The sequence below is a fragment of the Rutilus rutilus genome (genome assembly GCF_951802725.1).
Source record: "Rutilus rutilus genome assembly, chromosome: 7".
Taxonomy (NCBI): domain Eukaryota; kingdom Metazoa; phylum Chordata; class Actinopteri; order Cypriniformes; family Leuciscidae; genus Rutilus; species Rutilus rutilus.
Window position 1 is genome coordinate 26,246,884 of NC_140221.1, and position 288,358 is coordinate 26,535,241.

General features: G+C 38.7%; 5 protein-coding genes across 6 annotated transcripts in view; 2 read left to right on the plus strand and 3 right to left on the minus strand.

Annotated features, from left to right (window-relative positions):
- Positions 1–12,047: 12,047 nt before the first annotated feature.
- On the minus strand, positions 12,048–19,515 carry yipf6 (Yip1 domain family, member 6). Its single transcript, XM_084414354.1, has 7 exons — positions 19,434–19,515; positions 18,090–18,218; positions 16,322–16,400; positions 16,141–16,183; positions 15,923–16,048; positions 14,621–14,778; positions 12,048–12,855 (listed from the first exon to the last, which is right to left on the minus strand). The coding sequence occupies exons 1-7, from the start codon at positions 19,464–19,466 to the stop codon at positions 12,734–12,736; spliced, it is 690 nt and encodes a 229-aa protein (XP_084270480.1). The 5' UTR covers positions 19,467–19,515; the 3' UTR covers positions 12,048–12,733.
- A 1,208-nt stretch (positions 19,516–20,723) lies between these two features.
- ophn1 (oligophrenin 1) lies at positions 20,724–59,629 on the plus strand. Of its 2 annotated transcripts, XM_084414358.1 has the most exons (24): positions 20,724–21,265; positions 29,196–29,291; positions 29,501–29,562; positions 30,421–30,492; positions 32,025–32,126; positions 32,216–32,326; positions 33,177–33,281; positions 34,529–34,661; positions 35,543–35,643; positions 35,726–35,817; positions 36,108–36,186; positions 36,272–36,305; positions 37,214–37,276; positions 38,183–38,257; positions 38,696–38,780; positions 38,861–38,919; positions 41,703–41,808; positions 42,941–43,100; positions 43,365–43,503; positions 45,848–46,174; positions 47,262–47,391; positions 56,264–56,314; positions 59,194–59,233; positions 59,320–59,629. In XM_084414358.1, exons 1-24 carry the CDS (start codon positions 21,112–21,114, stop codon positions 59,329–59,331), a joined length of 2,388 nt encoding a protein of 795 aa, XP_084270484.1. In that variant the 5' UTR covers positions 20,724–21,111; the 3' UTR covers positions 59,332–59,629. The 2 variants fall into 2 exon arrangements, with proteins under 2 accessions (XP_084270484.1, XP_084270485.1); XM_084414359.1 differs by lacking the exon at positions 56,264–56,314.
- A 4,470-nt stretch (positions 59,630–64,099) lies between these two features.
- ar (androgen receptor) lies at positions 64,100–189,437 on the minus strand. The gene is given in 9 exon segments (XM_084414355.1): positions 64,100–65,807; positions 67,796–67,947; positions 75,841–75,971; positions 76,697–76,841; positions 78,131–78,409; positions 139,343–139,459; positions 141,038–141,189; positions 187,902–189,256; positions 189,258–189,437. Coding segments are annotated over 9 exon segments (2,535 nt in total). The 5' UTR covers positions 189,303–189,437; the 3' UTR covers positions 64,100–65,648.
- Positions 189,438–202,158: 12,721 nt separating this feature from the next.
- On the plus strand, positions 202,159–226,474 carry eda2r (ectodysplasin A2 receptor). The gene is made up of 7 exons (XM_084414360.1): positions 202,159–202,398; positions 203,694–203,784; positions 205,929–206,107; positions 206,255–206,343; positions 208,614–208,781; positions 208,895–208,999; positions 225,339–226,474. The coding sequence occupies exons 2-7, from the start codon at positions 203,701–203,703 to the stop codon at positions 225,806–225,808; spliced, it is 1,095 nt and encodes a 364-aa protein (XP_084270486.1). The 5' UTR covers positions 202,159–202,398; positions 203,694–203,700; the 3' UTR covers positions 225,809–226,474.
- Positions 226,475–279,134: 52,660 nt separating this feature from the next.
- Positions 279,135–288,358, minus strand: part of ch25hl3 (cholesterol 25-hydroxylase like 3) — a gene marked incomplete at both ends in the record, with an annotated part of 24,063 nt that continues 14,839 nt past the window's right edge. The window contains one exon of the mRNA XM_084414246.1: positions 279,135–279,510. Coding sequence (XP_084270372.1) covers positions 279,135–279,510 — 376 coding nt within the window. The remainder of the gene's footprint in view (positions 279,511–288,358) is intronic.

A 288,358-nucleotide genomic window follows, 5' to 3' on the forward strand; every position in this document is an offset into this window, starting at 1 on the left:
GACTAAAGATGGCTTGTCTGTGTGTAATTTACACCAAAAGAACCACATGCAGTAGTCTGTTTGCTGAGCTTATTCATTTGCAAACTAGGATGAACTACAAACATTCATAAAATTCTAATTAGAGTCAAATAAAACATAACCATAATGTCCCATCAGAAACTGAACACGGTGTGCCCTAAAATATATGTTCCCCAAGGGGGCTGAGTACATATTTGTTAGTCTGATTATTTTTTTAAACTAGAACAAGAAAATACTTCTAGTCTTTTTTTAATTTTCCTGTAAAGATCAGCAGGAAATCATAAAACATATAAATATAAAAATAAACATAAAGCTATAACTTTTGTGTTTTTATATTCAAGCACTTCCAGAGAGTGGCTCCTAAAATGGCACACACAAGGAACTTAATGTGCCTCACAGTCTACTAGTCTGGTGAATAATTAGACATTAGATATCTACCATGCCATCTGAGGTGTGTTATAAATAGTATGATCTACTTTCTGTGTCACGTGATCCTACCATTACTTTCCTAAAATGCAACTGGGTGACATCTACAGTAGATGACTGCACTGAGTGGGTAGAGGTCAAGGAGAACAGCTCAAACTATATAGATTATAAGATATCATGAAAGTAGCATCAGAGTGTTTTAAATTAACAGTGATATAGCAGAGAGAGAGTTAAATATAGAACCATTCTTAGGTTGTTTCAGGCTGAATGTGTCCACATCACTCTAAATAATGTACAGTTGCAGTCTTTTTCTATAGTTGCTCTAGCAGCAGCCATAATGTGGTTATAAAGCCATTCAGCTACAGTATAGAATCTCACGTCCTTACCTGAGCGCTGGACACGACAGCAGGTCAGCTTCTGAAACATCAGGAAAAATTGTACATTCATATTTGATGAAATCTAACAACAAGATCTGTGTCTGGTTTTCTCTGTGCACTCTCACTTTGTGCTTCAGCATCACCTTGATAACATAAACCCTCAACAAGGAGGCAAGTACAATTTTTACGCTGTAAGGCAATACACACTTTTCTTCAGACTAAATTAAAAGTCAGATAGCTTTATATGGCTTATATACAGGGTCAGCGAGATTTTTATTTGTGTATTTGAAATGTAATGCTTTTTTAAGTAAAGAAGCTTAAGAAGAAGAAGCTTCCTATTCCTTATACAGTATATAATTCAGAAAAAAACATGTATCATAGTTTCCACAAAAATATTAAGCAGCACAACTGTTTTCAACTGATAATAATAAGAAATGTTTCTTGAGCAGAAAATCAGCATGATTTCTGAAGGATCATGTGACACAAATTATGCTGAAAATTCAGCTTTGACATCACAGGAATAAATTACTTTTTAAAATATATTAAAGAACGCATTTAATTATTTCTCAAATCAAATAGTCTTGGTGAGCATAAGAGACTTCAGTGTGTGTATACTATACACACATACATATAGTACAAATATATAGTACAGTAAATTTATTCCAACTCTGACATTCTGCCCAATATCAAATTTTTCACAAGGAAGAATATTGTATAAATTGTGACAAAATGTAGTTAAGATTCATTCTTCAATTTTCTGTTATCCTTCAAATTAAGGCAACTGTTAGAGTAGCAGTGTCTGTTGAGTGTGCAACTGAATCAAAGTGTGTTTCTCCAGTAATTTCAGTTGAACAGACATTCCACTGTATCCTAAGTCTGCAACGGAAAAAAAGTAAATATATCAGGATCTCTCACTTAGGAACGTTGTGATGTCATGGGTTTTGCAGTGTAGCCCATTGGCTGAGCAATGCGGAAAGGCTGAAAGGGGGCTTTTAAAAAGATGTTGCCCTGGTAACAGAGTTTTGGCCGGCTCTCACTAGTCAGTGAGTGAGTCCAGTACAGCAAATTATAATTTCCTACACCCACTGCATCAGCCCAAACACTTACACATGCTCACAAAGTGCCTTCTAACAACTATTCACACAGTATATATACTATAAAACATTCCTTTTCAAAAAAGAAAACATTTACCCTTAACTGACAATTCTAAACTTTTGAAAGTTGTTTCCCCTCACACAAACTTTTGGTACTTTTTGTTAGTGTTTCAGTGCCTGCAACGACACAGAGCTGTTTTAATTCTTAAATAGACCTGGTCCTGACAGCTGTCAATCAAAGCATAACTCACAGTTTTCTCATGCTTTTAAATCTATACTTTGTGTTTTGTGCATCTCTCTTTCTCTCATTCTCTCTCGCTCTCGCTCTCTTACCTTAGCCTGGTTGACGAAAGCTCTTAGACAGCTGACAAAAGCCATGTTCACAGGTACCCACACTGAGGGTCAGGTTCAAAAGGTCAAGGGTGAACAGTCATGAAGGTTGCCGTGTTTGAGTCTATGCAGATTAACGGCTCTCTGAGAGTCTGATGGTCCTGAGCTCAACGGCTTGAAGAGGCAGATAGGGAGGGGCCACAAGGCCATATTTCAGCTGGCCAAGAGGAGAGATTCTCTGCATACCACTGTAGCTAGCGCTAAATGCTAACACACAAAGGGAACAGCATAGAAGCCCAGCCGGTCTGCTGTCAGAACAGAGACCTCACAGGCCAGGGCATAGCACACCATAGGAAACTTTAAAGTCATTCCAACCTCCTATTATTTTCTTTCTTCACTGAAATACAAAAGGTAATGCTATAGCCAGAATTAGCCACTCTTGTATTACACCATTTCTAATTAATCACAAGGATGAAGGAGACCCTTAACTATTATACAACTTCTGAAGACTTGAAATATAGCATATATGGACCACTTTTATTGTGTTGTTTTTGTATATAGGTTGGAATAATTAAATAATTTTTGGGTCAACATACAGACTATATGTAAAGTAAACAGTCAGATAAAAAAAAATATATATATATATATATATATTCAGATTCAGCTAGCTTTATTAAAGCTTGATGTGCATTGCAAAACCATGACATGTTTGCAAAATGAACCAACAATATTTGACTTACAATATTTACTAGAAGTATAATTTCAACAATTTAACAATACATTTGCATGTCTACTGTTCATTTGTGTTGGTTGATGGTATTATGATATGCAGACAAGCAAATTAAATGTTTAAATGATCACTGACTGGTGTAACACCTACAGTAAATCGCAGTACACAAAGAACGTAATGTGTACAAGTGCATATATTTGTGCACATTATAACTTAAACAGTTTAAATGATGTAAAATTAAGCCAGTGTTTCTGTTCACACATTTTGGATGCCCCCCTTCAACTGTCTAGTTCATTAGTAGAGGCTTCAAGACCTCTAATGTGTGTATCAGATAAGAGTGACTTTGAAAATGTGCTGTGTTGGCGTTCCTTTTGTTGGGAAACGCTACCTTATACCACAAATTAAGATGTGAAAAAAAAAGTACTTAAGTGACTGAGATAGCATGAAAGACAAAACCACCTTAAAGCCAAAAATCGATGAACACACTAAACCATGAAAGCGATTTGACAACTCAGCTCTGTTTCTGACTATTAGATCCCTGCAGGCAAACAGACACACATCTGTTTAGTCATCAGTTGCTCTCTTGAGAACCTGCACCCACTCTTGTTATGTATCAAAAACACAGAAAACAAAAACGAACAGTGTTTTCAATGTCCCACTCGAACATGCCAGAGATCACACACACACACACACACACGCACACACACACACACACACACACACACACACACACACACACACACACACACACACACACACACACACACACACACACACACACACACATACACACACACACACACACACACACACACAAACACACACACACACACACACACACACACACACACACACACACACACACACACACACACACACACACGCACACACACGCACACACACACACATTTACACAGGCCTACACATACAGTATATGAATGTATCCCTGAGTCCCATAAGCACCTCCGTCAGCAGATTTTCCTCTAACTCATTTGGCATATCATTCTGCTTATTTTAAGTAATTTGGACTTTATTCTCTATTTATCACTACACAGACAGGACCAGTAGAATTTATTTCCAAAATTTCACTCATTGCATAGAGAAACTCCCTATAGCAACCTGATGTAAAGTGCTTTTCCTTAAATACACCGGTGTTGGTTCATGTGGGGATTAAACAAGGGATTAAACCCCTCAATATTTAAATTTTCTATTATTGTGTGCAGGCAGTTTGATTATTTTCAGAGCTAATTACAGTAATAAAGATGTTAAATGCCTTTATGGTTTATTTTTTTACTCAGGCACTAGGAACAAAAAAAAACCTAGGGACAAAAACATAATTTCCAAGTCATGAATTTTCATTTGTAATTGTCACCCTGCAATATCCCGTCAAAAAACAACGATTAACATAATTCTTTCATCATCATTCTCATCATCTCTGTTTCTCTGTCAAATTGTGTTTTAGAACTAAACACAGAGAAAAAAAAAAATACTGTAAATGACCTGTCAATCAATATTCACTCACTTAAATTATTTGACTCATTCTAGCTCAGTCAGAAAGAAAAATTACTAATCAATTTCTCAGCCAGTGCAGACTACAATATGCGGTCCTTTATCATTTCCAAACTCGCAAAATTACTTACTGAATGAGTTTTTTTTTTTTTTTTTTTTTTACATTATAATTCAAAGGCACACTATGGAATATTTCCCCATCTAATACAATTTCTCTGAGTGGAACTGATCAAACTTCATCTCTTCAGAACCTAATCATTATCAGAAGAAATGTTAAAAAAATGGGTGTAAAATGAAAAAGAGAGAATCATTATAATGATTCTCTCTTTTTAATTTTACACCCATTTTTTAAACATTTCTTTTGAAGATGAAGTTTGATCAGTTCCACTCAGAGAAAATGATGACAGTAACTGGATATAATAAAATGAAAATAATGCAAACATTTTGGCACAATTATATAAAAAAAAAATGCTATAATTGACAGAGATGAATCACCAGACCTTCCAAGACCAAAGGTTTTCCTTGATGGCTCTGCCTGTGAAAAACGTTCAGCTGAAATATCAAATGAAACAACAAACATAATCTGAACTGAACTGAGGTAAACAATATTAAACATTATGTGCATCAATGATATAACAGCTCCAACACTCACATGATGCAGTTCCCATAATCAGCCATAACAGTTTAGCTATCAAATGCAAAAGGTTTAGATAGTCCTTAAGCCATTTTCTTTTCAAAAAACATTTTATTGCAACTAGATGCTGTTGCAAAGGTATCTTAGAAAAGTGCTGTTACCAGGACCTGTTTATGTGCTTCTGATCTGGCACTGATGGTTTGAAAGAGCAATCTGCTGCACTCATCTCTCAAGAACGTCATTTAAACCGGCTGTGAGGAGAGAGTAGGATTCCAGGCATCAATATCTACATCAAATACAGGAATGCAGACAACAAATGTTCTTTTGACATTCAGGTCACATATATGCCTCTTCTTTAGTAACAAGCTCAGTGTCGTCCTTCCCTGATGTTCTGTGATGTTATCTCCAAAGAGGAAAGATTCTAAACTGAGAAATTCTTTTGCTTTCCTATTCTGTCTGTTGTTCTTTTCTTGTGCAGGACTGACTTAAGTAATCACAAGCTCCTCCAGCATAGATTTTCGTTAAGGCACGTTCCTTTACCTTGCACTACTTTTAAATGGTAGGCCTATGACAGACTAACACTACAAGATTTTAACCCTGATTTTCCGCAAAAAATCAGTTAATGGAGACTGCCGACAGAAGCCTGTAAAATCATAGGCAAATCAGTGCTCGTTCACATGTTTTCGAATGGTTAAAAGACGCGATCTGTGAGAAGCACTGATGTGTCAGCATGTTAAATTGATCTGTCTGCGATTCAAGTCTTGTAGTGTAAAATGTTTAACTGGAACTGACATCTACATACAGTTGTGTAAAGTGAAAAGAACATCAATCATAGGTTTATTAATCAAACTTTGAATGTTGTGTAGCTTATGAGCGCCATGAAGCAGACACGTCGCTGTACGTGAAGTGAGTTTACTGGAGTGCAGAATTGCTTAGCTTGTGCAAACATATCCATAATCAGGGGCGTAATTTGTGGGGGGGTTGGGGGGGACATAACCCCCCCAATATTTAAATCTATGCATTACAACCCCCCCAATATTTATACCATGATCACATGAAAAGGAGGCATACCCAAACTTCAACCCCCCCAATGTTCAAACCAAATCTACGCCCTTGTCCATAATGCAATGTTCAGATGCTTCCTGAAGCAAGGTGCAGGGCCCAGTGAGAGTTAGAGGAAGAAGGGCCCCCTCGGTCGGTCCATTCGCCACAGGGCCCTTTAAAGCTTGATTTTGATAGACTGTTTTGACAGAGCCATGGTGAGAGTCCCAGCGGTGCTACTTCTGTCCTGGTGAGCAGGTGAAAAACATCTTTAGCTCAGCTGGCCCACAGTGCACCACCATCTTCTCCTAAAAATGTTGATATTTTAGAAGTGCAGAGAAATAGAGAGGGTAGTCTGGAATCTGAAAACGCTGTAATAATCACGTTAGAGATTTGGAGCAGCTGCTCTGAGGGATCTTTCATAGTTAAAAGTGACCTTTCTCCTCTGCCCCAGCAGTGAACTCTCTTATTAATGTAATAAAACAAGCCTCTCTTTCTCCTTCTCCTTCTCTTTTTCTTTTTCTTTTTCTTTCTCTTTCTCTTTCTCTTTCTCTTTCTCTTTCTCTTTCTCTTTCTCTTTCTCTTTCTCTTTCTCACACACGCACACGCACACACCCACCCCCCCACACACACACACTTACTTTACTGTCAGAATGCTTTTTGTGGCTTTATAGGCTTATTATTTGTATAGTGCAGAATAGAGTGGACAGGAAGAAATGTGGGAGAGAAAGGAGGGTTGGAAAGGAGCATGAGCTAGGAGTTGAACGTGTCGGAGGGCTGCCTATTGCTTCGTGATATATACCTTATTTTATTACAGGATAGCGTCAGAACAAATACCGGCACAACGAATGGATTATTTTTTTTTGGTCTGGTAGTTACTTTTGAAGCTCTCTTCTTTACAATGTGTTTTCCTTGTCCTTGTACACCACGTAGTTCAACTACTGAAGCCTCACTTTGTAGAGAAGCAAAGGACTCATTCTTTAAGAAAATGTAAGTTTGTCTATTGTTTGTATGAACACTTGTATAGTACTTCTTCACCTAAACATTTTAGTTCTCTCATCATTTACTCAACCTTATGTTGTCTCAAACTCATAGGACTTTCTCTTCCATCACAAATTAAGATATTCTTATGGAGAAATTATGTCTGTTTGCCATTCGAATGGGGACCAAACCTTCAAGCTCCAAAAGAAACATATAAGTAAAGGACCATTAATCTAAGTCACCAGTCATTTAGTCTGATATCAGACCAAGGGACCACAAACTAGAGGCTGCAATTGCAAGATGTATGGTGAAAAGTGTTTGGTCTGTTCTCACTCAAAACAAATTCAGTTGTTTTAGAAGACTGGTTAAACCATGTGCCTCGTATGAATTTCCTTTATATTCCATTTACTGAATGTCTATTTTGGTGTTTTAAAAAGTTTGATTCCCCCATTCTCTTCTTTTGCATTGTAGGAACAAACAGACATTTCATCTCCATTTAAATATCATCTTTTGCATCATAGGAGTTTAAATCATTTGAGTAAATGATGAGAAAATGTATAATTTTATGACCTAAATTATTCCTGTTCTGAACAAAATAGGTCAATTGTCTCTGTAGAATGTAGTGCATTCCGTTTTTTAACTTATTTATACTGTCAGTCATCTTAAATAGTTTTCTTTACCAATAGATGCCTGCCACTCCTGCTGACCTTGAGACAATGGGTAACCTGCCTGTCACTCCTTGTTTGATCCTTCTTGGTAAGTATCATATTAGATATGTCTGCATTTTGTTTCACTAAAACAAAGCTCACACTCTAGACCGACACATAACTTTCTATTATCAGGAGAAGATCCACCTTCATGCTAGAATCCACTGACTTCAGTAAATTATCTAGTAGTTTTTGGTGAGGACATTTTAGATAATCAAAATTATAAACTGCAAATAATTTTTAATTGAAAATTATTATACTCTTATTTTTCAGACACTTTATTGGAATAAATCTCGAAAAGAGGGACCTGAGCTGCATGGAGAAAGGTTGTCTAAAATTACTTGGAAGATTATTAAAAAGACTTTAACCATCAATCCAAAAGTATCAAATTCTGATTTGTATTTTACAAACCATTTGTTTTATATATAAAATGAGCTTGTGTTCACTGAAGTCTGTTTATATATAAGAGTATATTTGTATTTTATAAACAGGTAAGGATTGTATTTATTGATTTTTTTTATGTATGTATACATGTATGTTGTATGCATGCCTGTTTTAGGACATACTGTATCCACAAACATGATGCAAAGTTTATCTGGTGTTGTATCAGAATAAAAAAATAAAAAAACATTCATAACTTGACTTTGTTCTTTTTTGTAATCCACATAGTCAAACGCTGCTGTTTCTCTTTCTGTAACAGTTTTTTTTCCCAATTGCTAACACACTAAAATGACATGCGCAGCACAATTATTTAAACTGACACACAGAGAGCGAAACCTCTTCTCAAGTCTCCAAAAGTCCAAACACATTTTCTGCTTTACACACATTTTGGAATTCAAAATGGCACTTTAAATGCACTGAACACGGTTCTCTGCAGACACAACAATCTGACATAAAGTCACATGTTTGCCATTTAAAAACACTGCCATTCAAAATGACACTACATGATACACGTGCCACCTGGCCAAACACCTCAATGGTTAATTGTTAACACTTCAATCTTTTTCAGTTTACTGTTTTTGTCAGCATATTTTTGTTCAGTCCAATGTAAATATATCTGCTGTGCATATGTTGCACTGACTTGTTTGGTGAGTGTTACTTGTGCCATTTCATGCAAAAGTTTGATTTTGATAATGCTATATGTAGTTTCGGTTGCAGTGCTTCATTTTGCAGGATATATTAGGTATTTTGCAATGTGGGTGTGTGGTTTTGTGAATTGTGTTAAGCATTTTGATAAAACCAGCCTAGTTTGCAAAATTGTGTGTTAGCAATTGGAAAAAACTGTAAACTGTAACGTGGTAGATCTGATCATTACATTTACATCCATGCATTTGGCAGATACGTTTATTCTGAGCAATTTATGGTGCATTCTGAATACACATTTTCCCTGGAAAAAACCTGCATCTGCCATATGACTTCTCAAAAGTATTTGAACTGCTGCTACTGCTTCTCCAAATGTCTAATTTGTTGTTTTAGGATGGACTAACTCTTTGCTTTTGAGTCTGGATGAAGCAACAAAGTTTCAATAAGATATTTTAAAGAAACACGTAAGCAGACACAAAGATTTGTTGAGCTGCAGCTCGTGTCTGGCTCCAGTCTGCACTCCACAGGAGCTAGGGTTAAACTTCAAACAACCAATCATAGACTTCAATGCAGCAGCTGAAAAACAAACAAACAAACACATTAACATAGTAATTATATTTAGAGCTCATTGACAAGATCACATTAACAACTAGAACTGTCGTTTTCCCACATTTGCTATTCCCTGCTCCATTTTCCTTTGGTTTTCTATTTTGACCAAAACAGATTGAGAAACTTCAGAAACAAACTCCGCAAATGAGTCTGTCCTCGATTATAAAATCCACTCACAGAGCTTGATATTTATAAACTGCTGATAATGCCACAAAGGGATATTTCACCCAAAAATGAAAATTCTGTCATCATTTACTCACCCTCAAGTCTCAAACTTCTGTGACTTTATCTTATCGGAACATATTTTGAAGAATGTTTGGAACAAACCTTTTTTTTTTCATGACCAGTGACTTACATTGTATTGAAAACTAAAAACAGAAACATTTATCAAAATTTCTTATTTTGTGTTCCACAGAAGTGATGACAATTATCCCTTTAAGACCAACAAGAGGTCAGCTGAGCAATACCATTAGATACACGCATATACAGTGAGGAAAATAAGTATTTGAACACCCTGCTATTTTGCAAGTTCTCCCACTTGGAAATCATGGAGGGGTCTGAAACTGTCATCGTAGGTGCATGTCCACTGTGAGAGACATAATCTAAAAAAAAATAAAAAATCCAGAAATCACAATGTATGATTTTTTAACTATTTATTTGTATGATACAGCTGCAAATAAGTATTTGAACACCTGAGAAAATCAATGTTAATATTTGGTACAGTAGCCTTTGTTTGCAATTACAGAGGTCAAACGTTTCCTGTAGTTTTTCACCAGATTTGCACACACTGCAGGAGGGATTTTGGCCCACTCCTCCACACAGATCTTTAGATCAGTCAGGTTTCTGGGCTGTCGCTGAGAAACACGGAGTTTGAGCTCCCTCCAAAGATTCTCTATTGGGTTTAGGTCTGGAGACTGGCTAGGCCACGCCAGAACCTTGATATGCTTCTTACAGAGCCACTCCTTGGTTATCCTGGCTGTCTGCTTCGGGTCATTGTCATGTTGGAAGACCCAGCCTCGACCCATCTTCAATGCTCTAACTGAGGGAAGGAGGTTGTTCCCCAAAATCTCACAATACATGGCCCCGGTCATCCTCTCCTTAATACAGTGCAGTCGCCCTGTCCCATGTGCAGAAAAACACCCCCAAAGCATGATGCTACCACCCCCATGCTTCACAGTAGGGATGGTACTCATCATTCTTCTTCCTCCAAACACGTTTAGTGGAATTATGACCAAAAAGTTATATTTTGGTCTCATCTGACCACATGACTTTCTCCCATGACTCCTCTGGATCATCCAAATGGTCATTGGCAAACTTAAGACGGGCATTGACATGTGCTGGTTTAAGCAGGGGAACCTTCCGTGCCATGCATGATTTCAAACCATGACGTCTTAGTGTATAACCAACAGTAACCTTGGAAACGGTGGTCCCAGCTCTTTTCAGGTCATTGACCAGCTCCTCCCGTGTAGTTCTGGGCTGATTTCTCACCTTTCTTAGGATCATTGAGACCCCACGAGGTGAGATCTTGCATGGAGCCCCAGTCCGAGGGAGATTGACAGTCATGTTTAGCTTCTTCCATTTTCTAATGATTGCTCCAAACGTGGACCTTTTTTCACCAAGCTGCTTGGCAATTTCCCTGTAGCCCTTTCCAGCCTTGTGGAGGTGTACAATTTTGTCTCTAGTGTCTTTGGACAGCTCTTTGGTCTTGGCCATATTAGTAGTTGGATTCTTACTGATTGTATGGGGTGGACAGGTGTCTTTATGCAGCTAACGACCTCAAACAGGTGCATCTAATTTAGGATAATAAATGGAGTGGAGGTGGACATTTTAAAGGCAGACTAACAGGTCTGTGAGGGTCAGAATTCTAGCTGATAGACAGGTGTTCAAATACTTATTTGCAGCTGTATCATACAAATAAATAATAAATAAATAATTGTGATTTCTGGATTTTATTTTTAGATTATGTCTCTCACAGTGGACATGCACCTACGATGACAATTTCGGACCCCTCCATGATTTCCAAGTGGGAGAACTTGCAAAATAGCAGGGTGTTCAAATACTTATTTTCCTCACTGTAAAGGTCAGAAGAAACACTAACGATTTTCTCACACTCACACACCTTTACTTAATCACAAACACACCTCAGTTGCACCTTATGGTTCAGGTGCTGCAATGCAATGAAAGTGAAAATTAAAGTCTTATTTTAGGCATTCAAGATGGAAAGTCTAATTATAATTACTATCACATAGAGAGGCAAAGGCAGAGAGAGAGAGAGGGAGGAGTGAAGACTGTGTTTCTCTAGGTGAGGTAAACAGAACAGCTGGTGTGTGTCTGTATATGAGGAGAGAATGTGAATGGAAGACTGTCTTTGTCAGACAGACAGGAATATGTGTGTGAAAGGATCCTCTAAATGAAGAACAGCATTTATACAGACAGAAACAGCACTTCCAATTTAACCTCAAGTAACATTTTTTATTTTCCATGGGCAGAAGAAGACAGAACCCAGAGTCTATGCAGCACTTATAAAGTATATGTTTATTTCATTCTGGAATGTATTAACTTCCACCGGCAAAAAACAAATCTAATGAAGCGCAAACCTCATTCAGAACAAAAAAGAAAACACCAAAGAAAATAAACTTTTGTGTGCAGCGATGTGAGGGGACTGACGTGAATGTGCAGCCTGATGATAGCTGAATAATTCTCTCGGCAGAGCCAACAGTGGCACTGCTCAATCAGACACAAACAAACACATGCACACTCACATAGTTACATTCTATGCTTGAGGAAGCACATCCACACATAAAGTCATACCCGAGACACACGGAACATAGTACGGCTCCGTGTTAAGGGTGTGAGTACATCTGGAACTGCTCAGAAGGGGCACTAATGTTCCTCACACTACAAAACATTCACACAATGAAGACATGTAGGCTGTTGTTAAATTAGTAGCGCTAAAGAATTAGTCTCTTTCAGTCGTTTCCTCTCCTCTTATCCAACTGAATGAGGGATGGGGAGGAGTGATATCTATGCAATAATCCCCTTACTGTCTTCTGTTTGTCCCTTTCTGAATGTCCATCTGAGTGCTCCGCCTCTTTTTAGGCTAGGCCAATCACTGGCCAGCTCCCAGATGGTCTGCTGGTTGTCTTAATAAAGGAGAGGAGTTCATTTTGCAATTGGCGTAGGGTATATATATGCTAATGAGAAGGCGAAAATGTCAAGATCATCCAGCCAATCACAAAGTAGAACAGGAACACTGGATACACGACCAGGGCTTTCCTATTGGCCGGTTGGCTGTCTGCAAGAAATGCTGTGGAGGCTGTGAATGAAACACACATAGAGAGATACGGATTAAGATCTCACTGAAATCCCCTAAAGACTGTGTGTACAAGAAGAAGACAATGAGCTGAGTGATCTGACTTCTGTGTCTCCACTCTCCACAGTTTTACTGGTACATCTAATCTTATTTTCTTCCTCTTTATCACTTTAGTAACTGGTTATTAAAGCAGAACTTGGCAACTCTAGCGAACTCTAGTCACTTCTTCGCTGATTTTCCATTTTGTTGTCGCATGTTTTCCCCACGAGCTCCCCCTACAGCTGGGGGGCGTATATTTCACAACACTGTCGTAAAAAACTCACTTCCGGCGGCCCCCTCTCTACCGCTGCTCATGTGCGTTTTGTTATGATCGGAGCAAGCCAACTGTATCGTGTGGAGCTATGTCTACCGAGGTGGGTAATACATCATACACATTATCATAGAACATTGACATGACGTAATGCAATTCGTGTTTCGCGCTCGTTCTCGCTTCTCACGAAACTTCCAATTTCTATCTTGCCGGGACGGTAGTCCCCAAGTTGCAAGGTTGGTTTTCCGCCTGGGAGCGCTGGGGGGAGCAGGGAAAGTCACCAATATAACCAGAACAGGTTGTTTAACCATCCAAATGATTTCTAGACAGTTTTATTAAGTTAAAAAAGTTACCAAGTTCTGCTTTAATAGCACTTAATTGATGGTACATTTGTAATTCATTAATTTGTCATTTCTCTGTGCAAAAAATTGCTTGTAATTTTACATTTTTTATCCTGCATTCCAGATATTTTACTTTTATTTCAATTACACACTATTATTTTATTTTATTTGTCACAACCAGTGTTTTTATTGATGACTGAAACTAAACCATAATAAAGCTAAAAATATTGTCACAGTATGAAGCTAAAAATAAACAAATATAAATCTTAGATTAAAAACTCTACACTACATATGGTATATACATAATAGTAAAATAACTATTAAAAGTTATTTGAACAAGAATATTTTTATTTTACATTTATTTGTTTATTTCGCACTGTGAGCCACTAAAGCCCCTTTCACACAGCGCTTTGAACCCGGGAAATTGCCGGCAAATTGCCAGAACGCCTTCTGTGTGAACGCAAACATGACCCGGGATTGATGCCGGGATCGATGCCGGGTTGGGGACCTAGTAACATTGCCGTGTTCAGTCCCGGAACGCGTGCTGTGTGAACAAAAGCCGTAATAATGCCGTGTCGTAGTGATGATGCTGAAGCCGGGATCGTTCGCCAGCTGTGAAACGGAACGTAATGCGCAAGTTTATGATCGAATCAGAGAAAAAAAAATGCACAAGCGTGGTTTCTCGAGTGAGAAATCGCAGCTCATAAGCAAACCTAAGACGCTGCTGAGACATTACATGTCACGTCGATGTCACGAGTCATTACAGGATCTGATTCCGGAAAATCACTCGCAGTGTGAATGAACCAAAATCAAATGAACCCGGGTCAAATCCCGGGTCACTTTATCCGTGTATTTTCCGGAATCTCTGTGTGAAAGGGGCTTAAATGTATGTTTTTTGCTCATGGGTATAAAGCACAAAAAACTAAAAACATTAAATTAGTCTACACAGCCCCCTGGTGGTGGCTGCATGCACTGCCGGAGGAGCTTGTTAGCCACACATGGATTCTAAACATTACAACTATAAACAGAAATCTGAATAATTTGAGTAAAACAATCTCAGGGCCTTTAGTCTTCTGTGATTGCTGAAAATAGGTAAATGATTTTGATTGGTTCTTACCAAATGTTGACCAGCTGAAGGATGCGGTGACAACTATAAGACGGGCAGCAAAACCGATGATGCCTGTGCCCCCCAGAAGAACGATACGGCAAACGATCATGGCCACAGTCAGAGGAAGAATACAGTACCCCAACACACACAGACTCTGGAAAAATGATCTGTACAGACAAAGAGAGAGTAAGACAGAGATATGGACAGAAGGAATGACATTGCTCCAGTAATGTGCTCAAACATTAAAACAGCTAAAATGAGTATGCACTGTAAATTGTCTAGAAGCTGATGAACATTTATCAAATTCAGAAAACTAATGTTTCTAATAAATGAACAATCAACAGTTACTGTGGAAATGACTAAGAAACTTACAAGTGGACGTTTTCCACTAGAAACAAACATTGATGTATTATTTTAATTTAATACTGTGAAGCTGCTTTGATACAATCTGTATTGTGAAAAGTGCTATATAAATAAACTTGACTTGACAAGTAAAAGCTACACATAACAGTAGCTGACATTCTGAAATTTATCACAGTTAAAAAAATATTGGTGGAAAAAAATTATTAACTTCCACAGCTTGCGGAAAGTAAGTAGTTGATATGGTGATATTTTGCAACCCTAAGTGCCCAGCGTTGCAATTTTGGGATGTTTTCCAAATTTTGACTTCCTAAAGCTATATTTAAGAGTGAAATAATTATGAATATCAATGCTTGGGTCTCTTGAGGCCTAAACAAAACAATTGATGTCACTCACACTCTGTTCCCTCCATTGTTCAGTGGCATTAAACAATCAATTCTCTTGGATCTGGTTGACTAGCTCTCTTTTCTATGCCTAATGATGAGACAAATTCCCTCTCGTAGGTACAGATGCCAGAGCACAGGCATCAATTTGGTTTGGCCTTAGAGACTCTTTAATACGCATTTTAAATTACTAACTAAAAAAAAATGTACAATGACAAAACAGCACTAAATTCACACTTCCTCCATTGTGAAGATGTGAGGTGCTTTTTTGTGCATTTAAGAAAGCTTCAACCAAGCTAATTAATTACCTAGACTGTAGTGTAATCTGTGCCGCCACAGTTTCATAATGAACCGAAAATATTTTAAAACTTCTCATAACAACATAAAAGGTCTCTAATGTTGTTTTGTGCCATTGCTTTGGCAAAGTATCTGCCAAATTAACTAAAATCAAAAGCGTGATATGACTATGCCCCCGGACCCCCCTACAGGAAACAAGGTCCATCCACCAGTCTCACAAAATCCTGCGGGAAACACTGAAATATAAATGAAAATCTGACTGTTTACTCACATAGTTCCTCCCAGGAGTTTGGAGTTGAGGGTGATGATTACAGAACCAAACCAGATGATGACAAAGACTTCTGCAAACTGTGGTCTGCCATCCTCCTCACTGTCAGCAGACCCACTCTGCAGCATTCTGAGACAGAACATATTATTATAAATACAATACATTTGCTGGAGTCATAGTGACAATGGTTCTGACTAGGACTAGTCAACATTACTACTCACAAGGCCAGAGTCACACAGAGGATAAGAGGTCCCCATAAGTCCCCTAAAAAGTACAGAACACATACACTCCTTAAGATCAAGACAGCTGAAGAACATGTAACATTTATAATAATAAGTGATCATAAATGGGGCGCATCCTTTATGTAATCTATGATTGTGTCATCAGAAATGATGGACTCACAGTCTCTGAGTAGTGCAGAACTTTTCTTGGGGTACATAACATGGACAAACTTTTGTCCAATGGCTCTTAGATCCCTCAGCTGAGAACCACAAACAGAGAAAAGAGAGAATAAGAAACGTTGCTTAAACTCAAACAGAACTACTCTTACATGTGCAAGTGTATAAGTGTATATATATATATATATATATATATATATATATATATATTTAAAGTAATTTTGTTGTGTGATTCTGTCATTTTTATTTGTTTTAAAAAATATTTCTATACAGGTTTAATTCATTTTTATTTCAGTTTAAGTCATTTTAGTACTTCAACTTAAAGTCAGTCATTTTATCCCTTAAAACTAATGAGCTCATTGTTTAAATTAATACATTAAATTAATACATTGTTTAAATTAATTAGATTTAATTAAAAATTAAATTTTTAATTTAAAAATTAATTAATTTACATTATTAGCTAACCGTGTGATGAATGTACATTTCTGAAATACATAACTTGGACACAGTCACGTCTGATAACAGATCACTCTAAATTTTAATGTAGACATGCATTTTCTGTAAAGCTGGTTTGAAATAATAATGTTTTGTGAAAAGCGCTATACAAATAAATGTGAATTGAATTGAATTAAAAAACTCATCTTTGATCACCAAAACTTCACTAAACCCTTGCTTCATTAAATATGCGCGGACCCATGAATATGGAAATAAGCTCCGCCTCCACTCAATCACACAAGCTCAGAATACCTGATTCACTCTGTCAACTTTACTGTAGTAAAAGCAGCACAGTGACAAGTGGAAATACTGGTTTAATTCAGCCATATATGTTTGAACCAGAAACTGATTCAGAAGAAGAAGTGGAAGAGTGAATTATACAGGCTTCTATACAAGTCGATGTATCAGAATGGTAATGCGTTTTATGTATCGCTCTTAACAACGTCGGGTACATAACGGTAATTATTATGATTAGCCTTTTGCTTGACTACATTATCAAACAGATAACAATGTGTTGCTAATGTTACACAAACCATGTTCCCGTTCGCTATCTCAGTCTGCCTTCTATAAATCAGTATCTTTAGAAACACTTTGAACAACTTAGAACATCAGTGTAGAAAGGCATATAGTTCATCATAACATCATAATATACAACATATTCACAATTTACCCGCTATATTGCTAAATGTACCCGATTTTTCATATCAACAGAAAAATATACCGGGATAACCTGGCTTCTCTTAGGACTCCCCTGCTTCGTACAGCACAGCAATGATGATTTTCTAAAGCCCGCCCGCACGTTGACGTGACTGGTAATGACATGCTTGTGACGTTGAGGACTGTGATTTCAAACCGCGTTTCTGAGACTGTCTTTGGTTCACTGCAGTTTTAAGGAGAAAATACTCAGCAATGGTGTAGACTTATGAGTTTGCACATGGTTTGTCTTAAAGCATATTAAAAACACCACATAGACGATAAAAACTTGATTTTCACCACATACTTAAACATATTTATTTCAGTTAGTTGTCAAAGCAAATTTTTTTATTTTAATTTCAAGGTTTTCATCTAGGCTTAATATTTATACTTTAATTTATTTCAGCTTTATTTTATTTATGACAAATAATATTTAACAGTTTTAGTTTTATTAAACAAATTACACTGGCGCAATTAGAATTGTTTTCCTCATTACATTTATCCACACAAAATATTTAAACGTGTGCATTGCCCATCCATATATGCCAATATATCACTACCCTGTAACAAAAAGTTTCACTTACGATAGTGTCTTTGACAGGCTCATCCAGCGTCGAGAGATCATTGTCAGCATTCTGCGAGCCCACAGGCACAGATATATCTCCCTCCACTGGGATGTCCTCTGAAATTGAGATGTCAGACAAACCTGCAAACTGACACATGAAGAATGACCGTTTAAATTATTCATGGCATATATACCCAAAACACAAGTTCATGTTTATCTATGCCAGTGATTCTCAAAATGTGATTCACTGGTGGTCCATGCAGGATCTATAATGGGCTGTGTGTTGTTGACTGACTAATAGAGGAAAATAAAAACAATTACAATTAAAAGAAAGCACTACTAATTGAATCAACTCATTAATAATTGAGCTAAATATGTGATAAAGTGTTTGTTTTCTTCACAATAAGTGACAGTTACTGTAGCAAATGAATAGTCTCAGCTCATATTTATTAGGAAAAGAAGCATTTAAGTTGATTTCAATTAATCAAGAAGAAAACAATAGTCAGGCAAATTAATGGTAGAAGTAGATTATAAATTATGTAACTTACTGATGATAATTTGTACACTAGGCCTATCTCTTTAAAACTTCCTGTCCTGAAAAAGGACACAGGTGACAGGGATGTGCTCTTGACCTCAGGCTCAAGAAGAATTTTTAACTCAGTAAAACCTATTGTAATGCACTGAAACCTCATTTCAAGACCCATATGATCACAGGAAATACATTTACCAAGCAGATATTTATTTATAAACATATATTTATTGCGAGGATTAACCCCTTGAGATGAAACATCTCGTTTTCGAGGGGGTCCTAGAGGAGATATAGACCGTTAAATAACCAATAAAGAAATGTAAACATCTCTGTGTCGAGATCGTTAAATGAGAAATAAGGATCAAATGAAGGAAATATATATCATTTCTTGATTGGAGTCTAGAACTAAAGTCTAAGTTAAAATCTCTGCACTTATAAAGCGAATAAATAAACATTTAAAATATTTATAGGAGAGTGGCAGTCAGACAGTCAGATAGCAGGTGTTGTTCCACTCTCACTGGTTACATAGTTTGGTAACACTGTACGATAAAAGGCGTAAATTAATCCTGTTTTCCGCAAAATCAGCTAATCTATCAGTATGGTAATTTGGGTGATGTTTTACTAAGGTAACGTTAGTAAATTTGTCCTGTTGTGCTGAGAAACGACCATCTGCTTTTACACGTAAGTTATTACCCCAGCAGAGCTTTACTGACACATTTACATTACATTACCAAGCAGTACTCGGGATCGGTTTACCATACAGACAAAAGTTAAAACGGTGGAAAAGCTGACAATGTGTTTTAAATCTGTTTTAAAGCATGTTTTGTCTCTTACCAGAGGCTTGCTAGACTCATCTACTTCCGCCATCTTTACACGGATACGGATACGTCATCGGGAGTGTGACGTCAAAAACGCCAACATGCCACTATGCAGATAATAATAATAAAGGTATGAGGTGTCTATGTTTATTTAAGGAAAAGGTACTCTTTAATTTTGTTTTTCATTTTGAAAATGTATTTTTTGAATATTTAAAGTATGATAACAATACATGTTTCCAATTGTATTGTAAACAGTGCGAATTTTAAAAATGTAATTTTATTAGTCAGATTTCGCATTCATAAGTTTAAGTTTTCTAACAAAAAGCCCCTTTTCTCAGTATTCCTTAAATAATTTGAAAATGACTTTTTTACTATTCAATATATTAAGCTATTAAGCTATTAAGACAAAATATTTGATTGATACAATAAAGGTCTTGTATTTTTGTGAGTTTTTAAAAAATATATAAATATATATATTTTTTTTAATGTGTTTTCTTTGCTCCCCTGGCTCCAAAATTTATATTGTATTGTTTTGTTTTTTAAAGCATTAATAAAAAATAATAAATAAAAAAATGTAAAAAAGATAATAATAATAAATGTCGTTAGTCTCTGGTATTATGCCCTATGTTTTAAACTGATCAAAGCTTTGAAATCATATTAACACAGTTTGAAAAATGCCTTGTGAATGTATGATCAGAAGAACAGTGTCTGTCTCTTTAAGGGTCGGAGTCAGTGTGGGTTTAGAAATACAACGTGCGGGTAGAATGACAACTAGCATGACTTTGAATTATCAAAATAGGCGAGGCTTTGGCCCGGATGTTTGTCTTTACTTGGACAAGCACGATGGATCAACATAATATATATTTTTTTCTATTTTAATTATTCGCTGTATATTTCAATGCAATGGCTATTAAGTGTCTCCCCCCCTCCCTCAGATCGCTGCACACGTGCAACGTTAGCGGCATGTCACGTGGTGAATGTTACTTTTTCTAGCGCCGCTCAGTCTAGACCAATAATAGTCGTTTATGATTGCTTGAGAGTGCGTTCATTAATACATAATTTAATAGTGATGGTAGAGGCATGTTTCCAATTGTATTGTAACTACCAATGATTGCAAATAATAGATTTGAATGATTATAATTCTCAGCCTATAAATGTCTGCAGCAGTACAAAATACATCCTGAGATTTAAATGTAGTTCAATAGAGGATTTCCTTTTGTGGGCCCTCATGCGCCCCCCAGAGGAAGAAAGCTGTGTGTCCCAGAAAAGTAATAGTTCTAGCTGCTAACTAGTGACATTTGCCGCCCAATGATGTGGGAGTGCTCAGAATGTAGCCCTGCCCGCGTTTGTCAGTCCCTCGGCTCCCAAAACAAGGAAAAGTATTGAAACACAAATACTTTATCAGCACTTTTAAGTTTTAGCCTACTTTGCAACTCAAATTGACTTAGTCTCTTTTTATCAATACCGCGTGCACACGTAGACAGTCACTACCGGAGCGTTGGATTATTGTTTTTATAACTGCATATCATACGATATGTCAAATATGGGGAACTTTATCGAAACCGATTAAGTTACTCGAAATCAACTTGATTAACACAGCCGAGTGATCAAAAGGCACGTCTGTCGTGGTTTGTTTGTGTACTTTATTGACAACAAAAGGCCGGTTATCATCGTTGATCATTCAGAGGTTGAGAATGGGGCATCCTCCACTGGAGTTCAGCGACTGCTACTCCGACAGCCCAGATTTCAGAGAGAGACTGAAATGCTACGAAAACGAGCTGGAAAAATCCAACAAGTTCCTAAAGGATGTAATCAAGGACGGGAACAGTGTGATCAACACGATTAAAGGTAAAATGGTCTTTTACAGCAGCGGTGGTGGTGCTCTACGCTGGGGGGAGGAGGTGGATCGAGGTCTCCGCCTTTGCAAAGCCCTGCAGATGAACAAATACGCACGACATCAGTAGAGAATTTGGTTTTACTCAAAGGAAAAATTCCTTTCATTCCTGGAAGCCCTACGATTCGTAGGGCTTTTTGAAAAAGCTTTCACTTGCAGGTCACTGGTTGGTTTTTAAGGGGATTATGAATTGTAGAGGGGAGGGAGTGATCTGGCAGATGGTGCGCACCTCTCAGAGATGCTTCTGGCAAGCTCTTTCAGGAGACGGTTGATTTTATTTATAGCAGGGAACTTCAATTTTACAGATTAGTAAATGGAATTAAACTGGAAAGTGTGAACGTGCCAACAAGATGATTGACTGTGAAGGGAGAGCCAGTACTCATATGAATTACTATCAGTGCATGCTTATCACTATTCTGCTGATCTCATAGAAGTGAGGCTCTTTGCATCCTCGAAATGGAGGAGAGAGAGAGAGAGAGAGGGAGAGAGAGGGGAGATGCAGGCCGTAAACTATCAGTCTAAGAAGCATTCCTTTTCACAGCCATACACCACAATAGATGTTGCTAAAGTCTCTCTTCCTCCTTCCTCTTCTTTTGTTCGGCTTATCTCGGAAGTGCTATAAAGCAAAAAAACTACAAATGGAAAGTTTCCAAGATTTCAATCCTGCTCTTCTGATACTGTTCCCCTGAACGAGGCAGTTAAGGATAGAGGAACTATAACCACAAACAATGAACTTTAGACAGTAGCTTCTGCTTAATGAGGAGAAGCTGCTAAACTCACTAGAGCTGTGTTACAGCCATTAAATAGATGTAATAGTAATCATTGCTGTAGATTTCCCAGTGCACAGCTCATATGTCTTCTTTTTCATCTGAGTTCAGGGAAATATCAGGGAATTGTAAAAGTGTGATTTCCAGGCCTGGTCAAACTTTTTTGGTCAAATAATGCATTCATAACAGTAATACAATATTTTATTAAAATTAATAAAATGTTAAAAAGTTATTACTTTAATTTAATTATATTAAGTTATGTATGCAGAGATTTAACTGACCAAATTAATAAAATAAATAAATATAATGACGATATAAAGGCACTAAGTGCAAATAGAGATACTAGATTTTAGATAGAGCAGTATTTTCTTTGCACCATGTCTAAGTAGTAATTAGATTTGCACTAAGTGTAAATGGTTGTTAGATGCTATTTATACTAAGTGGAAATCGTGGCAGATACTATTTGCACCTCACTGTATTGTAGTAGGCCTATATTATAAAACGGTATGCAATAACTACATATTCAGTGTATATGATAATATTTATTACAATCATAAATGGATGCTACCTTATTGGGACATTACTTGTCCCTATCCCTAAAGCCCATTACACCTAACCCTAACCCTACCGATCAACTCTTTATCCCCACTATTAAATACCCGTTAGGCACTTTATTTACACTTTTTGAGTATTTTCTTATTTTAAATAAACACCTTTCCAAGTTCAAGCTGATATGCGGTGGGCAAAGGGAGAAGGATTTGGATAAAAGCCGGATACGAACTCGGTCGCCAATGCTCCTGTTATCAGATGGGTGTAATTTTGTAATTTTGTCTGGCTCAACCAGACATTGGTGGGCAGAGTCAAGCCCTATTCGGATGGGATTAACTTTACAAGGGTAGATGGAGTAATGTAATTTTACCACAGGACGTCTGTAATATTTATGGGCAATTCGCACAGGATAAGATATCTCAGTATAACTAGCAGAAGTGGGAGGGGTAACTCGATTTGCGCATCGCGTCACCCTCATGTCGTCATGTGCGTATTACGTTGATTCCTGATATCACGTGCAAACACATATAACCTATGTTTATATAAAACAGTTATATCCGGTCGAACGATGTATTAATTAACTTCAGATTGGATTGTGTTGGTAAAAGGCACTTACCTAATGCTAAAAGATGTTTTGTGCCTCTAACAAGTGCTTTCGACCTTCTTTCTGATCTGAATGGTGTGTGGAAAACACTTGAGTTTTGCCACAGATTTGTCCCAGCGTCTAGAACGCAACTGAATGCTTTTTCAAGTGTCTCCATACTTGAAAAACTGCGGAAAACTACTTTTAAACAGGAAATGACAAAATATTTACGTACATATTTACAGCGGGTCTATTTGCACAGGATTAGTATTACCAAAGGTAATTTTTCCGGACCTTTTTACTGAAGTCGCCGTAATCTTTACTGACATTGTCCGTAATGATTACTGAGATGGCACATTCGGACGGGACTAAAATCACAGAGAAGCTCTGGTAATTATTACTTTACCCCACCTCTCCATGTAAAACTAGCCCCGTCCAAACAGGGCTTTAGTGAAAATAGCCTCTGCCTACAAGGCGGGTTATTTGCACATAGTGTAAATAGACACTCCAAAATATTTAATGCGTCATGGAATGCTGCAATAAATAAAAGTACAACGAAATGTAAGCATAAGTAAGTAAGTGATAAATAAATAATCATAGCATGCTCTAAAATAATTTAAGTGGCTAGAAATTGCTTTTTAAAATAACATTTTTATTTAAAATCCTTATTCATCAATCTGGAACTGCTGGGAAAGTAATGTACATTAATTGGCCAAAAAGAGCAGGAATCCTGTGCCATTGTCAGATGATTTCCTGATTTATTGGAGAGTTTCAGCTGATTGGCGGTCAGTTTTTTCGTTTGCATTTCACTGCCTAAGTTTGGATAGAAAACTTGACAGTTGGTCTCTTGTCAGTGATAATTTGATGATTCAGCTTTAATTTATCTCCTTCTCAGGCTTCCTTCCCTAATTTCAAGGGAAGTCATAAATGCACTCGTTTTCTAAAAACGCATGTTTTTATCTTGCCTGAGGGAGTATGCAAGCTTCTAATTTGACTAACCATAAGCCTCATTCTATACCTCAGAGTGCAACACTCCAAAAGCAGAATGCTGAGCCATTAAGGCCGATTTCCTTACGGAACTGTGGCTGTAATTTGATGACTGCAGTCTGCTCTCCGTTGCTTCCAGTGTCTCAGAAGGAGTCTTCAGTAACTTTTGCTTTGGTAACTAAGGAACCACTGGAGCCCACAATAAATTTCCACGACTGTGAAGTTCTGCAGCTTCTAAAGTCATATGACCTGACTCAGTGGTTTCGATTTGCTTACTTCCTGCGTTTAGCCTATGTAGTTTTGCACTTTTTGAGGAATATCGCGGGGTGCTGTGTGGATGTGAAACTTGACACAGGAAGTGGAGCATTTTCTTTTCTCCAATGATGAGGAACCTTCTTGGGATCTATTGCTCCTGTTATGACTAAACAGAGAATATCGACAAGGCAGATTTTTAGAAGGCTTCAACAAACATGCTGCTCAATACAGAATTGTTGTGGCTGCTGTGGTTTCAAAAGTATTAATGAACAAATTATCAAATAATCTTTTGCACAACACTTTTTGGCACCTCTCCATTCAAACATCATCTGTTCAGTTTTGCAATCTCATTTTGTCATGTGTTTGACTGCACTGACCGGTTTTTCCAGCCGAGTCTAGTTCTCTTCTACCAGCCAGGATGTGGTTCTTGGCTTCAGCTGTGGTTTAGTAGTTTATAAAATGCAGTACAATCTGACACTTTGTTAGTGTTAAACTGACACTTTGTCATACACACTTTGTCGTGCGTTTCAAGAACACCTGTTACAGAACTTCTTGTCTAATGTTGCAAGAGTAAAATAGCTCCCTTTTGAGATCCGTGTTTGTGTTTGTCAGAGGGCTGGACAGGGCGGGTTTTGTGATCTAGTTTGGAGAGGGTAGTCCGTCATGCCAGCTCTTCATGCTTTAGACAAACACACTCTTTGTGTCTTTTTCATCAGAGGGGATATAATCATTTAAGCCATCTCCTCTGTTAGCACCGCACACTTCACAGAGTGTGCAGGCCCACAGCACAGAGCACAGCTAGAGAGAGATAGAGATAGAAAGAGTTAGGGATGGCTCACCTGGCTATTGATCAGTAAAAGAGAGTGGAAATCAATTGGAGTTTCTCTTTTTTCTGGAAGTTAATCTGTAGAAATGATTTTATTAGAATATTTACATTAAGAATATTAGAAAATATTGGAATATTATATATTATAATGAGTAAATATATAAAAAATATAAGCTGAATTTTCAGCATCATTACAAAAATGTATTCTAATATGCTGATTTTGGGCTCAAGAAAAATGTCTTTATATTATTAATGTTATTAGTAATATGTTACTTATACTATTAATGTTACAGGTGCGCTCCTTAATATTTTTGGAAATATATATGGATATGAATATGGAAACCGTGATACACTAACTTTCAAAAGAATGGGGTGATTGAAAGTGACAGTAAAAACATTTATAATGTTACGAAAGGTTTCTATTTCAAATAAACGCTGTTCATTGAACTTTCTATTTATCAAAGAATCCTGATTTTTTTTTTAGCACGGTTTCCACAAAAAGATTAAGCAGCAATTTTTTTTTTAACATTGATAATAAAAAGAACCATTATTGATAGTGGTGTACCAATAATATTTGATAATAATAGAGTGCCAAGTCAGCATATTAGAATGTTTTCTGGAGGATCATGTGACACTGAAGACTGGCGTAATGATGCTGAAAAATAAGCTTTACCATCACAGGAATAAATTACATTTTAAAATATATATAGAAAACTGTTATTTGAAATTGTAGTGATATCTGACAATATTACTGTTTGAACTGTTTTATAAATACAGCCTTGGTGGGTGAGCATAATTCTTTCCAAAACATTAAAACACTTGAATTATCCCATACTATTTTATATAAACATAGATTCACTGGACGCTTTATTGTAGGTACATCTTGCTAGTACCGGATTGGACCCACATTTGCCTTCAGAACTGCCTTAATTCCTCATGCCATAGATTCAACAAAGTTCTGGAAACATTACTCAGACAATTTGGTCCATATTGACATGACAGCATCACGCAGTTGCTGCAGATTTGTCAGCTGCACATAGTGAACTCATTGTCATGTTCAAGAAACCAGTTAGATGATTTGAGCTTTGTGACATGGTGCGTTATCCTGCTGGAAGTATCCATCAGAAGATGGGTACACTGTGGTCATAAAGGGATGGGTGTGGTCAGCAACAATACTCAGGGAGCCTGTGCCATTTAAACTATGCTCAATTGGTACTAATGGGCCCAAAGTGTGCCAAGAAAATATTCCCCATTCCATTAAACCACCAGCAGCAGCCTGAACTGTTGTTAGAAGACAGGATGTATCCATGCTCTCATGTTTTTTATGCCAAATTCTGACCCTATCTGAATGTTGCAGCAGAATCAACCCTCATCAGACCAGGCAACATTTATCAATTTTCTATTGTCCATTTTTTGGTGACCCCGTGTGAATTGTAGCTTCAGTTTCCTTTTCTTAGCTGACAGGAGTGGCACCCGGTGTGATCTTCTGCTGCTGTAGCCCATCTGCTTCAAGGATCGACGTGTTGTGCCTTCAGAGATGCTCTCCTGAAAATACCTCGGTTGTATCGAGTGGTTAATTTGAGTTACAGTTGACTTTCTATCAGCTTTGAACCAGTCTGGCCATTCTCCTCTGATCTCTGGGCTGGCATCAACAAGGCATTTTCGCCCACAGAACTGCTGCTCACTGGATGGTTTCTGTTTTTCAGGCCATTCTCTGTAAACCATAGAGATTGTTGTGCGTGAAAATCCCAGCAGATCAGCAGTTTCTGAAATACTCAGACCAGCCCGTCTGGCAGAAACAACCATGCCATGTTCAAAGTCCTTTAAATTACCTTTCTTTCCCATTCTTATGCTAAGTTTGAACTTCAGCAGATCGTCTTGGCCATGTCTACATGCCTAATTGCATTGAGCTGCTGCCATGTGGCTGATTAGGGTAAAGAAGCAGTTGAACAGGTGTACAAACATATAACGATATAAAGTAGTATACTATATATACAGTAGTGGCCAAAAGTGATGTCCAGAGGGGGTATTTGTTGTTAATGACCCTAAGTTTGATTAAACCATCAAAATATGAGGACAATATTTTATAGTTTTTAAAATATTTTAAATACGAGGGAAGATGTTGGTTCTCTATTTGGTTTGTATGTGTTCATTATTTTTTTGCATGACAGCCTGACATAAAATTATTTCTGTACAATTTGGCATGTTCCATTGCGTTCTCACAAATAAAACAATTGACTCCAAGCACAATTATGCAATAAACTTACAAAATCGTTAACAAATTATATACTGTATATATGCTGTATATACAGTATGTGTGTATATAAATAAATATATACACACACACACACACATATATATATATATATATATATATATATATATATATATATATATATATATATACCTGAAATATATAGGATATATCAAAATGAGTTTATTAATATGATTATTTATAGATAATAACAATACAGTTTTTTGGTTACTTGTAGCATGTCTGATCCTGAAGGAGGGACCCATGATCTGGAGAGTTACTGAGATCCCACCAATGCTTTCTTTTCATAGGCCCATGATCAAAATACTTCGAAACCCTAGGTTTGGTTGGGAGAACGTCCCAGCATTTACAGTAATGTAAAAGGCTTTGGATGAATGCATCTGACAGTGGCCTGTCTTGCTGTGTGTGTGTGTTCTGGCACTGAACCTGTGTATAATGATTCCATCTTCACATCTGATTTCACTTAGCAATAAAGCTGCTTTTCTTATTTCTCAGAGGTTCAGTAATCATTGGCTTCATATGCAAAGTGGCCAGCAACCAATCAACGTGTTGAAAGGTTGTTTGTGTTTGAATTCCCTGGCCGTGGTTGTCTTTCTGTCTTCAATGAAACTGTGTGAGAGTTGATATAGAGAGTTTGATATGTTTTGTTGGGGCTGGGTTGAAGCCAGAGACAGTATAAGGTGTAGGAAAAGAACAACTTAAAGGGTTAGTTCACCCAAAAATGAAAATTCTTTCAGTAATTACTCACCCTCATGCTGTTCCAACCCCATAAGACTTTCGTTCATCTTCGGAACACAAATTAAGATATTTTTTATTAAATCTGAGAGCTGGATCACTCCTCCATAGGCTATATAAAAAAAATATATATATATATATATATATATATATTTTCGTCGCTTGATAAACTTATGGTTGAGCCACTGTAGTCACTTGGACTATTTTAAACATTGTCTTTACTAACTGTTCTGGGCCGGCAAGTTTCAATTACATAGAAGCCTATGGAGGAGTGATCCAGCTCCCAGATTTAATCAAAAATATCTTAATTTGTGTTCCGAAGATGAACGAAAGTCTTACGGGATTCGAACAACATGAGGGTGAGTAATTTAAATTTTTGCTTTTAAATGAATCCTTTCAATTAAAAGAGCCAATTGCCTTGTTTATATAAGCATTGCTCAAGAACTGGAGAACATGATTTGAACTACAAAAGTGACATTTATGATACAATTGTCGCCAACATGCCTGTTACTTGCATAGAAAATAACTGCTCATTGGAGCCGATAGCCTTGTGTCCAGTACTCCGACATATAGCGTGGTTGCGCTTCTGGCGACCCAAATTGAAGTCCTGGCCCGCGTTCCTTTCTCTATCCCGTCCCCCTCTCTCTCTCAATTTGTTTACTTTTACTATCCTTTACTATCCTATCTCAAGGCAAAAACGCCACAAATAAATCTTTTAAAAAAAGAAAGAAAGAAAATTGATTCCCTGGGATGTGGACAGACCTAGTGGACTGGTTGTAAAGCTTTTAGCATGTGGGACCCATATGTTGAATCAGGAAATGCTTTCCTATTGATGTTTTTCATAAGTAGCAATTTATTCTATGTGGATTGATTACTGTTTTCTTTATGGTTTTGATGTTGTTTCCAGAATACTCGCTAGCAGTGCAGAAGTTCTCTCAGACCCTTCAGTCGTTCCAGTTTGATTTCATTGGTGACACTCTGACTGATGATGAGATGAACATCGGTGAGTTGACTGCTGGTCTTAACCTGTTTGGAGTTGTGCACATTAGCGTGTCTATTTAATTTATGTGATATGTTTATGTCATCTTTCTTAAATTTTTCTGATCAAATTGTATGTGGAATGAGTGTGTTGTGGCAGTTTTGCATATTTGTGCATGTATTTGTTTTTGACTTTATGTGCTGTTTACATGACCACATGTTTTACCTTTACAGCTGAGTCATTTCGTGAGTTTGCTGGTTTGCTGCAGGATGTGGAAGAGGGCCGAATGATGCTGGTTGGTGGAGTGCACTTCTTCACATACCCTTGTAAAACTCTGTCAATCATAGTCTAAACTCAAATGCAAAAATACCAAAGATCCTCACATATGTCAATCATTAACAATCTGCAAGATTAGCCTCCCTGTGCTTAAAGGGCCAGTTAAACTTGTTATTGTTTTTGATTATTAAAGATTTTTGTGTTATTAGGTTTTTAAACCCGAAAATTCACCCACAGAATTCTTTGAGCTTGTTTATGAATTGTATCTGTTCTAACTGGGACGTGTATAACAGGAAACTCCAGAATTAGAAGTTTTTTTTTACTTCTCCTTCCTTAAAAGGTGCAGAATTGAGTGAAGTGCATGACAGGACTGCAGATGCATGCAATTTGAATTATTCCTGCAAGTTCCACATCCTCTATGAGGGAAAGGGAAATTTTATATAATTGCTAAATATAATGCTAAATCTGGTACATTTTCTAGAATTAACTGTCATTGGCCAGTGTGACAAAACGCAAATTTTGGATTTTGCTCTTCGCCTCCTACTCGGGGAACCTGCTATTGTGTCAGTGTTACAAACCCTTTTTGGTCTAGGGGACATTAAGGGTGCAACATAAAAAAACAAAACAAGAATAAAACACTGTATGTACTGGGAAGCAATCACACTAACAAGTTTAAGTAAGGTGAAATATCAGTATTTATTATAAGGAATAATGGGAATTTTTTAAATAAATTTACAGCTATGGGATACTAGACATTCATCTGTTCCATTGTTACAGCTCTTGACCCCTGACCCCCATTTATTGATTAAGACTAGAGACAAGACTTTCTATTATAGATACATTGAAAAGTATGTACTCTTTACTTTTTCTCTTGCAGGTCCAGAATGCTTGTGACTTGCTTATCAAACCTTTGGAGAAGTTTAGGAAAGAGCAGATTGGAGTCACAAAAGTGAGTTTTTATTATACACATTTACACATAAAGAACACACACCACATGACCACATGACCACATGTGTGAGCATGCTTATAATTTCCACCTCTACTTCCTTTCTCTGAGCAAAGGGTAATGCATACCACAACTCTGACATTTGTGGAGACATTGTTTGTATGGGCTTTCATGTGCGTGTAATTTATTTTTGAGCCACATTAAATATTTATTTAAGTCACTTAAAAGACATGATTTACAGGGACATAAATACTATAGATGCAGTCAGATGCATGCACATAATCATGGACCAGTGGCATACAGCAGATCTTCACAATATTAAGCATATCACTCAGTTGTTATGGATACAAGTAACACCGTCTCCGCCAGATATGGCGGCTACCTATAATAGCAGACAGGGCACAGTACTTTGCTAGCCGTTTAGCCCTCTTTTTGGGCATCCTTAGTTGTTGAAGCCCTCTTACAACCAGCCTGTGTGTGTGTCCTAAGCTGCCAAATATGAACACAAGTAGTCGGCTCTGATAACCAAACTCTGAAATTATGTTTAGGAGTGGTTGATAATTAATAATCTTAGTCATAAATGCTTCTTCCATACTATAGTCAAAGGTACATGCAACCTCCACAATGAACACCTCGCTGATCTCCTCATTAACCACAACCACATCTGGTGTATTAGCAGACACATGAGAAAAGGTTTCAGAGCTATTTCATGTGCGTGTAATTTATTTTTGAGCCACGCACACACACACACACACACACACACACACACACACACACACACACACACACACACACACACACACACACACACACACACACACACACACACACACACACACACACACACACACACACACTCTTGTACATCTATCTTTATGAGGACATTCACTGACAATGCAATCTCTAGCCGCTTATCCTAACCTTACCCATCACAACTAAGTGCCTAACCCAAACCCTTACCCTAAACCCACCCTTAACCTAATTATAACCTTATCCCTAAAAAAAAAAGTCTTGACCCTCAAACAGGCCTTTAAAGGGGTCTCAGAAAGTGAGGACCGGCCTAAATGTCCTCACTTTACTCTCTTTGTCCTCACTCCAATGGTCTAAAACTCAAACTGGTCCTCACAAAGATAGTTGTAAAAGTACACACACACACACAATGTGTCAGTATATGGAGGATCCATGGAAAAACTATTTGTTTTAGAGAGACTGAGAAAGAGTCAAGGAGACATATGGAAAGTTTCAAAATTCCAAAGACTTTTCACTTGATTAGACTTTTTCCATGTCAGCATGCCTCAGTTAACATTACTGAAGTATCAGTTTCCTTTCAGCAGAGTTTATTGGGGCTACTCATAGATTATTGGTTGAATTATAGGTTGTAAGGAACCAGTAACAAGTCTGCAAAAAGTTTTATAAGGACAATTTCTGTTTTGTTCTTGTTAAGAATGGTTTTTAGTAAACTCGAGCCTTTCCACTCCAGTTTTCGGTCTCATATTCTCAGTTTCAGGTTGTTTATTTGCATGCGTGTGTTTCAGGAGAGACGAAAGAAGTTCGAGAAGGAGAGTGAGAAGTATTACTCTCAGTTGGACAAACATGTCAACCTGTCCTCAAAGAAAAAAGAGACACAGCTACAGGAGGTATATTTGTAAATACAGGAAATTAAAATAAAAAATAAATAAACACAATAATATAATCTTTATTTTTTTGTGCTTATATGTGTTTATAGGCCGATGAACAGTTGGATAAGGAGCGTCAGACTTTTTACGAGTCGTCTATTGAATATGTCTACCAGATTCAGCAGGTTCAGGACAGGAAGAAGTTTGATGTTGTAGAGCCTGTGCGTGTGAACTTTCTTTTCCACAAGCACATATACACACTTCTATTTTTAATTATTATTTTAATATCTGTTTTGTAGTAACATATATTTGATTGTGTTTACAAGAAAGCATCTATAGGTGCATAAATGAAGACTTTAAAGGTGCAGTAAGCAATTTCTGAGAATCGTTGTTGAACACTGTTGATATTTGAAATCATCCCAAACAAATACACCCCTCCCTTCATTGATCTGTCCCCAAAATGCACATATGCGCAATGGAAGAGTGGATGTAGCAGAAGCAAAGCAAAATAAAGCTTTGCGAAAAATAAAGGAAGATCAAAAAATGTACATACAGTACACGAATATATACAAGCAAGCCTTTATTGTTAGTCGCCAGCAACACACCCTCAAAACCAATGTTACACATCTATGGAGCAGAAACAATGCAACCAATGTGTCCGTTTCCAGGTCTTCCCGCTATCTAACGTCTCTCCAGCTCTGGAAATCTTTTCTAATATTAATGCGGGTTCTAAAGCTCTTGCCTGATCATAACCCTTCTTTTTCCAGTGATATTCTAATGAGCTTTTCTCTTTTGTAATGTCTCTCAGCTATCTCTCTTTCTACAGTCTTTCTTCAAATCTCTCTCTTGCTCACTCTCTCTCCTCCCCCATCATGAGTGTATACGCCCCCTACTGCTGATTGGCTACAAGTGCATTGTGGTGCTCGGTCCGATCCAAGTTCAACAGCGTTTCTCAGAAATTGCTTACTGCACCTTTATAACACACCAATTATATTCATACTGATACAATTAATGAATTGACTAAAGCATGTTATGCTTATAGCGGTGTGTCCTTGTGTGTGTGATCGGCAGGTTTTAGCGTTTCTGCAGAGCATCCTAACTCTGAATAATCTCACTGTGGAGATGACACAGGACTTCCTTCCATATAAACAGGAGCTTCAGCTCAGTCTACAGAATGTGAGAGCTTTACCGATCAATAATGACTAACCTTTCATCCTGATATGGTTTGTTCTTCACTCTGTATTTTAAATGATTTTTGAGTGGTCGTTTAGCAGATGCTTTTATCCAAAGTGTCTTTCACTAAATGGATTACAGTTTATTGCATTCACAGTGGTGTGAACATACAGGCTTAATAAATGATGAAGAAAATGAACAGGATTCCACTAATAATTATTAATATGGTTTATACATTAATGTTGATAAATTTGAATTATTATTAGGGGCCAAGCACCGAAGGTGCGGAGGCACCTATTGTATCGGTTCCCGTTCTTATTATTATTATTATTCCGCTCTGGGAGTCTATGGCAGCCCATAGAACCGATTGCGGGAAAGTTGTAATGGTTTGACATTCTGGTAGAGGACAGTCCAAACATTAAATACACCAATTTTGGTGTTTCTAAGTCATTCCCTCTAGCGCCACCACCTGTCCAAAATTGTACTCATGTGTACGCTAATAACTTTTGAACCGTAAGGCCAATCAACAAAAAAAAATTCTGATTTATAATTCTGATTTATAATTCATCTATATACACTACCATTCAAAAGTTTTGAGTCTGTATGTTCATAAGCCTCCTTTGTTAACCCAGTGCAGCATTTATTTGATCAAAAATATTGTGAAATATTGTTACAATTTAAAATAATTTTTTTTCTAATTTAATAGATTTTCAAATGTAATTTATTTTCAGTGTCACATGATCCTTCAGAAATCATAGTAATATGCTGATTTGGTGCTCAAGAAGCATTTCTTATTATTGTCTATGTTGAAAACAGTTGTGCTGCTTAATATTTTTGGATTAATTTACTGAACAACGTTTCAACCCGAAGGTCTTCGTGCCGACCTTCGGGTTGAAACGTTGTTCAATAAATGAATCCTTTGGAAGCAGCAGTGGCAGTGTGACGATTTTTGTTTACACTCGAAAGATCAAAAGAACAGCATTTATTTGAAATAGAGATCTTTTGTAACACTATAAATGTCTTTACTGTCACCTTTGATCAATGAAATACATCCTTTCTGAATAAAAGTACTACATATGAACTCCAAACTTTTGAACAGTAGTGTAATTAATATGAATTATAATTAAGATTTTGGTGCAAATTAAATCAACAAATCTGTTTTAATGGCTCCTGGTAATATGTATATAATGTGACTGTATTTAATATGTACTGTTTGTGTTTTTTTTGATCGGCTGCTGGTGTTGTTGTAGACCCGTAACCACTTTGAGAGCACCAGAGAGGAGATGGAAGAGCTAATGAAGAGGATGAAGGGTTCGGCAAAGATCTGTATGAGACACGGCCAGCAGGCGACTATGGAGGGATACCTCTATGTGCAGGAGAAATGTGAGTTCTGCAGCACGGCATGTGTGGGATGTTGAACACTATCAGTGTTCATAAATGTGCAGGAAACAGAAAAACATTTGAACTTTGTAGTTAAGTGGAATATAAGTATTTTTCTGAATTTGCTAAACATCAACAAAGGCTTATTGGTCTTGTGCATGCAGTTACATTGCATCCCTTCTGTGTTTCTTTTTGGTATCCTTTCACAAATATCGGTCATGAAATGAGGTAAAAAATTGTATGCAATTCAATCACACCATACTTTGAAAACATGCTAAGTTTGCATTATAAAGGAATTACTGTAATAGCTTTATCATTATTTATGGGACAGTCAAAATATTTGTCTGTGGTAATCACCAGCCTGACACATGCAGTCCATTGACCTTCAGTTAAAATATTCCTTTATTGTGAAGAAAGAGCAGCTAGTAATTCATAACACCGCTTTCTCTTTGGTCAAACGCAGCATTCTGCACTCAGATATTGTTGTATATTGACTGTAATAATGACGCTAAATTGTATTATTGATTGTTGTTGGCTCTGGTTTTCTTGTAGCTGCGCTAGAGTCATGTCTCTATGGGAGAACTCTGCAATCTCTTTCTTCTTACATTATAAAATAATATAAAATCAAATCAATAATTTTATGACCATTTATTTGGCAAGTAACTGTAATAAGTGGGATAATGTACAGTCAGCCAGTCTTTAGAAAAAGGGTCATGCAAGATCCCTCCATTTCATGTCTGGGTCGGTCCCTGGTCAGGATTTAATTTTGCAATATTGATTGTACATTATCTCTTACAATACTGTGTATACTATCGGATCATATCCAATCAATAATTAAAATGATACACTGCTATTTGTCTTTCTGTCTCTGTTTCTGTCTCAAGGGGCTCTTGGCGTAACCTGGATAAAGTATTACTGTAAATACTTCAAGGACAACAAGTTATTCATTATGGTGCCAATGGAACAAAAGACAGGAACGAAACAGGTGCAGAATTATTACAGATAGGATTCTTACTTTGTGAAGTGGCAGCCCTTTTCTCTTACGTTTGTCTCTTTGTTTTTCTCAGACCACATCTCAGCTCACGCTGAAGTCCTGCATACGCCGTAAAACGGACTCCACTGATAAACGCTTTTGCTTTGACATTGAGACAAATGAAAGGTGAGGGTCCTGCCTGGATTATTGACTCATTCTCAGGGCTGTTTTTTCCCTTATAACAAATGTTTTAGTAGGACCAGAGGAGGGTCAGTAAACTGGAAAGCTTATATTTTTTTGTTAAAGCACTTACATAAACTCTTGTGTAAAAACATGTTTACTTCTTGAACTGTGAAGTTGCGTTCTGCAATATGCAGGCATTTGTTTGATACTGGAGAACATTCACACAAACAACAAGAGGCTTTATTTACTCCATTGCAGTTTGTCTTAAGTATTTTTGTGTTGTGTTACCATAGGTTCAGCCCTGTCCTGCTCCAGGCAATTTCTGAGGTCAACAGGAAGCAGTGGATAGAGGCCATGGATGGCAAGGAACCAGTGAGTTTAACATTATCTCTCCTCATTAAGAGCCCTCACTGCTGTGTATGATCATGTTTCTGATCCTTCGTGGTTTCTGTTCCAGATATATCATTCTCCCATTCAAAAGCAGGCAGAGAGTAAGTATAACTTCACTTCATCAGGGCAATTGTATATTAGTACAGATGCTTGTTATAATCAGAAAACCACTGACATTTATTTTCTGCTTAATTATAATAATTATACCGCCCTAGTCCTCCACATGTCAGAAAACCTGAATGTGCTAAATGTCTCACAGGAATAGCATTTCTGATTTGAGCATTTCTAAAAAGGGTTGACTACTCCCTTGGAAAAAAGGTCACAGAGATAAAATACTGTTAAAAAGTTAAGATTTTTATTTTCTACGAAATTAGTACTTTTATTCAGAAAAGGGTGCATTAAATTGATCAAAGAAAAGATCAATTTACAATGTTACAAACTTGTTCTCACCAAACTTTTGGACAGTAGTGTAGGTGTGTGATATCTCAAGAATATTTCAGTGATGTTTGTCAGCTACTAGACGTGGTATTCAAAGATGATTAAAATTGAAATCTTTGCTTTTCAACGTTTATTTGATGTACCGTGATGAAATCAGATGATAATACTGTAAAACTTTGATATGAACCATAGAACTGAATGACAGTCGTTTTATTTAAATATCTATCTACATGGGACTTCAAAGAGTATTATAGTACATCATGGTAATATAGTATCCTCAAAACATGGTAATACATTGGTACTGTTTTATTGTAACCCAGACTTTTTGGTCAGTTTTTGAACAAGTATAAAATACATAACAAATTCTAAAAAGAGAAAAGTTGCAGAACACGAGAAATTCTAAAAATAGATGGAGAAAATGCTTCTTAATAGATTCTGATACTTGCACACCTGTGCAACACCATGTATAATTACACAATAAATGTTGTCCTGTAGCCACCGAGAAATGCATACAGGGATGATGAACCGTGTTTATTATATGTAATATTGCTTTTTTTTTTTTTTTTCTCAGTGGAGCTGAATGACCTCGGCTTCAAGTTCGTCAGAAAATGCATCAACTTTGTGGAAACAAAAGGTGCCTTCAAACATTAGAATGACAAGAATATCAGTCGCTTATTTAAGTTTCTGGAGTGATCTCATATTCTTGTAACATATTTGTCACCTGTTCTCCAGTGACTGACTTTGTTCCTGTTTTTGCACTTCAATGCCACCATAATTAATTAAATTAATCAGAGATGGAAAGACAAGCACAATGTCACTATTATGTATTGGATTCATGTCTCAAATGCAGCCAGCAGAGGGCAGCAGCACACCATTTGTGTTCACATCTGCGTATCCAGCAATTTGAGCCAGCTGTAAATAGAAAACATACGCACTGAAGCATGCAGGTTTTACCAATAATATATCATACAAAGTAAAAGAAAAAGTGCGCAGATATAAATTGATATCAGAAGTGTCACTTTTCTCCGACATGGCAAGTCATTTGAAACCTGGCTGTGGCGTTTCCAGGCTAGAGGCTGTTACAGTATAACAGTAAAATCGTGAAGAGGTAGTTCATGCTCATTAATAAGCATTATTACACTGTAATGTTGACTGCGGGAGCGCCGAGCACCAACGGTTCTGTTTGAAGTGCTGCTGATGTATGTGTTCGTCAGTTTCTAAATGTGTGCCGTTACTCAGATTTCCTAGATGTGTAAGTCCAGCCTTGTCATCAGGCACAACATGTGTATGTTAACAATACACAATACAACAATACAATCCGTAAACTTTCAGTTGCATGGCTAACGAACCTAAAGCGGGCCAGTTCCACCATTGCTGTCATTGTTCGTTAGAGCTGTACTTTTCCACTGCAAGACACTCCCCCTTTCATTCTCTTTCATGCCATGGTCTCCAATTTTCTCAGTCAATAAATCACGCTTTCTGTTTCTCTTTCCTCTTTTCTTTTTGTTGGTTTCTCTCTTCTTCTCTTTCTTTCTGGTAGGGCTGACTCAGGAAGGGGTCTACAGGACTGTGGGCAGCAATATTCAAGTACAAAAACTTCTGAATGCCTTCTTTGGTGAGGAAATGGCCAAAAAAACATCTGCTGTGTGTGTGTGCATGTTTGTATGTCTTACCCCGTACACACAGTCACACACACTCTGTGTTTCTATTGAAAACCAATAAACCAAATAACACAAATACTCACAATAAAATATACAAACATGCTTTATTTCTTGTCAAGAAGCTTATGTTTTATGTGGATAATAAATTTAATGGGGATATAAATCTGAATCCAACTTATCGTGCTGTTTAATATCTGCAGTAAACTTTGTGAACTTGCACTTTTTTTTTTTAACACTGAGGAAACCAAAACACAGATATACGTCCATGAGAGCGTCCTTGAGCTGCTACAAAATCCCTGACACATACTGAAAAACAACAACCGTCTGAGGAAGGCCGTTTATCTCTCTTTCTCTCTCTCTCTCTGTCTTAATCTGTCCTCCACTCTCTGCAGACCCAAATTGTCCTGCTGAAGTAGATTTCAATTCCAGTGACATGGACATTAAGACCATCACTAGTGCTTTGAAATTCTATCTGCGGTGAGTTAAACACATTATGTGATTATCTTCCAATAAGTACTTTTTTTGGTCATTTGATACATTTACATATGTTTTTCCAGGAGTCTGTGTGAACCTCTGATGACCTACAGCCTGCATAGAGAACTGATCTTAGCAGCAAGTATGACAGCAAACGCATCCAGCCAGACACACACACCCACATTTCCACCCTTACACACAGAGACCCACACTTTTATGTGTTTATATGTATTTTTCATCTCTTATGTGGGTCTGTCAAGTTCAACACAAGCATAGCTATAAAAGAGGGGAAAACACAAGTCCAAGTGCACTGTTTGCTCTTTCAGCACTGTACAAAAAAGCAATACCCCACATCAGTGATTCTCAATCATGGTTATGTGAACTACAGTGTTTCAGGGGGTACTTGGATTTAGATTACTTGGATTAAAAGATTTAGATATTGCTTTGTTAACCCTATAAAACAAGACTATACAAGTCTTATACATTTGAATAACTCTCATAAAAAAAACATTAACGTTCAAAAGTTTGGAGTCTAGTTTTTTTATTTTTTTTATTTAGCAAGGATACATTCAATTGATCAAAACTGACTGTAAAGACATTTATAATATTATAAAAGATTTCTATTTCAATGCTGTTCTTTTGAACTTTCTATTCATCAAAATCCTGAAATAAAAATGATCACGGTTATCACAAAACAATATTATAATATAATTTTACAATATTACTCTTCTTTTTTTTTCTTTTTTTTTTTTACCAAATAAATGCAGCCTTGGTGAGCATAAGAGACTTCTTTCAGAAACATAAATTTTTTTTTTTTTTTTTTTATTACTCATAATTGTAAATGATATCCAGTATAAAATGAGAAAAAATAAGCTAGGATTGAACCAAAATGTTACCTTTAGTAAAATACCATTCTCTAGTGTCTTGGTATCACTAAATTGATACTTCAGGTCACAAATTAACAGCTTCATGAAATTAAATTTTCAATCAAATAGAGAAATGTTTGGAAAACTTAGTAACCTTTGTAATATTACTTTGCAGTAGTAATGTAAGCTATATGTCTTCCAATCACAATTAAATATAATTATGAACCGAAGCAAGTCACTGCAGTATTAACGAGTTCCCTACTGTTTCTATTCCACACGGAATAAAATGATGAATTTAGCCTGTGAAAACTGCACCTTATTTCTGCATTTAGACTTGAGTTGTCTGTAGTCTTACAGAAAATCCATGTCACAGTCCCAGAGTGCCTGTTGAGTGCTAGTGCTCACGCTGCTGTAGTCAAGTATGCGACTGGCCCAGTAAAAGGCATTTTCAATACTGACATTTACATGGACATATTATTAAAAGAAAATCATAAGACCTTCACTGGTCTTGTGTTGACAGATGAATCTTTTGTAATGTTTTACACTTCATGTCATTGCCCAAACTGGCCTGCACTACCTCTACTGTACTAGTTATGTATACTCTTTCCTTTTGTTTAAAATAATAAGCCTCTTAAGGTCATGTTTTACAGTGATTTTACAACGATGAGGGATATTATTAGGTCTAAAACCCTCTTAATCTTGGTAAAATGCATAGCAATGCAGTGGCTTATTACTTTGAAGATGACAGCCATGTGATAGAAGACACCAATGTTTAATAAATAGTTACATTTAATTAGCAGTATTATTCAGAATAAGCTATTCTTGTAAGTAATATAGTTTATTAGCGTAATTGTAGATGTGGACAGTTGCCATCAATGTAGCATATTAATACACTGTAGAACGCAACTCATCCAATCAGAAATTAGAGTCAAAACCATCCTTTTTATATCCTATGTGTGTGTGTGTGTGTGTGTGTGTTTTTGACCTTGTGGGACATTTTTTTGGTCCCCATAAGGGAGACAGCTTCTAAATCATACTAAATTATGTTTTATTTTATTTTTAATTTTGATGTAAAAATAGGGGTTAGCGGAAAGAAAATACATTTTGTACAGTATAAAAATCAATGTCTGTGGAAAGTCCCCTCAAACTTTGGAATCTCAACATCTGTGTATGTGCGATTCCTTTGTATCCAAATAATCGAGTGTGCTTCCAGCTTTAAACGCTTTCAACAAGTTGTGTTGAAAGTGCTGTATTGTAATCCTGCCCATAATAAGATTAGAAGCCATTAAAGCTGCTTTGATTATTATAGCTTGGACTCAGATCACTCTCAACTAAACAAACCCAGCAGAGCAGAGGAAAGGGCTACACCTGCTGAGGGATTAATGGCACACTTTAATACTCTTTACTCACTTGACCCAAGTGACCTCCCAGTCTGTTGTGTTGTAGGATTTCTTCTATTTTTATATATCAAAAACGTTGAGAGGATTCATTCAAATCTTTCAAAGATGCTAAATTGTCTCTTAAAACAGCTGTAGAGTTCACAAGTAAATGTGTTTGCTTTGTGCTCTATAAAGTAAGCTTTGTTACGGTTCGCCACAGGCTGTGCTTTCAGATAAAGCAGTGCTTATCCCACATTTCACAATAAATGTGTCTACTGATCCTTTTAGGATTTTACAAATGATCTTTGGACAAGTTGAAAGACGTTCAGCAAACTGCCGTTAAGATAACTGCAGCAAGAAAATAAGCAAACATTTCTAGAAACCACTAGCTTTCTAACAATCAAACGGCTCTATTAGTCTTAGTGTAGACCGAGAAGTGCACTGACTGTCTGCTTCGTTCTGCCTTTACGCTGCATTTTGGGATACGTTTTTTTCAGTTGTTACCATGTAATGGGAGTCGTGGCATTGAAATGCAGCATGAACCACTTTTCATGGGTGGGACTCAACACAAACTGGCACAACGATTATGTTAATGAGGCAATGTTGATTATGTTAATGTGTATCATGTCCATCTATAGTGTGTGTGTGTGTGTGACTTTTACCCACATTTTTTTCCTCAGAGTCTGAGAATCTTGACTATCGGTTAGGGGCAGTTCACTCGCTTGTTTACAAACTCCCAGAGCGGAACAGAGAGATGCTGGAACTGCTAATCAAACACCTGGTCAGGTAACACAGACACGCGCATGCATGCATGCACACAGACCTGCTAATGCTCTCACACACACACACACATAATGTGATACCCAGTTTGCTCGGGTGTACCTTTATAATTATATATTTGAGTTGTGTTGTGGTTAATATGACAGGTTGTGTGTGTGTGAAATTTCAAAAGAAAAGTCACCTGATCTATAGCTCCATGCCTTATTTTGTGTGTGTGTGTGTGTGTAAAATATTTTGAGTAAAGCGAACAACATATTCACATAACGTAGTTTGAATTTTAAACTGAACAAGCTCATATACTAAATATAAATGAAAGTCATATTATATTAATAATGTGTACATTTAGTTAAACCTACAAATAATTAAGTTGCAGTCAAGCATGGATCAGCACATGATATACACAGTTTCTTTTAGTATTTCAGTTGTGTGTGTTTGTATACATACATATATATCGGTCAACAAGATCTTTTAAAATGATTTTGAAAATAAGCCTCTTACGCTTAACAGTAAGACCTGTAATTTTGTGAAATATTATTACAGTTTAAAATAACTGTTTTCAACTTTGATGCATGTAATTTATTCCTGTGATGGCAAAGCTGAATTTTCAGCATCATTACCCCAGCCTTCAGTGTCACATTATCCTACAGAAAACACTCTAATATGCTGATTTGCTGCTCAAGTAACATTTCTTTTATTATTATCAATATTGAAAAGAGTTATATATCTATCTATATATATATATATGCATGCATGTATGCATGTGCCAGGTGTGCTGTTGAAGCTCCATACATTTCTAAAAACAAAGTGCTGAAAAACAATGACATGTACAATCCATACTACATCTGTCATAATTTGTTTTTGCAAATCTTCAATCTATGAATTCTGAAAATTCAGCAGAATTCAAAGCAACTACCAAATAAAGTAAACCAAATGAACACACTGTATAACAAAGGTATAATCTAGTAACAAAACCACTCTAGTCCAATAAGGAAAGAATTCCCAAAACATTCTCACTCTTGGCCCTGGGCTGGGGTTTTTTATTATGATAGTTTTATCCAAATCAGTACAGTACTTCTCACAGGGACAATCCATTTATCCAATCCCAAAGCTCACTGCATTATCTCTGTTGTTTTTCTAGTGTTTGTAGCCAAAGCAGTGAAAATCTGATGACTGTGTCAAATATGGGTGTAATATTTGGCCCCACTCTCATGAGAGCAGAGGTGGAGACAGTGGCTGCCATGTTGGATATTAAGTTTCAGAACATCGTCATGGAGATCCTTATTGAAGACTACTGCAAGGTCAGACATGCCCTTTTCCAGCTGATCAGGGGACAGTTTATCTGTCTGTCTATTATTATACAAGCTAAATGCTCAGACAGAAAACAGGTTTCCATTGAGAACTGCTATATTTGCACTAAAATGTTTTGAAATCAAAACAAATGCTGTGTGATTCATAATTGTAAACAATATTTTGTCACCTTTTCAGTGGCCCTGATAGTTTAATGCTGTTAAAGATGTCAAAACATATTGTTTTGTAATTACTGCCGTCTCTGATGTTCTCAGATCTTTAAGGGTCCTCCTGAAGAAACCACGCCACCTCCTATCCCACCTCCAAGGGTGACGCCAAGGAGACGGCAGCCAATCACGATCTCAAAACGCCCACCCCGTCTCTACCCCAGCCTTCAGTCTCCAGTTTTTGAGCGTAAATAGCCTTCAACATCCTAGCCATCGTCATCATCATCATCATCATCGGCATCATCATCTCATCGTTATATAATGCTTTTTTTTGCCTTATCAGTGAATTATTATGAATGTGAATTATATTTGTCTTTATCTTTAAGGATTTTAGCATAGAAAGAAAACTGATTTCTTTTCTGTAGATTGGATTTTTTTTTTAAAGAAAAGATTACTTTTTTTTATAAAGATCTATATATCTCAGATAAGACATACTATCTAATGTTTCAGATTTATATCTATATATTGTGTGTGTTTTTTTTCTCTGGCTCAATATTTTTCTTTCAATTAATTTTTTCAGCTTTCAGTCTTTAAAATGTTCCTATTTTGCTTTTACCTTTTTTGCTAATCCTGTTCTTGTACTGCAAGCTTAAATACAATACACACACCTAAACACACCTAGAAGGGACCTCAGACTAGATCTGTTTCTCCTTAAGTGATTTTCTCTAAATGAAGAAAATACAACCAAATCTCCCCAATCTTTCTATCACACACACTCCTTATGTGCCAGTTTAGAAGTCCCTCCATACACATTGTGAATTGTATGATTAAATCTGCAAGTTCTCAGGGCGCGTGTATGTGTGTCTGCCTTGATAAATGTTCGTTCTCTGTTATGCTCTCTCCTCATTGTTAGCCGTGTTATGCAGTGTTTAACAAGTCAAGCTAATAGTACGCTCACTAGAGCATGACTACCGAACGACTACCTGCCCTTCTGCAGCAAGCGTGTGTGCGTGCATCAGCGCCTATGGGTCTGCGAGTGTGTGCAGGATTGCGTGTGTACAAGTGTTGGTATGCCATCGTGTGCTTCTCTACCCAGTGTGTCTGAGAGCTAATGCCTGCATGTGTTTACGAGTCTCTCTCAATCTGTTTTCGATTGGCTTTTGGAACTCTTTTCCTCTAATAAGCTATTTCTATTATTAATATCTGAGCTTTTTTTTCTCTCCCTCTTGATCAAAAAACGAATGTGTGCATTAATCCATTAATATGATTCTCTGGTTCATTTGTATATTCATGAGATTTGGCTTATTAAAGCATGCTGGAAATTTGCTTGGTCTGATCAGTGGAATAATTTTTGTTCCCCTTCTGTTGTATTTTCAATCAAATCATTAATCTGAGTAGATCATAACTGCTCGTTTCCTCTTTGCTGAATTTTGCTGGTGGTGGGCTATGTGTGTTTGTGCAAGTGAGCGTCAAGCCACCTGTTAAGTTTCAGTGAATCTTGGATCGTGATGGTCCGTAAACTTGGCCCTGTGTGTGTGTGTTTTTGTGGACAATACAGATACAGTCATGGAGTATTAGGACCAACCGTGAATTTTGGAACCCCTGCCAAAATGCGAATGTGTTTGTGAATGAGTTTTTATGCAAATGTGTCCATGTCCAGTTTGGCTAACTCACACACAGCTGGTTGTTTTGACTGACTGATGCTGTTCACACACACATCTGTGTCCTTGGTTCTCACATGGCCATAACAACCTTTGTTATGAGACCAAGCTCATCTGTTCATCTGCACACTAAACTGGAGTCAAACCAGATTGTAAATCAGTTTGAGTTTCATTCATGTCTTTAATTATTTTTGGTTTATTTTACATTTTTATAAAAGTCAAGTAAAGTCTATAAAAGCACTTTCCCCTGCATAAAAATCTTTTGTGTGAAAGAAACACTGGTGTAAATGCCTGCGGTGAACAGAAATCCTTTTCATAGTTTATCTCAATTGAAAGATATGCTAAAAACAGTTCGCTTTTACCATTTCGAGGTTATAATGCTAATTCCAGACATAAGAAAATGTCATTTCTTTATAAAGAGATCAAAAAAAAACAAAAACATTAGGCTTTTCAAAGGATAAAAATACAGCCTGGCGGAGATAGACTTTGACCAGGTGGCTTGAGCTGATAACGATCAGTGTGTTTGGGTAAAACAGTTCATGGCATCTTCAGACACTTTTTCCTTTAGTTTTAAAACTAAAATGTTCCGGTTGTGCTGAAGCTGTTGGAATGAAATGACTCACTTTGAGTAATTTGATTTGGACTTGTTCAGTCTTTATTGGCTTGTATTTCTCGTATTGTGGAAATACAAGTGGACAGGGAGTCTGTCGAGCTGTTCTCTTTATTTGATCATCGAAACTATCACAACCTCCCCTTTTTTAAGCCCAAACTACAAGAACAGGAAATGTTACGTTTTAACGACACCCCTGATACAATCTCCCCTCAGGAGAATGTTCAGGGCTAAAGTGTTGCAATCGTGCTTCTGACCCACCAGACGTTTAGTAGTGCTTTATCTAAACTGCCTGCATTGACTGACTCTGTGCTTCGCAGGGCAAGAGCAAAACGGTGCCACCCACAATGATGGCGAACCTGAGGGAGACACCGGCCTCACCAGTCCGGTTCCTCATCAAAGAACAAAACTGGCACCTCCTTCCATATGCCCTCCATCCATCCCGCTCTCCTCTCCGACATCTCGGAAGCCTGTTAACCCCAGACCTGCTCTCCGGCCCTTGGATTCTGATGTTGGCAGGGTTGAAGTTAGGATACAGGATGGTCAGAGGTCAGATGCCATGGTGACGGCCAATGGGGAATCAGGAGGGACAGTGAACCGCGCACAGTCTTTCCAAGGAAGCAGGCCACAACTCAAAAGAACAACTGGTAAACAAGACATTTAAATGATCTAACTATCCACCATCCTGTGTGACATGAATGAAGGCCAAACTGAGTTTAAGGATGATCCTTTTTTACCTGTCTATTCATTTAATTAAAAAATACATTAGAAATGCATATATATATACCTATATGGTGACACTTTACTTGAAGGGGTGTGCATAAGACTGACATAACACCTTCATAATCATGACATGGCAGATGTCATAAATATGAAGGAGGTCTTATGCATGTTTATGACAACTGTCATTAAGTGTCATTCGCTCAATTATGACATTTTTAATGCAAATATGACATTGTTTGAGATGTCTTTGTTATGACAACTTGACATAAACCAATACATCATAACCTGTCAGTGTCTTTGTCATGACAACTTGACATTACCAAGACAACATAAATTGTCATAAATATGTCATAAACATGACATAGCAGATTAACTATCAAACTTAAGAAACCACTTAGCTTTATGGGTTAACATTTCATTAAACTGTCAGGTGGTTGGTTTTGACATTGGCTGTCATGAGGCCATTATAACTGTGTCATGAATGTTTTTCTTGACCTCAACTACAGTGGTACAAATTTAATTTGTCATTAAAATGTTATAATGGCTTCATGACCGCCAATGTCAAAACCAACCACATGACAGTTTAATGAAATGTTAACCCATAAAGCTAAGTGGTTTCTTAAGTTTGATAGTTAATCTGCTATGTCATGTTTATGACATATTTATGACAGGTTGTGTTGTCTTAGTAAAGTCAAGTTGTCATAACAAAGACATCTCACACAATGTCATATTTGCATTAAAAATGTCATAATTGAGCGAATGACACTTAATGACATTTGTCATAAACATGCATAAAACCTCCTTCATATTCATGACATGTGTCATGTCATGATTATGTCGGTGTCATGTCAGTCTTATGCACACCCCTTCAAGTAAAGTGTTACCAGTACATGAAGCAGGATGGCAATCCCTTGTGATCTACAGTAAGCAGAACACATACTTACAATAATCATGCTCCAATGAGTCAGTCCATTAAAATGGTTGTAACAGGTGTGTGTATGTGTGTAACAGGAGAGGCTCAGGGGCTGAAAGGACGATCTTTCTCAGAGAAGAGTTCCATCTGCCGGCCACCCACTCGACCACCAGATCCACCCTCCCGTCTCCTCAATAAAACTCTAAACGAAGACACTCCAGCATCATAGTAAGTACACATCAATTCACCACAAACCTTACCAGTAGGGCTGCACAATTTTAGGGATGCATGCTATACAGTATAATGGTACCAAACAGTTATCATATTTTTAGGTCAGTATTGGATATTTAATTGCATGTTTATTTCCTCTATTTTTTGCATAAATAAATAAATAAATAATACATAATTTATTAACACTTTTAATGTAATCTTTAGCTAATTTTTAAATGAATATAAAAAAAAATCATGCGCTATAATGTAGCATTTAAAAGGATTTATATATATATATATATAAATGTTATATAAATGCAAAAATGTTTATATATATATATATATATATATATAGAGAGAGAGAGAGAGAGAGAGAGAGAGAGAGAGAGAGAGAGAGAGATTTATATAGCCATATATTGCAATAATGCAACAAACATTTAACATTGTAGAAAAAGGCATAAAAGTACATAGATATGGCAGCTTTCAGGTTGAAACGGGTGTGCAAAAACTACAAACTAGGAAGTCTTTGTCTTCAAACTAAGTCCTGTTTTGCCGAAGCTTTCCTGCTAACAGAAAAAGTAACTCAGACTTCCTTCAGTTAAGCCAAACGTGAACTGAGTGAAAAAGAACCCAGTTCTCTTGGCATTTACATTATACCTGAACTTAAGTTGGACTATGTGAGAGGGTCTCCGTCCACTTTTTATTCATACGGTTATTTTTAGTATATATACCAACTTAAATATTATCTCATTGTAACTTAATACTGATTTATTGTTATCATATTGTATTTTGAAATTATGGTGTGCTTGCAGTGTACTTACCTAAGAAAGTACTGGGTAATATAAGGTAACTACATGGGGTTCAGGGGTTAGTACCTAGTTATTACCTAGTTATTAAGTTTGTGTCATTACTACAATAAGTACATAGGATGTACACGGGGCACAGGACTGTAAAATAAAGTGCCTCAGAAATTATGAAATAGTTATATTTCAAGCCTGGAAGTTTGGAGGATAACTTTCTGTGCAGATTGCAATAGTTTTTCACTCTGTCGAAATGCTGTAAACTCTCTACATTTCTTAATTATTATTTTATATATTAAGTTCAATTTTAGCCTTTAATAATCAGACTATTCTGTATTGCAAGTTTGATTCTATTGCAATTAATGTTGCAGCCCTATATTGCAGTACCTTTCTGTATTTTGTATCATCCATCCTTCTGTTTTTATGAATATGTCCAGTTCCTACCGATGAAGAGAAGCCCTGTGTCTTTCATCAGCATTGGATTGTGTTTTTATGGTGTGGGCTGAAATAGATTTGTGTCATCCGGATTGTTTTAGGCTGACCAAGATCGGATCATTTCCACATTGCAGCTGGACCACCATTATGTGTTTTGGCAAACTCATGGGGCTGGTTACATAAACAAAGGACTTATGTTAAGACTGTGTCTTAAGTACTAGTATGACCAACTAGCGTCAATCAGTCTTACTTTCTAGTATCATAATTAGACCAATCTACGTTTTTATAGAACTGGTGTAAAACAGTTATGAACAGTCTTAAATAAAAAATATAATGACTGTTGTAAGACTAGTCTTAATCGTTTATGCAAACAGCCCCTGATGTGCTTTCGCATGTTTTTTATTAAAATACATTTTTATGAATACCTCCTTATACAGGCCAGTGTTTTGCTGGACTGGTTGGCTGGTATGTGTTTCATCTGACTGAACAATGTTGATCCTGCAAAGTGATTGTTGGCCTCTCTGCGGTAGATAGAGAGCAGATATCTGATTTTGCACAGGGATGATCTTTTCTAGGTGTTTGGGTGGCTTGATTCCAAACACTTGGATATAGTTGTATATGTTTTTCCAAATTGTACGCATTTGGTTTACTTTTACTTGGACTCAAGAACGCTCTTAACTTGTAATTATCACAGCAGTCCTTAAGATTCACAGCTGGAATAATGATCCCTTAACTGTGGGGATTTTATCTAGAAAATGCTTCAGTCATTTTAATGATTCACAGGTAGAGATCAATGCGACGACATTTGTGTCCTCATTTACAAAATCACTTTCCATCTGTGTTAACTTTCCATCAACACATTTCAGTTTTTTTTTCAACGATAAATTCTGGTAAAAACAGAAATATTATATTTCTTTTCTGACAGTCGCATTCAAATTATGTTGAGTTTCAGTGCTAAGAAATATAAATATCCCAGAGAGCTCGATTTCAGTGCAGGATCTGCAGGGATTTAGTAAAGTGTCTGAATCCTTTTGCAAGCCATTGTAAATATACCATATACAGCAGATTTGATCTGGATAAGACTGCTAATCTTGATCAAGTATAAGTTTCTGCTTGTTAGATCCTCATAATTACCATTCTATGAGCAGGAGCAGGGAGCAGTATTTTAGACTAACTCTGGGTCTAAGGTAACATGGGTGTTTTGGCCACTGTGTCAAATGGTCTCGTGTCTTATTTCAGAAATGACTCAGTTAAATTTCTCCTGAAAACACACATACTCTCAAGCATACTAGCTCTATCATTCTTGTGGCAGACTACAGAATGAGTTCTTCTTTTTTGTTGTTAACCTTTAAGAACCAACTTGTATGATGGTTAATAAAAAAAAACATGTATGCATGAATTAAAACAAATAATGTTTGAATTAAAATCTAAAAATAGCTACAGATGTTTGCGTTACGGTGCAGAAATTAGTTAATGCAGTAATAATTAGTTGGAACAATAAGACTAATGGAGATCCTCACAGTTATAAGCACAGCAGTTTTACATCAGCGGAATTACTGGGAAAATTAAACGATTTTAATATAGTTGATGGAAAATATGGCAAGAAAAAACAAAACAATGCAAGATGCTAATAATGCACTAACAATTTTTAGAAGAAGAACAATGTAATCAGTATATTGAGAATTGAGCTGAGGGTCACTAAAATGAAGCGCTTTTCTAGCAAATTAATCAACTCACTGAAATGCATATAATAACTATCACCTGCACAGATAGTAAAGTGATATTATCTATGAACTGATGAACTTGAATGTGCTGGACAGAATGTTTAACTGAGACTGTAAATACAGTATTTGTTGCTGTAACAACACTATGCGTAATGCAGTTTCTTACAACACTGAAAAATAAAGAATGAATTTCATAACACAATAACATCTAAAGTGTTCCCTTATCGGTCGGTCACTTCAATGTACGTCGTGACCGACTGATACAAATCTCGCTAGAGAGGCCAATCTACTTCGAGTGAAACTAAAACGAGCCAATACACATTGGCATGCAATCATCTGCATCAGCTGTTCAGCCTTGCAGCGCGGGTATATAACGAGCAGCAGGTTTGCAAATGCGATTGCATTTAAGTTTTTTGCTTTGGAGCTCTCTTTAAAGTTGTGAAGACTATTTCGAGCAAGCCTCTTTTTTGGTTTTCTACAGAGTAGGGCTGGGCGATATATCGCATGACATTGTTATGCGCATCTCGTCAGTAAAGCCGGTTCCTTGATTAGTAGTAAATCACCATCACCTGCTTTCAGATGGAGCGGCATTTACTACACAGAGCCGTAGTTCACTGACAAGCTGAGCCATATCGCATTAAGAGGTGCGGGAGTGACGACACAGTAGCGCGAGCAGTCTTTTTTCTCTCTCTCTTCTCTCTCTCTCTCTCCCCTTCTCTATTTTTTGTTTTTGCCTTTGAGCAAACAAAAAGCTGTTTTTTGGTAAGGTGCGCAGGTGAGAGCACTCAAAAGCCGTTTTCACGGCTGGTAACACCAGTAAGAGAGACGCACAACCAACGCGTCGGGGAACCAACCCCCTAGGGACCCTCATCCCTCTCACGCTCCGCAGCCAGCAGAGCCACCATCGGAACGCTCTGGACCACCCTCGAGATGTGCACCAGTTGCTTCCTTTGGTGCTCCCCGCGACGAACAGATGTTGGCGACTTGGCGCCGCTGCCTCCTTCGGGTGTGTCAGCGGTGCCCGAGACGGACCCGCAGATGATGGCCACGCTTTCCCGGGCCGCCAACAGGATGGAACCCATCGTGTGGAACCCTCCACCGTGTCCCGAGCCCTTGAGACTGGATGATTGGTATCTCGAGGTGGCGCACGCTGGTTCTCAGCAACCCACCCCAGTGCCTTTCTTCCCGGAAGTGCACGAGGAGCTCACGGGGACGGCACCTTTTACTGACAGAAACCGTTCCGGTGGCTCCTCCTCCCTCACCACCCTTGATGGCAGGGTGACTAAGGGATACACGTGTATCCCACCAGTGGAGTGGGCCTTTTCTATGCAACTGTGCCCTAACTCCACTTGGCGCGGAGAACCGTGTCTCCCTTCCCGGGCCTGTAAGTACTCGTCGGACCTAACATCAGAGGCAGCTTCCCCACAGGCCTTGTAAGCCTTGACGGTTACAAGGCCTGTGGGCAAGCCGCCTCTGCTGTGCACGCCATGGCGTTGCTGCAGGTCCATCAGGCCAAGGCACTGAAGGAACTGCACGAGGGTGGTCACCACCCACAAGTTCTCCAGGAACTTCGTGCCGCAACGGACCTCGCGCTTCGTGCGACGAAGGTCACCGTGCGGTCAGTGGGTCGTGCGATGTCCACACTTGTGGTCCAGGAACGCCATCTCTGGCTGTGTCTGGCCGACATGAAGGAGACCGACAAGCTCCGGTTCCTTAACTCCCCCGTGTCCCAGACCGGCCTCTTCGGGTGACGCAGAACTTCTCGGCTGTACAAAAGCAGACTGAGGCCATCAAACACATCCTGCCGCGGCGGTCAGCTGCTGCCTCTACCACACCGCCTGCGGCACCTCAGTCTGCTCGTCGCCGGGGGTGGCCTCCTGTGTCTGCCCTCGCTCCCGCAGCAGCCTCTCCACCTAAACGGCGCCATGGAGCCAGTCGCAGGCCCCCCCCGACCGTCCAGGCCCCCGCCAAGAAGGGTGGTAAAGCCAAGAGTAAGCGGCCCTAGGACGGACGACCTGGAGATGGATGGGACTGCTCTTCGGGAGAAGGTGAACGCACCGCTCCCTCCCCCGGAAGAGGGCCAGGTGGAAAATCCTTTTTTTCCTTTTGTTTTTGTTCCACAGCTGGCCTCAAAACCAGCGGTACCCAAATTTTCAATAAAAGTTCAAATAAAGTTTCTTCCATCTCTGGGTCCGAAGAGGGCACGGTGAGCAGTGGAGGGAAAGAATTCTCAGCACTCTCATCCGCCTCTTCTATCGCCAGTAGGCAGCAGTGTGCAGTCCGAGAACGCATCCAAGCCGCCTCCTGCACCTCCTGCCCCGTGGAACCAGGCAAGTGTTGCACAGCACACAGACTCCGCTATGGGCCGCCTCCCAGAGAGAGCCTACCGGGCCGAGTCCCTGTGTTCCACCTCGCTGCCCCACTCCGGGTACGCCTACGGTCCCTCTGGTCCTGCTTGTACGGTCTCTGCGAGCCTGGTTAGCGCTCCCCGGTTCGTCTCGCTGGCTCATTCAGACCATCAGGCTCGGCTATGCGATTCAGTTCGCCCGGCGTCCCCCCAAGTTTCGGGCCATCCACTCCAAGCATTTTAGGTCGACGAGTCTTGCCTAGAGTTCGGGCCGGGTGACAACCATGTTGTACTGAGACCCTGGCCTGGCTATGTGCCCAAGGTTCCTACCTCTCCTTTTAGAGACCAGGTAGTGAACCTGCAAGTGCTGCCCCTGGAGGAGGCAGACCCAACCCTGGCTTTGATCTGTCCCGTTCGCTCTCTGCGTATGTACGTGGACAGAACTAGTGTCAGGACCTCAGACCAGCTCTTTGTCTGTTATGGAGGCCAGCAGAAGGTAAGGCTGTCTCCAAGCAGAGGATGGCCCACTAGATAGTGGATGCCATCGCCTTGACTTACCAAGCTCAAGGCGTGCCTTGCCCGCTCAGGTTGCATGCTCACTCCACAAGAAGCGTTGCATCCTCCTGGGCACTGGCACGTGGCCCCTCGCTAACAGATATCTGTAGAGCTGCAGGCTGGGCGACACCTAACACGTTCGCTAGATACCTAAACGGGTAGAAGCACTGAAAGGCTAGGCTCTGTCGGCTTGCTGCACCCTACTGTGCTCCATATTCTCCAGAGTGAAAAACCTGTGAGTCCTCCAACAACCTCGGCCAGGACATGGCGGAGTGTCCGGTACAAGGCCAGAACTGGGTTTAGGCTGGGTCCCATATGTGTGACCCTACGGAGATCCCATATATGTATTCTCCATGGCTGCTCCTAATCGAAGCCTGTTTCTTTCCCTTGGGCTAAGTCACCCAATATTCATATGCAGTACAACCTTCGGGCTAGTTCATATGTATCTCACCACATAACTCCTTTGAAGATTGTGGCTTCCGCAGTGTCCCTTCCCTACATAGAAAGGGCACGCTTTCCCAGAGTTATCCAATAATTTCACTGTATGGGTTATCATGGAACAACAGTGTCAGATACACTCTGTTTAAGCCCTCTCCTATCGTCCTTCCAGGCAAGAAGGGGTAGAGGCTTACACAGGGCGCTGGATGGGGTGCAGCAGCTGTGGCGCTTTCGTGTAGGGATTCCTATCAGTCAATCACAACGTATGTTGAAGTGACCGACCGATAAGGGAACGTCTCAGTTACATATGGTAACCCTCGTTCCCTGAGGGAGGGAACGGAGACGTACATCCCGCCGCCACATCTGCTGCTGCCCGCTGTGGTGGCCAGCTTATCAGGCTTGGCTCCTCAGCAAAAAACGGAAATGCAATCGCACCTGCTGCTCGTTATTTACCCGCGCTGCAAGGCTGAACAGCTGATGCAAATGATTGCATGCTAGGGCTGTCAACGGATATTCTAAATTCGAATATATATTCGAATAGTTTTAAAAAACAGAATTTCGAAGGTGAAAATGAATATTCGAATGTGGAAAAACGCCCGCGGTAGCAGAGGCGCGGCTGTCTGCTTTGCGAGTGGGCACGCTGCCTGAGGGGTCAGGAACAGGTAACAGGAAGAATCGTTAACGTTAAACAGAAACATTACTTAAGTGTAGGCTACTGTACTGACTGAATAGATATTGCATGAATAAGGTAGGTTAGATACAGCAGTTTCATGCACTGCAGGCTTCCACTGGTTTGATTATTTACCGTTTCATGTCAAGGAAAAGTTCCATGTTTACCACAGCACAGCTCGCTCGGAGCGTTCAATGGCGGTTCTGTATACTGTAAAACTTCAATTAATGTTAATAATATTTGTTTCAATCACTGAATGAAGCCTGCTATATAAGAGTCGCGACCTTAAATTGCTTGCACAAAACTCTTGATAAGCACTCAACATTTGCTTATTGTTGCTGTTCATTTAAACCGTTATGCGCAGAGAGCGTGACGCCTCATTCGCGCCGCAAGACCTCCAGACGCGTGTAAAAGCGTCTTTACATTGGCTGTTTCTCAATTCCAAGAACGCAGAGAACGGACTTGTGTTCTCGTGGAGACCGGTCTTGCCAAGCTTCCTTGGAAGAACGAACTCGGAACCGGCCGCAATGACTTCTGGGACACCAGGCGAGTACTAGCTCAAGTCTGCATTCGATGCATCCTCGGTATCAAGAACACATCCGGGTTCTTTCATGCGTCCTCTGTACTTGCGTTCTTGAGAATTGGGTCTCAACTTCGACGGTTAATGATGACGTAAAACGAGAACACAAGGACGCAAGATCGCTGAAGAACGCATATTGAGAAACACCCATTGACTTAACATTGAAATCACTCGCGCCAGACGCTCTATTCGCGTTTGGTGTGAACGCAGCATGAGGGTGAGGGCGAGACTCTCTCGCCGCGAGAGAGAGAAAGAGTGCCTGCGAGTGCGAGCGCGAGCGAGCGAGAGTGAGGTCTGCGGTCTTGGCCATTAGTTGATTTACTTGTTTTTTGTGTTGGTAATACGTTGTCAAATATGTTTAAACTTAAATAAACTACCTATACAAGTAGTTATGTCTCTTTGTATTAATTTGTCCTGTTATTGACGTAGGCCTAATGCGCGTCATTGACAAAATGCACAACCAGATGTTCGAATAGTTCGAATATAGGCTGTGTGGGTTTTATTTTTAGAGGGAATATTCGAACGTCATTTTTGAGCAATTTTGACAGCCCTACTGCATGCCAATGTGTATTGGCTTGTTTTAGTTTCACTCGAAGTAGATTGGCCTCTCTAGCGAGATTCCTATCAGTAGGTCACGGCGTACGTCTCTGCTCCCTCCCTCAGGGAACGAGGGTTACCATATGTAACCGAGACGTTGTTAGTACTCTAGTTTATTCATGCTAAGAGCTCCGATTTTCACGTGGTATTTTGTTTATTTGTTTGATACACAGTATATAAATAAATAAATGTTTAGAAATCAATTTTTCAAATAGTGTTAACAATTTTGTAAAAGTTTGGTGTTCATTTTTGTTATCAAAACATTGTCACCAAAAATTGTAAATAGACTAAAATTTGAGCAAAATAGAGTAGAATTTGACTTGACAAAATAAAATAAAAACATGACTAAGAAATAAACCTGGACAGATGAATGCTGTAGTGTGTGTGTTTGTGTGTTCTGTCTTTCAGGTGTGCCATATTTTCGTAGCAAATGCAATATACATGCATGCACACACTGAGATTCAATGCGAATGGCAGTACATGTTTGTGAGATTAAGTACAAAGAGTAAATCAGAACTAAACACGACCCGATTTTCATATTTGGCATTCAAGATTCCAACTTCACCCTCAGAGGAGACTAATTTGTTCAAGCATGTTTGGGATATTCTTCACAGTAAACAATAATATGAACATAATGTGAAATATATGGACAAAATAGTTCTACTGAAACTTGTCTGAATGATTTAGAAATCTCTGTTCATCATCATTGATTAATTGATATATTCTTCTTTCTCCCTTTCATAGTGTCGCCTCCAAAACCAGATTTTTTGAGAATGCTTCCAGGCAGATGGGGAGGTACGTGTGCGTTAATGTGAGGGCATGCATGCATGTGCATGTGCTGGCTCACGAGTGTGTGTGTGTGAGTCTTTCATTGTTTTCAGCAGCTGCTGGAAAAAGTGTAACATGCACACGCTCATAAAATGCACACACTCACATTTGCACCTACAGACATAGTAACCTGATTTGAACTCTCTGGCTGAAAGGAATAGTTCATCTGAGAATAAGAATTCTGTCATTTATTCATTCCTTATGTTGTTTTCAAGGTCTTTCTTTCTTCTGTTGACCTTAACATGATACATTTTGAAGAACGTTTTGCTCACTATTTTCCATGCAATTACAATAAATAAAAGCAAAAAAAAAAAGCACCATAAAATTGCCAAAATTGGTCCACATGACTCATGCGCTACTGTGTATTCCAAGTCTTCTTCGTCATACAATAGTTTTGTGTGAGGAAAAGTCTATTCTAGCTCTCCTCTAACCAATGTCTGGTTCATGAACAAATCATTCTTTTGAGTTGCATCTTTTCCCCGAATCAGTGATCTGATCCGGATGAGTATTCCTGTAGCTCAAACAATAGAGCATGGTGTTTGCAACAGCAAGGTCTTGGGTTTGATACCCCAGGAATGCAACAACTTTTTAATCATTTTCAGTCATCTTGGATAAAAGCATCTGCCAAAGGCATACATTTAAATGAATAATTTATGTAAATGGTTTATTGACAAACTAGACTGATTCCAGTTCTGTGAATCAAGTTCAATTCAGTGACTCAGTGTCCCAGCTTGCTGGAGATAATCAGTAATAATACTTCATTTGAAATATGGTGCATGAACCGTATGGACCATTTTTTTATGTGCATTTTTTTTTTTTTTTTTTTGGAGCTTAACAGTCCCTGGTCATAAATTGGACCAGTTTAATGGCACTTTTATACGGTGCTTTTGTGATTTTTAGATGCTTGAAAGCTCCAGTCTTCAGTCATTTCTATTGCATGAAAAAGAATGACATTCTTCACATTTCTCAGTTTATGTTCCATTTTTGGATTAACTATCCCTTTAAGCACAGGATTCAAATAAGGCTACTGTGTCTAAGACTTTCTTAGACACCACAGGAAAGTGCAGAGAAGTTACTTAGTAGTTTTGCAGTCGGAAGTGAGCTACTGCTCAGATATCAGGTTTTGTGTGGAAAATATGTGGGTGTTTGTAATGTAAAATCAGTATGGGCTGATCTTTTACTAAATTATGATTTATGAAGTATGTATGAAGTATATGCCTGATGAAGGTCATGAGAACGAAACGTTGCTAATAAATATTTTTTGATACTTTTTGCGAATATTGATAGTGTGCGGGATTTCCTTTTGTTTTTTTGAATTATGAAGTATATGAAATGAGCAGTTTGGCAAGTTTGGCTGGCTTTTTGAGATTAGGAGGATTCTTTTCACTGCTCATGGCTGCGCTCCAAGCCAGCACACACACTTGTGTAGTTTAAGTTCAAGGACTTTCACAATGCTAGAACAGATCCCAAAGGGAACTCTCAGAGGATACTAAGAGAAAATGGTTTGACCAAATGCAAAGCATCAAAGTGAACTAAAATGAACGTCTGTAATGAAGCACCACACCCCGTTTATTTCACAAGCCTGTGCACAGCGCTCGCTACGCAGGTGCCCATATTTCATGTGCATAAAATCTAATGTAGTCTACTGATGATGATAGCCAAGTGTAATTCAGCCAAAAATGAAAAATTTGTCTCCATTTATTCACCCTCATGCCATTCCAAACTTGTATGCTGTGAATTTCATTAAAATACAAAAGGAGAATTTGAAGGATTCTGTATCTTCCATGCTATGACAGTTCACAGTTCCAAAAATGACCAAACAAGTGGCATATACATCTAAACAAACACTTTAGATATACCAAGATGGTGCACTCATATTAATATGATTTGGATAAAGTGCAACGTGCAATATGTCGGAGCCTTCAGAAAGATACAACCCCCGTCTTCTAAATAAAGAGCCAATCGTCAACTGGTAAAGTCATCGCATCACTAGAAGCTCATTCTGTCACCTGATGGAGTTTGGGTTCCTCGCCACTGTCACTTCTGGCTTGCTTAGTTGGGGACACTTAATATTCAACAATGTTATTGATTTGACTGCACTGACACTATTGGATGAGAACTCAACTGAGCTGGATGATGACCAGATGATGATTTCTTTTTTTGCAGAACTGCTTTATAGATGAGCTAATTTAACAATTGATGATCTTTATGACAGAACTGAATCCGCACTGAACTACCTTCAGCTGAACAATGACACTATTTTCTGCTGAAATGAACTCTTTTTGCATCAGTGAATCATTTTCCTGTATTCACTGTAAAGCTGCTTTGAAACTATCTGTATTGTATAAAGTGCTATGTAAATAAAGGTGACTTGACTTGACTAGAAACAGTCAGTGTCCTGAGACACACACTTAGGCTGGTCCAAGTTTTTTAATGCTATTTGAGCATAATAAACAACATTTATGGCTCAGATTTTGTTGGTGATTTGAAATATGGTTAGACACCTTGAACATTATTTGTCATTTGATCAAGCTTGTCTCGTGACCAAACTTTATGATGTCAAAACTGCACCGTATTGACTTGAGAACTGGAAAACTTTGATGGTGGTTTCAGGACCTTTTTGGATCTTGACAGCCTCATCCCTTTGTACTGCCATTGTAGGGAAAACAGAGTAAGAAATCATTTAAATGTTGTCAATTTCCACGAAAAAAATAAAACCAGCTAACGGGTTTGGAACAACATGAGTGAGTAAATAATGACTGAATTTTCTTTTTTTGGGTGAACTATCCATTGAAGTTACTGAAAATAATGAAATTTATAATAACGTACTGTTTTTTGTCCTGCAGCTCCTCTCCGAATGCCTCAACTGCAGCTTCTAGAGATGAGGTACGGCATGTTCTACTGCCTTATTTTTATTATTAAAGTAACCTATAGTTTTTGTGCTCATTTCTGTCACTTGTTTATCTTTGCAGAACACTAAATAGGAACTTCCTTCCAGTCACTGATACAACTTGTGGATAGATGTCTTGTGGACCAATTAACGCACGTCAGCGGTCAAGAGACTGTATGTGTCCATGTACGGCACAGGCCTGGAGTCTGGATGTGATTTTAATACATAAATTATTAATGTTACTGACAGAGCATGAAGGAACGCCCCTTGACCCCAGTTTGTGTGTGTGAGTGAATTGGGCAGGGTACTATTTTTTTGTGCTTCGCCGCCAATTTCTTGCACTTGCTTACTTTGTTGTAAAATTAAGTCTTTGATTCTTGCTCGGATCAGAGAACAAAAAGAAAGCAATGAATATTAGTTTTCTTTTTTTAAACATTTTGACCTTCGTGCTCACAATAGGGAGAACTCCCTCCTGTTCTCTTGCTCACTGTGTCTCTCAACATCTCCCCTTCTCTCTGACCTACTTTATTGAAACCGATAAGACTTACGGATTTACAGTCTCACTCTACAGACACACTACAGACTTCACTTTATGAGTGGTAGAAGGTGGTACTATTCCGAATCAACACTAATCAGTATTTAATTACTTAGAAGCTGAACATGCTTCTATAATCAACAGTTATTACTCAATAATTAGTAACTGGAAAGGGATGAATCAACTGCAGTGCTGGTTTTAAATGTTTCTGACAAGCAGAGTATCGAAAACTGCTTCTCCTTTTATCCGTTATGAAATTCTTGTGGTGTTCCTACAGCAAACCAAAAGGGATTGAGGAACTTTCGTTACTTTGACTAGTTCACAGAGCAAAGGATGCTTTAATATGTTTTTTCTCTCCCTCTCGACCCCTTTTTTTTTTTTAAATGATCAGTCAACCTTAATGGTGTAGAGATTAGTCTCGGTATTCAGCTTAACCTCACTTTCAAGTCTCAAACTTTGACCGAAAGATGAACATTTATCGGTTTCTTTTGGTCAGTGGGAATCTTCTGTGTGAAAGCTAAAGATTTTAAGTCTCATTCTCACTTTCACACAATTGTAAATGTGGAAATGTATATGTCAGTATGTTTTTGGTACTTCAAATTTGAAGGTCACTTTAGGTGGGTTTGGTGCATTCCTATGTATTATTATTATTATTATTATTATTATTATAAAGCTCCAAATTTCCAGTTGACATTTTATGTCGTTTTTGTAAACATTTTCTTGCTGTTCGTCAAGCTCTCTCTAATTCTTCGTAACAGTCACTAAACCCTGTTTGTTTTTTCATTTTAAATGTACTGCTGCAAAAAAATGATACTTTATTAAAAAAAGAGATAAACTGTTTTATTCTTATGAAAGTAAGCTGTACGTGAGTCAATCCAGAGTAGAAATAAATCTATAAAATGAAATGACCTCATGATAATAATCAATAAATGATTTGAAGGAGAACAGACCTTTGGAATCCAGTTAAATTAAAACAGCTGTGCGCCAGTCACAGCTACCCTTAAGAGGGTAGACAAGCTCCCACCACAAAAATGTCTCTCGTGCCCAGTTGCTTTTGCATGATATTGTTTATGTCAATCCGACTCAGGGTGTGTTTCACCAAAAAAGTTACAAAGAAGGACTTTCAAGAGTTTCAAATGTTTTTATTGAATTGAAAGAGGTAAAACACAAACAAACCCGATTTACACAGGCTCTACACAACAGGAATCAGAGCGTGTCTGATAAGCAATTTTCCATACGAGTGGAAATCAGTTTGCAAACTGAAAAAAGAAATCATCACTTAACAACTGTCAATACAACACTACATAACAATACTAAATTACCTGCAAAAGCGTGCATGCACAGACTCACACCTACTCACACATACACACAACAGCTGTAAAAAAAGACTATAAAGTTACAAAGATTTAAGTAACAAACATTGTTTAAGAAGCCAGAATTTCCTATTCTAGTCATATAAAGCCAAACTACCCAGCTCCTCAGTCTGCATATGGAAATGCGAAAAAATATCCCATACCACCAGGAAAAGACAGGAAGTATTCACACAAGAGAAAAAAAGCTGTAAAAAAAAGCATTCGCTAATGATTAGTTGTGTAATTGCTTGTATCAGCCAGCGAAGAGAGTAAAAAAAACTAAAACACGTCATCGTTACACATATGGGAGTTCTTATATGGTTTACAAAGCTGAAACAGGACATAAATAGATAAAGCTATTTCATGGTTTCATTAGCACATTTAGTGTCTGTAAACCAGTGTGGTGCTCTTGTTTCAGTTTAACGTAGCTCTTCCACATTAGAAAATTATATTCTATCATTGAGAGATCGTTATATAGCATTTTTCCTCCCTTCTGTACTGACAGGCCAATTTATAACCACAGGAAGCATCCTGGTGACATGCAGACTGTTATTAAGACTCTTGGTTCTGTTGTTCACGTGAGAGAGGAAACATTGGTAGGATTCAAGCAAACCTTTTGTCATTAACACAGGCCAAATTCAATAACTGACAGATTTACAAGAGTGCATATAAACATATGCTTTTGCTATTGGCTGTCACACCGCACACAGTAACGGTAAATCCAACACACACAGAGTTCTACATTAGCCTATAGTTCTTAAGAGATGTCTTAAGAAAGTCACAAATCAGCATATGGACCATCCAAGCACAAGTTGGTTCACACATGTTACATTTGAGTGTCGCTAAATGACATTAGAAACGTTCCATTGTAAAAGTTTGTAAGACTCTTGCTAGTCTCTCACAAAGTCGAGTATGAATGAGCTATATCTGTCTTTACATGCAAGTGTCCGCCTCTAAAGTTCAGCCGGCTAATGAACGACTTTTGTGATCAAGACTTTGGCTTCGGCTCCGTCCTAAAGTGCTGCGTGTTTGTGGTGGAAGTCATGAGCTCTTTTTTGGCAGGGTAAAAGTGCAGTTTGGAGTTCTGCAAATTCTAATGAGTGCTTTTGGGCCGTCTAAATGGGTAAACACCTGCGTGTAATTGCGCGGTGCTCGGTGCTGTCAGCGCAGAAGAGCCGTCTCTGACAGCCTATTGTCTGCCTGGCACATTTAAAGCGTCAACATGCTCTGCGGCGACAAGAGCTCGGGCAGCTAAACCACATCTCATCGTTTTAACTCGGCGGAAAACTCCCTGCTCTGCTGAAAGCACACCCCAGGTCACCCCAGGTCTGACAAAGACAACACAGCATCGCGATTTCTGGGCTCTTTAAAAAGTAATCTACATAACGCTGCAGGCATTATTCAATCATTTAGAAACAAAGAGCGTGCAGAGGAAAAAGACATCTAGAAAATACGAGTAAAGATGTTACTTTCTGACAGATAAATAGAGAATGCTTTAATTGAAGCGAAAGCGGAGTAAAAATACATATCCCTTTTTTTCGTTTTTTTGTCTCATTTAACACCCTCGTGAATAAATAGGAAAGCTTTAGCACCTCTTGCCGTTGATTTGCGGCAGTTGATGGTGATCATGATGTTTGGTACGAGTTCCAGATAAAATAACAGTACTGTCCAGTGTTGTCACATACACTTAGCTCTTTTTTGTTTTGTTTTGTTTCAGGGTTCCTGCAGGTTTCAGTTAGTCAAATTTAAGACCTTTTTAAGACATTTTAAGACCATAAAGATTGAAATTTAAGACCTACACGACGCATTGCCAAAAAAATATTCAAATCAAAGAATTCATTTTATTTCAATGAATTCAGTAATTGAAAAAGCATTAAGTTAATTTACAGATAAAGCAATCACATTAGTAACCTTCCAGACCCAACAACGCGTGTCAGAGAAAAGAACAGAATCAGATATAATTTTTTTATAGAAAATTGTAGGCTACTTTGCATATTATAGGCCTACTGTAAAAAACACATAATTAGTTGATTTTAGTTGATCATAGTTGATCATAACTAGAGATGAAATGGCATGAACATTTCATTTAATTATTAAAGTGCCAAAAATTACCACTGTTATCACAGAATCCTGTTCAAAAAGTACTAATACTACACAATGAAATCAATTCACCAAGTTTTATGTCGGAAAACAGCAAATAACAAATAAAAGTAGCATCAATACAAACTAACATAAACATTAAAATAATACGATTAAAAATGATAGCCAGATTTTAAAAGTGTCTTGCAACATGTTATATACTAACATGTACAAGTTCAAATAAAGTTGACAAAAAAGTTTTTTATAAAAAGATAAACCTCACATATTTCAGACTTTATCTTTTTTGACTCATTCTTTTTATAAAAAATTATTTACTGACATTTACAATACAGTTTAGCTTATCTTTTATTATTAATAGTAAAATTCGGTCCGATTTTCCCGTGGCATCTGTCGTTGCTATGCAACCATGCACCGTCTGTGCTCTCCACAATGACAAAAAAGTTTTAGTGGCTAATGGATTTCCACCGCCGAAAAACACTTGCTGTAGCTCTGTTACAAGATTTATTTACGGAGAAGAGAAAAACACCCGTAGTGTTTGGGTGCACCTGCATCCTTCATGTCTTTTTTCATGTTGCTGCGCCTGGAAAAAAACGAGCGCGTCGCTTCAATCATAAGCGCGCTTATGTTTGAATGAACTTGAGACGCGATATGTAAACTGCCTCTTGGCGAGCGACTTCGATACTTTTTTGCTACTTTGTAATAACTATCTGCGGCCAGCGTTTCTGGAAATGAACGAGGGTAAAATCTTTTTTAAGACCTGACTAAATACAATTTAAGACCGCGAAAGATGAAAATCTGGCTGTTTTTAAGACGTTTTAAGGCCTTAAATTTAAAGTTCAGAATTTAAGACTTTTTAAGACCCCGCGGGAACCCTGTGTTTGTTTTTTAAAGCTGTGTATCATTTGAAGCGTTTTTGTATTCTAAATGTGCTTGTTAAAAGAGCGTGTTAAGCATGTGATTACTTATTGCTAGCGTGGAGAAATACAAATCCCTTAGTGGCACTTACTATAAAGGAAAGAGAGGAAACTGTTAAACTATTGACTACATCCATACATTAGCACATAGAAAGGTTGAAAAGAACCACGCTTAACTTTTACATATATATACAAGAAGATTACCTTGCCAATTATTCCATTAAGGACAGTGAAGAGAGAGAGAGAGAGACTTCGTAAGAGCCTTATGGGAAAACAGTCCTGTTTCCTAACAATATCCATTTAGCTTACTGGAAATGCAGTTTAATTTTTTTTTTACATTTTTTTTTTTTTTTAAATATATCTAGGGCTTTAGCATGCAATTATTTGTTTGTTGTTTTTTCATGATGGATATGAAGACACCATGCATAGATTTAAATGTATATACTTTTGAAGATCTTCTATTCTGACCCAAGCTTTGTTGTATTTTTGTTCTATATACAAACTGTCAACATTATACCCTAAAACCTGAACTTAAATATCCAGGTTGTAAAAAAGGCTACTGGGCCTCGTCTTAACAAAAGTCTGCTGTCTAGAGGAGGCAACTCACGATGACTGAGATGTTTTTCATCGTGCTGTCCTTTCAGTCTTTCAGTGGCAATTTTCAAACCCAACTGTAACAGATTTTCAATTGAACGAAAAAGTCACAGAATCTGAACATTACGAATGAATAATGCCTTTTAAAAAGCTTTTATAAAGAGCCTCTACATTTCATTAGAAATGAATGAAGCCCTTGTTTTACAATCAATAAACTAATAAAGCAGGGTGGAAACTCTGCTGTACTGAATTCCATAATGTTTTAATACTACAGCACTGTATTTAGCAGTGTGTTGTTCTAACTAACAAGAGGAAAAGTCATAAGCGAAGAGATTTGTCTTGGTTTTCGCCACGTTCGGATGAATTTCTCGATGCATGTAGCTTTGATTTGTCCTGATCTATCAATTCACAGACAATAAATGAAACCTTTTTATCCCACGATGCATAGAGAGTCAAGGCAGGTCACACTCTGATAGGGGTCTATGTAATGTCTTTTTTTTTTATTAAGGGCTCAGGTGAAACTTCAGTGATATTTTTTCCAACATATCCACCGGGCAACACGCTGTAACTCTCGAAGGATAACTGCTGGTCGAAAGAAAGAACAAAACCGGGCTGTCAGTTTGAGAAAATGAGCTCAAATGATCTCTGAGGAGAAGATAGACAACTGTAATGATGTAATGGTCCCGCTACTTTTCAGGGCCATTTTTCAAAGCGAGGGAGACGAGACTGATATAGAAAGGGAGGGAGGGAGGGAGGGATGCAGGGAGGTTAGAAATCAAAAAATCTGTATTATTCAGTCTCATCGCTCGATTCGAGTCCAGATTAAAAGCCTCGCAGGCTGGATCAGGCCGAACAGACTGGCTCATATGGCCTGGGTGGGGTTGGTATGGATCGGTGGTTCAGGGGCGTAGTCATGTCATTTGTGAAACAGGATTGGTTTAGACAGGCCGGCGAGGATCTTTGGCACCTGGACCGAGATTATTTCTGCAATCATTTCGGGAAAGCTGACCTTTGTGGGCAGGGACCGGGCTTGGACAAAGAGGTCAAAGGTGAACTGGTGCAACTTCTGAACAATCTGGGTGAGAGAGAGAGAAGGAGGGAAAAGGAGAGACAGGAATAAGCAAAATGGCAATATATTAATATTACAGGAAGAATTCAGCAAGAATGTATTGTGCCTGACAATAGTAATTTCTGTGTGTTACCTGTGTTGTTTTAGAACCAGAATTACTGAAGGAATAATAATGTGAATCCGTTAGCAGCACACACACGGCCAAAAAATGAATAAACTGCTCGATTCTGTTCTGTTTTAGACAATGCAGCAGACTACTACATTCGGACATACTATACAGCGAGATTGTCCAGCATTCAGCCTAAAACTGGCTCTTGAATCGCGATTCTATCTCCTACCGATTTGCATCGATTTACAAATTAAAAAAAATCTATTTTCTGAAGTGTTACACACTTCTTTAATTTCGCAGTACTAATTGAAGTTACTTACAGTTACTGACGTTAATCACAATAAGCCGTGAACAAGGACTCGATGCCGCCTCTCACATGCATGCAATCTCAAAATCAGTTCTCTTTCACAGCTACACATGCACACAATTATGTCAAAATGCACATTGTGTTGACTGTGGACAGTAGGATTTTTTTTTAAATCTTTAATATGAATCAATTTATATTTAATTCATACAGTGTTTTATTTTTACATTTGATTATTCAATTTAGGTAGCATTTCTACATGTTAAATAAACTTATGCTACTGTGCCTGAAAAACTTAAAGTTTATTTATGTGTATATTTTTCTATTGTATTTGTCCTATTGTTTGTAATTTGCTTCTTTGTTCCTATTTTTAATATAAAAAATTAAATAAAAAAATGCCTGCCTTGCTTTATTACAGAAGACTGTGTGTAATAATTGCAGTCAGCTTAAAGGGCATTTGTTGTATTGAGTTGACTAAAATGGGAAGAAAAACTAAATAAATGTCAGGTTCACATTTAATTCAGTAGGATTATTTTTCTTCTAGATATATTAAACTGTCTACTGCAGTAAAATAAGAAAAGTAACACAAAACAGTAAACTACAATCAAATCTATCGAATCGAAATTTGATTCAAATTCGAGAAATCAATTTTAATCGAATTGTGACCTCAAGAATCGGTCTGAATCGAATTGTGAGGTACCAAAAGATTCCCACCCCTAATCAATAATGAGCCTAATTTACATAGAATTCATAAAGCATGCGTATGCACAAATTTGAGCTCGAAAAGTGCATATGAACGATTTAAGAACAAATCACGATTCACCAAAAATTCCGTAATAAAATGTACTCTAAAGTTATGAAAAAACTTAATTTAAATACAGTGCAGAGCATTGGATAACTGGATTACAGATTGTTAACAAATCAAATACATTTATGCAAAAGTAGTGCAACTTTTTAATGATTCCGCCTGTAATTGTCTTATTTGTATGGAAAAAATATATACAATACCGTTCAAAGGTTTGGGGTTGGCAAGATTTTAATCTTTTAAAAGAAGTCTCTTATGCTCACCAAAGCTTTATTTGATTAAATAATGACTTATTTAATACAGTGCAAATAATTATATAATAGTATTACAAGTAAAAGTAATTATTTCAATAATATTTTAAAATGTAATGAATTCCTGTGATGGCAAAGCTGAATTTTCAGCATCATTACTCCAGTTTTCAGTGTCACATTATCGTTCAGAAATCATTCTAATATGCTGATTTGGAGGTGCTCATGAAACATTTCTTATTATTATCAATGGTGAAAATCGTTGAGCTACTTTATATTTTTGTGGGAACCACGAAAGCATTTATTTAAAATATAACTGTTTTGTAACTATGTAAAAGGCTTTACTGTCACTTTTGATCAATTAAAGCTATTAATTAATATTACTGACCCCAAACATTTGAACGGAACTGCATCATGGGGCCAGCAATGTATGTAACACGCTAATGAATGTTATGTATGGTGTCTCTGTATATGTTTGTGTGTGTTTTTATCTATGTTTATGTGATTGCGTGTATGCGTGTTACTTACTGGTTGCAGTGAGTCCATCAGTCGGGTCAGCTGTTGGAAGCGCATGGCACAGTTGGTCTTCCTGCCATAGTTGATTAAACGATCAAGCTCGTTTATATATGTCAGACGCAGCTCATCAAAATACTTCTGACTCTTCAGCCCCTCCACTGGAACTGCAGAAATAGAAATAAATACTTTCACCTGAACTTGCAAACAAATGTTTTCATTGAAATACACCAGTTTTGTGTTTACTTGTTGCATCTTGCATTTCACAGAGTAATATAAATTATAAATAAACTACAAATGGTATAAAATGGGGACTAAACTATTTTTTTTTACTTTTTTTTTTTTAACAATGGTCAGTGAAAGGAGGTACTTAACCTTAAGGTAAAACTAAATATTATATAGGCTGTTTCATTTTCTATTAATTTTCTATGAGGTTTGAAATTGTTGTGACCTTATAACCAAAATGTAGGGGAGGAAACAGTTTAAAGGTGCACTAAGTAACTTTTTTACCTTAACCGAACAGCTTCGGAGTCATTGGAATAGTTATATGACTTGTTTCGGGTTGAATGGTGGTCGTCGCGCATCCCCCGAGCGCCTGTGAGCGGAAAAACCACCCTTGCAACTTTGGGCCAGCGGGTCGCGTCAGGAAGTATCGCGTGATATCAGGTCTCGCGATGTAACAAATTGCTTTACGGCACTGCACACAAAGCTAGGAAAGCTTTGTCTGAGGACGAAAGAAAGGAAACGGCAGACTGACCGAGCAAGGAGTCAGACTCGAGTAAATATCGTTCATGTTGATGGACTAGTAGACATCTTCAGATGTTATCTGTGCCTGTTCGATGTCCGACGCTTTGTAACGCGTTCTGTCAGGAGGAGAAATAGGGATAGCTCACAGATGAAGTTATTACCGAGAGCCAGACAGACTCACGGAGGCGATTGGCATCTCACAACTTGCACTTTATTCCCCAGTCGAACTCGTGTAACTGTCTGTCACCCGTTCTACCATCCACATCTTTACTTGATGAACAAAAGTAGGATAAGAATGAGCATCAAACTGAAATAACCCGCATACGGGTGTTCGAGGTGCACATGATACAACACAGACTGCCGACGACAGTTCAACAGGGCGCACGCAGCTCTTAAAGGGGCCACACCTTATTTCCACTCATTACAGCTTCCATCCTATTGAACAGGTACCGGCATAGAGGGCGGAAGGGATCAGACCGTGAGTGCAGAGACGGCTCTGCGCGAGTGCTATTTACGACAGTAACGTTAAATACAAGTACTCCACAGCGACTCTAGGGGTCGCTGTTTGACAAAAACGGAAAGCTGCCTAGTGTGCCTTTAAAAGACAGATTTCTGTGATCAATATTTTCTAGTAAAAAAAAAAAAAAAAAGTACAGTTCTAAAAAATTCAAACCGTTATCACACATATATGTATATATACTGTATATATTTTGTAATGGGAGAAAATCATACAATAAAAGGATTGAGCACAAAATTTGAGACCCAGTTACATTTTGTGGTTTTGGTGTTTAAAATGAGTTAATGAAAATATTTTCTACTGTAATTATCAAGTATCAATTCAGGAGATTATGCAAAAATTCATTAGAATTGTTGAATATAGTCTAGAACAGTGGTTTTCAAATGGTGTAGCAGTATGGTGAACAGAAAAAATAGATAGTGTTCGACGGACAGTTGTTCAGATTTACGCCACTGGGCAGCTCTGCGGACAAAAGCATCTAATGCCCGAACTGAACAAAGCAGATTACTTTCTTCTGGTCTGGATCCCGGAAGGGAGGAGGATAGAAGGCCTGCAGCACAATTCTGCCGTGCAAAGGCAAAAGACCGTAACTTCGTTTTTGGTCGAAAATGAGTTATTTATATTTTTGGCACATTCAAGACCTTCTTTATCATGTGGATAATTATCTTGAATCAATTCCGTTGTTTTTTCGAGAAAATAATGATTTGTCTTAACAGTAACTTCCAAAAGCCCATGAGAAACAAAGGCAGAACACCGTAACATCAGTTACCGCTCTTTGGCTTTGTTTTGGAACGCTCAAATTGAGTTACGGTGCTCTGCCTTTGTTTAGCCGCGCGTCAATATGAAGTTACTGTGCCGGTGTTCTATCAAATAATGCTACCTACCAGACTGTACGGTGTTCTGCCTTTGTTTTACTGTCCATTAAAATTAAAATTATGGTGTAGCCTGTGCCCTGTGTACTTTGTACAGCTGTCATCAGTCCCTCTAACTTCTGATGTCCTCAGAGCTTTGTCCTGCACAATTGCGGTCAGAACATTTAGTATGGTCTGAACCCGCGCTCCATCGACAAACGTGCGATATCGATCGCGAAGGATTATGCAGAGTTAACAGAAAAACGTTACACATTACCGTATCAGATGAATACAACCAAGAATTAAAGCTTGGCAAACTAGCTGGCAGAGTGCCAAAACTTCGCCTTCAGCCCCGCCCTAAACGCGGTCGAGTCAACGCTGGACTAATCTATGGAGGTATTTTGTCATGTCAAATGTATTAATAATGCCATCAGAATGCAACCAAAGCACAGGATAGCAATAAGTAGATGGCTATAAATAATTGTAAATCATACAAAATAAATGCCATGATCACTAGATTTTATACAGGTGTTACTATAATGATTTTGTTAATGGTGATCAGCAACCAAATATTGATAATGTGGAAGTTACTGCCTTTTGCCTTGGCATGACTTCTCACTTTTTGCTGACAATACAAAGGCAGAGTACAGTAACTTTAAAATAGTGGTCAAAAGTATTTTGTTTATTAAATTATTAAAATATTTTTTATGTATATAATTTTCATTACTAAAACATCTATTTGCCAGATTTCCAGTGTCCTACCTATAATTAATTTGGCGGGACAACTAAAAATCTTTAAAGTCATTTTTCTCAGTTCCACACTCTAGCGACTTAAGGTCTTTTGCCTTTGTAGGGCAGAATTGATCTAGCCACATTAGTGGGGACCTTAGGAATATAACCTGGTCTAGGGTGAAGAAATGCCTTCACCTTGCCAGGTGCAAATTCCAAACACGAAAAGGCAACCGACAGGGCTTGCAAATCTACTATTCTTTTAAGAGACATAATGACATGGAGGAACAACGCTTTAAGAGTTAGGAACTTGACTGGAACCTCTTCAATAGGCTCTAAAGGAGCCATGGACAGGCCTTGGAGCACCATGGCCAGATCCCAAGCCGGAACCCAAGTGCATACTGCAGGCCTCAGCTTTAATGTGCCACAGAGGAAACGTTTTACCAACAGGTCTCTCCCTAAAGACATTACACCCAGAGGAATGTGGTAAGCAGCTATAGCCGCCACATAAACCTTTAAGGTGGGTGGGATAACCCTGCAGTGAATCGCTCTTGCAGGAACTCCAGCACTGTACCAACAGGGCAGTTAACTGGGTCCAGCTGATAACCACTGCACCACGAAGTGAACACTCCCCACTTCAAGGCATACAGTTTCCTTGTGGAGGGAGCTCTCGAGTAAAGAATGGTCTCAACAACCTCAGTTGAGAAGGCGGAGTCTATGAGCTGGGCCCCCTCAGAGGCCAAGCCCACAGCTTCCACAGATCTGTGCGGGGATGAAGTATTGAGCCCCTTGCCTGGGGTCCCTCCTGACTGGAATCTCCCAAGGGGAGCCGTTAAGGAAAGACACGAGATCCGAGAACCATACTCTGCCCGGCCACAGTGTGGCTATTTAGAAAAAAACTACCTTGTCCCTGCAAACTTTTTCCAGAACACCCGGGAGCAGAGAGATCGGGGGAAATGTAAATGAGACGCAAACCGGTCCACTTCTGGCTGCCGAACATCCTCCATATCTGCTCCACCACATTGGGGTGAAGCCTCCATTCCCCTGGCCTTAGCCCCTGCCTAGACAGGATGTCTGCTTCCTGGTTTGGCTCCCAGTAATGTAAGCTGCCCTGAGTGAAAGCAGCTTCCCCTGGGACCACAGAAGGATTTGGTGTGACAGTTTGCAAAGTGGACATGAACGCAAACACCTGGTGATTTATCTAGGAGACCACTTAAGTGTTGTCTGTATGGAGGAGCAAATGGTGGCCCCCCTGAGGTCTAGGAGGAAATTATTGAGAGCAAGAGAGACAGCCATCATCTCCAGGCAGTTGATGTGCCAGGAGAGATAATGACCCCTCCACAGCCCTGGAGTCGAGCGACCATTTAGGATCGTTCCCCAACCCGTGAGAGAAGCATCCGTCATTAGCATCTTGCAACAACAAGGAACTCTGGAACACGGGACCTTGGGATAGGAACCAGGGTTTCTTCCACATAACCAAGGCACGTAAGCATCGCCGCGTTACTTTGATCATGCGAAATGGTTTACCCCTTGGCCTGATGTATATGAGACCCCACCACTGCAGGGGTCTCATGTACAGCAGGCCAAAAGGTATCATGTTGGACGCTGCTGCCATCAGACCTAACAGTCTCTGGAACTGCTTTACAGTGTGTGACTGGCCTAGCTTTATTCTGTTCATGGTTGACCGAATTGATTCGATGTGCACCGGAAATAGACGTGCCTGCATCGTAACCGAATCCCACACCACACCTAAAAAAGTGGTCCTCTGAGCTGGAGAAGGCACTACCTTCTTGCTATTTAACCTTAACCCCAACACTCTCGATGCTGAACCGCCAGCTGATGCGACTGAGCTAGAATCAACCAATCGTTGATTTAGTTCAGAATGTGGATGCCCTGAAGTTGTAATGACGCCAGTGCTGCATCCACGTATTTGGTGAAAGTGTGGGGTGATAAAGCAAGACCGAAAGGAAGAACCTGATATAGGTATGCTTCACCACCGAAAGTGAACCTTAGGAACTTCCTGTGTTGTGGAACGATGGAGATATGGATATATGCATCCTTGAGTACTATCTGGACAAACCAGTCCTCAGGTCCATCTGTGGCATTTGTATCAAGGTTAGCATTTTGAATTTGAACTGCATGACTGACTGGTTCTTAAGACGCAGATCCAAAATGGGACGCAACCCCCCATCCTTCTTTAGAACGATAAAATATCGGCTGTAGAAACTGGTTTCTCTGTCGGGGTGAGGTACACATTCTATGGCCCTCTTCCCCAACAAAGTTTTTACCTCCTTTTCCATAACCAGAGCCTGCTCGGGGCCCAACACTGTGGGCAGGACCCACATAAATCTGGGCGGGCAAGACTCGAACTGTATTGTATATCCCTTTTTGACTGTGCGCAGGACCCAACGAGATCTATTTGGCAGTACCTTCCACGCTGCCAGAAAATCTGCTAAGGGAACCAGTCTCTCAAGACTGGCCTCTAGTGTTATTTGAGTGACCAATTTGGCGCCCTGAAGCTACAACTGGCAGGGAACAACCGAACTGCTTTTAATGTTTGAACTGTTTTAATGCTGAGACCTGAGAGTGGCAGGAGTTTTTGGAACGCCGCCACCTGTTTGCTGGCCTCTTGAAACCTATCACAGACTGTGCTGACAGCCTCACCGAAGAGGCCAAAAGGGGACAGCGGGGCATCATCAGAAAAATTTTATCTTTCTCTTTGATTGCACTTAAATTGAGCCACAGGCGACGTTCAGTGACCTTGGTGGCCCTGAGAGTAAGATCTGTGGCCCGATGGAGCTCTGTAACTGCGTCAGGGCCAATACCCCTGCTCTCATCCAGGTCTCCTAACAAGTCAGCCTGGTGGGCTTGCAGCAGTGACATTGTATGCAAACATGCTGCAGCCTGACAAGCTGCTGAATAAGCCTTCCCCACCAAAGCCGAAGTTGTTCTGACCAGTTTGGTGGGTAATATCGGGGCCTTAAGTGACAATGTAGACTCAGGGGAGAGATAGCTAGCAAACATCTCTTCCACCTTAGGCATCGACCCATAACCGTGCTCTTTGTAGCCTAATACCGAAGAATAGTGTGATGTTTGTGCACAGTACACTCGATAAGAGACTGGTTTCTTCCATAATCTCGACATCTGCTTCTCAGCTGGCCAGTCAATGTTTAATCTGGCGACAGCGCGAGTCACAACCTCCGCCAGCTCCTTGTATGTAAGAGAGTGAGGTGGCGAGTCCTCAGCATCTCCTGCATCGATGCTTACAACATCTAACTCCTCAGAGCTATATAATTGTAGCACTGGTGCTTCATTCGGGGCAGAAGAAACCGCAGTGCGTGCTTCCAAACCCTAAGAGAAGGCACTGGATCTAGCAGGTTAGGCAGAGATAAGGCTGGGCCCGTCTCAAACCCCTCTGCTAAATCCATTTGCGATCCCCATGAACTGAATCGGCGCTTGGCAGCAGTGGGACCCGAGCCACGAGGAATGTGAACCTGAGCACCAAAGAGCGCCAGGTGGGAACGGAACGTCCTAAATGGAAGATGTTCACAATGCTTAAAGCCAGTTCCCTCGAAAGCTGACTGTGCATGCTCCGCTTCCAAACAAACAACACACAAATCATGTGTATCCTCACCCGTGATGTAGCGTGGGCAAGGATGACAAACAATCTGAACTGCTGCTGCTGAACTCGTGCTGCGTTGAGAAATGACGCTGTGGGAACACTCTGCGTAATTGCGTTGTGAAGCATGTGTGAAATCAGTCCAATGGTGTGATGGGACGTCATTGGTTGCTAGCGCTGCACTCTTTGGGCATGCTTTATAGTTTCCGGGTTCGTGACATCACCCACCTCTGACGTCCCATCACACATAGGACTGATTTCACACATGCTTCACGACGCAATCATGCAGAGTGTTCCCACAGCGTCATTTCTCGAACCATCACGTTTTGTGCTCATGATGATAGTTCTGATTATTAGATTATGTGTCGTTTTTTAGCAGTTTATTAATTTGTGCAAAATATAAAAATGATCCATACTTTCCTTAAGAGGTAAACCCTGTGTAACAGGCTGGTCTGCAGCACGCAAGATGAGACAAAATAGTGACTCAGAATAGATTTTATTTAAACTTCACAATATTCAGGAACACAGGGAAACGTAGGAGGAATAGCAAACCAATAAACATACGAGAACCGACAAGGGACTGAACAAACAGGGATTTTAAATACAAGACGAACATAATGACTGACAGGAGATAATTCACGAGTTCACACTTACATACAATTTGAGGGGGTAAAGTTTAATGCGTATTTGGCGTGCTGTCCAGGGGGAGGGCTCCGAGCTCGGAGTTCGGCCTGAACACAGAGCACTCCCCCCGTATGTAAGTGTTTAGGACTAGAAGCGTGGAGAAGGGGTGGTGGGGGGATGCTGCAAAACTGTCAATGGATTGAGGCGAGACTGCTGAATGTATATTTACCTCTTACCATTGATTGCTGAGTGCTCTCCACTTGTGTTAATTATCTGAACGTGCTCCTCCCGAACTTTGTTAATAAAACATAATTTATTTTTAATAGAAACAAACGAGGAGATAATCAGCGACCAAGAAAACCAAAATTGAATTGAGCAGAGAGACAGGAACAAAACAAAACAGAATATAAAACTCCATAACCATGACCCCCTGCACCCCCAGTATGTTTTCTCAGTCCCAAGGCTTCTATGTGCCATACACATAGGTGTCTAAATAAAAAAAAAAAAAAAATAATAAAAAAAAAAGATGGATGATCCAAAAAAAGCCATGATAAAACATCTGATTTAAACTTTTTATATTCATATCCAGTAGGGAGAAATATTTACTTTTTTTTGGTAAATATTGGTAAAAATTCTTAGACATCACTGCTTTGCCTCTTGGGGCCAAAGATTCTCATCTTTGATGACTATTTTGAGTGTTCAGGATTTTTTCTTTTACAAAGTATTTACTATTCCAAAAAAGTATTGTCCAGACAAGGAAATATAGAGACTGGACCTTTTGGAACTTTACTTGAATACCCCTGGTCTAGAAGCTCTCTGAGGTGGGTCAGGTCAAGGCCACTATTTCAAGATGCGGATTAAAGACATTTTATGTGTTTACAACTGGCTACTTATTAGTTGTTAATATCTATGAGTACTCTGGCAGAAAAATCTGTGTGTGAACATAAAGAAACAGACACAGAAGTAGACTCACTGATGCTGAAGAGGAGGAGGGCCTTCATGCAGAGGAACTCTTCCTGTGTGACCTGCAGCAGCACAAACTCCTGCGAGAGGTGCTTCATCTGAACACAGTGCTCGTACATGCTGGAGATATGCATCCTACGACTGACAGACAAGGGCAGATTAATAGACAGAGAGAGAAAGAAGCAAACAAAGAAACATCTGGCAATTTCAGATTGAAAGAACTTCCCATCCGCTAATTACCATACAGTATTACTGAATAATGCGGTCAGTCATCTAATGACTCCTAAATCTCCTACTAAATGAAATATATTTCATGCCTAAAACGCAATTCCCGTCGGCAGTACTGGTATGGGATATGGCCAAGATGCATTTAGTAAGGAAGTCTTCTATTTCAGATATTGGTGAAAAAGGCCATTGAGAGCATGTGTGCTCCCCAAAAAATCCAATCTCTCCTGGGATTGTGTTTGTGACAAAGATCCTCCACACCATAATAAGGCAGCAGTAAATTATAAATGAATCTTGGAAGTCTCCATGACGAGACTATTATTGTGTGCATGAAGTACAAGATATGTACCTGCTCGACAGAGAGAGAGAGAGAGAGAGGAAGATAAAGAGATGGAATAAGGCAGAGAGAGGGCCGCTAAGGAGAAATGAAAGAAAAATGAGTTTGAGGAAAGATGGATTAGTACATTTACAAGACGAACAAATGGACAGAAGAAGGAAATGGAATGAAAAAGAGTGAGAGAGAGAGAGAGAGAGAGAGAGAGAGAGAGAGGAGGCAACAATACAAAACACAGATGGGTGCCAGACACAAAAGAAAACAGGCAAATAAGGGCAGGGCGGATATGAAAGAGAATAAGACTGACTCATTGAAAACCAGGTCTGGAGCGAAATACAGCATCCGCGCATTGGCGTTCTTGTAGGATCTCCAACCCAGAGCAAAGACCATCACTCCCATCCAAGTGTGTTGTATGACTGTCATCTGATCATCCACATGCAGGTTACGGAAACCTGAGAGATGGGGAGAGATGGGAGAGATATTTGTGGTTTGTGTTTGATGCCTATAGCTCACAGTTTGTCAGCTGCCTGGGTGATATTAACTTCATTTACGACTCTATTTCAATTCCGCCAACTCAAGCTATGAATCAGACTTAATCTGACGTTACTTAGAAAAAAATATGCATGCCTATCTGAACCAAGGATGTTTAGTACATCGACTTGAACCAAACAAAACTGAGTTTGTAAAAAACCAGGCAGCATATGCACTGCTGTCAGGAAACATGCTGCACGTTCCTGGGCTAAAACTTGATGTCACTTTTCTCTGAACAGATTCACCATTAGCTTCAGTGCAGATTAAAATGAATTACAGTTTTATTATTGCTATCAATAAAAGGACATTGGAGAACCGCAACCAATCACAACAACCTAATTCCATCACACACATCTCAGTATTTGATGGTTTGCCGTCGGCACATTTTACATTGGATAGAAGTCAGCCTTTGCTTTTCAAAACGCCCTTTATCAAAGCCATTAGAGGGAAGTAGATTACACAACACTTACTCTCAAGCCTTTCAATTGGAAATAAAACCATAATTAAATCACTGTGGAAAAAAATAACCAAATAATTATCCATTGATGTCCCGACATGAATCAACAGGCAGGATTCATGCTTTTTTTATGTTTTTTTTTTAATGTACTTTGTATTGGTTTCATATGTTTTTTTTAAAACAGTGAAAAGTAATACTTTCATTAAACACACAATACATATTGTACATCATAGGAAATTTTACTACTTGAACTAACCTAGTCTTGTCATAAAAAAGTCCAAAGATTTGATGTTTTAAGAGACTATGAGGGTCTGCAGGGGTCCTCTCTGTGATACAATTAGCTGTTTTATGTTTTTATTTCCTGCATAATTCTGCATGTTGTTGCACCACATTACTGATTTGGTACAAAAAAAGTTTTTCAAATAATTATAAGCAGTAAAGCAGTGCTGTTAAAATGTTTTTTTTAATTGTTCAAAGAAATAATAATAAAAGAATATACCAAACTACTTCAAACTATAAATAAATGTAAACTTTTCTCTAAAAAAAATTATTTGGTTAATGAGGCTTTTTCTTCATCATGACATCCTGACCTTTTTTTACCCGAAGAGGTGTATTTAAATTATTGTATTAACTTATTGATATATATATATATTTAAAATAAGCTAATAGATAAAAAAAATGCAATCTAAAAAGCAAAATTGAAATGAAGCTGAAACTGAAATGAGTTATGACAATTTGACATGCTTAAATTACCTGGAAGTCCTTTGGCCCATTTCACTACCTTGACAAGTTGCCTCTCTCCCAACTCGTTAAGGCTGGTGAGGAGAGCAGCTGCCGAGTCAGGCTGAGCGTGATCGTGGCCGGCGTTCACCACCTCTGGCTCGATGGACTCCAGGATGTTCAAGAAGATCAGCTGCGAGTGGAACGTCAGGCAGGGCTTGGGCGACAGGCACTGGACAGTCTCTAACTGGCCCTGAACGGAGCCGACCTCATCCGGACCTTTCATCTGTCCAATCTTTCTCAGCTTGCGGGCTGCGGCACAGAACAAAAACAATATACTGTAATAAACTGAGTGGGAGTATTGCTTTGTAAATTCAACCTACACAAAAACACAATATCAATCTCGAACACATCTTTATTTTATCTAGCACATATTATTTAGAAGCCAATGAACCAGGTGGTCTCTGAATAATGAGGCTAGCATGATCCTATTTCTGCTCATGAATATCTCTATTATACAACAGAGGATAAAACCTGCACTGCAACGGGTAGTCTCTATGCCACATTATCTTCTGCAAGTCAGCACAAAGAAAGATTACCGGCTGCAAAACACACCTGAGACAATGTGCTTTTCCCTCGGCTGACACTACAACAAACGACCTGACAGGATTAGCGTAACTGCATTGATGTATTTCAGTAATGTGGAGCAGTACTACAGACATTCAAGAATGCAAAACTTTTGTCGTTCACTTAATACTTGCGGATGTGTTTTCTTTCATCAGAAACGCCCGTCTTCCTCCCTCTTTTAACTATGCACAACAGAGTAAACCATCTGTATTCCAAGGCTGCTGCTAATAAAGTGCATTAAATGAAGATGTAAATATGCGTGTGTGTGTGTGTGAGAGAGAGAGAGAGAGAGAGAGAGAGAGTACTGCGCTTTAATTAGTTGCTACAGTAGCAACAGTTTTGCTTGTGCTCTAGTGAGTGCCTGTGGTTCTGTTATGATGCTTAACACTCATGGTCTCCACTCTGAATTATAAATCAGACACGCTTATTATTCAATGGGCAGCGTTAGGGTGAGGAATGAAAGACTATCGGTTGAGATGATTTACAACTCACAGATTTTAATGGTGCATTACAAACACCGATCCAAAAAAAAAAAAAACAGCCTCTATTAAGAAAAAAAAATGATTCATTTGTGAGGCTGCTGATTTAAATGCCTAAAAAGCTCTTCGTTGCTGGCTAAGAGGACAAACTCAAGTGAAAATTACTCTCAGCCCTCTCAGATCCCCACAAAAAGGAGGCTCCAATTTTGCTGACGAGAGACGGGAGCCTCTCTGCTTGTGGTCTAATATGAATTGTGGTAAAGCGACAGAAAAGGGGAGAGAGTAAGATTACAACTTTATCATGAGGTGGTTTACCAGAAGCCTATAGGTTTGCTTGGCAAAGTGCCAAAGACTCCACCACCGTGCTTCTCTCTTCAAAAGACACATTAACCTGCCATCCCAGCAAATACAATCAAAAATATAATGTAGATGGCAAATACCACAAAAACACTGTCTCCTGTACCTTGATTTGCAGTTCAGTCAGGACCACTTCACCAAGTATATACATTTATTACAATTATAGCATACAATTAGTGTTGGCGGTAAGGTTCTGTTCTGGGCAAAACTCCTATGCCTGTCCATGCAGCTATGCCTGGACAAAGCGGGGAGAGCAGCAAGTCAAACCCTCAAAACAACCATATATGCCGATACCCCCCAACACTACTGAAGCATTTGAATGGTCGATAATGTGAAATGTTGGCACCCCAAGCTCAGCGAGCGAGGAGGTGCAACAGCGTGTTGCTTTGAGCTGCTTAGCAGTGTGATCGTAAAAGGGGGAAGCATACACCCCTAGCAGCTGCAAATCTATATCTCCAATTTAGAGTGTTTGACATATGCTATTACTTGCATTAATGGGGAAGCGTCACCCCGAGCTGAGTAATCGAGGATGCAACAAGCATGTTGTTTAAGCTGCTTTAAGCATATGTGTGATTGTAAAAAAGGGGGAAGCATACACCCCTAGCAGCAGCAAGTTAAGTACATTATGATTAATGTATGTAGCCCATGTATAATTGTACCGTATAATGGGGGAAGCGTCACCCCTGCTAGTAAGGAAGATGCACAAGCGTGTTGCTTTATGTGAGCGTAAAGGGGGAAGCATACACCCCTAGCAGCAGCCAGTTAAATACAACAAGCTTGTTGTATATTGCATAATTAGTAGGCTGTACGAGTGGCCGTCCGGCAGGGGAAGCATACACCCCTATTTTTTTACAGTCTATGATACACCCTGCGGAATGAATTTTGAATGACTGTTCGCAAAAGCATCGGTGAGTAATGTAATGATGACCAGTGCTAAGAATAGCAGTTTCCTCATTGCCGATGTTAAATTAACTTGCAGCCATATAAAAGTTATCTAAATTCAGCAATGACAGTTTAAATGCGAGCAGCGATGCTATGGAGGAAATGCTGAAGGAATGGGAGTTTATATGTGCTGCTGTGATAGATGTCGACACTGGATTGAAACACGTTATGAACAGCTGGCTATCAGCTGATGCGAGCTTGGCTGACATGGCCTGCCTGAACTAACGCAATGCTTGATTTTTGTTTTGTCTTCAGTATGGAGTAGAACTGAGATCTAAAGTTTATGTCTGAGTTTGATTCAGCTTCAAATAGGCTGTAGACAGGCTGAAAAGTATAAGAAAGACCTATTATTTTACATATTCTGTAATGTTAACATTCAGTCTACGGAAATAGACACCAATCGCGCAAATCAGCTTTGCACAGCGATGGCTTCAGATGCCAATTTAAACAACCATAAGTCCATATCCAGTACTCTTAAAAAGGTTAAGTGGGTTTAAAGTGAAACTGTGACTCCTTTGGGTGAACCTAAAACTTTCAAAACACATGTGAAGTCATTAAATGACGTTTCTGTGAAGGTGCATGAATACTTGGGTAAATGCCGTTGCTAACAAAATCCTCTCAGACTGGGAAGAGTAACTGGAGGAACGAGGTGAATGTGTTAAAACTTAACAGATGACTGAGAAGCCAGCACTCAATAGCGAATGCCGCGGATAAGTGAACAGTTTACCGCTATTTGAGAGAAAATGTTTTGTTTCTGAGTTTTGGTATTCTGGGCTCCACTCAGAATCTGTAAAAAAGTTTTGACTGATGTGAACTTTAAGCAAAAATGACAGATTTGTGCATAAAGACTCAGGCAGAAAAACAGTTTGGGGACTTTTCTGCAATACGTAACTGGATGCTATAAGTTTTCAGTCTTTAAAGTGTTTAAAACATAGGCATGAACTGACAGAACCATTTGGGAGAATGAACAAACTAACAAATTAACTAATAAACAAAGAACGCCGTAATACTTGTTTGTGGAGAACCGTGATTATAAGCCAAAAAAGTCTCTGCTTTGAAATTGTTGATTGTATAATGAAAAAATATATATTCTGCCGCTCTTTAATGTGGTAAGTATTTAATATGCAGTATGTTCGAAATAAATCTCTTAATTCTGTCAAAAACTGTTTATCTTCAGAGGCTATTCTAGAAACAATAATTATATACTTAGCAGAGAATAAGTACTTAAAATATATAAAGTATATAAAATGAGCAGATCACATATAGGCTATAGTGAGCCAAAAAAACAAAACAAAAAACCTGTAATAGAGACCTTCAAACAGAAAAAGACATGTTACTTTCTAACACCTGCACCTTGTACTGCATTTTGTCATATATTGCACTTGGTATAGTTTTTTTAGACAACTACATTGAGCTGGTCTCTGCATCTGTATCCTTTATTTTGCTCTCCTTTAATATGTTATTATATATATATATATATATATATATATATATATATATATATATATATATATATATATATATATATATATATATATATATATATATGTGTGTGTGTGTGTGTGTGTGTGTGTGTGTGTGTGTGTGTTTAGATTTATTAATTTATATATATTTACTGTTTGCACTTCTGGTCAGATGCTAACTATGTTTCATTGGTTCTATAAAGGCAGTTATCAGGGTGATTGAAGTAATAAATCAGAGAACTGCAAGATGATGCAACACCTGATCACCCTGTCAGGATTTATTTTTATTTTCTGTGATGTTGATTTCTTTGGATGTGTGATTTCTCTTTATGGTTATCATAATTTTGGAGTGTAATCATTTGCAAAATTATGGCATTGAATGAATAATGGAGCTGATCACATTACACCAGGGACTCATTATTTCTGAGCTCTTTACTAATGAAGACAACAATAACAACACAAATTGAATAAAAGGAGAGAAAGGTGGAGAAAAAGAGGAGTTTTAGCTAGCATAACATTATGTGGAATTGAGAAACAGATAGGATGCATTTAGTTGTAAACTGATCCACGGTGTCTTTTGAGCCCGAAAGGTGAAACTATTCAAGTGCTTTTATAGACACAGAAATCAAATGTGTCAGGGAAGAGGGCTGGTCAATCCGCTTGTCCTCTACCATCTGCTCTGTTCAGCAGCTTGGTTACCACAAACAGATGTATTGTGTGTTTACAACCACACTTGTGTGCTGCTGTCTACTATTTGTTTTTGTCAACAAGAACGGGACGATCAAGGCTTTTGTTGCACAACTAAACATTTAAACAAAAATGAATGAACAAAACCAAATATACCATAAAAACTGACTAAATAATGCACAGTGTAGATGTAAATAGATAAAACAATTTAGGATCTTTTCACCTTTGTGTGAATGCTGAATTTGGTATTTTGATTTTTGTACTCGTATATATCTTATTGTGTTTGAATTTTAATTTCATCAAATGTGATGTGATAATACAACTGAATTAAAGATATAAACAACACAAAATGATAAAAAAGGAGCATTGAAAAAATCTATTTTACACTCTGGTTAAGAAAACAAAAATGCATTTTTGTGTTGTAATGGTTAGTCCACCTCAACCTTATTGTGATATATAATTATAACATTGTATTTTTATAACTATGCTGCTAACTATGTTCCCTCTGTTGAAAGTAGAACTGAACATTTTAATTGTTTTAGCTAAGATCTTAATCATAAGCAGTTTGTTTTTAAAGACTTTCATGCTCATTTGGGAACTTGCGTGTCAAAATCCAGCTGTCAGTTACTGATTTCAAAAGTGTACATAGTAAAATTAGCCTGAAATATTGTAGACAATAGTGATAGCATGTTAATTCATTCATTTAAAAAAGTAATAAAAAAAAAAAAAAAAAAAAACGTATTTAACCAAAGCCAGTGGCCAAGTGCCCAACTAAAAGGAACACTAATCACTAATATTGGTGACTTCAAACAAACTTCAACAACATTTATGCACGTACCATATGAAAGAATAAAGCCATGGTTTACAATAAGTGAACATGGTGATGATGTTGATGGAGGTGTTTAAACATCCTCTGGTGAGATATTCATTTTATTTTGCAGTTGATTTCATCTAGTTGTTATGTTGTTAGCTAGTCTATTCTTTTTTTCTGTTCTTGTTGTTCCTCTTATTTTCTAGTAATGGGAAGTTCGGATTATTTTACTGACTTGGATCTTTGAATCTCGTTCATCAAAATGAACAAATCTTTTTTCAAGTCATTTCATTCATTTCAGCAGAATATAATTAAAATGTTACTTGTTAATAGCCATATTCCCCAAACACATCAAATGTTGATCACATTTAGAATAAGAAAAAAATTGCAATGCAAGGACAAGGACAAGGCCAAATTATGAGAAACAGAAACAATTAATTTCTTGCTTATCTGTATCTTCAGCCTATGCAGTCTGTTAGTCTGTTACCTCACCTCCCGATCTGAGTCGTTCATTCATCACGTGACAGTCCCATAGGCTAAAGCTATGCAGTTGGTACTGGATACAGAATTTATAGTTCACCTCTCGAGTCCTAGGGTTTGAATCGTTCGGTCTTTTGTCACGTAACTGTATGTTGTTATTATATGTAGGTTTCTTTGCTTTATCAAAGTGATTTTCCCCCTCATACAGATAAAGTTTAAAGCATTACCAACTCTTTATTACCACATTCAGTGTTATGGAAAAGAACCATCATGACAGAAATTCAAAAAATTATAAATTGTAAGAAATAAAAAAGCTACAATTTGAGACCAGAAACGCATCATGTACCTGTAAGAGTTTAAAAAAAAACTGGCCATGCTTGTTTGTAAGGAAGTTTGAGAATTATTAATGTTAACTCATTTCTGTGTCCAATACGCTGTCATGTCACGTGACAAAAGAACGAAAGACTTGAGAGGTGAACTAATAACTTCTCTTTCCGGTAGAGACAGCATAGCCTCTATGGGCTGTCACGGGATGAACAAACGACTTGGATCTACGGAGGCCCCGCGTGTTTCGTTTGGAGCTCCAGCAGAGGATGCAATGTCGATCACTGCATCACAAGGTGGGCATGAGTCCTCGGGAAGTGAGGATTCGGCTGTGTTGCCGCCCTCGGGCGTGCCAGCATTGCCCGAGTCTGATCCCGAGCTGACTGACATGCTTTCCCGGGCAGCCGCGGCCATTGGGCTTGAGTGGTCCCCGCCACCCGATCCAGTGCGCTCGCGGCTGGATGATTGGTTTTTGGGAGCGGCCGCTGACACTCGTCGCCGCCCAACCCCAATACCATTCTTCCCGGAAGTGCATGAGGAAGTCACGCGGCCCTGGAAGGCCCCCATGTCTTCCCGTGATCGTTCGTCGGCTTTCTCCGCCTTTCCTCCCCTCGATAAGGCTGATGCTTGTGGGTACACTGGGATTCCCCCAGTCGAACGTTCTGTCGCGATGCAGCTGTGTCTGACAAGCGCTTCCACGTGTGGCTCCTGGATGGGACGAGGCAGGTTTGAGTACCCTACCACCAGCGGTGGTGGCTACCATCACTTCCGCTAGAGCATCATCCACGAGACATGCCTATGCGTTGAAGTGGAACCTCTTCGTCAACTGGTGTTCTTCAAAACATCAAGAACCCACGAAATGCACGATCAGTGTCGTGCTTTCCTTCCTGCAAGAAGGGTTGGAGCGAAGGCTGTCTCCCTCCACCCTGAAAGTGTATGTTGCCGCCATTTCCGCACATCACGACGCAGTTGATGGTAAGTCTCTGGGAAAGCACGACCTGATCATCAGGTTCCTGAGGGGAGCGAGGAGACTGAATCCTCCTCGTCCTCCCCTCGTACCCTCTTGGGACCTCTCAGTGGTTCTAACTGCCCTGCAGAGTGCTCCATTTGAGCCTTTGCAATCAGTAGAGCTTAAGTTCCTGTCTATGAAGACAGCGCTCCTGGTTGCATTGGCCTCCATCAAGAGGGTAGGGGACCTGCAGGCATTTTCGGTTGACGAAGCGTGCCTAGAATTCGGGCCGGCTAACTCTCACGTGATCCTGAGACCCCGGCCTGGATATGTGCCCAAGGTTCCTACCACACCCTTTCGAGACCAGGTAGTGAACCTGCAAGCGCTGCCCTTGGAGGAGGCAGACCCAGCCTTGGCACTGCTCTGTCCAGTACGCGCCCTTCGTGCTTACGTAGACAGAACGCAGTGTTTCAGGACCTCAGACCAGCTCTTTGTCTGTTATGGTGGGAAGCTGAAGGGAAAGGCTCTCTCAAAGAAAAGGTTATCTCACTGGATAGTGGATACCATTGCTTTGGCATACCAGCAGCAAGGTCGTCAATGCCCCCTTGGTGTGAAAGCCCACTCCACTCGTAGTGTGGCTTCCTCTTGGGCTCTAGCGCATGGCACCTCGCTAACAGACATTTGTAGAGCTACAGGCTGGGCGACACCCAACACATTTGCGAGATTCTATTATCTCCGAGTAGAGCCAGTTTCTTCCCATGTACTCGCTTCAACCAGCCGGTACTAGATTCTGCTCAGGTGTCTTCGCTTGCTCGCCATTCCTCTCCACGGACGGGATACGTGCGATTATCTTCTCAGGTGAGTCTGATAAGCTCTGAGTTTGCTCCAGCACTGGTTACGTCAACGCCTGAGTTATGCCAATCTGCCATAACGCAGCTTTTGCGCTTGACTAGGTGCCTCCATGTGCATGGTCCCCCCTCTGGGCGACCCCCACATGTGTATTCCACTGTAAGTCTCTTTTGAGCGTGTGTCTTTCCCTTGGCAAGCCACCTTGCCACCCCTGGGGTTTAAATATTCCACCTGCGGCTGGACACCCCAGTGATACCCCATATTAGGGCTGCACAATTAATCGAATTTCTAATCGCGATTACGATTACGGATGCCACGATTACGTAATCGTTCAAAGCCGCGATTACAAAAAAAAAAAAAAAAATCCACTCAGCCTGCGCGTGTTTAGAGCATGTTATGTTATGAGAGGCGAATCACAACTACTTCAGAAAACACAGCACAATAGGAACTACCAGGCAGTGACGTATATGTATACTCTGAAATAAAAAGTATTTCACCTCAGAAAAACGGACGTTCACTGTCCTGTCAGCCGTTATACTGTGCTCGTAGCGCACACTCTTCAATTGCACGCGCAAAGGCGGAGGCGCGCGCCGTGTATCGCTTCACTGTATAAAGTGCAAAGGAAACTACGAGCATGCAACGTTGTTACGTTGTAAATTAGTAAGTCATGAAATAAAAGTAAAATACCAATAAATCACGTTACTGGTACGTCGTGTGTTAGCTGAGGAGGATTTGCATGCAGGGATGATTTTCATTCTATTCACCAGGAGCAGTTTCTATGTTTCATTAACAGTTCTTGTTAGTATTGTGTATTCACCATGGTAACTGTCGTTTCAATATTAACCCCAAAATGGCACTTTATTTTCACTTTGTGTTATTTTTTTATATGTTTAAAAGACTGTAGTGGCTCATACCAACATTGTATTAACAAAAGCTAGTTTGGGACTGATATTTAATAGCTTTAGCATAGGCCTAATATTTATTTATTAGTAGTCTTTACTATTAGTCATATTCTTACAATTTATGTCTAGGTTAATAAAGGGGGACAGTGTGTGTATGTGTGTGTTCACAATTTTTAAGTAAACATGTATAATAATATGCCTATATATATATATATATATATATATGTGTGTGTGTATATGTATATATATATATATATATATATATATATTCAATGTAAATTGTGATAATCGTAATTAATAATCGCAATTACAATTTCAAGGGAATAATCGGCAATTATGATTTTTGTCATAATCGTGCAGCCCTACCCCATATGCATCCCTCTGGCATATGTGTCTCTCAAGTCCCCCCCTTAATGGTTGGGCGTAATTGCATATTTCTCCTGAGATATGCTTCCCAGTGTACCTTGGTATTGCTGTGTTAGGTAGGACTCCTTCGTTCGTGCTAGTCTCACAACAGGGAGCTCAGACTTACGCAGGACACTGGATGACAGCCGAGGTGGCGTGATTAGACTGGAACCCCAATCGATGTCATCCGACGTAACTCGGAGTGACCACGAAAGGGAACGTCTCGGTTACGGATGTAACCCTCGTTCCCTACCGCTGTATCACTGAAAAACGCCTGGGTCCAGTCTCGACTCCTCAGCGAAGACATATCTGCATGTTGCCAGCGTACTTCCTTATATACCCCCTGCGGTGGGCGGAGATACGCTATGCAAATTCCGCAGACCCATGGCATTTCATTGCCATTGGCTCGTTTTATATACTCGAAGGTGATAGGCTTTCTAAGCGAAACCCCAATCGTCGTCATCCGACGTAACGTCTCCGTTCCCTGAGTAGCGTTACATCCGTAACCGAGACGTTTTTCTTTTCTGTTTTTCGTCTAAAATTAATTGTATAATTGTCTTGGTATGTAATATCTACGCAAGTTGTCTTGTGGTCTGGCTAGGATCATATCAGCACCGAAAAGACAGCATATGCTGGTCCACCAGTACACCAACATCCCATGCTGGGACCAGCAACCAGCATCCCATGTTGGGGACCAGCAAACCAGCAACCAACATCCCATGCCGGCGACCAGGATACCAGCATCCCATGCTTGTCCCAGCATGCAAAACATACTTTATGATGTAAATTTAAGCCAAAGCTATAAAATCATTTAAAAGGTCATTTTTTCACTGTTACTACCCATCGATATTCTTAAAACGAAGATCAAATATTTTTTACTAGGGCTGTCATAGAGTTAACGAGTTAATGCATGTGATTATTTAAATATGTATAAAGTCATTAATATTCTTTAACAGTCCATGCATTTATCTAATCTGACTGTTTAATGTCCAGGCTCAATACAGAGACATACACACATTTACTAAACTATGTACAAGAAAACATATAATAGATTTACATTTTTTATATAAGCTAATTATAATGACTACAGACATACCCACAGTCCTACCCCAAAAAGAAAAACTGTGAAACAATTAATTTCTTGCTTATCTGTATCTTCAGCCTATGCAGTCTGTTAGTCTGTTACCTCACCTCCCGATCTGAGTCGTTGCCCAAAAAATGAGCACATGCCCAAATGTTTACAAAGTCAGGTTCTGTCATAATTGTCTCCAAAGTATAGCGAAGTAAAACTGCACAAACACAAAATCCACTAGCAGGGCTCCCATTTATCAGTCATTTATAGGGAAAATCCTTTTAAATAAAAACAAAACAAAAAACAGATGGAATGTTAAACAAAAAATAAAAGCGATTTGCCAACTCTGTATGGTGGAATTTGATAATCATCGAAGCATACGTGTTGTTTGTATGAGTAAAGTAAAAAGAGCAAAAAGAGCTATGAATCTGCTTTGTCTGATGTCTTTATAGAGAGAGAGACACACATATAGCCTACTGTTGAAAAATTTGGGGTTGGTAAGGTTTTTTAATGTTTTAGCACTAATGTTCTCCAAGACTGCTTTTATTTGATAAAAATACAGTAAAAAGAGTAATATTGTGAAATATCATTACAATTTTAAATAACTGTTTTTTATTTGAATATTTTAAAATGTAATTTATTCCTGTGGCAAAGCTGAATTTTCAGCATCATCACTCCAGTCTTCAGTGTCACATGATCCTTCAGAAATCATTCTAATATGCTAATTTATTGCTCAATAAATATTTCTTATTTTTATCGACTTTCCACTTTTCCATGGTGCCAAGAAAATAAAATAACAACATTTTAAAAGTAGGTGTACCATTCCCAAGCACATTACAGCACATTTGCATGTTATCAGTTCTTTTGCTGTTTCTTCCATTAAAATTCATAATTTACACTGGTTAAGATGGATTTAGTTTTGGCACTAAACAGCTGTCAAGTTTGTCAAGAGACTGGCACAAAACCCACCTACAATCATTCTATACATTTAAAGATACCTCCACATAATGCAGGCACCTAGAGAAGAAGCTGTTCCTTCCTTCTACCTACACCTACAGACCAAAGCCTTGAGTTAAACTGTCTCCAAACTTGAGATTTTCAAGTCAGTTTCTGTCCGTAAACTCCCAGTGGCTCTTAAGTGAAGTTAATATAATTCTGAAGGGGGATAAGATTATGAGTCAAACATTAATACATCAAAAAAGAGCAATGAATAGGCAGTCCAGAGCCGAAGGGGATCTGTGAACTGTCTCAGTTGCCTACTTAGAACCAGAAAGATTTCTGTTTTTTTCCCTCAAATGAAAAACACAGAGTTCATGTGTCAGGAGAAGAAACAGGGAAGATGTGTCATCTGACACCAGACTTTCGCACATTGGGCCACCATTGCTAAAAAGTGTGACATGGTGCATACCTATAATGACACCCCATCTGATAATTACAGCCCTGATACCCCACCATCCCCTCAAGTGTCATAAACTGCTCCTGAAAAAATAAGAAGCCAGTTTTATTGTCATTACAGTTCTTTAAAATACAAAACCTAGAGAAACCTGCACCTGTCAGGGGCAACAGTTAAAAATTACAAACAGAAGGCTTTTTTCTTAAGCTTCTCCAATAATAACTATTTTCAGGCAATTATAGTCATCTGTTCATCCTACCCATTCTGCAAAAAAAATAAAAATAAAAAATCTGGCCAAAATGTATTTAAATATAATATATTGTACACAGTGGAGCTCAACAATTTTTTTTTTTTACAATTGGAAATATAGTTTCAAACTACCTAATTATATTACAATATATTTCAAAATGTATTTCAGCGACAAGATGCAAAATGCAAATGCAGATGGATTAGCCTTCTAGATATCAAATCTACATTTTGTATCCACCATTTCAAATGTTAATTACAAGCTTGTATATTTAAGTGGTAACACTTTACTTGAAGGGGTGTGCATAAGACTGACATGACACCTTCATAATCATGACATGGCAGATGTCATAAATATGAAGGAGGTCTTATGCATGTTCATGACAAATGTTATTAAGTGTCATTCGCTCAATTATGACATTTTTAATGCAAATATGAAATTTTTTGAGATGTCTTTGTTATGACAACTTGACATAAACCAATACATCATAAGCTGTTAGTGTCTTTGTCATGACAACTTGACATTACCAAGACAACATAAATTGTCATAAGTATGTCATAAACATGACATAGCAGATTAACTATCAAACTTAAGAAACCACTTAGCTTTATGGGTTAACATTTCATTAAACTGTCAGGTGCTATGTCATGTTTATGACATATTTATGACAGGTTGTGTTGTCTTAGTAAAGTCAAGTTGCCATAACAAAGATATCTCACACCATGTCATATTTGCATTAAAAATGTCATGATTGAGCGAATGACACTTAATGACATTTGTCATAAACATGCATAAAACCTCCTTCATATTCATGACATGTGTCATGTCATGATTATGACGGAGTCATGTCAGTCTTATGCACACCCCTTCAAGTAAAGTGTTACCATTTAAGTTAAGTAATTAATAGGTAATTTGATTTGCCATTTAAGTGAAATTATTGACCTTAAATATACGAGCTTGATAAAAATGATCATTCTAGAAGAAAATTTCAGATGGCACTTAGAGGCTTTTGCATCTGAACTCTTCATATATATATATATATATATATATATATATATATATATATATTATATATATGTATTTTAAAAAATATACAAAATATGGCCAAAACATTATTGGTGGAAATTATATTTAAGTACGCCTACATATATTGTGAAATATATTTTAGCATATATAATTATTGTATATTTTGAATATTTTTGTATATTTTGTGTGTGTGTAATGTTTTTAATGTGTAATGTTTTTAACTTTTAACTTTCTGTTTTTAACTAACCATTTGTGCTGTTTTTTTTAAAATGTATGTATACATTTTCTTATTGCCTTGAACCATGTCCCCTTTTTTATTTCCCTTACTTGTGTCAGTCGTTCTGTGTCTACTCTTAGCTGCTCCAGCTTTATGTTATGAAAAAATATACTTTTCTCAAATTCTATGGGGATTAGCCTAAAATACATTAATGTGCATTGTATATTCCATTTTACTTATTTGACATAAAAATGTGTTAAAAAAAAAAAAAAAAAAAAAGACAAATATGCATGACAAAAATCGACAGAGTTATTTGAGTCTCTTTCCGATAAGAAAAAAAGCGAGCCGACCCCAGGTGTTAAGTATGGACTTTGCAATGAACTAACGAACAGGATGAAGGGTTTTTACATTGTGAGATAAAACCATTAGTTAATAAAAAGAGAGGAGACCAAGTTTACAGAATCCCTTCCACTGAAAACGATATGTGTATGTTAACCGTCAACCAAGACTGTACATAATCACATTAAAAAATCATTAGAATTTCAGGGTTCATCATTTACAATTAGCTGGGGACCCTGGGAACCAACAAGAGGAATGTGCGCTTAGCTCCTGACTGCTGTAAGTCCTCTAGTTACTGAAGTTCCTCTGAGGCCTGCTGGCATCTGTAAGTAGGCAACTCTTTGCTATACTGCATTGCCAGCGTAAAAAAAAGAAGTGAATGTAATTCTGCATGAGCGTGTGTGTCTAAACACTTTCCTCTTTAGATCAGCGCAGCTTTACAGTTTGTTTTACTGAGGATTTGTACTGTTCTGTGTGTGAAAAGATAAAAGATTTCCAATATTTCCAGTAACAGGTTGCTACATTATCTTCCTTAAGTCCTTCAAAATCATCTGAGATGTAGCTTTTATTAGAAGCTGCAGAAAGTTTTTTTATTTTATTTGTCATCACAGTGACAGGTTGTCTCTAGCATGTTTCTCTTTTTGTCTCTCTATTTCTCTTCTCTTTTTTTCCTCTCTTTGTTCAGCTTTCTACACTCCTTATGTCTTAACCTCCCCCTCTTAGGCAAAAAGAAGATTCAGTCAGATTAAGACTAAAGCAGTAGATCTCAGGGGCCTTAGGGAAAGAGATTACCTGTGCTTCGTTGCCTGGCCTGTCTCTAGGACACCACGTCCTGTCAAAGACCAGTAATACTCTGATCATTTTCTGACTCACAGAGCTGTACCAATACACATTGCTTCCTATGTCACCACATATAAAAACACATTTTGTCTCGGTCAGAGTAGTGGGACAGTGGGTCAATGTTCTAACAAAATAACTTTTTTCTGACAAGAGGAGGCAGAAATGTATAAAATGGATAGTTCTGCTATCTGAGCCCTGTTCAAAGTTGTAAAATATGCACACCTGTGTCCGCACATCAATTGAATTCTACATGAATGCATTATGATGCAAGAGTAAACAGTCTACAGTTAGGATAAGAAATTATATTACTTGGTGTAAGAATTATTTAAGTTAATTATTATAATTAGTTAAAGGTATAGCGGAGGATTTTCTTTTTCCGGGTGGATCATCAAGACTATTGGTCCTCCTAAGTGTCAATCATTCTGGTGATATGTTTACGTAAGGCCGTCGTACGTGCTCGTGCACACGATTCACACGATGGCGTGCGCTCAAAACACAGGTTGGGCTTCCCACTGATGCCTCAGTCGCGAAGTTTCTACTTGACAGGTAAAGTTTGGCATACTATTTGGAGAAATCCTTTTAAAATCACTGCTAGTAAAAGTTAATGTAAGCTATGATTAGCTCGTGCATGCTCTCTCGTGCACACGTTTAATAGGCGTTCCCTCTCGGGAGGGAGCATGTGCATTTTTTCAAAAAGTGCATGGAGAGGGCGGTTCTTTTCTAAAATTCGGGAAAATCCTCCGCTATACCTTTAACAAAATTCTTTACTGAACATTAGCATTTATCACAAATATCACGATAAGCCACTCAAGGCTATGCGTTATACAGATTTCACCGCAGAAAAAGGGATTCTTAACATCCTTTAACCATCGTGAAATCAGTCTTCTTGAGGCATGATGAAAGGTGTATTAATCGGAGGTGATTAGGCGTCATGAAGTAGTACGCGTTTACAAAACAGATAATAAGAGTTTAGAAACTTTAACGAGAGAGACATTTATAGATCTATTGTATTGGGCAGAGCAAACAATCTGTTTAGAAATTTCCAAAGCAAAATCAACTTTGAATTTATCAGAAAACAGGAGACTTTATTAATAGTGTTATCAAAAGTAACACATTAACGCATGCAACTAATGAGTTTTTACATGAAATTCATTCATTTTGTTCTGTGTGATTTAAAAAAAAAACTCTATAGCGTGAAACCTCTAGCACCTGGTACATTACCTCTATATATATGTATAATCAAACCCAAGATGTTTATCAAAAGTAAATAACTTACATGTTGGAATTTAATCCTCATGTTAAAGAGATAGTTCACCCAAAAATGAAAAGTCATACAGTTTTCAAACAACATGAGGTTGCGTAAAGGATGACAGAAATGTAATTTTTGGGTGAACTATCTCTTTAATACAGGAAAGCTGTTTATGCAAACCATAGAGAGCTGACTAAAGAGTGCAGCTTCAAGAATTTACACTATCAGTGTTATCTACACAACTTGCCAAACATAATATTAATAACATATGGACCTGTTAATTATTTGGGAGCCTGGGCGATTCTGGCTGACATACAAATAATTAGTTTCATTTAATGAGCATAAACAAAAATGGCAGATATTATAAATATTATAAAATACTACTTCGATAAAAAATAAAATAAAATAAAAATAGAAGCAGGCAAGGGTCAATAACAGCTGCTCTACTTTATTCAACAAAGTAACAAAAAGAAGGTAATTTAATAAACTCAGGCGCAATACAGAATGAGGAAGCACAGTGTAAGTGTAAGTACTGGACACTGAACAGAGCCAATCACAGGGCTTAAATACACAGGAGATAACTGAAGGCTAAACAAGGGGCAGGTGAACATAATCAATAACGGAGGTAAGGGAACAAACTAGACACAGGGAAAACAGGAAACAGGAAATAACAATCTAACTAACAGTGTCACAGTTCTTTAAAACGAAACTGAAATTAAAATATGTTATAGTGGTCTGAAATACACAAAATTATTGCTTTACTTTTTTCATGAAAAACTAATTTTTATACACAAAACAAGCTATTGCTGTCCATGTCCACAGCAACCCACGCCAGTGCTCTTCAAAATAATGGCGAAGTTAAAGAGTAAAACGGAGAGTTCAACCAAAAATCACTTACTTACCTCATGTTGTTCTAAACCTGTATGAACACAAATAACACCGTGTCCTAACCAGACACGATGCGATAAGATTCCAGCAACAAGCAATTTGCCTGTCCACACCAGAAGCGACACAACTATGAGATGCATCAAAATCAATCAAAACCCACAGCCAATCAGAACAGCGTGTGGGCGGACTCTCGCGGCACAGCACCAGAGAGAAATTTTGAAGGCTCTCGCGAGAAAATGGATAAATAATCAAATTTACAAACATTATTCAAAATACATACTGAGTTACTAAAACAATCTTTGTTAAAGAATACACTTATTTGTTCACAGTTTGAACGTTCTTGTTTCCATTTGTTTAATGATTTGTTTCAAGATCAGAGGTGAATTATCCATTGTTGCTTTCACGCCTACAAAGCTGGGAACACTAAATGATATTTGTTGTTCCAGCGCGATGTTGCAAAAAAATAGAAACCGTTTCTAAAATAGAATCGCCGCTGGTTAAGACAAAAACTCTGATTAACATAGAAAAGACACATTTTATCGCGTGTTGCGGCGTCACGGCGTGTGTAGTTAGGACACGGTGTAAAGGTATTCTTAAGAAAATTGGGGTCCAAAATAATATTGGACCTCATTGACTCATTTATGGGCAAAAACTGTTCAGATATCTTCTTTTGTGTTTTACAGGATTGGAACATAATTTTTGGCCAAATTTTCCCTTAAATCTATCTGTCATAATCTAGCTATACATGAATGCTAGATGATGATCTAAAAAAAGGCAGAAATAACTAAACATCAAATTGATTGATACTGCAAGATAAAAATGACAAATGGCATTTTTCTATGACAAAATTATGCAATTGTTTTCAGATTAAAATATTTTAATTAATTCATTTTTAACTATTTTCAACTCAATGTTTCAATTCAAAATCATTTTTATATCTTATTAGAACACAAATGAGGGGAAAATATTTGGCCTTTTCAGATCACACTTATTACAAGCTATAATTTTGCTGTCCACGAAAAAAAAAAACCATGAGTAAGGTGGAATCTGCATATTTCAGTATTTTCGGCTGTGTGCCAAACCAGTCACACTAAAATCACAGCTGCTTTCCATTTTCAAAAGGAACAAGGATCTTAAAAATCAGCCTTCTGATGAGATAGATAGATAGTTAATTTAGATAGAGAGAGAGAGAGAGAGAGAGAGAGACTATGTAAAGCCCATGGATATGACAACTGAATCCAGATACACACTGAAGCTGCTAAGTGATTTTATTACTGAAACCAATCAGCTGTTATAAAAATAAATACAGCTGGTAAAGGCTCATTAAAGCAAAACAGGCAAAATAGTCTTAAGACATCAGTTTTGTATACAGTAAGTGGTTACAGATCATGACATATATGAGGGTAATGAACAAAACAAATAAACAATGCCCTAGTCAAAATAAAACTATACCAAAATTTCATACTAAGTATACTTCAAATTAATTAACATATTTATTGACATATCACTTCAGACTTACTGATATACAATTATAATGAAACTTTATTTGGAGTATTTCTTTATTGCACAATGCACATTTCTTAATATTAAGCCTAAAATGTGTTTTAATATCCTTATTGACAAGGACTGTATGATCTCTGTATAATATCAGTCTTTAAATGCAAGATATTTAAAGTGTACCTAAAGTACAGTATACTTGCAATGGTTCCACTACACAATCAAGTATTCTTAAGTACAGTATATCTTTAGTTGGACCTCAGCACTACACTGTAAAAAAAATCCCGTTGTTTTTATGGAAAAAAACTGGCAGCTGTGGTTACCAGAACAATACTCTAAAAATCACATCAAACCGTAAACATACTTACGCGGTAACATGTAAATTTAACATTTTAAACATGTGAATTCAACATTCTGTTGAAGTATTAATATCTGTTTTGTACCATAGTATTACACTGACAAACCAACAATCACAGCAGTAATGAGAGTCACATGATTAATCAAAGCTAATCACAAGTAGTTCTTCCACAAGAAAGTTAATATTAATATGTAGAAGGTGCACAGTGTCATTCACACAAACATTAAACACCATCATGGTAACACATGAAATTTTAAAAATACAATAAACATTAATTTAACAACATTAATGTAACATAAAACCCTAATGTACATAACTGATTATAAAAAATAAGAAAACTATGACGAAACATAGTTATTTCAACAAAAATACATCAAATGTGAAGTGTCACGCAAATGACGTTTTTTCACTGTAAATTATACAATCACTTATTCCTTATTTAACTTCCAAAAACTGTAAATGTAACGGTATTTTACAGTAAAATTACATTAAATGTACCGTTAGATCTATCACAGTTATTTACCGTATATAGTAAGGAAACTTTCTGTTAACCAATTAACAGTTTTTCAGTGTAGCATTTTTTTTACAGTCTTTTACTGTTAAAATCACGATCATTTTTTACAGTGTATTTCTGCACAATTAAAGTAAAAATTAGTTGTTCCAATTTAGCAGACTTTAAGTATACCAGTTTAGCATACCAAAAGTACAATTGCAGGGTATTTTTATTAAGTAAAATATGTAAATAAATATGTAAATATGTACATAAATAGGTAAATGTATTTGTAGTATTCTTAGCACAAAATAAATGTATTTCAGTATATATGTTTTTTCTCTAGGGTGAGTAGTTGAGTACAAAATGAGCACTATGTGTTGTTTCTTGTGTTATTGTTATGACTAATGTGACAGAGGATCTGCCTTCCCTTCTAGCTCTTCTATTTCTTGAGGCTCAAGACAGAAACTTAAAGGTGTGGTCACATTGTGTTGTTTGGCAAATGTTTGCTAATGTGACTGCAACTTAAGAGGACATTTTACGACAGCAGCAGCGTGCGATGAACAAATAACTGTTGTTGCTCATTGCCGTGGCCATAAATCCACTGTTATTTATCCTGTGACTTATTTCATGAATGTAACTTTTTGTAGTTTCGATACTAATTTGTTTGCGTTCAAATAAATGACTGAATTTGGGTAGCCACCAGATGTTCAAAAAGTTGGCAAAACACGTTGAGGTGACACAGGCTTCACAATACATCAGTGTAACAACAACAAAAAAACGTATTGGCAGAACTTGTTTAAAAATAATCCCCTTCAATTATTATTTTTATGATTATTACATTTGATTGATAATGGGGTTATGGCAGTAAACACTAGGGTTTAACAGTTGCTGACAGACAAGTCCAAACCATATAGTCCTAACACTTCATTAACATGCCATCTACCCTTTGATATGACAATTGCATGCACTATGACCGACCACAAAAGGCAGTAATATACTGTGTCTCTTTTTGTTGCTGTGTTGCTCTTTTTTGTGGATTGGTGTCCACTGTCACCTGAACATTTGAAATCACATCTCACACTGCTCTAAGCCTTCTTACAGAGAAGTCAATCAATGGCAACTTGAGCTTGAAGTCTCAATATGTTACATGAAGCGCAGGATTCATGGGTACACTTGACCGTGCTGGTTGGTGCAACACATATTTTTTTGCACAATGGAAAGATGAAAGTGCGTTCTGTAAATTAAAGTAAATTCATCCTCCATAAATATGCTATTCAGAGACTCTTTACTGCTTTTTTGTGAATAAAGTTCATGCCATTGGGAAATTTGCATAGTCAAATTCTCAAATCAAATCATATGTATGTGTGTATGGTTTCCAAGTACGTTTAGTGTGGATTAGGGCTGCTGCAATTATTATATAATCACCAGAGCTTGATTATTTGTGATACTTGTGATCATTTTACTTTTTTAGTAAGGAAAGTTTAAGAGAATACTGGGCATGAAACCAGCGTTTCTAAGTCTCCCTTTCTCATGCAGTGGATGCTCTGAAAAAAACCCTCTAAAACACTTACAGGTTAGCATAAAAAGCTAATGTAATGCAAGAAAACAAAGAACAGTAAGCATGTTTAAAAACAACTCTGCACAGAACCTCAAAGGTCATCCTTCATGGGAAATGATCGAGGAATTAATGGAACACCTTAAAAATTAAGAAATTATTACAAAAATATATGTGGTGATTTATGGTCTTGAATATTAATATTGAGTTTTTGGTCACACATCACCTGAGTAATGAGTGTGAAAGTGTCAGATGATTCCTTCCTATATTACGGGGCACCAGCCAAGGAATTTCACCTTGACAGTAAAGAACATTAATGGGAGATTGTTGACTGAATTAGAAGTATATAAATTGGAGAAAGTTCATCATCTGACCAATCTGAAGGATTTGTGAGATATCGCTAACTTGTAGAGCCTCTTACTGTATTATCAACACAAGGGAGACACAAGTGTAATAAAAGGATTTTATTTAAAAAAGGATAGACAGGAGTAACTAATAACTACTGAATGGATAAAGTGCAAAAAGATTGATAAACGCAAGGGACTGAGTTGGATGTTACTATGGTAGTTACAAGTTTTCTTGTGGAAAGATAAACAGTAATTCCTCTGGAAGTTCTAAGATAGACCTTATTCTGAATTCAGCAGATAAATCGAGAGATTATTTGTTATTAACTGACATCAGCTATGCAAAATCTAATGCAAATTAGATAATCATATACTGACAATATACACTAATGCCAAGGTCTCTGGAAAGAGGTTTGGTGCGCCTGGTGACATGCTGAGTCAGAGCGGCGACGGCCTCCACTTGCTGAGCTGGGCTGCGTTTGCAGTGGGATGAAAGGAATTGGAATCCGTTTCACAGCCTTGAATGCAAAGTACTTTTGAACGTTGAACTCCTGGAGCACAGAGAAGGTCCTTCCCAGTTAACACAGAACGTTCCCCTAATGTTATTTTTTGGTTATTTTTTTGGGAACCAAATACTTACGTTAGGGGAATGTTCTTTTTTGGTTTTATTTTTATGTAACAATAAAATAACGTTCCCAGAACGTTGCTGGGTGGTTACCATAAAAAATAACGTTCTGGGAACCATAAACTAACATTCTGAGAATGTTCTGGGTACCAAAAACTAACGTTATGGGAACCAAAAATTGTTAGCTGGGTTTTTCTTGAACACGCAGATGAAGGAGCCTTGAAGTTAAAGGTTATAACGTCTGTGCAGATGATCCTCATAATCTGCTTGTGGTCGTTGTCTCTGTTGCCGTTTTCAAACTCCCCAAATTCACTTCTTGCTGAACTTCTTTGTTTCTCTCTTCAGAGCAACTTCACAACTCCATAGAGTTGCACTTAGAGCTTAGCACATCTTGAAACTGGAACCTTGAACCAGAACCAGAACAACTCTTTAGGGGCTTTTGCACCGGTTAGTTCTAGGAACTTAGTTCTAGGAACTAGCCACCAGGGTGGTTCCCTGAAAACTAATGGTTCCCTTAGGAACATTTTCCTGGTTGCATTCGCACCGCCAGTAGGAACTCTGAAGTAACGTAAGCCGCGCTTGTTGTTGTGACTTTTATTTTGACGGTGCTGAGAACACCAGAGTCTGAGCCACACAGTGCTCACATTCCTGTCTATATATACGTTATTAGATAGAACTGTTGTACATAGAAAGTATACAGTATATGAAAAGTTATTAGCGTATGCCGTGTGGTTGATGTCCAGTGTTGCTACCTGGGCAGAAATACATAATCATGGCTTGGTCCTCTCAAAGTTACGTTGGATTTTCTCCTTAGCATAAAGGTAAGGAGGCCCATCTATCACTGTTTTCTAGAGTTAGTTTGTGGAGTAAATACATAGGCTATAATCTGTGTGTTTGACACAGCTTTTTTTTAAATGGCGGGTGCTGGTGTTTCGTGTGCGTTCGGCCAATCAGCGTACACTAACGTCACTGGTAGTATAGGGCTGGATTAGACCCTACTCTGAAGTAGAATTAGTTAGAACTCTAAATTAGTTCCTCCACAAGGAGAACATAGAACTAAAATAGTTCCTAGTTCCTGCTGTGCGAAGACGCCAAAATCCGGGTACTTCCGACAATAATTCTAGGAACTATGAAAATGTTCCTCCGGTGCCCTTTTGTCTCAGAGAGAATTTTTTTTTAACTCTCCTGAGAAGGAGGGATTTGCAAATTGGCGGCTTTCAGATTCAACGTGGCTGATGTTTCAGAGATGGCCACCATATGGCCCCTCTCTGGCATGAGGTTCATTTGCATAGCTTAAAGTTCATGTTTAGAACAATGTCTTTAAGGTTTTTCCTTTGCATAATTCACTTACCAAACCAATTCCAGATTAACCAGACATGCTGAAAACAAAGACCAAACATCATTGGGCAATTTTGAACTTTTACCCATGCATTCATGTACACCTTAATAGGTACGTTTTTATATTTTAAAGTATTTAAAGTAAGTATATACAGTTCTTTAAATAGATATGAAGAAGATTTGCTCTATTTTGTCCATTGTGTGTCCATTTTACATAGAAAATCCATTCTTTGTGGCTTCAAGCCACATGGCAAAACCGGTTTGGTGAGTCTGAGGCCCTGTTTCCATCTGGTATTAACATGCGTTTTGGTCGATCGGATCGCAAGTGGACGACGCTAAATACAGGTGGAAACGAGGTATAGCTTGTGCACTTTCGTCCACTTGCAGAGGTAGTCGAAAACACATTCGACCGGATTGCTTTCGTAGCGGAAATGCTCATGTTGTTGAATGCGTTTGAACAGTCACTAAAGACTGCCTACTCTCCGAATACTGAACTAATGCATAATCATTGCGGTATGTGTTATTGGGAAGCATGCTTGTCAGACGGAGCAAAGGGAAGCAAAGGGACCAGCCCATAGACCCTCCCCTCGAAGTAATCAGGACAGAAGCGGTCAAAGGTGGACAAATGAGACAGATTAAAACACCAGGTGCAAATGGTAATGTCTCTCCCTCGTCCACTTGTGATCCGATCGATCAAAACACATCTAAATACCAGGTGGAAACAGGGCCTGAGAGTCTGTGGTCATTCATACCTTGGTCTCAGAACTGAGGGACTGTGGTGAACAATGGGCAAATGGTGATGAAATCTGTGATCAATGACATGCTAATGACATCATTATTCCCTTCCACAAATGGTACCTGGCAATTGTCTTTGCAGGCTTATCTCCTTGCCCATCTAAATCCTTGTTTGTGGAACTTGAGGTGTGAGTTTTAGAGTCCTGTCCTCTTCATCATGGCAGATGAAAGGGGACTCATGTTGTGATGAGGGAGTCTGCCCTCATCTTTGCCTGCTGATTACCACATATACTACCAAGGTCATACAAAATAGCTAATCATTTTACTAAAGTACAAGTTGACTCAAGTAAAAGTTGCCCATGAATAAAATAGTCCAGGAAATACTTTTCATTAATGTTTTCATTATGAAAAGTACAAGTGACTGATAGCAGAGCGGATTATAGCCATGCCAACAAAGTTGATCAGCCGTGAGTAATGTCGGGGTGCTGGAGTCTGGTAGGATACGCAAGAGCCTCAAGCCACAACTCAAGACACAATAGAATTAGCAGAAAAAAGTCGAAAATCTCCACTTAAAATCACTCATCCCTGAAGTGCTCTGGACAATGCATAACTGGTTGGGTTCCCACCAGAACTGAATGAACTTGTTGGCATGTCTCTGCCTCAATAATAATACTGAATTATACATGCATCAATAATACATCAAGTTGAAGCGATGTGCAGGTGTTTTTCTAGCATGGATTTCATGCATCTGGTTTTGTAATTACTGGTATACTGTAGCTCAAATCATGTTTCTTGTTGAGGAAAGTTTGTTCTTATGCATTCTGATCCCAACATGTTTAATTTAAGCAATGGTGGACACTGACAAAGTACTGTTACTCCTTTACTGTACTTAAGTACATTTTTACAGCTGTACTTTATCAATGTATTTTGATTAAAGAAAACTTTACTTTTGACTACATTCCAGAAAAAAAAGAAATTCGTTGTTATTTTGAAGCAAAGAAATAAATAATGGTAAAATAAAAATAGGTGCCAATCAGTTTCAGTGGTAAAGCCCTCTCTCTCATGATTCAAGCTCTCAAAGTGTTCTGTGCAGCGCTTTGCTTCCTCTGCTGTCATAAACACAACAATAATGGCCGCATTGGGAGTTGTCCAGAAATGCACGTCTGCATTTTTCCCAGCACACAAAAAAACAGTGTACAGCTAGTTATGTTTTGACAGATGGATTAACGGTCGATTAAAGCAATATATGGTTTGTGTATATTCTTCCAGCGGTCACAAGTTTTTTCACCTATTATGGAGGATGCTAAGCTTGCTATACAATGATAAAGGCTACACCTATGATAAATAATACATTTAATGCCAAAGTCTATAAGGATTCATATAAGATCAGAAAAGTTGTGTGCACTTGATGGTTTTTTAAAATGTATACACTTTAGGTATTGTTGTTTCTTTATGTTTTTTGATGGATGAATTATGCAAAAAAAGTCATTTGAGTAAATAGCAGATTATGTACTTTGTGCAAAACCACTTTTGTCAGCTATTTTGAACTGATGTTATAATTGATGTTATGATGAAATAAAAAGTTTAAAGTAGTCAACCATGATGGTTCTGATGTAACATACTCAGGTTAAAATGGCTTTTAAAGATGCATAAAATGTTTAATTAATTTTGAAAGTTTAATCTTATATTGCATGGTGATTATTAATAAGTTTGCTTATTTACAAATCATGCATATTTAATATTTGCATCCACACTAATCACATTTAAATGACAATGATTTACTACTTTAATTTCGGCGCAGAATTTGCAAATGGACTCGACAGTAATGCCACAACAAGTAACCATGTTAATTCTAAATGCCTGATTTGTGACCAGTAATTTCTGATATAATGATTCATGTATCGTCAGATGTTCTTTCCCAGCTAACAGGGAACGTTCCCATAACTTTCACTAACGTTATGTAAATGTTATGTAAATGTTAGCAAAAAACGTTCCTGAAATAATGTGTCTGGAACGTTCTTATAATGTTTATAGAGCTAAAATACATTCTCGTAACGTTGAGAGAAAAACGTTCTTAGAACAAAGTTTTTAGAACGTCCTTGTGATGTTATTTGTTCTTGACTTATGTTCTCATAATGTTGAGTGAAAACGTTCTTATAACAACGTTCATGGAACGTGCTTGTGATGTTATTTGTACTTGACTGATGTTCATACTATTGAGAGTTCTTAGAACTATTGATACTATTGAGAACATACTATTGAGAACATTCTTAGAACAATATTCTCAGATACAAAAATATTTTCTTAGAATGTTTTTCTAACATTCCCATTAAGTTATGAACATTTTTTTTCTTTGTTTATGTGAACGTTAAAGGAACAGTCAATTCTTCATTTTGGAAATGTTATGAAAACGTCATTTTTTTAATGTTTTCTAAACGTTCAAAACATCCTGTTTTTTTATGTTTTAAGAACGTTTTGTCTAAACATTTATACATAACTTTTAAAGAACGTTAGTGAACGTTATGGGAACGCTCTCTTAAGGTTATAAAAACACTAACTTTCAGGGAATGTTCTGGAAAGCTCTCTTTAAAATATACTGTAAAATAAAACCTAAAAATAACCTGCAGGGAAAGTTCTTGAAAGTTCTCTTTAGGTTATAAAAAAAGAACCTACAGAGAACGTTCCTAGAACGTTCTTATTTGGTTCCCAAAACAATAACCAAATGGGAACCATATGGGAACATTAGGGGGAAAGTTCTGTGTTTGTTGGGTTCTTTGTTAGCTGGGATTGAACCTAATGCATTACACTAATCAATCAGGACTTTGAATTTCCATTCGGTAACAGCATTTCATCTGATTCTGAACTAAATTCTCTCATTGTCTTTCTATCACTCACAACTCTGCGCATGCGCTCCATTCCATGCCATCTTTACACCAAACATCCAGCGTCTCCAGGCAACCATTAACCATTAATCCAGCTAACAAAAATAAGTTGTCAGAACGTTTTGCTAACATTCCCATTAGGTTAGGAAAACGTTATTTCGGATTGTTTTTTAAACATTGAAAACGTCCAGTTTTTTTAATTGAGAACGTTCCCTGCAGGTTATTTTTAGGTTTTATTTTTTAACCCAAAGAAAACCTTCCCAGAACGCTCCCTGCAGGTTATTTTTAGGTTTTATTTTACAGTATATTTTAAAGATAGCTTTCCAGAACGTTCCCTGCACGTTATAGTTGTTTTATAACCAAAAGAGAGCGTACCCATAACGTTCACTAACGTTCTTAAAACTTTTTTTACTGGATGACATTTAGAAAACATTAAAACAATTATACCATAACATTTCCAAAATGAGAAAACTTTAATACTTAAAAAAAAAAAAAAAAAAAAACGGTTGTTTGGAACGTTCAGGAAACATTCAGAAATAACGTTTTCATAACTTAATGGGAATGTTAGAAAAACATTCTAAGAACATATTTTTGTATCTGAGAATGTTGTTCTATGAACGTTTTCTCTCAATAGTATGAGAACATCAGTCAAGAACAAATAACATCACAAGCACGTTCCATGAACATTTTTATAAGAACGTTTTCACTCAACATTATGAGAACATCACAAGGACGTTCAATGAAAGTTGTTATAAGAACGTTTTCACTCAACATTATGAGAACATAAGTCAAGAACAAATAACATCACAAGGACGTTCTAAAAACTTTGTTATAAGAACGTTTTCCCTCAACATTATGAGAACATCAGTCAAGAACAAATAACATCACAAGGACGTTCTAAAAACTTTGTTCTAAGAACGTTTTCACTCAACATTATCAGAACATAAGTTGAGAATGTAACGTATTTTAACTCTAAACATTATAAGAACGTTCCAGAAATATTATTTCAGGAAAGTTTTTTACTAACATTTACATAACTTTTACATAACATGTAAAAAAAAGTTATGGGAACGTTCCCTGTTAGCTGGGTTTCTATTGTGTTGTTTTCCACATGTCTTGTTAGATTTAACTTGTCTAGTTGTATGTTTGTGTTCTTTTTTCCCTTGTGGTGGGGTTGTGTTTTTGTTTTAGAAAATGTAATTTTTCCTCTTTATGATTCCATTGTTTGGACTGTGTACTACCCAGAGACTCGTACAAAATTTTGTGTACTACACAGTAAAATGTGAATCTTGAAGTAAAGTCTTTTCTGTTATTTTTGTAATTCCAATATTTAATTCACTTAGAAACCTTATACTCTGGAAAAATGTAAACACTCTGGACAAATGTGTCAACAGGTTTTGGTACTTAAAAATCCTGTTACTTTGAAATCTAGACCTGTAGCTGTAAGAAATTAATTGCTTACATTTTATGAATTCATATATAAATAGAAACGGCAGCACAGCGGCTCAGTGGGTAGCACTATCACCTCGCAGCAAGAAGATTCCCGGTTCGAGTCCTGGCTGAGCCAGGAGTGAGCAGGTTCTTTGTGATTTCCTTCAGGTACAAAAGTTCAAACATGCAGCATAGGTAGTGATCAGGGGTCTCATTTATAAAGCGTGCGTACGCACAAAACGGGGCTGGAAACGTACGTACGCCAGTTCCCACGCAAAGGTTGTGATCTATAAAAAACAAACTTGACGGGAGAATGTGCGCACCTTTAAGCAAACTTTGAGCCGTGCGTACGCACATTCTGGAGCAGAAGGGAATTGGCGACACCGATGGTGAGCTGGAGTTAAGTGTCTTTTTGGTCACTTTTAGACAGAAAATCTAAAGAAAATTTAACATATACAGAAAGATAATACAAATATAATTTCACTCACCAAGCCTGACACTTGAAGCAAATATCCATCCCTTCTTAAATGTCCGCGCCAGCGAGCGCGTTGGGCCGTTTAGTGAAACTGACGCAAATAACAGTTTAAATAAATAAAATAATGATTTAAACTAATGGAGTTAAACACTTAAACATGAAGTCATTACTGAGAAGTTACAACATTTTTATATTCAAATTCAGTCAATAGAAATATTTGTTGTTAATGCAGTGTTTTTGAACACTTTTCCTCTGGCATGCTTTGTTTTAATGTTTTAACCACAGAGATAATTGCTTATCATGATAATACCAGATTGTCTGAGAAAATAGTTTCGTGCAAATAATGCCCAAGGACTATCTGTTTCCATTAAAAGTATCAATTAAAAATACAATTCGGCCAGTGGAAAAGATTGAGAAAAACTTTCTCTGAAATGTATTTTACACTATTTGATTTATGTATTCAAAAACAAGGCAAGGATAGGCAACTGCTTGATTTTTATTAATGTAATGTGTCTTGTACCGTTAAACGTTATCACGTGGATGAATAATCATATGCAAATGATATGCAGATGAGGATCTGCATAGTAAAACTAGGCGTTGTAAGCTCCATATATGGTTATTTCGGGGAGGAGACGCATGTGCGCACAATCTTCCGCTGACTGGGATTTATAAAGTGTATTCTGCGCAGGTTCTGGCGTACGAACGGTTTTATAAATCCGAATATTATTTTGCGTACGCCATTTTTGGCTTTCGGGCGCACGTACACTTTTAGTAAGGTTCCTACGCACAGTTTTATAAATGAGACCGGTGATACTCGAGTATCTGTGTGTAAGCCTGGTAATGGATGGGCCAACCACATCAGGGTGAAGTGAACATCCAAAAAACATTCAGAAATAACATAAACCAAGAAGAAAAAAATGTTCTTAATACATAAAAAAAAAAAAAACTGGATGTTTTCAATGTTTAAAAAACATTCAGAAATAACGTTTTAATAACATTTTCAAAATGAGTGAATGGAATGTTACTTTAACGTTCACATTAACCAAGAAAAAACGTTCTTAATACATTAAAAAAACTGGACGTTTCCAACGTTTAAAAAACATTCAGAAATAACGTTTTCCTTTGGGAATGTTAGCAAAAAGTTCTGACAACTTATTTTTGTTAGCTGGGTTGTCTGTGTGTCAGTAAATCAAACCAGTGACTAAACAATCAACTTCAAATAGTTTCTCTTAGTAGGGTGAAAATATTCTGTTATTTAAACTGTGATTAAATTAAAGCGATCAAAAAACGCTCCCTCTACAATCACTGGAACTGTCAATCAAACAGCGCGAGTTTATCGGTGACTTATGCTGCCTTCACGTGCTATCGGAATTATCGTAAATACTAGTTTCCTAATTAAAATTTTGGACATGAATCCCCTCTCAAGTCAAAATTTGAATGCGACTTTCACTGACTGGGTCACATATATACAAAGCAAAACAACAAACATTTTGTCCATTTAATATTTACATTTCCTTTGGAAAGTTTGTAACTAAAGAAAGTTACAAGTAATTAAAAAGCAAGATCACTTGAACATGTTTCACCCTTTCACCTCCCCTATATTTATATCTAATATTTCAATAAAGATCTCTCATGCATTTGAGCCATCATATGGAAGCCTTTTTATAGGTTACTCACAGAGAGTAGTAACATGCTACATTTACTCCGTTACATTTACTTGCATACATTTTTGGAAAATATGTACTTTTAAGAGTACATTTAAAGGTGAGTACTTTAACTCTTACTCGAGTACATTTCTAATGTCAATCGATTTTAATGCAATAAATGTTAAGAAATGAGTAGTTTATTCTAAGTGCGTCATCTAACTCTTTTTGAGTCGATTCTTTTCAAAGAGTTGATTATACAATGGGCAAATTGAAATTGTTTGCGAATCAGTTTGAGTGATTTGTTCAGTTCACTATGCACTGAATCATCTGAAATAGTAATAGGAAAACCACAGAACATGGAAAACATTTAGAGCGTTGGATGGAGTGGATATGAGCCTACAATCTACTGAAAACAAGTGTGCAAATGCATCCTATTATTTTTCTTCAGTGACGAAGACGATCTTTATTATTAACACCTGCATTTGCAGTTTTTACTAAAACACTTAGGGCCCTATCTTGCACCCAGCGCAATTGACTTTGTACACGGACGCATGTATCATTCCTATTTTGCACCCGCGCAAAGCGGACTTTTCCCTCCACAGAAGCACGTCGGTTAACTAAGAAATACACTTGCGCTCCCCGGGGCGGTTCAGCGCAAAGAGGAGGCGTGTTCCGGCGCAAACGTTCCCTCATGCTATTTTACAGGTTTAGAAAACAATTGCGCCACTAACCGAAAAAAAACAGTTTAAAGTCAGTGGCGCGTTGCGCATGTTATTAATATGCTATTTTAAGGGCGCATGCTTGGCCTTAATCAATGTAGCGTGTGCACAATGCGCATACACTTTGATTCTCTCATCTACACACAGACGCAGCAGTTATCATTTTTGGAAATCATACATTATTACTAAAGATAGATAGATAGATAGATAGATAGATAGATAGATAGATAGATAGATAGATAGATAGATAGATAGATAGATAGATAGATAGATAGATAGATAGATAGATAGATAGATAGATAGATAGATAGATAGATACAGTTTATTATAAAAGCATACATCTGGCTTACACATTTACCCAAATTATCCAGCCCGTTCTCATCCCAAGGCGTCATAATACTGACGCTGTTGACATTTCGTCTGCATCAAACGCACATGGCACCCTTTATCGTCAATATGAGACGCAGATAGAAATGAGCCAGAAGGCGCCTCCTAGCGGTCTAACCCTAAACCTACCCCAGAACTAAACCTACCCATATCCTGTGCGTGTCATATTGACGCTAAAGGGTGCCATGTGCGTTCGATGTAGACGAAATGTCACAAGTGTCAGTATGTGACGTCCAAGGATGAGAATGCGTTGAATTATCATACGCCTGTTTAACCGAAGTTAATTTGGGTGTGTTTCTCCATCCCCAACGTCCCTGACGGGAACGTCGGTCTCCTCGGCTGTGAACCGCTCCTCGTGTGCGCCTGGCAAATCCGCCGTTATAATAGGAATTCGCTTTAGAACAAGCGCGCCTGCTCTTAAAGGGAATGTGAGATGTCGCTCTGATTGGTTTATTTCACGTTACGCCCAAACCACACCTATGAATAATGAAGCTACTTCAGACCAACCCCTTTTAGATTTGCGCCAGGCGCAAGAGTCATTTATCCCGCCGGGAAAATAGCAACAGCGCCAAGACCCGCCCACAAAGTTACTTGCGCTTTGCGCTTTGACACTTGCGTTTCAGATCGTTAAAATAGGGCCCTAAAAGTACATGAAACCACTTAATGTAAACCACCATATATAGGTAATTATTGCGCAGTGGCAGGCAATCTGTTCGTCTTGACGAAGAAATGTCGAAATGTCATTGCTTAGACCAGTGTTTCTCAACCGATAAGTTGAGAAACACCATGGGAACCTAAAAGTTGGAACTGTACAATAAGATGCAGAAATATGAATTACCTACTAGTGGTGCATTTAAAAAAGTTTAACCATCCAATTACTTCATTACTTCATTATATAGGAATTGAGACAATACTTTCACCAAGGAGAGGTGGTGAATTTGGAAAAGTAAATTTAAAACTTCGGCTCCACATGGTTTAAACGTAGATTTGATTTTAAGGTTGTTTTTGTGAATGGGATGACCTAATTTAATCTATACTGGATTGAAATTCTTACAGTATGTATTTTTCAATATTGTTGTGTTTTTTAATGTAGAGCATTATTTTTTCATGTAGATTTATGCTAGAGTTTATAATTGTTAATTAGTTAATTATTGGATGATGATTCAGGTGTGACCACTCTCACCTGTGTATGATTATCATCTCTATTTAAGCTGTTCTCCATTTTGTAAAAAATTATACCTTGAGGAAGGCTACTTGTTATGCTCAAACTTTGGTAATAATAAAATGTGCTTAAGAGAGTGCGCCGTTATATTTTCTTTACATCAAGTTTTCTCCTTCAACTTGCACCTCAAAAGGTGTGTTTGTTTTGCTGTTCTAACTGTAGTTTCCATAAATGTAACCCAAAGTACTACTTTATTTTCACTTCCAAATTCTACTGTTATTTTCTATATTTTTGATGACTGTGGTGGCTCATACTGTTACACCCGCTGAACCTACTGTCTCCACCCACACACTCACTAGATCTCTATCACCTGAATATTGAACAGCTGGGTTCTTGGACTTCATTTCCCTGAATCCTCTGTATAGGCTCGTTATGGGCTCCAACTGTTTGTCATTGCCTTTGGACTATTTATACACCCTCTGTTCTCTTGTTTGTTGCGAAGTATTGTTTTGCTTTTGCTACAATTCTGAGCCTCTTACTGTTTTGTTGGACTGCTTGCCTGGTCTTGACCTGTTTGCCTACTACTAGCTGTTTATCCTGTTACTGACCTCGTGTCTGTGTAATACAAAGTGTTTATTGTCTCTGCCCTTTTGAATTAGCTATTTTTGGATTTCCTTGCTGACAATCTCTACCTGCTTGTCTATTGCCTTGTCTTCATTTGTTAAAAAAAATGCTGCTCATGGATCAAGAACCTACAGACTCAAGCCCTGCATTGTCACACTAACTTACTAGCTTTATTGTATTAAACTAGTTGTGTGAAGCATTTAAAAAACAATTGCTTGGCCCATAGGTGGTGCTACAGCAATCAAAAGTACATAATCGCTCCTAGCTCTTAGACCGTTTGTCCTAGACTCATGTGTCTTACACCACAGTCTTACACCACTGTGATCCCTGGCTCGAGGCGGACAAAATGGGTATCCAATTTCGATTTAGGCATGAAAAATGTTCTGCTATGTCGAATTTTGTCCAAAGCCTACTTTTGCGAACTAGTCCCTGGTTTTTCACCCGATCGGAACCAGACCAGTCAAGGACAATTCTCTGGACTCTCTAGATCAATAGTTATCGAAAAAAAGTTCGACTTTTGCATTTGGGTGGCTGTAACAGGGTCATTTAGAAAAGGGGCGTGACAAAATACACTCAAAAGCCTATAAATCCTAAAGGAAAACTCAGAACGTCACAAAAATCGATGCGCATGTGTGTCATAACATGGTGAGGAAGCATGCAGAGTGTCATGGAGATCGGACCATAGGTGGCACTATAACTGGAAAAAAGCTTTCATTCTTATTAGGGGTTCAAGCATGAAATGCTGAAACCCTATTGTAATTGTAAGGATTTGTAAAATGCATCGTGCAGGCCAAACCGTAAGGCCTAGAGACTTGAAACCTGGCCAGATGGTAGGCCTCAATTTGAGGAGAGCCTATCAGAGTATGACCCAGATTGGCCCATAGGTGGCGCTACAGCAACCAAAAGTACAAAATCGCTCATAACTCTTAGACCGTCTGCCCTAGACTCAAGTGTCTTACACCATTGTGATCCCTGGCTCGAGGCGGACAAATTATCTCCAATTTCGATTTAGGCAAAACATTTCTGCTATGTCGAATTTTGTCCAAAACCTACTTTTGCGAACTAGTCCCTGGTTTTTCGCCCGATCGGAACCAGACCAGTCTAGGACAATTCTCTGGACTCTCTAGATCAGTGGTTCCCAAAGTGGGGGTCCCAAAGATGATTTCTATAAAAAAAAGTAATTTAATTCAATACTTGTTAAATGGTGTTTGCAGAAAAGTCTGATAAAAATAAAAAATATAATAGATATATTTTAATTCAATTTGTAATTTTGTCCCAGACATTACGAGATTACGTCAGCGTCAATCACAATCAAGTTACGTACATCACGCGCAGCAACACGGTGTCCCGCTGTTGTTTGCTAAAGCTAAAGGTGTTTGGAGGCTACAAACAAATAATACCTGCTTTAAAATAAAATGGTGGTTAATATCCACAACAGAAAAACCGAGAGGGGGAGAAAAGTCACATGTGCCACAGGTGAGGCCGGTTGATGGTGCAAAGACTGCAGTTGCGGAGGGAACATCCGAGAGGGCAGCGGAGGTCAGTGAGGGTGAGCCGCAAGAAATGCCCTCCGCTTCTGCTAAGGGTGGAGCCCGCCAAGCCCATCACTCGGACCCGGCTTACTCCAAATCAAGAAAATACAGAGAGGAATTTATTAAGTATGGATTTGTGCGTCAGGTCGTAAACGGAGTACAACATCCCCAGTGTGTAGTGTGCTCTGAAGTCCTTGCTCACGAGAGTCTTAAGCCGGTAAAAATGCAAAGACATCTGAACACTAAACATCCCAATCTCGCTGCTAAATCTATCGAGTTTTTCCGCAGGAAAGAGGGAGAGTTACGAGGGCAAAAGAAACTCCTAACTACACAAACAACAATCCCCGCTAAAGCTCAGAGGGCTTCCTATGAAGTGGCATATTTAATTGCACAGACTAAAAAGCCTCACACGATAGGTGAAACTTCTATCAAGCCAGCAGCAATAGCCATGAGTCAGATTATGCATGGTGATAAGCAGGCCGCTGAGCTCCAACGGGTGCCGCTCTCAGACGGGACTGTAGGCCGCCGCATCAGTGACATGGCACTGGACATCAAACGTCAACTCATTGACACAGTGAAAGGAGGGAAGTATTCGTTACAATTGGACGAGTCCACCGACGTCTCCAATTCCGCCCAGCTCCTAGTTTTTGTCAGGTACATTTTTGAGGGGAAGCTTAACGAGGAAATGCTGTTTTGCGTGCCGCTGGAGGGAACGTGCACTGGTGAGGACCTTTTTAACAAACTGGACTGCAATCTAAAAGAAGAGGGCCTCTCTTCTTGGAGCGAGTGCTTGTCAGTGTGCACAGATGGTGCAGGCGCAATGCTCGGGAAAAAAGAAGGGTTTAAAAGCACGAGTCCTGCAAGTGGCACCTCATGGCATTTTTACTCACTGCATCATACACAGAGAAGCCCTCGCATGTAAAACACTGAACCCTGAGTTAAAACACGTTCTTGACACTGCAGTAAAAATGGTCAGTCACATTAAATCACGACCACTTACGAGACTGTTTTCAACTCTCTGAAATGAAATGGGATCAGAGCACCAGGGCCTGCTGCTCCACACAGAAGTCCGCTGGCTATCGCGGGGCAATGTGCTGAGCCGTCTGTATGAGCTGCGAGATGAGGTGCGCATTTTCCTCACTGACCAAAGATCTCCTCTCGCCAAGCACCTCACTGATCCTGGGTGGGTTACAAAGCTGGCATATTTGTCATCTTTATTTGAAAAACTGAACGGACTTAACATGTCACTGCAGGGCGAAAATACAAGCATCCTGTCTCTTAATGATAAAGTGCAGGCATTTGTGCGCAAAGTGGAGCGCTGGAGAGAACGGGTGGAAACTGGGCGCATAGACATGTTCACCAAATTAGATGAATTCCTCGAGGAAAATACATTGAGTGTAAATATTGTCAGGGAGTCTATTACTGACCATCTCCAATCCCTTCTGGATCATTTTAACAAGTACTTTCCAGAGGAAGGTACGCAAGAAAAACACGATTGGATTCGATCCCCTTTCACTGCCACCGCAAACCATCTGACGTGTGACACGGTGAAGGATGTGTACCCGCAGCTTTCCAAAGCTGCTTTGGACACACTGATGCCATTTGGATCAACTTATTTATGCGAGAAGACTTTCTCCGCACTGACTTACATAAAAATAAACATAGATCGCGTCTTAACGTGGAAGATGATCTCCGTGTTGCCATCTCCAAAACTAAACCCAGACTGGATCTGCTTTGCTCAGCGCGCACCATCACATTAAAGTGGTTCCCAAACCTGTCCTGAAGGACCCCCAACACTGCACGGTTTCTTTGTCTCCCTAATCAAACACACCGGATTTAACTCATCAGCTCATTATCACATGGGTTAATGAGCTGATGAGTTGAATCAGGTGTGTTTGATTAAGGAGACAAAGAAAACGTGCAGTGTTGGGGGTCCTTCAGGCTTAACACAGGCTATGTCTCTGTAGACTCTAGTTTTGCCTGCAGGTTCGTGTGTTAATTCCGTTTTTATATTGGGAAATGTTTACTGTTAACACTGATTTTGCAAGTAGAACAATAAAATATAAGTGCTTTGAGACTGGGCATAAAATCGATTTGCTGTACATTTCACACGACGGGAGGGATTGTTGGGGGTGGGTGGGGGAGGTGAGGGGTCGCGGGGCAGCAGCGCATTTATCATGGGGGTCGCGGGCTAAAAAGTTTGGGAACCCCTGCTCTAGATCAATAATGGAAAATGGTAAATTGCATGTATTGGCTGTAAATGGTCTTTTCCATCTATGATGTCAGTGTTTAAAAGTTTGCTAAATAAAACTTTGTCTTTTGATGCTTATGTGCTTAAAGGCCTTAAATGCTTGAACCCTGATAAATGCTGCTTCCAGCTTTAATTATTATTATTATTATTATTATTTAACCTATACTCAAGTAATTACTGACATTAATACTTTTACTTCTACTTGAGTATATTTTTTTGGTTACTCTACCCGCCTCTGATTATGCACGTTATTCATATTATTATACTGAAAGTGCGTAGGCAAATCTTGAAATCGTTGCCGTTCTTATTCTTCTTCCGTTTATTCTTCTTACGTATGGAAGTCTATGGCAGCCCATAGAACCACTTGCGGGAAAGTTATGAAATTTGGCACACTGATAGAGGACAGTCTGAACAGTCACCATAGCATATTTGGAGTATCTAACTCAATCCCTCTAGTGCCACCAACCGTCCAAAGTTGCACTCACGTTTATGCTAATAACTTTTGAACCTTAACGGCTAGAAACAAAAACATTTTTTCCTCCGATTGCACCCCATGATGTCATTTTCCGTCGTATAAATCTTTCCACCATCTTTTCGAACTCGTCCTAGACGGTTGCTCTGATTTACACGAAAATTGAACCAGATCATCTTCAGACCATGCCGACAAAATGGAATTCAAGTTGATTCGTCAAAACGTTCTCGAATACTGTACAAACTAATTTTATGTAGTGCTTGCGAAAACAGACTTAAGGCTGTATCTCCACAACGCTTTATCATATTCAGACCAAACTTGGTACATGTCATCACAAGCATGACTTGAGGCGACATACTGCGTTTTGGCGCAGTGCCACCTACTGGTCCAGCGATACGAAAAATGGCTATTTTTAATTGAACGATTAGTCCAAAAACCATATAAGTGGTCTCGTTAGATTCAGGGTGTCATGCCGAGTCGACTAATATCTAATTTTAATCCCATAATCCCATATTGGCCATTTTTGCCGTCGGCCATTTTGAATTTGAACTAAAATGCTGTATTTTATGAACGTATCGTTACACTGTAAACAATTTCTAACCCTGTTATCGGTCACTTGAAATTTTTGATTTGGGAGGGTTATAAATTTTTTACAGTGTACGGAACTCGGTATGGGTCATCAATACGATGCCCTGAAGGAGCCTGAGAAGTTTTGAACCAGTTTACCTAGTGGTAAAATTTATTTTCCAAATGCTTATAACTCTGGGTGTGGTTGACTTATTCTCATGCGAGTCATCTCCTTAGGTTCCTGAATCCTTGCCATATCCAACGATACCAAACATGCTAAGTTTCGCCTTACTTTTCGTGCAGCGTTGTGATTTAGCGCTTAAAAAACATTTGCCAATATCTTAGAAACCGTTAGACCGATCGAGACAAAACCACCGTAGGAAGTTAGGAAACATAGGTCGTTGGCTAAATGCTATTACCCATATTATTTCAAAATTTTGATAGTAAGTGACACGAAACGAGCGGTTTGTGTGAGAAAACGAACAGTATTTATATCGTTGTTATCTCTTGAAAACAGCACACGTCCAAATGATCTGACGGCGCGGGCGGGTATAGATATATACATAGATGTCGCCTTGGTTACGGTTTCGTTCCAATGAACTGCAGTAGCGAATGCGACATCTAGTGTATACATCTATACTCGCCCGCGGGCGGGTATAGATATATACACTAGATGTCGCTTGGCTACGGTTTCGTTCCAATGAACTGCAGACAAGAACGTTTTGTTCTTGACAGACAAGAACGGTTTGACCTAAAAATATCAAAATTGAAACTACTGCGGAAACAAAGACACCTACATCTTGGATGCCCTTGAGGTAAGCTAAAACATATCAAAAATTAATTTCAAAGTGAACTATCGCTTTAAGTCACACCTTTTTCAGTAAGGGACAATATTTGCCCCCTTAAAATCGATTTTCCCAGTGCATTTTTACCTTTACAAATACCTTTATAAAAGAAATAATGCTTAAAAAAAAAAAAAATTTCAATAGAGAAATATGCAATGATGGTAAAAATGAAGTGCTCCTTTTAAATATTAAATTAAAACTGCCAGTAGGTGGTGAGTCATCGAGTCATTCATCAGTAATGAAGCAAGTGGCTGTATTTATGAATTAATCATTGAATCATTGACTCTAATGATTCGTTCGAAGCCGCAGATTCGTTCTGCTGTGGCTTTTGTTGGAGCTATTATTTTGTTGTAAAAAATACTGACAACTGTGTTGAAAATGAACATCACTTAATATTAATATTTCGTTTGTTGAACTGTTGTATAAAATCAATGTCACATTTGCAATCGTGTGGATCTTCATATAATGTGATCAACATTAAACACAGGAACTCACACAGGGTATGTCTTTGTATCAAAGAGAGTTTGAATCTTATATTGATCTCCATGCACAGCCTGTGTCTATATTTGTTCTTCATGCTAATAAGTACTAAATCCCTACTTTTACAAAGGAAACGTACATTGTCAAGAACGGTAGTATAGCGCGATTTGCCAAGGCAGCAATCTGCCATGACCTATCATATAGCCGTTTAAATACCATATAGCGGTAAAGTTTTGACTGCAAAAGATGAGGTAATTTGATCGGATGTCATGTATTTACAGCATTTTACCTGATAGAAATGCATGCTCAGTTTAAATCTTATTTTAAGGTGAGGTAGAATTAAATGAACGGCAAAATTCAGCATTTTGTTCCCACACCCCCTTCTGTCACCTCACGTACCCCAGTTTGAGAACCACTGCCTTTACATATCTTTGTAAAGCAACCTTGGGTGTTGGAAAGGCGCTATATAAATACAAATAATAATAATAATAATAATAATAATACTTATTATTATTATTAGTATTAACCACTAGGGTGGTCCTTATCAAGTCCAAAATTTTTTTTGTGCAAAATGTTAGTGTCTTAACCTCTTAAACTGTTCCTTTTAACTTCAAAATTTGAAATATGCAAAAATGTTGACAAAAAAATGATATTTAGAGGTAGCTCAATCTTGTGGAAGATTGCCTATGTTAAGCTGTGCGGCGTTATTGTGATATGCAAGTAATATTAAAAGTTGCTGCAAATGAACTACATTTGATTGAAATCAGAGCAACACTGACATGACAACAATGACAACAATCTCAAAAAAGCACTAAGTTTTCAACAATCCCTCATTTCTGATGCTCAGCAGCCAGTGTTGACTTTTTGCAGTCTGGATAGATCCGTCGGTGATCTTCCACCACATGAAGGCGAAACTGCAATTGTTCTTCAGAGTGTGTGAGATAGCCATTGTATTCTTCAATCAGAGCCACTCCTCTCTCGACTACTTTCATTGCATGTATGGTTGCCTGTGCCTCCTGATAATCTGCTTGATTCGGCCAAAGTTCCGGGTCAGTTTCAAGGAACGTAATGTAATTTTTTTAACCAAAAAATGAGCTCTAAACCCAAACAATAACCAAGGTGATCATCAATAGAAATATGTATTGATTCCACCAGGAAAGGTAAATCTGCTAAAACTGGTCATGGATGGATTAATTTGGATTTAGTTTCTACAATAAGTAAACTGAGATATGTATCTAAAATCATAAGGAACACAAATTAGGAACATATGGTGCATTAGATATTTTTATGGAGATTCTTTTGGAATTTTACTAGCCAGTTACAATACCAATTCAAATGATCTGTTTTTACGAAAATCATCAAAATCTCAGAAAGTTTAAAGCTATTGAGCTACTAGTAATTATTATGTTACTGCCATACAAATTGGCATGCTGTATTTTCTTATATAAAGGAACAATTTGAAGGGTTAAGAGCATGACAATTGGAGACTTTAAAAATAAGGACCACCCTATTAACCACCCAAACACAATTTAACACAAACTGCATGATACCAGTGCTCTGTGAAAAAGTCAGTAATTATTTAATACCATAAATACAAGGCTGAGGCATTCTTACACAAAAACAAACAAGTTGGACAAACTTTACATTTACATTTGAAATTGAACTCAAACAGTTTAGTCACTTTCTTAGACAGGTCCCTCACTCCGGTAACTGTCCATGCTGGATCTGTCCCTGTTGTTTTAAATAGTAATCACGGAAAGCAAAACAATGCATTAGCATGACCGCATCCAGGTAGCCAGGCGATAGTCCGCTGTCTGATAGAGATTGGCGCGCAGCTTGGGGCGCTAAAAGAATCGCCCATAGCTGACTAGATTTGAGCTCGCTGATTGGCTACAGTTTATGTCAAACATTTATATCTTAAATCAGCAATTGGCTAAGCTGCTCCACAGACCACATATATGAATATGACCACAGCCCTGCTATACTTAACAAATGCATTGGTGTAACATTACGAAACTCAGTATGTACCATCAGCACCATGCCTTGAGGTACTCAAAAGATTTTGAGACACCACCACCTTTTGGTCAAAAGTTATAATGAAATTTCCAAAAATGCTAATAAATTTTAAATAAATGAGCCAATTGCAATGAAACTGGTCTCAATAGATCAATAGGTCAGGCCGAGATTTGCCGTATTTGGCCGAACTTCCTGTCCGCCATCTTGATTTTCATTCAAAACCTACTTATTTGAACTCCTCCTAGACCATTTGTCTGATTTTCACTAAAATCTAATCGTATCATCTCCTGACCGTGCTGAGTAAAAGTTATGGATTTCGTATTGATAGACAAAACTGTTTTCATATACCGCAGCAGCAAAGTTGAAGTATGATGCCAAAATAACTATTCAGGCTTTATCTCTGCAATGCCTTGACATATTGACAGCAAACTTTGTATGTGTCATTGTCTCCTCACTCTGACCACACCACATCAATTTCGTAACTGGCGAAATTTGTCACTATTGGTCAAAAGTGACAAACCATTAAATCATATTATTAGTGACTGTATATACAGTGGGTACGGAAAGTATTCAGACCCCCTTAAATTTTTCACTCTTTGTTATATTGCAGCCATTTGCTAAAATCATTTAAGTCAATTTTTTTTTCCTCATTATTGTGCACACAGCACCCCATATTGACAGAAAAACACAGAATTGTTGACATTTTTGCACATTTATTAAAAAAGAAAAACTGAAATATCACATGGTCCTAAGTATTCAGACCCTTTGCTCAGTATTTAGTAGAAGCACCCTTTTGATCTAATACAGCCATGAGTCTTTTTGGGAAAGATGCAACAAGTTTTTCACACCTGGATTTGGGTATCCTCTGCCATTCCTCCTTGCAGATCCTCTCCAGTTCTGTCAGGTTGGATGGTAAACGTTGGTGGACAGCCATTTTCAGGTCTCTCCAGAGATGCTCAATTGGGTTTAAGTCAGGGCTCTGGCTGGGCCATTCAAGAACAGTCACGGAGTTGTTGTGAAGCCACTCCTTCATTATTTTAGCTGTGTGCTTAGGGTCATTGTATTGTTGGAAGGTGAACCTTCGGCCCAGTCTGAGGTCCAGAGCACTCTGGAGAAGGTTTTCGTCCAGGATATCCCTGTACTTGGCCGCATTCATGGATGGCTGCAGTGATGGTTGACTTACTACAACTTTCTCCCATCTCCCGACTGCATCTCTGGAGCTCAGCCACAGTGATCTTTGGGTTCTTCCTTACCTCCCTCACCAAGGCTCTTCTCCCCCGATAGCTCAGTTTGGCCGGACGGCCAGCTCTAGAAAGGGTTCTGGTCGTCCCAAACGTCTTCCATTTAAGGATTATGGAGGCCACTGTGCTCTTAGGAACCTTAAGTAGGGATGGCCCGATACCGATACTGGAATCGGGGATCAGGCCGATACTGTCCTCATATACTCGTACTCGTACTCATAAAAATTCGCCGATACCACGCACCGATACCACGTACATTTTGCGAAATGAAACTGGCCGCAGCGAGTGCTTTGTCGAGGTAAACTGAGGCATAGACGCGCGAGCTGGTCAAGCACATCCCTTTAAACAGACATCAGTGGAAAGTTTGTTCAGTCGGATGTCAATGGCAAAGAAAATAAAACTAGGCAGGTAGCTTATTATTAACGTTAACTGACGAGAGAGAGAGAGAGCGAGCGAGCGCACTTCTGTTGAATGCTCTTGATTGCTGATCGTTCACTCAGCACATGTTATTTGGATGAAAACTAAATCGTATATGTAAGTAAAGTAAAACATGAACTGTTACCTGATTTAAGTATAACGAGTGGTTCCCTACATTATTACAGGACGTGTGCAGGTCAAGAAGTTTCATGAACGCAAACATCCAAAGCAGCGTCTCAGCGCGCGAATAGCCTACTGAATTAAATTGTCTTTCACATCTTGCGCTTGTACGGACGAATTCACACAAAATTATGTAAAAACGCCCGTCTTGGCGAGTATCCTATAGTAAACAAAGTCGGTTATATCTCAAATGAACGTAGCATGTTCAAATGCGGTCTGTGCGTTCGGTCTTAAAGGGGCAGCAGTTTGATAAACCTGCTTCTGTGTTTTAATGTTAATCAAACAAAGGACAAATAAATACTCACTGCTCTTGACTAAATAGGCTACCCTTTTCAACTTTACAAAAATATCCATCTATATATAATTTATACAGTAATGAATATGCTTTTTTCACATTTGATTACTTTATTCAAATTTCTGTACCTTAGATCTACCTGAAAAACTCTAAAAACACTGTTTATTTCATTTGTAGCCTTTCTTTGTTCTACTGTATTTATTTGTCCTATTTGTAATTCGATTGTTTGTTCTTATTTTGTTACTGACTGCTTGTTTTAAATTCACATTAATTAAGCTGGTAGTTTTTGTTGTAGTATCAAAATTGGATTAAATAATTGATATTTCACTGGTTTTGACAAACATTTGAACCGCTGACCCGATCCTCAGCACTGAGCCCTGCTGAAGCAGCTCTAAATATGTGCTGTGCTATTAAATGAAAGATAAAATATGGTAGAGCAATAGAATGAACAGTGACAGTAACAGAAGCTCATACAATGCATTTTAGCAGGCTTAATTAAGCATGAAAATAACTGAAAGAAATATAATTTGATGAACAAATTAAGCCAACTAATATGATTTATATTCTTTTTGTTTATCTACGAATACATTTAAAAATTACAAATGCAGTGAAAATTCAGGTATTGGTTACGGTATCGGTATCGGCGAGTACCAAAAATCAAAGTATCGGTATCGGACTCGTTCTGCAAAAAGTGGTATTGGGACATCCCTAACCTTAAGTGCAGCAGAATTTTTTTTGTAACCTTGGCCAGATCTGTGCTTTGCCACAATTCTGTCTCTGAGCTCTTCAGGCAGTTCCTTTGACCTCATGATTCTCATTTGCTCTGACATGCACTGTGAGCTGTAAGGTCTTATATAGACAGGTGTGTGACTTTCCTAATCAAGTCCAATCAGTCTAATCAAACACAGCTGGACTCAAATGAAGGTGTAGAACCATCTCAAGGATGATCAGAAGAACATTCCCTGACAACATTCAAAAAACAGCTGAAAACCCATCTCTTCCATGAGCACCTAAACTCATAAAAAAAATATAATAATAATAATAAAAAAAAACCTTTCCCTTTAAAACCTCACTTATCATGCTTATGCTACTCTGAATAATGCCTGAACTTCGTATTTTGAACACTTCTTGCGTTGTTGTTGTTTTTGCCTCTTCATGATGACTCGCTTAATTTAGTCCTGATTTGTAAGTCGCTTTGGATAAAAGCGTCTGCTAAATGACTAAATGTAAATGTAAATGTAAGAAATGGACAGCACCTGAGTGTCACAGCAAAGGGTCTGAATACTTAGGACCATGTGATATTTCAGTTTTTCTTTTTTAATAAATGTGCAAAAATGTCAACAATTCTGTGTTTTTCTGTCAATGTGGGGTGCTGTGTGTACAATAATGAGGAAAAAAAAAGACCTTAAATGATTTTAGCAAATGGCTGCAATATAACAAAGAGTGAAAAATGTAAGGGGGTCTGAATACTTTCCGTACCCACTGTATGTTTTTTTTTTTCACCCATTCTGCCTAAAATCATCTTAAAAATGTCTTTAATTGCTCATTGTTGCATTTGGTCTGACACTCCCAGCCATGTTAGCATGTCTTATCATCTTCTTGCGCTTGGCCCCGATAATTGCTGCTTGCAGCTATATTTATTATTATTATTTTATTATTAATATTATAATTGGGTCAAAAATGGCAACTGACAAAGCACAAAGTATGTGTCCTTCCTTTTGAGTGTTTAAACCTAATATTAAAAACAGCATTTCTGTTTCTTTAATGTGATCCTAAGCAACAATATAACTTAATTGGTAAATTAAAAGATGCACAAATGCCTCCAGATAATGCTAAATTTCCATTTTTGAAAATTTACCATAAGGTAGCATAAGCAATGATACGTCATGTTCAATGTCACTTGTCTTTACCTTTGTAGCTTTGACTAACAAACCTTGTCATTTAAATAGTTTGTACAGAGATGACTAATTTAGTTAAAGCTAGTCTGTAGGCTACCTGAAGATCAAAGAACATTTCTAAGAGCCATATTTAGAATGAAGTAAACTTGAGATTAAAATAAATCATAGAACCATATTTTACTTTTAAATATTAAATTGTCTGTCATTTTTATGGATATTTAATCAGTTTTCAAATGCTTATAAAATCCCACTAACATTGAGGCAATAAAACCTCTTAGATATAGATAGGGTTAACATCATCTTCTCCATCATGTCTGAGACCCACCTACTTAGCACAATAATAGCTCACTTTCTAAAATATTCTCATGAAGACTTTAAAGTGAAAGCCTAATTGGCCAATTATTTGATGTGTAAAATTGACCAGGTATGTAGGAACAAAGTTGTTTATTTTAGGGTGGACCATTGATGAACCCTGCTCTTCACCTCTGCTCTGGCTTATTATTTAACCCTTGTGTGGTGTTCAAAACCCTATAACCCCCGGGATCTTCTCGGTCAAAAATGACCGGACTATAAAAAATAGCTTATAAATCTTATATTTTCACCCAATATTGGACTCTTTTTGTCAACTTGTTCTCTTTCAATTAGGACTGTTTTTATATTTCTATTTGCATCTCAATAATCGTAGGCCTCATTTATTTCACATATCTAATTTTTTGAGGAGAAAAAAAAAACATTTTTTTTGAATAATTTTGGAAATATTAAATAAAATCTGAAGAAAATTGGCACTGTTGATCACACTAGTCTACTTTAATTTTTCACCAGGAATTTTGTTTTGAAAAACTTTTATTTTGTACAAAATGGCACAGAGTTACACTTGTGGTGTTCCACTGGGCCATTAGCCGCGTTTCCACTGTCGGGCCAGGGCCGGGCCAGGGCTTTAAACGGGCCGTGCCGGGCTAATAGCCTCGGGCCAATAGCACCGGGCATGCGTTTCCACTGTCGGGCCAGGAGCTCCCCAACGCTTCACTAAAACACGCCCGTAACACGCCTCTCTGGGACAACGTCACACTAACCCATCATTTCACCAACAAATGGAAGTTTTATCAGAAAACTAATCAGAAATCACTGGAAACAGCGTTGAAAACAAACACGATAAAAGCGGCCGTTTGCTAGCTTTTTTGTTTGTTTGTTTAGCAGCTACTTGAATATTTAAAACCCAAGCATCGATGTTTTACCACAGGTTTACAATAAAAAGTGATACATTGATCATAATGAATTAATTTATGTAAAAATTATGTAAAAATTGCACATTAGTCACGCAGAAATAAATTACCGTTAGGTCTATTTCACAAAAGAAAGAGGACACACTTACTTTTTCAGTCGCGTCTGTTTCTTTATCTGGTAACTTAGTTACAGGACATATTTACATCACATTTAGACAAAATTATAATTTCTACAAATATATGCCATACGACCTGAGGAGCTTTAGCACTCTCTCGACTCCCATACAGATATTTTCAGTCAGAGAAACAGAGGAAGCTCCCGATGATAGTCCGTTTTAAAGAGACGAGACGTAGGCTATGACAGATAAAATAAAAACATGACTGTGATAGCCTTTAAGATTGGTCTGATTTCTTCAAGCGTTCGCTATGTTGTTTTTTTTTACTATGCGTATCTTCAAGCGTTTACTATGTTTACTATGGTAACGGCTAGCGCGCATAGTCTTTTGCATCACAAACAGAAGGCATTCAAACATGAACGCGATTTAAATTATTTTATTTTTAAGTCTTAAATGCTGACAGAATCATCCGGCGCTGCCGTCTCCCAACGGTAAACTCCTCCTCTGTTGGTAACCACTCCTCTAGCCCGAGCTGGCCCAAGGTATTCGACGGGCCAGAAATCCTGGCCGTTGGCCCCGAGTAAGCCCCGATCAAGCCCCGGAAGTGACAGTGGAAACGCGACTGGCCCTGGCACGCACTAGCACGGCCCGGCCCTGGCCCGACAGTGGAAACGCGGCTATTGAGGGCCATTGTTTCAATGGGCCATTGAAAGTGAATGGGAGAGACTGAAAAGTTAGAACGCCATGAGGAATATCTTTAGATCTGATTGATGGAATATATTGAGTTTGGCCTCTTTTTAATCGTGAGCTCCTGCTGTAAATAACGTTGTAAAAAGGCCAAGTCTAAGCTACCTTGCTTGGTGAGTCTGTGGATTGTTTTGTGTTAGAACTCCATGAGGAATATCTTTAGTTCTGAGTGATGGATTATGTTGAGTTTGGACTCATCTTAATTGTAAGCATCTGCTGTAAATAATGATGTGTCATTTTCCACAATCGGAGCATGGTTCATGAAGTTACGAACGGAAATGTGTCTAAAATTTAGCATCCATATATGGTTTACACATGGGTCTCATGAAGGGCTTCTTTTAAAAAAACCTCGCTCAAGTTTAGTAAAAAGCCTGAAACAATTATGCTTGTATTCTACTCATTGCGACCTTTCAAATGACATATGACACAGGACTATCTGAGCTGTATGATGTATTTGACATATTGCTGAATGAAGTACAAAAAAGTAGTTTATAAATTATGAATTTTATTTTTCTATTTATCAGCAAATAACTCAGCACTACTTAGGAGTTAATCAAATTGGCTACATTCATTGTAAATTTCGGAATTTATTTAAAATTTCCAAAATTATTCAAAAATAATGTTTTTTTTACTCAAAAAATGAGATGCCTACTCTCAAATAAATGAGGCCTATGATTAATCAGATACAAATAGAAATCTAAAACCAGTCCTAATCGAAAGAGAACAAGTTGACAAAAAGATTGAATCCAATATTGGGTGAAAATATAGCATAACAAGTGATTTATATGCTATTTTTTGTAGTCCGGTCATTTTTGACCGGGAAGACCACAAGTGTAACAAGGTGTCAAAACCCCCCTAAAAAAGTAAGAAAATTGTCAAAAAACATTTGAGAAGTAGTTATACCATCTGTGAATAGAGTCACTAAGTTTCAGTCCAAAGCGATAACATTAACTAGTATTTTGGGGTAAAAGAAAATTCTCTCCGGGTCAAAATGACCCGAACACCACATGAGGGTTAACTTCCTCCTAGTGTTTGAGCACCACATACAAATTCACTTTGTGTAATACACTTGAAATACATGCAACCACTGCCATTTAGATTCATTTAGAGCAATAAGACAAGCTTATTGCACAGTTGCCTTGAAATTAGTATCCCTTATTGATTTTACAAAATGTCAGCAGCAATATGATAAAAGACAATAATGTTCATTAAGTGGTTTTAAAATAGTATTATTAATTATTATTTGTAATGGTATTGAAAATAATTGAATAAAAAATTATTACCTAAATATAATCAAATAATTTTAGGGGGAAAAAATTACTTATTTTATAAAAGATTCAAGTGTTGTGAATAAAACTCTTGGTCCTTAGCAGCACTAACATTTTATATTCCTCTCAGATTGTTAAGTCTTTTAGAGCTCTCCTGCTCTTACTCTCTATCATCTCTCAAAACTAGAGTTATAAAATGGTAATTGATCCTCATCTCATTTCACCGTTTCTTCTCATAAATCCAGCAATTTTTCATCCATATGCAAACAAGTCAATTAAACCTGATTCTACCATAATGTGCAATCACATTTGCCTGATATTTATAATTCACATTTAATGAAGACTGAGGAGAATAGGAGGGGAGGAAAGATTGAGTAAATATTACTGAAAATTTAACTTGACTTCATCAGAATTACACTCACTCACAGAGCTTATTTGTGTGTACAATTGTGTGTATTTGTTTCTTTTATCGGTAGTCTGATCTTTGCACAACACACTGTCAGGTTAGAATGACCTGCTTGAACTCGCCTGCTCCACCCACAGACAATTTGCCAACACGAAAACACCAATCTCCCAGCCTTGAGCTCATTCCGCACATGCACGCACACACACACACACACACACATACATGCACACAATAATTATTACCAAAGTACACTCCCATCAAATATCTAATATCAAACTCCATTAAACGCATAACAAAATAAAACACAGACCGACACACACACAGACATTCATTTGCAGTGGGTGCATCGCACAGTGTGTGTGTGTGTGTGTGTGTGAGGGATTCAGAAAATTCATTACTTCCTACAACAGCTAATGTCAGGCTGACTTTATAGAAATGTCCTCTGATTACTTTTCTGAAATCTTTCATAGTTCACAAACATGTTAGGTTTTTGTGCTATATAAGGACTCTTCATAGGCAATGATTTTTATAGGGTACAAATTTTACATTCTATCCTTTGCATGAAAATTTTGTCCCTACAACATTCAAAATTTCAGGTTTTACTATCCTTATGGGGATACACACACACACACACACACACACACACACACACAGGCTGCGATGTTTCTCTGAAGCCCGCAGGCCATTGCACATGCTCCGTCCTGAGCCAATGTGAAATGTTTTACATAGTTGTGAAGCTTCTAAATGGGCTTTGACACAAACGGGTTCACTTTAATTGCACTTACGAAATACCCATAAGAACAGTTCTAAGACAAAGCATGACATCTTAGACAATGCAACGTCTGCTGTATTTGCGGTATAGCATTTATTTTGTCAGCATTTTATTTTAAACTGTGGAGAGAAATCCAATGCAAGGAAACACTCTTGAAAGAATAGGAAATAAACATCGCAGCAGGATACACCCTCCACCTTTACAGAAGCAAAAAAGCATGTCTTAAATAATAGAGCATTAAGCAATTACTACCACTACCTTAGGATGCATTAATATACATGGATGGGGCCTAATGGTTAAGGATGTGGGCTACTAACTCTAAGGCTGCTGACTCAATACTAAGTAAGATTCACCCAAGAGAGTTACTAAGATCACAGTTCGACTCCACAGGTCCTGTGTCTTTGAAGAAGGCACTTACACTAGAATGAATAACAAATGTCAATTAAGATATTGCTGAAAGCTATTTATAAAATGACCCATCTGAGAGAACACACAATACATAATCATTACAGGAAGCTTTCTTAGTATGGATGACTTAAAATCAGTCATTACAGATGCACAGGTGTGCACACATAGGAATAAATGCTATCGGTGATGTTTATGTATTAGGTTTCCTTTGAAGACTGAAATGTGAAAGCACCTGCATGTTGCTGAAAAGTTACATTGATTTGGCTTTGCTCTGAATGTCATGATGAGATAATAAAGAAATAATAAAAAAAAGTTATTAACTCAAACAGCATTTTTCTTATAAATACATAATGAATTTTCCTAATAAAATTACACAGCATTATGTTCAATAACCAAAATAATGATTATGTTCAATAACTCATTGCTGAGAAATATTGTATAATGATCTCTGATCTCTGTGTGCGAGTGACTGTCTGTCTGTAACAGTCAACTGAAGAAGCAGCTGACAGACTTGATGTCAACTCCAGTTCACATTTCACACATTTACATTACCAATTCAGAAAAATCGCTTTAGTACAGTCAGACTATATTCAAATCAATGGGCTGGCATGGCTATTTGTAAGATGGTGGAGCTGGTACTGAAAATGTAATCATCCCTTACAAGCAATTGAAGAGTTAAAAATATAACTAGATAGAAAATACCTCAAAAGGTTAAAAAAAAAAAAAAGATACCAGCTTTTCACTAGCTTAAAAATTATTTTGTTTAGTCTAGACTTGTATGTTTAGCTACATTCTTAAATGGGAATGTATTTGCCTTGACTTAAACATTTCATGGGAAGGACCCACTTCCATCTGCACCACAGGCACAGAGGTGTCTTTTTCAGAAACTGTTATTTCTTGTATCTCCCACTCTTGATTAAGAAAATAAGCTTAAAGAGTTTCTCAGTTTCAAAGAGTTTCACAATGAGTTTTCTACTCCTTTTAAGGGTAAGAAATCATACTTTCTTCTTGACATTCTGTTTTTGTTAAAGAGTTACACTTAATTTAGGAATTTCTAAATTAGGAATTCTTTTGTGCTACAATTTGTTGTGATAGTGAAGCTCCTTTCATCTCTTTGAAGAGTCCAACACTGTAAAAAATTTGTAACACTCCCCAATCAAAAATTTCAATTGACCGATAACATCTAAATTTTTCAATTGGCCCAAGTGAAAATCTGTACATTTAATTTTAGAATTTACAGAATTTCACTTGGGCCAATTGAAAAATTTAGATGTTATCGGTCAATTGAAATTTTTGATTTGGGAGTGTTACAAATTTTTTACAGTGAAAGATCACTTCATTTGACATAACCCCAATACTTTATTTGTTTTTTTAACCCCCAAATCCGTAAAGTTTGATTGAGAACAATGATAAGTTATGGTTTTATAATCTTTCAGGGAGGAATAATGTTTTCATGTTTTCAGTGTGATGCCCAACTTAACATTACATTTATGTTACTCATAATCTTGCAGAAACCTGTTCAAATCTATGCAGATACTGTAATCTGTGCCACATTTTAATCAGTATTTGAATGAAAGATTAGCAGACCTTTGAAGAGATAAGACCATAGGCCACTAAATTTGACATAGCTAATATATATATATATATTTTTTAAATAATAAAATATAGCAGTTTTATTGTAGATACATGCCATTTTAGCAAATATTGTTGTGCTGCTTTTATCAAGTCTAATTATTCAACCTTTTAATCCAAGTTATTGTAAGAAAAAAATATCAAAAATATTTTTCTTAAATTCATGGAAAAAGACATAATGTGTGTGTGTATATAAGCATTTAGCAGATGCGTTTGCATTTATAGGAGCCAACGATATTCATAATATACAATGCCAGGTCAGCTCTTTAATTTTTGGCTTGACCTCCTGAGCTTAACGGTCAACATTTTACTAGGCACATCTTCTTCTTTTCATTGACCATTTGTGGCAAAAGAAATCGAATTTGTCATTTTAACTCAGTTTTTAACCATGTTAAGCCCTATTTTCTGCCTTACTCATAGAAATGAATCTGTGAGTAAATGGCTCTGACCTACAGAGGTAGTTGTTAACCTAGGTCAAGCCGTTACGATTATGAATAGTTACATTATAAATTGACTTTAAACTTCAAGCTATGCGACTGAATTCTTGGTTAGAAAGCTTAGATGTTAATTGTTAATGATTCAACTCTCAGCGACATAGGATATCCAATAAGAAACTGGCTGCTCACACTAACCCCAGACACAGAAGGAAAGGTGATATAGTGAAACGCATTACCCATGTGGTTGGTGATATGGGATATTTATGAAAATCCAGGGGGCTCGAATCAATCCCAAAGAGACAAGGTATGACATATGGTTGACAATAGACTTTTTTTTTTTTACTATCTATAACACCAATTGTTTTGATCGCCACCACTTTTTAGGACACCATATTGAGGACTGAGTGACATGAGGTCCCTGGTCTCTCCGTAAACATGGTAAGCAGTGTTAGTGTCATTTTAAAACTGCACCGACTGCAAGATCCTCCTAGAATGTCTTTCAAAGAAGTATGTGCAACATGCATTAGAAAGGGTGTGGCTTTCTAGGACATCTAGGACATTTTGTTCGAGGTGTGACATTGAACATGGCCATTATTACGTTCAATAAAACATGACGTATTTTGTACTACAGTAGATTGCTGCATTCAGGCTAGAAGTCTAAAACTGAATAGCATCTTTATATGTTTTCATATACCAGGTTTTAAAAAGGATTAACCATGAGCATGTAATCAGTCCCAGTGTCACGTTGGTTTTGGTTCACGTTCATAGGTCATGTCTTTTATTTTGTAGTCGTGGTTCCTTGTTTCCTGGTTTTGTCATGTGATTCCCTTGTCCTCATGTGATCATGTCATGTGCTTTCCTTGTTTCATGTGTTATGTTCTCACTGGTTCGTTGTTTGATTGTTCACAGGTGTTCCTTGTTGTCATTCGTTTTTGTGTATTTAAGCGCTCATGTTTGTCCTGTTACTTTGTTGTGTATTGAAGTTTGCTGTTCCATGTTCCAGGATTATGGTTTCTAGTCAAGTTTCATGCTTTGGTTTACCTGATGGTTTTTGGATTATCACCATTATAATAAACTGCACTTGGGTCCTCTGAATCATTGTTTCATCTGCTTCTATGTCAGCATCTTTACACCCGGCGCCAGGACACACAACTTGGACACAAATGAGATTTAGCCTATTTACTCATTTATTTAATAGTGTAGGCTACTTTTTATTGTCACAGGATATGATGTGCGCATATCTAAGAAGAAAAAAAAAAATCACAATATTGGAAATATTTCTGTTTTAAATCATGAAGGCGAATCAGTGGATATCACATAAGCAAATTGCAAACTTTGTTAAGTTATGCTGGTGAAGAAGTCTCAAACCCCAGTCAAGTATTGTATTCAATACAGAAAGTGAAAGTAAAAACTGACCGAGCTTTTGACATCTGACGCTGAATTAACGGCGATGAGAGCTGAATCTATTTCAACATGTTCTGATAACAGTATATAACTGTCTTAAAACTGTCGGAATGGTAAAGGTTTTGGTACTTGCTATGTGAAGACACACACACACACACAATCATGTACATGATTCGAAAAGATTAAATGGTCCTGAAAAAAAGTCACACTTGTCACCGCATTGGAAATACATGGGAGATGAATTTCATCTATTCATGTATGGTACTGTGCACAAACAAATTCTTACTGAAAGCTCATTTTTTGAGATATCAATGTCAAATTTGGAACACAGCTTGTTTAGATTTATGGCTTTGCTTTTCTCACAGTTTTAGAGCAAAATAATTGAGTTTTTTTGGAAAATATATATTTCATATAAAAATTGAAAATTGTATTTTTGTGCATTTTTCATAACAATAAATGTAAAAATGTATACCTTTTTTCAAGTTGACTTTTTAAAACTTTTTTCACATCAGCAATAATCTGCCAAGTGTGATGATCTTGAGATCATCATAGGGATCATAGGGACCCCCACCCCCCATGCCAGGCCTGCATGTACTGAGTCTGAACTTTTCATTATTGCATCTCTTTTTTTCTGGGTTTTTATGCCATTTGCCACTCTCTCTTGTATCTCTCTCCTGTGGTGTATTGCCCTCTTTTCCCCCCTCCTTCTTTTCTCTCATATGCCCAATGGCTTTCATCATTTTATTCAATTTTCACCTAGACCCCTGACAATCTTACAGAGAAGCAGGAGACCATGTGTGTGCGTGTGTGCATGTGTGTGTGTGTCAATGAGACAGTACTGTGAAAGGTGTTGAGATGTTGTTAATATGGCCTCCAGCTGCCAGAGAGGGTCTAGAGGGGCAAAAGTGCCATAATTCTATAATGTGCTGATAACACTCTTTCTCCTCTCTTTTCTCTACTCAGAGAGACAACTCTCTTAATCCTCACCATCCTGTCATTTTTTTCTTTTAGTTCCTCTGGAAATACCTCACATCTCTTACATTTTCTGCCAAACTTTATAATCTCTCTCACACTCTTTTTCTGTTCCATCTCTTACTCCTGTAATTTAGACACTGATGGAAGTTGTTACTGATTTGACTGATTATAGAATAAATACATGCTCTCTCTTCATCTCCCATTCTGCATGTGCTCTATAATAACTTAAGATAGGTGCTTTAGAGTAGGTGGCCAATTGAAACCGGATCTCGCCTCCTCATTTATATCACTCACTCCGCCGCCACCTCCTTGGCAATCAAAGAAAACAACCTCAGTGCGCTGTGATGCTGCCCTATATCAGCAGCCTGAGAACGATTCAATACAATAATTACAGGTCATTGTCACTAAGTCAAGAAGCCTGCATGCTCAGAAACTTACTGCTTGATTAACTGAAAGCCATGCATTACTTCACGACACAGCACACCTGAAGAATAATTTGGAGAGGTTCCTCTCAGATTATTCTTCCAATTTCTACGCAATTTTATCTAGTATGAACAAGCCTCTATAAAAAACCTCTGGCTTCACAACAAATACAGCAGTGGATGTTCTAGATAAATAATAGCAATTATTTGCAATTTATCAAGGTCATGGTGCTTCTGTCTATATTTCCATGCACATAAACATAGCAAAGTTCTGCCACAAAAAAAGCCATCACCATGACATCAGTACTTTCCTGACTATATATATAGTCTATAGCAAATTATGACAGCTTCACACATATTACATAGATTTTTTTCAAGAAAGACATTTTAATGCTGTTATTTAAACACATTAGACTGATCAAAAGTGACAGCAAAGACATTTATGTTACAACATATTTCTATTTCAAATGAATGCTGGTCTTTGAAATTCTATCCATTTCTATTCATATTTATATTCATACAAGAATCCTGAAAAAATGTCAGAGCAGTGCAACCCTTTTCAACTGTGATAGTAATAAGAAATGTTTCTTGAGCATCAAATCAGCATATTAGAATGATGCGGAAAATTCAGCCTTGCCATCACTGAAATAAATTACGTTTTAAAATATATTTAAAAAGAAAACATTTATTTTAAATTGTAAAAATACTTTACAATATTACTGTTTTTCTATATTTTTGATCAAATAATATGCAACCTTGCTGAGCATAAGAGACTTCTTTCAATCAATTAGACTTTGATAAATTCTTACAAATCTTTAGAAAAATCTTCTTGCTCAATGTGCACTAACAAAGTAAATAGGGTCAATTTTGATTCCATGATGACTTTAAGATCCATATTTTCTCACTGAGGACAACTGAGGGACTCGTATATTACAAAAAGTGAAATCATTCACTATCTTTAAGAAGGAAACAAGATGCATTAACAGCTTGGAATTATGTGTTATATAGCTTCTGAAAGGCCATTACTAAATAAATCAATGTAATATATATATACAGTGAGGAAAATAAGTATTTGAACACCCTGCTATTTTGCAAGTTCTCTCACTTGGAAATCATGGAGGGGTCTGAAATTGTCATCGTAGGTGCATGTCCACTGTGAGAGACATAATCTAAAAATAAAAAAATCTAGATGCACCTGTTTGAGGTCGTTAGCTGCATAAAGACACCTGTCCACCCCATACAATCAGTAAGAATCCAACTACTAACATGGCCAAGACCAAAGAGCTGTCCAAAGACACTAGAGACAAAATTGTACACCTCCACAAGGCTGGAAAGGGCTACGGGGAAATTGCCAAGCAGCTTGGTGAAAAAAGGTCCACTGTCGGAGCAATCATTAGAAAATGGAAGAAGCTAAACATGACTGTAAATCTCCCTCGGACTGGGGCTCCATGCAAGATCTCACCTCGTGGGGTCTCAATGATCCTAAGAAAGGTGAGAAATCAGCCCAGAACTACACGGGAGGAGCTGGTCAATGACCTGAAAAGAGCTGGGACCACCGTTTCCAAGGTTACTGTTGGTTATACACTAAGACGTCATGGTTTGAAATCATGCATGGCACGGAAGGTTCCCCTGCTTAAACCAGCACATGTCAAGGCCCGTCTTAAGTTTGCCAATGACCATTTGGATGATCCAGAGGAGTCATGGGAGAAAGTCATGTGTTCAGATGAGACCAAAATAGAACTTTTTGGTCATAATTCCACTAAACGTGTTTGGAGGAAGAAGAATGATGAGTACCATCCCAAGAACACCATCCCTACTGTGAAGCATGGGGGTGGTAGCATCATGCTTTGGGGGTGTTTTTCTGCACATGGGACAGGGCGACTGCACTGTATTAAGGAGAGGATGAGGATGAACGGGGCCATGTATTGCGAGATTTTGGGGAACAACCTCCTTCCCTCAGTTAGAACATTGAAGATGGGTCGAGGCTGGGTCTTCCAACATGACAATGACCTGAAGCACACAGCCAGGATAACCAAGGAGTGGCTCTGTAAGAAGCATATCAAGGTTCTGGTGTGGCCCAGAGCCATAGAGAGAAAGAGTTGCGACACTCCCATAGACCTCCGTTGTAAATAATGGCGGCGCTTTTAACCGCCTACTTCCGGGATATGAAGAGCGGAATAGTTCCAAACACTGTCATTTTGGCGTTGGACCCCATTCATTTACATTGCTGCGCGTCGAGTTGTTCCAGAGTTAAGTTGTTGAAATATCGACCTCTTTTGAATTGTCAACTGTCTATTTTGTATCAGAGGCCCTTTGCGATGCTTATACTGGTCTTCATTTGTACATGCACAGCGTAATTATTTATATTTTATGTTAGTTGTTTCAACCAATTTTCAAGCACTGCCTGCTAACATAGCTAGTTAGCTAGCGCGACTTCGTCAGTTAAGAGTTCGGTAATGAATCGCTGACACCTTTATAGCAACTTTTATTTAATTTAATTTTTTGGGATATACTAACTTTTCATTATGTTTTATTGTCTTGAGTGAGGTGGCTTGTGAGAACAATGCTGGACCTCTAGGATTGTTATGGCCATCACCAGTCCTGTCTGTTTCATGGATCACCTGCCCCTGATTTTTGCTTTTCTTGTTCACACAAGCACACATTTTTGTTGTCTGTCATTGTTTAATAAAAATAGTTTATTTGAAAACCTTCATTTGTATCAGCAATGCTTAAATTCGTTTTTAATCTGTTATAGTTTTGATAATGTGTATGGCTTAATATTAAAATAATATTCTTAGTCTTAACATGATAATGTTTCACGTTGTGGTCCTGGGGTGGCCACTTTCATCAGAAGTGAGCTAGCTTAAGGAGAACTCTGAACGGACCGCCACCGCAGACCTCTTTGCGTGATCACGAAGGTAGGCTAATGGCTGGATCAAAATTTATAAGCAAAATCACGGGAATCAATAGCCTAATACAGCCCAGTTGTGCTAAAATAAATATCATGAGACGTCCATCATCAGATGAATGCTATGGAAAAGTTAAGTTAGAGCCGCTAAAGCCAGTGCTACTACCCATGCGAACATGAACACTAAGCTTTTCCCTCCAAAAATATAGCCTAAAACTTGTCTCCAAATGCAAAACTGACATTAACAAAATGCAATAACAGCTGAAAAAGTACTTGGGGTGTGTTTTATTTTATATTTACCGTTCAATAATGCAATCGCTGCTGTCTGTCCCATAGAAGAACATGACAGCCAGCGTATGTTTTGGAACTATTGGGGCTTACATGAACCACGTGACAGCCATAGCGGCGACATCAAAGAGTGTCGCAACTCTTTCTCTCTATGGCTCTGGTGTGGCCTAGCCAGTCTCCAGACCTAAACACAACAGAGAATCTTTGGAGGGAGCTCAAACTCCGTGTTTCTCAGCGACAGCCCAGAAACCTGACTGATCTAGAGAAGATCTGTGTGGAGGAGTGGGCCAAAATCCCTCCTGCAGTGTGTGCAAACCTGGTGAAAAACTACAGGAATCGTTTGACCTCTGTAATTGCAAACAAAGGCTACTGTACCAAATATTAACATTGATTTTCTCAGGTATTCAAATACTTATTTGCAGCTGTATCATACAAATAAATAGTTAAAAAATCATACATTGTGATTTCTGGATATTTTTTTTTAGATTATGTTTCTCACAGTGGACATGCACCTACGATGACAATTTCAGACCCCTCCATGATTTCTAAGTGGGAGAACTTGCAAAATAGCAGGGTGTTCAAATACTTATTTTCCTCACTGTATATATATATACGTTTTATAAAAATGTATAAAATTTTATTTATTCATTTAGTACTGCCCTTTCGGAAGCTATATACCACATAATTCCAGGAAGACAAAATAAGTACAATTTACCCAAATCATCCTGTTGTCAGAGTTCTGTTTAGTTTCATTGTGTTGTTGTTCATGTATTTGCTTCCTATGTTTCCATTCAGTTTAGCTCCCTGTTTGTTACCATGTTTTAATTATGTTCACCTGTTTCTTGTTTAGTTCCCTCATTTACTCATGTATAAACTGTATACTCCATGTTCTGTTGAGTCCTTTGTTGGTTCTCGTCTTTGTTTAAGTAGTGTTAGCGTGTTTTCTCCTATTCTTTCGTGTTTATTAAACATTCTTATCTTGAATATTCTGTGTCATGCCTCTGATTAACACTACCATCTACGTGAGGACAGCTCAAAAAGTTTTGCCTTCTTGAGCATCAATGAAGAAAATGATTTTAAGATTTTCAAGCTGTAATTTCTCCTCAAGCAGTACTAAAGAAATACTCTTTAAATTAGGTTAATTATTAAGTCTATTAATTCTAGGTTTGAGTCAGATGGAGAGAGATTCACATCTAGAGTTAATTTCATCCATTCAAAGAAAAAGACAGAAAGACTGAGAGAGATTCATTGATCACAATCAAGCTGATTATCATTACCCAGTGACCTACTGTATACAGTCTCAAACAAAAGGAAAAAAGTTTTAAAACACACTTTTAAAAAGTCCTAATGAATTGAAATGTCCCTTTTCTCTGGAATAAACTACAGCTCCTGTTCTTCAAAAATGAAATATCTTTTCATTAAGGATAAGTATGCTGTAAATTAACTGATAAAGTCAGCATGCAATAAGCTGTGCTTCGATTACTTCTGATCCATTATCCATCGCTGACTGCAAATCACATGAAAATGTATTCAATTAGTGAAAGCCCACAGGGAGAGAGAGGAAGACCTTAAGAGAGGGATACCTCTTAATGCTGACCAGAGAGATAAACACCTTAATTATTCATCAATAATTCATCAGCGAGTGTCCAAGAAGGAGAGAGAGAGATCAAGAAGAGATGCAAAGTTGACTGCACTACTTCAGTAAAGTTCGCTACAGATGATTTAAAGAAACATGCATTCTTTCTTTTTCTCTCTCAGAGCAGTATTTAAAATGTTTCAGCTGCTATAAAACTGCATTCAGAGATTCAGATTCAGAGCTTCACACACAAACAAGGTCCAAAATCAACACTTGCCAGGTGCCATATCCTAGTAAGAATTGGCTTGGGCGAGTAAATAAAACTGGTGAGTTACTCTTCAGTTAGCTGGCAACTGACTCACGCTGAATGAAGCAATGTGAGAGTTTTAAATAAAAGTAAATTCAAACTGTGTCTGAAAATGTACCTTCTGAAGTTTGTTTAAAAATAAAAAAATTCTCCAGATCTGCATGTGTCAGGACACATATAGGATTTTTCTCGCATTCAACACAAGGCATCAACACAGAAATAATAATAATAATAATAATATTTTTTTTACACACATATCTCACACAGTCTTTTGACAATGTGCAAGTGAAAAACAGCTAAATAATTCTTGTCATTGAGACAACAATGTATAATTTAATAAAAATAGTGCAATTGCAGTTTCATGGCCTTTACAATTATTTATAGCCATTTTTCTCAATTCACTCACCAATGGCAGATGTAGCAAAAAGGTAATTTTGGACCCTGTATGCACAAATACACAGGTCTATTGTACGGAAATATGAGCACTCCAGCTAGCAAAAGTCTAAATGATATTCTGTGCTGTAGATGGCTTAATAGTCAATTGTGTAATTTAAGCCATCTGTCATGTTATATCACATCACATCACATCACATCACATCAAATCAAATTTTACATATCACCACACGACCAGGGCCAGTGGAATTTGTTTCCACGACTTAAATGGACAACCTAGGGTAAGATGGCTTCCTCCTTGCAGTGATCGAGCCAGCAAACTTCTCATTACTATGCCTGGGCTGTAAAAGGAATAGCTCACCCAAAAATGTCATTATTGAAATGTAAATCATTCTTGTCTGCTAAGGTCATTTCAGGTCATTTTGTGAACAAATTGTTCTTTTGAGTCAGTTCTTTTCCATGATTGATCTAAGTGACTGTGAGTTTCACAAATCAAACTGAATGATTCGCTCACAAATTGGACTGATTTTGTTCACAACTGGATGATTCACAGCAGTTCTCTGCCCACTGGAGGGGAAGAAAAGTAACTTAAATTTTAAACTGTTCCACACACAAAAAAATCACACATATAAAATATAGTATCTTCATAAGAATATTTGAAAATAGCGTCGAAATGACTACTTTACAGTGTTTTTTTTTTATGTTTGTTTTTTTAACAGTTGTGGTCACAATTAACTATTGTAAAATGCAAAAATAAACCTTTTTAAAAACTAAATAAAATAAACCAAATTGTATTTATTTTTTACAAAATGTAAAATTGGTTGTTGCAGAGAAGAATGAAAATCATAACGAATTGGAACAACATGAGGTTAATTAAATTATACATTTTGGGGTGAACTATTCCTATAACCACTATACAGTGCATAAGAATAGTTATGCAGTTATGAATTACCTCCCAGGGTCATCCCAGCCTCAAAACACCTCCTCAGACGGCAGGATGGGCAGTTCTTCCTCCTCAGTTTATCTATGGTGCAGTCATTCCTGCTAGCGCAGAGATACTTCTGCTTCCCTAAGAGAGAGAAAAAAATGTTTTTTAGAAGTTTTAACCTTCAGAAAGGACAGAGCTGAGAGCATCACATTTACATCAAGATAAAACGTATAGATCAGAATAAAAATAGAGAACACACACACACACACACACACACACACACACATACACACACATACACACACACAGAATGCTCCAATTAGAGGAGCTGTTAATGTGGCAAGCCAGTCTGATAGGTCACAGCCTTCACTCTGGGCACTTGACGACAGCCAAATGAAAAGTGCAGTGAGATTTGAAAAGAGGTTCTGCATAAGGTTCTGGTGTGTGTCTCTTAATCATGAATACAGAGCCACAACTGAAGTGACCTACACAACTGCAGTCAGGTCTGACATAAAATTACAATGAGATGTGACAGACATCCACTGCCAGATATACATACAGTTAAAAAAAAAAAAAAAAAAAAAAAAACTGATGAAAAAAACTGCAGTAAAACCCAAACAACAATAAATTAAGCACAAAAGCAAACATAATGCCAAAATGTAAACAGATTTTGCATGCAATCATTTTATAAAGCTGAAGAGTGTAATTTTTTTATGTTTTTTTGTCTGTGCCCAGGAAACCTGTTTGAAAACAGTGATTCTTTTTTGCAACTGATGCTAAGTTGTACAAAAATTGCACACCTCACCTCACAAATTGCACAAATTCAGAAAGCCCTCTCTAACCTAGCAGATCGATCTACAATAAAGAGGCCAGTATAAGACTTCTCCTCTTAGTATATTGTCCCACGTCTCTCTCTGTCTCAACTGACAACTGTTGAAACAGTATAATAGTGTGATATTTCTGTATTTGATTGAACTGAGGTACATCAGTTTATCAGAAGAGTGTATTATACTCTGCAACTTAAAGTAGATTTATTTCCATGATGAACATTGGTTTATCTAGCCTAAACATTATTAATTAAACTTTGTTATATAGCTGTTTTCTATGTTAATACATTTTGTAATGTAATTTATTCCTGCTCAATAAATATTTCTTACTTCACTTTCAATGGGGGGAGGAAATAAATAAGAAAGATGAGTAATGCTCAAGTCGATGGTTAAGTCTCTTTGTGCAAAGTGTTTGAGTATCACTGATTACTGATATTTTTATGGCAAGTCTTTGCACACATTACAGCCAAGTCTGTACTTTCTAAGGTTGTACGTATTCGATTTTCACTGCAACACATTCTTTTGGGTTGCATAACAGGGAAAGAATGTGTCCCTAATTTGTGTTTTAGTTAAGACACAAAGTACTTGCGCGCGCTCTCTCTCTCTCTCTCTCTTTAACTGAATTTCTGAACGCCTGTGTATTATGTGCCAATTGTTGCTATTTTCAGTAACATTATTAAAAACAATAAAAGCTGTCCTAGACACATGGTCAAAAGTATATTAATTTGTGAAAAGACTAGAGTGGCATTTAATGTGGCTTTAATGACAATTTAAAGCTGTAGTTAAAAGTTCTAATTAAAGTGAATACAGTCTTCACATACTGTGAATATATTTATCCGTTTGAATACAATCCAAAGCCAGACTTGTGTTATAATGGGTGTGTTTTTGTTACCCTCAGCAGCTCTCTTGAAGAACACTTTGCAGCTTCCACAAGTGAGGGCTCCATAGTGACATCCAGATGCTTCATCAGAGCAGATTAGGCATGTTCTTTGAGGAGGAAGGAAAAACTCCATTGGGAAAATGTCACTCCTCCCTCCATCAAACCTAAAAATAAAAACACAGCATAAACTAATGGCATGACAAAACAATGACATAAATGTTCTTTTCACTGTTATATCAGCAGAGGAAAACAAATATACTGCAAACATGGAACTTGTTCTGTCACTTTAATGTCAATTGTGAACAACAAATATGTGATCCATTATTAATAATTTAATACCAGCATACAAGCATACCAGCTCTCATCCAAACAAGCACAGAAATATACGAGTAATGAGTCCGTATTTCGTAGCTGACTATCTCTAAAGTTTTACAACAATTGTCCAGTGTGCGGATGCCAAATTAGAAATGTAATTTGCAGGTCCAGCACTCAGAGCATATGCACAATTGAAAGATGGTACGTGTGCCTGTGTGTGTCAGTGGCCAAATGATGGTGATAAGTAGAGGTGACTTTATCCTAATGCAAGTGCCAGGTCTCTAAAGAAGGGTAATAACTGCTTTATTGCTTAAGGAATGATGGAAAGATTCTGAGTTAAAGAGAGTCATTCAGTATCATTATTCTGTTCTGATGATGGCAGCCAATTCTGTCACCACACACATAGTGAGAAAGGAAAAGTGAACGAAATTACTGAGATTAGGAGAAGGGCATATTTCTGATATTTTCTTGGCTGTCTAGAACAAGTGGTCAAACTTTGTACATTTACATCTTTGTGTAAAGGAGAGAGTAGAATAAAAACAACAACCTTGCAACGGAGAGCTGAGGTGATGCATTATGTAAAAAACTTGAAACTTAAAAATTGAAATCTCACTGTCACCTTTGTTTTCTCTCTCTGTTTTCACCTCTTTTTTTCTTACACACACACACTTTGGTGCAGATGGTTCATACCATTCCCAAGAGTCTAACCGGTAGGAAATGTATTATGGGAAAATGACTGTTCACTTCAATTTGAAAACATTTCCTCAAAGATTAGTTTGTCCTTTGTGTGTATTCGATTTGAGAATTTTTATTTATTTAAACATTTATAGAGTAAAACTTTGTTTTCCCCTAGTGTACAAATAGTTTTTTTTACTAACTTTACACAAGAATGATATTTAATAATGAATAAATTCGTTTATATGTGACCCGGGACAACAAACCAGTCACGTGTGTCAATTTTTGGAAATGAGATTTATACACCATCTGAAAGCTGAATAAATAAGCTTTCCATTGATGTTTGTTAGGATAGGACAATATTTGAGAAAATCTGGAATCTGAGGGTGCAAAAAAATCGAAACATTGAGAAAAATGAATGCCTTTAAAGTTGTCCATTTATGTTCGCAATTGTGCTGCATTCACTCACAAAAATAAATGTTTTATATATTTACGGTAGGAAATTGACAAAATATCTTCATGGAACATGATCTTTACTTAATATCCTAATGATTTTTGCCATAAAAGAAAAATCTGACATTGTGATTTCTGGATTTTTTTTTTTAGATTATGTCTCTCACAGCGGACATGCACCTACGATGACAATTTCAGACCCCTCCATGATTTCTAAGTGGGAGAACTTGCAAAATAGCAGGGTGTTCAAATACTTATTTTCCTCACTGTATATATATATATATTAGGGCTGCACGATTAATCGCAATAAAACCGCACGCGATTTGGCAAAGGCTGCGATTATTTTAAGCGCAGCTTGTCAGTGGCGTGCGGCTGATCGGTAGTAAACACTGCCCCATTTGAACACCAGAGGGCGCTCTCACGCAAACACGCTAAATATGCCCCGCCGCAGAAGTACAATAACGGCGCATCATTCCAGGAAATCCCTGTCGCTGTAGCTGAATAGTCAGAAGATTGAAACGCTTTGATTAAACATGACTTACAAATACACGACTGCCTTATTCTGTGTCAGAAGCTCATCATCTCACAGAAGGAGGAGCTCAACTGTCCTTATGAAGTGAGTTTGGAGTAAATGCATGTTATTAAATGTTGCATGTTATTAAAACGAGGTTCATAAATGATTCTCGTGTTTGGAAAGATATTTGACTCGTGTTGTTTTTTTCAAATGCACGTTATAAGTGACTCAAACTTACAGTGCTTTCAGATGGAGCAGCGTTTACAGAGCCGTACATCAATGACAAACTGCGCATAAAAAATAATCGCAGCCTTTGCGATTTTAAAATCGCGATAAGCGATCTCGATTTAAGTGCGATTACATGGAAATTGCGATTAATCGTGCAGCCCTAATATATATATATATATATATACATATATTGTGACGGACTACCATCATTCCGACATCAGTCGCCCCTGGCAACACACACAGAGCAGCTGACCAGCAATCAACACACACACCTGACAGCTAGTTTTTGCTCTCCCAGACATTCACTAACGTCTGTTTACCCAGGAGAACAGCAACACAAAGCCCCCTCAAAGGCAGCTTCCCTCCCCAGCATGGGGGAAATCATCCGCCACCTTGCTGAGGTTTCCGTGCGGCAGCAACAGCTGTCAGAACAGTTGCTTGCTGGCCAAAATCAGGTGGTTGGGGAGCTTGTGCGCCTACGAACAGAGACTGACCGCGTTACACCACTCGAGCCAAGAGCTTCAGCAGTGCAAATTCTCTCGAAAATGACAGACCAGGATGATGTGGAAGCCTATCTTCACACTTCTGAGGTTGTTGCGGACCGAGAAGAATGGAGCCAGCGTGAGTGGGCACGTCTGCTGGCCCCGCTGTTGACTGGTGAGCCTCAACGAGTATATTATTCCCTCCCGCTCGAGGATGCTGCAGACTATGACACACTGAAGAGGGAGATCCTCGCCCGGCTAGAACTATCTCCGGTCTGCACATCTCAGAAAGTTCATGAGTGGAACTTCAAACCCAGGGCCCCTGTACGTGTCCAGGCTGCCCAGCTTGCCCGACTGGTCAAACTTTGGCTTTTACCTGGCCAAGCCTCTGCTGAGGAAGTGGTCGAGAGAGTCACTGCGGACTGGCTGTTACGTGCTTTGCCTCACCCTCATCGCCGCACCGTCGGTCTCACCAACCCATGGACCTTGAATAATTTAGTGGAGGCTGTAGAGCTGTCAGAGGCGGCCCTTGCCAGAGATTCCGGGGAGAGAACTGTTCCATTTCTCCGAAAGGGTGCTGGGGAGCGACGTGTTGTGGATGGCAAACCCCAACCCCCCGGGGGAGTATGCCCGATGAACCGATGCCCACAGACCCAAATCCACCAGTGGGTAGAGCCTGGATGGCGGGCTGCATTGTTCACCACAATGTCCCAGACGGTGCCCCCGATCGAGAGGTTCGAATCAACGGACGCCGTGTTCGGGCCGTTCTTGACAAAGGAAGCAGTGTGAGCTTGGTCCAGCCCCATCTCCTTGGACCGGAAAGGCCAGGCCGAGCACTCCTTCCCATCACCTGTGTCCAAGGGGACACTAAGTATGTCCCTGCATGCACTGTCTCTGTTTCAGCTGCCCCAGGTACCTGGTCGATTGAAGTGGGTGTCATCAAAGATCTTCCTGTTCCTCTGCTGTTGGGGAGAGACTGGCCAGGACTTGACCAGTTACTGAGACGACCAGAGAAGCCTGTTCGTCGGAAAGGACCCCCGGGCCCCAGGAAGTCACGTGGTCACCCGGCTTACCTAGCCTCAGTGAGTGAGAGACCGGGTGAGTCAACTAATATCCACCTGGATATCTTTTCTGATCTATTCCAACAGGTTTCAACAGGGGGCTCCCAGGCCCACGAGCAGCGCGAGGATGACAGACTCCGGCACTGCTGGAAACAGATCAGAGCTGTAGAGGGAAAAGACCATATGCCACCTCCCCATCCCTCTCCGCACACTGGTAAAGAACGGCTTGTTATATTTTGCGTGGCCACCAGGCGGGGAGAAGAGAAGGAGCTCCTCGTCTTGCCAAGAGGGAAAACTGATATGGTGATTTCTTTGGCTCACACACACCCAATGGCCATCTCGCAGCGGACAACACTCTTCAAAGGCTCAGGGAACGTTTCCATTCCCTGGTGGGTGGGGATTCCTACAAAGATCCTGACTGACCAAGGGACTCCCTTTGTCTCCCGGATAATGGCCGACCTCTGCAGATTGCTGAAGGTGAAACATCTTCGAACCTCAGTCTACCACCCCCAGACTGATGGTCTAGTGAAGCGGTTTAAGAGGACGTTAAAGCAGATGCTGAAGAGGGTGGTTTCTGAGGATGAGCGCGACTGGGACCGGATGCTGCCGTATGTGCTTTTTGGAATAAGGGAAGTACCCCAGGCCTCCACTGGTTTCACCCCCTTTGAATTGCTCTTTGGATGGCAACCCAGAGGACTACTGGACATCGCCAAAGAGGCCTGGGAACAACAGCCCTCTCCCCATCGCTCCGTCATTGAGCATGTCTGCAACATGAGGGAGAGAATCGACAAAATAATGCTTCTGGTAAAGGAACATCTGCTCGAGTCCCAGTGTGCCCAACAACGCCTGTATGACCGGCCTGCGCAACCCCGTAAGTTTCAACCTGGCGACAAGGTCCTTGTCTTGATCCCTGACACTGCCTGCAAGCTCCTTGCCTCCTGGAAAGGTCCCTACACTGTCATAGAGCGGGTCGGCCCTGTGAACTACCGTCTGTGCCAACATGGGAGACGAAGGCCAGAGCAGATCTATCATGTTAACCTCTTGAAGCAATGGGTCGCAGCCCCCACCGCCATGGCCCTGTTAGCAAAGGCGGACGAACCTGTGGTGGAGCTTGGAAACCAGCTTTCGGCCAATCAGCGAAAGGAGCTTGAGTCCCTGGTTCACAGCTTCAGAGATATCTTCTCGAATCTTCCAGGTCACACCACAGTTGTCTCCCATGAGATTCGGACCCCACCTGGTGTCATTGTCCGGCAGCGGCCCTATAGAGTTCAAGCAGACCGTCGACAAGCCATTGAAGATAAGGTCCAGAAGATGCTCCAGCTGGGGGTAATAAAACCTTCTAACAGCCCGTGGTCCAGCCCGATTGTCTTAGTCCCAAAACCTGATGCCAACCCCCGAAAATGTCACCTGGGCCTCTCTGAAGCATGTTACCTGGGGTACCGCATTGGTCGGGCCTCATCCTACCACAGGAAGACAAGGTAAAGGCAATCCATGAATGCCCCCCACCCCTTGTCCAAGAAACAGGTACGTGCATTTCTGGGTTTGGCAGGGTACTATCGCTGTTTTATACCGGGTTTTTCCTCTTTGGCCTCTCTCCTCACAGACCTGACAAAGAAAGGCCAGCCCAACAAGGTGCAGTGGAGTCCCGCAGCAAAGGAGGCATTCCAAAACCTAAAAGCTGATTTGTCTTCCTCTCCGGTGCTTCATACCCCAGACTTCTCTCAACCCTTCACTCTCCAAACCGATGCCTCTGATTCTGGGCTAGCAGCAGTCTTATCCCAGACTATCAAGGGACTACCATCGTTCCGACATCAGTCGCCCCTGGCAACACACACAGAGCAGCTGACCAGCAATCAACGCACACACCTGACGGCCATCAACCAACTCATCACTGGCGCCATATAAACACCAGTGAAGAAAGGCCAGTAGAGTTTTTGCTCTCCCAGACATTCACTAACGTCTGTTTACCCTTTTCTCTTACAGAGAGTGATTAATGAGAAGGAACCTAGAAGCCTTGATAGAACTCTCTGCTGGTCAAGCTAACTCCCTGCTGTCTGGCTGAAGTTTGCAGTCTTCACTCCACTTTCTCCAGCACTCTCACAATAGAAGCACAAGAGCACCAATACTCCTTCAATCCTCACTATTGCACAAGAAATAAAGCGTACCCTCTGGGTTTAACAACTTGCGTATTTTCTCTCCCTTTTCCCCAAGCCCGGCTACAATACATTAAACACAGAGGGCATATATTTATTCAAATGAATTGCAGTAGGGCTGTATGATTAATCAAATTGTGATTTGGCAAAGGCTGCAATTACTTTATGCGCAGGTGTGCAGCAGTTATCAGTAGTAAATCCAGAGGGCACTCTCACGCAGAAAGAGAGTGTTCGGTCTAACAATCGTTAAAGGCGGGCATACACTGTGCGATGTCTGTGCGATTTCAGCAAGGTACCTACTCACACTGAACGAGTAGATCGCATGCGATGTAAAGCCAAAGCTCAGGATTTCTGTGCTCACACTATACGGTCATAACGTCGAGCTGCGACTTGACTGCTCACACTATACGTGTGAAATATGCGCGAATCAGCGCGATAAACTCCCTTGCCGGGTTGCGCCTATAGACAATATCATGTATCCAGAGATATTGTCAAAACAAGCATCAGCTATCAATATCAAGATGATTTAGCATTTCCAATTTATTTATTAAATTATTATTAGTATAATTGTATATTATTATTATTATTAGGGAAGGCTACTTTTATTATTAAAGTGATAGGCTGTTAAATTGCCACGCAATAATTTCATAGCACATCACCGCAAAAACAACGCGCTGTGAGGATAATAAAATATCACACAGAAGCTTACTCCTCATTGAAAATTGTCTAAAACATTTAGGTCGATTACAATGAATTATAGGCATATACTTAATTATTAACCGTATATAATATGTCCGAACACTGCAATAATTCATCAATGAAAATTAAAAACAGCTTTATTTCAAAAACATTGTTTAACAAATTAATAAAAGAGGCAAAGTGTACATCGCAGGTGGCTTGGAAGAAGTGGGTAATGGTTAATCCATTTTGCAACACGAACTGGAGGTAAGCAACAGTAATTTGTAGATAGTTTGAACTACAGAACTTAAAGATCTCCCTCTTTTCGTTTATTTATTTATTTTGTGCTGCAGATGAAATGGTTAAACTTCTGTTTTCGCGCAGGCGCAGTGAGGGAAAAACACTGAGTTTAGGGCAATCGGTTCGTAGCTCTGCTTCAACTGCGCGATATAGTCACGAGGAGCGACCAAAATTTCTAACATGCCAGAAATTCATCCGACCATCCGATTGCCGGTCGGGAGAGGTTAATCGCCTCTCGTTTCCCCATGTACACTGCACGAACACTGCACGACAAAGCTGAAAATCGGCCCGACCCGAAAAAGAGTCGCACGAGCCAGAATTTGGCTCAAAATCGGACGAAAATCCGACGTATGCCCGCCTTAAGTGTGTCCTGGCTTTACTCAACACGGGTAAATTTCGATCAAGGATACTTGAATTTAAGCGAGGAATCGTGACAGCCCTAGAACCAACACATGTTGTTCCACATTATCTGTGCTGATTGAATGGGAAAAATCTGTGTAATTCTGCCAAAAAAGATTTTATAATGGTTAAATGTGTTAACAGAAGCTGAGAGTCCTACAATATTATTGGTAACTGAAAACACATAAAATGAGACAAAATATTTAACAAATTAAATGCATGTAGTAACTTTTGTAAATCACAGCATTAGAATTTTACAGAAATCTGCTGTAGCGTTTTCTGTGGAATTCTGGGCAGACTCCAGGGGACTCCTGCAAATGGGTAAAATCTCTCTAATGTTGTATAGGAGTTCTGGAATTCTTTGGAGGCGTTATAGTTGTTTCACTAACACTACTGACCAGCTAGCTGTGGCACTATCCAAAAAAGCCATATCAATCACAGGGTCTGGGTGTCTCTCACTATCAGCATTATGTCCGCTATTGCTTTGACCTCATGCAATGGCATGTTTAAGAAGGTCACTCCGGCTAAAAATACAGACACATTGAGGTTCCGAGTAAGAGCAGTCACAACACACATGCTAAAGTGGTGTTGGTTTGCTCTCACTTTCTATTTTCACTGACACGTTCTTTAGTCTTCCTCATTACTGTAGATTAGACATAACTTGATAGCTTAACAACACTCAAATTACATGTTTCCAATATTAAATGGGGAGCATGTGTTTATCTTCATCTTTGTTTAATGTATTGCCATGCTTCTGGAAGATTTGCGTTAATTTTCCATGCTGTCTTGTAGTTACACAGTAGTTATATAAATGTTATTTGTTAGGTTTACATTAGCATCAACAGTATACAGACAAAAAAAAATATATATATTTTTTTTATGTTTCAGTGTTTTTTGTCTATATAATGAAAGCCAATGGGGTCCAATTTTGTGTTAGACCCCATCAACTTTCAATGCACGGACAAAAACAGCAGACAAATTCTTCAAAATATCTTCTTTTGTGTTCTACAGAAGAAATTAAGTCATGCACAGTTTGGACCAACATGAGGGTGAGTAAATGATGAAAGAATTTATCACATCAATGTCAGTTTAGGGTATTGTTCTTGGCATTATCAACTCTTGTGAACTAAGCTCATATTGGCCAGTGTGTAATGACACCTAAATATAAGTGAGAGAGACTGTGTGTTTGTGTGTGTGTGTGAGTGAGAGAGTGAGTATGCGAGTGAGTGTGTGTGCGTGCGTGCGTGCGTGCGTGCGTGTGTGTGTGTGTGTGTGTGTGTGTGTGTGTGTGTGTGTGTGTGCGAGTAAGTGAGTGAGTACTATTATTACTGATAAAAGTAGAGACAGGGAGGATGAAGTTAAAATAATGTAGGTGTATGTATTTGTGTGTGAGAAGGGGACAGCATCACAACCAAGAAGATGATTGGACACAGTACAGACATAACTATACTCAGTGACATGAGGTGTCAAGGGTGCAAAACAAGGACAAACACATATCACTAAACCAAGTGCACACAAACACTCACAGGCATGCCCTCTCTTACTTTTTCACTTTCTTTCTTTCTTTCTTTCTTTCTCTTTCTTTCTTTCTTTCTTTCTCTCTCTCTTTTTCACACACTTACCGTCAGAACAGTCTGGCACAGACTGAAGAAATAATGAAATATTTCTCTCACATGGATAAACATTTATGAATAATTTACAAATTACTTCATAGTAATTGTAATGTATGCTCTGTGTCATTATGTTTGTGTTTCAGTCAGTTGGTCTGTATTCATGTTCATGAGTTCATCCCCTTATTCCCCTGTGATCTTGTTAATCATCTCATTAGTTCCCTTTGTTTGTACCATGTATTTAACCCATGATTTCTCCTTCAGTCTCTGTCCATTCTCATCTATGTTTAACGTGGATGTGTGGATTTGATCATCACTACTCCTGTTGTGCGCTTCATTCAACGCACCATATTTTGACAATAATGCTGTAGGCCTATACGAAGCCAAACGTTTTATTTATTTTTTTCTTTCTTTCTTTTTCTTTCCCTTTACTTATCTCTCTCTCTCTCTTTCTTGTTCCACACAAAAAGTTATTGTATGACTTCAGAAAAATTGAAATATACTGTAGAACATAGACCTAAGTCATAACTACTTTTATGATCCTTTTGTTGCATTTTTATGTCCTTTTTGGAGCTTGACAAACCCTGATCTCCATCTACTTTCACGGCACAGGACTAAATCACCTTCACAAATTAAAAACATAAATTTACTGGTTTTATTCATGGCATATATAAATTAATTTATAAATTAATAATTTAATATGACAGAACCAGTCTGATTTCATTACATTGTACAAGCTAAATACATTTTTTAGGTTTTTAAGTAGATCCTTCAGGTATGCCATTGTCTGCTGCATAATATATTGAGTTTGTATGATATATCATACAGGAGCAGCAACAACTGAAGCACAGAGGTTTAAATAGACAGGTTAACAAGGGGCTGATGAGGGACAGCTGTCTGTGATTTGTTGTCATGGGAACTAATGAGGGTAACTATGGCGACAAACAAGGTACAAGGCAAAACAGGAACCAAACACAGGAAGTGAACACAGAAACAATGGGAACTAAGAATACACTTTAACATAAAAGTCCTTACAAAACACAGGAGGCAGCACAGTGATCATGACAATATCGATATACAGTATATTTAATAAAGGACACTGTTACGTATTGATACTGTTTATATTGATATACATTAATTTTATATTACGAGCGCATCTGAAAACAGTGAGCTGCTGCAGTGAAAGTAAGTAATCCAATTTGTCCTATACATGCAACATGCTTCAAAATTACTTAGTTAACAAGTAGGCTATAGTATAATGTGGCTTGTCTCATTTGATGCTCTGACAGATACTTCTGCTATTTAATGCGTTTGAGATGTGGTATTTTCCTCAGTGCATAAATCATAAGTTTGAAAGTCAGAAAAATGTATTGACAATTGAATTGAATTGAATTGAATATACCCTATATATACCCTATAGAGGGTTTTCACTACACGTCATCAATCCGGAAGTCAGCCATTTTGGAGGCACTGAACGTAAACCATGCCACTGAACTGAACGGCAAATTTGGCTGATTATTGCTGCTGAAAAATGGTCGTGTTTTGGTCTGTACTAATCGGTTGCACCGAGAAAAAAACATTTCGAGTTCTATAGACTGCTGAAAATTAAAGAAAACAGTGCAAAAAACTGATGAAAGATGGCGTTTGTGGTTGAGAGAGGCACAGCATCAGCCACATGTGTAAATGAAGCATTGACTATGGCTAAAATGTTGACGTAAAGTAGTTCACTATGGCTACATTCACACTGTCAGTCCAAATCCGATTATCTTTGTATCCGATTGGAATATGATCGAAAATGATGTCCACACTGTGTATTGCAACTGTTCAGAACCAATTTGTGTGTCCACGCAGCTCTTTGACAATACAGCAATGATGTTGCGTTGATGGAGGGAAATGTTGTCTTATTTATATTTTACAACATGGAAATGTGTAGCCGATTTGAATAGGATTTCAAACCACATATGGATGTAGCTTGAAACAGATTTCATGTGCTTTTTTTGGACTGACAATCTGAACGTAGCCAATGTCGGGATAAGAAATAGAAGGAAGAATTGCAGTAAGGACTAGAGAAGCTAGCTCGTTCGGATCTTTACCACATATTTACTTAAGTTTGTCAAAATGTCGCGCTCTTTCCTGCTTACTAAGTCCTTCTCTATATGATTTCGCAGCTTCCATGTGTTTTTTTCTGTGGTTTAGACATCATAAAGTAGTGTAACAATATGTTCAGTAGTACATAAACAGTGCAATCCATGCCGTTGTTTACATCCGAGAACCTCCAATATGACCGCGCATCCGGGTAACTGATCAAATCGTGACGTAGGTGCAATCAACACATAGGCCTACACATGAAGCAATCAACACATAGGCCTAAACTTAATATGAAATGCATGATGAAAAAGTGTGTAATACATCACAAAAAACAACAACTTGAATTATACTGTTTATACGTTACTCCAACTCCCGCCATCAAGCTTTAAAATGAATCGCGAGAACTCTTCACCCTGGGTCACATGACCATCAACGATTAAATAACTTCCTTGAAGTGATCATTGCATATTTCCTTTGCTAACTGACTTGTTTGGAACGCACCAACAAATGGCGTCCCCTTCCCGAAATGCCCTTAAAGGGTGCAAAAATGCTGTTTGGAATTCGCCCTGTCGCTCAGACCATTGGGCTTTATGCAAGTCTCTGCTAAACTTCACAGACTTCAGTGAACGAGTGCACACATGTGTGCCCGACAGACGGCGCACAAAATAATAGGAATTCAGCTAAACAATGACACTCTTTTCTTTTTAGAGCAGCTTTACAGCCAAATTGTCTGTTTGCATCATTAACCATGTTCCTGTTTAACCCTGTAAAGCTGCTTTGAAATAGTCATTACTGTATATAGCGCTATATATTTAATATATATGTTTATATAATTCATATATTTGGTGACTTGACATTTGCAAAAGGAATTTATTTAGAGTAAAAGAGAGTGAAAGAGTTTGTGTGTGAAAGAGAATGATGTTTTTCTTTTAATCATATACAGTAAATATAATTTACTTATTGTTTTGTGGTTTAAAAATTGTGTTGTAAATAAATGTTTATATAGTGTATTTGTTCATTGTTAATACATGTTTATATAAAAGTGTATTTGTTCATTTTATAATAAAAACCCTTTATCTTTTTAAATGGTTGAATTTGTGTTTCACTGGCAGTTTCTGGGCCACTCTCAGCCAGATCTGTCTTACAGTGCCTGGGCCAGACCTTGGCTATATCAATAAATAAGAGTAATTTTGCAGGGTGTGGGCCACATCTGGGCCAGAGGTTGTTTGAGTCCGTTTTCAGTGTATTGGGCCAGTTTTGGGCCGGGGACCCAGCCAGAACTGGGCCAGAATTGAAGCAAGTATAAGGCCCAGAGGTGGGTTACACAAATTTTGAAAAAGTGGTGGGGACATGTCCCACCCGTCCCACCCGCAAATTAGCCTATGTGTCAATCAATCCGTCACTGCGGGTCTCAGGTGTACGCACCCCGCTCAGCCCCACCCTCGGTTCGTCCCCTCTGTCTCCGCTGGGCTCTGCCCACTTTTCCAGCATTTTTCAAATATTGCCAGTGGGTGGAGTTCGGCTCTGACCAGGGGTCAATGGCGGGGAAAGAGTTAAATGGGACATATGTAGAATTTTAAACCTACAAGTGTATTTTTTTTATGATAGCAGTACCTGTAGGTGACTATTTTAATGGGCTAATCAAATGTAGGCTAATATGCAAAGCTCAGATGAGTGAATGTCTATTCCTCTTACCAGTTAAAGGGTTAGTTCACCCAAAAATGAAAATTCTGTCAGAAATTACTCTCCCTCATGTTGTTCCAACCCCATAAGACCTTCGTTCATCTTCGGAACACAAATAAAGATATTTTTGATGAAATCTGAGCGCTGGCTCCTCCATAGACTTCTAGGTGACCGAAACTTGCTGGCCCAGAAAATGTATTAAAGAGATCGTTAATATAGTCCAAGTGACTCCAGTGGCTCAATCTTAAGTATATCAAGCGACGAGAATACTTTTTGTGCGCAAAAACAAACAAAAATAACGACTTTATTCCACTATTCATTTCCTTCTATCTGGATGTGATTTTTTTTTTTTTTTTTTTTTATAAATATAGATTTTTTTTTTATCAACTTTTAAAATCCATCTAAAAAGCCTAGAAGTTTAAAGGTTTACAGTCAGAACAATTGAGAGGAGAGACATAGAAACATACATTTGTCCTAAAGAAACTTAAATTAAATATTTTAACATATTTAATAAATTAACTTTCACTTCATTATCTAGAATGAATTGCATGTGTTGAAGTTCTTTGAAATACAATTCAATCAATTTTCTATCCAATCTAACTTCATGTGGGGTGCAATGTGATCAGTTTAAATCACTTGCTTTGAGGTGTTTAAAACATCACTGGAATACGCAGATCCATTGGAATCACTGGAATACGCATCACTGGAATACGCAGATTTTTTTTTAACGTTTTTAGGGTCCTTCATTAGGTCGTAAACATGTTCTGAGTCCATGTGTAAGGTGACAGTGATGTGCAAAGTGTAACAGGTTTTTAGGTGAGGTGACGGTGTGTTTGCGTGTTTCTTGTGATGTTTCCAGGAGGTTATTAGGTGTACAGGTAATTTAGTGGTCTCAGGTTAAGCTAACAACTCAAATTCGTCACTTACTTCAACACTCACTGAAGAAAAAAAAGAAGAAAAAAACTTCCCAAAGAGTCAAATCTTACACACATACACTTGGATCCAATTAATCAAATGTGGCCCTTATTTCAAAACATCCACCCAGTATTATATGTGTGTGTGTGTGTGTGTGTGTGTGTGTGTGTGTGTGTGTGTGTGTGTGTTGTGTGTGTGTGTGCTGTGTGTTGTGTGCTGTGTGCTGTGTGCTGTGTGCTGTGTGCTGTGTGCTGTGTGCTGTGTGCTGTGTGCTGTGTGCTGTGTGCTGTGTGCTGTGTGCTGTGTGCTGTGTGCTGTGTGCTGTGTGCTGTGTGCTGTGTGCTGTGTGCTGTGTGTCAGGTATGTTCAAAAAACAAAGTAATAATGACCCAAGAGAAAAGACTCATGAGTAAACAAATAGGTAAATGGGGACAGGGGACAGAGAGACAGAAAACCCTGATTAAATCCTTCTAGCAAAGACCTCTGGTGAAACACCGCTGGGAGGGCCTGAACTGCTCCAGAAGGGGGAGGGGGTTCTGGACAAAGCATGCATGGATTTATGTAATGTTAAGAGACATTCGCGCTTAAGACATCAGTTACATCAGACTAACAATATGAGGGACAGTGACTTTTGATAAGCTGAGAAAAGTTTGACATTACAGGCTGAAGTAAAGTTTGGGAGCAAGCCCTTTTCAGGCGTTACACAGGACAAGAAACAGCATGTAAAACAAAAGAGTTATGAATGAGGAAACAATCAAATCCTGTTTTAGAAAAAAATCAATCTTGTGCAACTCAAGGCATGTTCTATGATTACTATGATTACTGCAGTCACAGATCGAACAGCCAGGGGGTTAATGCAAGTAGTGCATTTCTCACATAACATTCCTATTTGAAAATATCAACCATATATTTGACTATTTACAGTTTCTCTGTAAATAAAAACATCACACAGCCATGTGGTTGCTAAGCCCATAAAAGCATGGGTGAAGCACTGGGTGAAGCAGAGAGCAGTACTGCTACAAAGTTTCACAGTATGACAAGAATCTTTGTCACTATTCTTGGAATATCCCCTTAACGCCCACTGTCGCGAATTTGCAACAAACCCCTTCCATTCAGACATGCAGGCGAGATAGCGTGTGTTTTCCCCCAATGCCTGTTTGTGCACATTCGATACATACCTAGGAACATTTTGCACGCACTGGTTTCTCGTAGGAGCGGTCGGAGTGGAAACTACATCCGGGTCACCGAAGCTCTGAGTTAGAAAATGAGTTAAGTTGTGCTAAGATAAAAATATGTACTAGCTTACTGATTGCTTCTATAGCTATGTTATTCATATAGACTTCATGTGACGAATATTTTTTACATACTTTGTAGATTTCTGTTTGTAGCAAATTTGCGAATCCATAACGGCTGGATTTGGCTAATGGCTACATATTATAATAATGCTATATTTAGATGGTTTCAGCCCCAAAAAAAAATTTTCTTTTAATTTTCTTTTTTTTTTTACAAAAAATAGCATGTTAGGATATAACACTATAAGAATATATAATATGTATGCACTGGAGAAACAAGGAAAGAGTTAAATAGAGTGTAACATGGAATGTATAAAAACTACTGTCAATGTTAGGGAGTAGGAGAGTGTTTTGTTTCTTGCTGTTGTCAAGATTCATTAATTTGTCAATTAAAGTTTATAAGTTATAACAACTTTGTGCCATGAATAAAATCTACATACCTGAGATGGGAAAATGTGTTATTAATTTTACCATTTTGTAAAAAAAATTACCCTAAATGCCTGTTGTTGCAAATTTGCAACATACCTACATTTCTATTTATTTGTTGTGCAAAAGTGAAATTGATAATCTCAACATTATTTACCATCTAGTTAAAGCAAAAACACACATAATTTTTTTTTTTTTTATATACAGCTATATAAATTCAGGCGTTAAGGGGATATGCAAATAAGCACCAGTGGCGACAAGATGACAACAAGGAAAGGCTAGCCTAGAACCCAAAATTATTCTCGTAGCTTTTAGCCAGCTGAGTGAGTTTGTGCACGTCCGATTATTTGCGAGTGCATGTGGGCATTCATGTGTGTTAGCATCTAAAAGTGCTGAGCAAGTTTAAAACTTCAGCCCTTCGCCTATCTACGGCTACGTTCAGACTGTCAGTCCAAATCCGATTATTTGTGTCTCTAATTGGAATCTGATCTAAAATTATTGACGTCCACACTGTGTATCGCAACTGTTCAGATCCGATTTGTGTGTTCATGCCAATTGTTCGTTTTCCGGAATATCTGCATTGGTTTCTATGGCAATGACATTGCGATGGTATGCATGACGTATACGTCAAAAACAACAACAACAACCACAACCAGATTCAATCATAGGCTCGTTCTTACATAGTAGAGCACGTTTGCACATGCGCAAAAAAGCGTTGCTTTAAATCTCTTGACAAACTAAAAGACGTAAATAACATTTGTATGTATTCTTAATAAAAGACACAGGTTGTACTGAATGTCAGCTTGCTTATTTTGCTCAAGGTAAGGATTTATTAAGTTCACATGCCATGCAAACTAGAAATTATGCTTCAAACCACAGGTCGAGAGCGAATGTTCGTTGGAACAATGGTTTCGGGAGACACTGACTCGTTGAACTATGCTGATAATGACGGAACTTGCGACCATAGTTGGCTAACGATGCTTTTGGAAAACCTGGGGTGCGTTTTCCAAAAGCATTGTTAGCCAACTATGGTTGCAAGTTACGTCACAATTCGAGCGGTCAGACAGATTTCCAGAAATGCAATTTGAATAGGATTTCAAACCACATATAAATGTAGCTTGAAACGGATTTGTAAAAATCGCATTTCATGTTTTTTTGCCGTTCACACCAGCTAAATCTGATCGGATTTCAATCAGACATGCACAAAAATCGGATTTGGACTGACAGTGTGAATGTAGCCTACAAGACGGTAGGAGGCACCATGACACATCGTCTGAAAGAGTACTGAATCTCCTGATCAAAAGAAATGCCAAGAAGCTGCAGAAATAGCAATAGCATAAGCAGATGCATATGTAAAATAACGCGATCACCAACATTAAACAGCATATAAATCAAAACTGCCTAATGTTACTAAATGAAATGTCGACCCAGGATTAGCTATAGGACTGTGCAAGCTTTGGGGGTGATGGACTCGATCTACTCCATCTATGTTTTGATCCTCGTTCTGAGTCTGATCCAGACATAGTCAAAAACGTGTTTGTTTGTTTTTTTTTTATTGTTTTTTTTTTTACTTTTTGCTCAAAATGTTACACGGCACGACACTGTTTGAGAGGGGTCAAAAACACTGTTGCACTGCGGTGAGGGCAGAGCTGTCTGTGTTACTAACTATTTTCTATGTCTATGGTTAGCCTACTAAGCGTGACGGTGGAGTCGGTGAAGGTTAAACTATAATTGATAGCTATCAAATTACAGTGTTTCCCATACATTGGTTCACAATATCAACACTGCCCGCCACAAATAGATTTTCCAAAAGGGTTTGTCATTGTTGAATAAACATGAGCACTGTACATTTCAAAGTCAAAACGCGGCGCGGGTGTTTTATATGAATGTATCTTTGAAAGGAATTGACTGTCTTTAGAAAAGTTTCAATGTTATTTTAATTTAATCTTTCTTTATCTTTCCTGATAAAGCAGCGTTTATTAGCGCTGCGCTGCTTTGTGTACAGCCGTTACCGGGGAAACCGCTGTTTCTGCCGCTCCTAACACACCTCCTGCTGGCACCTCTTTGTAAACAGCATCATTTTGCGGGGCCTTGCAAACCTGTATTAAAGCAACACCAGGTAACTTTTGCCTTTGGGGTCCCCCTACAGTATTGTCTTCTACTACTGTCGTAAAATCTGTCATGGTTACACCAGGGGATCAGAGCCGGATTATCCATAAGGGCACTTGGGCCAGTGCCCAGGGGCTCCAACCATTCACAACCACTAGGGGGGCACCACATGACATATTTTTCGTAAATTGTTATATTATTAACTTGAAATTCTAGAAAGACCACATAACTCGTTTATGAACACTAATTTAAAGGAGAACTCTGCAACTCTAGCGAACTCTAGTCACTTCTTCGCTGATTTTCCCTTTTGTTGTCGCATGTTTTCCCCACGAGCTCCCCCTACAGCTGTGGGAGGGCGTATATTTCACAACACAGTCGTAAAAAACTCACTTGCGGCGGCCTCCTCCCCCTCTCTACCGCTGCTCATGTGCGTTTGTTTTGATCGGAGCTAGCCAACTTTATCGTGTGGAGCTATGTCTACCGAGGTGGGTAATCTGGTAATACATCATACATGCGTGGGTGTTTATGTCGAATTGCCGTAAAGCAATTTGTGTTTCGCGCTCGTTCTCGTTCTAGTTCTCGCTTCTCACAAGACTTCCAATTTCTATCTTGCCGGGACGGTAGTCCCCAAGTTGCAAGGTTGGTTTTCCGCCTGGGAACGCTGGGGGGAGCGGGGAAAGTCACCAATATCACCAGAACAGGTTGTTTAACCATCCAAATGATTTCTAGACAGTTTTATTAAGTTAAAAAAGTTACCAAGTTCTCCTTTAACAATAATAATAATAATAATAATAATAAATTATAAATAAATAAAGATTTGAGGTATAGTGCACAGGGGCACCACACTGTCTTAATACGGCCCTGCAGGGGATACACCTGCATTTGGTGACAAGCCGATATCCCCGAACTCTGCAGAAGGAGTTCTCACGTCTTGGGCAGACTGCCTGCGTTGCATGTGAAATGTCTTCATCCCAGGTACAGTGGCATATATTTCAGCATGTCATATGAATATAATTTGACAATATAGATAGACACGCAAGAAGCGACACGTTCAGAATTAATACAATTTTAATAAACTACAGAACAACACGAGCGGGAAGCAGCGCGCGTTACACGGCAGGGCTTGTATGCTCCGAGAACAGACACTCACTGCACTAGTGATATAAAACACATCTTCCCCATGAACAACACAAAGTAAATACATTCGCATGTAACACACAGGTCTGTTAACTTAAGCAATACTTTTAATAAGGTTGTCTAATATTTTTCTGACTAACAAATTATTGACACAGTAAAGGGTAGATTTAAATAAAGAAAAAACTCAATTTAAATAAAGAAAAAACCAAAATATATTTAAATAAAGAAAAACGAAATTTAGTTAAATTAAAAACGAGATTAATTTAGATTGATAATAACGGGTAAAAAACTCAATACATTTTGTTTCTATTATTCTATTTTCCACAATGTCAAATACGGAGAAAATAGGCAGAGTTGTGTTTTATAACATATTTCGTTTTATTGTTGACGAAAAGAGGCAGAGTTGAATTTTATACCATATTTCATTTTATTGTTGGCTAAAATATAGGCTACATAAAGAGATGACCGGAGTAGCCAGAGCGAGCTGAGTGACGCGATCAAGAACGCTGCTGTTCCATTTGCAGAATAACAGACTCGCGTCCTCTCGTCCTCGGGAATTCGTTCTCCTGAGTCGAACTTGGCAAGTCCGAACTACCAAGGACGCAAGTCCTAAGTTTTTGTACTTGGTATTGAGAAACGGCCATAGGCTTTTCTGTTGCTGCTTTGGCCATGACAAAAACATAGCACGAAAGCCGGAAAACAAACGCTGGTTGGCCTCTCACGTCCGAATTTGAGGAAGTGGTGGGGGAAGTGACGTATGCCGTAAAGCAGTCGAATTTTGTAGTTCTTTTTGTGCTCGGGTTACTACCCGAACCCCGAAGTTACATAGTGCCAGTAAAAGCGATATAGACCCCGTCAGGCTATGACAGACGGGTCATTCAACCCATTGTAAGTCGATGTACCATCACAAGGGTCTTGGAAAATATATTATGAAGGTTGAAAAAATACATAGTGTTGCTTTAATACTAGTGTGGAATTTTTCTACAATATTCACTCCTGACAGTAAAATAGGGCATTCTAAGTCAATCTACTGCAGTATTTCCCCTCTCAATCTGTAGAAAATGTCGTTAACACCCAGTCATGCTTGAAAATACCGTCATATACCGTGAAACCGTAAATTATTTTATAATTTAGAAAAATACCGTGATATAGATTTTTGGTCATACTGCCCAGCACTACTGGGGGCCATGAAAATTTTGTGCAAATGATACAAAAATGCTGGTGGTGGCAGACTCTGTTGGGCCAGTGCGAGCCAGGGCTTTAAACGGGCCGTGCCGGGCTAATAGCACCGAGCCTGCGTTTCCACCACTGTCTGGCCAGAAGCTCCACAGCGCTTCACTAAAACACGCCCGTAACACGCCTCTCTGGAACAACGTCACACTAACCCATCATTTCACCAACAAATGGAAGTTTTATCAGAAAACTAATCAGATATCACTGGAAACAGCGTTGAAAACAAACATGATAAAAGCGGCCGTTTGCTGGCATTTTTGTTGTTTACTTGAATATTTAAAACCCAAGCATCGATGTTTTACCACAGGTTTAAAAAGTGATACATTGATCATAATGAATTAATTTATGTCAAAATTGCACACTAGTCACTATTATTTAGTCAAATTACCGTTAGGTCTATTTCACAAAAGAAAGAGGACACACTTACTACTTCAGTCGCGTCTGTTTCTGTTTATCTGGTAGTCACAGGACATATTTACATCACATTTAGAAAGAATGATAATTTCTACAAATATATGCCACCATAAATATGACCTGAGATGCTTTAGCACTCTCTCGACTCCCATACAGATATTTTCAGTCAGAGAAACAGAGGAAGCTCCCGAAAAAAAAGTTGCTTTATTTTATGATAGTCCAGTATAAAGAGACTACATGTAGGCTACTGACAGATAAAATAAAAACATGACTGTGATAGCCTTTATGATTGGTCTGATTTCTTCAAGCATTCACTATGTTTTTTACTATGCGTATCTTCAAGCGTTTACTATGTTTACTATGCGGTTAGCGCGCATAGTCTTTTGCATCACAAACAGAAGGCATTCAAACATGAACGCGAGTTAAATTATTTTAAAAGTCTTTAATGCTGACAGAATCATCCAGCGCTGCCGTCTCCCGACTCAGGTGAACTCCACCTCTGTTCGTAACCACTCCTCTAGCCCGAGCTGGCCCGCTGGCCCAAGGAATTCGACGGGCCAGAAATCCTGGCCGTTGGCCCCGAGTAAGCCCCGATCAAGCCTCGGAAGTGACAGTGGAAACGCGACTGGCCCTGGCACGCACTAGCACGGCCCGGCCCTGGCCCGACAGTGGAAACGCGGCTAAGGTCTCTTTCTCTTTTCCTCTTCCTTTCCTTTCAATTGGCATGCATTTTACAAGAGCACATAACACACACAAAAGCTATGATGACATCATGTGCAAAGATGAAAGTGCCATTTATTTGCATGTGTTGTTTTTTTTAGCATGTGATTCAATAAATAAAGTATGCAAATCAGGTAGCGACACAAAAGCTGTCAAACAGTGCTATTTCAATTTTGTGGGTTGGTTCTGAGTGCTTAGTTGTGGAGGAAGCAACCAGGGTTGTGCAAATTTCAAAGAATCACAGGAAGTTGAAATGGAATTTGAAAGGAAGACAAATTTCCTAAATTGTAATTCAAAGCTGCAGTTCAGCACAAAAGAATTCTGGGAAATAAAGTGTTGTTCCACCTTAGTCCACAAATGTAAAAAAATGAAATATGTTCTCATCTTATTAAATACATTAATTAAATACAAAAAGGGGTAATTTCAAACATTCATATATATATATATATATATATATATATATATATATATATATCTTTCAGAAGTATCTGATGCTAACCAAGGCTGTATTTATTAGATTAAAAATACAGAAAAAGCAGTAATATTGTGAAATATTATTACAATGTGCTGTTATTACAATTTAAAATATCCTTTCTATTTTAATATATTTAAAGTTTACAAATAAAGTTAATGTTTATTCATTATTCAACATAAAGTTCAAAAGAACAGCATTTATTTGAAACAGAAAAATTATTATATTCTGAAACAACTTAAAAGTCTTTATTGTCACTTTTGATCGATTTTGTATGTATGTATGTATGTGCTGTTACATACATAAGATTCTGAAATTCTGACATACATCTTATGCTAATAAGATTCTGAAAGTTTAATTTTAAAAAGTTGCCAAATGGTTCCATTGACAATACCAAAGTGATCTGTGTGTTTTGTCGTTGTGAACTGAGATATCGTCACAGCACGTCCAGTCTGAAATACCACTTGACGGCCAAGAATTCTCTGATGCGATTATTTGCTTCAATTTCACACTAACATTCTCACTTGGAGCAAATAATCGCTGTGTTCTTGGCCGTCAAGTGGTATTTCAGACTGGACGTGCTGCGACGATAGCTCAGTTCACAACGACAAAACACACAGATCACTTTGGTATTGTCAATGGAACCATTTGGCAACTTTTTAAAATTAAACTTTCAGAATCTTATTAGCAACCATTTCGGCGTCTCGCGCTCACCATCCACTCAAAACGTAACGTTAGCCTAGGCTACTACTCTTTGGCTGGCTCGCAAACCCAAACGTGTGTGCGGCGTGCCTGTTGTTTTGTTTCTGGTCTAGCTAGATCCGGTGTAGTAGTTTTTCTAACGTTACTAGTTGTTGCAGCAGCATGTGAAAAAAACGACAAAGTTTGCTAGGCCAAAAAGAACGTTAATCTTGCGCTAAAAAAATTTTACGCTGTTAAAATGGGTGTGCGTTAACGACGTTAATAATGCGTTTAACTGACAGCATATATATACATATATATCCAGTACCAGTCGAAAGTTTGGAAACATTACTATTTTTAGCCTAATGGTTTTGAAAGAAGTCTCTTATGCTCATCAAGCCTGCAGTAAAAAAAAAAAAAAAACAGTCATATTATGAAATATTATTACAATTTAAAATAATGGTTCTCTTTTTTTAATATACTTTAAAATGTAATTTATTTTTGTGATACAAAGCTGAATTTTCATCAGCAAGTACTCCAGTCTTTGGTGTCTTATGATCCTTCAGAAATCATTCTAATATGCTGATTTATGATCAATGTTGGAAACAGTTGTGCTGCTTAATATTTTTTTTTATAACCTGAGATACTTTTTTCAGGATTATTTGATGAATAAAAAGTTAAAAAGAACTGTATTTATTTAGAATAGAAATCTTTTGTAACAATATACACTACCGTTCAAAAGTTTGGGAACAATAACTATTTTTTTTTTTTAAGAAATTAGTACTTTAATTCAACAAGGATGCGTTAAATTGATAAAAGGTGATGGTAATGATTTATATTGTTAGAAATGTTTGTATTTTGAATAAATGCTGTTTTTATGAATAAATGCTGTTAACGTTTTACTCATCAATGAATCCTGAAAAAAGTATTCCAAAAAAATATATTAAACAGCACAACTGTTTCCATCATTGATAATAACTGAGTATCAAATCATCATATTATAATGATTTCTGAAGGATCATAAGACACCAAAGACTGGAGTACTTGCTGATGAAAATTCAGCTTTGCATCACAAAAATAAATTACATTTTAAAGTATAATAAAAAAGAGAACCATTATTTTAAATTGTAATAATATTTCATAATATTACGTTTTTTTTTTTTTTTTTTTTTTTTTTACTGCAGGCTTGATGAGCATAAGAGACTTCTTTCAAAAACATTAAAAATAGTAATGTTTCCAAACTTTTGACTGGTACTATATATATATATATATATATATATATATCTGCTGATTTAGTAGGTTTTTCCTCTTACAAAGCATGTAGAAGTCTGTAATTTTTATCATAGGTACTCTTCAACTGTGAGTGACGGAATCTAAAACAAAAATCCAGAAAATCACATTGTATGATTTTAAAGTAATTAATTTGCATTTTATTGCATGACATAAGTATTTGATACATCAGAAAAGCAGACCTTAATATTTGGTAAAGAAACCTTTGTTTGCAATTACAGAGATCATACGTTTCCTGTAGTTCTTGACCAGGTTTGCACACACTGCAGCAGGGATTTTGGCCCACTCCTCCATACAGACCTTCTTCAGATCCTTCAGGTTTCGGGGCTGTCGCTGGGCAATACGGACTTTCAGCTCCCTCCAAAGATTTTCTAATGGGTTCAGGTCTGGAGACTGGCTAGGCCACCCCAGAACCTTGAGATGCTTCTTACGGAGCCACTCCTTAGTTGCCCTGGCTGTGTGTTTCGGGTCGTTGTCATGCTGGAAGACCCAGCCACGACCCATCTTTAATGCTCTTACTGAGGGAAGGAGGTTGTTGGCCAAGATCTCGTGATACATGGCCCCATCCATCCTCCCCTCAATACGGTGCAGTCGTCCTGTCCCCTTTGCAGAAAAGCATCCCCAAAGAATGATGATTCCACTGATTTCCACCTCCATGCTTCACGGTTGGATGGTGTTCTTGGGGTTGTACTCATCCTTCTTCTTCCTCCAAACACGGTGAGTGGAGTTTAGACCAAAAAGCTCTATTTTTGTCTCATCAGACCACATGACCTTCTCCCATACCTCCTCTGGATCATCCAGATGGTCATTGGCAAACTTCAGACGGGCCTGGACATGCGCTGGCTTGAGCAGGGGGACCTTGCGTGCACTGCAGGATTTTAATCCATGACGGCGTAGTGTGTTACTAATGGTTTTCTTTGAGACTGTGGTCCCAGCTCTCTTCAGGTCATTGACCAGGTCCTGCCGTGTAGTTCTGGGCTGATCCCTCACCTTCCTCATGATCATTGATGCCCCACGAGGTGAGATCTTGCATGGTCATCTTGAACTTCTTCCATTTTCTAATAATTGCGCCAACAGTTGTTGCCTTCTCACCAAGCTGCTTGCCTATTGTCCTGTAGCCCATCCCAGCCTTGTGCAGGTCTACAATTTTATCCCTGATGTCCTTACACAGCTCTCTGGTCTTGGCCATTGTGGAGAGGTTGGAGTCTGTCTGATTGAGTGTGTGGACAGGGGTCTTTTATACAGGTAACAAGTTCAAACGGGTGCAGTTAATACAGGTAATGAGTGGAGAACAGGAGGGCTTCTTAAAGAAAAACTAACAGGTCTGTGAGAGCCGGAATTCTTACTGGTTGGTAGGTGATCAAATACTTATGCCATGCAATAAAATGCAAATACATTTTTTAAAAATCATACAATGTGATTTTCTGGACTTTTGTTTTAGATTCCGTCTCTCACAGTTGAAGAGTACCTATGATAAAAATTACAGACCTCTACATGCTTTGTAAGTAGGAAAACCTGCAAAATCGGCAGTGTATCAAATACTTGTTCTCCTCACTGTATATTAATGGAGCAATTTCTACCTGAATTTACCTTAATGTACTAATGTAGTTAGGTTGATTCAATCGTATTTTTGAATAAAGTTAATTAGATGTTACCACATGAGACACATTTTTGTTATCTGACAGGTAGAAGCTATAAAAAGCTGTAAAGCTGTAAAACCACATCAAGTCAGATAACTGAATCAGTAGGTGTGCCCGACTAACCACACTATGCCATGCGCGATTATAACACCCATTCCTATAATTTGATCATCCTTTGATGAATAAATACTGTAATGACCAATATAAATAACCACAAACAACTATATCAAATGAAAGTCAGTTTACCCTCTGCTTTCCACAAATAACACTGACTTTTGTGAGAAAGATGCAATCTATAATGAGCATAATATCAAGAGGTGTGTTTCTTCTGAAAGATTGACAATGGCTTCACTGAAATGCAGCGCTACATTAGTGCATTTAGCACATGCATCACGGCAGGTTAATGAATAAAATAAAGTTTTGTTGCTGAAATAGAGCTCACAAACTGTATAATGAATTTCCCCCAATGTGTTTAGTGTGAAGTGTACCATTGGACACACCAACCGTTATATGTGTACTATCACACACAGTATTAAGTCTTATCACAGAGAGCCTCCAACAGATGTCCGTCTCTGGCAGAGTCACATACTTTAGTTTCGCGTAACATGGAACAAATAAACAGCACAGCGAGAAAGGCTGAAGTTCCGTCTATACTAAACACTGTTTGATCTGATGTTTTATTCTGCATTAATGTCTAAGTTTTATCATAGTCAATCAATTTCAAAAGAGCAATATATATATCAACAAGTATTACTTATATTTTTCTTTTTCTTCTTTTTTGTAGAATTAGTGTAGCATCATAATCATATATAAACCAGCATCCTCTAACCTACGTGAGTTCCAGGATTCCGGAAAAAAATAAACAAAAATGTGCACATCAGCATTGGACTTTAGAGCAAGACAACGTCCATATTCAAATATTAACTCCATGGAGTTAAAAAATTCAAATACTTTTTACTTGTGCTGAGGTTTTTTAAAAGCACATTAACCTTGAGTGAAAGCCAGTCAGAGATGTTATAATTTTTGCTCAAATCTGACCATTAATGGAACACAACGGATATCATAAAAGTCGGGTTTTTCTATCAGTGACATTTGAATGTTCTTATTTATTTGAATTTACCCCCCTCGCAAAGCCATTTCAATCTGCCAGAACAAAACCTTACAACACAAAACAATAAAATCCAAAAGGCAACAAATTAACTTTTTTTTTTTATTATTATTATAATGTAGAACTAAAAAAAAATCAAATGTATAAATGCATATTTTAGATCTTTCACTCACTTTTTCTTTTTATTAGTTTTCTTTTTATTTCAAACTTCTTGGAACATTTATAATACAATAAAAATGGTGAATGCTCTTTTAGAATTGTTCCTCTGTAACCATGACGATAATGAGAAGCCAATGGGACAAGAGAATGAGAGATACCTCACACCACCCTATATGAGCTGTAACAAATCACTCCTGTTTGCTTTCAACAGCTGACTTACACAGTCATACACTTTTGTAATAAAAACAAAGACAAAACAATAACAACAAATAACTTCTACCACCAAAAGTTTCCATAAATTAATTTGTAGCTCTTGGCATTTCAATAAAGCAACAGGTTGTGCATTAAAATTTCTAAATGTACATGTACGACATGAAGGGCTGCAACAACTGATTGATAATAATCAGAAATGAAATATTTATCAACATATTCCAGCATGGGCGTTCCCCCCTCGGTTGAAATCGTGGTTGGACATTCCAGTTTTAAAATACCATGTCCGTCTACCGTCACAGCCTTGAGCCGGACGCTCATTTGTCCCCCTTTTGAGATCATTACTATTTTATACTTTATCCAATAGTTTATAATTAATAAATAAATCGTTAATAAAGGACTATAATGCGTTAAGAGCTCGCTCAAGTACTGCGGAGCTAAACCATTTAGTGCTTTGTAAGTAATCAGCAATATTTTAAAATGTATACGATGTTTAATAGGGAGCCAATGCAGTGTTGACAGGACGGGGCTAATATGGTCATACTTCCTGGTTCTGGTAAGAACTCTAGCTGCTGCGTTTTGGACCAGCTGTAATTTGTTTAAGCGCACAATGGGCAACCACCCATAATAGCATTACAATAATCTAGCCTTGATGTCATGAACGCATGAACTGATTGTTCTGCATTTGTCAATGAAAGCATATGACGTAATTTAGATATATTTTTAAGATGGAAAAATGAGGTTTTACAGATACTAGACACGTGACTTTCAAATGAAAGATTGGTATCAAAGAGCACACCCAGGTTCCTAACCGACAACGAAGACTTGACAGAGCAGCCATCAAGTGTTAGATAGTATTCTAGATTATTACGTGAGGAAGTTTTTTTGTCCAATAATTAGAATCTCAGTTTTTTCAGAATTAAGTAAAAGGAAATTACTAGTCATCCAATTTTTTATATCACCTATGCATTCCGTTAATTTTGTGAATTGGTAATTTTCGTCAGGGCGTGAAGAAATACAGAGCTGAGTATCATTTTCCTCTGTGTGGCCCTCTGATGTGAGTTCACGTAGTGTAACAGCGCAGCGCTTCTGGGTTGTACGTCACATGCATCATGACCAGCATCGGCCAATAGTGAGCCTACGTGGTGACATACCCAGAAGCGCTGCGCTGTTACACTACGTGAACTCGCTCAGAGGCCCACACAGAGGAAAATGAATAATTGAATAAAGTAAAAGTTTTCGTACAAAAAGTATTCTCCATCGTTTGATAAACTTAAGGTTGAGCCACTCTAGTCACTTTTAAACATAGACTATTTTAAACATTGTATTTTCTTACTTTCTGGGCTGGCAAGTTTCGATCCCATAGAAGCCTATGGAGGAGTGATCCAGCACTCAGATTTAATAAAAAATGTCTTAATTTGTGTTCCGAAGAAGAACGAAAGTCTTACGGGGTTGGAACAACATGACCCTTAAAAAACTAACATTGGGAGCGATAATGGATGATACCGTGACTCAGAAATCAGCCTGAAATCAGCAGCACAATGAAAACATTGCCCTTGGAAATAAATGAATGCACCATTAGAGTTACATACACATCAGCCATGGCGAACCTGTTGAAAGTGCAAATGCTTATTTCACTTTAGCCTTTTCTCAGATCCGTAGCTTAGACGGCATAGCCTCACAGCACTTACATACAACAGACCGCTTGCTGCTACATAAACACATTATGTAAAGGCAGGCTAATAGAGATGAGAAAAGAAACCCCTCACAATCACCTGGCAAATAGTATAATGATTTAGTGTCATTTGATAATCGGCATTGTCAAACCCTCTATTCTCCTATTAGTAAATGTGGAAATCATTTGGAACAATTGATAAATAATGGAGAATGACTCTAAAACGTGTGCATCTGAAATCAGCCCGAACGCACGGTTGAAGAATGAAAACATGACCCTTGGAAAATAATGAAGGTATCATTGCTGTTGAAATATTTGCTAACATTGCAATCTGAATTTGTTATACATGCTGCTGCTGCTGCTGCTGTTGTACAAAAGTACTAAGAATTGCTATAGCTTAATTTGAAATGCGATACGAAAGCGAAGCCTATTTCACTTTATTTGTATTATAATTGTTTAAAATCTGGAAGCCATAGAAAGAATACATTTATTTATTAAATCTTTTATATTTTGTTTTCCTTCATTCATTAAAAAGTGTTATCATTATTAGGCATACACAGCAATGTAATATACAATATAACATAATATAATAACAATATAATACAATATTTATAATTAAATTCATTTTCTCTTTATTCATTTTTTTAATACTTAAGCACAATTTATTCGTATACTTTAACTAAATGTATTTGTGGAACACTATAAATTGGTATAAAGTCCAAAATTGTCCAAAAGCAGTGCTGAAGTTCAACAAAAGTTGCATTAAATATACTTGTTTGTGCTAAAGTGGAACTATTCCAAGTATACTTAAGTACACTTTAAATATCTACTCTTGTATTTAAGTTTTAAAATGCAGAATTCACTATGTATGTACTAATGTATTTTGGTGATATTACAATTGCAATTAAATGACACTGTAAGAGTGTTGAACATATGAAGAGTTCAGATGCAAAAGCCTCTAAGTGCCATCTGAAATTTTCTTCTAGAATGATCATTTTTATAAAGCTTGTATATTTAAGGTCAGTAATTTCACTTAAATGACAATTAATAGGTCATTTGCATTGCCATTTAAGTGAAATTGTTGAACTTAAATATATGAGCTTGATTAAAATGATCATTCTAGAAGAAAATATCAGATGGCACTTAGAGGCTTTTGCATCTGAACTCTTCATATGTACATTAATATTATACTGATAACAAACTGAGGTCATACTTTTAGTGATTTTTAAAACACATTGCAATGGCATTCCAAGTAAACTTTTAGTGCTTCAAATACAATAAAGTAATCTTTATAAATAATGGCACATCTTTAGAATTTGCATTTTACAGACACCCCCCATACCAGTAACTCACTTATCTGGAAAACATCAGTGAGACAATATGGGAACAGATACATTGAACGTAGGAAACACTATGGACTAGATTCGAACCCGGGTCGCTGCCACACAAGAGCACTCAGTTTACCAGTTTACCAAAACCGTAATATTTTGTGTTCTTTCTATACTGTTACAAGTTAGTAAGAAGTTTGTGACAGCACAAATTATATGGATTTAAAGACTGCGAATTGCGAAGTCTCAATATAGGCGCAGTAAAGGCCTCATTATACTTCTGCGTCGGACCTACGCCGGAGCCTATACGCCGTAGGCAACGTGTTGGTTTTAATTTATACTTCTGTGTCGTTGTCCGCGTTGACGCGCACCTAGGGAGCATGTGAAACCCCGAGGGAGGGGTTCTGGCAGACCAATCACAGCGCTTGTGTCCGCGTAGAATTGACGCGTTGTTACATTTTTGGAGAGGTGCACGTCAGGGTACGCCGTAGGGTATGCGCGCTACACACAGCCTACGACGTAGCTACGGCGGCAATTCGACGCAGAAGTATAAATAGGCCTTAAGCGGTGCGTGAAAATACACACGAAGCGGCCTGTAGAACACAAAAGTGTGTTAAACTTGAAGATGTTGAAGAAATAAAGCCAGCAGACACAACATTAAATATCATCTGCAGAATGTTTTGATTCCCTTTTACCTGACACGATCTGTCATTAACGCAGCAGGAAGCAATTGCATTAACCGGCATATAGGTTTATTCTTGTGCACGCACTAAAACACAGACAGTTCCGTTTGTTGGTGGAAGAATGTTAACGTGTAGAACTTCTTGTGTTTCAGTTCGTGTGGATGGAATAAGACCATCGTAACATTTCTCTGCCGATTGTCTGCACGCTTCAACTCTCAATGAACTGCACAGCTACTCCTGATGTAACATCCAATGAAATTATTTGGCAGTTTGACGGTCTTGCATTACACTGGATTTAAATGTGACGAATGAATTGAAGTTATTTTAATACATTTTACGTTGTTACGTTTCATGCAAATAATGTTTTTGAATTTATTTGACGTTAACTTTTTGTGTCATTTTTGAGGACTGGTCAGGATAATTTTAATAATTCATTTAATAATTCATAATATTTTGACAGCCCACGTGGTAGTGGGCCATTAAAGTACCATTGATGGGAAAAGTGTATTAGTACAGTAGGTACATTGGAGTGTATTAGGAATAAATAAAACTTCTGATCAAGTATGTGAATTTCTTTCACCATTTCAAACTGACCATTTTGAAGTTTTCGTGTTTCGAGTTTTCTTTATTTGTCATAATTTCATCTCTTTACTTTTGTAACTACTTTCTATATGTACTGTATGTAAAGCTGCTTTGCAACAATGCAAAATTTGAAAAGCGCTGTAGAAATAAATTTGAATTGAATTAAACAATGCCTGATATTCAAATAATTGAAAAGGTAAAGGTCATAATTATAAAACTTACTTCATGATTATGAATTATAATTTTTTTGCAACTCAAAACAAATTTCCTGTAAACCTGTATCTATACTATTTTATACTCAACAAGTAGAACTCAAATACAGTATATTGTATTGTATATTTAATCATAACAGGTCAACAGTAGTCTGGCTATCACCAGACCAAGCTCAATCTTTTAAATCTTTCAAAAAAAGCTCAATCATTTTTGTACAAGCTAACATGATTCTTTAGTGTCTAAATTAAAAGTTTGTAATATACTTTAATTAAAAATTCTCATTAGTATTGTAAGAAAATACTCATTTTACCTGGTCAAAAACAGCTCTGTTTTCAGCACGCCGTTTAAGTGCATGTGTCTTTAAATGATAATGAGCTTTGCTCACCCCGCCCCTCTGTTCTGTGCATACACCGTTTGTTAACATAATAACACAATAACCATAACGCGTTGTTCATTATAAACATGGGATTATGAATTATATTGAGAACGTCGTACATAGAAAACATGCCGTAATGTACCCTGAGTGTAAACAGCCGCATTCATCGTGAACCGCGCGGCAAGCAATATTTAATATAAATATTAATATAAAGGTTAATAAAACGTTACACTCACTTCTTCTTCTGGAGGTGCAGCAGGAACACGAATAGTTGGTACCGGTCCGTTTTTCAGGAGCAGCTTCTTAGCAAAACCAGCTTTATACTGACCTCGTTTGTAAAGCAGTCTGGTGTGTGAAATGATTCGCGCAAACATGAAAGCATTGATGTTGATCGTGGGGAATATTCCTTTCGAAAACAAACTCAGCCACTGCGTCTTCAGCGGTTCGGATTTAGGAACATCAAAATGACTGCTGTGTTCCTTATTACACCCAAGAACAGAACACCACAATCACTTAGACGCCATTCTACTCATAGACAGTGCTCCAGCGTATGCGTATCAATAATGACCGTGCCGGTCCGCGCGGACTATGATTAACAGCTCGCTCACGAGCGAGGGTGGGTCTAAGTTGAAACGTTGCTGTCAATCAACAATCGTGGGAGGGGCGCCGATTTTGTGACGTCACAAAATCGAACGGCTTGATTTGAGATGGGGGAAAACATATAAGAAGATTAAAAAAAAAAAAATTGGATGGATTTTTATCATTTTATGATGGTTGTGTACAGGCACTGCCAACACACATTTCAGTACAATCAACTTGTAAAAGTGCATGTACCATTATATGACCCCTTTAAGATTGAACATTAGTCTGGGGAGTCTGCTCTGTATTTTCTCTACAAATGACTCTGTACACAATTTGACAGTCACTTCAACCAATCAGATCAATGATCCGGGTGACGTACTTTGCAGCGAAAACTCCAGGCAGGAAACGTGTCAACAAATATGTTGGTTTGTAGCATTGATCAGCGGTTTGCAGAAGCAGCAATGGCATCGAGCGATTTTTGCAGGTTGTGCAAAAAAAACCATGAAAGTGAGTGGTATTTACACCTACTCGAGCGATTTGTTTGCTAAACTAAAGAAGCCATTGAGCATCGTCGAGAGGTTAAAAGGAGTTGGATTGGATTGGAGTGATTGGTCCCCGCAGATTTGTAATGGAAGTAGGATAGACGACTGTACAGGTTTGCAGCCTGAGCTGCAAGGTGAAATCAAATCGCCGGCAGATCGGGCTGGGTTTACCCAGTCTAGGTCAACAGAGGATTTAACAAAAATAAATGACTGAAATAGTCATTTAACAAATGAAATCCTTTATTTGCAAATTGCTCATTGTTAAATTTGCGCTGTAGGCAAAAGTTGTGTTTGGAAATTATGCCCTTACAGCACCTGTTAGCAGAAACAAACTAGATGCTTCAGTTCATACCTCACATTTTCTTTGGTTTGCACAAAAACAAAGTCTCATCTTAAAAAAATTACATAGCATCAGATTTGAAATATATGGTGAGACTTGTGTCTTTAGCTGCAAAGAGCTTCTAGACTCTAAAGTTTTCCCTCTGAGAAGTGTGCCAAATCTGCAACACAGATTCCCAAAAGTGTGCAATGTAGCGAGTTCAGTTTTTTAGCAAAAGTACAGCAAAACCGATTGTTGGTGAATTCCATTTCACAGCCCGTGAATGTAAGGTGAGGAGAGACTGACTTATCAAACATATACAAAAACTGCCCCCTTCAATGAACAAACATCCTGTAGCCTATATTTAGGCCATTGTTAAAATCACATTATTACAATCCTTCAGACCGATTTAACGAAGGAACAAAAAAAATATCAATACACAGAATGTGATCCTTATGCATCGCTTTCTGCCAGGACTTTTACATGCTTTTCTCAAACCACTGAAGTGACGTCGACGTACGGGTTAGCGGTAGCATGAGCCGTCAGGCAAGTGTTATTTAAATAAACTCCTGATGTACTTACAAACTTTCCAATGCCTCGTTTTATGAGCACAGAACCTATTTGTACTACTGTATACACTGTAAAAAATTTCTAACCCTCCCAAATCAAAAATTTCAAGTGACCGATAACATCTAAATTTTTCAATTGGCCCAAGTGAAATTCTGTAAATTATAAAATTAAATGTACAGATTTTCACTTGGGCCAATTGAAATTTACAGAATTTCACTTGGGCCAATTTAAAAATTTAGATGTTATCGGTCACTTGAAATTTTTGATTTGGGAGGCTTAGAAATTTTTTACAGTGTAGGTTTGGTACCATTCCGGGCATTATTAGTGGGGTAATTTACGAAATACGAAATGGATCCATTAGCGCCTGCACTAAGACATCCGGCTGATTTCTCTAAATAAGCTCTAACTTTAATAATATTCAACCAAGGGAAAAAAAGGCTTCTGGGGGGTGTTTGGCTCGAGATCATGGTGCAAAGGACCAGTGGCGTAGCAAGTCAGTCCCGGGCCCATATGCAAAATAAATTTTACGGGCCCCCCCGCCCACAAGTAATCGAAGATATAGATATAGGCTAGACGTTCATATATAGACGTTCACTGTAGTGTATCAAGAAAATACCATACTAAACAATACCATAAAAAACACACTCTACCCAACAATTTTTCACAACCAGAACGGAACAAAAACAAATCTAAAACAACCAAGGCACTGCCAATGTCAATAATAAACTAGGCCTACTGATCTTGGCACGGCGGCCCAAACTGTAAAAACATAAAACTACTCACTCATTTTAGTTGCATTCACCGGGCCTTTCTTTCGGCAAATTCATCCACGATGTCAACAGTAACAGGGACCTTCGACATCGTTGTCATTTACACTAGGTTTGCACAAAAAAACGGTCTATTTTGGGTACTTTTTGTGTCGCGACTATAACTTCTCCACCCTCCTTTTTCTCTTTAATGCCCCACTTTTATGTTTGTATTTGTCCATCCTTTAATGTTCAATTAGCTAGCCGATAGTAACCTATATACAGTATACATTAGGGAGAAACAAGAAATTACTACAGATGACAAGCATACAAAAAATAATGAAATATATTTATTGTGGCCACGAATTTAAAATTAATTTCCTCGTTTTAATTAAAAGCTCCTCATGGGCGGGCCCCCTATTGGCCCGGGCCCATTTGCACGTGCATACCCTGCATGCCCTGACGCTACGCCACTGCAAAGGACCCTAGGTTGATTTTACTCCGAACCATCCCTTTAAGAGCAGGCGCTCTTGTTCTATGGCGGATTGCAATTATAACGGTGGATTTGCCTTGCGCACGCCAAAAGTGGTTCACAGCCGAGGAGACCGACGTTCTCATCAGGGTTGTAAAAGACAAAGAAGTGACATTGTATGGGGATGGGAGGAACCCACCCAAATTAGCTTCGGTTAAACAGGCATATAATAATTTGGGTAAATGTGTAAGCTAGATTTATGCCTATTTTTCACTTCTTCATGGACACCACAATGATTTCCCTCGTGTGGTAATTTTCCTTGTAATTATGTATGGTTTGCAAAAATGTGTACTGCTGCATCTGTGAGAGAAGCAAAGTGTATGTGCGTTGTGCGCACGCAACATAATGGCCAAGCATGCGCCCTTAAAATAGCATCTGAATAACGTGCCACTGACTTTAGACTAGGGTTTTCCGGGTCTGTGGCGGAATTGTTTTCTAAAACTGCAAAGTAGCACCAGGAAACGTTTGCACCGGAACACGCCTCCTCTTTTCACTGAACCGCCCCCGGGAGCGCAAATTCATTCCCTAAATTACCGATGTGCGTCTGTGGAGGGAAAAGTCTGCTGTGTGTAGATCGGGTGCAAAATAGGAATGATACATGCATCGGTGTACAAAGTCAACTGCGCTGGGTACAAGATAGGGCCCAATAGATGGTTTAGAACTTTTAATATTTATTGCACAGACCACAACTGGCCAACAAATAAGTCTAAAAATAAATTATTCTTCTTAAGAAATGTACCAAAAATGAATAAATAATAATAAAAAATATACATGCACTCTTTGTAGTGCAAATTGAAATGATAAAACTGTCACATGACTTCACAACTGGTAGACTAGCCTACTTGAAGTATTTTCTTCCTCACAAAAATAAACAATTTAACAAGAAGTGCTCTCAATATAATACTGAACAATGTACCAAAATTAATAATAATAAAATATAATATTTTGGGCTTTTATTTTTATAACCTACAGAGAACGTCATCATCAGAGCCATTTAAGCCAAATTCTAAGCGTGTTTGCCGCATGTGTTCACAACCTGTCAAACAAAGATGTTTTCTGGGAACGTTCCCTGCTGGTTATTTTGGGGTTTTATTTTAAAATCTAAACAGAACCTCAGAATGTTCCCTGCAGGTTATTTTTAGATTTTATTTTTATAATGTAAATGTTAAAATTAAAGCATTGCAGATGATTCCAGTAGGCTTCAGAGATTATTCTAATGCTGTAATTTATTCATAAACAAACTATATAATGCTCGGACACCCTCGTTCTCTCTCGCGCACTGTCTGTGTTCACGTAACTTTTGTCCAGTCTGGCGCCTCATAAATAATTTTATTGTCAGTAACGGAACAGTTATTAATTTGATTACTCATTACAAAAAAAAATAACGCCATTAGCAGCGCCGTTTATTTATAACGACGTTATTCCCATCACTGGTCTTAGGTGAGAACTCATACAGATGCCTTGTTTACTTTAATTATATGACAACATAGAAACAATCCCCACAGACAAACATTATACGGCCTTCATACATCTTACGGGGTCATAAGATGAGTTGCCTCATTCATCCCTTATCGAGACTAGTTGTTGTGCTGAGTGAGCATGGGCATGTCATTGGGGTTCTGAAGTGGGCATCCTCTTTCAAAGGTTTCGTCCAGTTAGTATATATTATATATACATATTTGTGTGTGTGTGTGCGTTTGTAGGTCATATTTAATTTATTTATTATTTTTTTTTTTTTAAGTTCGGTACAATGGAGGGAAAAGCAAAACAAAAATGCAGAAGGCTTGTGCATGTCTCCGGCTGTACCACCAAAGGAAAATAAATTATTAGCCTTGTATTTTTTAAATAAGTTTTATTAATAAAGTAAAGGCATAGAACCAGTTTATTTGTAGTGCACTGACAATAGTTTTATATAATTAGTTTATTAATTAAATTAATAAAAAGACAAAAAGACCTTGAGATATGTTTGGTAATTGTACCTGAATGAATTGAAAATTAATTTGCTACATTTCAGATTCATATTTGTTTTCCTTAAAATTTTAATTAACAGTAACTTAAACACTTTGCAGTTTGAATGATGTCCTGTATAAACAAAATAACGGAGTATATTTTTATGTTTCCACTGTTCGATCGCGCCCGCGCCTCACACACGCGTACACACATACATATACATATATATATATATATATATATATATATATATAAGATACGAACTCTAAATATTGTTCCCAATGAGACTATATTTAGAGTAAAACATTTTTGTCACTGGAAAGCAAGCCTGCAACCTTTAGCCAAATTTTTTTAAAAACTAACGTTGCTGCTTTGGCAGTACTCAGGGAAGGAGACAAGAGGACATTTTTCAGAATGGATATCAATGGGGGAGAGGCTTCACTACGCTGAATAAACAGCTATTGTGAAGAAATAGCTTATCATTTAGTACAGTACAGTGCTCTTTGCTCGCTTTCTGTTTATAACCCATATACTGTTTGGGTAAAAGTTTTGTTTTCATGCTGCTCAGTACACTGCAAAGTTTTTGGATTTACAACTGTACTTAAAGGCGTGACTGAATCCGAAAATGCAATAATTGACAGTGATATAATCTTAGCAACAGAAGGACAAAACAATCTGTGTGTCAAAATAGATGTGCATTAACTATTTTTTCACTTTATCTTTCTATAAACAATGTTTACTTATAAACATTTGATGGCAAAATGCTGTTTAAATGTATTATTTACTTATAATTATTATCATCATAATAACCTCATTTAATATTTAGTTAATTAGTTAGTAAATTAAATAGTAAAATAGTTCCAACAGTTTTTGCTATGGTACAGAGAACCGTTAACATTTTACTGGTATTGGTACCGACTACTGGAATTTTGGTACCATGACAAACCTACTTAGAAGCTGTTATGGACTTTGTTCATGTAAGCACATTTGCCTGCAGAGCATACATACAGACTGATTAGACAGCCAACCCTGAAACAATAATTCCATTCAATGGCTAATAATCAAGGGAATATAGTCTCAATCATATTGATAAGTTACCTAATATAACAGAGACGGATTTATCTGAATCTGATCAAGCTATCACTACAACCTATAACACAAAGCAGCAACAGAAAGATAGTGGTTAAGTACAGAACAAGGCATCCGATGTCAAAGGTGTATACCCATTTTTTTGTCAGAATCATCTAAACATCCAAGACAAAAGCAAATTGCAGCCTTTCATATGGATCATCACCTGCTTGATTGGGGGTTGCTGCCAAGAGTTTTCACCATTTAATCCATTATTTGCCTGTAATAAGAGTGTGAGGCGGGGCTAATTTGCGTATCTATGGATCCATGTAAATGAAGCAAGGGTGTAGAGTTACATTCAAGGTATTTTAAGGCATGAAGACTTTATTTTTATTTTTTTACAGGAAAAAACAAACATTAAATTATGTCATTTTGGTGATCAAATATGAGTTTTAAGGGATAATTACAGGGGGATTTTAATACCAGGTGTAAACAGGGCTTTAGGAGCATATGTCGTACCTCAAGTACCTCAAATCAAGTACCTCAAAAATACAATGCCGTTTGAATATCACCATAAATTAGAAACAGTATCCAGGGACTGCTGCATAGATAATAGACATCATTGTTTCTCTTTTTTAATATATCTGTATGTTCGTTAAATTGTGATCGGCTAAGATAAAATGACAGTTCAACAACAGGAAACATCTTTAAGACAATTTGGTTTCTTAGACTACATCTTAATTTGTGTTTTAATTTTGTAGGGTAATGAATACAAATGTTCTACACATAGCAATAGCTCTTATAAAAGCTTATATCACAACTTCATATTGTGGTGTTAATGTCACAATGCAATTGCAATTGCAATGTCAACAGGAAATGGCATTCACAGCCCACTGGACTGGGAAAAGTTGTTTCTACATGATTTTTCAGAGGCAGAACAAGTTATGTTTTTATGAAAGATTACAAACTTATTTATGAAAGATTAAAAAACTTCAAAGAAGGTCATGTGACAAGGTCGCTGTGTCATGTGTTTCCAGAGAGCCTGTGCTGTTGATGGCAGTGACGGCTGGTAGGCTACTACTTGTTTTATAATATATATAAAAAAGGGCAATATTCCAGAGACAAGTTTATAAACCTACACATTACCAGATCGAACACAAACAGAGGATTGAAAGCCTAATCTCCAGTGAACATGCAGATGATTTTTCCGCAGCAAACAGCGCACATTATGCTCTTTACTGACTCCCACTGAAACAAGGCATACAGGAGGCACCCAAAACAAAATTATTACAATTATGTCATTATTTAATCATCCTTTTGTCATTACATAGCCATCAATTGTGTCAAATGTACTAAACGAACATGTAAATGGCATTTCAGGCTTCAGTGGAGAGGAAGATCAGATTTTCTTTCTATAATAATAATAATAATTTGTTACATTTATATAGCACTTTTCTGGGTATTCAAAGCACTTTACATATGGAAGGGGTGGAATCTCCTCATCCACAACCAATGTGCAGCATCCACCTTGATAATGCAACGGCAGCCATATTGCTCCATAACGCCCACTGCACACCAGCTATTTCTCACACAAAGCTTTTGTTTCATTATTGTTTGACAGACACTGTCATGTCAGTATGAACTCTCATTGCATAGGAAAGAGCTTTATAAAGATTTGTCAAAAATTCTCCTTTTGTTTTCCAAAGAAATAAACATAGGGGTTTGAAACGACATGAGGGTAGGCTAAATAAATAATGATGATAAGCATGCTATTCTTTTTTTACTCACCCTCATATTGTTCCAAACCTGTATAAATTCCTTTCTTCTGTGGAAGAGAAAAGAATGTTGAAGTCTAGAAAACACTGGATCCCACTGATTTTCATTGTATGGACAATTCAAAATAAAACATGTTTTAAAATACACGTTGTGTTCCACAGAAGAAAGAAAGTCATAGAGGTTTAAAACGACATGGCATAATTTTCATTGTTGGGTGAACTATCCCTTTAAACAATTATTTGTTCTGAGAACTGCCAGTGTCTTGTATGCCTATAGCACTGTAGTTCAGCACATAAGACACACATTAAATATGACTGTAAATAAGCAACGTGATCTCATTAGAATTATTATGTATTTGTACAGGGTTCTACCACATATATTTACTTACATTTGCATACACTGTGAACATAATTGAACAACTTTCCAAAAGTACAAATGTGTACAAATTCATATTCAAGAATAGTGAAATCATGGCATGAATTATTTTATTCTATTTTATATTGTCATGTCAATTACATTATGTTTTCAATCGCATTTATTAAAGGTCCTATGTAATGCTGCTTTTTGGATGGTTTTATATAGGCCTTAGTGGTCCCCTAATACTGTATCTGAAGTCTCTTTCCCGAAATTCAGCCTTGGTGCAGAATTACAGGCACTAGTCCCACAGTGAGCTTTCCTTAGGACGTGCCATTTCTGTGTCTATAGCTTTAAATGCTAATGAGGAGGAGAGAGGCGGGGCAAGGTGAAGGTTGGGGGAGTGGCCTTGACCAGCTTGCGGCCACTGTACCATGCGCTAATTTTTACAGTGGATGTATTGCAATGGCTCGTAGACGCACAGTCGTTCAAGCTTTTCAGTTTGACCCAGAATCTGATCCGGATGGAAAAGCACCTGCAAGTTGCAACTCAGCGGCTACAGCAGGCCGTCTCTGAATGGTTAGTTTAAAATAATGGTAGGGCTGGGCGGTATATTGAGTTTGTACAATATATAGATTTTTTTTTTTTTTTAAACGATATGGAATGAGGCAATACCGTTTATATCAATTCAGTAGTTTGATACGAGCACATCTGAAAAATAGCGGAGGAAGCAGTGTTAGCTGCTGCAGTGAAAGTACATAGTACAATTTGTCCTAAACATGACACAAGCTTATATTAAGGGCTTCAAAATAACTGGTAAGATATAGTTAACAAGTTTAAAGCAGCTTGCTCTGTCAGATGCTGACTGACAGATAAATACTTGCGCTGTTTAATGCGTTTGAGATGTGGTGCTTTTCTCAGTGCTTAAAGTCCACATGAATTCAAAATTGACCATATTTACTTTGTTTGCCTAAATTGTTAGTTTTGTGGTGAACAATTCATCCATGCAAGTCAATCCACACAAAAAAATTTTTTGGCTTTGTAATCTTTAATCAAAGTCTGAAAATGCCCCTCCCCTCTGCATTGGAGGACCTTCTCTGATGACGTATGTTTGACGGCTTGGTTTGGGAAACGCTTAACCACTCCCCTCAAACCGTTAGTCTGTAATGAGCGAGAGATGGAGAGGAGGAGCGCTAGAGTAAAACCCTGCCCTCTGTTCAATATTCCTTTTCACTGGGAAATACGTCACAGCACTGGAGAAAAGTCGTTAGCAACTTCCGGTTCACGTGGACTTTAACTTACATTTCACAGGTGGGTCATTCCTGGTATGCGGTGACACTTTGGCTTCATAAGTGTTGGGAAAAAAGGTACATGATTTTCATGTTTTCAGCGTTCTACCAAAATAGTGGCATGTTTAACTATAAGGAATACATATTGGTCAAGCTCAGGGACATAATTATAAAATAATTATGGGTAGACTGTTCAGACACTGTCCATGAAAATATTCCACCCTTTTAGGGACATAGACATTAGTTATCACAACATGTTATCCCTTATGCCATCTTAGATTTTTTTTTTCTACTTGAAACAAGCAAAACAATTTTTGATGAATAGTATATGTATTGATTATTAAAAACAGGTACTTTGTGCCCATTTTTGCAAAGAGGATGGTAAAAAAAAAAAAAAAAAATTGTCTCAAAAACATATATATGCTGTTAGTGCTCCTCACCTCACAAAACAAGACAAAAGCCAAACATTTAACGTTGCTGTCAAATTATTATTTAAAATGACTTGTCTAACAGGGTGGAAAGGAGCATAACAGGGTGGAACGGAGTATGACAGGGTGGATCACCAGTGTTAACAGGTTCAGTGGATGAACCAACCTTTTTGCCATTGTCCTGCATGGTTTGCCATCAGTAATGTGTGGAACTGCACCTAGGCCTATATAATATTGTTTCAAAACAATAATTTTTTTTTTTAAAAATCCAAATTTCCTTTCTTAATTTCCTTAACAAAAAAAGGATCTGCATCTCTATTTGCCCTGTAGCGATGCTGCATCTCAGATGGAGTAAGTGGTGGTGCCATTTCCTAACAAATATTTTTATATTATAATAATTTCACAGTTACTAATCACTGATACTAATACTGGTACTAATGTTTCTATGAAAATAATTAAATAGATCTTTTTTACATTATAAACATTCACATTGCAGTATAACTGCGATCAATTTCAACATTTATAAGGCTTTAAAAATAACTTTAATCTTAAGAAAAATGGTTCTAAACAGTACCATATTAGGATTGACAATAGAACCATAAAATACATTAAAAACGCAATAGAATCACAAGTTACAGTAATTTTTATCTGTGCGCTAATCCAAAACTTTTTTTATCCATTTTATTTTATCCAAATCTTCAGATTCTGAGAAACAGACCCAAATTCCAGCCTTTATTCAGCGATCTTCATCTCCATTCTCAGCAGTGACCGCAAACGTCAAGTCCTGGACTCGTTATAAATTCAGAAATTGTCAGCTCAATAAGCTTTACGATATGATATTAAAGTTTGTTTGCTCCCGGGTGCACACTGTGTGATTTATAATAGTCCTTTATGATTGTTCCTTGTCAGACTGTATGAACATGATCATCACTGTAAGCCATGTCACACTGTAAGATATCAGTTGTCATTAATGTCAGACAGTCAAGACGCGTTAAAAACGGACGCACACAATAAAACTCGTCCAAAGTTTTACATCATCAATCAATGACACGTTCTGTGACAGTGAGATGCATTACATGCATGACTGAAATGGTGGCTACAAAGAAATCTTCAATTATGTTACCAAAACTTTAATTTTGGTCATGGTGTCTTGAAAAACAAAGACAATTTGACGGTCGTCGTATGAGAAGTCACGCAAAAGTCATTTTAATCGACTGCTGGTGAATATGTCAAACAAAATATGGCTTGGGTTCTCACTGTACAATTTTGGCCATGATTTGGCCGTCTCAGACAAATTTAGTAAATCCTAAAAGATTCCTCTGCTCCTAGGCTAAAATTTGAAGTCTTTGGTCGTTAGTTTGACACGTTCACCTACAGCCGATTAATGACCGTTGCGATCTAATTTTACCTCCTGCAGTGTGACTACTCCTACGACGACCGTCAAATTGTCTTTGTTTTTCGAGACAAGCCATGACCAAAATTAGCATTAGAGATTTGTAATTCAGCTCACGGTCACCTAACGTGTCATTATTTAATGATGTAAAACTTTGGACGAGTTTTATTGTGTGCGTCCGTTTTAAGTCTGACATCCATGACAACTCAGATCTACGGTGTGACATGGATCACATCGGGGTTCATGTTGGTACAGTCTGACAAGAAACAATCGTAAAGGACTAATATAAATCGCACAGTGTGTACCCGGCTTTAGTCACAGATTGCGACATGCCGTGTTTCGGTAGATGTGCGTTTGAATGAGAAATGTCTGCCTTCACAGAGTGGATCGGAATATGATTTTCAGAAATTAATAACTTAAATTGTGCTCTGTACCTCATACAAAACTATTATATACCAACGTCATTTGGACTACTTTTGGTACCGGTTTTGACATTTTTGTAAAAAATTAATTGCTTGTTCTATCCAGACTGGACTATTGTAATGCTCTGCTGGCTGGTCTTCCAGCTTGCATTGTCAAACCTCTTTAACTGATCAAAAATTCTGCAGCTAGAGTTAGGGCTGGGCGATATATCGCATGACATTGTTATGCGCATCTCATCTGTAAAGCCGGTTCCTTGATTAGTAGTAAATCGCCATCACCTGCTTTCAGATGGAGCGGCATTTACTACACAGAGCCGTAGTTCACTGACAAGCTGAGCCATATCGCATTAATTATCACGGATGTATCGGCTGCGATAATTAATGCGATATGGCTCAGCTTGTCAGTGAAGCACGGCTCTGTGTAGTAAATGCCGCTCCATCTGAAAGCAGATGATGGCGATATACTAATCAAGGAACCGGCTTTACTGGCGAGATGCGCATAACAATGTCATGCGATATATCGCCCAGCCCTAGCTAGAGTGGTCTTTAAAAAGCCAAAGAGAGCACACATCACACCTCTCCTTACAAAACTGCACTGGTTGCCAGTTGCCGCTGGCATCAAATTCAAGTCACTGACGTTTGCCTGAACAACCACTGGCTATGCTCCCTTTTACCTAAACTCACTACTTCAGACTTATGTGCCATTCAGAAACTTGCGCTCTGCAAGCGAACGTCGTCTTGTGGTGCCATCTCAAAGAGCCACTAAATCTCTTTCTCTGACCTTTACCATGACTGTGCCCTGCTGGTGGAATGATCTGCCTAACTCAGCCAGAGCTGCTGAGTCCATGGCCATTTTCAAGAAACGGCTAAAGACGCATCTTTTTTGGCAGCACTTGATCCATTATTACTAACACTTTCTCTTCTATTCCATTTATTAAAAAACATTTTTTTTTTTTACATGTACTGCGTTAGATTAAACTGAGAAGGGTCACATCACTTGTATATTGTTGTCCCACTGTTAGTTTAACTGCTTCTATTGTTCTCATTTGTAAGTCACTTTGGATAAAAGCGTCTGCTAAATGAATAAACGTAAATGTAAATTACTGTGATTGCATTTGTCTGTCTGTAATTTTTCTTTATAGCAACATATTTTAAAGAAATTTTTACGGGTAGGTTTAGAGGTGGGAGTGGGATAAGCAGCTCAAAATATATTTTTCTTTATTCTATATTGTTGCTAAAATTAAAATAATATAAAATATATAAATAAAAGGTTTCTATAAAACGGTAAAAGTGCAACTACATAAATATAAAGAATCGTAAATATTTTGTTTCATTAGCTGTAAATACGTAATAATTTTTACATTTTAAATGTTGTTAATACGTCAACATATATTGTACATTTCAGAATATATCCAAACATACAAAAATGCACGTTTTTTACTTGTAAGTGCTAATAAACGTTATTACGTACTAATAAACATTGAGACCAGGCTGAAATAAGAACACTGACACAACAGAGGGTTCTCAGAACTCTAGTGCAATGGGGTTACAGTGAAATCTTTTAGGGTTCTTAGTACAAGCCCCATGTGATGTTCCACTAGAACGCTTTGTAAAGAACCTTTGCCTTATTTGGAATGATGTTTAACCAGAACTAAATTTGACCAAGGTGTACTTGAGATTGTTACATAACAGAGACATGCGTACACAAAAGTTTGTGAAAACATACTCTTTTCACAAGCCCACCCCTCTCTCCCTTTTTGTCCGTTTCTTCAGACATGTACAACTAACTCGGCTATCTTCAGTGGTCATCCAACCTTTGAGAGTTTGTCTTTTTATGCACCATCCATTCATCAAACGAAAGGAAAAATCACCTTAAAATACAGTTGGTGGTCAAGCAGACTACCATCACAAACTATTAATACTGTACATATGAGTGCGAACAATTCCAACTAAAATAAATACACCCCTCAAAATTTATTGTGGTATTAACAGGCCACTCTTTCCATCTGAATGTGGCTTTGCGTTCTAGGACTCATGTCAGAAGATATATTATGTGTGATATCAGGTCAAGACCAAAGTCTCTCACACTTTCACTCATTATTTGGGTCTGTGTGTGCCAGTTTCATGTTCTGGCTGCTGTCTGAAACTATGTATTTTTTCCAAAAAGATAAAAAAAAACAAAGATTCAAAGGTTAAACACACAACTAAGCTCAAATTACTTTTAGGAGAGAAAAAAAAAACTCGGCAAAAAATGCCTCAGATTGAACTACTGTACCAAACTCTCGCTCAGATTCTTTAGACAAATACAGAGATTACCGTTTCTAATTTTCTCAGTACTCAGAGTTTTAGGTAGTTTCATTTCAGTCTCCCGCATATTTTCTTATCATCGTCCTGCTTTTGTTCCAGCCAGCACAGGTCTGACTGCGTTTTTTAGAACAGCTAACTGTCAGCCTTCAGTCAAGTCAAATTAGATTTATTTATACTGTACATATAGAGCATGTTGTAAAACCACACATGTTGACACTTTGAGATATCAAAACAACAACCTATTAAGGAAAAAGTAAAAAAATCCTAACCTGTCAGAGGCGCTTAAGCAATGAAATTTAGGTAAAGCCTGTCAATTTAAAAGCATAACCCGACAGTTGGACCAGTGTGTCGGTGTGTGAATCAAAATGTGCCGTTTCCATGTATAGTCTGTGAGTGATCAAATGTGTGAATGACTGAGAAATAGAATGAGAATACAGCGAAGATCAGTGATAGGAGTTCTGAGGCATTTGGACACAACCGTGTGGGGTTGCCTTGATGGCAGTATCCCTGGAACCCAGCAACCCTGAGGGAGGAGGCTGGCCTCTGTGTTAGAGACTTGGATACTGTATTAATGTGTTCAGCTGTCTCTGGTTTATTGGCAGACAAAGAGATGAACTTCAAGCAAATTAACACTTCCTCCCGGAATTATAAATTTACTTTTGTGCTAATGGCCTTGAGGCTAACTGATTCTGATCCATTAATAGCAATCTTATAAAGAACATACAGAACTGAAACGTCACAAGAAACCAGGGGTCCGGGGTGAAGATATTTAAAACAAAGACTTTTCTCTAAAGTATTGCACTACATATCTTACTATTTGAATGAACATATTTAAACTATTATTCTCAGCCACACAGGGATCACAGCATAATATAATATAATATAATATTTTATTCATATTTAATTACAGTTATTAAATGTTATAAAAAATAAAAAAGAAAGCTTTTCATACTGTGGTCCCTGGGTCCCTGGGTTTGTACAGGTTGAAAGTCCCTAAACAACTTAATTATATGTCCTCCAATTAAGTTTTTCAAAATGCCCATACAACACGTGCATTATTTCTTGATCATTTCGGTTATGTGTTAATTTATCAACTTCAAATAAATATTATAAATAATTTCTACAAGTCGGACTAACTCTTTAATTGTCCTCTATACGGTCGCATTGCGGGGCACGTGTTATTTTATTTTATAGTTCAAACGCCATTCATTGTCTGTGTATGTGCTATTTATTAACTTTCTCAACAAAGTGACTGGTTGTAGCCAAAGAAAAAGGAAAAGCAGTTCCCCTTCTTACCTGCCATCTGTTAACGATGTTACATCCAGCCATTCGCCCACCTCGTTTTTTACGCGGGGCACGTTAGGGTACGGGGGACGGGCCAACATCCCGACCGGGTACCACTGTTCGGACGGAGGTCGCTCCCGCGCAACCAGAGACCCGCTTTGGCCGTACTCGTATGGGTTACAAATAAACGGCGTTTCATGGCCAGTAGCGTAAGTGGTCCTCTGTTTTGGAGGCCCGTACTGGCCGTTAGAGTCATCAGCGTACCTATGCGGGTACGCCCAGGTGTCATTCAGTTCACGGGGCATCATCTCTGCCTTAATTTTGGCGTTATAGTGATTCACGTAATTCTCCACAGGCCCCGTAAACTCCCCGGACATCGCCGACGGCTTCGCGAAGCTTTGGCTCGGTCTGTTTTCGAACTCCGGGTGGACGAAATGGGCCATGCTCGCGGGCAACAGTTGTTCGAACTGGCACGAAGCCGCGTGCGTCGCGTCCATATCCGGTGCTGTCCTCGCTGCCGTACCTCCTGAACTCAGGTTGGCAATGTCCCCGGACATGCTGGCGAACTCATGCACCTCCTGCACACCTGATGTTAAGTGTGATCTAGACGCGTTGCTGTACTGCAAGGTTGTCACCTCACCTGCTAGGTCGCCACTTTTAAACATCCCGAGCACTTTGTCCCTGCCTCGCAGCTCTGAGCCTCTGTCTCTCTGTCCCGTAGCGAGAGCGTACTCTCTGTCTTTCGCTCCTTCCTCAGGTTCGCTCACTGAGCAGTCGAGCAAAGGCAAATACATTTCATCACTACTACTTTCAGTGGTCAGGGGCGGTGGTGGCGGTGCATGGTGCGGTCCCATCTCGCCTAGTTCGCTGGACTCCATAGCTAAGCCCAAAGACACGGACACGGCTCTGCACAGCTCTCGCGCTGTCTCTGAAATGGTGCTGCTGCTGCATGCGCGACTACTACTCGCCACACTTGCGTCACGGCCCAAACCCAACTCGCGCTTGTGAACTTCTGCTGCACCGTAGCCCTTCTGTCCGCTCTCCGCGCCCCGAAGGAAACCTGCGCGACTGCCGCTGCTTTCGGTGGCGTCTGCGCGGCCCGAGCCGCTAGAAGACAGAGATGTGTCGCTTTTGCTGGCTGTTGAACTCTTGAGAAAATGAATACGGCTTGCCGCTGCCTGTATCACCGAACTCGTACTCTCGCACTCTTTTTCGGGGCAGCATATTATTCCTCTGCGGGGGGACAGCTTGCTTAAACGCATGTCCCTCGACGCGGTCTGCAGGAAGCCGCACTTCTTGGAGCTAGAAATGTCCAAACTCTCGGTGTTACTCGCTCTCTTGACGCGCACGTTTTGAAAAACGCTTTGGGTAAGATCCGTGAAAAACTGCGTCTGGGGACTCGCAAGCGTTCATTAACCCGAACGAAATCTCAATAGTCTAGAAACAGTACAACACACAACCCGTGAGGGTTTAAAGGTGACTCACCGCAACAAGTTCATCGACGAAATACTTAGAAAAAGTTCCAGTCAGACAGACAAGAATGAGCTGCGCAGGGCGAGAGTGTGTAAGCAAAAAATAATCAAACGAACGCTCGTGTAATCGCAGAGGACACGCATAGGCGGCTCTTAAACGTCAACGAGAAAAGTTATCCGAAAATGCACGGCAACAACCGTTTGGGGCATCCGATCTTCAGAGCGTCAAGTCAGACACGTCTTCCCCATAACTGAGCGGATGAGAAAGTGAACCAGTCCGGAGTCCGGGGCCCGGGGGTGGGAATTTCTCTTCGCTGCTCGTTTAGTTTTCCGTCTTGAGAACAAGCGATAAGATTTTGCGCTGTCTGTTTTTAGTCATCAATCCGAGCCGAAGCAGCTGTTGCTACAGTACTCTGGGCGCATCATGACAGCCTACACTTTCCTCTTTTAAGTAATTGCAGCCCTTTTTTTCTCTTGTCAGGTACTCTCCTGGGCACATTCGCAGGTAATATTGCTGTGTCACGGTGTTTTGTCGGGGTAAGCAGTAATTTTACGGAGAGTTTCCTCTGGAAAGTGCTTGAGCGCTTTAACTGTCAGGACTAAATAATACAGTCACAGGAACGGCGGCAGTTAGCCTATACGGGTAGCCCAAATAAGAGCTCACTGCAAATAAGATCAGGGGATCCCAACTCACTTTAAAAGTATTAAAATAAAACACTGATGATGTATGGCCTATAAATATCATAGGTTTAAAATAGGTGAAAAATAGGCTACAATGAAATCAATGAGTTCCACAGTGCTCTATGAGAATGGGGGGACGTGCGCACTTTATGGGGGGTGGGGGGGGGGGGGGGTGGGGGCTTTATTACTAGCACACACTAAATCCACAATGGGACTGTTAAATCCACAAAATAAGCCACTTTAAGAGCAAAATAGATTGTTGGCTATTTTTTTTATTATTATTTTTTTTAAGGAGATGGCAGTATTTAACCTTGCTGCAGTAAATGTTCCTGTCTGGACTTTTAATGTCAATTAAATTAAATATGAAATCACATGAAATTATTTTATGTGTTTTTTTTTAACGGGCAGTTTTATTAGAATACAGAATTGAATTAATTAGGATAATTTAGTATTGTAAACATTTCAAATGGCATCAGAGAGGATGTGCATTTTTCAATTGAGATGGGAATTTGAAAAATGGGAAATGTGACTGACTCAATAAAATGAGAAGAGAAAGAGTCAGAATGTGTTGGATAAATTAACTTTGCATCCTATAAATCCATGAAATCACTATCTTTTTATTTGGACTGTTGTTCCTTTGATAAAGGCAAGGCATCACTCACATTTTCATTCAGAAGATGAGCAACTTAACATGACAATAATTATATCTTACTGAAGGGTAATGCAACTGTGGGGTCCTGAGGTGGCTTCTCATTCACATCCAGCCAAGAGGACCGGTTTAATCAAAAGACCATTGTAGGCTACTACAAGTAATATATTATTATAATCCTAGAACTTATTTGACTGCAAAGGCAAGGACATTTCTTAATAACCCTTTTATTCACTGTAACTTCTTGTGACCTTTATTGTTTTATTTGTCAGAAGGTTCAGGGGATGTTATGGTCCTCAGTGAAATAAGGCTATTCATTATTAATTCCTGTTGTCAGCTGTCTCAAAATTGATCACATTGCAACAAAGGTCTCATGTCAAATGTTGTCACACAAAATGATTTCCTTGCATAAACGATGCCCTTTAAGCAAGAGCTAAGAGAAGCCTTCACATAAGCGACGAGCGTGCCACGTAGCCTATGCAATGCAGATAAAGGATATGCATTCGCAGCCCTGAATTGTCATGAGCGCTGTTTGATTTGAATGAGGAATGATGTAGTGAAGTCTTTGAGGTTATTGAGAATGGCTTATTCAGAATGAATTGATCAGAATCCAAAATAAGGGATGGAAGTTGAGAGGGCTGTTGTTCGGTTCGGTTCGGTTTTGGCCTGAGATTGGCTTAACTGAAGGGAAAGTGCTCTGTTGTGTTGTTTATCAGTTGAGTCTGAAATGGTTTTTGTTTATCGTGTCTCATCATCACATTTTTTATTTATCATTAGGAATCGGCGTTCTACCAATCCCTCGCTTCTTTTTGCTCTATCCCATCCGCTCGAGTGCGTGTCCGCATGTGTGTGTAGCACCTGTTGCTTAGTAACTGAAATTCCACATATACTCTAAGCATTACGGCAAAGTGCATACCATTTATTCTGTTTAAAAAGAAATCTTCTATTTATCTGAAATAGGTTTGAAGGTTATGTAGACCTGCTAATATTATGTTAAAAGAATATTCCAGATTCTGTAGGCCCCTACAAGTTAAACAGCACATGTGTCAGGGGTTGATTACCACAAAAATCTATTTCAACTAGTCCCTCCTTTTTTAAAAATTTTTTTTTATTAAAATTCTTGGTTACAGTGAGGCACCAGAAGTGAAAGGGACTGTAATGAAGTTAGTTGTTGTGAGAACAAAGAGGCGGGAACCGGCGAACGTTCACAAACATAAGTAACAAGTAACTTGAGTTATATAATCAGACTTTTTCCCCAAGTATCTAGTAAAGTAACGCATTTAAAACATTTCAACAAAATATCTGAGTTACTTTTTCAAATAAGTAACGAATAAGTACAAATAAGGTGTCATGATTCCTGTCTTGTGTGGACTTTTGTTATTTCCTGTCCTGTGCCATGTTTTGTAGTCCTTTGTAGTTTTTCTTGTTTATTAGTCTACCCAGGTGTTTCTGATTAACCACACCCCCTTGTTATCTTGTTTAGCTTGTTTGCCTGTCTATTTAAACCTCTGTGCTTCAGTTGTTGTTTGTTGTAGCTGTTTCCATGTTCCATGTTCCTGTCCTGAGTTCCGTGTTCCATTGTTTGCCCTGGATTTGTTTGTTTCATTAAAGTAGCGCTTGCAAGCAGATTCTCTCTCTGCTTCATTCCTGCCTCAACATTACATAAGGCATTGTGTTTAAACATGATGGTTATTGTAGTTCTAGACTAAATGTGAGCGTGCATTTTTTTTTAAAATTAGATTTATTTATTCTATTTCGTTTTTTTTTTTTTTTTCAAGTAAGTGTTAAACTTTTTTTCTCCTGCATCCTATTCTTCCGTTATCCAGAATGGCAGCACAGCTTAAAGGTTTGCTTGAGCTACGTCCTCTACTGTACACGCGTGAATTTGCATTTCCTTCAGCCCGAGGCTTATTCATTTCACTCTTGGTTTGAAATTAAATTTGAAATGCACTTTACATTCGGCCAAAAATCTAACTTTTTTGTTATAAAAAAAAACAAGCCCAGCCCAGGTGAAAAAAGTAACGTAACAAATTACTTTTCTAAAAAAAAAGTAACAGAAGCGCAATTAGTTACTTTTTAAGGGAGTAACACAATACATTACTTTTCAAAGTTACTTTCCCCAACACTGCTGACGACTGCTGCACACACATTATAAAACATAAACACAACGCACAGTCCAGGCCTGGTCCTCTCTCATCCTTCACTGTCGTCGCTCCTTATGCTTCCGAAGCTCCTCCATGAGAGATACGAGACCACTGCAGCACGCAGGTGGCGCTCACCGGCGTCGCCGTTCTTTCATGGACCTTGGCCTCGTCCTGCTTGCTACAGGGACCAATCAATAAACTTTAAAATACACTGTTTAACACAGACATAAAGAATATGCTGGATTTTAATGTGGGAAAAAAAAAAATCCAAATTACAATTTGTTGCAATAATAACTTAACATCTAAAACCCTAAAACAGTTGTAAATTTAAACAACTTTATAGATCAAATAAACACTTATTTTACCAGGAGAATTAATTTAAGTGATTTGATAAAAGTCTGTGTTTGTTTTGTGCTCTGTGATATAAGTGAAAAAAACATTTAATTGAAACTCCTTATAGGTCAGATTAAATTTTGCATTATAAACTGATAGCAGACAGACAGTAAAGAGCCACTAAGGTGAATGTGCGTATGTTTTTAAGTGCCTATAAAGCAGTTTTTGAGGTTGCTGGTGTTCCTTCATCCCCAAGGACCAGTCCAACGCTTACCTTACATATTCTGATAAATGAGGCAATCTCTCTCTTTCTACATTTCACCACCTATACTAAGTAAATAGGCCAATATTGTCGCAAGACATAACCCATCGAGATCTCCCAGATCTTCTGAATAGAGGCTGCTGACCGTTCCTAGGACAAGACTGAAATTCGGAGTGGATCGGGCTTTTCTGTTGTTGCCCCTAAACTGTGGAATAGCCTTCAACTGTGTGTTAGAACTGCTCAAACACTTTCTAATTTTAAATCTAAACTAAAAACTCACTGCCAAGCGAAAAAAATCTGACCTTGCAGCAAGAGCGGAGTACCTTGTTAGGAGAAGAGAAAATATTATTACAGTTTAAAATATATGTTTTCTGTGTGAATATATAGAATATAAACTGTTCTATTCCTGGGATCAAAGCTGAATTTTCAGCATCGTTAATCCAGTCTTCAGTGTCACAAGATCCTTCAGGCCCTAACTCTGGACCACAAAACCAGTCACATGGGTCAATTTTTTTAAATTGACATTTATACATCATATGAAAGTTGAATAAATAAGCTTTCCATTGATGTATGATTTGTTAAGATAGAACAATATTTGGCCGATACAACTGAAAATCTGGAATCTGAGGGTGCAAAAAAATCTAAATATTGAGAAAATCGCCTTTAAAGTTGTCCATTTATGTTTGCAATATTGCTATATTCACTCACAAAAATAGATGTTTTATATATTTATGGTAGGACATGTACAAAATATGAAACATGATCTTTATTTAATATCCTAATGATTTTTGGAATAAAAGACAAATCGATAATTTTGACCCATGCAATGTATTGTTGGCTATTGCCACAAATATACCCTGTGCGACTTGTGACTGGTTTTGTGATCCAGGGTCACTAATGATTTGCTGCTCAAGAAACATTTCTGATTATTATCAATGTTTATATTTTTGTGGAAACTGTGATACATTTTATATGTCAGGATTATTTGATGAATAGAAAGTTCAAAAGAACAGCATTTATTTGAAATAGAATCTTTCGTAACATTATAACCTAAATATCTTTACTGTCACTTTTTAGCAACTGAATGTGTCCTTGATTAGTAAAAGTATTAATTACTTTAAAAAAACGATTGACCCCAAATGTTACCTGTATACAATACTTTTATGAAATAATTTGTATCTATAACATCATTGTTTGTTAAGTTAGTCAAGTTAAATGAAATGTCGCACTTGACTTGTGTTTGTGATGTGATTTTTTTTTTTTTTTTATAAAAACATTTTTTTATAAAATGTTTGTTCAGGAAAATTCTGTGAAATTTGTATAAAATCAGGTTTAAATAAAACATTTTTTAAATCAAATATATTGTTCATTTATCTCTTTAAATAGATTTTTAACTATATAAGGTCTTCGTGTCATTTGGAGCGACCACTCATCATGTGGTGCGACCAATAAAAGCAATCACTGTATTAAATTTAAAATAAAATATCTTATTTCTGTGGCTGAAATATGAATCACTGATACAGTATGTTTTAGTAAATTATATTTTTAAAACATTTGTATCAGTTTTATGTGATTTGCAGGAAAAATAAATAAGTCTGTTAACTAGATTTAAGAAGGCAACTCAGAAATTATAGAACAAAAAATGAGAAACTCAAAATAAATGCAAATACTTGGTTTCTAAACACTTTAATTACTAAGAACTTGTAAAAAAAGAAAAAAAAAGAAAAGCATGTTAAGGAAATAAATTAATTTTAAGATAAATCATGGTCGCACCACATTACATTTTTTAAGGCTACAGACAATTCATCTAGATGAAAAATTTCATTTTTTTGTACATTTGGAGTGCTGTCAATACAGAGAACAACGACAAAAATCGGTGTTGCCTACATCGTGTTATCCTCTTTTTAAAATTTACACCCTGTTGACTTCAATGGGGCAATGTTTAAACCTGCTTTTAGCCTCTTAATATCCTTGATGTGTCATTACAAGTGAACAGCCAATTTGAGTGATTCCTTCAGAGTGAACACAAGTGAATCTGACTGCAGTAGATGAGAAAGATAAGAATAAAAATGATGTTATTTAAGCCAGCGCAAATACCTGTATTTACATCCTGTTTTCGGTCGAAGTCCAAAGTAGTCGATTGCCGAGTTCACGCGCGTGATCATAGGTAACTAAACCTATGGGCGTGAACTCGGCAATCGACTACTTTGGACTTCGACCGAAAACAGGATGTAAATACAGGTATTAGGCTAAAAGCAGGTTTAAACATTGCCCCATTGAAGTCAACAGGGTGCAAATTTTAAAAAGAGGATAACACGGTGTAGGCAACACCGATTTTTGTCGTTGTTCTCTGTATTAACAGCACTCCAAATGTACAAAAAAATGAGCTCAATGTTAAAATTGACCAGAGTTTTCTTTTAATGGTGGTGGATTTTGAACCCAAACAACACAAGTATGGCTATTTTGTTTTTACAACCATTTAGCTTTTTGAAATCAAGTACATTATCTTTTTTGGGGGATCTAAAATGACCGAACAACACCAGAGGGTTAACATTTTCTTCACATTTTAAAAAACAAACAAACAATAAAATCATTCTTTTAAGAGCTGTTGACTGAAAAACAGTTATTAGGCATCAATGCTAAAACCACTGTTTTGGAATCTTTATTTATAAGAGTGCATTTTTACATACACATTTATAACTGAAGAGAACTTTGGAAAGTTTCACAAGTTCACACCTACAAATAATCAGAGTAAAGAGAATGTGTATTTGGCTGCTGTCCGAGTAGAGGGCTCAGAGCTCGGAATTTGCTCCAAACCCAGAGGACTCCCCCGTATCCCTGGCTGGGGTAGTAACCAGCCGAGAGTGAGGAGACAGGGTAATGGAGGGATGCAGAAAACTGTTGAGGAACATATGGTGAGTCGGCTATGTATATAGGCCTCCTCTCGGTCTGATTGGATAGATCATTTGAATGTGTTCCTCCTGAACTTTGTTAATAAAACATCATTAAGTGAGTGTGAGTGCAAGAGAAAAAGTACAGCAATGTTTCTCAAGGCGTGTAGTCGAAGTCTCCATTTTTTTATTTAAGGTTACAAAAAGAGCACAAAGGGGAGGGTTTGATATTTTTCCATCTATGGCTCTGTGTCTAAAAACTGCATGTTTAAGACTTTTTAACAGAGAAAGGAGTAAAGAACAAAAGACACATGATACACAACTCTCCCTTTGTCAAGCTTTCATTTACAAGAAAACACTTACACATTCCAATCTAGTCACAGAGAGGAAAAGAGAGATAATTACGCAGACTGAGAGACAAATCGAGACCCTAACAAGCTGCATAAGTATAGAATTTTCTGTGGTGTCAATGCCATGCCAACAAATGAGATTTAACATCTGTCAGGGAGATGTGGTCTGCACTAGTCAATGAGGCTGGGTGTTTCATTATGTGCATCCCGTGTGTAAGAGCATGTGTGTACGAGGCCTAAAAAATGAATGGCCTTCTGCTTAAAGGGGTCACATGCACTTTTACAAGTTGATTGTGCTGAAATGTGTGTTGGCAGTGCCTGTACACAACCATCATGATAAAAATCCATCCAGTGTGTTTTTCCTTATATGTTTTCCCCTGTCTCAAATCGAGCCGTCTGACCGTGTGACGTCACACAGTCGGACGCCCCTCCCACGATTGTTAATTGACAGCAGCGTTTCAAAACAGACCTGCCCTGAGCGAGCTGTCATCATAGTCCGCCATTGTTGATACGCTGGAGCAGAATGGCGTCTTTTTTTACAATGAGAATTTTTAATTAAAGTATATTACAAACTTTTCATTTAGACCCTAAAGAATCATATTAACTTGTACAAAAATGGCATTATATGACCCCTTTAAATAATTAAATTATAACAATTTTTATATACAGTCTTCATTTCACTTGATCATCATATCACTCATCCCTCTCTAAAGTCAGCAGACATTCTCTAAATTTTTCCCATGTGCCAGAGTGTAATCACTTCAACCTTTCTGGCTTTGATTCATGTACTGTCAGAGCGGGTGAGGTAAGTGACTGTTTATATTCTGCCTGCTCTGTGGTCAGTGGAAGTTATTGGCGTAAGCTCGGCTCACACATCATGTCATGCCATTTGTTGTTGCTTAGTTGGAGTACAACAACTCCTCTGAATAAGAGTTGAACAATTTCCTCACAAAGCAGCAATACACCTGCAAGTTAACTTTTTTGTGTGTTTTTCAGCTTGCACAACTGTTCAATCATTAAAGCTCTGCAACCAATGCAAAATTTCCACAATCTGGTCACGTAACGGCTGTTTTAATTTTATATCATTGGAGCTTTACGGTCATCAGGTTTTCTTTTCTTTCTGTTGATCTCATCCTATTAAAATGTATGATGTGTTGGCCACAATTGTCACATTTTGACAAGTCAAACTTTTCAGTTAATAAAACGTTTCAGTTCCGTAACACTGGTTAAAAGACAACAGCACACCTGCAAAACGCTATAGCACTGACAAATTTATGTATTTCTAAAAATAACCTGTTTTTGATATGGACTGAGCTCAAGGACAATTTGGCATGTTTTTACTTTCTCTGCTTCCAAAATAAACCAGCAGAGTCATATCTGATTGAAGTTCATAAGTTCAGTTGTTTCTGGGGCAGACACCGATCAAGACTGAGGTTTTATATGTCCATTTGGGATTTTATTTAATGTTTGTATAACAGAATCCAAGGTTTTATATAATTGGATGGTTTTTTTTTTTTTAACGTTTATACCTTGAAGATATGTCAATTGAAAGGTTCAAGTGAGTAACACTCAAGTAAAAATGGCCTACACATGAAATCTCTTCAAAGTGCGCAATGGAAATTGTGTCTATAATGATAAGCAACTAATCACTGTCATTATGTGAATCAAGACAACACATTTAGTGGTGGAAATTCACACTCAATTCTTGCATCAATTCTTCCTCACCCTCATGTTGTTCAAAACTTGTATGAATTTTTTTCCTCTGTGGAATATAAAATAAGATATTTGTTTCAACTGTTTTTGAAAGTGGGGTCCAAAATAACATCGGACCCTATTGACTTTCATTGTGTGGACCAATTTTTTTTTTACATCTTCTTTTGTGCACAGAAGAAAGAAAGTCAGGTTTGGAAGTCAGTTATTGAGAGAGAGAAAAAGCAGCATAGTAAAATGCATAGTAAAAATAAAAGTATGTTTTCTTTATGGTCCTTTTTTGTTCAATGTTGTTTTGCTCATTATGTCTATTCTGCTGGTCTGAGGCAAATCCCTCGAGGAAGACTCTAGTTCTGTGAGTAACGCTGATGTTTTTCGGGGCTCTTAAGCCACTTTTCATAGTTTTTCCTCTGTCAACAGCAGGTGCATGGAGATGTCCCTGCGGCCGCATCAACTACCGTCATCAAGGATAAATAAGCTTTCATATTCATGCCACTTATATTTTAATATGCCCTTGTAACTGTACTAATAGTTAAGATTCATAACTAGGTCTTCAGACGTCTTTCTCTCCAGGTGGTTGAAGTTTTCTTATCTGAACTATTCCTGATTCTGGCTCTTCTCTACGGCCTTCATATTTAAAACTCCCACTCCCACTTACACACACACACACACACACACACACACACACACACACACACACACACACATATTACATTGCATTACATTTAATCATTTAGCAGACACTTTTATCCAAAGCGACTTACAAAAGCGGAGAACAATAGAAGCAATCCAACTAACAACAGGGCAACAATAGTGCTGTGACTAGTCCAAGTTAGTCTAGCACAGTACAAGGTAGCAAGTTTTTTTAAATAAATAAATAGATATAATAGAAATAGAATAGAATAATTAGTGTTAGAATTAATGGGTCAAGTCAAGTGTTAAAAAAAACAAAGCGTCTTCAGCCGTTTCTTGAAAATGGCAAAAGACTCAGCAGTTTGGGTTGAGCTCAGGTCATTCCACCAGCTTGGAACTGTCAAGGTAAAGGTCTGTGAAAGTGATTTTGTGCCTCTTTGGGATGACACCACAAGGCGCAGTTCACACACACGCGTATTACATTGCCTGTTCTAGCACATAAGTCTGAAGTAGTGAGTTTATGTATAGGGATGCAGAGTCAGTGGTTGTTTCTGTAGGCAAACATCAGTGCCTTGAATTTGATGCGAGGGGCAATTGGCAACCAGTGCAATTTTATGAGGAGAGGTGTGATGTGCGCTCTGTTCAGCTCAATAAAGACCACTCTTGCTGCAGCATTCTGGATCAGCTGCAGGGGCCTGCCAAAAGAGCATTACAATAGTCCAATCTAGATAGAACAACAGCTTGGACAAGGAGTTGTGTAGCATGCTCCGATAAGAAGCGCCTAATGTTGTATAAGGCAAATCTGCAGGACCGGGCAGTTCTAGCAATGTGGTCTGTGAAAGGTTCCTGTCTGTCCTCCAAACTTGCGACCATAGTTGGCTAACGATGCTTTTGGGAAACGCACCTCTTGATAGAGTTATGGTTGTCGAACTTAGCTGAATGGAGATGTTGAGAGGAAGTATTGGGTTAGCTGAGACCACAATAAATTTTGTTAAGGTGGTGTTGAAGGTGGTGGTCCTTCATCCAGCAAGAAATGTCTGTCAGACAGGCTGAGATGTGAGCAGCTATACTGTCTGATCATCTGGCTGGAATGTATGCTCAGACAAGCATACATGCCTTCATTTAGGCATGGTCCTAAAAATTCAAGCACTTCGGTGTGATATTTACAAAAGTTTCTTTGCTCTAATCAGTCAGATTGTACTTTTGCTATCCTGTTGTCTGAAGTTTGTCATTATGGACTCTGTCTGGGACACCTTCATAGAACAACATCTGTCTTAGACTTAAATATAAGTTTGGACGTCAAAGCGCATTTTAGAGGTCAGAGCAAATCTACACTTCTGATAAGAACGTGTGTGAAGTGGAAGAGGACAGGAACAGGCTGAGATAAGATTCAGGGATGAGGTGATCACACATCTTTGTCCACGACAGCACTCACGAGTCACAACAACGACCAAAATATTGGTCTCCTTTTGACAGGTGAGTGGGTTCTGTTAATATAACATCCTGTTGTTCTATTTGAGTTGCTTAAGATCGGTTAAGGGACAAAACAACCCATGCAAAACACTGTCTCTGACCTGATAGAGTTCAGACACAATAACCCTGAAAAAATGTCATGTACTCTCTAACACTTTCTCTATCTGTTTTTTTTTCTTCCTTTCCAAAACCACTACGACTAACTATGCAAGGCTAAAGTGACCTCCTACTCCCTCAATCTCTCACACATATACCAGTTTCTGCAATTATTTTTTCATTATCACATACCACACAAAACACTTTTCACTTGGCTTAGGATATATTTAATCGTTCGTGTGATAATTGCAGAGAAAATGATCATAGGCACTGCTCGAGGGCTCGGGCACAGAAAAATATGGGCGAGCACTCACGGAAAAACACAAGGTATTCTCTATTCATTTTATCTAACCTCTCTGATTGGTGGATCTCACATCGGATCCTGGCGCGTCATAATACTCATAATTCTGCTGTTATATTTAAAAAGACAACCTGACACAAATGCTTGTCCTTTCTGTTTTTTTTTCTACGTAATTAATTCCAAAATCGTCAGTGAGAGAACAACTCACAACAACACTCATGGAGAGAATATGTGTTTTTGTTTGGTTGGTAATGTTTTTGCAGTCCATTAATTTCTGTTTGTAATACACAAATAATTTTTGTGTAATGAATTCATCAAGTGCATCATCACACAGAGAGAAAGACAGTACTCTTGAAAAACGAACACATATAATTAATTGTTGAGTAATGAGCATGTTAAAATGTTTTAAGGGCCATTTGGTGCGTATGTGTATGTGTCACTTTGCTTATCCCATTTTTCATTTGCTCATGAATAAATCAGCACATATGCCTTCTATCTTAAATACGAATGAGTCAGGATGAACATGGCCTGCTGTGGTAGGCTACTTGCCAACTGATCACTGAGTTGCAGGGTTCAATTTGAGGTAATGCAATCTAATAACAGAATGCAATATATTACAAATGTAATGTAATGTAACTTAGTGCAATGTAATATAACGTGATGAGCTACAACTGAATATGATGTACATGTTCTAAAATTATATTAATTGTTATGCATTTTAGTCTTTTATTCCCTATTGTGACATACATTTTGTCCATCTGGAATTGATTGGACCGTTGTGGTTTGCAATTGTTGTGATCTCATGTGAGTGACAGTTTGTCTCAGTCAACATGTCAGAAGAGATGTTGTTTCAAGATGGAGGGGAAGTTATTTTGATTAAAGATCATGGGGGCACATGCTAATGTGAAAAATAAATAAATAATGATGTGCACGGGTAAATCATTTATAATAAATTCTGCAATATTACATAAAAATAAGAATTGTCCATTTTTGTATTATACTGTAAATAAGTATGTATACTTTAAGTCTTATGTAAGGTCGTATGACTCCAAATAAATTCATTATCGCCACCTTGCGTTCATAAGGGTTTGCTGCAGCGAAAGAAGCCATGAAATTGCTTCTTAAAACTGAGTAAAAGCTCTTAGAACACATTGACTGCGCCTCGTTACAAATGAACAAGCTATAAATTAGGTATAATTTTTATTTGAGATTCAGTCCTCCGAGAAATTCCGAGAAACCATTTTGAATTGCAATCACGTTCATTTCTCACGCGCATCCCGGCTTCTTCTGCAGCTGATTTCAGTCACAGCAGTGTGAACATGTCGGGACATGCCTGTGTGGCCCCGCGCAGCCCACTGTAAGCGCACTGGGCAAATGTGTGCCAGTCAACAACTTCAATAACTTAAAACACAAGCTAAACTAGACCGAATTTACCCAAAGCCACAGGAAACTACGGTAACTCCAATGGGACAGAGAATTAAGTGACTGCTGCGCGTTGTTGCCCCTGCTGTAATGTAAGTGTGGATGTAACTACGTGACTTTACAGAGATTCATGATGTAGCTGGTACACTGCTCTCTACTTTTGAATCGTAGAAGTGCGCCCTACTTACGTAGTTCGGTTTGACCAGCTTTATTGTATTTTAAGCTTCGGGAAAATTATTCCCAACAGAATAATTTAAAGGAGGTATTTTTGTTGTAGATGGCACCTAAATGTGCGCTCTCTCTTGATCTGTGTCTCTGTGTTCTCGGTTTCAGAATGGATGAAAGTGGATGGACATAAATCTTTATTATTGAAATGAACGTAAATAGCTGACTATAGGCTATTGCATGCAAACTAGAGAAACGATTTCCCCACCTCAACTTTTAATGAAAAAATTTGCATACCCAAATAGGCTAATATCCTATGCGTAAAATAGTGGATATAAACAATGGACAAAGCACAATAAATACATTTTTTATTTTTTAAACAAAGTCTGTTCTAAAATTTTGTCAGTTTCAATTCGTGCTTTTTTTCACTTATAAATATGGATTGTGAAATTAATACTCCCAATTATTTTTGGCAGATTCTGTTCAAGTAATTATCTACTGTTTACAATGTTTGTTTTTACATACATTTTTTTTAATCCATTTGTGAACTAGAAATATTAAATCTAAAACTACCCTTTAATGTTATAGCTAAACAGTTAGCCTAAATGTAATATGTAGCCTACATTTAATAATAATACAAATAATATAAATTAATTCATAAATATAAGATTGAATTCATATCTTGATCAAATTGAACTGAGCTTGTAGTTTTAAGTACATTTTTATTGTTTACTTAATCCTGTATGTAAAAAAAAAAATATGGTGGAATTTAAAACGTTTTAAAACAATTAAAAACCTTTAAACTACAGTGTAAAACAATAATGTTAAAAAAAAACTGTCAGCTGTGGTTGCCAGAAATTGGATGTAAAAAAATATTGTGTCAATGCTTCAGGTATTATGGGATGGCATACTGTATTGGTGCCTGTATATTTTACAACTAATAACCATATTCCATTATAGTAATAAATATAGAGGGTAATATACCTCTATTTATATATATATATATATATATATATATATATATATATATATATATATAAGAAGAATTCAGATGCAAAAGCCTCTAAGTGCCATCTGAAATCTTCTTCTAGAATGATCATTTTTATCAAGCTCGTATACTTAAGTTCAGTAATTTCACTTAAATGACAATTAATAGATAATTTTCATATATATATTTAAGCCTATGTGTAAGAGCCTAACTCCTTTTCTCTCCTTCTCTTAGATATGGAATGGATTGCTTGACAGACGAGTATTATCACAGTGGACAATGTCACAAGTGCCCACAGTGTCCACCCGGCCAAGAACTGAAAGAGGTGAGAGTGTGTGAGCGAGCCAGATAAATCCCCTTGTGTGTATCAAGTGTTTGAAAAGTAATTCATTTAAAAACTTTTTTATTTTAAGTAATCAACATTTGAGAAGCCCAGGGGCTGTATGAAGAAAGTAACACCCATAATTAATTGTCATATTAATTTATTTTTAAACGTTTGTAGATGAACTGACATGTTTTAAACCTCTGCAGTCAACATCATTAACCCTCGTTGATTGACATTTGATTATGCAGTTAATATATGTGACCCATGCTGGCAAAATGAGTCGCAATGAGCAAAGTGTTCACTGCTTAAAGGGGCATTCCACCCATTTGAACATTGTTTTTTATTTAAAGTGGGTCATATATGTAGTCGAAATGTAAAATAAATTTTGAATTTGGTGCCTTCGTGAACGAGGAAAGACAAAAAATAACTTCAGGACACATTTGTATGAAAGACAACAACTCCCACAATGCACCACATTGCACAGCTCCGCAAGCCACTCCCACTAATCCAGAAAGCGCATATCTGCCTATAAGAGAAATCACTCTTCCGTCTACAAGGCTAGCTACCACCAGAGCTTGAAATTCATTCACACAAAATGTCTAGTTAGTTGGCGAACTCGTTACTCCTCGTTTGTATTTCTTTCGAAAAGGTGAATTATTGCATGGTACCTGGATGTTCAGTCAGAACATATGCGGTGCGAAACTAGGATAGTTCTCAACACAAACGTCCGTGTCCTCGTCTGATTCAGAGATTTCGTCCAGGAGAAATTGTCATCGTTGAAATTCTTTGCCGCAGACGGACTCTATCTCTGTGTTCGTAGTTGCATTTTACAGTCTATGAGTTGCATAGTGAGATCACCGGCGCCACCAGTCCGCCCTAACTCGAGCCAGTCCGGGCTCCTCGTCCGCGGCAGGCAGGTCTTCTGCCTCGGCGGCTCTTCGCTATAATGCGGCTTGTAAAGGTAGCCACAAACACCTGATTCAAGCATCAGACTTACGAAATCCTCTTCTTCTATATCATATTGAGCACTCTCCTCCGCTATTGTCATTACTTTACATCTGTCTCCACAGCGCCTGTTAGCTTAGCTTCAAACAAGATGGAGGATATTGCTTTCAGTTTCAGAGAGTAAAGTCCCACCCACTGATCTGTAATAGGTCTGTAGCGTGAGCGGGTCCCGTCCCCTGGGAAAGATGAGGAACGAGTGCTTGTAGTCTCAACAGAAATCCCCCCTCTTACACTTCCTCCAACAATGACGCAAAATGACGATTTTTGCGTCATTGTAGGAGGAAGTGTAAAAGGTAAATAACGGATTTCTCCCGTCTCAGGGGAAAATGAGAGAGTGTTGCACGACCATTCAATAGTATGACTGGGTTTCTAACAATGCAAAGCTTAATGCAAATGGGTGAAGTGTCCCTTTAAACAAGATGGTGGTTTTAGCTGGTGCTCAGTTGGTTTAGCTGGTCAGCAAATTGCTCTCCCAGCCTAACCAGCTAAGAACCACCCTAAAGACAGCCAAAAGACCTGTCTGACTAGACTGGGAGAAGAAACTAAGACTATAGGCTGTTTAAGCTGTTTTACAACATGTTAATAATGCCAAATGTTCACAGAACACTTTTAATTTAGGCTATTTTATCAAGTTTGTAGTAACTGTTGGACTGGTGGTTTAGTTGTACTTGACAGAAAAGGGAATACAACCTAAGGATAACAAATGTTTCTTTTGCTTTATTTTATTTCTGATATCTAAGATATTCAATAGATATTCAATAAATTCAATAGATAATAGTTGAAATAGATAAAGTGCAATTGTCTTCTGTTCATAACTATTTTATATGTAAGGAGACATATAAAAATTAATATTAATTGCAATTTAATTTTCTTATGTTAAAACTTCGAAGGTGTATTTTTGGCCTGTTTTCTGAGAAAGATATAGGTATATGTATGAAGACATGTTGATAAAAATATGCTCCAAATTGTGGAGTAAATATGCTGTAATATGACATGCCTGCCACCAGAGGCTTACGCATGACCTTAAATGACTTACAAACAGGGCTAGGTTACAAAAGCTGTGTCCTCAGAAAATGTGTTGACGTATCCAATGCACTTATCATGTTACTGAGTACATTTTTGTGCGTGTGGGCTGTTAGGACTGTGGTTATGGAGTAGGTGTGTCGGCAGTATGTGGCGTGTGTGACTTTCGGTGGTTTAAGGAAGACTGGGGTTCTCACCCTTGCGCACTGTGCCAGAACTGCCGCAGACTTAACAGACACCAAATCAAGCACTGCACACACACCGACAACGCAGTCTGCGGAAACTGCCTCCCTGGGTGAGACTCACACACACATGCAAAATAACCTTAAAGAAACATTTTTATCAGCCCACACATAATTATGACGCATATTCACACCCAAATCAGTATACGCACACACCCTCGTATCTTGGTTTCATACAAATTACTTTTTTCTAATTGAAGATTCTACAGCAAAATGCGTTTGGACGGATTAGAAGATTTGGAATGCCTTCCTTGTGGCCCCGCCCCTTTCAGAAACAGACTGTGTAGCCGTGAGTACCATACTGAAAAGTACAACTTACACCATCATGACTTTGTGTCAAGTTAAAGCATGACTCTGGACCACCCCTGTGTTCTGTTCAGTTCTGTTACACTTCCAATATTTTATTACTAAATAATTTGCTACAGGACTACACACCCAAAAAACAGCGCCCGTCACCTGCACATTCAACAGGCGGGCTTTTCCATTTTGCAGCCAATCACAAATTTGGCTATCAAAATTAACAACCAATTACAATTTACTGACAGTTAAACTTGGAAATCCCCTAAAGTTAATATAGTATTTGTGTAATCTCAACAGCAAAAAAAAAACAACAACACTTTTTTGATAAATAAACACCAGCTATCCAGCTAGTGGTTTACTGATAGTGGTTAATGAATCAAAGTGTCGCACATTCACAGAAAATAGCTTATTTCTGCATTTAAAATAAGGTCGTTCGTACAGTAAAATTGTGGTAGCCACCACTGCTTGCCTGTACGCCATCCAGCGCGTCTAATCCATCCTTGTAAATGGCAGAAATGTAATTTTGTTTTCCTTCTTTACACTCTTTTGATATTTTAATGATAGTTGGCAAATCAACGTAAAAGGTGCATTTCTGCCACCTAATGGACTGGAGTGTGTGGTGATGGCATAGTGATGGGAGAAACAAAGCTTTTAAAAACTCTGATACAATGAATCATTTTATTGAAGCAACTGGTTTAATTCATTTGCTCAAAACACCACATGCAGGCGACACCTGCTGGTCAAAACGTGTAAATGCAATGTTAACATGTGCAAAAAATGCCGTGTCATCTTTTATACAAACCAATTACAAAGGTATTTATGAAAGTGTAATCTAATAATCATTAAATACCATTAAATATGAAGTTTTTTAATTGTGTTCTTTTATTAATTTAAAATGTTTGTTATGTGTTATAAGGTGTTTTTTAAGTAGGCTAAATAAATTAGAAACAATTAACTTTAACTCACCCTTTTTATTTATGCACACATTCATTAAAATTCCCTAAATTCATTAAAACTGCACCTACATTATATAACTGAACTGAGACCAGTTAAAACCATATATTAGACTCATAAGTTCACCAGATCAATGCTAGGAACCATCAGAATCTCACAACGTTTCAAAACCAAGGTTCAAAACAGTATATGATGAAGTTACAAAGCCACAAATTCACAGAGGTTTCGAATTCACCCATCACAACTATGGTGTATGGTGGCTGCCATGTTTTACCAGTTAACTTGCTTTAAAATCAGGTTCTTTTTCTCCAAAACCGATCAGAAGACTTTAAAATGATCAAAATGTTGTTGTTTTTTTTGTTTTTTTTGCTGACATTCTAACTGTGAGTTAGTGCATTGGTGCAAAAGAGTCACAAATTCACTGCCATTATATAATTGAATTCACTCACCCTGATATTTATTCAATTGCCTGTTCTACAGAAGAAAGGATCAGAGAAAGAATGTTAAACAGGTTTTGAACTAATTAAGATTGAGTAAACGATTACAACATTTTACTGTGAACTATATCCCTCATTGTTTATTATGAAAGATTTCCACATCCTGAAACACAACCCTTGTTAATGTACAGTTAATATTTACATACACATTTACCTTTTCATTTCATGCTTAAAGTCTTTAAAATAAAAGCTCTTCATTGACATTGATAGTTTCATGAAGAACATTTAACATCCATTTTATGGTTCGCATTTAACAACCATGGAACATTTTTAATCCATAAAAGGTTATTTATAGTAGACAAAAAAGTTCTTTAGATCATTAAAAAGGTTATTCACACTAAGAAAAAAAAAAGGCTCTTTTAAGAACTGTTTACTGAAAGGTTCTTTGGAGAACCAAAAATCGTTCTTTGATGGAATTGCTATGAAAACCCCTTTTCAAAACCTTTATATTTAAGAGTATAGACAAGAAAATTAATGATTTATTCATTCTCATATCATTCTTTACCAATATGCGGTTGAAGTTCTGTGGAACACAAAGGAGTATTTTTGATGAACAATAATAAATTAAGCGCCAATATGACAAAAAAGCACCATAAAAGTAGTTTTTTGACATTCACAAATCTAACTGATTAATTCACATTAATCAGTCTGATGAACTTTTATACGTTTGTAAAAGACCTGAAACATACAACCTTCAAAATATTGAATGAGCTGTTCCACCAAAGAAAGAATGCACAAATAATGAATGAATTTATGAACGAAAGTTGGTCTTGGTAGTTTGCGTTCTAACTAATTATTCTGTTTTCAGGAGGAGAAGGGATTGGTGTGGCAGAAGTCCAAACCTCAGCCCCTCCTATCCAAAATGCTTCTTCCATAGTGACCGCTTGTGCAGCAACAGCTGTATTAACAACTGTCCTGTTTGCCATTTTGTGTGTCACCTACCAGACACGGTCTTCACTCAGGAAAACATGCAAACGTATGAATATACATACTCACAATAAATATATTTTCACACAAAAAATCCGCTAATCCACTGAGTGTGGCTTAAAACATAAATTTGACTACCTTTTCATTCAACTCTATTCTCAGGTTGTTTGTCACCGGTCAGCAACAGTCACCACGACAGTGATGCTGCCTCGGTTCCAATGCCAATCCTACACACAGTGATGCAGAACACAGAAGTGGACAGATCAAGTGAGTGTGTATAACACAATGTGACTGCAACCTTTCCAGTGCTATCTGCAACTTATTATTATACACCACATGGCAAAACATCACCTTCAGAAAAAGATACAGTCTATTTAAAACAATCCTCTCAGCATTACAATATGGTGTTTCTAATAGGGGCCCAGTGCACACTGATTAGCAGTGTTATCCCTAGGGATGTCCCGATCCGATCACGTGATCGGAAATCGGGCCCTATCACGTGTTTTCACCTGATCGGACGTTACCTCCCGATCAGGACTCGGATATATATGTATATATATTCTCATTATTTTTTAACACATCTATAGTGGCACAGAGTTACGCCGGTTTCACACTGCACGCGCGTAAGCAGCGCAGGAGCAGTGCGTATGGTGAGGAGGAGCAGGACACGCGCGTTTTGCTTTCACACTGGCAGTGTTTGTCACGCGTGGCTGAACCGTGGGTTGTGTACAGACAGAGTACTCTATAATGGATAAGTTGGCATTGCTTTTTTTCGGTTTCAAATACATTTAAGAGAAAAGACTTGTCAAGAAGCTTATTTTATTAATAATTTCATTTATATAACTTTTGGTTCATCTTTGTTTTTATTGTTATGGCAACAAGTTTGTTTTTGGAATTTTTTTTTTTTTTACATTGCTGTTGGTCATTTGATTGACTGTTTAAAACACAATATATCATAAATGCACTTTTTGGATAAAACTGCGGTGTATTTTGGCCATGATCAATGTATTGTCACTTTAATTCAGCAAAAGCGGCGCAGCAAAATTAGACTCGGCGCCGAAACGATCGCGGCACTCCTGCTATACGCACTGTCGCGCCACCTCTGCGCGCGGTGTGAATGCTGTAAAGACTAGTTTAATCTGTTAACATGGGCGGCGAAAAAAATACGCGCTGCACGCTCTGCTAACAGTGCAGTGTGAAACCGACGTGAGAGTTAGTCAGTGCAGTTCCTAAAAGCACATTACTGGCTTTGCAAACACTGTGGCACTTCTATTTTTTAATTGTTTACATGCCTACCGGGTATTTTAAGTTGAGGTGCTATTTGTTTATATATTAGACTTTTTTTATATTTACTGTTGCACTTAAGTCCAAAAGTGAAGAATTTATTTATTACTTGATTGTTCAAGCTACCTCACAGAAGTGCTCTGTTTGTTAACAGAGTTGTTGAATGTTAAAATAAGGTGAATTAAATAAAAAATAAGGAACATCCTGGATCTGTTTTTTCGCTCTTCTTTATTCTTTTATTATGTATTATAGAAGTATCGGATCGGGACTCGGTATCGGCAGATACTCAAAATCAAATGACTCAGACTCGGACTCGAGGGCAAAAAAACCTGATCGGGACATCCCTAGTTATCCCATTATTATTTTCCATAGATATGAAAGAAACTACACCCTCTGTGTTTTTGTGAATGACCCTTAATATGGCAGACCTGCCAACCTGTACGCATTTTGCATAGCGGATACGCATTTTGACCTCAAAGTATGCTGGTACGATTTGTCACTCTAAACTACCCAAAAACCTGGTGACGCCTCTTTGCACTCGCAGTCCTCAAATCAAGCAACAGCAAAAGAAGAAGAGTTCGACCAATCATAGCGCTGGGTTCATTCCCCAAATAGCAAGCAATTTCAAAGTCACCTTTTTATCACGCTCTATATACATTTATATATATTATGTAAATGATTTTAAACAAGAATAAGGTGTAGGTAAAAAAAAAAAAAATCACAGTTATACTGTAGCGTATATAAAAATACAAATCTTTTTTTTTTTTTATAAAAAAATGTTTAAAGTGCTTCACTGAGCTGCCAAACTAAAACATTTTAAGCAAAATAAAACATTTCAAAATAGAAAGTGCAACTGTTTAAAAGGGCTTCTCTGAACTGACGGCTGAAGTAGCTCCATGTCTGGGCAGTTGCCGGAGCATCGGGGAGAGTGTTGGGGGGAACAGGCCTACTTTTCTTATTAAAGAAAAAACGGTCTATTTCTTTTCATTGTTCGTCGTCTGTTTTCTTGCGTTTATTTTGCTGATGCTGATTGTTGTGGCCTTGTTTACACTGCAGGTCTTGATGCCCAATTCTGATTTGTTGCCTATATCTGATTTTTTGACCGTCCGTTTACACGTTCTTTAAATTGTGACCCATATCAGATTGTGTTTACACTTGACATAGATCTGAAACATTGCGCATGTTTAAAGGGGGTTATTCTTGCACAGATGGACGGACGTGCAGCGAGAGAGATCTCGATCAGGACTGGTGCCAAAAATATTTTTTGCGTGCATATGATACGCACGTTTACAAAAAAAAATGTTGGTGTAAATGGCACGATAAATAAAATTCGTGCTATACGCACTTTCATGAGATCGTGGCGGGCTTTAACGAGGAGCAGTGGGTCCGACATTTTAGGATGAGCAAGCCAACCTTTGATATGTTGTCAACGTTTGTCCACATTCCTCTCCTACGATGTTTCGTCGGGCCATCCGTTCCCTTTGCAGATGCGCGTCGGGGTTGCTCTCGTCATTAAACCTAGGGCTGGGGTAAACGATTATTAATTAAACGATTAGTCGGGCGATTATTTTATCGATTAGTCGACTAATCTAACGACTAATTGGAATTATTTATCCTGTCTGCTATTCGCATATCTCTGTCGAACCGTTACTCCGATGGATTTCAAACTCGACAGCTGTCTGGGCACGAGTAAGTGCAGTGCCAAGTTTGATGTTGTTTGGATGAGAAATGCAAAAGATATGTTAAATATATCGGTAAAAGAAGCACTTAGAAGGTTGTGGTTTAAAAATAAACATTCTGACATAAACACACTGTCAGCTACAATGTTTACTTCTGAATAATATAGAATAGCCTAAATGTGATAAATCCTTTTTTTATGCAATTAATCCATTGAATCAATATAAAAGTTATTTTTCACATTGAAACTGTTGAAAATACATAAAGTAAGTTGATCCACATATGACAGCCTCTGAACTCGGTCTAATCTGGACTAAACATAGGCTACATTCAATCAGCCATCGCTAAGAAATACCTTCTGAACGACGTCGACCTTCTTTTTTGACGGCGATCAGCTGTAAAATGGCTTAGGTCCTGCTCGGTTTTCGTTGACTTTGAGTACAAGAATTGAAAGTTTTTTAAAAGATCCTCTGGGGTTAACGTGTCAGCATTCGACAGAAGTTTGACGCTGTCGTGTGAGAACAAGCATCAGTCGGCATTTCTCTTCCTCCCGCGTGCCTCATCTTCTTTATCTCCTCACGTAAATGATTAGATTTCGATGGCTTACGTTTCTTCCCTACGGCAGAATCCACCACAGGTTCATCAATGCCGTCAAATGTATTACTTTTTTTGTTTGTTTGTTGATCAAAAAGTGCAAAGTAGATAAGGAAAACTAGGATGCCGGGTGTCAGAGCGCCACCGTTACTGTTTACAATGCGTGGAATGGTGCGCTGTGATTGGTTGAGCGGATTTATGGCATTCTGCAGAGAAAGGAGACTGGCGTTTGTCTCGGTTTGGAAAGAAAGGGAGAAAACATGGCAGAATAACACGGCGGGCGGTGTGTGTGTGGCGAGCTGTACCTCCGGGAATGGTGCAAAAAATAAATAAATAAATAAAGAAGCGTCGACGCAAAAAATATGACGTCGACGTCATCGACGCACCGCTACAGCTCTAATTAAACCGCTGCCTCAGAAAATCCGATCTGCCAGTTTACATTACATTTACATATCTGATTTATTTCCACATATGATCGAGGCCAGAAACTAGGGATAGGCATTTTTCAAAAATATTGCATTCGAATATTCGTGCTCATAAATATCGAAAATTCGTTTATTTAAATGACATAATTTATAACGAAAAATACGTTATTTTTTAAGTTAATCCTTTTTTAAGTTTTTGTCACCATTTCTGAACAAGCTTACGATTAGGCAATATACACAACAAGCTTACGATATATGTTAAAGTTTTCTTTTAGTTGAAAACATTAAACAGTTGGCCTATGTGTAAACAAAATATAAAGAACGAAAGGATTAAGCTCAAGCAGCGCGAACGGAAAAGAACGCCTAATAAAGTAGACTGAGCCAGTTATCGTACAAAACGAACACATACACTCGAGTCAGCATATGAATAGGCCTATCGTGTTTTTATTGTTTCACGTTTATGTTGAGAAAAACAATATCCACATGCAGGGGCGCCGCCGAGTGAGAAAACGTGCTGCGCTGACAGACGCTCAACGAAACTTAAGGGAAGTATATGTCTCAAAATAATTTTGCTATTAGATAAGTTATCATCTCGGATCACTCGCGGTACAGCTGTGCTTACCTGCAGTTGTGATGCAGTGATGGACAGCTGTCTTTCCTCAGTCGACTGCTGTTTGGATTTCATGTGATTTCTCATTGTGTTGATGATATTATAACTCAGATTAATTCATTTGATCAAAAATAATTACATTTTGTAAGATCATTTAGTAGGCTAACATCATTTTCAACTAGTAATTCCAAACTTCTCGAGGCAGATGACGACATTATGTGATCAAATGCAAACAACACGCGCCACCCTGTGGATTTAATTATAACTGCGAGTTAGTGCTTGGGATTTATCAGGAATTCACTGCATTTACAGCCAGCAAAGCATTTACGGCTTCATAAATTCAATAAAATTCTAATAGTATTGTAATGTCATTATAAATGGAAGACACTAGTTAGTTAGTGTTATGTTGTTCGACAGTGTTAATCGACTCATAAGTGGTTCTATCTGTTAGTCCCTGGTTCTTTAAGGGGCGGGGTTTTAGCGGGGTCAAGAGACTAGAGCGAGTGGAGGAGAGAGCGGAAAGACAGAGTGAGTTTAACAGCAGAGACGGCACGTTATCACTTCATGTTGTACGGCGTGGGTTACGGCCATAACAGTAACCCTGCAGTTCTTAAATAAAGCCTTAGAAGGAGGAAGAATCCGTCTGTTTACTTTTAGTAGCGAGACGCTACATTTGGTGTCAGAAGTGACGGACTTCAACGCACGAGCTGAGCATTCGCCGCCGAGATGGACTACGGGGCGCGACCGAAAGTGAAGCAAGAGATGCAAGATACAGTAAGGGGGAAAAGCGAGTGCTTGTGGACACACGGGCCGACGGCAGATCCGCGCTGGGGTTCGAGCGAGGCGGCTAGGATGAGAGAGGCTATCATGTTACAAGCTGCTGAAGCTGGCTTCGCACCTCCCTTTACCCCGCACAGTGAGTTTGCACATCAGCAGAAAGGCGCCGACGTGACAGCGCATGTGCAGCGCGGCAAGACACACTCTCGCGATGACATGAAGATGCGGGATGTAAACAAACATGGCGGCGCCCAGGCCTGCAGCGAATACATCAGAGATTCAGACACGCTCGCTATTAAAACACCGCGGTTCTCTGGTAAGACGGATAGGGCTGAAACGATTAGTCGACATTGTCGACAACGTCGACAATAAAAAATTGTCGACAAATATCTTTGTTGTCGAGTAGTCGTTTGATCCCACGTGACCTGATGTAAGGGCCTGCAATATCGCGATTTGACCGCTACGGCGCTGTAGCGCTAGAGTGTAATGCAGCCGTTACAAATGCTATTGCGGTAGAAGAAAACACAGCGCGAATTATGACGGAGTGCAAACGAATCCGAACTAGCAAGGTGTGTAAAGTTTCACAAAACTGCAAACCAAGAATGCTGTCGTATGCAATACATGCAAGGCGGAACTTGCTTTTCACGGGAGCACAACATGCATGTTAAAACACTTAAAGAGGAAAAACCCGGCACGAGACGAGCCGGTGAGAGGTGAATATTCTCCAGCTGAAGCTAAATAACTAGCAGTAAATCTCTTTTTAGAGAATGCAATACTACTAATAATAGCAATAATATTAACAATAATAATATAATTACAGTAATGTGATGATTTATTTTTGCATAGAATAAAGCTTGATCAAGCTTAGGAGTCGGGGCTGTTTTTATTATTGTAGCTCTATTAGGTAATGTTATTACAGTCTTATCCCTTGCCTGTATTTTGTTACATATTCATGAAGACTTACAAAAGGAGATGTTATGAAGAATATCGTGTCAGTTAATTTTTTATACTGTAAATTAAAAGGTGAATGAGAATGTCTCTGTCAGCTCAGCTCAATTGTCATATCAATTAAAAAAAAAAAATTCTTATAATAATTGTTTGCAGTTTAAGTGTGTCTGTAATGCAGCTGATAATTTTTTTTGTTTATTTTTTTCTATTGAAAGAGAACAGAATATTTAAACAATGCTTAGAGAGCATTTGTGTGTGATTTGAGTTGGACAGAAATCTGAAACCTTAAAGAGGATGACCTGTTTAGTTGCTCAAAGTTCATTAAAACAACCATTTCAAAAGCTGAAGTGATTTTCTTTTTTTATATTATAGTTACAATATGTATAACTCCGTGTTTTAACTAATTGAAAAGGCTGAATAATCGTTCCAAACGTACTGATTAGTCGGCGAAATAATCGATGAATAGTCGATTAATCGTTCTAATAATCGTTAGATTAATCGATTATCAAAATAATCGTTTGTTGCAGCCCTAAAGACGGATTGGGATGCATTCAAAGCCCAGTTTGAACTGTTAGCTGATGCTGCAGGCTGGCCTGAAAATCATAAAGCCTTGCAGTTAGCGCTGTGCCTGACTGATGATGCGGCTGCCTGTCTGCTGTTGTTGAGTCCTGCAGAAAGAAATGATTATAATGCATTGGTTGGGGCTCTTCATAGGCGGTTTGGACATTGTAGCCAGCCTGTCCTTTTAAGGACAGAATTTAATAACAGACGTAGAAGACAAGGTGAACCCCTCCGTATTTTGGCCAATGACATTGAACGCTTATGTAAACGCGCCTATGCTGAAATGCCACCGTCAGTCCAGAATGAGCTCACTAGAGACAGATTTATCCAGGCACTCAGCCCAAGAGAGCTCCGTGTACAAACGCAGCTAGCTCACCCGACCACACTGAGTGAAGCGCTGGAACTGGCTATTGAAAGGGAGATACTGGGGACTGAAATGGATGCAGTTGAAGTTACTCCAATAGTGAGGGCCGTGGAAATGACTGAATTGTGTCCCAGGACACCCACGTGGATGGATAATTATGCAAATGCTGCAACGATGCGCCCGAGCCGCTCCACCTCAGAGCCCCGTTCACGCCGCCGACCTTCAGTTTGCTGGGGCTGTGGCCAGCCAGGCCATCTGATCAGACATTGCCCTAGGATCGGTCAAATGCAGGGAAACGCCCAGGGGCCCGTGTAGACAGGGGGACACGGGCCCGTGATAATATTTCCCATACCTCGCCCCAAGCTGAGGATGAGGAGCAGCGGGTGGAGAAAGGGGTTAAACTGCAACCTGCAGAGACTGTTATTGTAGTGGGCTGGTCTTATGTTGGAAATTTTTGCCACATACCTATTGTAGTGGCGGGAGTCGCTTGCACAGCCCTTGTTGACACTGGATCGAATGCAACCCTTGTTCGTCCTGACCTGGTCCCAGTGGGGACAACTTTGGAATCGACGTCTGCTCGTCTAAAAACTGTGACTGGTGATTTTGCGCCAATAAAAGGGAAAGGTCTCTTCCTGTTTGACATAGGGGGTCTGTCCGTGTCGTTCCAGGCGTGGGTGGCTAAAGTGCAGGACCCATGCATCCTGGGACTGGATTTCTTGAGGGCCGTTGGCTGTGTGCTGGACCTATGTAGAGACTCACTTACCCTCCCTGATGGACGTTCGGTGCAACTGACCCATCCTACTCCAAACTTGACCCAGGTTTCCCTATCTGTGTATTCAGCAGACACATCCAGGCATGCCCTTGGCGCAGAATGCCCAGCCCTTGGGGCACCACCTCACTCAGTGAAATCGCCTGCCATTAGTTCAAATTGTCACACACACTACGGCCCCGATTGTGACGCCACATCCCCTCTCCCCATTTTTCCGTCAGCACGGAATGGCTATTGTGTGAACAATGGGCTGTGCGATGACGAGAGAGAGACTCGGATCTCGGCTGTGAGAGACATTTGGTCCAAAAACTGTGAGGGCTTAAGTGAGCAACAAAAAGAGTGCTTGTGGAAAGTCATGGAGGACTTCATCGACATTTTTGCTCTCAATGAGAAGGAAGTGGGCCTAACCCACTTGATGCACCATGTTATTGACACTGCAGATGCCCGCCCGATAAGAGTAAGGCCACGTCGTCTCCCCCTGGCCCGACAGGAAGCGGCGGATAAGGAATTGGAGGAAATGCTGCAGGCGGGTATAGTTGAGCCCTCAGAGAGCCCATGGGCTTCAGCAGTCGTCATGGTACCACGGAAAAACAGTTCCAGATGGCGGTTCTGCATAGACTATAGGCAGCTCAACAAAGTCACGAAAAAGGATTCATATCCCCTGCCTAGAGTGGACGAGTCCCTCGACTTGGTAGCTGGTTCATCATGGTTCTCAACCCTTGATTTGAGGAGCGGCTACTGGCAAGTGCCATTGTCCCCTGAGTCTGCTCCCAAAACCGCGTTCCGCACAAATAGAGGCCTCTGGCAGTTCAAGGTCCTTCCGTTCGGACTCTGCAACGCTCCTGCCACGTTCGAACGGCTCATGGACAAAGTGTTGGCAGGAGTGCCTCGCCATGAATGTCTTGTATACCTGGATGATCTCTTAGTCCATGGTGATTCGTTTGAGGTAGCACTTGATTCCCTCCGACGGGTGCTGGGAAGAGTGGCAGCAGCAGGCCTGAAACTGCATCCAGATAAATGCCACTTTATGAGGCGGGAGGTTGAGTTCCTTGGACACAAGTTGGGGAGGGAGGGCATAGGCACCCTGGAGGACAAAATACACACCATTAGAGACTGGCCAATCCCTACAGACCTGAGACAACTGAAGAGTTTCCTGGGGCTCGCCTCTTACTATAGGAGGTTTGTAAGGGGGTTTTCATGCATAGGGGCACCGCTCTTCCGCCTCCAGCAGAAAGACCATGTTTTCGTCTGGACTGACGAGTGCCAGAAGGCATTCGATACCCTACGGCAAGCATTGATTGAAGCTCCAGTCCTTGTTCCACCTGACACCTCACTGCCTTTTGTTTTAGACACGGACGCAAGCAACGTTGGCATGGGGGCAGTGTTATCGCAGAACAGACCAGATGGGGAGAAGGTGGTGGCATACTTTAGCAGGGTCTTTAACAAGTGTGAGAAACGCTATTGTGTAACCAGACGTGAGCTCCTTGCAGTGGTAATGGCAGTGAGACACTTCAAATACTACCTGTGCGGCACACCATTCACGATAAGGACAGACCATGCTGCCCTTCAATGGTTGATGTCCTTCAAAGAGCCTGAAGGTCAAGTGGCCCGATGGCTGGAAGAACTCCAGTCATACGACTTCTCAGTAGTTCATAGACCCGGGTCTAACCACGCCAATGCCGATGCTTTGTCTCGTCGCCCCTGTGCCGCCGAGGGCTGCCGTCACTGTGAGAAGAGAGAGACGCAGGAGAGGGAACTGTGTCTGGGAAACGAGCCAGCACAGCCTGCATGTGGAGCATTGAGGGTGTTTGATACACCAGAGTGGAAGTTGGAGCAGGAGCAAGATGAGGATCTGAGGCCTGTTCTACGTTGGCTGGAGGCACAGCAGAGACCCGATTGGGGGGATATTACGGGCTGCTCGTTGGGCACAAAGGGACTGTGGTCTAAATTTAACACACTGAGGCTAAGTGAGGGAGTGCTCCAGCGAGCATGGAAGGAGCCTGCCACTGGGGAGGACAGATGGCAAGTAATAGTGCCCAAAACACTGAGGGAAGCAGTGTTAACCGCTTGTCATGGGAGTACGGGGTCCGGCCATTTTGGGGTGTCCAAAACGCTCCGCCGCCTTCGCCAGGGGTTCTACTGGGGCCAGCATAGAAGGGACGTGGAGGATTTCTGCCGCAGATGTGATGCCTGTGCAGCTTATAAGGGCCCTCTCGATCAGTCTCATGCCAAACTTCAACAGCAGGCTGTAGGAGCACCAATGGAAAGAGTAGCTGTGGACATCATGGGCCCCTTCCCTGTCACTGAAAGAGGTAACCGATTCGTCCTCACTGCCATGGACTACTTCACAAAGTGGCCTGAGGCCTATGCAATACCGAACCAGGAAGCAGAGACGGTGTCTGATGCACTGGTGGAGGGGATGTTCAGCAGGTTCGGTGTGGCGGAGGTCATTCATAGTGATCAGGGGAGAAATTTTGAATCCAAGCTGTTTGCGGCCCTGTGTGAACGGCTTGGCATGGAAAAAACTCGCACAAAGCCCCTGCACCCCCAAAGCGATGGCCTGGTTGAAAGATTTAATAGGACCTTGGGTCAACAGCTAGCTATCCTTACAGCTGACCATCAGCGGGATTGGGACACTCACCTCCCTTTCATTCTCATGGCCTACAGATCTGCGGTACAGGACTCCACACTGTGTACCCCTGCTTTGCTTATGCTGGGGCGTGAGCTTCGGACCCCTCCAGAGTTGTTGTTCGGGAAGCCCCCGGACATGCCGGGTATACCTGCCGGACCAGAGTATGCAAGGAGGTTGCAGGATCGAATGGAGACAGCCCATGTGTTTGCCAGGGATCAGTTGGAAAAGGCTGGCATGAGACAGAAAAGGAACTATGATGTTAGGAGCAAGGGAAGAGACTTCCAGGGTGGCGAGTCAGTTTGGGTGTACAGCCCGAGGAAGAAAAGAGGACGCTCCCCGAAGCTTGATTGCCACTGGGTGGGCCCCTGCTTGGTTCTAGAGAAGGTGGGAGAGGTAGTGTATAGGGTGCAGATGCCGCCAAGAGGCAGGAAGGTAGCCTTGCATAGAGACAGACTGGCCCCGTACAGAGGTAACTTGGCCGTCTCTTTTGAAAAGAGGAAGACCACCCCCCCTGCCTCACAAAACAACATTGACCCCACACCCGTGCCCCATACCCCAGTGGCTCCTGAATCCTCCGCCCTAAACACCCCACATGCGGCCACTTCCCATGGACTTTCCACTGATCCCCATGCCCCAACCCCTCATCCCCTTGCAAGCTCAGACATTCAACCTGAAATGCGGCCAAGGAGGCAGAGACGTCGGCCTGGGCACCTTACAGACTTTGTTTGCCCCCTCGTGGACGAGGGTTCTTCTTATTAAAGGGGGGGCAGTGTAATGTCATTATAAATGGAAGACACTAGTTAGTTAGTGTTATGTTGTTCGACAGTGTTAATCGACTCATAAGTGGTTCTATCTGTTAGTCCCTGGTTCTTTAAGGGGCGGGGTTTTAGCGGGGTCAAGAGACTAGAGCGAGTGGAGGAGAGAGCGGAAAGACAGAGTGAGTTTAACAGCAGAGACGGCACGTTATCACTTCATGTTGTACGGCGTGGGTTACGGCCATAACAGTAACCCTGCAGTTCTTAAATAAAGCCTTAGAAGGAGGAAGAATCCGTCTGTTTACTTTTAGTAGCGAGACGCTACAGTATTTTATTTTTCGAGTAGCCTAATAGTAATTACATATCGAATATTCTAATATTCGTGCACATCCCTGCCTGAAACCGATCTCGAAATATCCGAATCATTCGGATGTGTTCTATGACCGTGTAAACAGGAAAAAAACGCATCCATTCGGACCGAATGGATGCGTTTTTTTCCTGTTTACACGGTCATAGAACACATCCGATCTGTGGGCAAAAAATCGGAATTGGGTCACATTTCACTGACAGTGTAAACGAGGGCTCAGGTCGCAATTACAATCACACAGCATGGAACAGTGTAGGCATACAGGAATATCTGGACCACAGCCAATCAGAGGCAAAAACCCACCCCATCTCTGTCTCTGATTGGTTTAAACCACGATATGATCCAACCATGGGTGTGAGTTCCGTCAAAGGAGAACAAGTGCTTCGTTCGTGGAGATTCTCAGCAGATGCAAGGACGTTAGGTGTGGACCTAACCTAGGAACAATTTTAGTCGCACTCTTTTTTGAGTCAGAATTAGCTGAATAACTGTACGTTCACACCGCCGCTGGCGAGAGCAGCAAAATTCGCTCTCGCCGCCCTGCCAACGACGCTGGAGAAAGATTTGGGGACGCTCTGATGCTCTGACGTAGATCGAAGTAGACCAATGTTTAGAGGATTGCGTTCTCTGGAATCCTCTCAGGTGGAAAACTTCTACATTCTGATTGGTTGCCGCCGAACCGCGTCATAGCTTATTACCATAAAGTTGACCTGACTTCAACTCTCTTCGCCACTCTCACCGTCCAAGACGCGCCGCGCCGCCCTCGCCGGAGCTCGCCGCCGGTTCTCATTGAAAATGAATGACTTCCGGCCACTTTGACACTCTCGCCGGCGGCAGTGTGAACGCACGCACAGTAATATATACATGCAATCCAATATATTTCAATATAATGCATGTATAATGCACCCCTATAAATTATCAATGGGTGAAAAAAAATAGGTTAATTCACAATATATTCTCTGAAAACAGGACTTATTTTGATTCTCAAGTAAATTTACCTTGTTTTATATTATATTATTTTTGCAGTTTATTGCACCAAAATCATATGTGCGAATGTTATAATAGTACTATAATAGTAGTGTATTTAACCCTTACTTACCCTTAAAAGCCCTGTAAAAACTTTGGTGTTCCCAGTCAAAAATGACAAGCCTTTTAAAAATTGCTTGTAAATCGCTTGTTATACTGTATTATCACCAAATATTGGATTCAATCTTTTTGTCAGTTTGTTTTCATTCAATTAAGACGGGTTCTGTATTTATTTTTGGAACTGACTGGTCCTCATTAATCTGAGCTTATGCACCTCAGTTTTTGAGTGAAAAATCATTATTTGTGGATAATGTTGTCAATATTCAACAACATACTAAACAAAAAATTGCACTTTTTATTACACTAGTGTGCTTTTTTCAGGTTAGTTTTCAGGAAGTTTGTCAGGTTAATGTCAGGAAGTTGGGATGTCCCGATACCACTTTTTGCAGAACGAGTCCGATACCGATACTGTCATTTTTGGTACTCGCCGATACCGATACCGTAACCGATACCTGAATTTTCACTGCATTTGTAATTTTTAAATGTATTAGTAGATAAACCAAAAGATTATAAATCATATTAGTTGGCTTAATTTGTTCATCAAATTATATTTCTTTCAGTTATTTTCATGCTTAATTAAGCCTGCTAAAATGCATTGTATGAGCTTCTGTTACTGTCACTGTTCATTCTATTGCTCTATCATATTTTATCTTTCATTTAATAGCACAGCACATATTTAGAGCTGCTTCAGCAGGGCTCAGTGCTGAGGATCGGGTCAGCGGTTCAGATGTTTGTCAAAACCAGTGAAATATCAATTATTTAATCCAATTTTGATACTACAACAAAAACTACCAGCCTAATTAATGTGAATTTAAAACAAGCAGTCAGTAACAAAATAAGAACAAACAATCGAATTACAAATAGGACAAATAAATACAGTAGAACAAAGAAAGGCTACAAATGAAATAAACAGTGTTTTTAGAGTTTTTCAGGTAGATCTAAGGTACAGAAATTTGAATAAAGTAATCAAATGTGAAAAAAGCATATTCATTACTGTATAAATTATATATAGATGGATATTTTTGTAAAGTTGAAAAGGGTAGCCTATTTAGTCAAGAGCAGTGAGTATTTATTTGTCCTTTGTTTGATTAACATTAAAACACAGAGGCAGGTTTATCAAACTGCTGCCCCTTTAAGACCGAACGCACAGACCGCATTTGAACATGCTACGTTCATTTGAGATATAACCGACTTTGTTTACTATAGGATACTTACCAAGACGGGTGTTATTACATAGTTGTGTGTGAATTCGTCCGTACAAGCGCAAGACGTGAAAGACAATTTAATTCAGTATTCGCGCGCTGAGACGCTGCTTTGAGGGGCGCGCGCTTCGGATGTTTGCATTCATGAAACTTCTTGACCTCTGCACTAGGGGTGCACCGATCCGACTTTTTCAGTCCCGATACCGATACCGATGCCTGGGCTTTGTGTATCTGTCGATACCCGATACCGATCCGATACTATAGTTGAATTAATAATAAACTGTATACCTTCCACAAATACCTTCCTTGAAGAGACTAAAGGCACCAGACTTTACTAACTAAACATAACTAAGACAAAATAACAGATGTATGTAATGTGTTGTATTCTTATTTATTTAAAAAACAATTGTGCATTCAAAATCGAAAATCGAATATAATCAAACTTCTTTAAATAAATGTAAAAAAAAAAAAATTAAAATGTAGCGGTGGAAACAAAAAAACTGTGTATTGGTCAAACGTGTCACACCACCATCACAAACATGACCTGAATGCTCACTTAATCAGCAATGGCAAATTTAAATGTCAGTTTTAATGATCATTATGTTTCATATTTTTAAAAATGAAAACAAAAAGAAGCAGGGTTGTGTTTTATATTTCGTGTTGTTATAAATATGCAGTAAAGATAATCAATGTACGCGTTTGCCTGAACCACATTTATGTGGCCATTAATATGTTTAAGATTTTTTTTTTAAATGAAAAGAGGCAGAGTGGTGTTTTATAACATACTTCGTTTTATTTTTGGCTAAAATATACATAAAGGGATTACCGGAGTAGCCAGAGCGAGCTGAGTGACGCGATCAAGAACGCTGCTGTTCCATTTGCAGAATAACCGGACTCGCGTCCTCTCGTCCTCGGGAGTTCGTTCTCCTGAGTCGAACTTGGCAAGTCCGAACTACCAAGGAGGACGCAAGTCCGAAGTTTGCGTACTTGGTATTGAGAAACGGCCTCTGGCTCGCTCCATGTTGCTTCTAGCATGCGACACGCGTGAAGCTGACGAATGACGTAGGTTCTGCTGCGACGACGAGAAAAAAAAAAAACCTGGATCGGCCCGTGGATCTGTTATTTTTTCCGATCCCCGATCCAGCTATTTTATCAGTATCGCGGCCGATATCCGATCCTAATATCGGATCGGTGCACCCCTACTCTGCACACGTCCTGTAATAATGTAGGGAACCACTCGTTATACTTCAGTCAGGTAACAGTTCATGTTTTACTTTACTTACATATACGATTTAGTTTTCATCCAAATAACATGTGCTGAGTGAACGATCAGCAATCAAGAGCATTCAACAGAAGTGCGCTTCTCGCTCTCTGTCTCTCTCTCTGCCTCTCTCTCTCGTCAGTTAACGTTAATATAATAAGCTAAAGCTACATGCCTCGTTTAATTTCGTTGCCATTGACATCGGACTGAACAAACTTTCCACTGTTGTCTGTTTAAAGGGATGTGCTTGACCAGCTCGCGCGTCTATGACTCAGTTCACCTCGACAAAGCACTCGCGGCGGCCAGTTTTGTTTCGCAAAATGTACGTGGTATCGGTGCGTGGTATCGGTGAATTTTTATGAGTACGAGTATATGAGGACAGTATCGGCCCGATCCCCGATGCCAGTATCGGTATCGGGCCATCCCTATCAGGAAGTTTGTTTTGAAATGCTTTTATGTTGTACAAAATGGCACAAAGTCACACTTTGTGGTGTTCCTGGTCAAAAATGACCAGCCTACAAAACAGTAATTTTATTAATTTCTCGTTATGCTATATTATCACCAAATTTTGGATTCAATATTCTTGTCAACTTGTTTTCTTTCAATTAGGAGAGGTTTTTCTATTTATTTTAAGTGATTGATCGTTGGCCTCATTGATCTGAGGATAAAGTTCATCTCTGTGGAAAAAAAAATCTAAACAATTTGTTTGTGTACATGAATGTGTGTGTTTGTGTGTGTGTGTCAGTGGCGTGACTTTGTTTTACAAAGTAGGTGCGACAGGAGTGAGTGTGTGTGGGGGAGGGAATGTGCTAATGCTATATCAGATATGTAATAACAATTGTAGAAAAACAAAACAAAAAAACATTACGAAGTCCAGAAATCAATTTCAGTAGTACATTGAAAATTCAAGTATTAATGTGATGTTTAATGCAAGTTTAATGCGGTGCAGTTTAATTCTTGCACCTACTATGAGCCGAGGCTTTTATGTTTGCAAGCACACATATACATTCGTGAGTATGAAAATGATGAACATGCTCCTGAACACTACATTTTTCTCTTATTTTCAATGGATGGTAATTTTTGAACAATATAAGCTCAGATCAATGAGGCCTACAATCAGTCAGTTTCAAAAAGAAATACAAACACAGTTATACCACTGTGTGAGCAAAGTCAGTAAGTTTTTGTCCAATGCGATAACATTAACATTGTCGGGAAAAAGAACATCCTCTCTTGGTCATGTGACCCAAAAACATCAGAGAAACTGTGTACCTGACTTTTGTGGTCTGTATCCTGTCAGATCATTGCCTGCCATTGAAGGACCCCTGCATGCTTGATGACATCACCACCACGATAACCTCTGATCTTGGCCTGCATGAGTGTGAGTTTCTTCCTCTGGTGCGAAGCTCAGCCTGCACTGATCCAGCAACGGGAGTCATCATGCAAGCAACAGAAACACATGATGTTTCTTCTTTAGACTCTGCCCTCTACAGCCAGCATGTCATTCTCACTCTGGCAGGAGGACAGTCTACAGTGAGACCCTGCTGTGCCGTAGAGCAGCAGACAGCCTGGGGGCTTCATGCTCCAGTAGAGTGTACTGAATTGGACCTTCAGCACCTCTCCATCGCCTCAGAGATCCAGACATTTAGAACTTCAGACTTCATAGCCAGAAATATCCCACAATGTATGGGCTCAGACTCCACTCTGCCCTCAGGCCTGATACTGCGAGACCTGGAGAGAGAAAGAAGAGAAGGCGGAAAAGGAGATTGATAATGTGAAGAGAGATCACAGCTGCGAATGTATGATCACGGTAATGCAACACAAAGATGCAACGTACACACTCAATACAAACTTATGTAAAAATTCTGCTTGTGAATTTCTTTCAAGTAGTGTGTTAAAACCTGTATGACTCAACTAATGACAGTTAATGATGATTAAGATTAAGATGTCTGAGTGATGTGACATCTCACTGTGATGTGAGAAACAGGTGCTTAGGCACAAAAGGGCATTAGCAGGAGACACAACATCCATTTATTTACCTATTGTTTTGCTTCAGTTATCAGAAGTCACACATTTGATAAAGAGTGCATTGATTCAGTTATTCTGTAAGTCAATGTATTGAAGATGCAGTGTAATGGAAGTATTGGGATGTACATCTAAATGAAAATAATTATCGAAAGAAAATATAGAGCCGGACTTTGTTCTATCCATTGAAAAGAGCTGCTTTAATTGTTTTAATTCAATGAAAATATAATAGATGGAACAACATGAGAGTGAGTAAATGATGGAAAGTTTAAATTTTTAGGTGAATTACACTACCGTTCAAAAGTTTGGGGTCAGTAAGATTTGTTTTTCCTATTTTAAAAAATTAATACTTTTATTCAGCAAGGATAGTAAAGACATATTGTATATATTGTTACAAAAATTCTATTCATCAAAAAAAATAAACATTCAACATTGATAATAAGACATTTTTCTTGAGCACCAAGTCAGCATATTTGAATGATTTCTGAAGGATCATGTGACAATGAAGACTGGAATAATGATGCTGAAAATCCAGCTATACCATCACAGGAATGAATTACATTTTAAAATATATTAAAATACAAACCGTTATTTTAAATTGTAATATTTTCTCACAATATTACTTTTTTGATCAAATATATTCAGTCTTGGTGAGCATAAGAGACTTCTTTCAAAAACATTCCAAAAATCGTACTGACCCCAAACTTTTGAATGGTGTATTTCTTTCAATTTTGTACCCTTAAAAAATACCTCTGTTCAATAAAAGCTCACTCCTGCTGTCTTCAGTAAAAGTCCAGGAAATGGATCATTACCTCCTGAAGCTGAAAACTACTGACACTGGTACTGCACCTCAATGATGCAGGTCATGTTCTGCTTTGGTCATAACATGTTTACTGCTTCATGTGTGCAGTTAACTATACCAGACCTGCTATAAAAGTCTTCATAAACCCAAGAAACTGGACTTTTTGCCCAGGATTTATAACTAATTCTGTCAGGACCACTGTCGTTAAAGACGATTAACAATTAGCATAGTTAGGATAGGCGTTCTGTTCTGGGCAAGAACTCCCTGCGCATGCAGCCTAGCATGGGTAAGAGCAGCAATAACCCCCCTTAGGGTAAACAGAACAGAACCAACATGAATGTATTGCAGATATCATTCATTCAATATTTTAATGTACAACATAGTTCAAGAATTTAGTCTGATTCAGGGGGAATCAGAATGCCAAATCCTGACTGAAGAGAGGAGGAGCTGGGGAGGGAGGAGGGTAATTAGCTCCTGAGAAACGCGATAGCTGCTGATAACACTGAAGGAGCTTATATATGGATACAGTGATAGGCGTCGTATTCCTACAGGTAGACGTGGATCAGCTGAGAGTCAGCTGATGCGAGCTTGACTAACGTGACCTGCCAGAACTAACGCTTTGCTAAAGGGTAGTACGCTACCAAAGCAAACCAACTGACTTATGCCTAAACCGTGTCACATTATTATGCCTTGGCACTGCATAACTACTAAAAACCAGCAAAACTTGAAAAGCTTTCAATTTATTGTACATAACAGTTATGCAGGGCAAAGGAATTCTGGACATCAGTTGTTGTTGTGTGACCTCACCTTAAGCTTTATGCCTCAAAGCTTCAGGTTTTAGATATGGCTGAATGGATTAGCAAAATTAACAAGCAAATAAAATGGATCATGTCACATCATGCAATATTGCGATATGGCTTGAAATAAAGCTTGACCTCAATGTTTGCGCCCCTCAACTTTCACTGTAATATGTTTCAGCTTGATCAGTAAATTGTTTTCAATTAAGAATAACGGGATGGTTTTTTATTAACACTTTGTTGAGACTGTCAAATGCATCTCTTCAGCACTGTCATAGCATCTCTAACCTGGTATCGCTGCAGCACACGTCAATCAATTTCCAACTTGTTTTTTTATTTCACAGCAGTGCAAAAGTGCAGCTGAATTATTTTGTCAGTGTGATAAAGGATCTAGCACCTCTGTAATTTTATACATACAGAGAAATTTTCTAGATTTAGTATTTAGACAGTTTAACAATATTATCCAATAACTCAATTACACAAATCTCATCCCTTACAAGTACACAACCACCAACACACAGTAAATGAACTGCACAGATAATAGATCTTTTTGGTACTTCTGAAATCATAATTTGGTAACACTTATACTTATGTTTTATTACATTTATATTTTATTATATAACACTTAGAATAGTTCTACTAGAGTAACTATACAGGAACAAATTATTCATTCAATATATTAACATTCTAGTAACTACTATTAACTAACAAGAAACTCTGATTAACAAATTAGTAAGTAATAGCGCTCAGTTGAATGAGGTAGTTCACAATTAGCCAATCAATAACTACTGTTTTTTTTTCATACCTCCCAGAGGATTACTAAGAACTAGCCTTCTATACTATATACAGGTTCATAATTAATGAGTGTAAAGCCCAATGTATAATTAATTCTAAAGTAAAGATCATGGTAACCAACTAGTAATTACACAAGTACCAAATCCAACAGAAAGAATTACTAATTATTCGGAACAGTGTTCTAAGTGAAAAGCATGATAACTCACTAGCAATTACTGAAGTCATTGTAGGCTTTTGAGGTTTTTGTAAGGTTCTGGATAGTAATAACTCAAGTGTTACTACATCCTACTAAAGGAATTACTGGGCATTTGGATTAGTATTCTAAAGTAAACATCATGGTAACCCACTAGTAATGACCCAAGTATTACCAAATCCGTCAGAAGCAATATCCAAAACCTTACAAAAATTTAAAAAGCTTACAATGACTTATGTCAGAGTTATCATGCTTTTCACTTTAGAATACTGTTCCAAATAATTAGTAATTCCTTCTGAAGGGTTTGATAATACTTGAGTCATAACTAGTGGGTTACCATGATCTTCACTTTAGAATTAATTATACATTATGCATTATTCACATTAATTTATGAACCTGTATAGTAGTTCTTATAAGTCCTATGGGAGGTTTGAAACAATAGTAGTTATTGATTTGCTAATGGTGAACTACCACATTCAAGCAGTTACTAGAATGTTAATATTGTGTTACTCATTTGTTCCTGTGCAGTTATACATTAATGATGGAACATTATTCTAAAGTGTTACCCAAAATGTAATCCCATAACAACCAGTTTGTGCAAACCTGTCTTAAAACACATGCATTACAGTTCTTTGAAGAAGATTCTTTTAGTCAAATGAGGACTGAGATCTATTGTAAAAACAAATGGGAATTAACACATCAAGTGTTGTCGTGTGGGTTGACGCCAGCATTTATGTCAGCAGGTGTGTCTGAATACACAAAGATGTGTTTGAGGTAGCGTGGTGGACAGATACAGATGGGATGCCACAAAAATATTATATTGCAATGAATATTTGAACCTAAATGGGTTTTCTTTTACACCATATGCACAGCCCTCTGATTGGCAGTGGCATCAAGCATCATTAGTGTGTTAGAAGGTTCATTACATTAAGAGCTTACGCCAGATCATTCCGAACGGCCTTCCATTAAAGACTTATTAAAGACTATAAAAAAGTGCACATGCACAACACTTTCCAATAGACACTCCCTGAAACAGTCCCATTATTCACTTCATAGGCTTTGAGCATGCATGTAAAATAAAATAAATTTAACATAATGCATTGCAAAGATAATGCAACAAAAAAAATATATATATAATTCCGAAATGAACATTGTGATACATTCTTCTCATTTATTCAAGTGAAGTGAACTTCAAAAACACTGCAGTTTATTAGGCCTATTTCCTGAGTAGTTTCAGAGTTGGCATTTCAAGTTGCCGGGAATGAGGCATCGAGATGACCTCTTCAAAATGGACTGTACCCAAAAAGGCATTTAAAGCAATTGTTCCTCTTTTTGCACCTTAGATAAATAATGCTTTTCATTTCTAAAGTTAATTTAAAAGCTTGAACATTGTAGCATTATTAAGGTTTTTTTTTTTTTTTTACTGTTAAATGGTGCTAGTTCCTTTTCTGTATATGTAGCATATTTGTAGCCAGAATCTTTTATACTGTAAGTTTGACTGCATTTTGTTGTACTAATCATTTAGTGAATGTTGTGTATAAAAAATAATAATACAAAAAAGAATTTAGGATTTAAGAATTTGTTTTCCTGTTTTACTAAATCGTGGCCACCTAATTCGTTCCCTCATTTTGACTGAACTAAAACAAGGTAACAAATTATTACAATGTAGCCATGGTTTACTTAAAACGAGAGACCAAATTAGTCACACGTGCTGACGTATTAACCCGTAGGAACGAATTGTTCAGTTGTGGCGATGATATACTTTTTTGTTGTTGTTGTTGTGCAGGGCTCCATATTATGTATATATCAGAGTTTTATTTTTATTTTATTTTTTCAAAGAGTTTCATAAGTGTTCAGTGTGGCATACTGTGTTGTATTGTAACAGTAAGAAAATTCATGTTTTTTTGTTTTTGTTTGCTCTTTTACTAATTTGTTAAATTGAATGTTTTTGTTTACCCTCAAAATGTGACCAATTTAACATGCTAAAAAATATCTGTGGGGTATTTTGAGCTAAAACTTCACATACACCCTCTGGACATCAAAGACTTATTTTACATCTTGTGAAAAGGGCATTATACCACCCCTTTAAGATGTGACTGCCATCTGTTTATTTGTGAACACTGAATGTTCATATTTAGCAGCATGTGACTCCAGTGCCTGTTAGCTGAAACTTCTGGTAATTTAAGCTTTCTATCTCTTTTCTCCTCAGATATTTGTATGTCAATTTACATTTTAAAACAAAATGGTTAATAAAATGGTTATGTGTGATTTACCTCATGTCATTTTCATACTTGGTAAACAAATGGTTTACTGTGAATCTTACATAAGTAGAATCAACAGTACTAATGGGTCTGATCCAATAGGAAATCTATAAGCAGAAAAAAGAAAAATCAACTCCCTAACACCAGGAGAGGTGCAGATGACCTGTATAAAACAGGGTGTGTAGAGCCCCCTACTGGCTCAATCGCAAATCATTCCTGCAAAAACCATGGCTGCAAAAAACAAGTGCTGACAAGTGCTTGTTGAGATGACAAAGAAGATAAGAGACACTGGTACAGAAAAATAATTTCCACGTTCTATTAAATGACACTTAGCTGTGTCATACACTTTTAGAAGAAAATGTTCTATATAGAACTTGTTCTGTCAGGTGCTTCACATACAGGATAGAACCTTTTAGGCCGGGGATCCGGGAATTTTATGGCCTTAGTTTTAATTAATTGATACTTTTTATGTTTTAATTACATTTTATTAATTAAGCAGCTTTTTTCTAGAAAAACAAAATTAAATAGCCTGTTAAACAAAAGTATTATGCAATAATTTAAGACATTTCTCCTTATATATAACTTTTTTGGCATTAAGGGATCTTTAAAATTGAGTCAAGAACCCAAGAACCTCTAAACTGGCTCCATGCCAGCTTCTGTGGCTATTTTCATGGTGAGGAAAAGTTATGGTAAAACTACAGTAGTCAACATTTGAAGTGGATCAAAACCTTTCATCAAAGTTATATACATTTTGAATTTAAAAATTCAGATCACCAGAATCACCAGTTCTTGTCTTAGGAAAACTTTGATGAACTCTCTTGATCCAACAAATGTTGACTACTGTATATCAGATTTTTACAATCTATTTTTGCTAAAAACACATAAACACTATTTGGTTTAACTTTGTTAAAACTTTCTTCCAAAGTTTTTCTCACAGGGTTAAAACCAGCATAATCTAATGAAACATGCTTCAGGGATAAAGGGTTCCATTTCGAAGTGGAACTCATTCAACACTGCTTCGATAAGCTGACGCTATGCTATGGGAACGCTCCTTGTGAACCGGTGTCTGAAGCGTGTGTGCTACATGGCTATCTTGACTGGCTACTGCAGTAAGGTGACATCATAGGCACGTCGGCAGACGATAAGGAGCACCTACAAAACACCTCATCAGCTTCATTGCCTATTGGAAGCAGTTTGATTGTGTGTGCGTATGCTGTAAATCTGTGTGAAAGAAACAAAAAAAAGAAAAATGAGTGCAGACAGATTTAGAAAATATTCGCATCCGTGTGATCGCTATATCACCCCGAATGACACACACACAAGATGTGCGTAATTTGTTTGGGAATGGAGCATGCAGGGTTAGCCCTTATATTTTCTCTTAGACGCCCCACTTTTGCCTTCCGGACCTTTTGGCGCTGCAATCGAGTCGGTGGTCCAGAAGTTTAAAGAGGGGGAAGGTTAAGTCAGTAGTGTTTAAGCGCTACATTCCTTCCTTCAGTGCCAGTGCTGGGTACAGACACTGCTGAGATGTGTAGCTGAGATGTGTGTTCAAAGAATGCCTTGTATCGGGGAATAGTACAGGCTTATAGACTTCTATAGCAATCTAGCTAACTGAGCGGCCCCAAGAGCTCCACAAAGCTCCAATCGAGGAATTGAAAGAGAACGCTTGTGGGCCACTCGGGATCGAGCCACCACAAAAGACAGGTACACTTGGCCTCTCTTGTCAGTGGTCCTCAAGTATGCCACAGCTCTATATGCCTACTCTGAAGCATCCGAAAATATGTGGACTTCATGCGTGGCACCATCCTTTACCTCAGGAGGGACATACTGTAAGTCCTAGGGAGAGTGATGTTTGGTTGGTACTGAAGTTCATTCTCCCAGACACGCCATGACTGCAGGAGCTCAGGTGGTAGGTTCGGATCGTCCCAACCCCGCTGTTTACTCCATAGCTGCCTAATAAGGATCTTTGCTCGAGTGGTGTAGGGCAAAATAAGTCCCAAAGGGTCGTACTGAGTGGCTAGGACCTTGTAGATATTCCCGAGGGTGGGAGTCTCATATACAACAGGTTGGTGCTTGTACGCCAGGGTATCAGTCTGCCAGTTCAAGCTTAAGGCCTAAGGTTGACTCTGGTATGTCAGACTTGTCTTGAGCTAACCAAAGTTCCAAGCTCTCAGCTTGAGCTTCTGGGGGTAAGTGACTCAGAACACAGGGAACATTGCTGGCCCATTGCCGTATCTCAAATCCAGCTTTGGAAAGCATCTCTCTCAGTCGGTCGACCAAGTGCCTGGCGGCCTCAGGGGTACACAGACTCTGAAGGCAGTTGTCCACATAAAAACATTTCTAAAAACAACACATGGTGCTGCAGAGCATAAGTGGCACAGCATGGACTTCATGTAGTGCCGAAGGGTAACACCTGCCATTCAAAGACTTCAGGAGGCTCATCCACTTTCAGATCACGCCAAAGGAACCGCAGTAGGGGGCGATCTTCAGGAAGGAGGCAGACCTGATGGAACATTGCCTTGATGTCACCACTTACTGCAGCTGGATGCTCCCTAAATCTGATGAGTACACCTAGCAATGATGCTCCAAGGGTAGGGCCAGACAACAGATACTGGTTGAGATTTTGCCCATGATATTGGTGAGAACAGTTGAAAACAACACGTGATTTCCCATTATGACTGACAAGGTGGTGGGTTATATACCAACATTCGTCAAGAGTCTGTCTCCTTAGTTACTTCCTGGACAGCTCCTGTCTGCATGAGCTTTTCCATCTCTGCACTATAGGTCTTTGCTTTCACTGGATCCTTTAACAAACACAGATTTGGCATGACTGACTCCTTAGGGCCATGCAACCGAGGCATATCCTTCTGTCGTAGCAATGGCGTCGCCAGTCGAAGAATTCCATTCACTTCTGTGCGGACGGTCTTGGTTTCAAGTAACTTTAAAGCCTCCTGATCTTGTTTGGATCGAGTCACCTCTTTCTCCTCCCTGTGTGGAACAGCTTCTATTGGCTTAAGTCTTTGGACATTCTTAACCCTCTGGGGTCGGCGGTTCGTCGACGCGATTGTCTCACTTTTTTTCTTATCAGTGCAAAAGAGACTTAAATAACTGTCGATTTTTCATACAGGCGTTATAACACATACAAGTGTTATACATCATTCAAAACTGTTAAATGTCTTCTTTTATTTGTGTACACTCATAATAAAAACAAAATGTTGTGTTTTTTGTAAAATAAAGAAAATAAACATAATTCACGTTCTGCCATCTGTCCCAATGTGAAGTTCATTCTGAAATGCGACAGAAAATGATCTGTAACTCAGCAAATGCTTGCCACACTGACATGAGACATATGTCTTTACAAAGCTTGAAGTCTCTATTTTTAAATGATGTTAATTATATCAAAAACAAATATTCAATTTAAGTAATCCGTATGAAAGCAACGAGATGTACAGTTTCTCAAATGTGTCCTCATTAACTCTAATGTGACCACACCCACGCACGCAAGAGCAATTCACGTGCAAATCGTCCACGTGAAAGAACGCGAACCTGTAAATGCCCTCACTACCTCAAAATCAAAGAATCAGAGACTTCAGTACTCCTCTGCTTTTCATCAAGTTTGGAAGACACATTGTGTGTGTTCTATGCTGTGCTGTTTACCTTGGATTTACCTCAAAAGAATTAGAAGAACACGATTTGAAGATGAGAAAGATTTTTAAGGTAAGATATTTCCACTCATAATAGTAAGCATGTTATTGTTGCATAAACTTCACATTGTAGCTACTAGCTAAACTGGTGCCAGACTAAAATGTATGTATATTAGGGATGGGCATTTTTCAAAAATATTGCATTAGAATATTCGGGCTCATAAAAATCGAATATTCAAATATTAGTTTATTTAAATGATGTTTAACGAATTTTTTTATTTTTTCGTTAAGTTTTTGTCACCATTTCTGAACAAGCTTACGATTAGACAATATACACAACAAGCTTACAATATATGTTAAAGTTTTCTTTTAGTTCAAAAAAAAAAACAATATGTATAAACAAAAAATATAAAGAACAAAAAGCATTTAAGCTCAGGCAGCGCGAACGAAAAAAAAAAACGCTTAATAAAGCAGACTGCGCCAGTTATCATACAGAACGTACATGTACACTCGAGTCAGCATATGATTATCGTGTTTATATTGTTTCATGTTTATTTTGAGAAAAACAATAATATCCACATGCTCGAGTGACAGACGCTGCAGAGACAAAGATAACGGTGTAAGCGAAGTTTCTAACAGCACTTTGCGTTTTCAGTTCTTAAATCTGTCTCCCTCAACGAAACTTAAATGAAGTAGGCTATATGTCTCAAAATCATTTTGCAATCTAATAAATTATCATCTCGGATTGTCCAGGACACTGGCAATTTTCCTCAAAGCTAGTTGGTCGGGCTGACCAAACTTCTCATGGAGGGCCACCATGGTGTCAGTAAATGGGGTAGGCGAGTTTATCGGCAATCAGCTTAGCTTCATCCAACTTTAAGTGGTCCACAAGTATTTGATATTTAAAGAGTTCAGTCCCATCTGGAGGAAGCAGGTTCTCCAAAGCGATTTGAAGTCTGGCAAACTAGCTTAGATCTGGCCGGCTGAACTTGGGGATAGTAGGGGCCTCTATACACATACTCTGAGACTGAGGGGTGTGTTAGATGTGGCAGGTTTGACTCTACCTTGACCGCAGGTGTTGGATGCCTTGACTGAGCTGGTATGGACCCAAGTCGGGGAGAAGAAACTGGAATTTGGGCACTTAAGGGTTTCTGATACGAGGTCTGTGCAGCTGAGGATAATAACATTCTGAGGTCTTCGGTGTTGGAGGCGGTGGTAGCACATCTGGATATTGAAAGCAATACTGAGAATAGCAGTATGCTTGTGCAGGGTGAGCCTGTGAGACCGTTGAATACTTTGGTAACTCTCGTTGGTATGTAGCTGTGCCAGGTTTCGTTAACTTTAAAGCTTCCATACCTCTGCTCAGTTCTGACTCGGGCTCGGGCCAGGGTGGAAGCTCAGGCCACTATTTATCATCAGCTGATGTGGCCAGTTCTGTCTGGCTTACACGACAGGAAGGACTGGATGGCAGTTGGGGTTCTGGTCGCACTGGAGGACGATCATGGCTTTTAGTTGTGCTGAGGTCTGCTCTAAGGATTTGGGCAACTATGACCAGTTCATTGAACTCAGTACGAACTTCCTTTAACTCCATCAGGTCAGCACGAAAGGCTTGGTGTTATTGTAGCAGCTGTACATTTTCTCTGTGAATGGCTTGGAGCTCATTATAGTATTCAGGCTCGGTGTACGGGTTCTGCTGGACTGATGTGAGTGACTGAGGTAGGTTTTCGCTGCACTCTGCATAACTGAAGCATGGTGGTCTGAACCGAGGGCTTGTGCGAGGAGCATCATCATCATAGAGGTAGTCAAGATGGTCCCATGATGACTGGAGAGGTGTCATGTGGGCAGGTGCCTCCCAGGTTTGTGAGATAGCATGACTCCATGGTACCAGGAATGAACACTGCCTCCGGCTTGAAGGACCATTTGTTGGAGAGGAAAGGATACTGCTAGGCTCTAGTTCTACTTGTTAGCAGTATACACCCCTGAGTGTCAGTCAGGCAGAGGAGGACAAAGTACACAACTTCCTTACTTGAGTGAAAGTACAGATACTACTGGTCAAATATTCCTCCGTTACAAGTAAAAGTTGTAAAGACCTATTTTTACTTAAGTACAGAAGTACTCGTTTTTAAAAGTACTTAAGTATCAAAAGTAAAAGTAAGTGTCAATGCATTGTTTTATTATTGTTGCATTGTTGTATGTAATACTTACAGTACCTTATGCCTCTGAATCTATGCCTGCCTACTGTCAGGGTGTGGTGCGGGCTGAAGAAGGCGAAGAGGCAAAAAGGCTCCAATATAAACTTTTACTCACAATGTCACACAAAAGGTACAGACGAGCAGAAGGGTAATGTTGGCGCACATTTAAGTTGTTTTTGCACGCGTGTTTTCGACGTGCTGTTTCCTTGTGGCTTAAATAATTAAATACGGTGAAAATAATAAACTTTCAAAAGTCTGAACTTAAACTCGGATATGCCAATCCATTTATTAATATAACGAAAAATAAAACATTTCTAAAATAAACTTAACACAAGTCAGTCTCCATGTTACACGCCGTGTCTCACGGTCAAAAACCATGCACCTCGCTGTGCGCCACACCTGCACTAATTAGCCCCTGTCTTAAGTAGACTTGTGGCAGAACACAGCGCCAACCCATCCCAATACACAGAATGGCTCCAACAGGTAACACACACCAGCAAAAAACGTAACTAACAGCTCTAAAGGCTGACCAGTGTGTGGCCTATTTAGGGCAGGAAGCCTCCAGGGCGGAGCAGGCGGCCAGAGCGGAGCAGGCTGTGCAGGCGGCTATGGCGGAGAGGACCCTTCGGGTGGCCATGGCGGAGACTTATTGCCCCCCCCAAAATTTCCTTGGGGGCGGCTATTGGATTGTGGGCAGGAACAGACACCGGCTCAGGAACAGACCCCGTGGCGGCAGCCATCTTTGCTGAGGGTTCAGGTTCTGGGATGGTGACAGGCTCAGGGCTGGGCAGAACCAGCGGCGGAATAGTTTCTGTGCTGGACGGGACCAGTGGCGAAGAAAGCTCTGGGCTGGATGGGACCAGCGGCGCAGGAAGCTCTGGGCTGGACGGGACCAGTGGCGAAGGGAGCTCTGGGCTGGACGGGACCAGCGGCGAAGGGAGCTCTGGGCTGGACGGGACCAGCGGCGAAGGGAGCTCTCTGGGTATGCCGTTAACAGTCTCTGGCTCAGCGGGCATTACGTAAACAGTCTCTGGCTCAGCGGGCTTGACGTAAACAGTCTCTGGCTTGGCGGGCATGACGTGAACAGTCTCTGGCTCAGCGGGCATGACGTAAACAGTCTCTGGCTCAGCGGGCATGAAGTAAACAGTAAACAGATCAGGAAGCTCCCTCGGATCCACATGTTTTGCCCCCATCCGGTAACATGCCTTGACGGTTTCATCGCTCAGGTTGCAGGTCACGGCAATATGACAAAACTTGTATGTATAATCAAACAGATCGCGGCTACCCTCAGCCACCGCCGCGATCTGTCCAGCGAGCTCCCAACTCATATTTTTGGTCCGTTCTTCTGTCAGGGTGTGGTGCGGGCTGAAGAAGGCAAAGAGGCAAAAAGGCTACAATATAAACTTTTACTGACAATGTCACACTAGGGATAGCTGACGCAAAACAGTCGCTCCGAAGCTTTGCGAGATCCCGAAGCCCAGATGTTTCGAAACACTGATCCGAAGCGTGATTCAAAACACCCATGTCACATGACTATGGCCAAACGAAGCCTCGAAGTGTTTCACTAATAATAGTAGTAATCATCAGGTGTGGTCCGCCGAATCAGCGTTTGATTGACACGGTCGGGAACAGACCACACAATCACACATCTGTATAAAAGTGAAATCAACGCAAATTGACCACGTGGGTTTTTGTGAGAGGAATTTGATTTTGAGATAGCGGATTTTTGTGTTTTATAGTGACATAGTGCGATTTGATTAGTTATAGGCTATTTAGGCTTACATTTAAATTTACACAACACATTGACTGATAGGCTAGAGACAGACAGAGTATAGCCTATGTAGCACTTGTTTGGATTATACAGTAATTAATTAGTAATTAAGTAGTTTTTTCTGCTGCTTTATTATTATTATTATTATAATACAGATAATATTTGAATTCTATCAGAAGAACTAGGGATCGCTATGGAGACGGCGGGTTAGCATACGAAGTAACAGACAGACACAAGATTAATTTAGAAATATAATTGTTTCAATTTAATTTGGACGAAGAGTAGAAAGTCAATAAAATAAAATAAATGACAGAAACACAAACAATAAAACTGACTGCAAATTTCCACCTCGAGTGCACTCTTGTCGGTGTTTTCACATATATACCCACATAGTCAGTTCAACATTCAGGAAAAATAAAATAAATGAAACAGACAGAATATCACAAAAGAGTATAATCTCTCTCTCAAAGGGATTTCAAGTGTCTCTCATGAAAAGTTAAAGGTCTCTCAATTCTGGGTGATAGTTGACCATACACCCTCAAGAGGAAAAGAAAAAAGAAACAGTTCTTTAAATCGAGTTTGTCGTTCAATGCGGTTTCAGTGGAAACTCAAGGAAAGGATATCGGGCCTCCTCTCCACCACGCAATGTCTTCTTTTCTACAACTGGGTTGGCTCGCCATCAAACTCGCAGTCTACAGGATGTTACAGGAGGTCGTGCAGATCTTCACGAATCAAGAAGGAAGAAAGAAAAGAAAAAAAGAAAAACACAGGAGAGAAAAAAACCTGGCCTGATCACAGACCAGAACATTCATTAAGTACATTTCAAAATAAGTTCCACATCTAAGATCCAGAATAACATCTAATACACAATTAAAATTTCTTCACGAACTAATATAATCACATTCGTTTACCTCTAAATCACTAGTTCTCTTTCATACAGACACGTAGCCAACAATGGTGACGCTGAACTCTGAAATGAACAAATAATAACCATGCGGTTCACTATGACCGCTCAAACTTAAGTAATTACATACTAGTACATACAAATATCTTTTTCTTCACAGAACTGCTTAACTAAGTTACCTTTATGATCGATTTTTTTCTTTTGCTCTCACTCGGGCGCACCTCGTGCGTGATCGTAAAATGGCGTCGATGAACTGCAATGTGCAATGGCCATGCGCTCTCACTCAGGCGCACCTCGTGCGTGATCGTTAAATGGCGTCAGTGAACTGCAATGTACAATGACCATGCGGTTCACTTTTGATATTTGTTACCACTCGGATCAAAATAAAATTTTTAAAGAAAATAATCAGTCCACAGCAACTAATTTAATGTTTAGTAGCAGTAATTCTATCCTATTATGAAGGATTAGTCTTTTATTTTCATTAATAATGTGATACTGACTCACCAATAATAATTTATTCCTCTATTCAGTCGGCTTCTTGTTCAGAATGCATCAAATTAACTATATCTCAACTTCTCAATACTTTTTTTCAAAGATTTTTAACCTCAGATACATAAAATGGATCGCAACGATGGGATTGCGTCTGCTCTTCTCAATCAAGCTTGTCTCTTCTGTCATCGCGCATGCTCGTCGACACTCATGACGTTAATGACAAGAGAGCTCTCATTGGTTGATCGCTGAGAATTTATTTTAGAATATATTCACATATTTTTCTTAATATTCTTAATCTTAATAATCTCTTATCGACTTTTATTAAGGGAAAATCATATAACTAAATTGTGTAAATTAAATATTAACTTTATTTAACCTGTGTTACACCTACATATAGAGACACATTAATAGGTACATAGATATAAATATATATCGACAGCTAGATTAATAGATAGATACATATATAGATAGATTATAGATACATATATAAATACATAGATAGATTTTGGCTCATAGGCTCACATCTGCAAGAAGGTCTACACTCCAGATGTGGAGGTTATGAGACTTTTAGAGCCTTGGCACTGGCTACACTGCTGGACCCAAGGTTCAAAAATGTGGCATTTGGAAATGCTGCCAAAGCCCAGGACGCTGAAAAGCACATCACACTGGAGTGTGCTTCGCTGATGCGTTCAAACACAAATCCTGGTGAGCAGTTTCAGTCTGTGTTATGTAATCTGAATCATGTAATATATACTTCATATATGCCGTCAGTTTAGGATTTGTTCCTAATTGCTGTTTTCACTTTTATTCAGAGCCAGAAATGTCAACATCAGACCCATCATCATCATCATCATCATCACCATCATCACCATCACCATCACCATCACCATCAACATCAACATCAACATCAACATCAACATCAACATCAACACCAGTAGAAACACAGGACAGTTTATGGGAACTTTTTGATACTCGTATCCATCAAACCCAGATGATACACAATGCTACAGCTGATGCCACAGTGGAAGTGAAAAAATACATCAAGCTAAAAAATATCTTTGCATGCCAGCAACAAGTGTCCCTTGTGAGAGGATTTTTTCAAAGGCTGGAGAAATTATCCAATCTCCAACGTTGGACAGATGGGTTGACGTCGGAACCAAACATCAGTTGGGTTTTGACGTCAACCGGATTTTCATTTCCAACCAAATGCAACCCCTGCAACCAAAATCATCCCCTGACTGGCGTTACTACTTTCTACTTAAGGACCTTGACAGAAATGTAGTGGAGTAAAAAGTACGATTTTTGTCTTTCAAATGTAGCGAAGTTAAAGTAAAAAGTTTCCAGAAACAAATTATACTCAAGTAAAGTACAGATACTCAAAAAGTGAATGTACTTTGTTACTGTCCACCTCTGCAGTCAGGACACAAAGAATGAGGAGACTGGTGCTTCTTTCCAAAGTGTATTGAATATTAGACTAAAATAACAAAAACATATTACATTAGTAGAAGTAAATGTGTACATTCACAGATGAATCAGTCCTTTCTTAATTTAGAATACTAACATATTCAGCATCACCTCTAAATAACAGTTAAAGCTCAAAATATGCAGAGGATGAGCAATTGAAGACAATATAACTATTGGTCAGGTCACAAAAAATGACTGGCATTAATATAATATTATTAATGAATCCAGATGTTGTTTATCTGTCAAACAATCGCACATTAATCGGTACATGTCCGGGCATTTACATTTAAGTGCACAAAGAAACTTACTTTATGGACATGTACTAATACTTTTAACACCAAATAAATGCCAACGAACATCCAAATAACAGGCAGGAAGAAACTTCAAGGTGTGCAGCTGCCGTTCGCACAGTAATCTATATTGCTGAGCAAAAACAATGGCAACAACTGGAAGCATCGGGTATCGCACTCTAAAATAACTATCAAAATAAAAGTCCCACAACAGAAGTCTTCTTTCTCCGGGAGCCTTTTATACAATGCTTTTAGGGCCGATTGACTGCTGGGTAGTGTCCCGCTCCATTGCACTGATGGCTGTGCAGCGCTGGAGGGAGAGGACTGGACACTCTTCTTGCTTACAGTCCTGGAAGGGGTTGAGTTTTATTAAACCCGCTACTCGCTCACTCCCAAGGGAGAAAAAGTTTACATTCTATTAGGAACAGAACAGCAGACTGGGCATAATTGTGGTAAGGAATGTAGATGAAGATGGGCAATACCACTTCTCGCGTCCCACTTCTTCATCTATCGCTCCAGTATTGTGAATACGAAGATGAAAGCGATATGCTCCTTCTGTATTCCCATATGTGGGTTAAATGGACATAGATGAAGAAGATGGGCAATATCGCCTCTCGCGTCCAATTTCTACGTCTGTCACATGTCTAGATTTGGTGAATATGGAGGCAGAAGCATTATGTTCTTTTCTGTATTTGCATATTCATGATGTATGGGCGTAGACGAGGAAGGTGGGCAATACCGCTTCTCGCGCCTCACATCCTCATCGCTCCTCAAGTTCACAAGTGGGTGTGAACTGTGCTCTAACTGTGCTCAAATTTGCAAGGATACCAAAGTCTGCTATCAAACATCTGAGAATTCAATTTCATCTAAAATTTCTCATAAAATTTTTCCAAAATCTGAGCTATGCTATCCACTTTAATTTCATAGCTTTAAATTCTTAAGTTTACAATTATCTCATTGCGGTTGTTTTCACTTCTCTTAATATTTTTTTGGGAAAATCTCTTTAGACAATGCTGATGTTTAAAATGATTTTGAGAGATCTATTAAGTTATTTAACCTGTGAACAATAAAAATTGTATCTGCACAAATTAACTTTATGCACAAACTGTATATTTAATATTATATTAGAATATCCTAAAGATTATAAACGTCAGATATGTGGATTACCTCTTTGTAATGATAGTGTTTTAAAGGAATTAAAGTTGTGCTTATTTCCCCCGGGACAACAATTAAATGAATTATGTAGAGATTAAAAATGCAGATGGAGTTGGGGTGGAGGAGGGATAAATTGTAACAGGAGTGAGGCTACTTATATGCTATTGTGATTGACAGGACTAGATCCTCCTAAACTTTCATTTAGGAAACAATTTTAGCGATTGGTATACAGGGATAATCTTTAAGGCTGAATCAGGTGCCCAGGGAATAAGAGATGAAAGACTGATGATGAATGACAAAAGGGAGTTTGCCAAGGTTAAAATAATGTTTATGGGACATTGCTTTAACTCAAATGGGGGCAGATGCAGACGGCTATTCTGAAAATCCCAGATCACAACTGTCTCTTTCAGACCTTGGCAAATTACTTAAGGAAGGAAGACACAAAACTGCACAGAGACAGGGAGCAGTGTGTAATGCTATTACATAGTGCAAAATGCATTCGCTGGCAACAGACTATTAGTCTGACTATTAGCGCCAGATGAAAACGCTAAATTATCCAAATTGACAGAGTGTGTTAAAGATATAAAAGATTGGATGACGAGCAATTTTCTATTATTAAATCCAGACAAGACAGAGGTACTAATCATCAGTTCAACAAACCGCCCACAAAACCTCTCACTCTACAACTTTAACATAGTAGGATGTCCTGTTACTTTATCCTCTACAGTAAAAGACCTGGGTGTTATACTAGACTGCAACCTGTCTTTTGAAAATCATATTTCATATGTTACAAGAACAGCCTTTTTCCACCTTAGAAACATTGCTAAGCTACGTAACATGCTATCAGTTTCTGATGCAGAAAAATTTGTTCATGCATTCATGACCTCGAGACTAGATTACTGTAATGCTTTATTAGCTGGTTGTCCTGCATCCTCAATAAACAAGCTACAGTTAGTCCAAAATGCCGCCGCTAGAGTTCTTACTAGATCAAGAAAATATGATCATATAACACCAATTTTATCATCACTACATTGGTTACCTATAAAGTTCCGTATTAATTACAAGGTATTGCTTCTGACTTATAAAGCCCTAAACGGCTTAGCTCCAGTCTATTTAACGGATCTTCTATCGCCCTATAATCCATCACGCTCTTTAAGATCACTAAATTCAAGGCTTTTGGTCATACCTAGGATTTCTAGGTCCACCAAAGGAGGGAGAGCATTTTCACATTTGGCTCCAAAACTCTGGAATAGTCTTCCTGATACTGTTCGTTGCTCAGACTCACTATCCCAGTTTAAAACTAGATTAAAGACGCATCTCTTCAGCCAGGCATTCATATAATATTTTTAATCTTACAGTTAAATCTGACCTCTAGTTCATAAACGCCAGAGGAGAACTGGCCCCTGACTGAGCCTGGGTTCTCCCAAGGTTTTTTTTTTCTCCATTAGGTCACCTGATGGAGTTTTTCGGTTCCTTGCCACTGTTGCCTTTGGCTTGCTCAGTTGGGGATATTTGGGGATATTAATTTAATTAATCAATCAACAATACTATTGATCAGCATTACCAAACGTGGACGTTTTCCACTAGAAACAAACATTGATGTATTATTTTAATTTAATACTGTGAAGCTGCTTTTATGCAATCTGTATTGTGAAAAGCGCTATATAAATAAACTTGACTTGACTTGACTATTACAGTTCTGCTTATAAGTTTGCATACTCCTGTAAGAACTGATTTTCCTTGCTACAACAAAACGCACCCTGCAATAAAGCCATAAAATGCACCCTGGACAGCAGATAGCAAAGACAGAGCACAGAACCTCGCCCTGCCCAAATTTATCTCCTTGTCCCCTTGTTTGACTTCAACTCATCCCCCCTCTCCCTCCTCAAGGCACTGAAAGTTCATTAAGAATGTCTATATAACACATATGGTGTATCTTGTGAATATGTTGTTTTTCCTTTTCATGTTTGGTATCATTTTAAGTGTCGCAGTGCGATTGGTAAAATGGTCTTAATTTCATTGCAGTCATTGGTTTAATGAGAAAGATTGAGAACTTAGGAGAATCCTGTTTCTCCTCTCTGGCTCTGGTTTCTCCTCTCCTGAAACCATGTGCTACCCCCCTGGGGTACATGGATTGGCCCAAACAACTCTAAACAACATTTGTATAACCCCTTTTGTTCTGGTCTGGTATTTAAGGTGAGGGAACAGAGCAACCTTTGGGAATCTTTTACCAGGAGAATCCCCCACAGTAATGCATGCAAGTATTACTGTGTGTCTTTGTCAGGAAAACATTACTTACTTTTAGAATCATCTTTGAGTAAATGATGTCATGTATTTTTGAATTGGCTTTTAATAATTTACTTCTGTAATTGGCATAATACATTTTTACCTGACAAATAAATGTTACATCTTGATTTATTCTGAAGTATTCTGAAATCATTATTTTAATATATTTAAGGAGGCTGGTGCTACCGCAAACTTAGTTAAGGTAGGTCAAACTACAGGCGCATGAATGAACGGAGCAGTAGGCACGTTATCCAGGAGACCTGTTGATTTCTGTCTATCACTGATTAAGCAATGGAAATGGCTAAATTAAACTACACTCTCTAGTTCGAGCAAGCAGTAGGCGGCCGGCTGGAGAGGTATATTAGCAAACCCTACATCCTCTGACTAAAATCAGAATTAACAAGTTTGTGTCCGTGAGAAACACGAATTGGCCGACGTCATCTCTAAGCGGCATTCGGGTCCATAATGAATTAATAACTGAATGTATGGGATTACTCAGAATAATCAAAGATCTAAATTAATTCATAATCAATATTTATGATTATTTTCTAATCAGAAATACGATCTAAATTTGATTATCATTTAAAATTGGAGTCAGATTAAGCGTAGAGCTAAAGTAATACTAAGACTAAATTCCAATAAATTAAGTGAACTTCACTGGATCGCTGAAAAGACATACACGCTTTAAATCTTCGCCAGGCCGTTGGATTCCGTCGTTGGGCCAATGGATGGTCCTTACACTCCTTGCAGAATTCTGTATGCATTAAGAGCTACAGTGGGTGTAAACTTTTTGAATGGGTTGATTGTGGTAATTTATAATGTTGTAATTTTGCCTTTGGGGAATCATGTAGGGGAGACCGGGGATGGTTGTAACAGTTTTGACCTTTCTGTCTATATCTTGTAGTACTTTGAAGTCAGTGTGTTCAAAATGTGATCCAAACTAGTTACAAGTGTCTGCTATTGAATTACATAGCTATTATCTTTGCAACACAAACAGAAAATGCATGGTTTAGTTTCAAACACGAGGAGTGAAATGTTACAATTCACCCCATATAGTCTGGGTTAGTTGTAACATACCCTGGGGTGAGATGTAACATTATCCACCAGGGTGATATGTAACATAGTGAAATAAGGATTTTGACAAAAAAATTATTTTGAAAGGTTTTTATTCAACACTGACTTTTCAATATAACTGATGTGTGTGTGTCACTCTTCGATATAACTGATGTGTGTGTGTCACTCTTAGTCTCAGTGTGTTTGTCACTCTCAGTCATAGTAATTGACCATTATAAATTGATAAAATTATAATAAATAATAAATAAAATAATAATAATAAATTGAATTGAAATTTTAAATTTTAAATAATAATAATTAATAAAATTGAACACTTGAACAGTGTGTGTGTGTGTGTGTGTGTGTGTGTGTGTGTGCGCGCATGTGTGTGTGTGTGTGTGTGTGTGTGTGTGTGTGTGTGTGTGTGTGTGTGTGTGTGTGTGACTCTGTTGTTACTCTGTCATAGTAATTGACCATAATAAATTGAACTTGAACACTTGAACATTCTATTTGTGTAAGCATAGTTGTTACTGTCAGTCTATAGTATTGGCCATAATAAAATTTAATGTTTCATTGTTGTTACAACTAACCCAGAGTCATGTAGCCATGAACTAGCTCACCTTACAGCTAACAGGCAAAACATTAGCACTAACAACTTGCATGGAAAATATCTACACAGACACACAATAAACATAATAAAAGTTTGATGAGTTTAACTACAAAGCAGAAATTCCCATAACAAAAACAAAAAAAGTAAAAAAAGTAACTTTCTTATCTCAAAATTGTTTTTTCCACTCTAACATGTGCTGTGTCTGCCACAGGGCTCTACTTTATCACATGTGGAATAAGAACTAAACTGAGCGTGTGCGAAGTGAATCAGGTGATTTGTAACTAGTTCCTGATTGGACAGATTGGAATTGTTACAACTGACCCGTGTTACAACCATCCCCGGTCTCCCCTAAATATCTCATGTAGCTTCTTAAGGGCAGTGCTAAATGAAATAATTTTTACACAACCCCGCTCTAAATGCACCATTGTGTACAACAGTGTCTGGACAACCACTGGACGACATATGTAGCCTACTTGTCACTGCCCTAAAGTGCGAATCAACCTTTTCAAATTCGACCGACCGTTGGCCCCTCTCATTCTTCATTGAGCAAAGATAGGACAGAATTGCGTTTTTACCTCAGCTACGTAATTATTCAAACACAACCTACAACTTACTTATCTAATGTGACATTTATTTGTTCTGTCTAACTGAAGGGACAGAATAACACTGGCTAATAATTCAAGGAGTTTGCGATCTTGTGTAAATTATAGTAGGCTACTAGTGTATGCTAACGTTAGCTATATTTCTTTTAGTATTCAGATATCCTTTAATCCTTACCGTTAGTAAAGGTATCTTCTGGTAAGGTATGCCAAATATTTTAACTTGAAATTGATGAGTTATTGACATTTCAGCACTTCTTGAACAGACAGCGATGCACAGAGAAAAAAAAAAAACGTGTAACCGTTTGCACACGTTTATTTTTTCCTTTTTCCTTTCCCTATTTGTCTGCTTAGTCTCATTTGTTGATGTTTCCTCGACTGATTCCGGTTACCGACCTTTATCACCCGGCTTTCACCTGGTTTTGTTCATTTAATGTTCTGATCTGCCTTTACTTTTTATGTTTTATTTATTATACTTAAAATAAATTTGTATATTTGTTTATTTCGTTTTTTTGTTGTTTTTTTTCCACAAATGACTTTTGGAAGTGCAATTTGATTACCATATGCAGTTTTAATAAAGTTGAATTAACATAACCTTCTGTCATTTTTACTCTTTAAAGTGTACACTTGCTGGTGTTGATTATAATTAATTTACTGTTAGGCCCATAATAATAATAAGGATAATATTTAAAAAGTATATAATTATCTAACATCTGACTAATTAAAAATTAACCTCAAAACATAACATGCTAAATGGGGGATATCTATATCTAGCATAAAGAAAATAAAAAAATTGTCAGAACGTCGTTTCGCAGTAGCCGAATGTTATTTAAATAACACTTGCCTGATGGCTAATGCTACCACTAACCCACACATCGAGGTCACTTCAGTGATTAGGGAAAAGCATGTAAACGTCCTAGCAGAAGCGATGCATAAGGATGTAGTGTAACGACGCCCAGTTCCAGGAATGCATTAATATTTTGTTGGTAGTACCAGTTTGCAACAATTATTAGTTATCACTAAGTTGTCAACACTTAAATAATAAAAAAAATTGGATATACTGGCTTTCTGGAGTCCGTCATTTTCCTCCACACATATCAGTATACTCTGACAGGCCACAGCAAGGGACACATCTGGATTACGCTGGATCTCCACTGCTTGTACTACAGCTCCCACACAGTCAGATGAGAACTCCTCAGTACATTCTCTCATTGTCGTTTCCAGGTCAACTGGCATCCTGGAGAGTGAGTCTGCATCTATGTTTTCCTTACCGGGACGGTAGCGGATGGTAAAGTGGATACCCATCTACACCCGGTGGCGTTCAACTTTGCCGAGGTCAGGACATAGGTCAATGGGTTATTGTCACTGAACACCATAAAGGTTGGTGCGTAATACAGATAGTCTCTGATTTTTTTTTGTTACAGCCCATTTCAGAGCTAAAAATTCAAATTTCCCACTGTGCAGGTGGTAATTTTTCTCTGCTGCTGTCAAAGTTCGGGAACCGTAGGAAATTACTCTCAGCTTGCCCTTCTGATTCTGATATAAAATTGCTCCCAACCCTTGGTTGGATGCGTCCGTATGGAGTATGAATGGTTGGGAGAATTTGGAAACCCTAGAACCGGAGGCTGAACCAGGGAATCAATCAACTTCTCAAGTATCTCCTGATGGTGTTCTGTCCACTCAATCGATTTACTTGATGGCATTACATGATTCCGTTTGTTGTTTCTTACGTTGTGCTTTACTTTCCTCTGTGGTTCACTGTCAGTGTTAGCTTTTAGCAAGTCGTAGAGGGGACTGGCGATCCGGGAGAAGTCTTTGAGGTATTGCCGGTAATAGCTGAGCAGGCCAAGAATCTTGTGCAGCTGTGCTCGGTTTCTGTTCCTTAAGTGCCGTTACAGCAACTGTGTCCACGGGATCCATACTACTGCCTTCAGCTGAGACAATTCTTCCCAGGTAACGCACCTCCTTCTTAAAGAGCTCACATTTTTTAGGTTTTAACTTAACTCCATGGGATTGCAACCTTTTTAGCACTCTTCGTACCGCTTCCACCTGTTCGTCAAAGGACTCAGTGAAGACCAGGATCGCATCTAAATAGGGTATGCAAATTTTATCCCTCAATCCTTCCAGGCATTCCTCCATAAACCGTTGGAACGCTGCGGGCGCATTCATAAGGCAGAAGGGGATACAAATCCATTTGTAGAGGGCCCCATGAAGTTGTGAATCCAGTCAGATGCACACGGTGGGTTTGCCGTTGGTAAGACAGACTTAACCGGCTGCAATGTTCCTAGCTCTGTTCTGCCGCTGGGTGTGATGTCATAGTCTGTTCCATTCTGCACACTGACAGTAACCACTGGCCGACCTCCCCTCTTTTCAGAGTGAGGAGGGTATCAAAAAGTTCAAGGCCATCAGGTTCAAACAGCAGCACACTATCTTGTTTCACATGAGGCACTTTTACCTGGCACTGAATCTGCATAACAGTGTGCTTCTGGTTGTTTACAAGCTCCTTCATTGTTCTTACTGTGTACTCGCTGAGGCCCTCTGCAGTCACCAAATTGATGAAGGTATGTACTATATTTCTTTATGCTAGGGAAAGCATTCCTGACAGTTCTGTACAAATACGCATTAGTCACATCATGAGATCCATTTGTTTCACCCCGTCTCATTATTTGTTCACATTATACCCAATGATAGGTCTGGACAATTCTTGGTCCTTCAAGAAAAGCACAGGAATGATTAACTGTTTCACATTCATTACAGGGGATGCTAGCTTAAAGGTTATCTCCACCCATTCACTGTCCAAGACATGTTTGTTCCATTGGCTGCCACCAGATGCAGACTGTCCGGTGCTTCTGTTGCCTCTGAAATGTTTCTCAGTGTCACTTCAGGTGCGTATTTGGCTTTCCACTGCACATCTATAATGCATACTTGAGAGCCTGTGTCCCATAATGCTTCTGTCTTTTGCCCCTGTAAATAACAGGTCACAAGACATTGGAAATGGCGCAAATCAAAAGACTCATCTGACCTGAGTATGTATAAATCTCTCCTCTCGTCCTTTTCTGCTGATGTTCATGCTGCAAAATCTTCTTATTTCCACAACAAGATCAACAGCTCCTCCAACGCACGACTACTCTTCAAGACATTCAACTCACTCCTCTGTCCACCTCCACCACCACCCTCCTCCTCCTTAACTGCCGATGATTTTGCAAACTTCTTCACCAACAAAACAACAACTATCAGCAGTCAATTCTCAGCTCCACACACACAGGAACCCAGACCGACCCCTTCCACAGCCAATACCCCTCTGTCCTCCTTTTCGCCGCTAACAGAGGAAGAAGTATCTACACTTCTCCTCTCCAGTCACCCTACCACCTGCCCTCTAGACCCCATCCCCTCACACCTTCTACAAGCCATCTCTCCCACACTTCTACCAGCACTCACACACATCATCAACTCATCCCTCCATACTGGCACCTTCCCTACAGCATTCAAGCAGGCTCGGGTCATTCCACTGCTTAAAAAACCAACGCTAAACACATCTTTTGTAGACAATTACAGACCCATCTCTCTCCTACCATTCATTGCAAAAACACTTGAAAGAGCTGTTTTCAACCAAGTAACATCCTTCTTGTCTCTAAACAACCAGCTGGATGTCAACCAATCTGGCTTCAAGAAAGGGCATTCAACTGAGACTGCATTACTGTCGGTCACAGAAGCCCTACGGATTGCAAAAGCTGCCTCCAAATCTTCACTCCTCATTCTCCTTGATCTGTCTGCTGCCTTCGACACCGTGAATCATCAGATCCTTATGTCCAGCCTCTCATCACTGGGCATCACAGGAACTTCACTCGACTGGTTTGAATCCTATCTCACAGGTAGGTCCTTCAAAGTCGCATGGAGAGGCGAGGTATCCAGAGCACATCAACTGACCACAGGGGTTCCCCAGGGTTCAGTTCTTGGTCCCCTCCTCTTCTCCATCTACACTACATCACTGGGACACATCATACAGGCACATGGTTTCTCCTACCACTGCTATGCTGATGACACACAACTCTTCCTCTCATTTCGACCAGATGATCCCACAGTAGCTGCACGGGTCTCGAGCTGTCTGGCAGACATCTCCACATGGATGAAGGAACATCATCTGCAGCTCAACCTGGCAAAGACTGAGCTGCTCGTCCTCCCTGCCAATCCGTCTCTACAGCACAACTTCACCATCCAGCTTGATTCATCATCAATCACCCCATCAAGGTCGGTCAGAAATCTGGGAGTAACGTTTGATGACCAGCTGACCTTCACAGATCACATTTCAAAGACAGCTCGATCATGCAGGTTTGCGCTGCACAACATCAGGAAGATCAGGCCTTTCCTAACTGAGCACGCAACACAACTCCTCGTCCAGGCCCTGGTCATTTCTAGGCTTGACTACTGCAATGCTCTTCTGGCCGGACTTCCAGCATGTGCTACCAAACCTCTTCAGATGATCCAGAATGCTGCAGCTCGTCTTGTCTTCAACGAGCCCAAGAGGGCCCACGTCACCCCTCTGTTAATCTCTCTGCACTGGCTACCTCTCGCTGCTCGCATCAAGTTCAAGGCATTGACGCTTGCTTACAGATCTATCACAGGCTCAGCTCCCTCCTACCTTCACTCACTCCTACGAGCCTACATCCCCACCAGACGCCTACGATCAATCAACAAGCGACGTCTCGTGGTTCCATCACAGAAAGCCACAAAATCACTTTCCAGATCATTCTCATTCACAGTTCCATGCTGGTGGAACACTCTCCCCACCCTCATCCGGAATGCTGAATCCCTGACAACATTCAAAAAACAGCTGAAAACCCATCTCTTCCATGAGCACCTAAACTCATAAAAAAAAAAAAAAACCTTTCCCTTAAAATCCCACTTATCATGCTTATGCTACTCTGAATAATGCCTGAACTTCGTATTCTGAACACTTCTTGCGTTGTTGTTGTCTTTTGCCTCTTCATGATGACTCGCTTAATTTAGTCCTGATTTGTAAGTCGCTTTGGATAAAAGCGTCTGCTAAATGACTAAATGTAAATGTAAAATGTTTGCCCACTAAAGACGTGACTGCAGAATGCTGGTTAACTTGACAAGGGGCTGTTAAAATACTATCAAGGGTCTGGAACTCAAGCTGTCTCTGATGGCTCATGCTATGTCTCTCATATTTTTGGGACTGCTCTACTGCTCGGATCACGTCCTGTCCTTTGGGGGCAACCCGCTCCGGGTTAACAGAGCTCCTGGCTGAGGCCTGGTGCCTTTACTCCTACAGCCAGCTGAGAAGTGCTCACTGCTGCCACAGTGGTAACAATGGGTGCAAGGTTCCTCTGCTTTACGCTGCTGGCAATGGAAACATTGTCTGGCTCGTGAGGAACGGGGCTGGCGGAACTGATAAGGGTGCTGTTGTGGTGGCACCATATACTGCTGGGGATAATACTGTGATGCTGCAAAACTTGAAGGATGAGTTGAATTAATTGATGGACATGGGATGCTGCTGAGGAGAAGGATATACATATTGCTGTCCATGGTGAGTCTCTGGTACTGTATAATGCTGACTCGATTGGAGATAATGTTCTAGTAGAACAGAGGAACACTGAGCTGAATTTGCAGGTGTAAGCAGTATGTTCTGTTCCCTCAACTGTTTTTGACTTTGTGAGAACTGATGTGGAGGCATGTATGGACCTGCCTGCAGTGAACATGTAGCTGTATCTGGTTTCCAGGTCTGATACTCTTGGACTGGGGTCCATCCTCATGTCTGTCGAGAACCCTGAGATGATATCTGATGCTGTGGGGACACTGCTTCTGTTGGTTCTTTGTTATAGACTGCAAAGCACTGCTGAGGAACAGATAAGGGTTGTTCCATTGTCTCTTTAATCTGCATGATATCATCACTCAGGCTTTTCAGTTGTGACATTAAATCTAGCTTAAAAGGTTTTGGCTGGAATTTTTGTCCAGGGATAGGCTTGCTTAGCTGCACAGCGTGAACAGTACCACTTTTTTCAGATTTTCGCTTGTTTTGTCTTTCAGATTCATTGGAACAAGCGATATTGAGTTTTTCCAGCAACACTTCATCTGGAACAGTGGGATCTGGCAGGCATGGTTGAAGGTCACTTTGGATGCGATCATTTAGCAATCTGGTCAAAACTGTGAGCAAAAACAAATTATGGACTAAGGCAGGATCAAATTTTAAGCCTGAGTCATCCTCCTGAGAAGCAAACAGAATTTTCTGTCCAAGATCAAGAGCTCGTATTAGGAAGCTTTGTGGCATTTCTCTAGTGCGCTGAGCTTTGGTGATGAGTATATATAGTTATATTATAGTATATAGTTCAGTAGCATTTTTCTCCTGATAATGAGACCAAAGTATCCGTCTCAGCATTGCTCCGCTGCTGAAGCCCTGGTGTGATAGCTCTGATGACAGAATTTATTATTTCCTGTTCTGGATAGAAACTTATTGAGTCCGCTTTCTATTTGCCGTGCCAGACTGGAAAATGAGAGACGATCCTTCTGTCCTGGGTCTCCTATTAGACTAGAAATTTTTAAGTCTTTCTGCCATGCTGAGTTAACACTAGAACTGCCATGGCGGTCATTTTGACCGGTTTGAATTTTATATCTACAATAATTTTGTTGAAAAAATAAATAAAATCCTGCTGGTACCTGACTTTTCCTAAAAGCGTCTGTATTTTCATTTAAAATGTTTTTCATATAAATTACACATAAGGCAAAAAACCAAATGAACATATTTACCTATTTCGGCCATAGACGGTCAGATTGACCGCACTGAATTTCGCGGTATTATTACATATACCAATATACACAACAATAAAATGTGGTAAAAAATACACAAAACATATTCCACAACAAATCATTTAAATGTAATGATATTCAGAACAGAACAAGAATGAAAAAATAACTAAACAAGCCAAAATGAAATACACTGTTAGACTTTTCAAGGGGTTTTTACAGTAACTTACTGGCAACACTGTTGCCAGTAAGTTACTGTAATTAAGAGTTACAGTACCAAACCATATTTCAGTTTTGTGTAATACAGTGCATTACTGTAAAAACGAAGCTAATCAGTACAGTGCATTACTGTAAAAACGAAGCTAATCAGTACACTACTGTAATTATTTTTATTTGTACTAAATATAAATTAGATTTGATAATTTTGATATATGATTAATTTTATTTTTATTCTACATAAGTACTACTTTCATACAAACCAATTAGACAAAATTATTACAAAATAAAAATTTTTTATTTAAAACATTTCATATACATCACAAAATAAACATGCCAATGCTGGAAATGATGTGTGAAATTTACACATTAATGGGTGAGTTTAGAGACAACATTTTTTGTGTTAATTTTAACTCATTCATTGTGTTAATGATTTTAACAAAGTAAATATGTCAGAGAGGTTAACACAAAGATGTGTAAACGTGTTAAATTAACACATTTTGTGCTGGCCTTCACTGCAAACATTTTTGAAAACATACATAAAACCATAAACAAAACATTAGCATTTGACTAAATGAATGTAGAGTCATTGGTTGTTTAGCTTATACAAGTATTATAATGAAATATCAACCATTACATTCATAAAACTGCAGAATATAAATACATTTTTAAGCATTCAAAAAGGAAATGTCCAACACAGGACAAAACACAGTTCTTTTCACAATACAAGACACATAACCCCACCTTAAAAATAATTTCACTTATTTCCAAAAATTAGTTGGATTCATGTACACTGGTGGCCAAAAGAAGTATTTAAGTGTCGTAATGTTTTTGAAAGAAGTCTCTTTGATGCTCAAGAAACATTTCTTATTATTATCAATGTCTGACTGTCTACTCCATCTTTTCTACAGCATAGGAGTAAAAGTCATCATCAAAATAATCTTTAAAAAGCCAACACAATGTTTTTGTCCACCTTTGTGAATAAATGAACTTCTCCAAAGATTGGTTCCTGTTCAGAACTTGATTGACAACATCAGAGTGTTCCCTGGTCTGCATGCGTGCCCACAAACACAAATGTACTCAGTCCTTCAGAGGAGATCCCAGTTCCAACACTATGAGAGTGAGAGAGTGAGAGAGAGAAAATATTAGTGTCACATTATTTTTAACCTCCTTTTTTGGTCCACTGAGATTCTCACCTTTCGGAGCCCAGACATTGAATCGTTAGGTTGATTAGATTAGCTGTAGGGGAGACTTTCACCTTTGTCTTTAATGGCTCTGGGATGGCCCTTGGAACCGGAGTTCCTGGCCAGTATCAGCATTTGAATAGGTATGCTGATTAAATTGAGACTGCCGGTCTGGGGCGGGTTCCTTAACCTGTATACTCATTTACATGCTTTGCTTGAATTTGTCTCCACCTTCAAAAGTCCCTCCTCCTAAAATGCCTATAAAACACCATGTAAATGTATGTACGTTAGATTATGTTGGATTCCTGCAGCCACGTCAACGCGAAGTCCTTAATAAAGAATAACTTTGCTTGAACGTGATCCCCAACGTCTCCTGGTCTGCTTTGAAGAAAGAAAAACTTTACAACACCACCATCTTCTAACTCATCTAACTCAGTTCTCAGAAGATAGTTACTAAGGCAGCTCAACAGGGGCAAACGAGTCACATTTGTCTCATCCTCTCGTGTTAGGTGAAGGGAGACACTGCGTTTTGTCAGCTTTTCACATGAAAGTGTGCATAATTTCTCACCAATTTCATCCTGAAGACATTTAAGCTCATCCATTTTCGGCTGCCGTGTAGACAGGCTGTTGAGGGTGGTGTTTACCTTACTGACTTGACCTTGCGAATACTGGTGACAACTCAAAGTGCACACACTGCTCAATCAATCTTTTCCACCACTCATCCTGAATGTCTCACACTGCTGCTCATCTGGGTCACTAAGAAGGGGACAATGTTGCTAAATGGGCTCTACCGGTCAGGGAGTCACTCCACCGAACATCAATCCCAGCGGTGCCTCCAAAAATGTAATATCCCTGAAAAGAGGTATAAAAAGATTAAAGAAGAAATTAAACGAGCGCTGCAGTGATGGCTTCCTTGTCGTCGTATTTACTCTGAATGAAGCACATCACGAGCGCGCCATCTACTAAGGCGTGCGATGATGTCATCACGCTGGTATGCCAAGCGAAAAGACTGCAGAAATTGAGACAGCAGAAATCATTAAAAGTTGCATTTTCAGTTGAATTTGGGGAAACCACTTGACACATTTGTTGTGTTGAGCTATTTCAATTACTTATTTGTTCATTGCAAACAGCTGAAAGTCTGTCAATTTTGCCAATAAACCTGATTTGCAATGGGGGTTCAATACTTTCGATTACAACTGTAAAAAAAAAAAAAAAAAAAAAACGTGTTATGCCGTAATGTTGCCTAGTGGGTATTTTGCCATTGACAATATGCAGTATTCCACTTTATACATATACATATGAAGAGTTCTGATGCAAAAGCCTCTAAGTGCCATCTGAAATTTTCTTCTAGAATGATAATTTTTATGAAGCTTGTATATTTAAGTTCAGTAATTTCACTTAAATGGCAATTAATAGGTAATCTTCATTGCCATTTAAGTGAAATTACTGAACTTAAATATACGAGCTTAATAAAAATTATCATTCTAGAAGAAGATTTCAGATGGCACTTAGAGGCTTTTGCATCTGAACTCCTCAAATATATATATTAATTTATTTATTTTTAAAACATCAAAAATGGACAATAACAGACAAAGAGACCTTTCATATAACAGAAATCTGTGCAATATGTAAAATTAAACACAAAAATAAGACAAAAATAAATTTACTTAGTTCACCTAATATTGGACGTTTCATTGCTGTCACTAAGCTATAGTTTGCTAGCTATAGTTACTTTGAAGGTGAATAGAAATGGCAGAAACAACTGTTAATATTTTATTATTTGAGATAGAACTAAAAGAACTTAAATATTTAAATTTTGTAGTGGTACATACATTATCCATAATAGCACAGTTGTTTGTAGAAGGTATAGTTAAACCAGTTTAATGGTCATAATTTGCTTAAATTAATCCAATTTGGTAAATATCCTTGATCATTCTTTGTAGATTTTGTGTATAAACAATTTACGGTTGATTATTCAAGTCATAATTTGCTTGTTGAAGTGTTGGAGTGACTATTAGAGCATTTTTGTTTGTTCATCAATGAACATTCTTTGTAGCATTTTTGTATGTGCAATTTATTAGAGTGTATCATTTAAGTAATATTTTGCTTGTTGAAGTGTTGGAGTGACTACAGGTGAAACTCGAAAAATTAGAATATCGTGCAAAAGTTCATTTATTTCAATTATTCAACTTATAAGGTGAAACTAATATATTATATAGACTCATTACATGCAAAGTGAGATATTTCAAGACTTTGTTATGGCTTACAGCTTATGACATATCAATTCATATCAATTCTAATTTTCTGTGATTTTGAATTTGGGGTTTTCATAAGATGTAAGCCATAATCATCAAAATTATAACAAATAAAGGCTTGACACTTATCAATTTTCTTATTTTCTTATAAAGAGCAGAAAGAGCGGGAAGAGCGGGGGGAGGGGGGGGGGGCACAAAAACTCAATCTTGCCTAGGGCAATGTTGTGGCAGTTTTTCATTAAACAATCATCAACTGCGTAAGAGACACTCTGAAATTCAAATGATCATTAAAAAAGTATTTTATTCTTGCAAGAAGGCCCAGTTGCCACACAGAAGTCATTAGTACAGTCTGTGGAACAAGTGCGACGAAGGGAGGGAGGGCAGAGGAGCCTTTATATCTTTCCCAAGGTCTCTTACAGGCCGGCTCTTATCTATAGAAGGGAAGGTTTCTCTGCTAGTGACCTAATCCTGCTGAGTTTATTCCTACAAACTCAGAAGTCCCAAATGGGACCACCTCTGATCCCAAGGGGTCAGAGGTTCCTTTTACAGCTGTCTCCCCCTTTGTCTCACAGTGTTCACATTAATCATATTGAAAAATCAGGAGCACACCTAGAGTGTGAAAATTAAAATTCCCATTACAATCCCCCCTTTTTATCATTCATTGATAACTGATCAATCAAAACACATCATACTAATACTACAACTGATCACTCTTCTTAAACTTGCAGGAACAGAAAAAGATTAAAATGAAATAAGCTTAGGCTGTTCTGTAAGGATAGGCCCTTAATTTTATAGCAAGCAAGTAAAGGTTTATATAAAGCCGGGCTAGGTGGAAAAGCACTGTTATTGCACCCCCAACACAAGGTCGGACCCTCAGTCACCTCAATATAAACAAGAAATAGTATAGATTATATTTAGAAAGAAAAACATCATTAGGAAAAGATAAAAGTAAAATAAAAGTCCCTCATTTCAAACTCTGTCCTTGTACGCCACCTCGTAACACGGATGGCTACTGTTTTTAACCCTCTTTACATATCATCGTCCTTAAAAATAAAACATACGAAAATAAGACAATAAGGAAATAGGAAAAAATAAGAAAATAAAGAAAAACACTCCCATCTACCACATGTTACAAATTATTCTGTTACTTGTATCATCTGCCTAATTTTTGTTCATCCTTGGGATAGGCTGTCATTTTCGCCAATTGAACAGACATTCCAGTACTCGTATTCACCCATGAATAACAAAATTATCAGAATAACACATACAATCATAACTCCTGTCCATTCAGCCTTTTCCATTAATCCACGCCCATCCACATATTTCCTAACCATATTTTGTTAACTTTTAATTCAATCGGGCAATGGTTTTACTTAGTAAGCTCTATTTAATACACCAATCAAATCATTAGATCTATATCAATACTAAGCCCTAGTTTGATTCAATCAAATAAAATCATCAAAAACCGTCACAAAACAAATTACTCTGCTAAACTTAAACCATTAGTTGGTCCACACCCTCCTCCAGGTGTGTTGATCATCTCGTTCGCCCCATGGACATTCCGTCTTCACCAAGGTGACTCTTTGCTAGCACGTCCTTGATCCCTCACTGCCCTCCGCGTCGGCGCGTGGGGTTGCTGAGGTTGGTTGGTGTAGTCTAAGGTGAGAGGCGTGGACCCAGGTGTCACCCTCTCCGAACATTTTTCCCGATCCTTACAGGATTTTCCCTCAGATCCCGACTGCACCTCCACTGGAATCAACCATTTGCTGTCTGCTGTCACCTGTGAATGCAGACCCTAGCTATTTTGTTAGTGACCGCTTGTCTAGCCGGTCGTCCCTTTTGGTGTGACCTGTGGAATCAACTTTGCTCATGTCAACAAAACAAAACAAATTATTTATACATTTGGAACAGAATCAGTTCTGTTCGACACAATCCATCCTGACATTCTGCAAAGGGAAAATTTTAAGTTATGCGCTGCACAAGGTGTGGCCTTTCATTCTGCCCTGTATCAAAAGTCTGCATGCTCTGTAAAGAAAAACAAATGTCGAGGTTATTGTCAGATAGTAAAGTACGTAGTTTCTTTTGTCTGCTGTGCTGCCGCGGCCTTCGCTGCCGCATCTGCCCTGGCGTTCCCTGTTGAAACGGTCCTTGTTATAAGCACACAGACAGCAAATTTTGTTAGGGAGAAGAACGACTTCTTGCAGGGCTTTTACCCAGTTAAACCCAGTGTCCTCCCAACATTTATCGTCCAACCTGTTTGATTGCATTCAGCAAATTTGAACCCCTTGGTATGGCAATTGTTACCATCCCCCTTTTATGCATGATGCACAACTCGTGCATCAATTTAACAATGGTGTTTGGGTAAACAAAGTTTTCAACTAACCCAAATGTTGTCCTTCAGCCAAATTTCCCCCAGACATCTTTCTCTGCCTCTGAAACAAAACATTACGTAAGCCATAATCAGTTCTTCTTATCTAATAATTTGAAGGGCACTGGCCCTGAGTCTCACTGCTTTTCAGGCCTGTTATTTGGTCTCTTAAGTCAGTCATCTACAAACATTTTCCAATGTCAAAGTCATCAATTGTTTCTATCAGGTCAGGTCGTGGTGTACAGACTTGGTCAGTATCAGTCAAACAACATTCTCCTCCCTTTGTTCACAATAATCTACAGAGCTTGATGACCAAATTTCTTTCAAATTTGTCATTTGCCTTAACCCATCTGTAATGATAAAACTCTCGTTCCAGAGGTTAATGACACATACATTGACACTATTCAGACAGAATAGCTCCCATAACCTAACGCTTACCAAGACCTAGTCCATTCACCCTCAAACACACACACATACCTGACTAAAAATCACTCATATTTTCATATTCACATCTTTTCCTAAAAAGATTAACGTTTATAATAAGATTTTAAACTTCTCATTTTCCTGTAGCTTTCATCTAATTTTACATGGTCTCTTAACCAGTTTCAAAGCACGTCTGTTCATTATTCATTTTCTCTTAGAAAAGTCAGCTGGGTTGTTTTGGTTCATTATCATTATTTTGCTTCAGCTTGCTTTAGCAGGATAACAGAAAGACAGACAGAGTACCCTTCCTCCACTCAGAGTCTCTCTCACTATACACAACTAATCTTTTCAACAGCCCCCTAAGACTGTAATTTAGACAAAACATAATAATAAATTCATTACAATAACCTTTGACCATTAACCTTTATCCAGACTTTTCTTGAATCTACAAAAGCTGTCTTCATCTTTAGCCACCTCCATGTCTAACGACCTTCAGGAGTTAAAACTATCTTACAGGCATATTATTTCAATATCAACACTTCTATAATTTTTCCCTTGCCCATAAGGCAACCAGCATCGTGTTCCTGACATAAATTAAGTTTTGTTACTGTCTCCACAACAAATAATGACAATCACCTCATGGTCTCAGCTGGCTCTTGAAAGCTTATTCCCATCAGCTTTTTATCTTTAATCTCCATCAGGGTGTGTCCCCTGGCATCGTTGCAGTGATGGAAACGCGGTTTTCTGGTGAGTGGTATAGAGGAACTCACATTTTGCGGGTCAGACTGCCATGACTCGTCGGCACAGCATCTCCCCTCTCAGTGACCTGCTGATGCTGGTGGCTAGTGCAGTCTTTCAGCGTTCAACTCTCATACCTTTCTCACATATAAAAACACCTGCCTCCTCTATTTGGCAAAGCGCCCAGCAGCGATGCAATCCTGCTTTGGGCGTCCATCCTTTTAAAGCCTTTGGAGAATCTTACCCGTCATCGGATATACACCTCATGCATACTGGTCATCGCGGTTATTTTCATTTTCTTTTTTTCATCATCACGCAATCAGTTTTCTTCAACAGAACTCAGCTGTTTTCTGGAGCTCAGGAAAGTCACATTCAAGAGTCACCTCACCCGGACTTGCCTAATAAGTGTTAAGGGATACAGGTTAATAGCAACACGATTTAATCACTTAAATCTGTTAGACCTGTCCGAATCAGCAAAATCTCAGTGAACTTTAATCACATCCATCTATTCAGTGTACTGTTACATCTGTAGCCGGAGCCATCGGCCCTGTATCATGGTGGAAGCTAAGATCAGACAAAGAAGTTACTGGCCCTGAATTAAACTAGTCAAAAACGTCACTTCTATTGTTTAAGACTTCTTTAAAGTCATTCAGTTTTACTTTTAAAACATATGCCCTCTAAGTATAAAATCCTGTAACATTATTTCTTTTAACATCTCCATGTCTATGATTTTTCAACTGAAACACTGTGCCTTACTATATTATGACACAGGCTCAGATAACAGCCTTTAGCTGACATTGAATGAGAGAGACTCTGAGGCATTCAGGACTGGTACACTGCACTCTCATAAACTTCTAAAATCAAACTTTTTTCTACCATCTTTTAACTCTATCCCAGCGTAAGGCATCTTTGCCAGAATTTACATGTATTTTTTTTAAACAACCATAATTTACATTTGTCTTTTGCCCACATCAGGGAATTTAGACATTACAAATTTACAGATCGTGTCTCTGTCGCACTGGACGTCTCAGCCACAGCACACACCAGATTCCGATAAGCAAACTGTTTCAGCCAATCACAAGCTTATCTTTTGAAAGCAAAACATCAGCTCCTAGTTCTTTCATGGTCAACATTTATCCTGTATTCATCAATTCACTAGCTCTTTCCTTTAAAAGGATTCCCTTAAGACTTAAATCTTTCAACCTTCTTTTAACCTTCAATCTTCTTACGACTTCCATCTATCAACTTTCCTTTAACTTTCTTTCACGTTCTTTTCACTTACTTTAGCACTGCGTTCACATTCTTAGTTCTTTCTCAGACTAAAACTTTAATATCGTCATTTAAATACTGTTCTACTTTCAAACCCACATTAATACACGTCCCTTTCACGTTATCACTTTCTTTTCTGAGTGTCCATTTACAATTACCGGCTAAATGGCCCTGCTGACCACAATTAAAACACTCACTTTGCCTATAGTTTGATCATTGAGCTTTCAAACAGCTCCAACTTACTGCACACCCTTGAAGCAGTGTGTCCCGATCAGGAATGTAAACAGAGCCACTGATAAGCAGTTCTCTGTATTCTTTTACAGTCCACCAGTGGCGGATTCAATCACAATAGCCAAATCATAATCTTCATCATTATCATTGGCAGCACATAAATTTTCATAAACTGCACAGAAAATCATTCAACATATTCTAAGGGGTTTTCACTAAACACTTTCGTTTTTTAACTTCACATTTCTTTGAAGTCAAAGCTTCAGAGCACAGCTGCTTACAGCGTTTGCTCTCTTCTGTCTCCCTGTTTGTTTCAGGACTCCTCATAAAGTATAAAATTTGTACTAAATGCCATCAATTTCATTAGCACTGGTTGGAAACAGTATTCCTCTATCAAATGGTTCAACTTAATGTTATCATTATTTTCTCAGTCCCACTTATCTCTGCTGTTTCACATGATTTCTTTTTTTTCCCTCATTCCCACATTTACTTCACGCACACACTTTCAGGTGCCGTGGGCACAGACTTTTCACATACTTCACTCTGCTTTTCATTCAAACCAACATTCAACCATTGCTTCACAGTTTTACACACGTTTTGCACAGGCACAACTTTCCTATGTCTAACATGCCCTTTTCCCCATAGTTTTCTTCATTGCACAGTACACTGGTGTGCAACATTTACTGTTGGATGCTCCCATGATGGCTGTTTTGTTTCTTTCACTGCTGCCTGTGGCTTTCTCAGCGCGCTTTAACTTTTCACCCAAAGTCAGAAGGGTTGAAATTAATTTCTGCTTACTCTCAATATCTTTCTCTGGAATTCAGTTTCGGCCTGGAAATTCCTCGACCTGTTAGGTCTCAATGTCCTGCCCTTTTAAAAAACTTCCTTCCCTTGATCAATTATTTCAGCCTTGAATTAATCTTCTATACGAGTACTGGCTTCGGTCCGGACAATATCTTGACCTTTTGTGGTCTCAATTTCCGTCCCCTACTTAAAAGCCTTTTCCCTCGTACCACAGCTTTAGTTTCAGTTTTCAAATACAGCCATTATGGTCCATCACAACATTTTCTTTTCAAAAATTCTTTTCAAAATAATTTCTTAAAAACAAAAATTCTTTTCAAATCCCCAAAAGTAAATGAATTTACTGTCTCTTACCAGAGATTTTTCTGTCGCCACTCGGGTTCTTTTTTTTTAGTTCCCTCTGGAAGTCCTCCCCGGGTCTGAAGCGGCTGGTTCTCCTTCTCTCAATATTTTTCGAGGTGAGACTGAAGCCTGTTGCTTTCAGGGCGTTTTCCCTCCACCGTCCGCTGATCAGACCCGGAAAGCCCTCAAGGAAAACTCATCCCAATACTCTGACACCAAAATTGTTGTGGCAGTTTTTCATTAAACAATCATCAACTGCGTATAAGAGACACTCTGAAATTCAAATGATCATTAAAAAAGTATTTTATTCTTGCAAGAAGGCCCAGTTGCCACACAGAAGTCATTAGTACAGTCCGTGGAACAAGTGCGACGAAGGGAGGGAGGGCAGAGGAGCCTTTATATCTTTCCCAAGGTCTCTTACAGGCCGGCTCTTATCTATAGAAGGGAAGGTTTCTCTGCTAGTGACCTAATCCTGCTGAGTTTATTCCTACAAACTCAGAAGTCCCAAATGGGACCACCTCTGATCCCAAGGGGTCAGAGGTTCCTTTTACAGCTGTCTCCCCCTTTGTCTCACAGTGTTCACATTAATCATTATATTGAAAAATCAGGAGCACACCTAGAGTGTGAAAATTAAAATTCCCATTACAGCAACCAAAGGGCTAGAGCCGGCCCTGGATACGCCCATTTACTCTATAATCTAAATATAAATAATAAAATAGAAATCTATAAATAAAACATTAGTCCTCGGAAAAAAAGTAAAAACTGGTTCCCACATTTTGTTCAGTTCCCAGAAATGATGGATCTAATTCTTTCCAGATGTAGAAGGGAGTCCAGTTAGCCAGTCAGAAAAGAGGGGCCTAGTGTTTTTCTTCCACAGAAACAGGATAACAACCTGGAATTGCTGTCATTGAGTCAGGATTCAGGAGGTAAAACAGTTATAGAAAAAAACTGAAAGATTTCTAACCAAAAGCTCTGAATTTGTGCACCAAAAAAGGTGTGCCAGGGTACCCTTGGCAGCTTCACACTTGTCACATATAGGGGAGACAGAAGGATAGAATTTGCTATACGCTTCATTTTAGAATAGTGAAGTCTATTTAATACCTTGTACTGAATAAGTCGATGTCTTGAATTTATGCAACATGAATAAACAGATAAAAGGCATTTGTCCCAATCAGTCTTGGAAACCTGAATCCCTAGGTATTCTTCCCAAGCAGTTTTCAAGTGAAGGGAAGAAAATTATCTTTAAAAGCATTTACAAATAAGGATGTTAGGCCCATAGCGTTAGGAGAATGAAAATAAATAAAATATTTTGCATCCTGAAGGCAAAACTTCAAAGTGTGTAATATTTATATGAGCATAGTTCCTGACTTGAAGATTTCTGAAAAAATTAGAAGAGGGAATGTTAAATCTCTCGCTGAGTTGAGAAAAGGAGACAAAAGCATTAATAATATATAAATCTTTCATATTGAGAATTCCTTTATCTTGCCATTCCCTAAAAACTTTATTTGTACTTGAGGGTTTGAATGCATAATTATAAAAGATAGGAGTAAACATTCAAATAAAGGTTTTAAAATAAAAATTTTGCCATATTCAAATAAAGGTTTTAAAAGGTTAAGTGTCACTAATTAAACTAGTATATGTTCAGCTAATTCTCTGCCTCTTGATCTCTCAAGAGATTGCAGAATTAAAGCGACAAATAATGTTTTATAAACAAAGGTAGGGAGGAGCATGTTCAAACGGTCTATCTAATCAGCTCGAGACGAGGTATACACAGCCGAGAGCCGATTCACCTACCTCGACCGTTTGGACGGTCCTCGATCCCCTTGGACATCACGCCAAATATGTAGGCCTATATATTCTATATTTTTTTATATTTAAGTGTGAACTCGTGATAACAACTGCCACAGTTTTATTTATTAAAGATTTATTTTTTTCCGTTCTATCGCTAGCAAGGCTAGCTATTGCCTCAATGTTGTGTCTTTGGGCGGATTGCCAGCAACATCCTTTAATACATTGTCTACTACATTAATAATATAATACAATTCAATATGTATAGGCTATCCCGGATAGCCTATACATATTGAATTGTATTATATTATTAATGTACCTATCCCACATTTTATGGTGCAGTTAATATTACTAGGCTAACGTTACAGTAAATCCATGGTAAATGATGGGAATTTGTAGACGGAAAAGCCTTCTGACTGTTTCTCCTGTTTGTTAGCGCTGTTTTATCTGCCTTTAAACTGGTTTAAATCACTGAGGGGCTGTTTACACCTGGCCAATGCGTTTTCTCAGATCGCTATAGCTATCCGATCGTGAAAAGACCTGGGGCCTCATGTATAAAACTTTGCGTAGATTTCATCCTTAAAGTGTGCGTACGCACATAAGGCAGAATTTGCGTACGCACAAAAGTTTTCAGATTTATAAAACCGTTCGTACGCCAGAACCTGCGCAGAATACACTTTATAAATCCCAGTCAGCAGAAGATTGTGCGCACATGCGTCTCCTCCCCGAAATAACCATATATGGAGCTTACAACGCCTAGTTTTACTATGCATATCCTCATCTGCATATCATTTGCATATGATTATTCATCCACGTGATAACGTTTAACGGTACAAGACACATTACATTAATAAAAATCATGTATTTGCCTATCCTTGTCTTGTTTTTGAATACATAAATAAAATTGTGTAAAATACATTTAATCTTTTCCACTGGCCGAATAGTATTTTTAATTGATTTATATTTTTAATGGAAACAGATAGGCCTTGGGCATTATTTGCACGAAACTATTTTCTCAGACAATCTGGTATTATCATGATAAGCAATTATCTCTGTGGTTAAAACATTTAAACACAGCACGCTACAGGAAACGTGTTCAAAAACATCGCATCCACAACAAATATTTCTATTGATTGAATATAAAAAATGTTGTAACTTCTCAGTAATGATTTCATGTTTAAGTGTTTAACTACATTAATTTGAATGGCATATTTAATCTAAATGTTTATATCAGAAGTAAAACATAGTCTACATAATTATTTTATTTATTTAAACTCTTATTTGCGTCAGTTTCACTAAACGGCCCAACGCGCCTGCTGGCGCGGACATTTAAAGGCAGGGTAGGTAGGATTTATTAAAAATTAAAGATCCAAATTTGTTAAAACTTTCTATATATATCAATACATAATTAAAATGTAAGAACTCTGAAAAAAAGAGTATAAAAATCAAGTGACTCTAGACCGTTTAATCTGTATTAAACACAGCTCATTATTTCGATTCGGGACGAATCAAAGGATTGGCTTAGGCGACTGTCACTCTCTCGCAACCATGGCAACCACCCTTTTGCCACACAGCACCTGCCCACTTGCGCGCGACCGTTTGATTTGAGGAGTGCGAGAGGCACGGAACCTGATCACACCTCCGTCCAGTAGATGGCGGTAATGCACTATGTTTGCAAGCTGCCAATAAAATCTATCGAAGAAGAAGAAGAAGGCACTGAACCTAGGAATACCAAAACAATGGCAGAGAAAGAGCAATCTAAATTTACAGTACCGGCATATGCAGTTAGTGAAGGCAAACCAGGCAAAAAAATGCCCCTTCCCCTCCGCTTGTCTCAGGTAAATAATGCGTCCTCTAGCTCAGCGGTCGGAGTCGCGCGTTCATGTGTTTTGGGGGCGTGGCTTTGGAAGAAGCACAGAAATGAGGGGGTGGAGTGAATGGAAATAATGAGATGTCTTTAAAACAGTCGTGAGAGGTCTACAGACACTCGATTTTGATACTTTCTTTTTCAGAGTACTTACATTTTAATTATGTATTGATATGTACATAAAGTTTAAACAAATTTGAAAAATAAAATTTTTAGACCATTTCTACCTACCCTGCCTTTAAGAAGGGATGGATATATTCGCTTCAAGTGATAGGCTTGGTGAGTGAAATTATATTTGTATTATCTTTCTGTATATGTTTAATTTTCTTTTGATTTTCTGTCTAAAAGTGACCAAAAAGACATTTAACTCCAGCTCACCATCGGTGTCGCCAAACTGCTCCATCTCCAAAACGTTCGTAAGCATGCGTCAAAGTTTGCGTGCAGGTGCGCAAATTTTCCCGTCAAGTTTGTTTTTATAAATCACAACTTATGCGTCGGAAGTGGCGTACGCCTCTTTCAGGGCCTGTTTTGTGCTTATGCAACGGTTATAAATGAGGCCCCAGATGTAAATGCCCTCCGAAACTCATTCGAGACAAATTTGAATCCGATGCTCATCCGATGCTTGAAAATGGCTCAAACCACATCCCAGCCTCATTCCAGACGAAACTGTAACAAAGTGTAACTGTAAATGCATCTGGTTGTTGAAACCACATATGTAAATTGTACTCTTCCCAAAAATGCTAAAAAAAAAATAAACGTGTGAGAGCGTGTTATAGGCTGTAATGTTATAGCCAGATATGACGACGCTACTGCATCACCGCAGATGAAGCCAGCGTGCAAACTATCGCAAATCAAAGTGAAAGTAGGCTAAGTCGCAGACGCTTAACACTCAATCATCATCATTAAAAGTAAAGAAACGAAATGATCTTACCTGGGGCCTCATTTATAAAACTGTGCGTAGGAACCTTACTAAAAGTGTACGTGCGCCCGAAAGCCAAAAATGGCGTATGCAAAAAAATATTCAGACTTATAAAACCGTTCGTACGCCAGAACCTGCGCAGAATTCACTTTATAAATCCCAGTCAGCAGAAGATTGTGCGTACATGCGTCTCCACCCGAAATAACCATATATGGAGCTTACAACGCCTAGTTTTACTATGCAGATCCTCATCTACATATTATTTGCATATGATTATTCATCCACGTGATAACTTAAACGTTAACACCTGGATGAATAATCATATGCAAATGATATAAACGGTACAAGAAACATTACATTAATATCAAGTAGTTGTCTATCCTTGCCTTGTTTTTGAATAGCCTACATAAATCAAATAGTGTAAAATACATTTCAGAGAAAGTTTTTCTCAATCTTTTCCACTTGCCGAATTGTATTTTTAATTGATTTATATTTTTAATGGAAACAGATAGGCCTTGGGCATTATTTGCACGAAACTATTTTCTCAGACAATCTGGTATTATCATGATAAGCAATTATCTCTGTGGTTAAAACATTAAAGCACGCCACAGGAAAAGTGTTCAAAAACAATCGCATCCACAACAAATATTTCTAATGATTGAATTTAAAAAAATGTTGTAACTTCAGTAATGATTTCATGTTTAAGTGTTTAACTCCATTAATTTGAATGGCATATTTAATATAAATGTTTATATCAGAAGTATTTTATTTATTTAAACTGTTATTTGCATCAGTTTCACTAAACGGCTCAACACGCTCGCTGCCACGGACATTTAAGAAGGGATGGATATTTGCTTCAAGTGACAGGCTTGGTGATTGAAATTGTATTTGTATAATCTTTCTGTATATGTTTAATTTTCTTTAGATTTTCTGTATAAAAGTGACCAAAAATACATTTAACTCCAGCTCACCATCGGTGTCGCCAAAGTGCTCCATCTCCAAAACGTTCGTATGCATGGGTCAGAGTTTGCGTGCAGGTGCGCAAATCTTACCGTCAAGTTTTTCTTTATAAATCCCACCTTTTGCGCAGGAACTGGTGTATGCATGTTTTCAGCCCCGTTTTGTGCATACGCAAGCTTTATAAATGAGGCCCCTGGGCTGTTGCCGCTCTCTCTTATTGCGGTCTTTGATTTTGAAATTTTAGCTGATGATCAATAAAATGCAGCTCATATCTGTTTCTTTCGGTGATGTGCACTCCATTAAATCTGCATATAGCGCGGAAATTGAAGATCGGATTTAAATCCGTTTCGCAAAAACAAATTTATGTGACCAGGTGTAAATGGAATCGTTTTGATAAATCAGATAGCTAACTGGTCTGAGAAAACGCATGAAGTGGCCAGGTGTAAACAGCTCCTAAGACATTTGTGTTCTTAGCTGAATTCAAGCGCTTCTCACTGGATCTCGTGAACAAGATAGATCAGAATAAACGCATCTATGGCAAGCCGTTTTAGCTTAAATTGTACCCAGCGTTACTCGTCGTAATTGCATTTTTACTAGTAAGAATTAAATTTGAGAGCTCTACAATTCAGTTCTTACTAGTAGCAATTACAATTAGAGAGCTCTCTAATTAAATTCTTACTAGTAACAATTCCAATTAGAGAGCTCTACAAATTAATTTTTACCAGTCATATATGTCTCCATTGACTTCCATTCATTTTTAATTACGGAGCTCTACAATTGCATTCTTACTAGTAACAACTGAATTAGAGAGCTCTCTAATTGGAATTGTTACTCGTAATAATTGGATTAGAGAGCTCTCTAATTGGAATTCTTACTAGTAAGAATTGAATTAAAGAGCTCTGCAATTGCATTCTTAGTAGTAACAATTGAAATAGAGAGCTCTCTAACTGGAATTCTTACTAGTAACAATTCAGTTGTAGAGCTCCGTAATTAAAAATGAATGGAAGTCAATGGAAGTAACTTTTTCTTTGTAATAAAATTAAACTTGACTTTCTTTACTGAATATCTTTACAAAAGTGTGATATCTGTTGTTTTCTCTCTCTTTTTGAATTTCAGAAATGTGAGTTTTGGGAATGTGGCAATGTAAAGTGTGTGGCACAGAATTATCCAGTAGGTATGAGTTATTGAAACATTCTAAGCTTAAACATGGACATTTTGGGGTGAGGTTCAGGCATCCTTGTATACAGTATACCTTGCACTTTTAGGACAATTGGTGTCTGATTTACAAACCAGGTGGCCTGTACTGTTCACAGTAAATGAAGTAGCCTAAGTGTTTGTTTTTTTCAGAATTCATACACTGTGCCACTTCTGTCAAAGTTCTTGGCGCAGCTGGACAGATACACTGTTAATCTACACAAGGTTTTCAGCAGCAAAGGTGGTGCTTCTGGACAGAAGATATCACACATTATGGCAATTACAGAAAAGGTGTGGTAAACTGCATTTTATTTTTTTATAACTAATTACAAATAATTACAAAATAATCATATATGTATAAAATATAGTATAATCAGTGTTTTTTATATTGTCATAATTTTCAGTGTGATGACATACACATCAAACGAAACTGTGTCATAAAAGGTCTGTATGTACCTCAATGAGGACATTACAACACTCGTCAAAGAAATTGAGGTTTGTATATGTACTTTTTGTAATGACCTAATCCTATTGCCAGCCTGTATGTTATTTCAGTGAAACTGAAACTTAGGGCTGCAATCCTGAATAAGCAGAGAGAGGAATTTCTGTGACCACTCTGGGGCTTTTTGTGATCCGTAAAGAAGGTGGTGCTGAGGACGAGCCAGAGGATGTTGGAGTAGTGATTGAGGGTGTGCAGCTGCTACAGCACTTAAATCCTTTTTCCTTTGGATCGGTAATGCTGTTCTGACTCATCTACGCTCTCAACTTAAGCTACCCTCAGAGTCTCAAATTCACGTTTGCATTCTTTCAAAAGGTACTGATGAATTTGGATGGCAGCAAGTTTTCCCAAAGGTTCAGGCACTTAAAAGAAAAATGTTTCAGTGAATAGGACATTCACTTCTTGCGTAGATGTTTCCAACAACTGAAGGGAGATTCAGAGATTCAGTCAACTTTTTAAACTTTTAAGACAGGGATGCCCTGAAAGGAATTTTTCGACGGACTGATGACACTAACTCCAGCATGCAAGAGACTGCACCTAATGTACCATTCGTGCTTTTGTAGCTCTGATACTCTTGACACGAGAGATGTTAGCCCTTGTGCTATTGACTCAGAACTTATCTGATGACTCGTTTTGCAGCAGAGCCGTCAAGAACAGTTCTTGTCATCAGGTTTTTTTGTTCCTGTGTTCTGCTGAAATTCAGCTTGAGCTGACACGGAGTTCGGCAACAGTGGAATGCTACTCCACCACCAAAACTAAGATTGGACATTCTTGGTGGAGATCTTATTTAGGTATGCAGCATACTCCACGTATAGCTTGATCAGGCAGCTAAGGCAGTGAGTACACTTAGTTCTGGCCTAAATGTTGAAATGTGAAAATGTGTTATATGTAAAAAAAAAAATGTTTTAGGAAAATGGGTACCAATTACATTCGTGTTTAAATTTTTTATCATTTTTTATCCAAGTGTCCTGATTGTTTATTTGTTCTACAAATATTTAGGAAGATGGGTACCAATTGCATTTGTGTTTTAAATTCCAGATCAGAAGAAAGCACAAACTAATTACTGTATACTAGGCAGTGATATCAAAATGTTTACCTTGAAAATGTGAAAAGAATGTTTGATGTTGAAATTTGGATCACTGTTACTTGGCACACAGGTTTAAAACTAAAAAGTGTAACATGAGTAATAACCACAGAAAGTACAGTTTGGGAGGAAGCATAAAGCTGTTGCATTAATTTGTAAAGTCCTGTATTATGTCCTGCTTGGATTTTATTGTTTCTTTTGTCAGACTGGATGTTTCTTTTGACTTAGGGAGCAATTGCACACAATAAATCTTTGAAAATTGAAAATGTTTTTGACCGTTTTTCAATAATGAAATGACTTGAGTAAAGTGTATTTAATACACAATCTTAAATCACAGTTCATCAATTCACATAACAAGTATTTAATTCATTCACGTCAACTGAACATGATGGTGAAGCTTAAATAAAATGTTAACTTTTACGTTGGATTTATTTGATTCAATTGGATGGAAAATTGACATGTAATTGAAATACATAAGTTTTAACTTTTGGGGTTAAATATTTTTTGAGTGAGGATTGTTTGTGATTTTGTATTAGTGACTTAGAAGTCATCTTGACTACTCCTTAAAGCAAACATTTAGGAATCCTAAAATTAGGAGTTTCTCCTAAATTGGCAATAAGGAACTACTTTTAGCCTTAAGATGTTTTGTGAATACGGCCTGTGAAGAATGATTTGGGTTGAAAAAAGGCACATTTTTGGAAGGATCACCATTTTAATTGCATTAATGCGGCCGATCATGGTTAGTGATTTCCATCTTTATATGTCCTGCTTTAGGTTGTAGTAAAGCAAAAAAAAAATGCAATTGAAATAAATCTTTTGGATTCTTGGGAACACAACTACGTGAGGTATTTTATCTTGTCTAACGCCATTTTATATGGAAGGCTCTTTTAATTAACAGAATAACCAGACAAGCTGCTAAATGAGTTTAATAAAGCCAACAGAGGGGGAACAGAGCGCTTGGGATCTAATAGGTACAAAAAACATCATCAGCATAAGGAGAGATATGATGCTCTACCTGGCCTAAGCTTAAGGGTGGAATCTAAGGATGGTGTCTTAATGGCTATTGCCAAAGGTTTACATTTACGTTTACATTTATTCATTTAGCAGACGCTTGTATCCAAAGTGACTAACAAATGAGAACAATAAAAGCAGTTAAACTAACAGTAGGACAAAAGTATGCAAGTGCTATGACCCTTCTCAGTTTAATCTAACGCAGTAAATTTAAAAATAAAATAAATAAAAAAGCGGTGAAAGTGGACACCCCTGTCATGTGCCCCTATGAAACTCAAATTGTGGTGATCTATCGAGATTAGTTTGCACTGATGTGCAGGGATGGTGATACAACATGCTGACCCAGGAAGATATATCTCCTAAATGAATTTCTTTAATAGTGGTTAAGATGTAATTCCATTCAACTTGATCAAAAGCTTTTTCTGCATCTAATGCAATAATTGCCATTTTACAGCGAGATTTTAGCTTAGAATAGATTATATTTAGAAAACGTCTGACATTAAAAAAAGAAAATCTTTTAGGGATAAAGCCAAATTTGTCGGGGTGAATAATTGTTGAAATACATTTGTTTAATCTAGTTGCCAAAATTTTTGTGAACACTTTCAAATTAATATTGAGAAGAGCAACTGGACGAAAAGAAGACGCGTCTTGTCCTTGCCTTTCTTATAAAGTAAAGAAATATTGGCGGAGTAGAGAGAGAAAGGAAATTTCTGCTTAAAGGAGTGATTGAACATCTGTATCATAAGGGGTGCAATTTTATCTGTATATTTCTTATTAAATTTTATACAAAAGCCACCAGGGCCAAGGGTCTTCCTGTTAGGGAAGGCATTAAATGCATCTGTTATCTCTTGAATAGTGATATCAGCATTCAAGAGTTCCTGGTCAGCTTCACTTAATTTTGGAAGGGGAAGCAAATGAGGAAAGTCTAAAATCACCTCCGATGATACAGCCGTCTTAGATTCATACAACTCTGCATAGATTATTGATATCCTTTGGATTCATCAATAATTTAACACCCTTGTTGTCAGCTATACTATGAATTGATATACTGGCATAGAAACCCCTTAACTGCCAAGCTAATAATTTATCAGGTTTATCCCCAATCTTGAAATGTTTCTGCTTAATATTTAATAACATCTTATTCACCTGGTCTGAAGTGGTCTTATTGTATTCATATTTAAGTGTCATAATGTTGAACACAAGAGTCTGCAGTATCCCTATAGTTTTTCCAATTGGGTAAGACAAGCATCTATCTCCACTAAGTGTTTTTTGTCTGAGTGTCTGAGTTTTTTGTCTGGCTTTTTCACATGCATCCTCTGCTGATTTGTCTCCTTTCTTGGATTTTGGCTTAGTCGTGTTGTCTGCGATCGTAAGGAATGGTAATGAGCAGAGTTTAACTCAAGCTAACACTTTAGCAGGAATAAATCATGCTCTTTCATTTGATCTGTGGATGTGGCACTGAAATTCCAATGGAATTTACATGTCAAATAAGAGGGCATGTATAGAGGAATACATTAGTGGAATGCATATCAGGGACTTTTTTGAAAGTTCTGAAATGTATTAACAAGTTACCTCTTAACAAACTTGTTTTCATTACCGTAAATGTACGCTGTAGGCTTGTGTTCCCTTGAACAAGCAAAAAGAGTGAATAACCCTTTATAATTCACCAAAGTGCAATGTGGGGAGCAATTTTAAAAGTGGAACTGTGATTGATGTTCCCATGAAGGCTATACCCTTAATTAAAAATGTCAGTTTAAGAAGGCTTTTTGGCATCGTGAAGGTGAATGATGCTGTGCATCCAGACTTGTTGCAAAGAAATGATGTGGCCTTCACGGATAAGGTTTAGCAAGATTCAGTGTCCTACCAAGTCCTATTTGAGATGGAGTTTCTCAAACCACCAAGCAGAGGCTGTGTCCGAAACCGCATACTCACTGAGTAGGTACTTAATTTCAAGTACTTAACGAGTGCTAAGAGTAAAATGTAAGCATCACTCCTTAGAAATTAAGATTACCCCAAAATGAATTACATTGCTAGCCCACCCCAACATTTATGCACAATAATAATGATAAATGCTGACCAATACTTAATATTACTTCATATGACATAGCTATGCACGACTACACTAGATAATTGCAGTGAACACATCTCAATTTTCAGTCAAGCAATGAATTAATGCCTTATTTAATGAAATTAATTATATTTTATTTACTGACAACAATAAGAAACATGAATAAATGAGTGAAAGATTAAAAAAAGTAACCATCACAGTAATTAAATATATAAATATATAAATATATATCTATATATAAATATATAGTATGTATAGATAGATATATACAGATGGCACATCCTACTGCCATCTCAACACTTTAGCTCAACACATTTCATTTAAGCTTCACCATCATGTTCAGTTGACGACGTGAAGCTTTATTCTGATGTATCAGCTGACCACCGTTCCCACCGTCTCTGTCTCTGTCACCGTCCATCATGTCCCTCATTGCTGCAGTCAGACTGGGATCTGATCATGGATGGGAAAGGGACATCAAGGCTATCCTTGCCTGAGAGCACCGTCTCCCTCATCACCTCATACAGAGAGTCTGTACTGAACCTGTGAGACTCGTCTCAACAGCAAACACTCCTGTGAGAGAAGCATAGTAGAGCGAGCCTTTGACATGCTGATAACAAGCTGGTGCTCTATTTTCTTCACAGCCAGAGGTGAGCCGTGCCTGAGGTTGTTGCGTGCTGCGCTGTGCTTATCTGAGGCAATAAGGGCAGGTGGAGTGATGGAGGGTCTCGTAAGGACAGGTGGAGAGATTGAGGGTCTAATAAGGACAGGTGGAGTAATGGAGGGTCTCGTAAGGACAGGTGGAGAGATTGAGGGTCTAGTAAGGACAGGTGGAGTAATGGAGGGTCTCGTAAGGGCAGATGGAGTGATGGAGGATCTCGTAAGGACAGGTGGAGAGATTGAGGGTCTCGTAAGGGCAGGTGGAGTGATGGAGGGTCTCGTAAGGACAGGTGGAGAGATTGAGGGTCTAGTAAGGACAGGTGGAGTAATGGAGGGTCTCGTAAGGGCAGATGGAGTGATGGAGGATCTCGTAAGGGCAGGTGGAGTGATGGAGGGTCTCGTAAGGACAGGTGGAGTGATTGAGGGTCTCGTAAGGACAGGTGGAGTGATGGAGGGTCTCGTAAGGACAGGTGGAGAGATTGAGGGTCTAGTAAGGACAGGTGGAGTAATGGAGGGTCTCGTAAGGGCAGATGGAGTGATGGAGGATCTCGTAAGGACAGGTGGAGAGATTGAGGGTCTAGTAAGGACAGATGGAGTAATGGAGGGTCTCGTAAGGACAGGTGGAGAGATTGAGGGTCTAGTAAGGACAGGTGGAGTAATGGAGGGTCTCGTAAGGGCAGGTGGAGTGATGGAGGGTCTCGTAAGGACAGGTGGAGAGATTGAGGGTCTAGTAAGGACAGGTGGAGTAATGGAGGGTCTCGTAAGGGCAGATGGAGTGATGGAGGATCTCGTAAGGGCAGGTGGAGTGATGGAGGGTCTCGTAAGGACAGGTGGAGTGATGGAGGATCTCGTAAGGACAGGTGGAGTGATGGAGGATCTCGTAAGGGCAGGTGGAGTGATGGAGGGTCTCGTAAGGGCAGGTGGAGTGATGGAGGATCTCGTAAGGGCAGGTGGAGTGATGGAGGGTCTCGTAAGGGCAGGTGGAGTGATGGAGGATCTCGTAAGGGCAGGTGGAGTGATGGAGGGTCTCGTAAGGACAGGTGGAGTGATGGAGGATCTCGTAAGGGCAGGTGGAGTGATGGAGGGTCTCGTAAGGACAGGTGGAGTGATGGAGGGTCTCGTAAGGGCAGGTGGAGTGATGGAGGATCTCGTAAGGGCGGGTGGAGTGATGGAGGGTCTCGTAAGGACAGGTGGAGTGATGGGGGGTCTCGTAAGGGCTGGTGGAGTGATGGAGGATCTCGTAAGGACAGGTGGAGAGATTGAGGGTCTAGTAAGGACAGGTGGAGTGATGGAGGGTCTCGTAAGGACAGGTGGAGTGATGGAGGGTCTCGTAAGGACAGGTGGAGTGATGGAGGGTCTCGTAAGGGCAGGTGGAGTGATGGAGGATCTCGTAAGGGCAAGTGGAGTGACGGAGGGTCTCGTAAGGGCAGGTGGAGAGATGGAGGGTCTCGTAAGGGCAGGTGGAGAGATGGAGGGTCTCGTAAGGACAGGTGGAGAGATTGAGGGTCTAGTAAGGACAGGTGGAGTAATGGAGGGTCTCGTAAGGGCAGGTGGAGTGATGGAGGGTCATTTTAGCACTGGACTTAATATTATAAAACATATCATTGTTATAAAACATGTCAATTATCCTTAAAGGGTTAGTTCACCCAAAAATGAAAATTCTGTTATTAATTACTCACCCTCATGTCTTTCCAAACCCATAAGACTTTCGTTCATCTTCTGAACACAAATGAAGACATTTTTGGTGAAATCTAAGAGATTTCTGTCCCTCCATTGACAGCCTACGCAAACTACCACGTTTCAAGAAGTTCATAGAGAGATTGTATAACTAATCCAAATAGAAAAAAAGTTACTTTAAATTGCACCAATATTTCATAATATTACTGTTTTGTAATAAGAGCATAAGAGATAAGAAACATTTATAAAATCTTACCAACCTCAAACTTTTTAATGATACTGTATATAATTACTTCAACATAACATTATAATGTTACTATGTTTTTATTAAACTGTTCGACAAATTTCCATTGGAAATACTTCAAAATGCACCCAAGGCAGTTTGTTATGTGACTTTAAAATTAAACATTTTAAAACTTTAAAATTAAAGTTTAAAAGTAACATGGGAATTTACCAACTGTAATAATTATATTTGTATAAAAATTTTTTTAATGAAATGTTACATGTGTGTTACTAACCCTTACCTAAATAAATAGCCAGTAATCAAAGCATGCATAAAACATCCACACAGTTTAGGTTGAGTAAAAAAATTAGACCTTGCAATTGCAAGTGTGATTGTAAATTGTATGATTATTATTTACAGAATTAACTTGATGTTCCTTGGTATATCTGGACTTATTTCAGTAAGGACATTTGAAAATATGTTAAACTGTTAAATTACATTTCATTCAGGGTGAAATACAATACAATGTGCAGGGCCGGCCCACGGCCCACGGCCCACGGCGGAATAGGCAAATGCTAGGGGCGCCATTCATCCATAGGGGCGCGAAAATGAGTGAACGAGTGATTTTTTAATTTTTTTTATATAATACTATTTTAAAACCATTCATTCGAAATACTACCAAATAAAGCACACAAAAAAACTCCACAAAAACTTAACTAAGTCCCCCGACTCTGGTCCGGCACATCAATCTTCCCCAGCCCAGTGAGTGCTTGAAGTGTGTCAGAAACAGAGCGCGCGCGATCAGTTGTTGGAAATTTGTTGTGTAGCGTCGCCCCTCGCCGCATCCAATGTAGACAGCATTGCTTTTGTTTCAGGGTGATTAACACACTCAAGCACCCCCGTAGAAATGAGCCTGGCAGCTCGCGCCAGGCCTAGACACGGTGAAAGTTACCTGATTGTGATGGATGGCCAAATTTACATGACACATTTTAAATTTGCATCATAGTCTGCGATAGATACAGTGCCAAAAAGAATAGAAGAGGAGTATATATATATATATATATATATAGGCTAAATAATCATGAACACAATGACAGGGTAAAATAGGCTGCATGGGGCACCAGGTCAAATCTTGGCAGCAAATTGATCAGGGCCGGTCCTGAATGTGAGACTTTTTTACATTCTCAATCTCACTGTCATAATGGCCTAATGAACCCGGGATTCACCTTATCAATTGTCTTTTTCATTTACTGGGATGGCCAATGAGGTCCCAAAGATGTAATCCCAGTGTCTGAAGTAGGGGGCGAAGTTCCCTTTAAAGTGCTGATGGTGAGCCAGGTGGTGCGGAGCCCCACCAAAGCATGGCAGCAACCGGTGCACTGCCCAAGGAAAGTCATATCCACAGTGGTCCTCCACTGCCATCCAGGTGTTAACCAGATGGAAAAGGATTTCGCTAACAGGGTGGCAGCCCACCAGCATGGCACTGATAAATGCAAGGGTTTGCAGAGACAGCAGTTCAGAAATACTGGAGTCTTGAGCTGCCAGAGCAAAAGTGTCCCTGTTCAGATGGTGAATGCGGTGGATGTTCTGGTACAGCCAGGGAATTCTGGGGAAAAAATACATACATTTGTTTTAGTTTGAGATATATCTTATTGTGTGTTATAAAATGTTATTTAATTTATGCTGAATCTACAAGTGGAGAAAACAAGTAGAGTGAGATATATCATAGTGATATATCATACTGACATCAACAGATTATAAAAGATGAATGGAGGAGAGTGATTATTCTATATTTTCTATATGAAGTATTTAGCTGCACATGATCTTTGTTCCTTATATTTGTCATTTTAAATGTAATAAAAAGAAGTTGGCACATCACAGCTCCATAAATAGAACAATTATTTATTGCTTGTTCTCCTGTAGAACATGTTTTGTTTTTGTTTTTTATGGTTGAGCAGACTCATTGAGCTTTTTGTTTTCAGGAGTGCACAGTTTTGTCTAATTATACAAAGTTATGTCATGAAACTCTAGATAACTCAATCTGCTTGAGATCACATCATTCTCTATAGGGCACAGCTGATTGGTTCCTGCTGTATAAGCAGCCAATGAGTTTGTTACTTTCTTCTTTCAGACGAATACAATTGGAATTATATTTATAAATGTCCTGGCTCTTCCAAGCTTGATAATGGCAGTGAAATGCAACCAACAGTTTGAAGCTAAAAAAAACAACACATTTATCCATCAAAAACGAACTCCAAACGGCTCCTAAAGGCCTTCTGAAGCAAAGCGATGAGTTAGTGTAATAAAAATATTAATATTTAACACGTTACAAGTAAAATTCAAGTTTCCGCTAATGCGCAACTTATGCCGTCGGACGTGGCGTAGTGCGTCATGGCATAGCATAAATATCTGCAGTAGGTCGCATTGCGCTTTACACTTAAAGTCCCCATGAACCGGAAGTTCCAAACGACTTTTCTCCAGTGTTGTGACGTATTTCCAAGTGAAACAGAATATTGAACAGAGGGCAGGGTTTTACTTTAGCTCTCCTCCTCTCCATCTCTGCTCATAGCAGACTAACGGTTTGAGGGGAGTGGTTAAGCGTTTTCAACCCAAGCCGTCAAACTGACGTCATCAGAACCAGACCAGAAGTAACTTTTCAGATTTTGATTAAAGATTACCACGGCAAACAATTGTTTTATGTGTATTAACTTGCATGAATTAATCGTTCCCCACAAGACTAGTAATATGCGCTAACAAAGTAAATAGGATCAATTTTGATATCATGTCGACTTTAAGTCAGATCCGTATGTTCGTTTGGCAGGAAGGTAGTTATTTTACTTTATCAAGTTTTAAATATTAATATTTTTCATCAAACTCATCAGTTTGCCTCAGAACACCTTAATTAAACTCAAAATTAGTAGTAAATATAATATACCATGTGTCAAAAATGATTGATGGGTTTTTGATTGATGGGTTTGACCTTTTGACCTTCCTAGCCATCCGGCACCGGTCAAAATGAATGATGGTTTTTTGATTGATGGGTTGACCTTTTGACCTTCCTAGCCATCCGGCACCTGTCAAAATGAATGATGTTTTTTTGATTGATGGGTTTGACCTTTTGACCTTCCTAGCCATCTGGCACCTGTCAAAATGAATGATGGTTTTTTGATTGATGGATTGACCTTTTGACCTTCCTAGCCAGCTGCAACATATCCTGCCCTGCACTTGACCTGACCTCGTGAGAATAAGGGGATGTATTGTTTAATGTTTGAACACAGTTATAAAGTCAAGAAGGTTTATAGATATCATGATGTGTGTCACATGCATCAGCATGGAGTTCCCTCCCTCCCACCCTCCACATTCCGGAGCGCAGGGGGATTGCGGGGGCCCTGTGGAAGTGAGAAACAGAGGTTTTCTAATAATGACATATATTTCACACTAACTAAAGATGAAAAACATTAAGTTCTTTAAAAGAATATAAATGAAATGGTTATAAAATAAATATATAATATAAAACAAATATCTTGCTAATTTAAGTAATGTTAAAAAAAAACATTCTGTTCTTTAACCTCCTCAGACCCGAGCTTTGGTTTGGCGTGCATTTTAGATTTCTTCTAGCTTTTTGGGGTTAGGAGGGGACCAATATATATAATAACCAGAATTTATCTTTGAACATGAAGCACTTTTTGAAAAAAATGATGTCCACATATGTGGACACCAGAGGTGGGACAAAGTCATTGTTATGCAAGTCACAAGTAAGTCTCAAGTCTTTGCCCTCGAGTCCCGAGTCAAGTCGAGTCAAAGATGAGGCAAGTCCCGAGTCGAGTCAAAAGTCAAAGCCAACAAGTCTCAAGTCGAGTCCAAAGTCCTACCATTTTAGTTTCGAGTCATTTCAAGTCCTCTTACCACAGAAATAAAATTTATACAAATCATGTACGTCTGTAAGATTTGTATTTATTTAAACCTCTTTTTATACTTTGATTTATAATCAAATACAGTAAAAAACAGAAAATTTTATTTTCACAAAAAATGCTTGTATTTCAACAGCATATTGCACTAGAACAATGCACAGCATGCAGCTTCAGTCCTGTATTGTATTAACCTCATATTGCAAAACAGTTTAACTTTCAAATAGACATGGGTCGTTTTAGCCTAAACCTTTTTAAACATGTCATCAATAAAATCCTCACTCCTCAAAATTATCACTTCTGAAAAACTGGACCAACCTGATAATATAATTGGAATGTGTGTTGCAGTGCATATGCGGTGCAAGACCAGCACGCGCAATAGTGCTTTCACATATGCTGCGTTTGCAGTGCGTGATCCGCAGCTGTACCACAAATACATACTCACTATTTGTATTTCAAATCCAGAAGTTATTAGCATCTTTTATTTAAAAGAAAAAATTTGTCAGCATTGCGATTCTCTTTGTATACACTCTTTAAAAGACGTATTCACGTTTACTGTAAATACAATTTAAACAACGTATTATTTAATGCATTACTCTTATAGAATTATAGCCTACTGTATATTAAGTTGCTCAAACAAGTGGTAAAATATTTAACCATGTACTTATATTAAAATCGCATAGCCTACATTTTAAATAAAAACTTAAAATTGACAAAAACAGCAGACTCATACTCTTTCTTTTGCATAATTTAAATCTTTATACAATAAATCTCGCATGTCACAAAGAACTTGTTTTTCCACCTCCACGAATGAGACGAGTGTTATGTTGCCTTGTTGAAATATGTATTTTCCCTTGATTTAGGCTACCCCGGTCTTACGTCTCAGCATTGCGATTCTCTTTGTACACATATACACTCTTTAATAGACGTATGCACGTTTAAACACAATTTAAACAACGTAGGCCTATTATTCAATGCATTACTTCTACTTATATGAAGTTCCTAAAGCAAGTGGTCAAATATTTAACCATAGGCTACTTATATAAAAAAACAGCCGACTCTCATGTCTTTTATTTTATATTTAAATTAATACAATAAATCTTGCATGTCACAAGGAACATGTTTTTCCACCTCCACGAATGAGACGAGATTTGTTCATTATGTCGCCTTGTTGAGGTAAATTGTAGTTTTCCTTGCTTTACCCTGGTCTTAAAGTGAAAATAGTATTTAATTAAATACAATTATGGTGAGATTACTACATTTTATTTAATTAATCGCATTTATGGTGAAATTACTACATTTTTAGGTCAATCTGTGTTCATGTTGACCACGAAACATGCGCTGTCACTTTAATTCAGCGCGTGCAGCACATGTGCAGCACAGCAGAAATAGACTCGGTGCGGAAACGATCGCGGCACTGCTGTATAAGCACCGCACCTGGAACGGATCGACGGACTGCAACCGCGTGCAGTGTGAAAGCTCTAACCTGTTAACATGGGTACGGAAAAAAATACGCACCCGCTGGCGCATACGCACTGCAAACGGAGTATGTGTGAATGTGAAACGGGCGTTAGATGCTGTCGAATCAAAACAACGTGGGACTACAGTGATTGGATGTCGTGCAGGCAGCGCGCGCGCTCGCTGCATGCATACAGGTGGTGCACATTTTTTTCACAGATGCAGATAAACTGAGAGCGGCGCGGCCATGTGGACATTTCCCCCCCCCAGTTTTCATGGGAAGTATAGCAAGTCTTCTCGAGTCAAAAGGCGCAATTCCAAGTGAAGTCACGAGTCATTGATGTTAAAGTCCAAGTCGAGTTGCAAGTCTTTGTACATTTTGTCGAGTCGAGTCTGAAGTCATCAAATTCATGACTCGAGTCTGACTCGAGTCCAAGTCACATGACTCGAGTCCACACCTCTGGTGGACACTGGGTCTGAATTCACAGAAAAAAATCAATACACCATTGTGTAACAAAGTGCAAATCTCTTTTATTTACAGCCTGTGCCTGAACATTTTTCGTTGTTACTCTTGTATAACTTCTGAACATACATACATACATCTTCCGCTTATCTGGGGCCGGGTCGCGGGGGCAGCAGTCTAAGCAGAGATGCCCAGACTTCCCTCTCTCTAGACACTTCGTCCGGCTCTTCCAGGGGGACACCGAGGCGTTCCCAGGCCAGCCGGGAGACATAGTCTCTCCAGCGTGTCCTAGGTCTTCCCCGGGGTCTCCTCCCGGTGGGACGTGCCCGGAACACCTCCCCAGGAAGGCGTCCAGGAGGCATCCGGAACAGATGCCCGAGCCACCTCAGCTGGCCCCTCTCGATGTGGAGGAGCAGCGGCTCTACTCTGAGCTCCTCCGGAGTGACCGAGCTTCTCACCCTATCTCTATGGGATCGCCCAGCCACCCTGCAGAGAAAGCTCATTTCGGCCACTTGTATCCGGGATCTTGTCTTTTCGGTCATGACCCACAGCTCAGCCCAGGTGAGTTGGAAAATTTATCCGGGGCCCCACCCTGGAGCCAGGCCCGGGGTGGGGCTCGTATGAGAGCGCCTGGTGGCCAGGCCTCCCCCATGGTGTCCGGCCGGGCTCAGCCCGAAGAAGCGACGTGGGGCTGCCCTCCCGTGGGCTCACCACCCGTAGGCGGGACTGTAAGGGGCCGGTGCTTAGAGGATCGGGCGGCAGTCGAAGGCGGGGGCTTCGACGACCTGATCCCTGGACCCTGGAGGGGTGCTGGATAGCGCTCTGACTGGGGACTCCATCGTTCTACTTGGGGACTTCAACGCCCACGTGGGCAGCGACAGTGACACCTGGAGGGGCGTGATTGGGAGGAATGGCCCCCCTGATCTGAACCCGAGCGGGCTAGTCACAGTTTGTCCATAAGGAACACCATGTTCAAGCATAAGGGTGTCCATCAGTGCACGTGGCACCAGGACACCCTAGGCCGGAGGTCGATGATCGACTTTGTGACTTTGTGGACGTTTCATCTGGCCTCTGGCTGTATATCTTGGACACTCGGTGAAGAGAGGGGCGGAGCTGTCAACTGATCACCACTTCTGAACATTGATATGGAAAAACAAAATTTATATCCAAATAAAAAACATATCCAAAAAAAATTTTTTTGAAAATTTGCTTTCTTTTTTGTAACACTCCAAAACTTCAACTTCTCCAAACTAGGAATGTTATTTTTATTTGTGTGTGTGTGCACGCTCGATCGCAGTGAGCAAGAATGTGTGTGTGACTGTGTGTGTGTGCTGTACAGATATGCGACTGACAAATTAGCTGGTAAGTATTCAACTGCCTTTATTAAGCGTTTCGTGACGTTACAGTTCCCAGCTACGGTGGCCTCTTAGGACCCTAATAGTGTCTCACAGGATATCCTTACATCTCCCTTATTCAGTAAACAAAAACAGATTCACTGTGCATTCTTTAAGCATAAAAAACAATAATTTGGTGCCAGAGGTTGCCAGTACTTAGCACACCGTAGGAGGACGGTCTTTACCACCGCCTCATTCAAGACAGACTGTGTCACGATTACTTTAGTCTAACCTGAACATGGAACATGACTCAACCATAAGGCTATACATTACCTGATGAACTCATGAACAGATACTAAGGCTCAACACTTGTAAGGTTTTTTTTTTTTTTTTTTTTTTTACAATAAACTTGTTATACCTCAACTGTGTAATAATGAGCTTAAAGCCGTCTGCTATAAATCAAGTCTGTCAGGGGCTTTTCTAATGCGCCCTGACCGTCTCTCTGGAGCTGCCTCTGGCTCCGTCATGACAGGTGCATTCTCCTCTAAAACCCCTGGCTGATTGTCTGTTGCTGTTCCATGCTGTGCACATTTGTCCCTGTACTCCTCTACTGAAGGAACTGCATTGCTGGCCTGTGTTTTAAGTAGCTGCAACCTGTTTCGTCTGACCACAGCCCCGGTGTCCGTCTGGACTGCGTAGGACCTCGGAGCCACTTCATTCAGTACTGTTCCAGCGCGCTGCCAGTCCTGTCTTTCTGTGTTGAAAACTCTGACTCTGTCACCCGCCTGCAGAGGTTGCATTGCTTTTGCTGTGCGATCAAAGTATCTCTTTTGTTTTTCCTTTAATTTTTTCATGGCCTCCAGCACAGGTGTGGGGACTTGTTTCTTCACTGTTGGGATCTGTGTCTGTAGTCGTCTGCCCATGAGCAGTTCAGCCGGAGACTTCCCGCTCGCCAGAGGTGCTGCTCTATAAGCCAGCAGAGCCAAATAAGGATCCTCACCATTCTCTGTTGCCTTTTTCAGAAGACTTTTCACTATTTGAACACCCTTTTCAGCCTTGCCATTTGCCTGTGGGAAGTGTGGGCTTACTGTGATGTGTTCAAATCCATACTCTCTGGCAAACTGCTTGAACTCCTGACTGGCATACTGAGGCCCATTGTCCGAGACGACAGTTCCTGGAATGCCATGTCGTGCAAAGCTGGACTTCATATGCTTAACTACTCCTGTTGCTGTTGTACTCGTGAGCAGAGCCATCTCAGGATAGTTGGAGTAGTAGTCGATCATCAGTAGATACTCTCTCCCTCTGAAGTGGAACAGGTCTGTCCCAATTTTTTCCCAGGGGTGCTCCGCCCTCATGTCTGTGAGCAGCGGTTCTCTTTGCTGTCTGTTATGGTAAGTAAGGCAAGTGGCACAGTCATTGATCATCTCCGCTATGTCACGATTCATGCCTGGCCAGTAAACAGTCTGTCTGGCAAGTCTCCTTGTTTTCTCTATGCCCAAGTGCCCTTTATGCAGTATTCGGAGGACCTCCTTCCGCAGCTTTGTTGGGATGACTATTTGGTCACCTTTCAGCAACAAGCCATCAGCTACCGCCAACACATCCTGGAATGAGTAGTACTGCGGGCACGCTTGCTTTGGCCACTCATTTCGCATGTGCCATATCACTTTCTGGAGCTGGCGGTCCACTACCGTCTCCATTACTATTTTCTCTTTCAGGGTAGAGCTCACAGGTAGAGCCTCCACCACAGCATCCACGTGGCCTCTTATGGCTTCATATTCCTCTGTGCCATCTGTGTTCACTCCTTGTGCTGGTCTGGCCCTTGACAGAGCATCAGCCACTACCAGGTATTTCCCCGGCTTGTATGACAGTTCATAGGTATACTTCTGTAGACGCATCATCATACGCTGAATGCGTGGTGTCATCTCATTCAAGTGCTTTTTGCTGATAGTTATGAGTGGCTTGTGGTCAGTCTCAAGTTCAATGTGTGGCAAGCCAAAGACATAAGAGTGGAACTTGTCACAGCCAAAGACGAGCCCCAGACACTCTTTTTCTATCTGCGCGTATCTTTGTTCTGTTTCTGTCATGGATCGTGCAGCATAAGCCACTGGTTTCCAAGCCCCATCATGATACTGCAGCAAGACGGCCCCCAGTCCCTCTTTTGAGGCGTCTGTGGAGATTCGTGTCTTCTTACTCGGATCAAAAAAAACCAACACTGGCTCTGTGCTTAAAATGTCCTTGATTTCTTTCCACTCTTTGTCATGTGTCTGGTGCCAGGACCACTCTGTGTTTGACTGCAGGAGCTGGCGGAGAGCAACAGTCTTTGCGGCAAGATTAGGCACAAATCTTCCCATGTAGTTCACCATCCCTAATGCTCTTTGTACCGCCTTCTTGTCTGTTGGCTGGGGCATGTCAGTCACTGCTTTGATTTTGTTCATGTCCGGCTGTACTCCTGCCGGTGTCAGTCGATCCCCAAGAAACGTGACTTCTTGGGTGCTGAACTGGCATTTCTCCTTGTTCAATCTGAGCCCGTACTTGTGGACTCTCTGAAGTGCACTGTGCACTCTGCTGTTGAGCTGTTCTTGGGTCTCCGCCCATATTATGACATCATCGATATAAACCCTGACCCCCTCCAGTCCTTCAAACACATTCTCCATTGCACAGTGAAAAATTTCTGGTGCTGAGGAAATTCCAAAGGGGAGTCTCTGATAACTGTAGCGTCCAAAGGGCGTGTTGAAGGTGCATAGGTCTGCGCTTGCACTGTCAATTTGCAGCTGCCAAAATCCATGTGACGCGTCAAGTTTTGTGAACCACTGTGCCCCAGCCATCTCACTCAGGATCTCTTCTCTCTTGGGAATTTGATATTGTTCTCTGAGGATGTTTTCATTGAGGTCTTTTGGGTCCATGCATATCCTGAGAGCTCCATTTGGCTTCTTTACGCAGACCATTGAGTTGACCCACTCCGTGGCTCCCTTGGTGGGTTGAATGACATTTAATGACACCATTCTGTCCAGTTCTTTGCGAAGATCTTGTCTCAGTGGAACAGGAATTCGACGTGGAGCATGCACCACAGGTCTAGCATTATCCTTCAGTTTAATGCTGTATGTGAACGGCAGCACCCCTATGCCATCAAAAATATTGGGATACTGCACTTCCCAGTTGTCTGCTTGTGATGTGGTGACTCCTGCATTTTTCAGCTGCGGTGACTGTAGGCCTACTTTTCTCTCTGTCTTAGCAATGTTTAGAACACGTTTAACAAGTCCCATTTCTTCACAAGCTTGATCTCCCAGTAGG

Excerpts from the sequence above, each read along its gene's own strand:
- yipf6 (XM_084414354.1), bottom strand. The coding sequence starts at position 19,466 with ATGGCGGAAGTAGATGAGTCTAGCAAGCCTCTG. Across the intron at positions 16,184-16,321 it reads TTCTGCACTACTCAGAGACT|GGGACTTATGGGGACCTCTT; the intron begins GTGAGTCCATCA and ends TGTACTTTTTAG. Across the intron at positions 12,856-14,620 it reads CTTCAGCTGGTCAACATTTG|CCTCCACAGCATTTCTTGCA; the intron begins GTAAGAACCAAT and ends TTTCATTCACAG.
- ophn1 (XM_084414358.1), top strand. The coding sequence starts at position 21,112 with ATGGGGCATCCTCCACTGGAGTTCAGCGACTGCTACTCCGACAGCCCA. Across the intron at positions 21,266-29,195 it reads TGTGATCAACACGATTAAAG|AATACTCGCTAGCAGTGCAG; the intron begins GTAAAATGGTCT and ends TGTTGTTTCCAG. Across the intron at positions 32,327-33,176 it reads AGTTTGATGTTGTAGAGCCT|GTTTTAGCGTTTCTGCAGAG; the intron begins GTGCGTGTGAAC and ends TGTGATCGGCAG.
- eda2r (XM_084414360.1), top strand. The coding sequence starts at position 203,701 with ATGGATTGCTTGACAGACGAGTATTATCACAGTGGACAATGTCACAAG. Across the intron at positions 206,108-206,254 it reads TGCGGAAACTGCCTCCCTGG|ATTCTACAGCAAAATGCGTT; the intron begins GTGAGACTCACA and ends TTCTAATTGAAG. Across the intron at positions 206,344-208,613 it reads CAGAAACAGACTGTGTAGCC|GAGGAGAAGGGATTGGTGTG; the intron begins GTGAGTACCATA and ends TTCTGTTTTCAG.